The 256,988-nt window shown below is 43.1% G+C and overlaps 7 protein-coding genes and 1 pseudogene across 17 annotated transcripts; 4 read left to right on the forward strand and 4 right to left on the reverse strand.

Annotated features, from left to right (window-relative positions):
* Window positions 1–35,111: 35,111 nt before the first annotated feature.
* Window positions 35,112–145,446, forward strand: SNX27 (sorting nexin 27). Of its 6 annotated transcripts, none has more exons than XR_007516794.1 (13): window positions 35,112–35,601; window positions 61,012–61,243; window positions 106,590–106,782; window positions 108,390–108,454; window positions 110,216–110,320; window positions 113,710–113,788; window positions 115,504–115,667; window positions 121,775–121,864; window positions 131,110–131,259; window positions 131,607–131,735; window positions 132,119–132,178; window positions 135,405–140,421; window positions 142,272–145,446. XR_007516794.1 is itself a non-coding variant. In XM_049880483.1 (13 exons), the coding sequence occupies exons 2-13, from the start codon at window positions 49,670–49,672 to the stop codon at window positions 135,450–135,452; spliced, it is 1,518 nt and encodes a 505-aa protein (XP_049736440.1). In that variant the 5' UTR covers window positions 37,490–48,885; window positions 49,634–49,669; the 3' UTR covers window positions 135,453–142,192. The 6 variants fall into 6 exon arrangements, 5 of the variants coding, with proteins under 5 accessions (XP_049736438.1, XP_049736442.1, XP_049736440.1 ...); XM_049880483.1 differs by lacking the exons at window positions 35,112–35,601; window positions 142,272–145,446 and adding exons at window positions 37,490–48,885; window positions 49,634–49,872 and having other exon boundaries at window positions 135,405–142,192; XM_049880481.1 differs by lacking the exon at window positions 142,272–145,446 and having other exon boundaries at window positions 135,405–142,192.
* Window positions 145,422–161,218, reverse strand: CELF3 (CUGBP Elav-like family member 3). Of its 4 annotated transcripts, XM_049880490.1 has the most exons (14): window positions 161,194–161,218; window positions 160,316–160,421; window positions 158,971–159,053; window positions 153,085–153,133; window positions 152,518–152,646; window positions 152,300–152,379; window positions 150,729–150,872; window positions 150,415–150,556; window positions 150,023–150,172; window positions 149,535–149,600; window positions 149,074–149,226; window positions 148,663–148,806; window positions 147,838–147,975; window positions 145,422–146,182 (listed from the first exon to the last, which is right to left on the reverse strand). In XM_049880490.1, exons 4-13 carry the CDS (start codon window positions 153,131–153,133, stop codon window positions 147,848–147,850), a joined length of 1,185 nt encoding a protein of 394 aa, XP_049736447.1. In that variant the 5' UTR covers window positions 158,971–159,053; window positions 160,316–160,421; window positions 161,194–161,218; the 3' UTR covers window positions 145,422–146,182; window positions 147,838–147,847. The 4 variants fall into 4 exon arrangements, with proteins under 4 accessions (XP_049736447.1, XP_049736444.1, XP_049736443.1 ...); XM_049880487.1 differs by lacking the exon at window positions 161,194–161,218 and having other exon boundaries at window positions 152,518–152,643; window positions 160,316–161,063; XM_049880486.1 differs by lacking the exon at window positions 161,194–161,218 and having other exon boundaries at window positions 160,316–161,063.
* Window positions 161,219–166,846: 5,628 nt separating this feature from the next.
* Window positions 166,847–174,395, forward strand: RIIAD1 (regulatory subunit of type II PKA R-subunit domain containing 1). The gene is made up of 5 exons (XM_049880491.1): window positions 166,847–166,960; window positions 167,578–167,654; window positions 172,321–172,367; window positions 173,580–173,707; window positions 174,299–174,395. The coding sequence occupies exons 1-4, from the start codon at window positions 166,877–166,879 to the stop codon at window positions 173,648–173,650; spliced, it is 279 nt and encodes a 92-aa protein (XP_049736448.1). The 5' UTR covers window positions 166,847–166,876; the 3' UTR covers window positions 173,651–173,707; window positions 174,299–174,395.
* Window positions 174,396–201,723: 27,328 nt separating this feature from the next.
* MRPL9 (mitochondrial ribosomal protein L9) lies at window positions 201,724–205,921 on the reverse strand. 2 transcript variants are annotated; one of them, XM_049880492.1, is made up of 7 exons: window positions 205,732–205,920; window positions 205,386–205,542; window positions 204,598–204,722; window positions 204,378–204,428; window positions 203,267–203,368; window positions 202,677–202,760; window positions 201,738–202,547 (listed from the first exon to the last, which is right to left on the reverse strand). In XM_049880492.1, the coding sequence occupies exons 1-7, from the start codon at window positions 205,882–205,884 to the stop codon at window positions 202,413–202,415; spliced, it is 807 nt and encodes a 268-aa protein (XP_049736449.1). In that variant the 5' UTR covers window positions 205,885–205,920; the 3' UTR covers window positions 201,738–202,412. The 2 variants fall into 2 exon arrangements, with proteins under 2 accessions (XP_049736450.1, XP_049736449.1); XM_049880493.1 differs by lacking the exon at window positions 204,378–204,428 and having other exon boundaries at window positions 201,724–202,547; window positions 205,732–205,921.
* A 66-nt stretch (window positions 205,922–205,987) lies between these two features.
* Window positions 205,988–210,683, forward strand: OAZ3 (ornithine decarboxylase antizyme 3). Its single transcript, XM_049880494.1, is given in 7 exon segments — window positions 205,988–206,557; window positions 207,165–207,317; window positions 207,599–207,659; window positions 207,661–207,735; window positions 208,936–209,111; window positions 209,621–209,706; window positions 210,419–210,683. Coding segments are annotated over 7 exon segments (729 nt in total). The 5' UTR covers window positions 205,988–206,522; the 3' UTR covers window positions 210,562–210,683.
* A 4,018-nt stretch (window positions 210,684–214,701) lies between these two features.
* Window positions 214,702–239,777, reverse strand: TDRKH (tudor and KH domain containing). 2 transcript variants are annotated; one of them, XM_049880496.1, is made up of 14 exons: window positions 239,689–239,777; window positions 223,087–223,233; window positions 222,288–222,394; window positions 221,481–221,670; window positions 220,651–220,790; window positions 220,222–220,540; window positions 218,817–218,977; window positions 218,449–218,621; window positions 218,074–218,138; window positions 217,622–217,773; window positions 217,311–217,412; window positions 216,945–217,041; window positions 216,672–216,760; window positions 214,702–216,491 (listed from the first exon to the last, which is right to left on the reverse strand). In XM_049880496.1, exons 2-13 carry the CDS (start codon window positions 223,208–223,210, stop codon window positions 216,711–216,713), a joined length of 1,680 nt encoding a protein of 559 aa, XP_049736453.1. In that variant the 5' UTR covers window positions 223,211–223,233; window positions 239,689–239,777; the 3' UTR covers window positions 214,702–216,491; window positions 216,672–216,710. The 2 variants fall into 2 exon arrangements, with proteins under 2 accessions (XP_049736453.1, XP_049736452.1); XM_049880495.1 differs by having other exon boundaries at window positions 216,672–216,763.
* On the forward strand, window positions 227,957–233,844 carry LOC126071433 (potassium-transporting ATPase alpha chain 2-like; annotated as a pseudogene).
* An 11,347-nt stretch (window positions 239,778–251,124) lies between the features above and the next one.
* Window positions 251,125–254,069, reverse strand: LINGO4 (leucine rich repeat and Ig domain containing 4). Its single transcript, XM_049876004.1, has one exon. It carries the CDS (start codon window positions 253,493–253,495, stop codon window positions 251,708–251,710), a length of 1,788 nt encoding a protein of 595 aa, XP_049731961.1. The 5' UTR covers window positions 253,496–254,069; the 3' UTR covers window positions 251,125–251,707.
* Window positions 254,070–256,988: the final 2,919 nt, after the last annotated feature.

Consider the following 256,988-nt stretch of genomic DNA (forward strand, 5'->3'; position numbering starts at 1 on the left):
TTACCCCTTTAGTTGAAAGAGTACACATTTTTGTCTTATTACTTTTCTTCCTCCTCCTCCTGCTTGTCAGCTAATTCACACCCAGGCTTCAGAATACACTGGGAGTCTTCTCCCAGATCTTCTAACACCCTGTGTATTCTCTTCTTCCTCAGATAGTCTTGCTTGGCATGGATATATCTAGACTGTGCTTGTTCTCAGAATATTAACAGGGTGGAAGCAGGGTGGAGTTGACGAAGGTGCCAAGCAGGCTCACAAGTCTAGATGAAGACAAAAGTGAGTGTACTGTCATACAGGAAAGGGAGGCCTCACGGGCTTGGTGAGATGGGCAGAGATTCGGGTTGGAGATAATGATGTGGTCTAGAGACAGTCGGGAGACTAGAGCAGGGCTCTAGGAATTTCCTTGGACAAAAAGGTGTCTCTGGTGTATATTTCTCAGACTTTTGTTGTGCTCCCGCTGAAAGGAGCAGGGGCTTGCTGCAGGGAATAAGGAGGGCTTATGGGAAGAGAGGAGCCTTGGTGGCACCGTGGTTAAGTGATACGGCTGCTAACTAAAAGGTTGGCAGTTCAAATCCATCAGCTGCTCCTTGGAAACTCTATGGAGCAGTTATAGTCTGTATTCTAGGGTCGCTATGGGTCGGAATCAACTTCACAGCAACAGGTTTTTTTTTTTTTTTTTTTAATGGGAAGAGAAACAGGTCCCTGGGTGGCACAAATGGTTTGCACTCAACTACTAGCCTAAAGGTTGGTGGTTTGAACCCACCCAGTGATAACACAGAAGAAAGGCCTGGCAGTCTGCTTCCGTAAGGATCGTTGTTGTCAGGTGCCATCGAGTCAATTTTTGACTCACGGCTACCCAGTGTGACAGAATAGAACTGCCTCATAGGGTTTTCTAGGCTGTAATCTATACAGGAGTAGATTTCCAGGTCTTTTCTTCCACAGAGCCACTTGGTGGGTCTGAACTTCCAACCTTTCAGTTAGCAGCCTAGTGCTTAACTATTGCACCACCAAGGATCCTTTCTGTAAAAATTACAGCCAAGAAAACCCTATAGAGCAGTTCTACCCTGTAACACATGGGGTCACCATGAGTTGGAGTCGACAACAGTGGCTTTGGTTTTATGGAAGAAAAGGAGTCCCTGGGTGGTGCAGATGGTTAAGCACTTGGCTACTAGCCAAGAGTTTAGTGGTTCAAACCCACCCACCAGTGCCTCAGAAGAAAGGCCTGGCGATCTGCTTCTGAAAGCTCACAGCCTTGAAAATCCTATGGAGCATAGTTCTACTCTGAAACACATGGGATCCCTGTGAGTCAGAATTGGAAAAGAGGAAATGGGAAGAGAAAGTAGCTCGAGAAAAGACAGTTTATATTTTAGTAACCTTTTCAATTAGAGATGGAGAATGAGGGACAAGAGGAGAACAAGATAAGGCCCAGGGCCTGAGAAAGGGCTTTATGAGTAAGCTGCTCTTGCCTATTGCCTGTGTTTTGTCATTTTTAAGCCAACTCCTCTTTGCTGCTGTAATATTTTATGGAGGGAGGATAGAATCGGACTCCCTGGGGCCTTTGCCATGAAGGCCTGTTTCTCTGAGCTGGGTGTTCAGAGCTGCCCAGACATGCAGCCATCATCAACAGTCTCCTATAAACCTGGAACTGCAGCCCCAACGTGGGAAAAGAAGCTTGCGGTGCACTCTTTGCCTCCCAAATGACTACCTTGTCCTCCTACCTCTCAATTTGTTCCTTCCCCTAACAGAAAAAGCCTGAGAGTGACATGGTTTTCCAACCAAAAGGCCCATTGCAACTTTTTCAAAAACTAAATTTCTAAAGCCCAAAATTGATGGGCTCATTTTCATCTCTACTTAAAGTATCTGTCACTAGGAAATGTTCCAAGATACACTCTGGAAAGACACTCTGACATGACATGGGTGGTTGTTAGTTGCTGTCAAGTTGATTCCAACTCATGGCAACCCGACTTATGGTGACCGCATGTGTACAAAACCATAGAGTTTTCAAGGCTGTGACCTTTCCGAAACTGACCACCAGGACTGTCTTCCGAGGTGCCTCTGAGTGGGCTCGAACTACCAGCCTTTAAGTCAGTAATCAACTACTTAACCGTTTGCGCCCCCAATGGGTTAAAACAACCTAATTTGGCCGAAGAGAGTAATATCCTTTGGGTTTGAAAAGCAGCTTTCCTTCTTTAATCAGCTCCTCAATATGTGTTGCTGTTTTCATGGGGCCTCTGATAATCCCCTGGGCTCCCTTGTTCCTCAGAGCTTGGGCCTGAGCTTGTTCAGGCTGCCACCCAACAGCAGATGTTGGCCTAGGGCCCTTGGCCTCTTTTCCATGATTCCATTTAGGACTCTAGCTTTGCAAGGAGAAATTGTTTCCTATCTTCCTTGCCCCAGTTCTAAGCACCATGGCCTTGAAACTCAAAGTTGGAAACCTAAATATTCTTTAGCCTTTCTTTCTCCAAGGAAAATCCTTATCCAGTCCTGGGATAAAGATGTTTTGTAAAGGTGAGTAATTTCTAGCTCGGTGTGCTCTGTGGGTTGGCAGTGAGATCTACTTTGAACTGTCTGAAATGTGTCTGGCCTTTCTGTGAGAAACTCTTTTCCCCTGGAGCACTCTGGGACATGGGATTAAGGGTTGATGGTGGCAGGGTAATTAATTTCCTGACAGGGTCTTGGTCGCCAAATTTTAGACCGAAGGATCTCCGACAGCTGGAGGAAGGGAAGTCATTAGTTCTCATGACTTAACCTATCAGTTCAGTGCTGAGGACACTTCACATCACACACCCAGCCCTGGCCGGCCTTTCACTTGTAGTCCAGGCCCAAACGCCCATGCAACTGCAGCAGTGTTTTCCAAACTGCAGGTCACAACCCACTAGTGAATTATGAGGTCATTTGGGGGTTATGACTAGGATTTTTTAAAACTGTAATAGGAGTGGAAAATATCAGAGTGCTTCGTATATAGTAAGGGAAAATGGTATCTTGTGAAACTTCTCTGTTTTATATTTTTATCTGTGTGTGTGTGCATGAACTGACCTACTGTATAAAAGATACTCCTTATGTGTTGGTCATGGTCAAAAAATTTGAAGAAAACTGGTCTATAGGGCAGACCTCTGTCCTTGGATATATGTGATCCTCAAGGTCAGGAGGTCCAAAATTGACTTCTGTTGTGGATTGAATTGTGTCCCCCCAAAATGTACATCAACTTGGCTAGGCCATGATTCCCAGTGTTGTGTGGTTGTCCACCGTTTTGTCATCTGATGTGATTTTTCTATGTGTTGTAAATCCTACTTCTATGATGTTAATGAGGCAGGATTAGAGGCAGTTATGTTAATGAAGCAGGACTCAATCTACTAGACTCAATCTCTTTTGAGATATAAAACAGAGAAACCAGCAGAGAGGAGGGGGACCTCCTACCACCAAGAAAGAAGCACCAGAAGCGGCACGAGTCATTTGGACCCAGGGTTCTTGCACTGACAAACTCCTAGACCAGGGGGAGATTGATGACAAGAACCTTCCCCCAGAGCCACCAGAGAGAGAAAGACTTCCCCTGGAGCTGGTGCCCTAAATTTGGACTTCTAGCCTCCTAAGACCGTGAGAAAATAAATTTCTGTTTATTAAAGCCATCCACTTGTGGTATTTCTGTTACAGCAGCACTGGATAACTAAGACAACTTCCTTCCAAATTGTCTCCTCTTTTCAACCTCTCACGCTTTCTCTTAGTAGAATTATAACCTTTCAGGGGTCCAGGTTAGAAATTTTAAAGTCATCTTTGATTCCTCTTTCCATTCCCTCAGCCCTTATATCCAGTTTGTCAACCTGTCCTAATGTTCCCTCCTTTGAAATATCTTGCACCTCTCCGTGTCCACAGCCTTATTTTAGTTCATCTCTTTTCTTTAAGCCTGGAGTACCACAGAAGCTAATTCTTACTAATCCCCCACCTTTTGTCTCTTACCTGCCCCAAATCTGGCCTCCTCACTGCTTTCATTTGAGTCTTCCCCAAACACTATTTTCATCTTGTCAGTTGGAGCTGTTTAGCCAGGACAAAAGGAGGCTGATGGAAAAGATAATAGAAGTTTTCAAAAAGATGGAAGTCTGTTCTGGATCCACTGAAACTGGAAGAACCCTCAGATCTAATGCCCGGAAATAATCTTTAAACTTTGAACCAAAACTATCCCATGAAATGATCATTAAGCTAAAAAACTGTTTAGCTCAATTAATAAAGAATGTTTGCCTCCAGCATAGCGCCCTTATAAAGAACGTTCTGTATGAGTTCAAACTGACAGCAGTTCGTCTAAAGCTTGAATGAGAATTTTAAGGGGCACAGCACCTGAATTAATAGTGATAAAACAGTATGGGTTGAGATAGTGAGGATGATGCAATGTGGAGTAAGTCACCAATGTTATTGAACTGTTCATGTAGAAATTGTGAATGCATGTATATTTGTGTATATTGCCACCAAAAATAAAATATTTTTTAAAAAGATGAAAGTCTGACTCATAGGAGAAGGAGCAGTTTAGCTCCCTGTGGCTCCAGAGGGCAGAACTCCTGCTGGTGAGAGGAAGCTGCAGGGAGACAGCAACGAAATTAAAGAATGCATAAAAAAATGCATTGACAATGAAGACTAGAGGCAGCTGCCTTGCAGGAGTGTCTCTGTGTATACCAGCAATATCCCAATTAGAAAATAACATTCGCAATAACAAATACAAAACACCTAGGAATAACCTTTAGCTGAAATGCCAATAATCTATGTGAAGAAAATGACCAAACTTTGTTGAGAAATACGAGAAAACTTAAATGAAGAAAAAATGAAGAGACATTTGCTTGGATGGCAAAGTTAGACTCATAAAGATGTCAATTCTCCATTTATTTTGAGGCTTAGTGTAATTACAGTGAAAATCCCAATAGAGTCTTTTTAGAATTGGATATAATTATTTTAAAAATCCACCTGGAAGAATAAACAGGGGAGAATGGCAAAGAAAATTTTGTAGAAAGAACTTAATTGGGAGGAGTGTTAGTCTTGCTGGATAGTAAGACATTATATGGTTAAGCGTTCAACTGCTAGCTGGAAGGTTGGCAGTTTGAACCCACCAGAGACACCTTGGAAGACAGGCCTGGCGATCTGCTTCTGAAAGGTCACAGCCAGCCTTGAAAACCCTATGGAACAGTTCTACTCTGCACATATGGGGTCAAAATGGGTCCGACAATAACTAACGACAAACGATAACATCATACATCAATTTAACAGACCGTTGTTGGGTGCCGTTGAGTAGACTTCCATTCACAGCAACCACATGTGACAGTGGGAACTGCCGCACAGAGTTTTAAGTCTTTTTCCCATGGAGCTGCTAGATGGGCCAGAATCACCAATCTTTCGTTTAGCAGCTGAGCACTTAACTGTTGCACCACAAGGGCTCCTTTTTTAACAGACTGTTGTTGTTAGGTGCCGTCGAGTCGGTTCCGACTCATAGCGACCCTATGCACAACAGAACGAAACACTGCCCGATCCTGAGCCATCCTTACAATCGTTATGCTTGAGCTCATTGTTATAGCCACTGTGTCAATCCACCTCATTGAGGGTCTTCCTCTTTACCGCTGACCCTGTACTCTGCCAAGCATGATGTCCTTCTCCAGGGACTGATCCCTCCTGACAACACGTCCAAAGTATGTAAGACGCAGTCTCACCATCCTTGCTTCTAAGGAGTATTCTGGTTGTACTTCTTCTAAGACAGATTTGTTCATTCTTTTGGCAGTCCATGGTATATTCAATAGTCTTCGCCAACACCACAATTCAAAAGCATCAGTTCTTCTTCGATCTTCCTTATTCATTGTCCAGCTTTCACATGCATATGATGTGATTGAAAATACCATGGCTTGGGTCAGGCGCACCTTAGTCTTCAAGGTGACATTTTTGCTCTTCAACACTTTGAAGAGGTCCTTTGCTGCAGATTTACCCAATGCAATACGTCTTTTGATTGCTTGACTGCTGCTTCCATGGCTGTTGATTGTGGATCCAAGTAAAATGAAATCTTTGACAGCTTCAGTCTTTTCTCCGTTTATCATGATGTTGCTCATTGGTCCAGTTGTGAGGATTTTTGTTTTCTTTGTGTTGAGGTGCAATCCATACTGAAGGCTGTAGTTTTTGATCTTCATTAGTAAGTTCTTCAAGTCCTTTCCACTTTGAGCGAGCAAGGTTGTGTCATCTGCATAATGCAGGTTGTTAATGAGTCTTCCTCTAATCCTGATGCCCCGTTCTTCTCCTATAGTCCAGCTTCTCGTATTATTTGCTCAGCATACAGATTAAATAGGTATGGTGAAAGAATACAACCCTGATGCACACCTTTCCTGACTTTAAACCAATCAGTATCCCCTCGTTCTGTCCGAACAACTGCCCCTTGATCTATGTAAAGGTTCCTCATGAGCACAATTAAGTGTTCTGGAATTCCCATTCTTCACAATGGTACCCATAATTTGTTATGATCCACACAGTCGAATACCTTTGCGTAGTCAATAAAACACAGGTAAACATCCTTCTGGTATTCTCTGCTTTCAGCCAGGATCCATTTGACATCAGCAATGATATCCCTGGTTCCACGTCCTCTTCTGAAACTGGCCTGAATTTCTGGCAGTTCCCTGTCGATATACTGCTAGGCAGAAATATACCCGAATTCATATAAGCATTTAAAAATGATAAAAGAAGCATTGCAACTCAATAGTTCTTTCATGGGGTAAAAGCCATTTGAAGAATTCCTTAAAAATTTGAAAAAATTGAACCCTCACCTTAAACAGTCGTTAGTTGCCGTTGACCCATATATGTCAGAGTAGAGCTGCTCCATACAGTTTTCACGGCTTTGACTTTTCAGAAGCAGACTGGCAGGCCTGTCTTCCAAGGTACCTCTGGATGGGTTTGAACCACCAACCTTTCAGCTAGTAGTCAAGTGTTTAACAGTTCACATCACCCAGGGACTAACCTTTAACAGTACACCTAAATAAATCCTAGATAAATTAAGGAAATGAAATATTATAACAGCTATAGAAGAAACTACAATTGAATATCAAACCTGAGAGGACATGTGTTTAGAAGCTGGTATTAAAAGTGATGAAGGAAAATTTTTAGTTCAAAAAAAAGTAAAATTTCTGAATTAAAAAAAAAAAAACAACTAAAGACCAAAAGAATAAGGAATTATTAGTGGCAAATGTGATGAAGAGGTAGCATTGTTATTGAAAACCTCAAACGAATTGATAAGAAAATAGCAAGATCCCACTAGATCAATGGTGAGGATAAGAATGGATTGTTCGTGAAAGAGGAAATCAGCTGTTCTTTTTTCCGCACATATTTATTAAGCTCCTTCTTTGCAGGACACCATGCCAGAGACGACCACAGCAGAAAGTGAAACAAGTATGATCCAGCCCTCAGAGACCTGTGTTAAGCAGGATAATGTGGGTTGCAAGTCAGAGAAAATGTGACTTCACCACTCTGACTGGGATCACAGCAGAGGGTCCCGGACAGAGCAGGAAAAAATGTAGAACAAAAAATCAAATTCACAAAGAAGACCAGACTTACTAGTCTGACAGAGACTGGAGGAACCCCAGAGACTCTGGCCCTAAGACACCCTTCTGAACTGGAACTGAAGATATTTCCAGAGACCACCTTTCAGCCAAATGACAGACGGGCTCATAAAATAATAACAACCAAAAGGAATTTGTTCCTTAGAACAGTGAGTTACATGACATGAAAAGGACAACATTTGCCCAAAAACAGAGATAAGAAGGCAGAGAGGGGTAGAAAATCCAGATGAAACAGAGAACCCAGGGTGGAAATGAGAGTGCTGACACATTGAGGGGAATGCAGCCAATGTCATAGAACACTTTATGTACAAATGATCAAATGGGAAATGAATTTGCTCTGTAAACTTTCACCTAAAGCATGATAAAAAATTTAAAAAAAAATGCAATTTTAATTGGCTTAAGCTATAAAGGATCAGTCTTACTGGCTCAGGTAACAGAAGAGTGCAGAGGTGCTTTAGGCTCAAGTGAGCCTTCACAGAGCAGCTTGTGTCTCACCAAAGACCCCATTTCTTTCCATTCCTTCTCTCTGCACAGGAGGTTTGTTTGCAGTGCTTCTTGTAATGGTGTAAAATGGGAAACAACATGTATCCAGTAGTAGAAAAATGGGTAAGCAAATTAGGATGCAGCCGCTCTCTAGAATATTGTGCATTCGCCACAGATGGCTGTTATGAAGATGATGTCGCTTCAGGGGACAGTGCTTAGAATGTTAAGTGAAAAAAAGTAGGACACAAAATCGTACGGACACTTATTACAGCTTTGCAAAAGGAAAAACGTTTCTAAAAAGGCTCGAAATAAATACACCTAAACACTAACCATGTTAATGAGGTGGCATTTGTTTTTTTTTTTGTCGTTGTTGTTGTTACTTTTATTCTTTATTTTTCACATTTTCTAGAGTGCTCACTCCCCTCTTTCCAGCAAGGCTGTGTTCCCACTGCCTTCGGCACATGGTGGATCATTCCTGTCCATTTGCCCTGCTTTTGTTCATTTGTCCCTGATATTTCTTTCACTTGGAATGTCTTCCCCTTTTGACCTATTAATCCATTAATTATTTATTGATAATTGATACAAGGGGATTGTGCAGTTCATGGAAGGTAATGTAGATGAAAACATTTTGTAAAGGGCTTTATAAATACTAGTTATTGTTAGAAGAGGATGAGGAAGAGAAAGAACCTATTACTGGCACAATAGTGTCCACGTGCTATGGGGGGGATCAGGATGGAAAAATATACAGCAGGGCTGTAGCCCTCCAGAAGCATACAATCTTGTCACAAGGGTGGGGGGAAAAATAACAACCTGAGGAACAGGTTAATAATAATGAAATATGCAAAATGCTAATATGAGAGAAGCCAGATAGTGCTATAAAGAGGGTCCAGAGAAGGCTGGGGAGGTAGATCCAAGGAGAAAGGGTATGAAGCTTGATTTGGAAATAAATGTGGAGTGTGTGTGTGTGTGTATGTGTGTGTGTGTAGGAGAGGAAGAAAAACAAGCCTAGCTCTGGAGTCCTGCTGAAAGTGGTGGAAGGTCGAGGAAGGAAGAGACAAATAGAGTGGGTCTTGACTAGGAGAGTCTGGATTCTAATCCTTAAAGCAATGGGTCTCCATTGAAGGTATGTATGTATGTATCTATTTTTTTTTGCTAGTATGTAAGTTCCAGAGTCCCTGGGTGGTGCAAACGGTTAATGTGCTCAGCCACTAACCAAAAGATTGGCAGTTCAAGTCTACGCAGAAGCACCTCAGAAGAAAGACCTGGCAATCTACAGATAGTCTCCAACTTTCAACGGGGTTCTGTTCTGATGACTTCATCATAAGTTGGTTCTGATGTAAGTTGAATACCTCTTTTTTTTTTTTAATTTTCATAGCCTGCTATACAGCAGTGTTTTGAACAGTAAATCGTAACAATGAACATCTGCAAGTGAACATCTGAGAATAATAACATCAGCAAATTATGTGCTACAACAGTAATAAAAAAAAATATGTAGTACATATTCCTAATGATAAGAGGTACAAAAAAAAAAAAAAAAAAAACAGCAAAGTATACATTCTTTTCCAAATGCACAGGGAACATTCTCCAGAATAGACCACATCTTAGGCTACAGAGCAACGCTTAACAAAATCCAAAACATTGAGATAATATAAAACATCTTCTCTGATTGTAATGCCATAAAGTAGAAATGAATAAGAGGAAGAGCAAGGAAAAAAAAATCAAATACATGGGAACTGAATAATACCTTGCTTAAAAACCACTGGGTAATAGAAGAAATCAAAGATGGAATAAAAAAATCCTAGAATCAAATGAGAATGAAAACACATCATATCAAAACCTATGGAACACAGCTAAAGCAGTGCTCAGAGGCCAATTTATAGTAATAGGCACACACATCAAAAAAGAAGAAAGGGACAAAATTAAAACAGCCCTACAACTCAAACAAATAGAAAGACAATGGCAACAGGAGCCCACAGCCACCAGAAGAAAGGAAATAATAAAGATCAGAGCAGAAATAAATGAATAGAGAACAGAAAAACAATAGAAAGAATCAATAAAACCAAAAGTTGCTTCTTTGAAAGGATCAACAAAATTGACAAACCATTGGCCAAACTGACAGTACAAAAACAGGATAGGAAGCAAACAACCCAAATAAGAAACGAAATGAGGGACATCACAACAGACCCAAATGATATAACAAGGACCATAGCGGAGTACTATGAAAAACATACTGCAACAGATTTGAAAAACTAGAGGAAATGGGCAAATTTCTAGAAACACACTACCTGCCTAAATTAACACGAACTGAAGTAAAAAATCTGAACAGACCTGTAACAAAAGAAGAGATTGAAAAGGTAATAAAACTGCCAACAAAAAAAATTCATGACCCACATGTTCAGAGAAGAGGTTATACCAGTACTACTCAAACGATTTCAGAACATAGAAAAGGAAGGGATACTTCCAAATTCAATCTATGAGACCAGCTTAACCTTGATGCCAAAACCAGGCAAAGACACCATAAAAAAATAAAATTACATGCCAATATCTTTCCTGAATATAGATGTAAAAATTCTCAACAAAATTCTAGCCAATAGAATTAAGCACCACATAAAAAAAAAATAATACTCCCCGATCAAGTGGGAGTCATACCAGGTATGCAAGGATGGTTCAGTGTTAGAAAATAAATCTACATAATCCACCACATAAATAAAATAAAAGAAAATAATGACAGGATCATCTCAATCAGCACAGAAAAGGCATCCGATAAAGGCCAACACCCATTCCTGATAAAACCCCTCAATAAGATAGGAACAGAAAGGAAATTCCTCAATGTAATAAAAGCCACATAAACAAAACCAACACAGCCTGAAAATATTCCCCTTGAGAATGGGAACAAGACAAGGATGCCCTTTATTACCACTTTTATTTAACATTGTGCTGGAAGTCCTAGCTAGAACAATAAGGCAAGAAAAAGAAACAAAGGGCATTCAGATTGGTAAGGAAGAAGTAAAACTATCCCTATTCACAGATAGAGAACCCTAAAGACTCCACAAGAAAACCACTGGAACTAATAGAAAGAATAAGCAGAGTAGCAGGATACAAGATAAACAAAAAAAATCAGTTGGATTCCTATACATCAACAAAGAGAACTACAAAAAAGGAAATCAAGAAAACAATATCATTTATAAAAGCCCCTAAAAAAAAAAAAAAAACCTGGGAATGAATCTAACCAGGGATAAAAAGAAAACTACAAAACATTACTGCAAGAAACCGAAAGAGATCTACATAAATGGAAAAAAATACCATGCTCATATGGATAGGTAGACTCAACATTGTGAAAATGTCAATTCTACCAAAAGCAATCTACAAATACAGTGCAACCCTACTCTGAATACCAACAGCATTCTTTAATGAGATGGAAAAACTAATCATTAACTTTATTTAGGAAAGAAAGAGGCCCCAGGTAAGTAAAGCATTGTTGAAGAAAAAGAACAAAGTAGGAGGCCTTGCACTACCTGACCTTAGAACCTACTATACAGCTATAGTAGTCAAATTAGCCTGGTACTGGTACAATGACAGACACATTGACCAGTGGAACAGAATTGAGCACCCAGATGTAAATCCATCTATCTATGGCCATCTGATCTTTGACAAAAGCCCTAAGTCCACTAAACGGGGAAAAGGCAGTCTTTTTAACAAATGGTGCTGGCAAAACTGGATGTTCATCTGCAAAAAAAAAAAAAAAAAAAGAAAGAAACAGGACCCATAACTTACAGCATATAAAAAAGCTAATTGAAAATGGATCAAAGACCTAAATATAAAACCAAAAACTATAAAGATCATGAAAGAAAAAATAGGGTCAACACTAGGGACCCTAATATACAGCACAAACGGCATACAAACCATAATTAACAATACACAAACACAAGCACATAAGCTAGATAAATGGGATCTCCAAGAAGGTAAAAACACTTATACTCATCAAAAGACTTCACCGAAAGAGTGAAAAGAGACCCTACAGACTGGGAAAAAATTTTGGCTATGACATATCCGACAAAGGCCTAATCTCTACAATCTATAGGAAAATCTAACACCTCTACAATAAAAAAAGATAAATAGCCCAATCAAAAAATGGGCAAAGTATTTGAACAGACACTTCACCAAAGAAGACAGACACAAGGAAATGCTCAAGAGCAACTAGCTGTTAGAGAAATGCAAATCAAACTACAATGAGATACCATTTCACCCCAGCATCACTGGCATGAATCAAAAAAAAGAAAACCCAGAAAATAACAAATGTTGGAGAGGTTGCAGGGAGACTGGAACTCTTATGAACTGCTGGTGGAAATGCAAAATGGTAAATCATTTTGGAAAAAAATATGGCGCTTCCTTAAAAAGTTAGAAAAACCATATGATCCAGCAATCCCACTCCTAGGAGTATATCCTAAAAAAATTAGAATAGACATGTGCACACCCACGTTCATTGCAGTATTATTCACAATAGCAAAATGATGGAAACAACCTAAGAGCCCATCAACAGGTGAATGAATAAACAAACTACAGTACATACACACAATGGAATATTACACAATGATAAAGAACAATGATGAATCTGTGAAACCCCTCACAACAAGGATGAATCTGGAGGGCATTATGCTGAGTGAAATAAGTCAATCACAAAAGGACAAATACTGTATGAGACCACTATTACAGAAACATATGAAAATGTTTTCACACAGAAAGAAACAATCTTTGAAGGTTATGAGGAAGGGGCAGAATGGGGAGGGAAAAACACTAATTAGACAATAGGTAAGTGGTAATTTTAGTGAAGGGTAAGACAGTACACAATACTGGGGAAGCTGGCACAACTTGACCAAGGCAAAGTCATAGAAGCTTCAGAGACATATCCAAACTCCCTGAGGGACTGAGTTACTGGGCTGAAGGCTGGGGACCATGGTCTCGGGTGACATCTAGCTCAATCGATACAACATTGTTTATAAAGAAAGTGTTCTACGTTCCACGTTGGTGAGTAGCATCTGGAGTCTTAAAAGTCTGTGAGCAGCCATCTAAGGTCCATCTACTGGTCCCATCCTGGCTGGAGCAATGGAGAATGAAGAAGATCAAAGAAAGACACGGAAAGATTAGTCCGAAGAACTAATGGACCACCACTACCACAACCTCTGCCAGACTGAGCCCAGACCAACTAGATGGTACCCGGTTACTATCACTGACTGCTCAGGCAGGGATCACAACAGAGGGTCCCAGACAGAGTGGGAGAAAAATATAGAACAAAATTCAATTCCCCCCTCCCCCTCCCAAAAAGACTAGGCTTGCTGGTTTTACGGAGACTGCAGAAACCCCAAGTGTATGGCCCCTGGACACACTTGTAACTAAGTATTGAAGTCACTCCTGAGTTCACCCTTCAGCCAAAGATTAGATAGGTCTATAGGGCAACAGTAACACACGTGAGGGTTGTGCTTCATGGTTCAATCATGAAGATTGAACTATAGTAGACTAATGGGCACGCCAGCCCAAAAGCAAAGAGGAGAAAGCAGGAAGGGACAGGAAAACTAAACAAATGGAAATAGGGAACCCGGGTGGAGAAGGGGAGGGTGTTGATACATCTCGAGGTTGGCATTCTACGTCACAAAACAATTTGTGTATTAACTGTTTAATGAGAAACTCCGTAAACTTTCACCTAATTCACAATTAAAAAAAAAGTTTTTTACAAGAAAAAAATAAGAGACAGTTTTGAGTGCAGTTCGTCATAACTCAAATACGTGGAAGTCAGGAATTCCCTCCGCTTCCAAAAAATCAGTCATTGAAAACCCTATAGAGCACATGGGGTTGCTACCAGTGCGTATAGATTCAACAGCAACTTTTTTTTTAATGTGAGTTCCAGGAGGGCAGTGATCTTCCTTTCCCATCTTGTTCAACACTGAATTCCTAGTGCCTAGGAGAGTGTCTGACACACAATAGACAATAAATATTAGTTGAAGGGAAGTTGGAATGACTGAATCACAGGAATGGCATAATGAAATAAAAAGTCTAATCCAAAAGAGGTGTGTCATGGATTGGATTGTGTTCCCCCAAAATATGTGTTAGAATCCTGACCTTATACCTGTGGATGTGGTCCCATCTGTTGTTGTTAGGTGCCATCGAGTTGGTTCTGACTCATAGCGACCCTATGCACAACAGAGCGAAACACTGCCTGGTCCTGCACCATCCTTACAATCGTTGTTATGCTTGAGCTCATTGTTGCAGCCACTGTGTCAATCCACCTCGTTGAGGGTCTTCCTCTTTTCCACTGACCCTGTACTCTGCCAAGCATGATGTCCTTCTCCAGGGACTGATCCCTGCTGACTACATGTCCAAAGTATGTAAGACACAGTCTCATCATCCTTGCCTCTAAGGAGCATTCTGGTTGCACTTCTTCCAAGACAGATTTGTTCGTTCTTTTGGCAGTCCATGGTATATTCAATAGTCTTCGCCAACACCACAATTCAAAGGCATCAACTCTTCTTCGGTCTTCCTTATTCATTGTCCAGCTTTCACATGCATATGATGTGATTGAAAATACCATGGCTTGGGTCAGGCACACCTTAGTCTTCAGGATGACATCTTTGCTCTTCCAACACTTTGAAGTGGTCCTTTGCAGCAGATTTGCCCAATGTGATGGGTCTTTTGATTTCTTGATTGCTGCTTCCATGGCTGTTGATTGTGGATCCAAGTAAAATGAAATCCTTGACAACTTCAATCTTTTCTCCGTTTATCATGATGTTGCTCATTGGTCCAGTTGTGAGGATTTTTGTTTTCTTTATGTTGAGGTGTAATCCACACTGAAGGCTGTGGTCTTTGATCTTCATTAGTAAGTTCTTCAAGTCCTCTTCACTTTCAGCAAGCAAGGTTGTGTCATCTGCATAATGCAGGTTGTTAATGAGTCTTCCTGCAATCCTGATGCCCCGTTCTTCTTCATATAGTCCAGCTTCTCGTATTATTTGTTCAGCATACAGATTAAATAGGTATGGTGAAAGAACACAACCCTGATGCACACCTTCCCTGACTTTAAACCAATCAGTATTCCTTTGTTCTGTCCGAACAACTGCCTCTTGATCTATGTAAAGGTTCCTCACGAGCACAATTAAGTGTTCTGGAATTCCCATTCTTCACAGTGTTATCCATAGTTTGTTATGATCCACACAGTTGAATGCCTTTGCATAGTCAATAAAACACAGGTAAACATCCTTCTGGTATTCTCTGCTTTCAGCCAAGATCCATCTGACAACAGCAATGATATCCCTGGTTCCACGTCCTCTTCTGAAACCAGCCTGAATTTCTGGCAGTTCCCTGTTGATATACTGCTGCAGCCATTTTTGAATGATCTTCAGCAAAATTCTTTTTGCGTGTGATATTAATGATATTGTTCTATAATTTTCACGTTCGGTTGGATCACCTTTCTTGGGAATAGGCATAAATATGGATCTCTTCCAATCAGTTGGCCAGGAAGCTGTCTTCCATAGTTCTTGGCATAGACGAGCGAGCACCTCCAGCGCTGCATCTGTTTGTTGAAACAACTCAATTGATATTCCATCAATTCCTGGAGCCTTGTTTTTCGCCAGTTCCTTCAGAGCAGCTTGGACTTCTTCCTTCAGTACCATCAGTTCCTTATCATATGCCACGTCTTGAAATGGTTGAATATCGACTAATTCTTTTTGGTATAATGACTCTGTGTATTCCTTCCATCTTCTTTTGATGCTTCCTGCATCGTTTAATATTTTCCCCATGGAATCCTTCACTATTGCAACTCAAGGCTTGAATTTTTTCTTCAGTTCTTTCAGCTTGAGAAAAGCCAAGCGTGCTCTTCCCTTTTGGTTTTCCATCTCCAGCTCTTTGCACATGTCATGATAATACTCCAATTTGTCTTCTCGAGAGGCCCTTTGAAATCTTCTGTTCAGTTCTTCTACTTCATCATTTCTTCCTTTTGCTTTAGCTGCTCGACACTCAAGAGCAAGTTTCAGAGCAAGTCCACGAGAGCCAAAATATGACCTTGAGTACATCCCAACTGAATTTAGAGACCATCTCAAGAATAGATTTGACACATTGAACACTAGTGACCGAAGACCAGATGAGCTGTGGAATGACATCAAGGACATCATCCATGAAGAAAGCAAGAGGTCACTGAAAAGACAGGAAAGAAAGAAAAGACCAAGATGGATGTCAGAGGAGCCTCTGAAACTTGCTCTTGAGCGTTGAGCAGCTAAAGCAAAAGGAAGATGTGGTCCCATCTAGAAGTAGGGTTTTCTTTGTTATGTTAATGAGGCCATAACAGTGTAGTGTTTGTCTTAAATCTAAACAATCTTGAGATTAAAAAAAGAGGCAGATTAAGCACAGAAGCAAGCAGGGACAAATGGGGAAGATAGGTGCCAAGGAACTGAGGACCAGAAGCCAAAGAAGATGAAGGTCTTCCCCCAGAACTGACAGAGAGAAAGCCCTCCCGAGTCAGTGCCCTGAATTCAGACATCTAGCCCCCCAACTGTGAGAACATAGATTTCTGTTTGTTAAAGCCATCCGCTTGTGGTATTTCTGTTACAGCAGCACTAGATAACTGAGAGAGGTGGGTAACATAGATAGAAAAGGTAAAGGCTGGAGGCAAGGAGATGAGTTAATAGTCTGTTAGGGCACCTGCAGGCATGAAGTAATGAGGGGACTGAACTGGATAATGGCCTCTGAACTGGAAAGGAAAGGACTGGTGTGAGAGTCATTTGGAAAGAACAGATGGGCCTTGGGAACTGATCAGCTGTATGTAGAAGGAGAGAAAAGAATCAAAGATAACATTAAAGCAATCAAAGAAAGTTATTCATTCTTCAAGATTTAGCCTGAGTTCTTTGTCTGTAAAGCCTTCCCAGAATTCCCAGGCTTGTGCTATGTGTTCCCTTTCTGAACTCATTTAACATGAGTAGTCTGTGCCAGCCTGTTTCAGGATGTAAAGATGTATATTATCTTGCATTATAATCCAGGCTTTGCATGTGTTTGTTTCTCTAACAAAATTGCAAGCTTTTTAAATGTCAGAGAGATCTCTAATCTCCATAATGCTTGGCTCTTGTACTGCCACGTTTTGTTGTTGCTGTGGTGGTGGAATTGATTGCAATTCACGCCGACTCCATGTGTGTCAGATTAGAACTGTGCCCCATGGGGTTTTCAATGGCTGATTTTTCAAAAATGGATTGCTAAACTTTTCTTCTGAGACGTCTTTTGGTGGATTTGAACCCTTTCGGTTAGCACCCAAACACGTTACACTTTTGTACCATCCAGGGGACTCTATACCACCACACAGTAGATGCTTAATAAGTGCCCATTAGAAGAAGAAACCTATTTTTTCCTTTGTGCTGGGAAAGATACTTCCCTCTGTTTCTTTTTGAATTGTTTTCCTTTTCCTTCTTAGCTGGCACCAGGGAGTGAGGAAGACACAGATCCTGAGGACCAATACACTCCTGGTGAAGAGTCAAATGCCAACTGTTAGCATTGTCATCAGCGATAAGGAATCTTATTCATTCATCTATTCTTGTATTTGATTTGTCATTCAACAGTAGGAGAACAGCGTAGCGTAGCTCTTAACAAGTCAGCATGGGCTTTGGGTCTTGCTTATGATCTTAGATCTGACAGTTGGGTGGTGGCCAAGCATGAGGTGCGTTGGCCGGGGAATTGAACCCTGGTCTGCCTGTAAAGCGAAAACCATCACTGCCCCGCCCCCCACTGCTCTTTAGTATCACCCTGTCTTTCTAAATCTCAAATGGCAACTTTCCTCTCCCTTCCCTGTCTTCTGGTGAGGGTAGGGGTTTCATTTCTCACTGCTGTTTTTAACTAGGGCGTGTCCTTTGCTAAATGACCTAATATTTAATTCTCAGGCTCTTTCTCTGTTAAAAAAATAAATAAATAAAATAATAGGGTTGAACTAAGGTCGCTTTCAGCTCTAAAATTACTTAGGACTTGGCGGGAGGAGGGTGGAGGGGACTTACAGAAGACAATGCTTTCCGAGCGCATTCAAGCCAGTGATCTGAAAACACGGTTTTTTTTTTTTAACACGTGAAGGTACTACTGCACCCTCAGGTTGCAGCCACTAGAGGGCAGCAGGTCCTTGAGCACCTGGGCAGGTGGCCGGGGGAACCCTGGCAGGCAGTTTCCGCTCAGACCTTTTGTTCGGTGCCTGGGTCCCTGGAGTTTTCATTTTTTTTTTTTTAAATCCCCAGCCGAGCAGTTCTTTAGAAAAGGGCGGCCAGGTTGGGGCGAGGCGAGGGAGCAGGTTTGCAAATTAGATCTAGCACCAGGAAGATAAAAAACCAGGTCTAAAAAGAAATTGGATTCTTAGGAAAGTAAATATTTTATAAAAAATTGAATACGTATCCTTGTCCTTCCTGGTTGAAGTTGCCTACAGCACAGCTCATTCGAGGAAGAGCTCTAAGAAGCGCTTGGTAGAATTTTACAGGCTGGTGAAAATTTTGACAGGCGGAAGGATGATTTTAAAAACTCATTTATAAAGCTCGTGTGTTAGACCAGATTTTCCTAGAGAGTTTCTTGAGAAGTTTCCGTTAATTTTGCTCATGTTTAATAAGACCTTACTCAGGAAAGAATTGGTTCTGGAAGTTTCCCAGAAAGCTCAGCCCTACCATACCTCCTCCAAAAAAAAAAAAAAATTTTTTTTTCTTTTTTTTACCTTGAAGTGGACGAAATGACCAGAATTATCAAGTGTCCGATGAGTGAAGAGCACCAGCCTGGGCACCTTAGGGGGGAAAAGGAAGGAGAGGAAGCTCAGTGAGGGTAGTAAGCATGGCTGGGTGCTGGTCTGACTCATTCTACCACGGTGAGATTGGGTGACCCCTTCACCTCTGTGAGCCCCAGCTTCCCACCTCTATCAAATATCAGGCTCTCCGGAGTTCTAATTAGAAACAATCCCATTTCAAATAATCACAACTGCCCAAAAGTTCCAGAGGACTGACAGTTTCTATAAGTAAATTATGGTCTTTCAGAACACCCATGAGAAAGCCGGTAAATGAAAAAGGGAGACCAAAGGAGAATTGATGCATTAGAATTGTGGTGTTGGCAAAGATCATTGAATATACCATGCACCACCAGAAGAACAAACAAATCTCTTGGAGGCAGTATAGCCAGAATGCTTCTCAGAAGCAAGGATGGTGAGACTTTGTCTCATTTACTTCGGACATGTCATCAGGAGGGACAAATCACTGGAGAAAGACATCATGCTTGGTAAAGTAGAGGACCAGAGAAAAAGAAGACCCTCAGCAAGATGGATTGACACAGTGACTGCAACAATAGGCTCAAAGATAGCAACGATTGTGAAGATGGTGCAGGACTGGGCAATGTTTTGTTTTGTTGTATGTTGGGTCTCTGTGAGTTGGAGCTGACTCGATGGCACCTAGCAACAAGAACACCCACAGAACAAAGACTTGAGGATATAATCTTTACATAGAAAGATAACATTGTTTACTCACCAGCAAGAGAGCTAGAGCTTAGATTTGTTTCACCCCTTCTCCACCAGGGCCATGGAGGGCTGGTGGTTGAGATTAAGCTGCCCACTGCTTTGCTCACTCAGCCTCATTTCTGGACCTCTGCCACCTTGCCAGTTTTATTCCAAATGCACCATGTCCTTCCTCACCTCTCTGCTTTTTCTTCTGCCTGGAATTCTTTTCCCCACCTTATCCTGCAGACAAGCTTTTACTCATTCTTCAAAACCCAGCTCAGATGACACCTGTTCAGTGAAGTCTTCCCTGACTCCCTAGAGAATCCCCAGATGGAGTTCATCATCCCTCATCCATGCTCCCAGAGCAGCCAGTACAAAACTTATTACTCTGTGTGATAACTGTTTGTTTTCACGTCTGCCTCTCCCACCAGACTGGAGGATCTGTAAAGGACAAGGGCTGATTCTTCATCTTTTTGTCTCCAGTCCCGGCCCAGTGCCTGGCACATCATGGGCACTGAGCCCCGCCAGCTGAACTGAAGTGGGTTCTCTTTCTTGTAACCAGTGGGATGTTTTGTGAGGTGGCTGACCAGGATCCTGGAACAAAAGATAATCATTCCTGGAGGAGGCCCTGGGGCATTTGTTGTTGTTAGGTGCCGTCAAGTCAGTTCCGACTCATAGCAACCCTATGCGCAACAGAAGGAAACACTGCCGGGTCCTGTGCCATCCTTACAATCGTTGTTATGCTTGAGCTTATTGTTGCAGCCACTGTGTCAATCCACCTCGTTGAGGGTCTTCCTCTTTTCCACTGACCCTGTACTCTGCCAGGCATGGTGTCTTTCTCCAGGGACTGATCCCTCCTGACTACATGTCCAAAGTATGTAAAACGCAGTCTCGCCATCCTTGCTTCTAAGGAGCGTTCTGGTTGTACTTCTTCTAAGACAGATTTGTTTGTTCTTTTGGCAGTCTATGGTATAGTCAATATTCTTCGCTAACACCACAATTCGAAGGCATCAATTCTTCTTTGATCTTACTTACTCACTGTCCAGCTTTCACATGGCATATGATGTGATTAAAAATACCGTGGCTTGGGTCAAGCGCACCTTAGTCTTCAAAAAATGAAATGGAATGCATAAACATCGATATCCTAGGCATTAGTGAGCTCAGATGAACTGGTATTGGCCATTTTGAATCAGACAATCATATAGTTTACTATGCCAAGAATGACAGCTTGAAGAGGAATGGTGTTGCATTCATTGTCAAAAAGAACATTTTAAGATCTATCCTGAAGTCCAACGCTGTTAGGAATAGAATAATACCCATCTGCCTACAAGGAAGACCAGTTAATAGGACTATTATTCAAATTTACCCACCAGCCACTAAGTCCAAAGGTGAAGAAATTGAAGATTTTTATTGGCCTCTGCAGTCTGAAATTGATCAAACATGTGATCAGGATCCATTGATAATTACTGGTGATTGGAATGCCAAAGTTGGAAACAAAGAAGAATTGGTAGTTGGAAAATATAGCCTTGGTGATGGAAACCCTGGTGGCATAGTGGTTAAGTGCTACATGCTGCCAACCAAAAGGCTGGCAGTTCAAATCCACCAGGCACTCCTTGGAAACTCTATGGGGCAGTTCTACTCTGTTCTATAGGCTCCTGTAAGTCAGAATTGTACTCGATGGCAATGGGTTTGGTTTTGTTTCTGATAGAAACAATGCCGGAGATCGAATGATAGGATTTTGCAAGACCAACAACTTCTTCAGTGCAAATACCTTCTTTCACTAAAGTAAATGGCAACTATACACATGGACCTTGCCAGATGGAATACACAGTAATCAGATTGACTACACCTGTGGAAAAAGACGATGGAAAAGCTCAATATCATCAGTCAGAACAATGGAACAGACCATCAATTGCTCATGTGCACGTTCAAGCTGAAACTGAAGAAAATCAGAGCGAGTCCACAGGAGCCAAAATACGACCTTGAAAAGGACCTCTGGGGCACTTGTTTGGTAAAAAACAAAACAAACAAAAAACCCAAACTCATTGCCTTGAGTCCATTTCCACTCATGGTAACTTCATGTGTTTCAGAGTAGACCTGTGCTCCATAGGGTTTTCAAAGGCTGTAATCTTGTGGAAGGAGTCCCTGGGTGGTGCAAGCAGTTAAGGCGGGACTACTAGCCGAAAAAGGTTGGTGATTCAAATCCGGCCAGAGGCACCTCAGAAGACAGAACTGGCAATCCGTTTCCAAATGATCACAGCCTTGAAAACTCTACGTAGTGAGTGGACATCTAAGATACAACTATTGGTCTTTTGCTGTCTGGAGCAAAGGAGAGTGAAGAAAACCAAAGACTCAAGGAAAAAATTAGTCCACAGGATTAATGACACAAGTGAACCACAGCCTCTTCTAGCTTGAGACCAGAAGAACTAGATGGTGCCCTGCTACCACTACTGACTGTTCTGACCAGAGACACAATAGAAGGTCCTGGTTAGAATGGGAGAAAAATGTAGAACAAAACTCAAATTCATTTAAAAAAAAAAAAAGATTTATTAGACTGATAGAGATTAGAGGAACCCCCAAAACTATTACCCTTTTGACCTGGAACTGAAGCCACTCCCAGAAGTCACCTTTCAGCCAAATAATTGTTTGGCCAATAAAGTAAACAATAATACCCATGGGGAATGTGTGCCTTTAAACAACCAACTATATGAGAGCAAACTCAACATTTACACAAAAGCAAAGATGAGAAAACAAGGATTGCAACAATTGTCGCATAACAATTTGTGTATGAATTGTTGAATGGGAATCTAATGTTCCGTGTAAACTTTCATCTAACATACAATAAAATATTAAAAAAAAAAAAAAAAAACCTATGGAGCAGCTCTACTCTGCACATATGGGGTCGCCGTTGAGTCGGAACTGATTTGATGGCAACTAACAACAACAATCTTAGGGAAGTAGATGGCCAGGCCTTTCTTTCACAGTGCAGCTGGATGGGTTTAAACCTACAACCTTTTGGTTAGTAGCTAAGTGCAAACCATTCATGCCACCCCAGGACCACTTAACTGGTACCAAGAGCTAAATGTAGAGAGCTGAAGGCTAACATTCAATGTTTGAACATTGGAGGGTATGCATCATGCAAAACTTGATGGAGTCCATTTAGCTAGAATCTGTTTTAATTACAGAAGAAGATTACATGTAAGGAGAAGCTTTCTGATAATGTGATTAAGCTCTGGGACATGAATTTAAGGGGAGTGGTAGGTGCTCCATACTATGTTTATGATATTTTTCAGAAAAGATTAGAGCGAGCAGGTTTAATATGAATGGATGACCTCTGATTCTGAATTTATATAATAGAATTGGATAGACTTCTTGCTCAACTCTGGACTTTGGGCCATGGGTTGAAGCTTTGGTAGTTTCAGATGGAATGATGTGGCTTCCATGAATGAGTGTTGGGGTTGGATATAGGGCTGCCACTTCTCTGCATGACTCCCCACAGCTTTGCCTCATTTGCAAACATCTGAGGTATCCGTAAATATTAGTACATATGGGTTGTCAGTAAATAGACTTGGTGAGAGCTGCCAGCACCTGCTGGTGCTTGCTGCTTTTGCTTCTTTTTGGCTTCAGGCTTCCTCTCCGCCTCCTTGTCCCAGAAGCTCCCGGGACAGATACAGGGATAGTCAGCTATATTGAAAGAGGACTAGAAGACAAAAAAAGAAAGATGGAGGTAACCTTCTTTCCAAAGGTAAATGGATATTGTAGTTGATTTCCACTCTGTGTGGCAGGTTCACTTGGAGAGCGTTTTTGGAGGGTGGAATTTCTTGACTTGCACTTAAGTAAAAAAAAACATGATTATGCGGAAAGAAGTGATAGCTGCGGTTGGGAAATGGTCATCACCCACAAATAAAATAGTCAAAAATTTCAACATTACGGTTATTACTGAGAACCATGCATTTATATTAGACATTTTTTCAAGTTTGTCACAATTCCTTTGCTTTATATCCTAAATAGCCTTACTGTTTTTTTGTTTTGTTTTAAGTGTGCTTTGAAGGTTTACAGAGCAAATTCATTTCTCATTAAACAATACACATATTGTTTTGTGACATCGGTTGTCAATCCCGACACGTGTCAACACTCTCCCCTTCTTGTCCTTGAGTTTCCCGTTATCAGCTTTCCTGTCCCCTCCTGCCTTCTTGTCCTTGCCCCTGGGCTGGTGTGCCTATTTAGTCTCGTTTTGTTTTATAAAAACCAAACTTGTTGCTGTCAAGTTGCTTCTGACTCATAGTGATCCAACAGGACAGAGTAGAACTGCCTCATAGAGCTTCCAAGGGCACCTGGTGAGTTTGAACTGCTGACCTTTTGGTTAGCAGCTGTAGCTCTTAACCACTAGGCCACCAGGGGTTCCTTTGTTTTATGGGCCTGTCTAATCTTTGGTTGAAAGGTAAACGTCAGGAGTGACTTCAATATTGAGTTAAAAGGGTGCCCAGGGGCCACGCTCTGGTTTCTGCAGTCTCTGTCAGACGAGTAAGTCCAGTCTTTTTTTTAAATAGGCTCATCATTTTTTTTTTAATTGTCCTTTTTTATTGTGATAAAATACATATAACAAAATTTGCTAGTTTAACCATTTTAAAGTGTACCATTCAGTGGCGTTAATTACTTTCACAATGTTGTGAAATCATCACCAGTGTCTATTTCCAAAAGGTTTTCACCACCTTAAACAGTTATTGCTGCGCCCATTAAGCAACAACTCCTCAGCCCTCACCCCATCAATCCTGGGTGAACTCTAATCTGCTTTCTGCCTCTATGAATTTGCCTATTTTTTTTTTTTATTATACAATATTTGTCCTTTTGACCACGGTATTATTGAAGTAGGGATCAACATCTCTAGAAACCAAGTTGAAGAGAATGTAAGTGCATCGGATACAATTAGCTGCTTACCCAAATCCATCCTCCCCCGGCCCCCCTCCCTCCTATCCTTCTATCTTCCTTTTGGCAGAGACCCAGTATTGTTCTGGTATTTACTGGCAAGGTGTGCACTCAGGGGAAGAAACTCCCCTTAGTCCCCAAAAATAAGTCTTGATTAGTTTGAACCAATCATGGTAATTTCAGTCTCTTTGCCTCTTTGCCAATGATTGGTTTAGTGATGCACATATGATACAATTTTTGCCCAAGAGACAAGAGAGAAATCTGATATGAGGCTTCTGGGAAGGGTTTCTTTACTTTTATAAAAAGACACAAGAAACTTCCTATTTTCTGTTACTCAATGTGTTTGCCATGTGTGTTGGTGATGCTCTTTTTATTGTGCTTTAAGTGAAAGTTTACAATTCAAGTCAGTTTCTCATACAAAATCTTATACACATATTGTTATGTGAACCTAGTTGCTCTCCCTACAATATGATAGCGCACTCCTCCTCTCCACCCTTCATTTCCTGTGTCCATTCAACCAGCTCTTGTCCTCCTCTGCCTTCTCATCTCTCCTCCAGACAGGAGCTGCCCACGTAGTCTCATGTGTCTACCTGAGCTGAGAAGCTCACTCCTCACCAGTAACATTTTATGCCTTACAGTCCAGACTAAGAGCCTGAAGAGTCAGCAGCCATCTTGCCCCCATGAAAGGAGTTATCCAAATGATCCACTGAAGATGTTAGAGGGGAGAGATGAAAGGAATCTAGATCTTTTGCGATGTGAGCTGCTGAATTAACTAGTTCTGGGACTTCCTACCTCTAGTCTTGCTTGAAATTTATGAGATCATAAATTTACTTATTGTTTAAATCACTTTTGGATTTTCTGTACTTGCAGATGAAAGCATCCTAAATGACATGTTAAGTATTAAAGTTAACGAGGAACTAATGTAGATAACCCAAGTCTCACATCCTTTTCCACAGGATGACACTAATGACTCAGAAATCCCACTGGTATTTTTGTTATTAGATCTCTCAACTTATTGCATCATTTCTGAACTATTGGCTCTGGGAGGTGATTTCAAGGAAAAAGTTTTCCTGGAAAACTGAGTTTGATTTTGCAAAAAGAAAAGGCACTGGTGAAAGACACAACTAGTAGAATGACAATTTGCCTAGGGAGTTGCGATTGGAGGGATGGTGAAGAATGACATTTTGGTGTGGCCCTTTGAAACATCGAGGTCAGGCGTGGTGAAAGGAAATGGGAGAAAACAGCCAAGCAGTGTGGCTGTAAGAACCAGGGAACATTTCTCCCCAATGGAAAACTCAGCAAATCTCACAGAAGTAGTTTGTGGCAAAGTAGAAGACAAGGGCATGCAATGAAGACAGCCATTGTCATAGATTGAATTGTGTCCCTCAAAAATATGTGTCAATTTGGCTAGGCCATGATTCCCAGTATTGTCTACCATTTTGTCATCTGATGTGATTTTCCTATGTATTGTAAATCCTACCTCTATGACATTCATGAGGCAGGATTAGAGGCAGTTGTGTTAATGAGGCAGGACTCAATCTGCAAGATTAGGTTGTGTCTTAAACGAATCTCTTTTGAGATATAAAAGAGAGAAGTGAGCAGAGAGATACAGGGACCTCATATAACCAAGAAAAAAGAGCCAGGAGAATAGTGTGTCCTTTGGACTCAGGGTCCCTGTGCTGAGAAGCTCTTTGACCAGGGGAAGATTGATGACAAGGACCTTCCTTCAGAACTGACAGAGAGAGACAGCCTTCCCCTGGAGCTGGCACCCTTAATTAGTACTTCTAGCCTACTAGGATCCACACAGTTGAATGCCTTTGCACAGTCAATAAAACACAGGTAAACATCCTTCTGGTATTCTCTGCTTTCAGCCAGGATCTATCTGACACCAGCAATGATATTCCTGCGTTTTATTGACTATGCAAAGGCATTTGACTGTGTGGATCATAACAAATTATGCATAACATTGCAAAGAATGGGAATTCCAGAACACTTAATTGTGCTCATGAGGAACCTTTACATAGATCAAGAGGCAGTTGTTCAGACAGAACGAGGGGATACTGATTGGTTTAAAGTCAGGAAAGGTGTGCAGCAGGGTTGTATTCTTTCACCATACCTATTCAATCTGTATGCTGAGCAAATAATACGAGAAGCTGGACTATACGAAGAAGAATGGGGCATCAGAATTGGAGGAAGACTCATTAACAATCTGCGTTATACAGATGACACAACCTTGCTTGCTGAAAGTGAAGAGGACTTGAAGCACTTACTAATGAAGATCAAAGGCCACAGCCTTCAGTACGGATTGCACCTCAACACAAAGAAAACAAAAATCCTCACAACTGGACCAATGAGCAACATCATGATAAACGGAGAAAAGATTGAAGTTGTCAAGGATTTCATTTTACTTGGATCCACAATCAACAGCCATGGAAGCAGCAGTCAAGCAATCAAAAGACGTATTGCATTGGGTAAATCTGCAGCAAAGGACCTCTTTAAAGTGTTGAAGAGCAAAGATGTCACCCTGAAGACTAAGGTGCGCCTGACCCAAGCCATGATATTTTCAATCGCATCATATGCATGTGAAAGCTGGACAATGAATAAGGAAGATTGAAGAAGAATTGACGTTTTTGAATTGTGGCGTTGGCAAAGAATATTGAATATACCATGAACCGCCAAAAGAATGAACAAATCTGTCTTAGAAGAAGTACAACCAGAACGCTCCTTAGAAGCAAGGATGGCGAGACTGCGTTTTACATACTTTGGACATGTAGTCAGGAAGGATCAGTCCCTGGAGAAAGACATCATGCCTGGCAGAGTACAGGGTCGGTGGAAAAGAGGAAGACCCTCAACGAGGTGGATTGACACAGTGGCTGCAACAATAAGCTCCAGCATAACAACGATTGTAAGGATGGCTCAGGACCGGGCAGTGTTTTGTTCTGTTGTGCATAGGATCGCTATGAGTCAGAACTGACTCGATGGCACCTAACAACAACAACAACAACAGCCTACTAGGCTGTGAGAGAAGAAGCTTTTGTTTGTTAAAACCATCCTCTTGTGGTATTTCTGTTATGGCAGCACTAGATAACTAAGACAACCAGGTAGAGGGTTTTGAAACCTTGCAACTACAGAGTGCCGATAGAGAACTAACATAACTATAATAACACACTACCCTGATGTAAATGCCCACTTAAGTTAAATTCTGTGTGGTGCCACTCCTTACAGGCTACCAAGCAAGCTTTCTTCTTAGGCATGTGACCTGGGCATATGATCTAGGTTTGGACAATCATAGTTCTTCATTCTCAGCCAACATTCATTGGTCCAGGTGGTGGGCACAAAATTCAAGGAAGGGCCAATCAATGTTCTTCCCTGGGAAATTATCTACAGATGTTGAGAAAAATAAGGCATCTTTTGCTAATAGATAAAGAGAAGAAAAGATGAGCTAAAATGAGAAGCAGATGAAAAAGAGAGTGGTAGCCCTGTGTTCTCTGTGTCAGACCCTAAGGCTTGGGTTCCTATAGTATTTCTTTTAATTCTATGACCTATCCCAGTGTAGCAGATTATATTTTCCAAAGATGGTCACACATCTATATTCTAATTAGAGTGTAACACTCACACCCCTGCCAACAAATGGTGTCCTCTACATTTGTCCCCTTGAAACTGGGCAGACCTTTGTGACCGCCTCAACCAAAACAGTGTGTGGAAGTGATGCTATGGAACTTCCAAGGCTGTCATAGAAATTCCGTGCCCTACTGCTTTATTGTCTTGGGACCTTTGTTCTTGGAATTCAGCCATCATGCTGTGAAGAAGCTGAGTAACCACACGAAGATGCCATGTGTCAGGTCCAACTGACAGCCAGCCTCAACTGCCAGGTATGAGATGTTTCCAGATGATACCAGCCCGCAGCCATCAAATCACCCTTAGCCTTTGAGTCTTACCAACTGAGGCCCCAGGTATCATGGAGCTGAGACAAGCTATTCCCACTGTACCCTAGCTAAATTCCTGACACATGGAGGTTGTGAACGTAATAAAATGATGGTCTTATGCCACTAAGTTTTGGGGTGGTTTACTAAGGAGCTTGGTCAACTGGAATACCAGTGTTTCTTAGCTCTGTGAACCAATGAATTATATTTTTTGCTCCAGCTAGTTTAAACTGAATTTTTGTCATGGGCAACTAGAGGAATCTCGACTAATAAGCCCTCTAGTCTCTATGTGTTATCTACTCTCTGTGAATCAGTCACTCATTTTACCCAGAAAGTAGTTTTTCATGTGATCTTCATGGAGGAAGTGCAGAAAGGTAGAGAAGAGAAAAGAAGAGCAGGAATTAGGGACAGAGTTTCCTCCTCCGTTTTTGTTTTTTTCAACCCATAAATTCACAAGATAATAGCACACTTACTTAAACCATATAATGTTTCTTCTTAGGGTTGAGTTCTGGCCCCTGACTTGCTTCGTGACCTTGAACAAGTTGCTATGCCTTCCTGGGTCTGTTTCATTTTTGGGGTGGTGGTGGAGGGAGTGATTTCTTTACCAGCAAAATGAAGGAATGGGGCTAGATGTGATTTTATTAGTATACTTAAAAAGAGCTACGGGCTAAGCGAAAGCTGGACAATGAATAAGGAAGACTGAAGGAGAATTAATGCCTTTGAATTACGGTGTTGGCAAAGAATATTGAATATATCATGGACTGTGCCAGAAGAATGAACAAATCTTTCTCAGAAGAATTACAGCCAGAATGGTTCTTAGAAGCAAGGATGATGAGACTTAATCCCATGTACTTTGGACATGTTATCAGGAGGAACCAGTCCCTGGAGAAGGACATCATGCTTGGTGTCTTGGTTATCTAATGCTGCTCTAACAGAAATACCACAAGTAGATGGCTTTAACAAAGAGAAACTTACTCTTTCACAGTCTAGGAGGCTAGAAGTCCGAATTAAGGGTGCCAGCTCCAGGGTAAGGCTTTCTCTCTCTGTTGGTTCTGGGGGAAGGCCCTTGTCATCTATCTTTCCCTAGTTTCTAGGAGCATTTCAGCACAGGGGCCCCAAGTCCAAAGGATGAGCTATTCTCCTGGTTCTTTTTTCTTGGTAGTATGAGGTTCCCCCCCCCACTGTTCATTTGTCTCTTTTATATCTCAGAAGAGATTGATTTAAGACACAACCTAATTGTGTAGATTAAATCCTGCCTCATTAACATAACCAACCTCTAATCCTGCCTCATTAACATCATAGAGGTAGAATTTACAACACGTGGGAAAATCATATCAGATGACAAAATGGTGGACAATCACACAATACTGGAAATTATGGCCTAGCCAAGTTGATACACATTTTTGGGGGGGACACAATTCAATCCACAACACTTGGTAAAGTAGAGGGTCAGCAAAAAAGATGAAGACCCTCAAAGGGATGGATTGATCCAATGGTTGCAACAATGGGCTCAAACATAACAATGATTGTGAGGATGGTACAGGATCGGGCAGTACATAGGGTCACTGTGAGTTGGAACCAACTCGGCGGCACCTAACAACAAGAACAACAAATGGGCTAAGCATTGTGTTAGGTATTTCCCACCTATTACTCAGGTGCTCCCTGCCACAACCCTACGCAGCATGTGTTATTAGTCACGTTATGGTCCTTTCCTAACATTCTAGAAACACTTGTTGGGCTCCTCCTCTGTGCATCTTACTTTCACACATATGTACATGACAAGTATACGTGACCAGGTCCTTGTTTTCAGGAAGCTTATGTTCAGATTGGAAATGTGAAGCTAAGTGGATAATTAAATTATTATTGTCTAAACTGAGTGGTGCTAACCATAGGAGCTGTTGTATAACAAATTACCACAAATTTAGCAGCTGTAAACAACACGCATTTATTATATCACAGTCTTTGTTGGTCAGGAGTTTGGACACAGCTCAACTAGTTGCTCTGATCAGGGTCTCACAAGCCTACAATCAAGGTATTGGCTGGGCTATGTTCCTTTCTGGAGGCTGGGGTCCTCTTTCAAGCTCACGTAGTTGTTCCGTGGCAGAATTCAGTTCCTTGTGGGTGTAGGACTGAGGCTCCCATTTTCTTGCTGACTGTCAGCTGGGGGCCGCTCTTAGCTCTTAGAGGCCCTGCAGTTCCTGCCATGTCCTCTCCATAGGCCACTCACAACATGGCAGCATACTTCCTCATGGCCAGTAGAAGAATCTCTCACTCCAGTCTGCTAAAGAAGGAGTTTTACACAATGTAATATAATCATGGGAATGACATCTATTCATCTTTGCCATATTCTTTTGCCTAGAAGTAAGCCACAGGTTCCACCCACACTCAAAGGGAGAGGATTATACAGGGGCATGACTCATTGGGGGTGGGGGGGTGTTACCTTAAGGTGTATTTGTCATAGGACTTTAGAAAAGAGATGTCAGAGTGAACTGGAATCATCAGGGGAGGTTTCATGAAGAAGGGACTTAGACTCCTCTTGCTCATTTTTCATAGATCCCCTTCCTTTTCTGGTCTTCTAAATTGGAAAGGGGAGAATTCTGCAGGTTCTGGCCTTGGCACTTCATCATCTCACTACACTCTGTGCCTGGGGGCTCTCGTCTGTTTCCAGCGCTGAAAGCTCCCAAATCTATGCTCTGGTCCAGACTCCTTCCCCCAGTGCCAGCCTCTTGCATCTGACTAATTACCAGACAATTTCTCCTGAATCTTGTACCTGTAACCTTTTTGCCATCCTGTGGATTCTGACTCATAGTGACCCTATAGGACAGAGTAGAGCTGCCCAATAGGGTTTCCAAGGAGTGGTTGGTGGATTCGAGCTGCCAACCTTTTGGTTAGCAGCCAAGCTCTTAACCACTGTGCCACCAGGATCTCTTACAGGCCCCTCAAATCTAACATGCCCAAACTGAACTCATCTTCCCTGCAAACCTCTTCCTCTTCCTTTTTATACCTTGTTTTGGGGAATCACACCATCAACTACAGTTTTGCCCAAGTCAGGAATCTTATGCCATTCTTTCCTCCCTCGCCCCAACATCTGAGATCCAAGTGGTCACCAACCTTTCTCTCGAGTGAATCTCCTCCGTATTCGCACTACCACTGCCCTAGGTCAATCTCATCAATTCTCGCCTGAATCCCTGCAACTGTTTCTTAACTGATCTTCCCATCTCAATTCATTCTCCACACTTCCCACAGAGAAAACTTTCTGAAGCACAAATTTGACAATGCTGCTGCTCTGCTTAAAAGCATTCAGAGGTCCCAAATATTTAGGAATGCAATTCAAACTCCTGGGCATGATAGTCAATATCCATAGCCCTCCCAGATCTGACTCTTGCCCTCCTTTGCCCCTCCCCTCTGCTCCGGTCTTACTGAACTGCTGTTTGTCGTCCTTAGACTGCATCAGGTTCTTTTAGATTTCTGTGTCTGAGATTTGTTAAACTGTTCTCCTTGTCAGAAATGCCCTCAACCACTACCTTCCCTGTCTTGCTAAATCTTCTCTTCTCTGGAAACTCAGCTTAGTGGTCTCATTTCATGAGAATTTTTCCCTAACTCTTCACCCTCCAGATGGTTGAAGACCCCTCCTGTATGCACTCCTAGCAGCTCACACAGGCTCCATCATACCTCTCATTACACTGTATTGTAATCACTTTTTCTTTTGCTGTATCTTTTACTAGATTCTGAGCGTTTGAGAACAGTAATGCTGTCTTATTTTATTTTCTTATTTTGATGCTCTGATGGCCTTTTCTTTCCATCTGATCTTTTCTAAATATTTTGATTAACTTTCTGAATAGGTAATACACTCACTAAAAATTCAAGGTATAAAAAGGCATAGAGTGGAAAGTCTCCAACCCACCCCATCTGCCCCAGCTGCCCAGCCCTCCTCCAGAGGCAATCAATGTTATCAGTTTCTCGTGAATACTTCTAGAGACATAACCATATATATGGTTCCCTGTTTACTCAAACGGTATCATGTTCTACAGACCATGCTGCACCTTGTTTTCACCTAACCATATATGGTGTCCACGAGAGCATTCCATATCAGTACACGAAGAACTTCCTTATTCTTTGTTTATTCAGTTTTCCATTGTGTGGATCTATCATAGTTTAACCAATGAGCATTTCGGTTGTTTCCAGTCTTTTGTGAATACAAATAATACTGCCATGACTAACCTCATGAAAATGCCATTTCAGAAATGTGTGGGTGTAATAGTAGAATGAATCCTGGAAGTAGAAATGCTAGATCAAGGGGTGTGTGCATTTGTAATTTTGCCCATGGCATATTGCCCTCCATGAAGCTTGTAGACATCATCTTATTTACCTCTGTATCCACTAGCCACTGCTACAGAGCCTGAGACAGAAAAGGTACTCAGTACATCTTTGTGAAATAAATAAATGAAAAAAATAACTCTTTCTGTGGAGGCTCCTCTCTTTTTCCTTTCTCTGACCCCTTGCTTTAGTAGATAAATTCCTTCTCATTCAGAGCACAGTTCAAACCAAATGATTTGCATTCACCCTGAATGCTTTTATTATTTTGGAGCAAAATTCTTATTTAACTCTTATTGCTTTCCATATTTGTATAAGTAATAGGTATCCTTCTTCATTATCTTGGTTATAAAATAAGGTCACAGTTATTTTTTGTGTTCTAATTATAAATGACTCTGAGTCCTCATTCCACAATTCATGAGATATTTTAATTCTTTTACTGGATTTTTTTTCTTTCCCTTGAGCAATTCCTGGAAACACTTACATATTCACAAATTCTTTCAGGGGGTTGTTTCTTGCTTTTATCAGTCATAGAACTCTGCAAGTTAACTCTTACGGTCTTTTAACTATATGCTTCTGGTTCCATTGCTTATTAGCTGTGTGAACTCTCTATGCCTGTTTACTTATACATAAATGAGGATTAAATGAGATTATAGATATAAAATGCTTAGAATTGTGAGGATTAAATGACATTGTAGATGTAAAGTGCTTAGCATAGTGTTTGGCACATATGACTCTTGGGCGAGACAGTCATCCATGGGTCTTTTGCCCTCCTACACATCTTCCTGGGTATGACAAGAATATAAGGCTGTGTCTGCTCCTTACCAAGGTTATTTCTTAGAGTTGTGTTTACAGTGAGCAGCTTTGAAGGATGAAGTAATGTCTTCCTTTAGAATAAAGAACAGGTTTGCTTATTGCTTCCTATAAAATGGCAGATTCCCCAAACTCAGTGTTCCTCGGTTGTGACGTAAATCCATCGAGTGTGCAGCATTCATCCAATCCCTTTGTGTCACCCCACGGGGCCTGGGATGCAAGAAGAACCGACACAAACTATCTGAAGCACATGTTGCTTGCTGTGTCATAAGTAATAGTCCTTTGTCTCTCACACAGGAGTCTTGTGTCTTCTGTCAGCATCCACGAAGCAGTAACAGACTTAATTTACCAGCCTGTCAGTAGGGTAAAATCAAACATCAAACCTGAGAAATAAATGCTTAAGTAAGCTATTTCATTGTTTTTGCCCTTGTTCTTCTTACTTGCCTTAACCAAGCACGCTGCACAATGTTTATAAGTTTGTGTTTTGGTAGGTAGCCAAAAGGCATCAGTTGTTGCCTCTTGCAGAGAACTCTATTGTGCTGTTGAGGAAAACAAAATGAATTTGAAATAAACATAATTTCAAAATTATTGTTCAATTGAAATAATTATTATTAAAAAAAAAAAAAACCAAACCTGTTGCCACTGAGTCAATTCCAACTCATAGAGGCCCTACAGGACAGAGTAGAACTGTTCCATAGAGTTTCCAAGGAGCGCCTGGTGGGTTTGAACTGCCCACCTTTTGGGTCAGTGGAAAAGAGGAAGGCCCTCAACGAGATGGACTGACACAGCGGCTGCAAGGATGGGCTCAAGCATAGCAACCATCGTGAGGATGGCGCAGGACCAGACAGTGTTTCCGTCTGTGGTACAAAGGGTTGCTATGAGTCGGAACCAACTCAAAGGCACCTAAAAACCACCACCACCTTTTGGTTAGCAGCCTTAGCTCTTAACCACTACGCCAACAGGGTTTCCAATTATTACTTAGCCACTCTAATATCCAATTTTATATCACTGAGACCGTAGTTTCCTCTCTACATACACTTTTTGTGTATTTTGGGCATAGTTTTCAAGCAGTTGCAATATGTGAAAGGAAAGTTGCAATATGTGAAAGGAAAGTTGCACAAAAATAACCGGACCTTAGTTCCTGTTACTTAATAGCTGGATGACTTTGCGGACTGGAAGGTTCAGCTTCCTAGTATGTGAAATAAGGAAACTAATTCATTAGCCGGTTGTCGCACAAGGTTGTCGGGACTACCGAATAAAATAACATATGTGAGCAAGTAAACTGAACAAATGAGGCGTTATTCTAATTTCAGACTGTGTTAATTCACAAATGTCAATTTATCACAATTTTTTTAGAGGTTATGAAATGAAAGAAAAAAAAACCTTGCCCCATATCAGAAGCTGAATCGTTTCTCCACGCTGGGGGCTGAGTTAGATGTTCATCACCCAACAAGAGATGAAACTTCTAAAAAGGAACTACAACTCCTAGCAGGCTTTGCTCCCGAATTGCGTCATATAACCTCAGCTCCGGCCCGCGCCCCGCGCCCCGCCTACCCTCCTCGTCAAGAAACTACACTTCCCAGGAGGCTCCACGGTGCTTAACCGCTCGCTTTTTCCCCGCCCGCTGCCACCCGTCTACCCACGCCGGCAGCTCCGTGGCCGACTCGGGTCCGGCGGCCGGAGGAGCGGGCGCGCGCGCCGGGGGTCGCGCGGCTGCCAAGAACGGCGAGTGCGCGCAGGGAGGGAGTGGAGGCGTAGGGGGGCGGGGGTACAGCTCGCTCACGCGCAAGATGGCGGACGAGGACGGTGAAGGGATTCACCCCTCAGCCTCTCACAGGAACGGAGGCGGCGGCGGCGGTGGGGGGCCTGGTCTCCACTGCGCCGGGAACGGCGGCGGGGGAAGCGGCGGCCCGCGGGTGGTGCGCATCGTCAAGTCCGAGTCCGGCTACGGCTTCAACGTGCGGGGCCAAGTGAGCGAGGGCGGGCAACTGCGGAGCATCAACGGGGAGCTGTACGCGCCGCTGCAGCATGTGAGCGCCGTGCTGCCCGGGGGGGCGGCCGATCGGGCCGGGGTGCGCAAGGGGGACCGCATTCTGGAGGTGTGAGTATCGGGGCCGCCCGCTGCCCCACCCTGCCCCGTCCCTGCATCTTCCCTCTGCCCCTGTCACCTACAAGCCGCAACCCCCCACCCCTCAACGGGCCCTCGGGACCCCCGTCCCCCCCAGGCCTCTGCTGCTCCGCACCTCCCTGTGGATTGACCCTTCCCCCCTCCCCCGCACCTCGGGCCTCTGCGACTCTCGCCTCCCTCCCTGTAATCTCCAGTTTGTGACCCTCGCCCCCAACCCTTTGGCTTCACCTCCTTTCCTGGCCCTTTGCCTTGCTGCTCTCTGCTCCTCATTACCCCTCGCCTTCCTCATGATGAACCTTTTCTGTTCCTTACTGACAGCATCTCCTTTTCTGACCCGGCCCCCATCGTGTCGTCTCCAAGTTCTCATCTTTAGCATCATAGTTTCTTGTTTTCCACCCCTCCGGTCAGCCGCTGTGGACTGTCCCTTCTGCCCTCTAGACCAAGTAGGCAGGATCTCTCGTCTGATCCTACTTTTTCTCCGGAAACATCACCCTCCACACTGCACTCCTTTTTCTTGCCTTAGTTACCCTCTCCTTATGGTTAAGCACCCTCCATAGTTTCCCGTCCTATCTTTTCTTTCCTTGTCTCCCCTCCTGTTTGTATTCGTACTCCATGATTATACCTTCTCTTCTGACCCTTGCATGCCGGGGTTGTTTTTTTTTTTTTTTTTTGTCTTTGACACTGTAGTTCCCTTCTCAGTAGTCCTTGTATTACACCCTAGTTTTGAATCTGGTGTCTCCATCACTCATCCCTCTGAGTGAATCCTTGGTCTGGCCCCTTGTCTTCACTCCTGCACCGTCCTCGTTCTTCTTTTCAGTCAGGTTTATTATGGTAGAAGCTCTCCGTAGCTCCTACTTCTCCCAGACTCACCCGTCTTTCGAGTCCTTGACCTCTGCACTTTTTCAGGGCTTGCCATCTCCATTCTCTCTGCTACTGTGTTCTCTGTGGTCCCACACTTTATTCTATTCTTTCTCTCCTCTAGGTTGCTTTCCCTTCCTCCTCTCTTTAAGCCCCCTCTCTTGCAGCCCACCCTCTTCCCCTGCTGCAGTCCCTCTCTCTTCCTACTCCTTCATTCTTACTTCCTCACTGCATCCCTTAAAGCTTTCCTTGGATGCTGCCTCCTCTTGCAGTTTCTGTGCAGAGGCTTCCACTACCTTTGTCCAGGTGCTACATTTGTGTTTTTTGTACATTGTATTGCAATTCATATAGTGATTGCTGGTTGACTTGTAGCTGTCTGCTCTCATTGTTCCATTTTCCTCAGCAGTCTTCAATCCTGATTTCTCTCCTTACTGAACCTATATTGTATATTTTTTCACAGTTTTGCTCTTTCCCTCCATGCTTGGATTTACCTTCATGAAATCTTTCTAATTTTTCACAATTTTAATTGTAATTTCCACAACCTTCAGTCTTTCCTCCAGTAAAACAGATTTGTGCAAGGCTTGGAGAGGAGCAGTATCTTGAATGTCTGGCCTGTAAAGGAGCCCATTCCTTCTTGTTCTTCTCTTTCCCCCCTGCCCTTACCCTTGACATTCTTACTGTGTGGTATCCAAGTGTTCTATTCTTCAGCTTTTCCATCTTAGGGTAGCTCACCAAAGCAAGTGTTTGGAGATATTATTCCTGTCTTCTCTCTAAATAGATGCTTTCTTTTTCCCTTAATGTATTATTATATATTGTTTTCTAGCGTTCTCTGGCAGTATATCTCAATTTCTTGGAGGATAGTATAATAGAATGCAATAGTGATCTTTTGGTTTCTTGTGCTTGAGCACCTAATTCTTTTCTTTCTAGATGATTCAGAACCTGTGGAATTTGTAACGGATGTTTCCTTCTTATAGAAGCTCTTGGAATTGTCATTTTCCTTTCCCTTTGGAAAAGAGAGTGTGTATATATATATATACTTATATATATATATGTATATATTTCCCCTTCATTGACTCTTGGAATAGTAGTTAGACTAAATTGAAGCCAGTGTTGTTCAGTTTGTCTTTCTCTCTTCAAAACCAACTAGGTTTTAACTAGTTTGGGAAAGAAGCATGTTGCAGGGCTTGGTACTGCAGTGTGAACAAGCCCTCTGGGCTGTAAATTTTCTTGACTAGTTATATATATAAATATATGAATATAAAGGAAACCCTGGTGGTGTAGTGGTTAAGTGCTATGGCTTCTAATCAAAAAGTCCACAGTTCAAATCCACCAGGTGCTCCTTGGAAACTCTATGGGGCAGTTCTACTCTGTCTTATAGGGTCACTGTGAGTTGGAATCATCTCGACAGCGATGGAATGAGGATGATAAATATATATATATATATAAAACAATAAAAATAGTTGGTGGCTTATTGCTTTAGTTGTTTCTATAGCAGAGCCCAGGTATGAACTAGGTACTGTAAAGGGACTGCAGATGATCCCCTAGGCCAGGTAGCAGGATTTGTCAGAGGCCCAGGTTCGAGTTAGGCCCATTCCTCTCGTAAGAGAAAAGACATCCTTGGTGGTGAGTAGAGAACTTTTTTTCTTCTAGTGTGCAGGGCAAAAGAAAACTCTTTGCTTAGAGGACCTTTCTCTGTAAGGTTGTGATGATCAGTAATCCTTCTGGCATTGATTTACCAGCTTTTCCAACCGTGTATAATTTGCAAATTATTCAAAGCTTCTCTGGTACTATAGTGGAAATAAAAAAAGTAATTTTTTTTTTTATAGTGATAGTTAAAACACAGCTGAGCTAATTGGTAAATTTGCTGATGCCTCAACTATGTAGTTTCTTTTTCCTAACCTTCCTTCAGGGTTTGTATCTTTTTAAGTTTTCAAGTGAGGGGAGAAAATCAGCCAGGAAGCACTTGTCTTTTGAGGGATACTGGTGCTTGCTGCTAGTTTTGATCTTACTTCGGTTTATGCTGATTTTCCTATAGCTTCCTCTAGGCAACTCTCCTTAGAGCTTTTCTGTTTCTCACCTAAGTTTTTTAAGTTAACCTATGCTGACTTTCCTATAGCTTCCTCTAGGCAACACTTCTTAGAGCTTTTCTGTTTCTCACCTAAGTTTTTTAAGTTAACCTCTGTGGTGTCCCAGGAAAGCTTTGCATGTTGATGAAATGGCAAGTGGGGCTAGGGTTAGCTTAGGGACAGGTGGGTTATTGTGTGGATGTAGTTTGTATCAAGTCATAGGTGGATATCTGGACTTTAGTATTTAAGACTTTTCCCTGTTTTAGACTCTTCTTCCCTACACACAAAATGTTTTTTTTTCTGATGTTCATTTGTTATAATTGTTTGGACAGCTGATAGGGCTGTAAAAGAACAGAGTAACTTTGGGATTTGAGGTTTAAGGGATACTGGCTTGGACACAAGTAAAAGCATCAATTTCTTTCTTTCTTTTTTAAGTCTGTTTACCAAGGCCCTTTCCTTATTAAATCTTGGAACAGTAGTTAGACTAAATGAAGCCAGTATGGTTCAGCTTGTCTGTCCTCCCTTCAAAACTGACTGGATTTTAACTGGTTTGGGAAAGAAGCATGTTCAGCGCTTGGTACTGCAGTATGAACAAGCCCTCTGGGCTCGAGATTTACTACAGATGGAAAGTTTTCTTGATTAGTAATATTAGCCTCCACCTTGCAAATTTTTCCAGTGTAACATAGTTGAGTGTCTTCTCTTTGATGTGTCTGTATCTGGAGGCTAATTAGTGAAGTGCTTTCAACAAATAGAACCAAAATAAATAACGCCCTTGCACTAATTATATGGTATGTGAGGTAACGTTTGACTTCAGGTTAATTTTCCTAAGTTTAAAGTATTTCCAAGGACTCTTGTTTTTTTGAGAACTGCCTTTAAGTAAAAAGCCTTTAGGAGGGTTCAAATATGCAGTGGATATGTTTATGACACTGTCTGTATTGTTGAGGCCTTAGTTTTGTTGGCTAGTTTGTTTTGTTTCTTTTGTATTTGGGAAGTGTAGTCTTTAAGCAGGGACCCCTAAGGTTGACTTGCAGCATGCACGATCATGATAGAAGCATGCTACCCAGTAACCCAGTGCCATAGAGTCGATTCTGACTCATAGCGACCCAGCGTGCTAGCCAGAGTATATACTTTCCTTCTTGATAGGTACAAGGTAATATACCCATCAACTGTAAGGGTTGGGTATATTAGTAAAAAGTTAGACCATAAGGCAAGTTGACTATGTACATATATTAATTCGCCCTAGTGGCACAGTGGTTAAGAGCTTGGCTGCCAACAAAAAAGGTCAGCAGTTCAAATCCACCAGCTGCTCCTTGGAAACTCTATGGGACAGCTCTGCTCTGTCCTGTAAGGTCACTATGAGTCGAATCGACTTCATGGCAAAGGGTTATAGCAGTTTGTTTATTACGATTCAGTTAATTTTAATAACTTATTAATATCTCATGGGTTTTTTTGGGGCTTCATTTTATGTGAAAGTTTGAAAATCATTGAATGAAAAGAGGCTGGTCGCATAAGAAGATTTTTATAAGTGTGAGTCGTGTGACATTCACTGCTAAGTACCCTTCTCAACAGCTGCTTTCTCTGTTGTAACTGAATTTTACTTGGCTCAGATTTTCCAGGTAGATTTTGGTAATGGCGTTGGAAATCATGGTTATCGACCAAAAGAAATTTTTATGGCAGTTGTTCTGAAGCTTTAGTGTGTATAAGAATCACTTGGGTGTGCTTGTCAAAAGCATAGATGCTCAGGCTTAGCCCTTAGGAGTTGTTAAATAGGTCTTGTGTGGGGCCTGGAAATCTTTTACTCTCTCGCCAGGTGTGGGTAATGCAGGTGATCTTCCAGTTACATACCTGGGGAGACACTACAGGTTCTGGGCCTTGGGCTCTCAGTCTGCCTTCACGGTTACATCGAGAGTCGTGAGCTGAGACCGTACCTGCAGAGCTGAAACAGTGATTTGTTAGGCTCCTGAATTATAAGCTAAGTGGAAAACCAGTTAAGTAGATAATGTACTAACTATTGTATCTGATCATCTGTACTTTATTCATTGGATCTTACTAAGCTGTTGCCATAAAGGTAAGTGGTTAGGAGGTAGAGCAAATCAATAGCAGTAGCAATCATCATACCACTTCAGTTCGAATGTAGTTTGTTACAATTTGCACAGCGTTTTTACATTTGATTTTCACATCAACCTGGTGAGGTAGGGAGATTATAAGCTCCTGGAGGGCAGAGACTACCATTATGTGTAGAATGGTATCCTAGCCAGACCTCTGGCACGTAGAATGTACTATTCAGTAAATACTTGCTGAATGAATATATGAGGACTGTTGTCTCTGTTTTATAAGAGAAGAAACTGAGTGTTGCACTAAAAGTGGCAACCAGAATTAAACCTAGGTCTTTGGACTCGAAATCTAGTGTATTTTCTGTTTGCTGCCAGCAGTCTCTTTGTTTTCTCAACTATTCTTGACTGTGAGTAGCTACTTAAAATTCTTAAAATTCAGTCACATTCCTATAAACTTGGATAGTAATTGAACTTTGAGTCAACTATTGTGAAATGTATACATTTTAAACGGTTAAGCACTGGGTCTCTAGCAAAAAGGTTGGCAATTTGAATCCACCTAGGGGTACCTCAGAAGAAGGCCTGGAGATCTGCTTCTGAAAGATCACAGCTATTGAAAATCCTATAGAACACCATTCTACTCTAAATCTAAAACATTTAGGGTCGTGATCAGTTGGAATCAACTCAGTGGCAATGTTGTGAAACATTAAATGTCATATGTTTATCTCTCCCCCATTATTAAATTGGGTGGTCGGAGACAGGTGACCAAAGGAGGCATTCTTTGCCCTTATTGTTGCTGTCTTTTACTCTGTTGATTACCAGTGAAAACGGCATGACAATCATAAATGTAACCCCAAGACATAATTTTAGCTTTATAGATAGCCGAGGTGGCAAGAAATCAAACTAAATTTGAAAATAGCATTTACCTTCCCCTCGGAAATCACTTCCACAGCATTGGTGTGACTGGGAGATCTTTTATTAGGAGCATGAACATTTGTCTGGGTTATGTAAGTTATTGTGAAGAACTGTTCTCTTTTCAGCCACCACTGACTAGTTTGTTTTGCGTGAGAACTTGTTACCATGCTCTCAAGGATTATTTATTTATTTATTTTTAAGATAAGTTCCATTGAGAAGTCCTTTGATCTTGTAAATAAGCAAAGAGACTCAGTTGGCAAACACACACAGTTTATGATTACTGCAGAGTGCTTTGTGAATATGGCATGTGGTGAGTTCATTCATTCGACGGTGGCATTACTGACAAAGGATATTGTGGTGGTTTAGGTTAGAGCCAGTCAGGTTCATTCTGTTCTTCAACTGTCAGCTGAATAGATGGTCTCTGCTTCACTGAGGCAATCCAGTGAGAGCCTGTGTATGGGTGATGCAGTTCCAGCCCCACATTTGGAAAAAAGTACTGAGGCAGTTTTTTAATACTTAAAAAAAAAAAAAATTGCAACTCAGAGTAAAAAGAGAAATTTTATATTGCAACCTAATATATATCCAGAAATAAAAACCACACCTGAAACAAGTCTCACACAATTATATTTTCTAGTATTGTGCTGTCTGGTATTTTTCAGTCTATTCAGTATTTTGTCTTGTTTTTCAAATGCCGGTCGTTGTCCATTACGTTAACTTTATGACTCATTAGATTATGATCCAGTGTGAGGAAAAAAAATGATTTAGGGCTTCAGTTTTCCTGATGTTGGCCCACTAACATTACCTCATATTCAGTCTGGTTCCACTATTAGGAAAAAAAGTGACTTAGGGCATCAGTTTTCGTAATGTCAGCCCGCTAATACTACCTCATATTCAGTCTATTAAGCACAAACTATGGGTAAAGTACTGTTAGGCTTATGTGAGTCATAGAGTCCCTGCATCCCTGCCTTTGAGAAGCTTTCACTGCAGCGTATGTAAACAACTTACTGTGTGTAAGGCAAAATGAAATGATAGAGATAAATGAAGAGCACAGTGGGAATTTAGAGGAAAGAGTGAATATGCTTGAGAAGATTGGTGGGGAGATAGATCGTAGAAGGCTTAAACTCTGAAGTATAATTTCAGTAGGTAGAGAAGGGGGAGGGACTTTATAGGCTGAGGAAACTGACCAAGGCAAGAAGATGTGAAAAGTTCTTAGGATTGCAAGGGGTCTAAAGTGGCTCTTTGTCTGTAGGCACTTGGGTGATGGAGGCTAGTTAAAATCATATCAAAGGGCTTTGGACGCAATGTTAAGAAGTTTGGATTTTATTCCGTGAAGTCAGAATACAGCTGTATGTACGTGAATATTCAGGACTTTGTGTGAATTTAGTTTTCATTTAATTATTTACCAGAAGAGGTTGAATAACTTTTCCAAGGACAAAGTGGAAAAGCACTGTTAGGAACTAGAATGAAGAATTTCAGAGCATCTAGTCCCTTGGACTGACTTGTACTATATAAAGAAGGGCAGTAAGACCAACTAAGCTCTAACACCCAGAGCTGGGAACAGCTGGTGAGAAGCTGGTAGTCTTTAATTTGTGTATGTATTTTATTTGACAGTCCATCCCCGCTTCTCAAATATCCATTTCTGTTTCCCTCATATTTTCAGTTACTATACGTTTGTGTTTACAGTTGATGACTTTTATCCTTATGCTGCAGGCCCACTTGTGCTCTGCCCTGCGTGTGATATTTTAGCCATTCTTTGCTCCAAGCCTGTTCCTCTGATTTGAAGATGCCTTCTTTAATTTCAGTCTTTTATTGGGAGTTGAGGGGACCAAAGAAAGATGGAGCACTTAATGTGGTACTAAAATTTACACCTTCAGAATGAAAATTGATACAAAGATCCTTGAAATAAGTTTAAGAATTGATGTTTCTGGTGAGTTTTTGCTTTCTCTGAGTGATGTAATGGGTACTTCAGGATTAAATTTTGGGAATGGTATTATGTGTGTATTGTCTCGTTTATTATTTATTGCTCTCTGCCAACTAAATTAACTTTCTCATAATAAGTGAGGAAATACACCTATTTGCAACGTATTTAATTTGCTGAGGAGGGAGCTGTATTTGAGTACTCTTATGTGTACTTCCTTCCAGGAACTTCCGTTGTTATGAAAGCATCTTTTTAAAAATGATTTGTTTTTACTTAAGGTATCTGAAACTCTTCAGACTCTCACGTCAGACCTCAGAGCAAGACTAGAATGACAGGGCTATGTGTATTCTTTGGAGTTGAAACACAAGTAATTAGCCTCCATCTCCTTGGAAAAGTACAGGGCGGTCTGCAGAGAGTCAGCTGCTTGTGGACATTGTCCCAGCTGCTTTCAAGAGAGAGGCTCATTGCTCTTCAACTATGCAGTGAGATTAACCAGGAAGTTGTCTTTTTTCCTTCCAAATACTGTAGCGCTCTTATGTCTGTGTACTGATACAGTTTAAATTATATTTATTTAGCATATTTGTAAAATTGGGAGATTGATTAAATGATTATTTGAAGATCTTGAAAAGTGTGATGACCTTTGTGGAAGTTGTGGAAACTTCTTCCACTAGCTGATCAGTTTAATCGTCTATAAAGTTTTTGACCCTCTGTGTATAGTTTGTCTACCGAATGTACCATGGGGCTTACATAGTTCTTTTCATCTAATATCTTAGTCACTTTGAGTCTGGTACGGTTAAAAACTACTTTTTGGGTCTGTTTGTCGAGATTCGTAAACTGTACATGTCTTTACTTGGAAACAACAGTGGATTTTGTTCTCTACCTGGTGTTTTGAATCCAAGGAAATGTGACACTAAAGATTGCCTTGTGAGCTAGAAGCTGATGTGTTACATTACAGTTCTTTGTCCTGCCCAGTTATCCTTTCTGCTGCTGATATGTCAGAAGTCATATCAGTGAGTTGAAACAGACTACAGACCTATAAAAAATGTAGTCTGTGTTCCTCAGCTTTCAGAAGAATTGCCCAAGTTTAATTTGGACTAAAAGATGGTATTTGATTGCTAAAGGGCTATAGCCCTTTAGCAGGGTATCTCTTGTTATTCCTTTTTAAATCCTTTCATAGATGAAAACATTTGGAGGAGTAGTAGTAGTGAAGGTATTTTTCAGGAGTAGTGATAGATTGACACTATCTATTCACATTCGTGCACAATACCTTTTGGGGCTAATTGATTTAGGAAATGGGTAGTTGGGATTCAGGATGCAGTCTGTGGCCCCAGAACAAACTTAGCCCCAACATGAGAAATTGTGCTTTTAATTACATTATGCGGTGAATCAGAAATAATAGTGAAATAGAACTTTAAAAATTAAGCTTGCTTCTTTGGTAATTTACCTGACTTGCAAACTAAGGTTGTTGATAAAACAAGTGGATTCTACTCTTTAATTAACTTTCACTGTGATGAGTATACCAAATTTAAAACATTTGGGAGTTATATTTAGATTAGCTGTGTAGGCGATGATCCAAAATGTACCAGATCTCAAACTCAATTTAGAGTTGGTTTTGGGAAATGGCTTAGCAGGGCTGGTTGTGTTTACTGCTGGTGACTAATGGAGTGAAGGGTCCTCAGAAATAGTGTACACCGGAGGGAGGTGAATTAGTCAGGTTGAAGAAGCCACCATGACTAGGAGCAACTTTCTTACCTATTTCTAACATTCATTGCCCCACTGTGTGAAGAAGTAACCCATTGTCACATCCAGCCTTATATTTGATAGAACCATAGAGTTGCTATATGCTGATCAAGTCTTAAAGACAAAAGTTTTAAAGAAAATATGAAAATAAATCAGTGCTGCTTATTTTTGTAGTTTTGGTATCTGAACTTTAAGACCTCGCTGGTACTTCTCTCACATGTGAGGAAGTGCATTATATTTAACTTTTTTCATACTAAGTGTGGCGCATTTAATATGTTCTGTGCTGGATGCCCTATGACAATAGAATATTCCCAGAATTCACATGAAATAAAGGCTTGCTTTTTAAATCCCAATGTGTTTATTTCTGTTCCTTCTTTGTTTGTTTTGTTATCCTTAGAATCAAGGTTTATATTTAAAAATAAATAGGAGACAATTTAGTTCTAAAATTTTCAAAACTTTTTAACAAAAGAAAACATAACTTCGCTTTTAAATTGCTTCCATAATTGAATGGCATATTCTGTTTATGAAGCGTCATTTCTGTTACCTCCCATAATAGAAAGCAACATAGTCATGAATACTAAAGTTTTGAAAAATGGAGAACTTGCACAATATTGTTAGTATTTCCCTGCAAACAGTGGAACCAGTGTAAAGGTTAAAAATAAAGAATGAAAATGTGGAAGGGAATGAAGGGAAAGCCTTAATAATTTTAATATAGGAAGCTGTTTTAAAATTCTAAGACTGGACTTTTGTATTATACTAGGAGGAAAACTGAACAAGTTTGTCTTTATTCTTGGAGATGTGTTAAGGTTACATTGGCTTTACAGGTAATTATCAGATAACAAATGATCTTTTCTTCTGAATAGCTTGGTTATATTTTTATATTTATTTTTAGTATCCTGAAGTCTCAAGACTTACTATACTTTTTTCTGAACGACAAATGTGATTCATTTATTCAGAAGTAAATCTGCCTGGGTAGACTGTAATACTTTTATACTGATTGACTTGGAATCTGTCACTCCCTCTTCCCAAGTAATACACACCCTTGTATCTCCTTCTGGCTGGAGGTATTAAGGTTGAGAAATAGATGAGCCTTTTTTGTACTTTTCCTGACATAGGCAGCATTCTTTGTGAAAATACCCAGCCAACGGTAAAAAGTTCCATTGATGGTAGCAGCTTTTTTGACAGGTTATTTATTGTTTCTTTCCTTTTTTGGGAGGACCGCATGCCCATGGACAGACACACGTCTCAGCTTCTCAACCCTGCCAGAGCCAAACTTCATTGTTACTAATACTCCTTTTTGCCCAGCATTAAATTTATGGATGTGTAGGTGTTTATAATGATTCAATCTTGCTTTTGATACTTAAAAAGGCACCAAAGGATTTGTGAAGTAGGCCTCTCCGTAGAATACTGGGAGTCTGTATACATTGGACTATGTGTAGTCGGCATTTGTTATTTGTTTTCCCTCTCACTTACCAAGGATCAGACTCAGAATACATAGTGGAATTTTTAGTTTGTTTTAAATTTTGGCCATAGTTTGAGTTAAGACACTTTTCCTAGCTCCTAGCAAAGACTAATCTGACAGGATTATTACATTAAAAGGATGTTTCATGACAATAGTCTTCAAAACTTGAGAAGAGAAAACTGAAGTTGATTGTAATGTGGGAAGCCTGGACTTTGATGTAGTAGTTTTCTGCTCACTTTTATTTAGACACGTGTTCAGGCTAGAAAAAATGGTGACACTAAATAAATCATAACTGAGGAGAGGCAAGGTGGTTTTTTGTTCTGATTTGGTTTGCTTTTTTGATTTGTGGGCAGGGAAAGAAATAGGGATAAAGGACAACTAGTAAAATTGTCTTGTGGGTTTAACTTCCTAAGTGAAAATAAAATACCGTTTAGCTCTTTAAAGCTATAGCATTTTTCTGCTTTGAAAATTTCAGACCTTGGTTGGATTTTGATGGCAGAAAATGGAATAACTCATTCTATCCTGTTATTAACCTATTGCTCTTGAGCCAATTCTGACTCAGGTAACCCCATGTGTTATAAGAGTAGAACTGCCAACCTTGCAGTTCGCAGCCCAGTGCAGACCATCCTGGGATGGCAGAAACAGTTTGTACTTGACTGTTAACCAAAAGGTTGGTAAGTCAAACTTACTCAGCAGTGCCCTGGAAGAAAGGCCTGGCAATCTGTTTCCATAATAGAGTATATGCAAGAGAGCCCTGAGGAGCAGTTCTATTCCGTATGGAACAGCTTTAGATTTACTGAAAATTTGAGTAAACAGTACAGAGAATTCACATATTACCCCCTCCCCCCCGTTCTTCCTGTTATTAACGTCTTACAGTGGTGGTGTTAGGTGCCGACTAGTCAGTTGTGACTCATAGCAACCCCTATGTACAACAGAATGAAACACTGCCAGGGCCTGCACCATCCTCACAATCATTGCTATGCTTGAGCCCAGCATTGCAGTCACTGTGTCAGTCCATCTCATTGAGGGTCTTGTTTTTCGCTGACCCTCTGCCCAAGCATGATGTCTCTCTCCAGGGACTGGTCCCTCCTGATAACATGTCCAAAGTACAAGAGATGAGATCTCATCATCTCGGTTCTAAGGACCATCCTTACTGTACTTCTTCCAAGATAGATTTGTTCCTTCTTCTGACATTACATGGCATAGTTAGTATTCTTTGCCAGCACCGTAATTCAAAGGCACCAATTCTCCTTCAGTCTTGCTTATTCGTTGCCAGCTTTTTCATGCGTAGGAGGCTACTGAAAATACCATGGTGTGGGTCAGGCGCACCTTAGTCCTCAAAGTGGCATCTTTGCTTTTTAACGCTTTAAAGAGGTCTTTTGCAGCAGATTTGCCCAATGCAATACGTCATTTGATTTTTTGACTGCTGCTTCCATAGGCGTTGATTGTGGATCCAAGTAAAATGAAATCCTTGACAACTTCAATATTTTCTCCATTTATTATGATGTTGCTTATTGGTCCAGTTGTGAGGATTTTTTTTTTCTTTTTAATGTTGAGGTGTAAGCTATACAGAAGGCTGTAGTTTTTGATCTTCATCAGTAAGTGCTTCAAGTCCTCTTTGCTTCCTGCAAGCAAGGTTGTGTCATCTGTGTATTGTAGGTTATTAATAAGTCTTCCTCCAATCCTGATGCCCTGTTCTTCTTCGTATAGTCCAGCTTCTTGGATTATTTGTTCAGCATACAGATTGAATAAGTACGGTGAAAAGGCACAACCTTGAGGCAGCCCTTTCCTGATTTTAAACCATGCAGTATCCCTTTGTTCTGTTCAAAGACTGCCTCCTGGTCTATGTCCAGGTTCCTCATGAGCGCAGTTAAGTGTTCTGGAATTCTCATTCTTCCCAAAGTTATCCATAATTTGTTATGATCCATGTGGTCGAATGCTTTTACATAAACATGTTTCTGGTATTTTCTGCGTTCAGTCAAGATCCATCTGACATAATTAATATGGTATACTTACTAAAGTTAATGAACCAATATGGATACACTGTTACTAACTGAAGTCCATAGTTTAGTCAGATTTCCTTACTTTTTACCTAATGTCTTTTTCTACTGCAGGATTCCAGCCAGCATAGTGCATTACATTTAGTTGTCATGTCTCCTTAGGCTCCACGGCTCCACTTGACTGTGACGGTTTTTAGACTTTCCTTTATTTTGATGATCTTGGCAGTTTTTGGCGAGAACTGATCAGGTACATTATAGGATGACATCTATTTGAATTTGTTGTGTGTGCGTATTTTTTTCCCCATGATTAGACTGGGGTTGTAGGTTTTGGGGAGGGAGGTCACAGAGGTAAAGTGCCATTTTCATCATTTCATATCAAGATTTAATACTGTCAACATGATTTATGACTGTTGATGTTGACCTTGATTACCTGACTGAAGTAGTGTTGGTCATTTTCTCTACTGTAAAATTTTTCTTCCCTGACCCCTTTCTGTACTGTATTTTTTGGCTAGAAGTCACTATATGCAGCCCATACTTGAGTGGGGAGCTATGTTCCCCCTCCTTTAGGGTGGAATATCTATGTAACTTATTTGGAATTTGTCCACCCAAGAGAATTGTCTCGTCTCATTTTCTCATTTGTTCAGTCATTTGTTTTTATCAGTATAGACCTGTGGATATTTATTTTTTACTTTGAATTATAATCTAACACTTTTTTGTGCTCCAGTTGTTCCAGTTTGGGCCATTGAGAGCTCTTTCAGTTGGCCTCTGTGCTGTTTAGACATGCTCCCATCAATATGTATTTTTTCGTTTTTTGAGCACTTCCTTACTTTCTGGTGCTACAGGATGCTTCAGGCTCATCTTGTGTATTTTCTGACCTAGTACTAGAAGCAGCCATTTCTCTAAGGGCCCTGAATCCTTTTATTGGAGGGTAGTATTAGGAACCACGATCTGGGCTCTCAGTGAAGTGGCCGCTAATAGGGTGTTGTTTCTTTTAGGTTTTCTCAGCTGACAGAACAAAGAAACACTAGGTGATGCAGATGGTCTCCGCTCAAACTGTTTACCTAAAGCTTGGTGCTTTGAACCCACCCTGCAGTACTGTGGAAGATAGGCTGGGTGATTTGCTTCCATTAAGATTACAGCCAAGAAGACCCTATGGAGCAGTTCTACTCTGTAACACATGGGGTCACCAAGTTGGATTCTACTCAGTGGCAACTAACAACAACATCCTAACCCTGTATGTACACATTTATGTACATATATCTGTCTGTACTAAGTTAAACATGGGTTCTTACTGATGTCTCCAACTCTACGCCATTATCACATGTATCATTCTAGCCTCCCCTCCTTGTGATTTGTAAATTTCCACTCCAGTAGTGAGAAACTTGACTCCCCACCTGTGTCATCCATTTACTTAATTGTTCAATTCCAGTATACATGTGTAAAGCATCAGAATTGTTACTCTGTGCTTTTTGGGGGAACAACTGTATTGACAAGGGCATAGTATTTATATGCAGTTCCTTTTGCCTTTAGCTTTGCAGACTTCATTCATTTTCAAAGTTGCTTGGGTTTGCACCTTTTCCCTCAGCTGCTTTATAGGGAGGTTGTTTCATATATTTGTAATACAGTTAGATTCTCTTGTCATAATCTATTCTTTCCTGGGATACCCCCAAGTTCTTAACTAATTTTTCTTTTTAATTTGCATACACTAAGGTTCACTCTTTGTGTTATGAAGTCCTATAGGTTTTGACAAATGCATAATGTCATGTATCCATTGTTATAATATCTTACAGAATAGTTTCACTGCTCTAAAAATTCCCTTAGCTGTATCTGTTCACCCTTCCCTTCCCTTCCCCACAAACCCCTGGCAACCACTGATCTTTTTACTGTTTGTAGCTTTGCCTTTTCCAGGATGTCATGTGATTGGAATCATACAGTATGTAGCCTTTTCAAACTGACTTCTTTCACTTAGCAGTATGCATTTACAGTTCCTTCGTGTCTTTTTGTGGCTTGATTGATAGCTTATTTCTTTTATAGCTAAATAGTATTCCATTGTATATCTGATCTTTTGCTCCTCCTAGGAATGAAGATGCTTAGCAAGAGACAGTACTTCTCAGCCCTCTCACAGCTAGGTGTGGCCATCACCAGTGGAATGTAAGAGGAGAGATTTGCCAACTTCTGTATCACTTCCTTAAAAATAAACTGCTTGTCTTGGACTTTCTTTTTTCCTTCTTCCTGAGGACTAGAAAAGGGGCATGGTAGAGACTGAACTTTAACCAATGTCCTAAGCTAGGATGTGGCAGAGTCTCATGATGAAAGGTTATGGGTCTCTGAATGAACTCATGAGCAGAGCCACTCTGTCACCATCACTCAGCCAGCCAGTTTCATCAGGAGGAAATACATTTCTATTTTCTCTTAAGAAAAAAAATTAAATTCCATTGTATGAATGTACCACAGTTTATCCATTCACCTATTGAAGGACACCTTGGTTACTTCCATTTTTTGGCATTTATGAATAAAGCTGCTATAGGTACTCGTGCAGGTTTTTGTGTAAATGTAAGTTTTCAACTCAATTGAGTAAATACCTGGAAGTGCAATTGCTGGGTCTTATGGTGAGATTGTGTTCAGCTTTGTAAGAAACTGCCAAACTGTGCTCCAGAGCATCTGTACCATTTTGCATTTTCACCAGTAAGAATGAGAATTCCTGTGCTTCTCATCCTCACCAGCATTTGATGTTGTCATTTTTTTTTTGGATTTTAGCCATTCTAATAGGTCCCTGGGTGGTGCAGATGGCTAACATGCTTGGCAGCTAATCTAAAGGCTGGCACTTCAGGTCCACCCAGAGACACCTTGGAAGAAAGCCCTCGTGATCTGCTTCTGAAAAATCAGTCATTAAAAACTCTGTGGAGTACGGTTCTACTGTGGTACACATTGGGTAGCCATGAGTTGGAATTCATTCAGTGGCCAAAACCCCAAAACCAAACCCACTGCCGTTGAGTTGATTCTGACGCATAGCGACCCTGTAGGACAGAGTAGAACTGCCCCATAGAGTTTCCAAGGAGCGCCTCGTGCATTTGAACTGCCGACGTCTTGGTTAGCAGCCATAGCACTTAACCACTACACCACCAGGGTTTCCTCACTCAGTGGCAGCTGGTTTTATTTTGGCTTAATAGGTATTTCATTGTTGTTTTAATTTTCAGTTTCCTAATGATGAATGAATGTGGAAACCCTGGTGGTGTAGTGGTTAAGTGCTACGGCTGCTAACCAAGAGGCTGGCAGTTCAAATGCACCAGGTGCTCCTTGGAAACTCTATGGGGCAGTTTTACCCTGTCCTACAGGGTCGCTATGAGTCGGAATCGACTCAACGGTGATAGGTTTGGTTTTTGGTTTTGGAATGATGACTGTTACTCAGCATCTTTTCATATTCTTGTTTGCCATCTGTATATCTTCTTTGGTGAGGTGTCCAGTCAGATCTTTTGCCCATTTTTTAATTGAGTTGTTTATTTTTTTATTATTGTTGAGTTGTAAGAGTTCGTTGTGTATTTTGGATACAAATCCTTTATCAGATATGTGTTTTACAAATATTTTCTCCCAGCCTGTGGCTTGTTTTTTGATCCTCCTAACAGGGTCTTTTGAAAACTTTTTATTTCAGTAAAGTTCAACTCAGCAATTTTTTTTTTTACAGATCATGCTTTTGGTGTTGTGTCTAAAATCTCGTTGCCAAAGCCAAGGTCACTTAGTTTTCTCCTGTGTTATCTTCTAGAAGTTTTATAGTTCTGCGTTTTTGTAATCCACTCTTTAACATAACATTGTCCCAATCATATTTCTATGTTCTTCATATTTATGTATTATATATTATAATGATTACTTTATAGCTTATCAAATTATTGTGCTGTAACAGTCTTGACCAGTCATTCCCCTACTGTTTTTTTTTTTTTTTTTGAAAGAACAGAAATTTGGAAACAATGTAAATAATGATAGATATGTTTCTGCCCTTTGTTTAGGATTATTTCATTTATTCTTTTAACAAATACTTGAGAGCCTTCTATATGCCACATGTAAAAGTTTTTGCCCTCATAGAGCTCATATTCTGGTGTTCTCCTTAGGATTTGTTCTTAGTAATGCTATTATGAGTTGAAAGAATATGAACCCTTTTTGACTTCTGGGTGCAGATTACCAGTGAAATTGCTTTCTAAAAGAATTTTTCTGTTTACACAGACATCATCTCATATTCCAAGTGATATAAGTTGACATTAAAATTAGCCGAGGTAGTAATTTTACACCTTTTAAATTGTTGGCCACATTTGTGTTTATTAGAAAAGCTCAGACATTTTGGAAACCTTTGGTTACTTTACTAGTTGTACTATTCTTGTCCCACCAATAAATTAGATGTTCTAATATATAAAATCTAAAATGTGACTATTTCTGAAACAAAATTCCAAAAAGTTCTTAATATTTAGTGCTCTAGATGAGTAATTCTGTGCAAACATGTTCAAGCTTCATTGTCTTTGGCCATGTTCATTGCTTATGCATGTCTGAATCTCATATCTCAAAACGGTTTAAGGGCAAAGTGCAGCATGATTGCAAAACAATTAGTGAATAAGGATATTTTCTGACTTGATCGTTTGCCTGAGTAAGATAGCAAGGAGGCAGAGTTAGATGAAAAAGAGCCAACATAAACCAGTCAGATAGTTTAGCTGAATTAGAAAGGACAGATCTTCATATTTAAGCGATTGAGTAATTTCTTGTTTTTACAGTCCAGTTTCTCAGCCAGTTTCTATTATAACTATACTCAGCTGGCACTGGACCGGTGAACAGTCAAAAGGGAATGTCTCTTTCCTGATGTGCCAGGGGTCTGCTTTTTTCCAACTTGTGAAGTCTTCACCTAATTTCTCAGAAGATGTATTGTGGAGAAACTAGGGAGTTCATTTAAAAAGCTCTTCATAATTGAAAAGATGATAAAGCAGCTGTGTTAAATTAAAAAAAATTATCCATAGTTCCAGTCACCCCAGCTCAAGTATTTTCAGTTTTTACACATTGTGCCTTTCCTACAGACAAAAATATTTTATGTGCTTGTAGTCACAGTGAACAATGTATTTTATATTTTAAGTTCTAAAATACCAAAAACATGTTTTTTACATTGAGCATAAGAACTTTTCTGTTTCCATATGTTCTTCATAAATATTTTTTTAAGAGGTGTATTGTCCATTTGTTTGATGTATTTCATTGTGTTTGAGGGTTTCCCTAATGTGAGATGGAGCCCTGGTGGTGCAGTGGTTAAGAGCTCGGCTGCTAACCAAAAGGTCAGCAGTTTGAATCTACCAGCTGCTCCTTGGAAACCCTATGGGGCAGTTCTACTCTGTCCTTTAGGGTCGCTATGATTGGGAAATGACTCGATAGCGACGGGTGTGGTTTTTGGTTTTTTGGTTGATGTGAGATATTTGGCCGAAAATTCTTTTTCAAATCCTCTGACAGAAGAAAATGCTTTACAACCTTGAGTGCTTAAAAATCTAACATGAGGAATCTAGGCCTCCTAAAAAATAAAATCTGGATTATACTTGTAGTGCAGTATAGTGATATTAATCCAGCTTTAGGTGAATTTGACTTTTGTCTCTCATATTATGGCTTTAATAATCTTGAGAAAGATGCTGCTGCTATCTGGCTTGACCTTATAATCATCTCTCGCTGAGGTTCTTAGGTTCTTAACTACATTGTGTTTGAAATATGTGTCCTATTGTTTATAGGAGATTAAGACAAAGAGCCAGACCCATAGCAGGGGTAAAACTAGCGCTAGGCTTCATTTTCTCTTCATTACATCCATGAAATAGTATCCAAGGCTTAGTTTATTTTTCATGAAGATAGGAAGTTGAAGGAAGACGCATGCGTTTTGTCCTTTAAAAAATGTTATGCTGCAGATATGTGCAGAGATTCATCTATAGGATCTTCGTAACAACATTGTTCATAACAGCAAAAAATTCAGAGTGATCTAACAGTACAGTAGGAATTGTTTAAGTTCCATTATTAATGTTTAATTTGATGATGGACTACTATTTTACCAATTGTAAATGAAGATGTTACATAATTTAAATTTTTTTAAAATAAACTTTATTGTTTACATACAGACAAATGCACACATTTTAAGTATACAGTTTGAATTTTGACAAAAGTATACACCAACCCCAGTCAAGATGTAGAACACTTGTGTCACTTCAGAAAGCTTCCTCATGCCTCTTTGCATTCAGTACTTACTACCACCCCTCCCCCTCTAGACAGCGACTCATCTGAGAAACTAATATCATCAGTCAGAACAAGGCCAGGGTCCAACAGACCATCAGCTGCTCATATGCAAGTTCAAGTTGAAGCTGAAGAAAATGAAAACAAGTCCATGAGAGCCAAAGTATAACCTTGAGTATATACCACCTGAGTTTAGAGACCATCTCAGGAATAGATTTGATGCATTGAACACTAATGACCGAAGACCAGACGAGTTGTAGGATGACATCAAGGACATTGTACATAAAGAAAGAGGTCATTAAAAAGACAGGAAAGAAAGAAAAGACCACAATGGATGTCAGCAGAGACTCTGAAACTTGCTGTTGAAAAAGAGCAGCTAAAGGGAATGGAAGAAATGATGAAGTACAAGAGCCGAACAGAAGATTTCAAAGGGTGGCTCAAAAGATAAAACAAAGTATTATAATGAAATTTGCAAAGACCTGGAGTTAGAAAACCAAAAGGAAAGAACATGCTTGACATATCTCAACCTGGAAGAATCAAAGAAAAAATTCAAGCCTTGAGTTGCAATATTGAAGGATTCTATGGGCAAAATATTGAACGATGCAGGAAGCATCAAAAGATGGAAGAAATACACAGAGCCACTGCACCAAAAAGAATTGGTCAACATTCAGCCATTTCAGGAGGTAGCATATGATCAAGAACTGATGGTATTGAAGGAAGAAGCCCAAACTGCACTTGTTGAAAAACAAGGCTCCAGGAATTGATGGAATACCACTCGAGAGTTTCAGCGAATGAATGTAGCGATGGAAGTGCTCACTCATCTGTGCCAAGAAATTTGTAAGATAGCTACCGGGCCAACTGAATGGAAGAGATCCATATTTGTCCTCATTCCAAAGAAAGGTGATCCAACAGAATGCAGAAATTATCGAACGATATCCTTAATACCACACGCAAGTAAAATTTTGCTGAATATCATTCAAAAACGGCTGCAGCAGCACATTGACAGGGAACTGCCAGAAATTCAAGCTGGATTCAGAAGAGGACGTGAAACAAGGGATGTCATTGCTGATGTCAGATGGATCTTGGCTGAAAGCAAAGAATACCGGAAAGATGTTTACCTGTGTTTTATTGACTACACAAAGACATTCGATTGTGTGGATCATAAGAAATTATGGATAACGTCGCGAAGAATGGGAGTTCCAGAACACTTAATTGTGCTCAGGAGAAACCTGTACATAGACCAAGAGGCAGTCTTTGAACAGAACAAGGGGATACTGCATGGTGTAAAATAAGAAAAGGTGTGTAGCAGGGTTGTATCATTTCACCATACTAGTCAGTCTGTATGCGGACCAAATAATCCAAGAAGCTAGACTGTATAAAGAAGAGCGAAGCATCAGGATTGGAAGAAGATTCATTAACAACCTGCGATATGTAGATGACACAGCCTTGCTTGCAGACAGTGAAGAGGACTTGAAGTACTTACTGGTGACCATCAAAGAGTACAGCCTTCAGTATGGCAGAAACTGGACCAGTAAGCAACATCATGATAAGTGGAGAACATATTCAAGTTGTCACAGATTTCATTTTATTTGGATCCACAATCAACACTCATGGAAGCATCAGTCAAGAAATCAAACAACATATTGCGTTGGGCAAATCTGCTGCAAAAGACCGCTTTAAAGATGCCACTTTGGGGACTAAGGTGCGCCTGATGCACCTCATATGCATGTGAAAGCTGGACAATGAATAAAAAAGACTGAAGAAGAATTGATGCCTTTGAATTATGGTGTTGGGGAAGAATATTGAATATACCCCTTAATGCAATGCTAGAAGAACGAACACGTCTGTCTTGGAAGATGTACAGCCAGAATGCTCCTTCGAAGTGAGTATGGTGAGACTTTGTCTCACATACCTTGGGCATGTTATCAGGAGGGACCAGTCCCTGGAGAAGGACATCATGCTTGGTTAAGTAGAGAATCAGTGAAAGAGAGGAAGACCCTCAATGGGGTGAATTGACACACTGGCTGCAATGATTGGCTCACGCATAGCAATGATTGTGAGGATGGCTCAGGACTGGGCAGTGTTTTTGTTCTGTTGTACGTAGGGTTGCTGTGAGTCAGAACCGACTCGACGACACCTGACAAGAGCAACAACATAGTAAGCGTATGTTTAACATTATAAGAAACTGCCAGATTGTTTTCATTTTATGCTCGCATCATCAGTGTATGAGAATTCCAGTTGCGCCACATCCTTATCAACAGATGGTTTTGCCAGTCTTTTTTTATTAGCTATTCTTGTGGACATGTAGCCATTGTGTTTTAACTGATAAAATTGAAAACTATGTCTCACTGCTTGTAGTTGTAGGAGTTTATTGTCTGTTTTTTTACAGGCTGTCTCTGAGGGACTAATTACCCTTTAATTACTTTCTTGCATGTCCACAGGGAATAGAAGATAATATTCTGCTGATCATGTAGAATGGCTCCTTGCTATAGTACGTATAGTGACTGGCTTGTCATATTTCCGTCTCTACCTAGTTTTCATTATATTCGGCTCCCTTCACAAGTACCGAGAATATAGAGCTTTTTCTCCTGCTTCTGGGCATGTTTATATTAGCTTTGCAGTTTTGTCAGCAGGCTAAATTTCCTTCAATAAAAGTCTTATTTAAAGCTACTCCCATTAGCTAGCTACAGACCTCTCTCTGTGCGTCAAATGTTGGGCTGATGTAAAAATGAAAATAATTTTATTAACATTATTAAGTGTATCCATACAATGCCAAGACATAAATTGAGTATTATCTAGTTGCCTAAGGAAATGAGATTTTGGTCTTATTTTTGGAGTTTTGGAAATTTTTTTTTCTAGCCTTTTTCCCTCACCGTTTTATTATGAAAAATTTCAGACAAATGGAAAAGTTGAAAGAATTGTACAGTGAATACCTGTGTGCTCATAACTTGGATTCTACAATTGGTAGTATTGTAGAATTAATACTTTTGCTGCATTTGCTTAATCGCGTGTCTGTTGGAATTCTTCTCTTTTGATAGTGTGTTTAAGCCACTGCCTTTTGTTTGTGGAAGAGGCGTAGATGGGTAGATCCACATAGGTACTTCCATGTGGTCTAGGACTTAGGTTCTCTGCTGCAGCAGTCTGAGGAAAGTAGCAGTCTTATCATCTCCATTATCGTTGATTGAGAGCTCAGTCATTTATATTCAAAGAATTGCAACTAGCTTATGCTATAAAGACAGAAGAAAGGCGAGGGAAATTCATGGGAGAAAGGGTTTGAGTCATTTGGGAGGCCAAAGTACTACCAACCAGCTTGCCATCAAAAAACCAAACCCATTGCGGTCGAGTTGATTCCAACTCTTAGTGACCGTATAGGACAGAGTAGAACTGTCCCATAGGGTTTCCAAGGCTGTAAATCTCTCCAGAAGCAAACTGCCACATCTTTCTCCTGTGGAGCTGGTGGTGAGTTTGAACCGCTGACCTTTTTGTTTAGCTGAGCACCTTAACCATTGCACCACCAGGGCTCCATGAATGGCTATCTTTATTGAGTTACCATGTTCGAGATTGTGTGCTGAGTGTTATATCTCATTTTAGTTCTCACAACTCCATTAGCTGTGGATACTGTTAGCCCCATTTTCAGATGAGGAAATATATGCTTAGTGAGATGGTTTACCTTAGGTCTCAAATCTGTTAAATGGCACAGCTGGTATTCAAACCCAAGTCTTTCTGACTCCAAAGCCATGCTTTGAATCAGAAGTCTGTACTGCTGAAAGTTTCTTTTATTGCAGAATTCATATTTTGCATTCACTTATGGTATCAGAATTGCCCATGTTATTGGGCCACACCTAATTTGAGCCTGGTATAGTAACATTCTGTGGAAAAGAAAATATTATATAAACATTTTTATGACCATGAAGACCTCTTAATTCTTGAGCAGGGAGGACTCTTTTTGAAATCAGACAACCTGGAGTTTTTACTGACCTTGTTTTATTCCGTGAAGAATGAAGGAATTTCCATCTTTGTATTGAATTATGGCATGTATACCATAATGCACATCTCCTAAAACTAATTGTACTAACGTAAAACTCTTGTTTTAGTACAAGATTTTTATGTTTTGTTCAGTTTCTAAGGTGTTAGGTTCCCCCAATTTGTTTAAAAAAAAAAAATATTTGTGAGTAAGCTAAGTTCCTAGAAATAGACGAAATTCTCTGATGATTTCTAACTTTTGTTTCTTCAGTTTTATTTCTTCTCCCATCCCTTCTAGCATTTTAGAAATACTAATAAGGTCAAAGCATTAAAAATAATAAGGCCAAAGAATTATATGCAGTTCTTTTCCAATTCTTAACTATAGGTTTCCGTTTCTTCTTTAACGAGTATCTCTTCAAAACAGACATGTACATGTACCTCTTTATACCTTCCAATAGGAATGTCCAGGCACTGTTTTAGGCAAGTTACATATTTTATTACATTAATTTTCACAATGACTCTGTTAGGGAGTTATTATTGTCCTCATTTTACATATGAGGAAATCAAGGCTAGGAAAGGCTGAATAACTTGATCAAAACCAATTTTGCTACTAATAGGTAGAGCCAGGATTTGAATCCAGGTAGATCTGGCTCCAAAGCCCATTTTCTTTCCACTTTACCCTCTCGCTGTATGATCCAAGAGTTGACCATGATCACTAGTCTGACCTGATCCATATTTAGAAAGCCCAATTTCCATCAATGGGAGGGGCTCTTTATTTTCTTCTAAAACTGGCCTATTGTAAAATTACTGAATATTTTTGTGTATAGACTTTAGGTTGTGAAATGTCAGGAGTGCTGAATTTATTGTCTTGTTTGTTAAGCTGAAAATAAGGAAAGAGGCTAGCTGGGCGATTGCCTGCCTGTTCTGTTTATATAAATGGATGTTTCAGATACCAGACTCTGACAATTCCAGTGACTAAAAAGTTTATGGAAGGGTTGTTACTAAACTTGGCAGCATTTTCAGGAAGGAAGAACCCTAACAGTTTAGAACAGGAGTGAAAAAGAGTTTAACTCCGAAGAGTGTATAAGCTTTAAGTATCAAATTGATTAGAGGCCAGGTGTGTATTTCCTAACACTTTGGGGACAGCCACGGGAGGGAGCCCCCGGCCGGCTGCCCAGTGGCTTTTGCTGAGACAATAGGCTGGGTCAGCAATCTGGGAAGGTAGTTGGGTTTGCTGAGTGAGTTCTGTAAGACTCAGTATCTTTCTTGACAAAATTATTATTCTCCCAAACCTGTATTTTTCCTGGTTTTAGCCTTTTTATACAGTGAAACAGGAAGGAGAGTGACTATGTAGATTGATGAGCTATGTAACCAGAGACATGTATTTTCTAGTTTGAGCTAATTAGATCTTTAAGTGAGATAGCACAGACCAGAAAAAAAGTAGATAGACTCCCAAGAGAGATGAGTTGAAGTGATTGGGAGAACAAAGGAAGTTGGGTCTCTTAATGAGATTTTAGAGAGGTAATCTCCTTACCTTTTTAAAGCCAAGTGATATAGGAAACCAGCTATGTATGGAAATAAATGCCACATAACATTCAAGGCAATGAAATCTGGTGTCAAGGAAAACTGAGTTGACTGATTTGGGGATGTGAGGAGAAATTGGATATAAGTGTAAAGAAATTACCTTGAGTCATACTTTTTGAGTCTTTATTTACAAATTAGGGTATGCATCTTGTGAAAAGTTTCTTTTAACAGAATTCCCATGAGGTTTAAAAAAAGACAAGAGTACAATTCAAATGGCAGGGTTGTCAAAAGCCACTTTGATTGTATTGTATACATGCTTATCTAGAATGAGGAAAGTGGACTGTTTAGATTGAAAAGCTTTATTTCCTCCTCGGCTTCACCCTCTGTTTCCCATGTGCTTTCCTGAACTGTGTGTGGAATTCTAGTCTAGAGGAAGGGTGGGTCTTCTCACCTGTTTCCATTCTCCCCACCATAAATTCCCAGTTTTTCACATTAGGATCTGTGAAAACATAAACAACTTTTCTGGAACCAAATTAATCTTTTGATTTTATGGTTCATGTTGAGTGTCACTGGAGTGGGGGCAGGAGGGTGGAAGATACAAGGTGTTTGGACCCTTCTGGTTTATGGGATTGTCTTTTTCCCTTTTTCCCCTCAGGAACGGCGTGAATGTTGAGGGGGCGACTCACAAGCAGGTGGTGGACCTGATCCGAGCAGGCGAGAAGGAATTGATCTTGACAGTGTTATCTGTACCTCCTCATGAGGCGGATAACCTAGATCCCAGTGACGACTCGTTGGGACAATCATTTTATGATTACACAGAAAAGCAAGCAGTGCCCATATCGGTCCCCACATACAAACATGTGGAGCAGAATGGTGAGAAGTTTGTGGTGAGTGTCAGCCCAACTCAATCCTCAAACACCTAGCTTTTGTTTCCCCCCATTTTATCATTTATGAAATATGTGAGAGCCATAGAATAAAAGAGTCCAACTGAGGTCAGTTTGTTTATCAGGAAGATGGGCTCACGCATAAATAAAAGACACTAATCTTGATTTACTGTAGGGGGTGAACTATAGTAATGAAAGAGAGTCCTATTTTTGCTTAAGTGCAATTCCATTTTATTTTCAGAACAGTTTGCAGTTTGCATTCTGGTCTGTTATAAACAAGTGTGAAGAGTTTTTTGTTTGTTTATTTTTTGGTTGTTGTTGTTGCCCTGTCTCTTTGCTAATAGCAATCTCTCACTATTGCCTCTGGAGCTATAGAGTAAGATTAATTAGAGAAGATGATATCTTCCAAAACATTGGGTAATAAAGAGCTTCATCCATGTCAGAACCTACGTATGCCCTGCACTCCTCTCTACATCGGGTTCTTTTTCTCCTTGTTCAGAGATACCTGTGTGAATGATTAACTCTTGTTTTTCCTCAAGGTTCTAATTATGCTCTGAATGCAATTCACGTGAGCTGTTTTACACATTTCCAATCTGTTGATGTTGTAAATATACAAGAAAGCCCATCTTGGATTCTGGGTTGTGTGTGCCAGCCCCTTTCTTGCATGCCATTGTTTGTTCTTAAAAACCTAATTGCCACTGATAGCCCAGTCGACTTAAATTTTTTCTTGGTTGTAGTATGCTTTATTTGCTTTTGATTATTTTAGGAGTGTGATATAATGAAAAATGTCCATTATTCTTTGTAGAAAATGAGGTGGATTCTATTAGATAGTGACAGACAGTCCATCGTTTAAAGCTGACCTGCTGACTAAAGTTGCAATCTCAGAAACTGGAATTTGTCCCTTGGATAGGGATGAGCCACTAGACGTTATAATGAATCTTTTTTAGTGGGGAGATGAGAAAAGCAAGGAAGCTAGAAAAGCTGTGGAAGGATCAAATAATGTTTGACTGCATCTGTAATTGAGCTAGAAAAGATATAACATTTACGTCACTGTGGTCTCTCTATTCTGAGAACCATACATACACACAAAATTTAGAGTTTTATACTGCAGAAGTGCTATACTTGGAATCATAAGGTATATGAGAAGTTAAAATCAAGGTCAGGTCCTGAAAGTAGAGCAGATTGGATGTTGAGACCTTTGGGGAATTACCTAAGACCTTGGGAACCTCTGTAGGCTTGAGAAAAGGAATGAAACTACAAATAATCCTTTTTTGAGCATAGCTTACCTACATTAGCATTCACCTATTTTAAGTACCTAATTTTATGAATTTTGACAAAAGTATATAGTCTTATTACCATCATCATCACCACAATCAAGATATAGCACATTTCCATCAACCCGAAAAGTTTCCTGTGCCCCTTTGCAGTCAGTCCTCTTCCTCTACCACCACTGTCACTGGCAACCGCTGATCTGCTTTCTGTCATTATTATATTTTGTTTTTTTCTAGAATGTTAAATAAATGGAACCGTACAGTATGTGGTCATTTGTGTCTGGCTTCTTTCCCTTAGTCTCATCCTTTTAAGATTGATCTACCTTGTTGCACGTATCAATAGTTTGTTTCTTTTTAATTGCTGACTGGAGTTCCATTGTATACATTTGTTTGGACAGCTTGCTTATCCATTCACTTGTTGATGCACATTTGGGTTGCTTCCAGTTTTTGACTATTGTGACTGAAGTCGCTATGAAGTAACATTAATGTACAGGTCTTTATATAGCCATATGTTTTCATTTTTCTTGAGTACATACCTAGAAATAGAATTGCAGGGTCGTATGATACTTGTAAGTTTAACCTTATAAGAAATTGCCAAACTGTTTTCCAAGTGGCTGTACCATTGTTCCATTCTCATTAGCAGTGGAGAGTTCCAGTTGCTCCACAGTCTCTTCAACACTTGATTTTTTCAGTTTAATTCTAGCTCTTCTAGCGGGCGTGTAGTGTGGTATTTTGTTTTAATTTGCATTTACCTAGTGACTCATGATTATGAGCTTATTTTCGTGTGCTTAATGACCATTCATATATCGTCTTTGGTGAAGTATCTGATTAACTCTTTTGCCCATTTTAAAAATTGGGTTGTTTATCTGCTTATTATTTTATTGTAAGTGTTCTTTATATATTCTGGATATAAGTCTTTTATCAGATAGATGTTTTCCAAATATTCTCTCTCAGTCTGTGGCTTGCCTTTTCTTTCTTTTTTAATAATGCCTTTCAAAGAACAGAAGTTTTAAATTTTGATCAAGTTCAGTTTATCTGTTTTTCATTTATGGATAATACATTTTATGTTCTAAAAAATCTGCTTAACCCAAGGACACAAATTTTTTCTATGCCTTCTCGTAGAGGTTTTATAGTTTTACCTCTTTTTAAAAATATATTTATTGAACATTCAGATACCATAAAATTCACTCTTTTAAAGTGTACCATCCAGTGGTTTTAGTGTATTCACAGAGTTGTGCAGCCATCACCAAAAACAATTTTAGAACATTTTCATCATATTGGAAAGAAACTCGTACCTTTTAGTCATCACCCCCCAAACCTTCCATCCTCTCCAGCCCTACGCAATCGCTTAGCCTAGTTTCTGCCTCTGTAGATTGCATTTCTGGAGGTGTCTTATAAGTGAAATTATATGTGGTCTTTTGTAAATAGCTTTTCACTTAGCATAATGTTTTCAAGGTTCATTCCTTTTTTTGTTTTCCAATTTTTTTAAAAATTGTGCTTTAGGTGAAAGTTTACAGAGCAAATTAGATTATCATTCAAAAATTTATACGCAAATTTTTTTCACGACGTTGGTTGCAGTCCTGGCAATGTGTCAGCACTTTCCCCCTTTCTACCACAGTTTCCCCATTCCCATTCGTCCAGCTTTCCTGTCCCTGCCTGCCTCATTGTCTTTGCTTTTGGGCAGGTGTTGCCCATTTGGTCTATACAGGCATACCTTGGAAATATTGTGGGTTTGGTTCCAGACCACTGCAATAAAGCGAATATTATAATAAAGCGAGTCACACAAACTTTTTGATGTCCCAGTGCATATAAAAATTGTGTTTATACTACTGTCTATTAAGTGTGCAGTAGCATTATGTCTAAAAAAACAATGTACATACCTTAATTAAAAAATACTTTATTGCTAAAAAAATGCTAACCATCGTCTGAGCCTTCTGTGAGTTGTCATCTTTTTGTTCCTGGAGGGTCTTGGCCTTGATGTTGATGGCTGTTAACTGATCAGAGTGGTGATTGCTGAAGGTCTGGGCTGTGACAATTTCTTGAAGTAAGGCAACAATGAAATTTGCCACGTTGATTGACTCTTCCTCTCAAGAAGGATGTCTCTGTAGTACGCTATGCTGTTGGATAGCATTTTACCCACATTAGAACTTCTTTCAAAATTGGAGTCATTCCTCTCAAACCCTGCCACTGCTTTATCAGCGAAGTTTATGTAATATTTTAAATCTTTTGTTGTCATTTCAACAATGTTCACAGTGTCTTCACCAGAAGTAGATTCCATTTCAAGAAATAAGAAACAGCTCTTCATCTGTTAAAGTTTTCTCATGAGATTGCAGCAATTCAGTCACATCTTCAGACTCCACTTCTAATTGTAGTTCTTTTGCTATTTCCACCACATCTGCAGTTACTTCCTCCGCTAAAGTCTTAAACCCTTCAAGGTCATCCACAAGGGTTGGAATCAACTTCTTCCAAACTCCTGTTAATGTTAATATTTTGACCTCCTCCCATGAATCACGAATGTTTTTAACGGCATCTAGAATGGTGAATCTTTTTAAAAAGGTTTTCAGTTTTGCCCAGATCCATCAGAGGAATCATTATCTATGGCTGCAGTAACCTTACAAAATTTGTTTCTTAAAGAATAAGACTTGAGAGTCAAAATGACTCCTTGATCCATAGGCTGCAGAACGGATGTTGTGTTAGCAGGCATGAAAATGTTAATCTCCTTGCACATCTCCCTCAGAGCTCTTGGGTGACCAGGTGCCCTGGCAATGAACAGGAATATTTTGAAAGGTATCTTTTTTTTCTGAACAGTAGGTCTCAACAGTGGGCTTAAAATATTCAGTAATCCATGTTGTAAACAGATGTGCTGTCATCCAGACTTTGTTGTTCCCCTTACAGAGCACAGGCAGAGTAGATTTAGCGTAATTCTTAAGGGCTCTAGAATTTTCAGAATGGTAAATGAGCATTGGCTTCAGCTTAAAGTCACCAGGCATTAGCCCCTAACAGGAGAGTCAGCCTGTGCCTTGAAGCTACTCACTGACTTCTCCTCTCCACAAGTCTTCCATGGCATCTTCTTCCAATATAAGGCTGTTTCGTCTACACTGAAAACCTATTGTTTACTGTAGCCACCTTCATCAGTTGTGTCAGCTAGATCTTCTGGATAACTAGCCGCAGCTTCTGCATCAGCACTTGCTGCTTCACCTTGCACTTCTATGGCATGGAGACGGCGTCGTTCCTTAAACCTCATGAACCAACCTCCGCTAGCTTCAAACTTTTCTGCAGCTTCCACACCTCTCTCAGCCTTCTTAGAATTGAAGAGTTTAGGGCCTTGCTCTGGATTAGGCTTTGGCTTAAGGGACTGTAGTGCCTGGTTTGACCTATGCAGATCACTAAAACTTTCTTCATATCAGCAGTAAGGCTGTTTTGCTTTCTTATCATTGGTGTGTTCACTGGAATAGCACTTTTAATTTCCTTCAAGAGCTTTTCCTTTGCATTCACAACTTGGCTAACTGGTGCAAGAGGCCTAGCTTTCAGCCCGTCTCAGTTTTTGACATGTCTTCCTCATTACGCTTAATCATTTCTAGCTTTTGATTTAAATGAAAGACGTGATTCTGTGACTCTTCCTTTGACTTGAACACTTAGAGGTCATTGTAGGGTTATTAACCAGCCTCATTTCAATATTGTTGTGTCTCAGGGAATAGGGAGGCTGGAGGAGAGGGAAGAGGCTGGGGACGCTAGTCGGTGTAGCAGTCAGAACACGACACTTACTAAGTTCGCCATCGTATATGGGTGCGGTTTGTGGCACCCCAGAACAATTACAATAGTAACGTTAAAGATCACTGATCACAGATCACAATAACAGATAAAATAGTAATGGAAAAGTTTGTAATATTGTGAGAATTACCCAGATGTGATACAGAGACACGAAGTGAACACATGCTGTTGAAAAAATGGTGCTGATAGACTTGCTCAACACAGGGTTGCCACAAACCTTCAACTTGTAAAAAATGCAATATCTGCGAAGTGCAATAAAGCAAAGTGCGACAAAAATGAGGTGTGCCTGTACTTGATTGATCTAAGAAGCATATTCCTCATATGTGCTATTGTTTGTTTTATAGGTCTTTCTAATCTTCGGCTGAAAGGTAAACTTTGGGAGTGGCTTTAGATCTAAGTTAGAAGGGTGTCCAGGGGTTGTAGTCTTGGGGGTTCCTCTAGCCTGTCAGATCAGTAAGTCTGGTCTTTTCTGTAAATGTGAACTTTCTACATTTTTCTCCTGCTTTTCCGGGGCTCTCTGTTGTGATCCCTATCAGAGTGGTCAGTGGTTGTAGCCAGGCACCATCTAGTTCCTTCAGGCTCAGGCTGGTGGAAGCCATGGTTCCTGTGGTCCGAAAGACCTTTGGGCTTGGTCCCAAAATCCTTTGGGCTAATGTCTTTGGTTTTCTTCATTCTCCTTTGTTTCAGATGGAATGGGACCAATAGATGTGTCTTAAATGGCTACTCACAAGCTTTTAAGACTCCAGATGCTACTCACCAAAGTAGGATGTAGAACATTTTCTTTATGAGCTTTGTTATACCAACTGACCTAGATGTCCCTTGAGACCACGGTCCTCAGCCGCAGCGGCTTGGTCCCTCAAGGTGTTTGGATGTGTCTAGGAAGCTTCTGTGACTGTGCCCTGTTTGTGCCCTATTATATATATGAATATATATGTGGTACATTAAATACATATGTAAAAATATCCACAGCCTGACCTATATATGTATGTGGATATACTCCTATATGCCTTCCTTCTCCTATTTAGCATGCATATCTGCCCATGTATCTGCCTGTAAGTCTATTTTTACTGTTGTTCTAGGATTGTGTATACTATATTATTTACTGTGGTTGCCTCTTTTTTGTTTGTTTGTTTTTTCTTTTCCTTGTGTTTCTCTAAGTGTCTTCCCTCGCCTTGGTCAGGTTCTTCTGATGTCCCCTTTCTTGTGTATTGCCTTTCCCTTCACCAAAGTTAACACTTGTCTACTAACTAGTTAGTGGTTCCCCTCCCCCCATAACCATCAAAGATTGTTTCTTTCTGTGTGTAAACCTTTTCTTCAGTTTATATAATAGTGGTCTCATACTGCATTTGTGCTTTTGTGATTAACTTATTTCACTCAGCATAATACACTCCAGATTCATCCACTATATGAGATGTTTCGCGTCATCATTGTTCTTTACCGTTGCATAGTATTCCGTTGTGTGTGTGTACCGTAGTTTGTTTATCCATTCATTTGTTGATGGGCACTTAGTTCCCATCTTTTTGTTATTGTGAATAATGCTGCAGTAAATATGGGTGTGCATATGTCTATTCGTGTGACAGCTCTTTTTTCTCTAGGATATATTCCTAGGAGTGGGATTGCTGAATGTATGGTATTTCTGGCTTTTTAAGGAAGCACATATTGTTTTCCAAAGTGGTTGTACCATTTTACATTCCCACCAGCAGTATATTAAAAGTTCCAATCTCTCCACGACCTTGCCAGCATTTATTCTTTCTGAATTATACATCAGTGTCATTCTCGTAGGGGTGAGAGTATCTCATCATGGTTTTGATTTGGTTCTCTCTAATGGCTAATGATTATGAGCATCTTTTCAAGTATTTGTTGGCCACCTGAATGTCCTGTTTGGTGAAGTGCCTGTTCATATCCTTTGCCCATTTTGTGATTGGGTTGTTTGTCTTTATTTTGTTGAGTTGTTGAACTTTTCTGTATAGTTTAGAGATTAACCCTTTATCAGAGATGTCATTGCCAAATATTTTTTCCCAGTCTATATGTTCTCTCTTTACTCTCTTGGAAGTCTTTTGATGAGTATAAGTTTTAAATTTTAGAGGTCCTGTTTATCTAGTTCATCTTCTGGAGTTTATGCGTTTTTAGTTATGTTTGATACTCTATTTATACCGTAAATTAGGGCACCTACCATTGTCCCTATGTTTTCTTTCATGAACTTTATAGTTTTAGGTTTTACATTTAGGTCTTTGATCCATTTTGAGTTAGATTTTGTATATGGGCTGAGGTATGCATCCTGTTTGATTTTTCTGCAAATGGGTATCTAGTTTTGCCAACACCATTTGTTGAAGAGACTATCTCTTCCCCCATTTAATGGGCTTCAGGTGTACATAGGTGGACAGATTTCTGGGTTTTCAGTTCTGTTCCACTGGTTTATGTGTGTGTCATTGTATCAGTATTAGGCTGTTTTGACTACGGATTGGGTAGTGTGAGGCCTCCATCTTTGTTCTTCCTTTTCATTAATGTTTTTACTTATCTGGGGGCTCATTCCTTTCCATATAAAGTTCATGATTAGTGTTTTCATTTCATTGAAGAATGTTGTTTAAATTTGGATTGGCATTACATCATACTTGTTGATTGCTTTGGATAGTATTGACATTTTCACTGTGTTGAGTCTTCTTATCCATCAGCATGGTATGATTTTCAATTTATGAAGGTCGCTTGGTTTATTGGAAACCCTGGTTGCATAGTGGCTAAGTGCTACGGCTGCTAACCAAAGGGTCGGCAGTTTGAATCCACCAGGTGCTCTTTGGAAACTCTACAGGGCAGTTCTACTCTGTCCTGTAGGGTCGCTATGAGTCAGAATTGACCTGACGGCACTGGGTTTGGGTTTTTTTTTTTTTCCCTTGGTTTATTGCAGTGGTGTTTTGTTATTTTCTTTGCATAAGTCTTTAAAATTTTTTTTATTGTGCTTTAGGTGAAAGTTTACAGAGCAAATTAGTTTCTCATTATACAATTAATAGACACATTTTTTTTGTGTGACATTGGTTGCCAACCCCATGATGCGTCAACACTCTCCACTTCTTCATTCCGGGTTTCTTGTTCCCATTCATCCAGTTTTCCTGTCCTTTCCTGCCTTCTCATCTTTGATTTTGGGCTAGTGTGCCCATTAGTCTCATATATGTGATTGAACTATGAAGCATAACCCTCGCATGTGTTACTGTTGTCACTACAGACCTGTCTAATCTTTGACTAAAGAGTGAACCTCGGGAGTGACTTCAGTACTGAGTTAAAATGGTTTCTGGGGGCCATACTCTTGAGGTTTCTCCAGCTTCTGTCAGACGAACAAGTCTGGTCTTTTTTTTGTGAATTTGAATTTTGTTCAACATTTTTACCCACTCTGTCTGGGACAATCAGATATTGTGATCCCTGTCAGAGCAGTCAGTGGTAGTAGCTGGGCACCATCTAATTGCACTGGACTCAGTCTGGCAGAGGTTGTGGTAGTTGTGGTCCGTTAGTCCTTTGGACTAATCTTTCCCTTGTATCTTCAGTTTTCCTCATTTTCTTTTGCTCTAGCTGGGATGGAACCAGTAGGTGTATCTTAGATGGCCACTTGCAGGCCTTTAAGACCCCAGACACTACTCACCATAGTCGAATGTAGAACATTTTCTTTATAAACTGTATTACGCCAGTTGAGCTAGATATCCCCCAAGACCATGGTGCCCAGCTCTCAGCCCAGTAACTTGATCCCTCAGGGAGTTTGGATGTGTCTCTGAAGTTTCTGTGACTTTGCTTTGGTCAAGCTGTACTGACTTCCCCCGTATTGTGTACTGTCTTACCCTTCACCATAGTTACCACTTACCTATCCAGTTAGTATTTTTCCCTCCTCACCCCCCCGCCTTACTATCAAAGATTGCTTCTTTCTGTGTGTATACCTTTGTATAAGCTTTTATAATAGTGGTCTCATACAGTATTTGTCCTTTTGCTATTGACTTCTTTCACTCAGCATAATGCTGTCCAGATTTATCCATGTTGTGAAGTGTTTCACAGATTCATCGTTGCTTATCATTGCATAGTATTCTATTGTGTGTATATACCATAGTTTATCCATTCATCTTTTGATGGGCATTTAGGTTGTTTCCATCTTTTTGCTGTTGTGAATGATGCCCTAGTGAACATGGGTGTGCATATGTCTATTCACGTGATGACTCTTACTTCCCTAGAATATATTCCTAGGAGTAGGAACTGCTAGATCATTTGGTATTCCTCTTTCCAATTTTTTAAGGAAATGGCATATCGTTTTCCAAAATGGTTGTACCATTTTGCATTCCCACCAGCAGTGCATAAGAGTTTCAGGCTTCCCACAACCTCTCCAACATTTGTTATTTTCTGTTTTTTTGATTTGTGCCACCGATGTCCTTGTAAGGTGGTATCTCATTGTGGTTTTAATTTGCATTTCTCTAATGGATAGTGATCACGAAAATTTCCTCATGTGTCCATTAGCTGCCTGAATGTTGTTTGGCGAAGTGTCCATTGATATTCTTTGCCCATTTTTTAATTGGATTATTTGTCTTTTTTGTTGTAGAGGTGTTAGATTTTCCTACAGATTTTAGAGATTAGACCTATATCAGATATGTCATAGGCAAAAATTTTCTCCTAGTCTGTAGGCTGTCTTTTTACTCTTCTGGTGAGGTCTTTCAGTGAGCATAAATGTTTAATTTTTAGAAGATCCCAGTTATCTAGCTTATCTGGTGTTTGTATATTGTTAGTTATGGTTTATATCCTTTTTATGCTGTATATTATAAGGCCCCTAGCATTGACCCTATTTTTCTTCCATGATCGTTATAGTATTTTGTTTTATATTTAACTCCTTGATCCATTTTGAATTAGTTTTTTGTGTGATGTGAGGTATGGTTCCTGTTTCATTTTTTACAGGTGGGCATCCAGTTTTGCCATCACTATTTGTTAAAAAGACTGTCTTTTCCCCCTTTAAATGTACTTTGGTCCTTTGGCAAAGATCAGGTGGCCGTAGATAGATGGATTTACATCTGTGTTCCATTGATCAATGTGTCTGTTCTTGTACTGGTACCAGGCTGTTTTGTCTATGGTAGCTTTACAGTAGGTTCTGAAGTCAGGTAGCGTGAGGCTTCCTACTTTGTTCTTTCTCTTCAATAATGCTTTACTTATCCAGGGCGTCTTTCCTTTCAATATAATGTTAATGATTAGTTTTTCCATCTTTTTAAAGAATGCTGATGGTATTTAGATGAGGATTGCATTGTATTTGTAGATTGCTTTGGGTAGAATTGACATTTTCACAATGTTGATTCTACCCGTCCATGAGCATGGTATGTTTTTCCATTTATGTAGATCTGTTTTGGTTTCTTGCAGCAGTGTTTTGTTGTTTTCTTTGTATAAATCTTTTAAATGTCCCTAGTTAGGTTTATTCCTAAGTATTTTATCTTTTTAGGGGCTATTACTGTTTTCTTGGATTTTGCTTTTGAAGTTTTCTTTTTTAGTGTAGAGGAATCTGACTGATTTTCGTAAGTTGATCTTGTATCCTACCACTTTGCTGAATCATTCTGTTAGTTCCTGTAGCTTTCTTGTGGATTCTCTGTGTATAGGCTCATATCGCATGCATATAAGGATAGTTTTACTTCTTTACCAACTTAAAAAAAAAGAGTTGATTCCGACTTTACCAACTTAGATGCCGTTTCTTTCCTTTTTTTGACTTATTGCTCTAGCTAGGACCCACAGTGCAATAATGAGTAAGAGTGGTGATAAAGAGCGTCCTTGTCTGGGTTCTGTTCTTAGGGGAAGTACTTTAAGTCTTTCTGCTTTGGGAATAATGTTGGCTGCTGTTTAGTGTTTATGCCCTTAATGATGTTGAGGAACTTCCCTTTTATTCTTATTTTGGTGAGAGTTTTTATTAGGACTGAATGTTGGAGTTTATCAAATACCTTTTCAGCATCTTTTGAGATGATCATGTGATTCTTATCCTTTGTTTTATTTATGTGGTGGATTACCTTGATAATATTTTAATATTGTACCATCCTTGCATACCTGGTATGAATCCCACTTGGTCATGATGTATTATTTTTTTGATACACTGTTGAATTCTATAGGCTGGAATTTTGTTGAGAATTTTTTTTTTATTGCTTCAATCTCATGATAAAACTTTTTCTTATTTTTATCATTTTACATTTTTCATTATTGTATTTTAGATGACAGTTTACAGAACAAACTAGCTTCTCATTAAACAGTTAGTACACATATTGTTTTGTGATGTTAGTTACCAACCGGTCAACATGTCAGCACTCTCCCTTCTCGACTAAGTTCCCAATCACCAGCTTTCCTGTCCCCTCCTGCCTTCCATTCCCTGCCCCTTGGCTAGTGTGCCCCTTTAGTTTTGTTTTGTTTTATGGGCCTGTCTAATCTTTGGCTGAAGGGTTGACCATAGGAGTGACTTTATTACTGAGCCAAAAGGGTCTCCGGGGGCCACATGCTTGGGGTTTCTCCAGTCTCTGTCAGACCAGTAAGTCTGGTCTTTTTTTGTGAGTTAGAATTTTGTTCTACATTTTTCTCCAGCTCTCTCCAGGACCCTCTACTATGATCTGCTCAGAGCAGTCACTGGGCACCATCCAGCTGTGCTGGACTCAGTCTGGTGGAGGGTGTGATAGTTGTGGTCCACCAGTCCTTTGGACCAGTCCTTCCTCCATGTCTTTGGTTTTCTTCATTTTCCCTTGCTTCCAACGAGGTGAGACCAATGGAAGTATCTTAGATGGCCATTCACAAGCTTTTAAGACTCCAGATACTACTCACCGAGGTAGAATGTAGAACATTTTCTTTATAAGCTGTTATGCCAGCTGAGCTGGATGTTCCTCAAGACTATTGCCCCCACAACCCCCAGGCCAGCAGTTCAGTCCCGCAGGGAGTTTGGATGTATCCATGGAGCTTCTGTGACCCTGCCTTGGACCAGTTGTGCTGGCTTCCCCAGTATTGTGCAGTGTCCCACCCTTTACCAAAGTTACCACTTACCTATTGTCTAGTGTTTTTCCATCCCCACCCCCACAACCACCAAAGATTGTTTCCTTTTGTGTGTAAACCTTTTCATGAGTTTTTATAGTAGTGGTCTCATATAATATTTGTCCTTTTGTGATTGACTTATTTCACTCAGCATAATGCAGATTCATCATTGTTCTTTATTGTTGTGTAAAATTCCATTGTGTGTATGTACCGTCGTTGATCCATTCATCTGTAGATGGCACCTAGGTCATTTCCATCTTTTTGCTATTGTGAGCAATGTTGTAATGAACATGGGTGTGCATATGCCTATTCATATGATGGCTCTTACTTCTCTAGGATATATTCCTAGAAGAGGAATTGCTGGATCATATATTTCTTTTTCTAGTGTTTTAAGGACGCACCATATCATTTTCCAGAATAGTCGTACCATTTTGCATTCCCACCAGCCGTGCATAAGAGTTCCAGTCTCCCCGCAGCCTGTTATTTTCTGTTTCTTTGATTTGTGCCAGCAATGCTGGGGTAAGATGGTATCTCATTGTGGTTTTGATTTGCATTTCTCTAATGGCTAGTGATCCCGAGCATTTCCTCATGTGACTGTTAGCCATTTGAATGTCTTCTTTGGTGAAGCATCTGTTGATATCCTTTGCCCGTTTTTTAATTGGATTATTTGTCTTTTTGTTGTAGAGGTATAGGATTTTCCTGTAGATTTTAAGATTAGACCTTTGTCAAATTTGTAATAGCCAAATTTTTTTTCCCCACCTGTAGGTTCCCTTTTTACTCTTTTGGTGAGGACTTCTGATGAGAATAAGTGTTTAATTTTTAGAAGATTCCAGTTATCTAGCTTATCTTCTGGAGTTTGTGTGTTGTTAGTTATGGTTTGTCTCCTGTTAATGTCATGTATTAGGGCCTCTAGAGCTGATCATATTTTTTGTTCTATGATCTTTATAGTTTTTCGTTTTATATTTAGGTCTTTGATCCATTTTGAATTAGTTTTTGTGTACGGTGTGAGGTATGGGCCCTTTCATTTTTTTTGCAGGTGGACATCCAGTTTTGTCAGCACCATTTGTTGAAAAGACTGTTTCCCCATTTGATGGACTTTGGGCCCTTGTCGAAGATGAGGTGACCAGAGGTGGATGGGTTTACATCTGGGTTCTGGATTCTGTTCCATTGGTCAAGGTACCTGTTATTGTACCAGTACCAGGCTGTTTTGACTACCACAGCTGTGTAGTAGCTTCTGAGGTCAGGTATTGTGAGTTCTCGTACTTTATTCTACTTCTTAAATAGTGCTTTACTTATCTGGGTCCTCTTTCCTTCCCATATGAAGTTAATGATTAGTTTTTCCATCTCTTTAAAGAATGTTATTGGTATTTGGATCAGGATTGCACTGTATTTTTAAATTGCTTTGGCTGAAAGTGTCATTTTCACAACGTTGAGTCTACCTATCCGTGAACATGGTATGTTTTTCCATTTCTGTAGATCTCTTTTGGTTTCCTGCAGTAGTATTTTGTAGTTTTCTTTGCATAGGTCTTTTACATCTCTGGTTAGATTTATTCCTAAGTATTTTATTTTTTTAGGAGCTATTATAAACATTTTTTTCCTGATTTCCTTTTCATCATTCTCTTTACTAGTGTATAGGAATCTCACTGATTTTTGAGTTTTTATCTTCTGTCCTGCTACTCTGCTGAATTTTCTATTAGTTCCAGTAGTTTTCTCATGGAGTCTTTTGGGTTTTCTATGTATAGTATCATCATTTGCAAATAGGGCCTGTTTTACTTCTTCATTACCAATTTAGATGCCCCTTATTTGTTTTTCTTGCCTTATTTCTCTAGCTAGGACTTCCAGCAAATGTTGAAAAGGAGTGGTAATAATGGGCATCCTTGTCTGTTCCTGTTCTCAAGGGGAATGTTTTCAGCCTCTCTCCATTGAGAATGATGTTAGCTGTTGGTTTTGTATATGTGTCCTTTATTATGTTGAGGAATTTCTCCTCTATACCTATTTTATTGAGAGTTTTTATCAGGAAAAGATGTTGAATTTTGTTGAATGCCTTTTCTGCATCAACTGAGATGATCATGTGATTATTTTATTTATGTGATGAATCACATTGACTGATTTTCTAATGTTGAACCATCCTTGCATAGCTGGTATGAATACTACTTGGTCGTAGTTTTTTGCTACGATGCTGAATTCTATTGGGTAGAATTTTTGCACCTCTGTTCATGAGAGATATTGGTTTATAATTTTCTTTTTTTGTGGTGTGTTTGCCTGGTTTTGATACCAGTGTTATGCTGGCTTCATTGAATGAATTGGAAAGTATCCCTTCCTTTTCTATGTTCTGAAATATTTTGAGTAGTGCTGGTGTAAGCTCTTATCTGAATGCTTGGTAGAATTCTTCAATGAAGCCATCTGGGCCAGGGTATTTTTTGGTTGGGAGTTTTTTTTTTTTTTTTTAATTACCTTCTCAATCTTTTCTGTTGTTATGGGTCTGTTCAGATTTTCAACATCATTTTGTGTTACTTTGGGTAGATACTGTGTTACTAGAAATTTGTCCGTTTCCTCCAGTTTTTCAAATTCGTTGGAGTATAGTTTTTCGTAATACTCTGTTATGATCCTTTTTATTTTAGTTGGATCTATCGTAATGTCCTCCATTTCATTTCTTATTTGGGTTATTTGTGTCCTCTCTTGTTTTTCCTTTGTGAGTTTGGCCACTGGTTTGTCAATTTTGTTGATCTTTCAAAGAACCAACTTCTGCTTTTGTTGAAAATTTGTATTGTTTTTCTATTCTTTTTTTTTTTTTAATATTTATTGTGCTTTAATTGAAAGTTTACAAATCAAGTCAGTCTCTCACACGAAAACCTTTTACACACTTTGCTACATACTCCCAATTGCTCTCCCCCTAATGACACAGCCTGCTCCCTCCCTCCACTCTTCTCTTTTCGTATCCATTTCATCAGCTTCTAACCCCCTCTACCCTCTCATCTCCCCTCAAGGCAGGAGATACCAACACAGTCTCCAGTGTCCACCTGATCCAAGAAGCTCACTCCTCACCAGCATCCCTCTTCAACCCATTGTCCAGTCCAATCCATGTCTGAAGAGTTGGCTTCGGGAATGGTTCCTGTCCTGGGCCAACAGAAGGTCTGGGGGCCATGACCACTGGGGTCCTTCCAGTCTCAGTCAGACCATTAAGTCTGGTCTTTTTATGAGAATTTGGGGTCTGCATCCCACTGCTCTCCTGCTCACTCAGGGGTTCTCTGTTGTGTTCCCTGTCGGGGCAGTCATCGATTGTAGCCAGGCACCATCTAGTTCTTCTGGTCTCAGGCTGGTGTAGTCTCTGGTTTATGTGGCCCTTTTGTCTCTTGGGCTCGTAATTACCTTGTGTCCTTGGTGTTCTTCATTCTCCTTTGATCCAGGTGGGTTGAGACTCATTGATGCATCTTAGATGGCCGCTTGCTAGCGTTTAAGACCCCAGACGCCATTCTTCCAAGTGGGATGCAGAATGTTTTCTTAATAGATTTTATTATGCCAATTGACTTAGATGTCCCCTGAAACCATGGTCCCCAAACCCCTGCCCCTGCTATGCTGGCCTTTGAAGCATTCAGTTTATTCAGGAAACTTCTTTGCTTTTGGTTTACTCCGGTTATGCTGACCTCCCCTGTATTGTGTGTTGTCTTTCCCTTCACCTAAAGTAGTTCTTATCTACTATCTAATTAGTGAATACCCCCCTCACCCCCCCTTCCCCCCTTTTGTAACCACAAAAGAGTGTTTTCTTCTCAGTTTAAACTATTTCTCAAGTTCTTAAAATAGTGGTCTTATACAATATTTGTCCTTTTGCAACTAATTGCACTCAGCATAATGCCTTCCAGGTTCCTCCATGTTATGAAATGTTTCATGGATTCATCACTGTTCTTTATCAATGCGTAGTATTCCATTGTGTGAGTATACCATAATTTCTTTATCCATTCATCTGTTGATGGGCACCTTGGTTGCTTCCATCTTTTTGCTGTTGTAAACAGTGCTGTAGTAAACATGGGTGTGTACATATCTGTTTGTGTAAAGACTCTTATTTCTCTAGGACACATTCCGAGGAGTGGGATTGCTGGGTCGCATGGTAGTTCTATTTCTAGCTTTTTAAGAAAGTGCCAGATCGATTTCCAAAGTGGTTGTACCATTTTCCATTCCCACCAGCACTGTATAAGTGTTCCAATCTCTCCACAGCCTCTCCAACATTTATTATTTTGTGTTTTTTTGATTAATGCCAGCCTTGTTGGAGTGAGATGGAATCTCATTGTAGTTTTGATTTGCATTTCTTTAATGGCTAATGATCATGAGCGTTTCCTCATGTATCCGTTAGCTACCTGAATGTCTTCTTTAGTGAAGTGTCTATTCACATCTTTTGCCCATTTTTTAATAGGGTTATTTGTCTTTTTATAGTTGAGTTTCTGCAGTATCGTGTAAATTTTAGAGATCAAGCGCTGATTGGAAATGTCATAGCTAAAAACTTTTTCCCAATCTGTAGGTAATCTTTTTACTCTTTTGGTGAAGTCTTTGGATGAGCATAGGTGTTTGATTTTTAGGAGCTCCCAGTTACCTAGTTTTTCTTCTGCATTCTTAATAATGTTTTCTATACTGTTTATGCCATGTATTAGGGCTCCTAACGTTGTCCAAATATTTTTTCTTTCATGATCTTTATCGTTTTAGATTTTGTATTGAGGTCTTTGATCCATTTTGAGTTAGTTTTTGTGCATGGAGTGAGGTATGGGACTTGTTTTATTTTTTTGTAGATGGATATCCAGTTATGCCAGCACCATTTGTTAAAAAAGACTGTCTTTTCCCCCATTTAACTGTTTTGGGGCCTTTGTCAAATACCAGCTGCTCATATGTGGATGGATTTTGTCTGGATTCTCAATTCTGTTCCATTGGTCTATGTATCTGTCGTTGTACCAGTACTAGGCTGTTTCGACTATGGTGGCAGTATAATAGGTTCTAAAATCAGGTAGAGTAAGGCCTCACACTTTGTTCTTCTTTTTCAGTAATGCCTAACTTATCCAGGACCTCTTTCCCTTCCATATGAAGTTGTTGTTTGTTTCTCCATCTCCTTAAAGAACGTCATTGGGATTTGGATCGGAATTGCATTAAATCTATAGATCGCTTTTGGTAGAATAGACATTTTTATAATGTTAAGTCTTCTTATCCATGAGCAAGGTATGTTTTTCCACTTAAGTAGGTCTCTTTTGGTTTCTTGCAGAAGTGTTTTGTAGTTTTCTTTGTATAAGTCTTTTACCTCTCTGGTAAGATTTATTCCTAAGTATTTTATCTTCTTGGGGGCTACTGTAAATGGCATTGATTTGGTGATTTCCTCTTTGAGTTCTTTTTGTTGGTGTAGAGGAATCCAAGTGATTTTTGTGTGTTTATCTTGTATCCTGATACTCTGCTGAACTCTTCTATTAGTTTCAGTAGTTTTCTGGAGGATTCCTTAGTGTTTTCTGTGTCTAAGATCATGTCATCTGCAAATACAGATACTTTTACTTCTTTCTTACCAATCTGGGGAAACCCTGGTGGCGTAGTGGTTAAGTGCTATGGCTGCTAACCAAAGGGTCAGCAGTTTGAACCTGCCAGATGCTTCTTGGAAACTCTACGGGGCAGTTCTGCCCTGTCCTGTAGGGTCGTTATGAGTCGGAATCGACTCGACGGCACTGGGTTTGGTTTCCAATCTGGATGCCCTTCATTTCTTTATCTAGCCTAATTGCTCTGGGTAGGACCTCCAACGCAACGTTGAATAAGAGCAGTGATAAAGGGCATCCTTGTCTGGTTCCTGATCCCAGTGGGAATGCTTTCAGGCTCTCTCCACTTAGGGTGATGTTGGCTGTTAAAAAAAAATAAGCTTTGTATAAATGCCCTTTGTTATGTTAAGGAATTTTCCTTCTATTCCTATTTTCCTGAGAGTTTTTATCATGAATGGGTGTTGATCTTTGTCAAATGCCTTTTCTGCATCAATTGATAAAATCACGTAATTCTTCTCTTTTGTTTTATTTATGTGGTGGCTTATATTAATTGTTTTTCTAATGTTGAACCATCCCTGCATAACTGGTATGAATTCCACTTGGTCATGGTGAATTACTGTTTTTGATACGTTGTTGAATTCTGTTGGCTAGAATTTTGTTGAAGATTTTTGCATCTACGTTCATGAGGGATATAGACCTGTAATTTTCTGTTTTTGTGGTATCTTTACCTGGTTTTGGTATCAGGGATATGCTGGCTTCATAGAATGAGTTTGGTAGTATTCCATCCTTTTTTATGCTCTGAAATACCTTTAGTAGTAGTGGTGTTACCTCTTCTCCGAAAGTTTGGTAGAACTCTGCAGTGAAGCTGTCCGGACCAGGGCTTTTTTTGTTGGGAGTTTTATGATTACCTTTCCAATCTCTTCTTTTGTTATGGGTCTGTTTAGTTGTTCTACCTCTGTTTGTGTTAGTTTAGGTAGGTAGTGTGTTTCTGGGAATTCATCCATTTCTGCTAGGTTTTCAATTTTGATAAAGTACAATTTTTCATAGTAATCTGATATGATTCTTTCAATTTCAGTTGGGTCTGTTGTAATATCGTCCATCTCATTTCTTACTCGGGTTATTTGCTTCCTCTCCTGTTTTTCTTTGTCAGTTTGGCCAGTGGTGGTTTATCAGTTTTGTTGATTTTTTTCAAAAAAATCAGCTTTTTGTCTTGCTAACTCTTTCAATTGTTTTTCTGCTTTCTATTTCATTTAGTTTAGCTCTAATTTTTATTTGTTTTCTTCTGGTGCCTGTGGGTTTCTTTTGTTGCTCTCTTTCTATTTGTTGAAGTTGTAGTGATAATTCTTTGATTTGGGCCCTTCTTTTTGTATGTGTGCATTTATTGATATAAATTGGCCTCTGAGCACCGCTTTTGCTGTGCCCCAAAGGTTCTGATAGGAAGTGTTTTCATTCTCATTGGATTCTATGAATGTCTTCATTCCACCCTTAATGTCTTCTATAATCCAGTCTTTTTTTAGCAGGGTATTATTCAGTTTCCAAGTGTTTGATTTCTTTTCCCTGCTTTTCATGTTATTGATTTCCACTTTTATGGCCTTATGGTCAAAGAAGATGCTTCGTAATATTTCAGTGTTTTGGATTCTGCCAAGGCTTGCTTTATGACCTAATGTGTGGTCTATTCTAGAGAATGTCCCATGTGTACTAGAAAAGAAAGTATACTTGGCTGCTGTTGTGTGGAGTGTTCTGTATTTGTCTATGAGGTCAAGTTGGTTGATTGTGGCACTTAGATCTTCCATGTCTTTATTGAGCTTTCTGGATGTCCTGTCCTTCACCGAAAGCGGTGTATTGAAGTCTCCTACTATTACTGTGGAGCTGTCTATCTCACTTTTCAATGCTGATACTTTGTTTTATGTATCTTGCAGCCCTGTCATTGGGTGCATATTTAATATGTTTATGTCTTCTTGGTCTATTGTCCCTTTAATCATTATATAGTGTCTTTCCTTATCCTTCCTGATGGATTTATTTTTAAAGTCTATTTTGTCAGAAATGAATATTGTCACTCTTGCTCTTTTTTGATTGTTGTTTGCTTGATATATTTTTTTCCATCCTTTGAGCTTTAGTTTGTTTGTGTCTCTAAGTCTAAGGTGTGTCTCTTGTAGGCAGCATATAGACGGATCTTGTTTTTTAATCCATTCTGCCACTGTCTTTTTATTGGTGCTTTTAGTCCATTTACATTCAGCGTAATTATGGCTAGGCATGAATTTAGTGCTATCATTTTGATGTCTTTTTTTTGTGTGTTGTTGACAGTTTCTTTTTCACACTTAATTTTATGTGCTGAGTGGATTATCTTTGTATATTGTCCTTTCCTCATATTTGTTGTTGGTGATTTTGTTTCTGCTGAGTCTGTATTTTTTTCATGTATTTTATTTTGAGGAGTAGGATAGTTTGTCTCCTTTGTGGGTACCTTATTATTTACCCCTATTTTTCTAAATTTAAACCTAACTTTTATTTCTTTGTATTGCCGTATCTTCCTATCCATATGGAAGGTGTATGATTACAGTTCTTAGTCCCTCTTTATTATTCTGATGTTGTCTTCTTTGATGTAATAACATTGCTATTACCTTGTTTTGAGCTTTTTTTTTTTTTTTTTAAATAATCTTGCTTTGTTTTTTGGATTTCCCTGTCTGGGTTGACTTCTGATTGCTCTGCCCAGTGTTCTAGTCTTGGATTGATACTTTATATTATTGATTTTCTAACCAAAGAACTCCCTTTAGTATTTCTTATAGTTTTGGTTTGGTTTTTACAAATTCCCTAAACTTGTGTTTATCTGGAAATGTCTTAATTTCACCTTCATATCTAAGAGACAGTTTTGCTGGTTATATGATTCATGGCAGCCAGTTTTTTTCCTTCAGTTTTTTAAATATGTCATCCCATTGCCTTCTTGCCTGCATGGTTTCTGCCGAGTAGTCGGAGTTTATTCGTATTGGCTCTCTTTTGTAGGTGACTTTTCGTTTATCCCTCACTGCTCTTATAATTCTCTATCTTTGGTTTTGGCAAGTTTGATTATAATATGTCTTGGTGACTTTCTTTTCAGATCTATCTTATGTGGAGTTCAGTGAGCATCTTGGATAGATATCTCGTCATCTTTCACAATATCAGGGAAGTTTTCTGCCAACAAATCTTCAGCAATTCTCTCTGTATTTTCTGTTATCCCTCCCTGTTCTGGCACTCCAATCACTCGTAGGTTATTTCTCTTGATAGAGTCCCACATGATTCTTAAGGTTTCTTCATTTTTTTTAATGCTTTTATCTGATTTTTCTTCAAATGTATTAGTGCCGAGTGATTTTATCTTCAAGTTCAGAAATTCTACCTTCTACTTGCTCAATTCTGCTCCTCTGACTTTCTATTGAGTTGTCTACTACTGTAATTTTATTGTGAATTTTCCGAATTTCTGATTGGTATCTATGGATTTTTCTAGCTCATCAAACTTTTCATTATGTTCCTGAATAATCTTTCTAATTTCTTCATTTCCTTTATCTGTGTGTTCCTTGGCTTGTTCTGTGTATTGCCTCATTTCCTTCCTGATGTCTCGAAGGGTTCTGTATATTAAACTTTTGTGTTCTGGCTCTGGTAATTCCAGGAATGCACTTTCATCTAGAAGATCCCTGGATTCTTTGTTTTGAGAGCTTGTTGAGGTGATCATGATCTGTTTCTTTATGGGTCTTGATATCGACTGTTGTCTCCAAGCCATCTGTAAGTTATTGTATTACTTTATGCTTGCTTACTGTGTCGTAGCTTCTTGCTTTGTTTTGTTTTGATATACCCAAATGGGCTGCTTGAGTGAGCTAGCTTGATTATTTTTGCCTTTGGAGGTCTGATGTCCTGTCCCCAGATGGCTAGAGCTGTTATCAGGTATATCAGTCTAGAAGTCCATTCAGTTTTCTTGCATGAATTCAGCTCAGGTTTCCAGGTAGCTGATCATCAAGTGTGCGGTACAGGCTCTGTCCTACAGTTTTAGAGGGGCACGGGTGATTGCCGTATATACTGGTATCTGATTCCAGCAGGGGGTCATGCTCTGAACAAGGCAGAGGGCTGAGAACCAACCCTGGAGTATCTTTGAGGAAAGCACGTCCCTGTTCCCTAGAGCGTACAGGTGGGTGGGTTCTCTACACGGATCATGGGCACCTGGAGTTTTTGGTTGTAAGGACTAGGAGGTACCAGTTACCCTTGGACCCCTGTTGTGGGTGGCTGGGTGACCTGAGTGGAGCTACCAGTCCTTAGGTCCCTGATGTGGGTAGGTGAGGACCTTGTTTAATAGGCAAAGCAATGTCAAACATCAAACATCCACCTCTCCACCACACAGCTGAAACTGTTGAAGGCTGCCATCAAGGGCCTATTCTCCCGAAATAGGCCCATACAGGTTCATGCAGAGGGGAAGGTTGCTCAAAGTCCATGGGCCGTTTATGCCTGGACAGGAGCCGCTTCTGTCCTGAACTCCCCTGGTTAGTGGAGCTAGCAAAGTATCTTTCCCCCCAGTTGCAAATTTTTTCCTTCCCCAAGGCCAGGAGGATGGCTCTAGGTGCTTAACAGTGCCTATCTCAGGCCCAGGGAATTCAGCTGCTGAAGCCGGCTTGAGGGTGAGGGGGCACATTTAAATATACGCAAGTACTTGGCTTTTGGTGAGAGCGCCGTTCTTCACAGGTTCCAGAGGTGTGAGTAGGCTGTGTGGCTGGCTGCTTCTCCCTGAGGAAACTGCGGCCAAATGCTAGTACCAGTCCGCTGCCGCAGCTCTGAGAATGGTGCCTGAGGGCTCCACGCGATTCAGGTCCAGTAACTCCTTTCCGCTTCTAAACGGTCTTTTCCTCATCCTGCCCCTCAGTTCGTTTTCTAAGTTTGCATTTGAAGCTCAGGGCTACCAGCTTGTCACAAATACACTCGTTTCACTTGTTTTTTCGGGTCTTTTTTGTAAGGAGGGCTCGCTGGAAGCGTCTGTCTATTCTGCCATCTTGGCCCCGCCTCCCGTTTTTCTATTCTTTATTTCATTTATTTCTGCTCTGATCTTTATTATTTCCTTTGTTCTGGTGGCTCTGGGCTTCTTTTGCTGTTCTTTTCCTATTTGTTCAAGTTGTGTAACTTAATGTTTTGATTTTGTTTCTTGTTTTTTGATGTGTGCATCTTTTGCTATAAATTGATCTCTGAGGACTGCCTTTGCTGTGTCCCAAAGGTTTTGGTATCATGTGTTTTCATTCATATTTGATTCTAGGAATTGTTTGATTCTATCTTTGATTTCTTCTATTACTAGTGGTTTTTCAGCAGGGTGTTATTTCATTTCCATGTAATTGATTTTTTTCTTTGCTCTTCCTAGTGTTAATTTCTACTTTGGTGGCATTGTGGTCAGAAAAAATACTTCGTTTTATCTCAGCGTTTTGGATTTTGTTGAGGTTTGCTTTGTGGCCTAAGATGTGGTCTGTTCTAGAGAATGTCCCATGTGTGCTGGAAAAGAATGTGTACTTTGCAGCTGTTGGGTGGAATGTTCTGTATATGTCTTTGAGTTCAAGTTGGGTAATTGTGTCCTTTAGATCTTCTGTTTCTTTGTTGAGTTTCTTTCTAGATGTTCTGTCCTTTACTGAGAGTGGTGTGTTGACATCGCCTACTATTATTGTGGAACTGTCAATTTGTCTTTTCAGTGCTACTAAGAGTTTGTCTTATGTATTTTGGAGCCCTGTCATTGGGTACATAGATATTTATTGTGGTTATGTCTTTATGATGGATTGTCTTTTTAATCATTATATAGTGCCTTTCTTTGTGTTTTATGGTGGATTTTGTTTTAAAGTCTATTTTATCTAAGTATTGACACTCCTGATGTTTTTTGGAAGCTGTTTGCTCAGTATATTTTTTCCATACTTCGATTTTTTATAAATTTATGTCTTTGTTTCTAAGATGTGTCTCTTGTAGACAGTATATTGATTCTTCTTTTTTTTTTAGCCATTCTGTCACTCTCTGTATCTTTATGGGTGCATTTAGGCTGTTTATGTTCAGTGTAATTATTGATAGGTGTGCATTTATTGCTGTCATTTTGTAGCCCCTTTTTTTTTGTGGTGTTGACATTTTCTTTGTTCCCTTTCCTCTCCTGTGCTGAATTCCTTTTGTTTATAGATTTTTTTCATTTCTTTTGTTTTTTAGATTTTGTTTTTACTGAGATTTTATGTTTTTCTACTTTATTTTGATGAGTGGGTTTGTTAACTTTCTTTGTGGGTATCATGAAATTTACCCTTATCTTCCTAGGTTTGATCCAGTCTATCATTACTTGATATAACCTTGCCTTCCTCTGTATTAGAAAGTTCTGTACTTCCTCTGTTTATTCGCACTTTTATTGTTCTGGTGGTGTTGGCATTTACAGATTAACCTCTCTGGTTCCCTGTTGTAAATCCTTTGGTTTTGAATAGTCCTTGAGAGTTCATGGAAACCCTGGTGGCGTAGTGGTTAAGTGCTCAGCTGCTAGCCAAAGTGTCGGCAGTTTGGATCTGCCAGGTGCTCCTTGGAAACTCTGTGGGACAGTTCTACTCTGTCCTGTGGGGTCACAGTGAGTCGGAATCGACTTGACAGCACTGGTTTTTGGTTTTGAGAGTTCATTTCCTAGGTTGGTATCTGGCTGGGTTGATCTGTGAAACCTAGATTCAGGCTGTTGTGTGATGTTGTTTGTTCTCAAGCCAAAAGACTCCCTTTAATCATTCTTGTAAGTTTTTTTCTTACATTTTCCCTTAGTTTCTGTTTACCTGAATATGTCCTAATTTCACCATCGTATTTGAATGAAAGTTTCGCAGGATATATTATTCTTGGTTGGTAATTTTTTTTCTTTCAAGGTTTTACATATGTCTTCCCATTGCCTTCTTGCCTGCATGGTTTCAGCCGAGTAATCAGAGCTTAGTCTTCTTGTTTCCCCTCTGTATGTGACTTTTCGTTTTTCTCGAGCTGCTCTCAGGATTCTTTCATTGTCTTTGGTCTCAGCGAGTGTGATTATGATATGCCTTGGCGATTTTCTTTCGGAGTCTATCCTATATGAGATTTGTTGAGTTTCTTGGATGGTCAGCTTTTCATCTTTCATGATATTAGGGAAGTTTTCTGTCAGCAATTCTTTCAGTGATCCTCTCTGTTTTCCATTTCCCCCCCGTTGTGGAATTCTGATCGCTCAGATTTTCGCTTTTGATTGTATCCCTCATTATTCTCAGGGTTTGTGCATTTTTCTTCATTCTTTTCTCTGATTTTTCCTCGAACAAAGTGGTATCTGAGGATTTGTCTTCAATTTCACTGATTCTGTCATCCATTGTTTCAGACCTGCTCCTCAGACCTTCTGTGACATTGTCCATTTCTGAAATCTTTTGGATTTCAAATTGCTACTTTTGTCTGATTTGTAGTTGTGAACTTACTTTGAATTTTGTTTTTGTATTATTCTCCTGAATTCTTCCATTGTTTTGTCTGTCTTTTCCATGAGTTTGTCTGCTTTTTCCATGATATTATCTATTTTTTCGTCATTTTTGTCTTCTTTTTCCTTCAAGTCATAGATAGCTCTGAATATTAAAGATTTGAATTCCCTGCTGGATAGTTCCAGTGCCTTTTCTTCTGCTGAAAGGTCATCTGGTGTTTTATTTTGTATGCGTCCTGGAACTGTCCTGTGCTGTTTTTTATGTTTTGATATTGTCTGCCTGTGGGATATTCAGTAGTTATTTTCTTTGTTTATTGAGTGTAGGTAGGTTTGTTCTACCCTGCTTTTTTTTTTTTTTTAACTTGGTTATGTCTGAGCAGGTAGGCTGGGCTTTCTTTGTTGTTTGCTTGTCTCTGAGCACGATACTTCTCACTACCTTGTCGATGGGCAGCTCCAGTCGCTCAGCTATGGTGCAGCAGAGAGGGATGGGCTGGGATGGCTTGTTTATGGCACATACTGGAGCTGTCAGGGCGAGGCCAGGGATCAGTGCAGGGTAGGCTCCGGTAGACTGTGCCTGTGCTGTTTGGGGATGTAGTGTTCAGCACATGGTGAAGATAGGTGGGGGGTGGGAGGGAGGTTGTGATGTGTGAAGCTAAGTGGGCATGGGAAAGAAGAGAAGGGGAAAGATTACCAGGAGCACCCCCAGAAAAAAAAAAGTGCTGAGGGAGCCTGCCATTGGAGTGGTGCAGATCCAGGGAAGCCGTGTGACAGTGGCTTTCTAGCCAGGTGGTGAGGCATAGCCCATCAAAAAGGGACAGATACGGCACACACAGCTAGATGGGCAGGAGAAAGGAAAGGAAGGAAGGGAGAGAGAAATCAGAAACTAGATTTAAGAAAAAAGGAGAAATGCACATGTGCACGCAGCTATGTGGTTGGGAGAAAAGAATACAAGGAAAGTAGAGACAAACTGGTCGGGGAGAATGCCAGGTGGTTGGGAGGAAGGAAAGGAAGGGAGGCAGAGAGAGTCAGGAAACCGAGAAAGAAAAGAAAAAAAGTGCCCCAGGGGAGCCCACCGGAAGTGGGTCCCCAGCCACATAGTGCTGCACAACCCATCCAGAAGGAGTCGAGATGGCACACAGTGTGAGGTGTTCAGGAGAAGGGTAAGGAAGGGGGGAGGTAGAGAAAGAGAAGAAGCTAGAGAAAGAAAAGGAAAATGCCCCAAGGGAGCCCACTGGAAGCAGGTGCTCAGCTGAGTGGTGCTGTATAGGCCGTCAAGAAGGAGCAGAGATGGCACATAGCTACAGATGTTCAGGAGAAGGGTAAGGAAGGAAGGTAGAGAGAGAGACAAGAAACCAAGGAAAAAAGAAGAAAAACAAAATGCCCCAAGGGAGCCCTCTGGAAGCAAGTCCCCAGCCGAGTGGCACTGCCCAGCCCATGAGGAAGGAGCAGAGATGGCATACATCTCCAGATGTTTAGGAGAAAGGTAAGGAGAGAAGGTAGACAGAGACAATAAATCAAGAAAAAAAGAGAGAAAGAAAAAAAAAATCACCTAGGGAACCCACTGGGGAAGTGGCTCCCCAGCCATGTGGCAATGCACGGCCCATCTAGAAGTATCAGAGATGACACATGGTACCATGTGTTTAGGAGAAAAGAAGGGAAAGATGGTAGAGACAAGAACTCAAGAAAATAAAAAATTCCCAAGGGAGTCCAGTGGTTTGGCGACATGTATCAGGGAAGTAGCTCCCAAGATGTAGGCACTTGCACAGCCTGTCTAGAAGGGGCAGAGATGGCACAGAGGGCCAGGTATTAAGGAGACAGGAAAAGAAGGAAAGTAAAGACAGATGAGGAACCAAGAAATGAAGAAAAACAAAAAGGAGAAAAAATGTCCCCAGGGTTTCCACTGGCATGCTGCTGTGGACTGGGGACATGGTGTCCAAGCTGAGCAGCATAGCCTATCTAGAAGGTGCAGAGATGTCTCACAGTGCCAGGTTTTCAGGAGCCAGGAAAAGAAGGAAAGTAGAGAGAGACGAGAAATTGTGAAACGAAGAAAAAGAGAAGGAAGAAAAAAAAAAATGCCCTCAGGGATCACACCAGTATAGTGGCGTGGACTGAGGAAGCAGTTCCCCAGCCAAGCGGCACTTCACAGCCTGTCCAGAAGAAGCAGAGATGGCATATGGAGCCAGGTGTTCTAGAGAAAGGAAGGGAGAAAGGTGAGAGAGAATTCCTTCCTTCTCTATACTCTGAAATAGTTTGAGTAGTATTGGTGTGAGCTCTTCTCTGAATATTTAGTAGAATTCTCCTGTGAAACCCTCCTGGCCAGGGCTTTTTTTGTTGGTAGTTTTTTTATGACCTCTTTAATTTCTTCTTTTGTTAATGGTCTGTTCAGATTTTCTGCCTCAGGTTTTGTTAGTGTCTTAGTCATCTAGTGCTGCCATAATAGAAATATCACAAGTGGATGGCTTTAACAAGAATTTTTTTTCGTCACAGTCTAGTAGGTTACAAGTCCAAATTCAGGGCATCAGCTCCAGGGGAAGGCTTTTTCTCTCTGTCAGCTCTGGAGGAAGGTCCTTGTCCTCAATCTTCTCCTGGTCGAGGAGTTTCTCAGGCACAGGGACCCCGTGTCCAAAGGATGCCCTCTGCTCCTAATGCTGCTTTCTTGGTGATATGAGGTCCCCAACTGTCTGTTTTCTTCCCTTTCCTTTTATCTCCAGAGATAAGAGGTGGTGCAGGCCACACCCTGGGGAAACTCCCTTTACCTTGGATCAGGGAGGTGACCTGAGTAAGAGTGGTATTACAATCCCACCCTAATCCTCTCAACATAAAATTACAATAAAAAAATAGAGGACACCCACACAATACTGGGAATCATGGCCTAACCAAGTTGACACATATTTTTGGGGGGGACACAATTCAATCCATGATAGTTTGCGTGGGTAGCGTGTTTTTAGGAATTTGTCTATTTCCTCTAGGTTTTCAAATTGTTGGAGTATAATTTTTCAACTATTCTGTTACGATCCTTTTTATTTCAGTTGGTTCTGTTGTGATGTCACCCATCTCATTTCTTATTTGGGGTATTTGCATCTTTTTTTATTTCGTCCATTTGGCCATTGGTTAGTCAATTTTATTGATCCTTTCAAAGAACCAGCTTCTAGTCCTGTTTATTGTTTCAATTGCTTTTCTGTTTTATTTCTGCTGTAATCTTTATTATTTTCTTTCTTCTGGCAGTTACGGGTTTCTTTTGTTGCTCTTTTTTTTTTATTTGTTCTAGTTGTAGGGTTAAGGTATGGATTTTGGCCCTTCTTTTTTGATGTGTTGTTTTTTGCTATAAGTTGGCCACTGAGCACTGCTTTTGCTGTGCCCTGAAGCCTTTGGTATGTTCTATTTTCATTCTCATTTGATTCTACAGATTTTTTAATTTCATCTCTTATGGTTTTTAAGCATGGCATTGTTCAGTTGCTAAGTATTTGATTTTTTTCCTTGTACTTCCTGTTATTCTAATTTTATAGCATTGTGATCCGAGATGTTTTATATTATTTCTATATTTTTAAATTTATTAAGGCTTGCTTTGTGGCCTATTTTCAAGAATGATATATATGACCCAGAGAAGAATGTGTACTGTGCTGCTGTTGGGTAGAGTGCTCTGTATATGTTTATGAGGTCAAGTTGGCTGATTATGTTGAGATTTTCTGTATCTTTGTCTTCTTTCTATTCTGTCCATCGTCAGAAGTGGTATGTTAAAGTTTCCTGGTATTACTGTAGAACTGTTTCTCTTTTCATTTCATTAGGGTTTGTTTTATGTACTTTGGAGCTCTGTCATTGGATGCATAGATATTTATTATGGATATGTCGCCCTGGTAGATTGGTCCCTTAATCATTACAGAATATCCTTCCTTATCTGTTATGCTGGAGTTTGATTTAAAGTCTGTTTTATCGGAGATTAATATTGCCACTCATGCTCTTTTTTGGTTACTGTTTGCTTGATAATATTTTCCCCATCATTTGATTTTTAACCTCTTTATGTCTTTGTGTCTAAGGTTTGTCTCTTGTAGGCAGTATATTGTGGATCATGTTTTTTTTTTTTTTCAATCAGTTTTGCCACTCTCTGTCCCTTGACTGGTGCATTTAACCCATTTCCATTCAGTGTGATTATTGATAGATATGAATCTGCTGTCATTTTGTCCTGCATTTCTGTGTAGTGTTGACAGTTATATTGTTCTCCTGCATTTTCTTTGCTGAGTCCTTTTTGTTCATGGATTATCTTTTTATTTCCTTCTTTTTGTTGATTTTGCATTTATTGAGTCTTTTTGATTTTCTGCTTTTTTATATTGGTGGGTAGGTTTGTTCATTTTCTTTGTGGTTACTGTGAGGTTTATCTGTATCATCCTGTGTTTAAAATGGTCTGTTATTTTTAGATATCGCCTTGACTTCTTCTCCATGTGGAAGTTCTGTAATTATACCATTTGTTCCCCCTTTCGATTTTGAAATTGTCATTGATTTCATATAGGTATCTCTGGTTCCCTGTTTTCAGTTCTGTAGCTTTATTTTACTTTTGAGATTTCTATCGGGTTGGCGTCTTGGTGATGCTGTTGTGTGGCTTGCTCTCATGTTGTTGTCTGCTGTCATTGGTTCTCTACCTGAAGGACTCTCTTTAATATTTCTTATAAGGTTGGTCTGGTTTTTTACAAATTCCCTAAATTTCTGTTTATCTGGGAATGTCCTAAGTTTGCCATCGTATTTGAGAGACAATTTTGCAGGGTATATGATTCTTGGTTGGCAGTTCTTTTCTTTCAGGATTTTATGTATGTCATTGCATCTCCTTCTTGCCTGCATGGTCTCTGCCTAGCTTAGTCTTAATTGGAATCTTTTTGGTATCCCTTTGCAGGTAACGTTTTGTTTTTCCCAGACTGCTCTCAGAATTCTTTATCTTTGGACTTGGAAAGTTTGGTTATGGTATATCTCGGTTTCTTTCTTTTGGGATCTATCCTGTATTTGGGGTTTGTTGAGCTTCCTGGATGGAAATCTTGTCTTTCATGATACTGGGGAAGTGTTCTTCCAGCAAATATTCAGAAATTCTCTCCATGGTGTTTTTTAGTCTCCTCCTGTTCTGGGATTCCCATCATACGTCAATTATTCCTCTTTGTAGTGTCCCACATAACTCTTAGACTTTCTTCATTATTTTCATTCTTTTTTCTGACTGTTCTTCAAAAAAAGTAGTTTCAAAGGATTTGTCCTCTATTTTGCTAATTCTTCCACTGTTTCAATTCTGCTTCCTTGTCCTTCCATTCAGTTATCTATTTCTGGTATTTTATTGTTAATCTTCTGGATTTCCAGTTGCTGTTTTGGTATGATTTCTAATTGTCTATTTAATTTGTCATTTTGTTCTTATATTGTTTTCCTGAATTCTTCTAGGATTTTATCTGTGTTTTCCTTGATCTCTTTGAGGACCGCACATATAAACCTTTGTTTGTTTGTTCATCTTCATTCTTTAAAAAAATTTTTTTTTCATGGTATTTTAGATGAAGGTTTACAGCGCAAACTAGTTTCTCATTGAACGGTTAATGCCCACATTGTTTTGTGACGTTGATTGCCATCCCCATGACGTGTCACCACTCTCCCTTCTTGATCTTGGGTTTCCCATTACCAGGTAGTCTTGTTTTGTTTTATGGGCCTGTCAAATCTTTGGCTGAAGAGTATACCTCAGAAGTGACTTCATTACTGAGCTAAAAGGGTATCCAAGGGCCATACTTGCAGATTTCTACAGTCTGTCAGACTATTAAGTCTGGTCTTTTTTTTTTTTTTTTGAGTTAGAATTTTATTCTACATTTTTCTCTAGCTTGTTCTGGACCCGTTACTGTGATCCCTGTCAGCAGTTGGTGGTGGTAGCTGGGCACCATCTAGTTGTGCTGGACTCAGTCTGGTAGACACCTGAGATTTAATATGTAGATGATTCCACAAAGAAGCAAACTTCCAGAAACATAAGAATTAAACTGGGTTGGGTTGGTTTTTGGGAAATCAAGAGAAAAGGAAGATGAGAAAAAAATAACCAGTAATATTAAGTACTACAAAGAGACCAAATAAGATAAGTCTTGGCAAGTACGCATTGAATTTGGCAGATATGAATGACAGTTCAATAATATATGGTAGTGTATTTATTATAGTTATGCCTTCATGATGAATTGTCCCTTTAATCATTATATAATGCCCTTCTTTGTCTTTTATGGTGGATTTTGTTTTAAAGTATATTTTATCTGAGATTAGTATTGTTACTTCTGCTCATTTTTGGTAGCTGTTTACTTGATACATTTTTTTCCATCCTTTGATTTTTAATTAATTTACGTCTTTGTTTATATGGTGTGTTGTAGTCAGCATATTGATGGATCCTTTTTTTTAATCCATCTGTTACTCTCAGTCTCTGTGGGCGTGTTTAAGCCAGTTATATTCAGGGTGATTATTGTTAGGTGTGAGTTTACTGCTGTCATTTCGTAGTGTTTTGTGTGTGTGTGTGTGCGGAGCTGATGTTATTTTTTTCCCGTACTGAATTCTTTTTATTTGTGTACTTTTTTCTCATTTTTTAGATTTTGTGTTTACTGAGACTTTATGTTTTTTTCTTTATTTTGATGAATAGGTTTTTAAACTTTCTTTGTGGTTACCTTAAAATTTACCCCTATCTTCCTAAGTTTAAACCAGTCTTTTGTTACTTGATAACACCTTGAAATATTCTCCATTTGAAAGTTCTATACCTACACCGTTTATTCCGTTTTAATGTTCTGACATTGTTGTCATTTACAGATTGACGTCTGTGGTTCCCTACTGTAAATTTTTTAGTTTTGTTTTATCCTTGAGAGTTTGTTATCTGGATTGGTATCTGGCTGTTGCTGTCTTATGTGCTAGATTCAGGTTGTTGTCTGATGTTGTTAGTTTTCTACCTGAAGGACTACCTTTAATGATTCTTGTAAGTTTGGTTTGGTTTTTACATGTTCCCTTAATTTCTGGGAAACCCTAGTGGCATAGTGGTTAAGTATTATGGCTGTTAGCCAAAAGGTCGGCAGTTTGAATCCACCAGGTCCTCCTTGGAAACACTTTGGGGCGGTTCTATTCTGTCCTATAAGGTCACTATGAGTCAGAATCGATTGCAGTAGGCATGGGGCTTAATTTCTGTTTTTCTGGGAATGTGCTAATTTTGCCATCATATTTGAGTGAGAGTTTTGCAGGATATATTATTCTTGCTTGGCAGTTTTTTTCTTTCAAGATTTTATGTATGTCATCCCATTGCCTTCTTGCCTGAATGGTTTCTGCTGAGTAATCAGAGCTTAGTTTATTGTTTCCCCTTTTATGTGACTTTTCATTTTCCTTGGACTGCTTGCAGGATTCTTTCTTTGTCTTTGGTTTTAGTGAGTGTGATTATGATGGGTCTTGGTGTTTTTCTTTTGTAATCTATCCTATATGGGGTTTGTTGAGTTTCTTGTTCTTGGATAGTTGGCTTTTCTTCTTTCATATTAGGGAAGTTTTCTGTCAGCAATTCGTCAGTGATCCTCTCTGTGTTTCCCATTTTCTCCCCCTGTTTTGGAACTCCAGTTACTCACAGATTTTTGCCTTTGATCGTATCCCACATTATTCTCAGGGTTTCTTCATTTTTCTTCATTCTTTTCTCTGATTTTTCCTCAAAGTTTGTCTGAGGATTTGTCCTCAGTTTCACTGATTCTGTCTTCTTTTGTTTCAAATTTGCTCCTAAAACTTTCTATTGCACTGTCCGTTTCCAAAATCTTGTTTATCTTTTGGATTTCTAAGCGCCGTTTTTATATAATTTCTAGTTTATTTATTTTGACATTTTGTTCCTGTATTTGCCTGATTTCTTCCATTGTTTTCTCTGTCTTCTGCATGATTTTGTCTATTTTTTCCTTATTTTGCCTAGATTTTCCTTCATCTTTTGGGGATCACTGAATATTAGAGTTCTGAATTCCCTGTCACAAAGTTCCAGTGCCTTTTCTTCTAGTAGGAGGTCATCTGGTGTTTTATTTTGGTCACTTTCTGAAGCCATCCTCTCCTGTTTTTTAATGTTTTGACATTGTCTGTTGTCTACAGGATGTTCAGGAATTATTTTCTTCATTTATTGATGGTTTCATCCTGCTTTTTTATTTATATCTGAGTAGGCATGCTGAGTGTGTTTTGTTGCTTGCTCGCCTGTGGGAACAATAGTTCTCATCACCTTTTCTAGGTGGGCAGGGCCGATCACTCAGCTGTGGTGCAGCGGGGCAGGTCCAGCAGGGGTAGAGGGGCGGAGATGGGTAGTTTACAGTATGAACTCTGGGTGATGGGGCAGGGCTGGGGAGGAGTGCAGGGCCAGGTCCAGGGGACCATGTTGATACCACTTGGGGACATGGCAGTCTGTGCACAGTGCATACAGGCCAGAGGGAAAGGAAAGGATGTGATGTGCAGAACTAAGTGAACAGGTGAAAGAAGAGAGAAACAAAGGCAAAAAATGTAAAATAAAAAGAAAAATGAAGTAAAAAATTAAAGAAAAATGTAAATAAAATGGCAGTGCAGTTGGATTCAGCAGGTGGGGGTGGGGCAGACCTGGCGAGGCTGTGTGCTGGTTGCTCTCTAGCGAAGTGGTATGGCTCAGCTCGTCAAGAAGCAGCGTGGGTGGCGCACAGGGCTAGGTGGGCTGGATAAAGGAAAGGAAAGGGGAAAGAGAACAGCCAACAATCAAACAAATAAAATTAAATAAGTAAAAAGTATATATTAAAATAAACAAAAGAACTGGTGGTGGGGGAGGGTGGCAGCGAGCTGATGCCTCTCTTGCTGGGTGGCACAGCACAGCCCATCACGAAGGGGCGGTGGCAGCACAGGGCCTAGGTGGGAGGGAGAAGGAAAAGGGCAAAGGTAAAGAAAAATTAAAAATGTGGCACTGCGGGAGCTGGCCTGTGGGGGTGGCACAGACCCGGGGAGGCCGTGCGCCGGGGGCTCTCCAGTGTAGTGGTAGAGCACAGCACACCAAGAAGTTGGAGGTGGCACATGGAGCTGGGCTGATGGGAGAAAGAAAAGAAGGAAGGGAGAGAGAAGAAATAATAACAAATAAAAAAAAGAAGGAAACAAAACAAAAAATAAATTTAAAAAATGGCACTGAGGATGCCAGTCAGTGACAGCAGCTTAGACCCAGAGAGGCCACACACAGTGACTGTCCAACTGAGCTGTGCAGCACAGCCCCTCCAAAAGGGGCAGGGGCAATGCATAGGGCTGGGTGGCCAGGAGAGAGAGAAGGAGCAAAAAAAGAAGGAAAAGAAAAAAACAACAAAGCAAACCAAAAAATCATAGCCCATCAAGAAGGGTAGGGGGTGGGACTTGGGGCTAGCTGGGTGAGAGAGAGGAAAGGAAGGAAGAGAGAGAGAGAAGCAGAAAAATAGCCCAAAAAACAATGTCAAAAGAGAAACAAAACAAAAAATCGCAGCCTGTCCAGAAGGGGAGAGAATGGCACACGGGGCTAGCTGGGTGGGAGAAAAGGAAGGGAAAGAGAAAGAGGCAACAACAACAATAAAAAATAAAAAATATATATATCAAAAATACAAATAAACAGATGACTCTGAAAGGGCCAACTGGTGGGGATAGGGCAACCCCTACTCCATAGCTCTCCTCATTCTCCATTTTCTCTCAGTTTCTTACTCCATTTGATGCTTGATTGGGCTCTTTATGCCTTCATTTGGTACTTAGGATTCCAGGATTGACGTTTGTATCTGTTTTACTTAGTTTTTTTGGTCTTTACCGCAGAGGGACAGCATGGTGCTTCTGTCTATAGCACTATGTTGGCTCTGCCTCCCTATATAAGCCTTTTGAATTCCTTATCAGGAAATTCCATTACCATCTCTTCTTCAGGAAGATTTTCTGCTGCTTTATTTTGGTCATTTGTTTGAGCAATCTTGTTTCTTTATATGATTTGATATTATATGCTGTCTTTGAGGCATTAAAGTGTTATTATGATTTTGTTTTATCATTGTGGACAGGTCAGGTGTGCTTTGATGATCACTCATCTGACAGCACGGTGGCATTCACTTCCTGCCCCCGGTTGGACGAGGCAACCTTGGGCAGGGCAAGCCCTTGCTGCCATTCACTGTACATGTGAGACAGCTGATGGCGTACTGGGCAGGAGCTCTCTGGCATTATGGGAATGCTCACAGTTGCTGACCAGGTGGGCAGGCAACAGGCAAGGAGCAAAGCGGGCATCCAGGGGGTGCTGAGGCACTCTCTCCGTTGGGGGGAGTGGAGCAATAGGCCAGGGAAGTACACAGGCGCTCTCTGATGGGTGAGTGGCAGGGCGGGTGGCCAGGGGTTGTGCAGAAGAGGGGTGGGCAACTGGGGTCATGCAGGCTCTCTTTCTGGCGGGGGAGGTACAGGGTGGATGGCTGGCGGTCATGCAGGTGTGCTCTCTGGCAAGGAATGGGTAGGGCAGGCCCTCTCTCCTGCAGAGGAAGGGCAAGTCAGATGGCCAGGGAGCTGGGGTGGTGGTGGTGGGGCAGTTTCGTGTATTGCTCCATGCTTGCCACTTGCCGTATCAGTCGGGTACTGCTGCTGGAGAGTGGCTCTGGCTCGGTGTACACCAGAATCCCTGAAGGTCTCGTCCTCCTTCCTTTACTTTCCCTCCTTAGCTGTAGTTGGGATCCTGCTCACCTTGCATAACTCTGAATATGTAGACAGACTTTCTCTCTCTCCTGTTGGGAGTTCGTGATGTTGTCTTCTTGTGCTCCTCATCCAGGGTTGCTGCTGGCATTATCTCAAAATGGCCCAACTGTGCCAGGCTTTCTGGCAGGGCACCTCTACTCCATTTATCTCACTGTCACTGCTGTCATTCAGTTTCTTTTTCCTGTCAGTGTTTGATCTAATTCTGTATCCTTTCATTTGATGCTCAGGGTTCCAGGGTTGTTGTCTATATCTGTTTCACTTTGTTTTTCGGGTCTTTGCTGTAGAGGGACAGCATTGTGCATCTGACTTGGCCACCATCTTGAATCAAAAAGTCACTTCATTTTTTTTTATTGCTGAATAATGTTCCATTGTATGGGTATGCCACATTTTATTTATCCATTCTTCATTTGATGGACCTTTGAGTTGCTTCCACTTTTCAATTATTATGAGTAATGCTGCCATGAACATTGTGTACAGGTTTTTGTTTGGACACTTGTTTTCATTTCTCTTGGATATGTACATAGATCATATGTACATATCCTGCTGGATCACATGATAACTCTGTGTTTCACCTTCTGAGGAACTGCCAAACTGTTTTCCAGAGTGGCTACACCATAGCTTTAGCTTTTATGTTTAGGCCTGTGATCCATTTTGAGTTAATATTTGTATATAGTAGGATATAAGGGTCAAAGTTCTTCTTTTTTTAAATATGAATATCCAGTTGTTCCAGCAAAATGTATTAAAAAGAATATTCTTCCCCCATTGAATTACCTTGGCAGTATTGTTGAAACTCAATTGACCACATGTATGTGGTTCTATTTCTGGGCTCTGTTCTGTTCCATTAATTATATATGTGAAAATTCCAGCACCTATGCCATTTTGGGATTGTCTTCTGTTGAGTATCTTTTCCCTTGAGAATGGGTCATAGTCTCCTGATTTTTTTTTTTTAATTGTGCTTTAAGTGAAAGTTTATAGTGCAAGTTAGTTTCTCACTCAAAAATTTATACAAAAATTGTTTTGTGACATTGGTTGCAATCCCACAGTGTGACAGCACTCTCCCCCTTTCCACTCTGGCTTCCCTGTGTCCATTTGTCTAGTTTTCTTGTTCCTTCCTGCCTTCTTGTCTTGCTTTTGGGCAGGAGTTGCCCATTTGGGCTTGTATGTTTGAACGAACTAAGAAGCACATTCTTCACATATGTTATTGTTTGACTTATAGGCCTGTCTAATCTTTGTCTGAAAAGTGGGCTTCGGGACTGGCTTCAGTTCTGAGTTGGCAGGTGTCCAGGGACCATAGTCTTAGGGGTTCCTCCAGCCTCTGTCAGACCAATAAGTCTGGTCTTTTTTTGTGTGTGTGTGAATTTCAGTTTTGTTCTATATTTTTCTCCAGCTCTGTCCAGGATTCTCTATTGTGATCCCTGCCAGAGCAGTTGGTGGTGGTAGCTGGGCACCATCTATTCCTTCTGGGCTCAGGCTAGTGAGGCTTTGGTTCATGTGGCCCTTTAGTCATTTGGGTTAATAGTTTTCTTATGTCCTTGTTTTTCTTCATTCTCCTTTGCTCTGGATGTGATGGGACCAATAGATGTATCTTAGATGGCCGCTCACAAGCTTTTAAGACTCCAGACGCTACTCAACAAAGTAGAACGTAGAACATTTTCTTTATGAATTCTGTTATGCCACTTCACCTAGATGTCCTCTGAGACTATGGTCCCCAGCCCTTAGCCCCAGCATCTTGGTCCCTTAAGATTTTTGGATGTATCTAGGAAGCTTCTGTGGCATTGCCTTGGACACAGTGTGCTGACTTCCCCTATATTGTGTGTTGCCTTTCCCTTTGCCAGAGGTGACACTTGTCTAGTATCTAGTCAGTGATTTACTCTTCCAACCCCTCCACTCCCTTGTAAGCATCAAAGACTATCTTTTTCTGCATATAAACCTTTTCTTGAGTTTTTATAATAGTGGTTTCATACGATATTTGTCCTTTTGTGATTGACTTACTTCACTCAGCACAATGCCCTCCAAATTCATCTACGTTGTGAGGTGGTTCACGCATTCATCATTGTTCTTTATTGTTGTGTAGCATTCCATTGTATGTCTGTACCATAATTTGTTTATCCATTCATCTGTTGATGGGCACTTAGGTTGCTATTGTGAATGACATCTTTTTGCTATTGTGAATAGCACACATATATACACATGAATGTATATGTGTCTATTCATGTGATGGCTCTTATTGCTCTAGGGTGTATTCCTAGGAGAGGGGTTGGTGGATTGTATGGTATTTTTATTTCTGGCTTTTTAAGGAGGTGCCATATCATTTTCCGTAGTGGTTGTACCATTTAACATTCCCACCAGCAGTGCGTAAGAGTTACATTCTCCCCACAAACTCTCCAACATTTTTTGTTTTTGTTTTTTTTGATTAGTGCCAGTGTTGTCAGGGTGAGATAGTATCTCATTGTAGTTTTGATTTGCATTTCTGTAATGGCCTTGTGGCCCTGGTGGCATGGTGGTTAAGCGATCAGCTGCTAACCAAAAGGTCAGCAGTTTGAATCCACTGACTGCTCCGTGGAAGTCTTATGGGGCAGTTGTACTCTGTCTTATAGGGTCCCTATGAGTCAAAATCAACTTGACGGCAATGGGTTTTAATGGCCTCGAGTTGCAATATTGAAGGATTCTATGGGGAAAATATTCAATAACACAGGAAACATCAAAAGAAATGGAAGGAATACACAGAGTCACTGTACCAAAAAGAATTGGTCAGTGTTCACCCATTTCACAAGATAGCATATGATCAAGAACCGATGGTAGTGAAGGAAGAAGAAGTCCAAGCTGCACTGAACGCATTGGCGAAAAACAAGTCTCCAGGAGTTGACAGAGTACTAATTGAGATGTTTCGAAAGATGGATGCAGTACTGGAAGTGCTCATTCATCTATGCCAAGAAATCGGAAGACAGTTACCTGGCCAACAGATTGGAAGAGATCCATATTTGTGCCCATTCCAAAGAGAGGTGATTCAATAGAACGTAGAAATCATCAAACAGTGTCATTAATATCACAGACAAGTAAAATTTTGCTGAAGATCATTGAAAATTGGTTGCAGCAGTACATTGCCAGGGAACTGCCAGAAATTCAAGCTGGTTTCAAAAGAGGCCATGGAGTGAGAGATATCGTTGCTGACGTCAGACGAATTGACTGAAAGCAGAGAATACCAGAAAGATGTTTACCTGTGTTTTATTGACTATGCAAAGACATTTGGCTGTGTGGATCATAACATATTATAAACAACATTGAGAAGTATGGGACTTCCAGAAAGCTTAATCGTGCTGATGCAGAACCTGTACATAGACCAAGAGGCAGCCATTTGAACAGAACAAGGGGATGCTGTGTGGTTTAAAGTCAGGAAAGCTGTGCATTAGGGTTGTATCCTTTTACCATACTTATTCAGTCTGTTTGTTGAGCAATTAACCTGAGAAGCTGGACTATATGGAGAACACGGCATCAGGATTGGAGGAAGACTCATTAACAACCTGCGATGTGCAGATGACACAACCTTGCTTGCTGAGAGTGAAGAGGACTTGAAGCACTTACTGATGAAGATCAAAGACCACAGCCTTCAGTATGGATTGCACCTCAACATAAAGAAAACAGAAATCCTCACAACTGGACCAATAACAACATCACGATAAACAGAGAAAAGATTGAATTTGTCAAGGACTTCATTTTACTTGGATCCTCAATCAATTTTCATGGAAGCAGCGGTCAAGAAACCAAATGACACATTGTCTTGGGCAAATCTGCTGCAGAAGACCTCTTTAAAATGTTACAAAGCAAAGATGTCACTTTAAGGACTGAGGTGGGCCTGACCCAAGCCATGGTGTTTTCAGTCACCTCATATACATGCAAAAGCTTGTCAGTGAATAAGGAAGCCAGAAAAGAATTGATGCCTTTGAATTACGGTGTTAGCAAGGAATATTGAATATATCATGGACTGCCAGAAGAATGAACAAATCTGTCTTGGAAGAACTGTGGCCAGAATGTTCATTAGAAGCAAGAATGGTGAGACTGGTGAGACTTCATCTCACATACTTTGGACATGTTATCAGGAGGGACCAGTCCCTGGAGAAGGACATCATGCTTGGTAAAGTAGAGGGTCAACAAGATGAATTGGCACAATGACTGCAGCAGTGGTCTCAAGCATAACGAGGATTGTGAGGATGATGAAGGACTTGGCAGTACTGTTGTAGACTGGGTTGTTACTTGTCAGAACTGACTTGACAGTATCTAATACTAATGACTCATAATCATGAGGTTTTCTTCATGTGTCTGCTAGCCACCGGAATGTCTTCTTTGGTGAAGTATCTGTTCATATCCTTTGCCCATTTTTTAATTGGATTTTTTGTCTTTTTGGTGTTAAAGCGTTGAAGTATTTTGTAGGTTACAGAGATTAGACCCTTGTCTAGACCCTAATACGGCGCAGCCAGAATTTTTTTTCCCAGGCTATAGGTTTTTTTTTTAACTCTTTTGGCGACATTTTTTGATGAGTATAAGTGTTTAATATACAGGAGTGCCCAGATGTCAAGTTTATTTTCTGGTGTTTGTGCTTTGTTAGTTACGGTTTGTGTTGTGTTTATGCCATGTATTAGAACTCCTAGGGCTGTCCCTATTTTTTCTTCCATGATCTTAATCATTTTAGTTTTAGTCTTTGATGCATTTTGAGTTAGTTTTTGTATATGGTGGGAGGTATGGATCCTGTTTTATTTTTTTACAGATGGATATCCAGTTATGTCAGGACCATTTGTTAAAGAGACTCTCTTTTCCCCATTTAATTGACTTTGGCTTTTTATAGATGGGTGGATTTACACCTGGGTTCTCAATTTTATTCCCATTGGTCTGTGTCTCTTGTTGCCTGTCGTGGCTCTCCTGGCTCTTTATATGTCAAGTAATTTTGGATTGTATCCTCGATATTGTGAATGTTATATTGTATAGACTCTGAGTTCTATAATATTCTTCTGAGGAATGTTGATGTTTTTGTTTTACCTGGCAATTAACTGTAAGCTGTGTCACCTTCTCTGAATCATACTTGAAGTTTCAGTTTAATTCTTTCAGCCTTTGCTGTGCTACTAAGTCTATCCTGTGTGTATGTTGTTCAGGGGTCAGCTTGAGATATAAAACAAAAAACTGAACCTGTTGCATCAAGTTGATTCCTGCTCACAGCGATTAAGGTATCTTCTTCTCTGGCTTTCTCCTCTCTCGAATTTCATCACTTACTCTGGTCACAGCCATGGTTGGTTGCCCAGAGTTCTTTTCCTCATTTCTTCTTGCCAGAATGATGACAGGGTTTCTATGGGAGTTTTAGTTGTTTTAGCCATGTCACTCTGTAATGAACTGTTTTAGCTTTTGTTGGTCTGAAAAAATCTTTATTTCACGTTTATGTTTGAAAGATATTTTTATGGGGTATAGAATTCTGGATTGGTAGCTTTCTTTCTGTGCTTTAAAAATGTCATGACAGGCTTCTAGCTTGCATAGTTTTTGATGAGAGCTCTGTTCATTGTAATTTTCATTCCTCTCTCTGTAATGTCTTAACCTCTCCTGGCTACCTGTATCTAAGTGTGTATTTCTTGATATTTATACTGCTTGTGGTTCTCTGAACTTTATAGATCTGTGGTTTGATATTTTTTATTATTTTTAGAAAATTCTCAGCCAGTATGTCTTCAAATATTTCTTCTGCACTTTTTTTTCCTTCCTCTTCTCCTTTTGAAATTCCAATTACACGTATGTTAGGCTGTTTGATAATGTCCTATAGCTTTTGGATGCTCTGTTCTGTTTTTATTTTTTTTTAACTTTTTTCTCAGTATAGATAATTTCTGTTGATCTGCCTTCAACTGATTCTTTCCTCAGTTGTGTCCAGTCTACTGATGAGCCCATATGAGAATGCTTTTTATTTCTATCATTTCCATTTGATGTTTTTCTTATAGTTTTCATATCTGCTGAAATTCACACACTGACCTTTCCAGTAGGTGCTTTTTTTTTTTTTTTTTTTTTTTTTTGCGCATTAGGTGAAAGTTTACAAAGCAAATTAGATTCCCATTTGATAGTTTATATATACAGTGTTTCATGGCCTTGGTTTCATTCCCTACAAGTGTGTCAACACCCTCCCCATTTCTGCCCTGGGTTCCCTGTTGCCTTTTGTCCTGACTTTCTACCCTTCTTATCCTTGCTTTTGGGCAAATACTTCCCTTTTGATCTCATATAATTGGTTGTTCTAAGGAGCACATTCCTCTCGGGTATTATGTTTATTTTAGGGGCTTGTGTATTGTTTGTCAGGACAGTGGTCTCCAGGAATGGCTTCAGTTCCAGGTCAGGAGGATGTCTTAAAGCCATAATCTCAGGGGTCCCTTCAGTCTCTGTCAGACCAATAAGTCTGGTCTTTTTTGTGAATTTGATTTTGGTTCTACATTTTTCTCCCACTCTGTCCAGGACCTCTTGTGATCCCACTTACAGTGATCAGTAGTGCTAGCTGGGCACCATCTAGTTCTTCTGGTCTCAGGGCCATGTTGGCTGTGGTTCATGTGGTTCGTTAGTCCTTTGGATTAATTGATCCCTTGAGTCTTTGATTTTCTTCACTCTCCTTTGCTCCAGACAGGAAGAGAACAATAGTTGTATTTTAAGTGGATGGTCGCAAGCTTTTAAAACCCCAGATGCTACTTACCAAAGTAGGATGCAGAACATTGTCTTTATGAACTGTGTTTTGCCAATTGACATAGGTGCCCCCCAAGTCTGTGGTCCTTTGCCCTTGTGCCTGGGAACTTCATCCTGTTAGGTGTTTATGTCTCAGAGGTTTCCCAGACTGTGCCCCTTTTGTGCTCTGTTGTCTATATTAATATATGAGGAGCACCTACAGTCCAGTATTTCTTTAACGTATTAACTGTAATTATTTCAAAGTTCCTCTCTTACAGTTTTAACATCTGGGTCATCTCTGAGACTGCTTTAACTTTTGATAGTGAATTGTTTTTATTTCTTGCTTTTTTTGTCTTGTAATATTCGATTAAATGTTTAGCATCATGTCAAGAACAGTATAAGTCTGAGGTAGATAGTATTTGTACTTGGAAATGGGCAAGCTTCATCTTCTGTTAGGGAATTGAGTCAATCTAGTCCAGAGTTGATAAACTGGGTTTGGGTCTTGATGTGGCTATCGTTACCTTTATTGTGCAGTAAGCATCAAATTCCTCTAGCAATGGGCTGCTGTTACCTTGTGCTTAGAGTGGGGGCTGTGGTTCTAGAGGGTTTTTCTCAGTGTTCATGCCCCCGCCACCGCCCCACAGCTTTCAACTATCCCTGCATGCCTACACCACAGACAGGTTCCCTCCTCACACTCTTGCCCCTCCTCCAGTGGTAGACTGCATTTGCTTTTTACTTGGTGCTAGACTTGTGGAGGTAGATGGATTCTATGCTGTCTGATCCAACCTCAGTCTTAAGCAAAGTCTGTGTGCCTGATTCTAAGGACTGAGGCTTTCTTAGTTTTTGTAACCCTCTTCCTCATCTCAGCCAAACTCTACCTTATATCTGTGATTTGCCTTGGGAAGGAGTTTTCTGTTCCTCCCTAGCTGTAGCAACAGTAGGAACCTGGACCCAGGAAGGTTTCCTGCCTCTCGGCCAAAGCAGTAGATCTTTGTGCCCTCTAGGCGAGAGGGTTTGCTGCCCATCCCCAAACTGCTTAAGGCTTTTGCTAAGAAAAGAAGGGTTGGGGGAAGTGGGTGCAGCATTTTGTCTGTCCTCTAACAGTAGTCAGCCACCTCCTGCAAACCTGAGATTACCAAGGGAGATAATGGCTACTTTCCTGCCCTGCCACCAGTCTTTCTCATGAGCACTCTGTAGGACCATGGAAAAGACTTGGAAGTGAGTGGGAACTCTCCATGTGTCTCTGTTGGGAGCATTGTTCTTACAGATTCCTGAATTTTAAACCAAAGCAGAAGCAACCTGTGATGGCTGTTTAATGTCCTTGTCTGCTAGTTCCTTGTCTCTGTCATTACTAGGTCTCTTTCTACTGACCGATTTTTTTTCCTGGTTATGGGTCAAATTTTCATGCTTCTTCATATGTCTAGTCATTTTTGGTTGGATACTGTGCATTGTGAATTTTATGTTATTGGGTGCTGTATTTTGTTATATTCCTTTAAAGAGTGTTAAACTTTTTCTGACACGCACTTAAGTTACTTACAAATTACTTTGACCTTTTTGAAGTTTGTTTTTAAGCTGTTTTAGGGTATGTTTAGAGTAGCTTTTATTCTATAGCTAATTTAGCCCCACTCCTAAATTGTATTCCTTTTTGAGTTCCATCCTGAATGTCATGTAAATTCAGGGAGATCTCTCTATTCTGCCTAGAGGGAAGTTGAATGATTTCTGACCCTGTGTGTACTCTGGGATTTGTTCATTTTACAGCACCCCCCACCCCCACCCCATTTAGTAGTTATTTCATAGGATCTTTATTCAGCAGAAACTCAAGGGGATCCTATGGAGGTTTCTGGAGCTCTTCCTCTCTTTAGCTCCCTCCTCTTTGGTATTCTACCCTGCAAATTCTAGCTGCTTTGGCCTCCCTGAACTCCTGTCTCTGTCTCCTCATCTCAGTGAAGTTGCTGGACTCGGGGTGCCCCTGTCTGAGCTTACAGTTCAGGGTTTGCCCCCAGGCAGAAAGCCTACGTTGGAATAGGGTTCATCTTGTTTATTTCACTTTTTTCAGGGATCACGGTTCTGATCTGCCTCTTGTCCAATGCCCGTTTCTTCATGAGGATTATTAACTCCTTATTGTTTAGAGAAGTTCCTTGGAGTACATGTATTCTTCAGCTTTTTTCATTGTTGACCTTGTCTTAATGATTGAAGGGAAAAGAACAAAATTAGGGATATCTGACTTCAGAAAAGAAGTTTTTGCAAAAATGGTTTATTTGCAAAAATGCCACTATTAAAATGTTGAATTGGCAAATGTTGGGTTATATATATTTTTATAACAATTTTTAAAAAGTCACTATTTCTCAAATCAATTTTTAGACCTTTTCTTTGGAATTAACTTTAGAGCCAGTTTAGGAGCCCTGGTGGCACAGTAGCCAAGTGCTCAGCTGCTAACTGAAAGGTTGGTGGTTTGAACGCACCAGCCACTCTGCAGGAGACAGGTGTGGCAGTCTGCTTCTGTAAAGATGTACAGCCTTGGAAATCCTATGAGAACGTTCTCCTCTGACCCATAGGGTCGCTATGAGTAGGAATAGACCTGATGGCAATGGGTTTGGTTTGGGGATTTAGCGCCAGTTTGGGCCACATAGAAATACCACTCACATTGCTTTATAATCAACCCTAGTGTTTTACATCCCCCTCCAAATTTGCTTGCTTGTTTGTTTGTCTTGACCTTGAATGACTTTAACTTTCTGAAAATAAAATCCATCCTCAAAAACTGGTAATTGCCTTTGAAAATACTTAAAATAGTGTGTTGAAGTAATTTTAATAGTAAAAATAAAATCACGGCTCCAAGGAAGCAGCCCTCTTTTGTGCATATAACTTCTGGCATGTTTATTAAATATAAGTCTTATTTGCAAGTGACCTTGAACATGTTCTCTGTTAAGTACATAGCAGAATTCACCTAACCGATATCCATCTGAACCTGACCTTAGATGGTTCTGTGGTTTCATCTGTAGTAAATAGACTCTTTTTTTTTTGCTCTTCTCCTTCACCAGGTATACAATGTTTACATGGCAGGGAGGCAGCTGTGTTCTAAGCGGTACCGAGAGTTTGCCATCCTACACCAGAACCTGAAGAGAGAGTTTGCCAACTTTACATTTCCCCGACTTCCAGGGAAATGGCCATTCTCATTATCAGAACAGCAATTAGATGCCCGACGTCGTGGGTTGGAAGAATATCTAGAAAAAGGTAAGCCAGCCCATTATACTCCACCGTCTTGAGTAGACAAAGGGTCTAGGTACATAGTTTAACTCCTAAACTTCATAACTAAATTTCCTGTAACTCAATATAGTGAAAGTCAAGTTTCTGACTACAGGCGTTTAGTGATCTGAGCTTTGAAGGCCCTGGACAGAAATGTCCAGTACAGTGATTAATATTCTATGTTTTACTGGCTCACTAGACATTAACAACAACAGAAAAATGCATGATTAGTTTTCAATGCATTAAGGACCTGTATTTATAGGGTTGTATTATTTGCCAGTAAACACATACAGATATACTCACCAGTGGATTTTTATGCTGAATTTATTAGGGAACTAAGTGGACAGTATTTAAGACATTTTCTTTAAAATGACTCATGCTGCCTGGTATATACTATATAAAAACTCTTTTATTCCTCTTACAGGTCTTCTTGAATAGGTTTGCTGAGTTGTAGGTAATCTAAAGTCCCATTATCTAAGTAGGTTATAGGAAGAAGTATTGAAATGTACGTGTTATCTAGGAGCTTCCAAAGAATACATTAGGAGTTAGTGGATACCGAAGCATTTGTTTATCCTAAGATGGGAGGAAATTGACACAGATCTCCTAAATAAGATAGTTCATCTTGTAGCTCAGAGAAGAGACCTTGCCTCACTACATTATAGCTTTATAATCTGCCGGCTGCATTATGGGTTTTTCTTTAAAATACTCGTTTAATAGGATAATGGTCTTATCTGGTATTTGGTTATTCTGTGTCTTTGTGTCCTTGTATAAGAACTAGCTGATCTAGTTGTTTTTGTTTTTGTTTTTTTAACTTTGGTAGAAGCCTTATCCCTGAAGAAAAGCCATTTCCCTCATAGAAGGTAGTGAAACTTCTCATTCGTTTTTAGCTTTTTTCTAAAGTGGAATGGCCTCTAAACTCAGCCTTTGGGAAATGAGAAAAGGTACAATTTTTTAATGAAATGGAAGTAAAAATCTTCAGCGTAATTTACCATCCTCATGAGAGTGTCAGGAAATTAACTTTCTTAGATTTGGACGATTAACTACCTACCTTCCTGCTTTCCTTCCCTCCTTTTTTTTTTTTTGAGGGGGGAGTTGTATTGAAGCTGAAGTCAGTGAGGTGAGAAGATATGCTCAGTCAAATACTTAATTGCCTATTCATTTTTTCCAAAGTGGCTTTAAATGCTTATGGTTCTCTGGCTGACCTGTTTCTAGGCCAAATGAATATTTTCCTTTTGTATTTAGTTTATTCCTGATTCACCTTTCCCTTCCACTGCCTGTTTTCCCTCATGCGCTATTGTTGTAGCTTATTAATAGTTCACACAGACTGCAAAGTCAGATTTACTGAACATTTAAAACAGTTTTTTTCTGAGTAACTTCCTTTGGCTCTGTTTAATATTTTTAGCAAACTGCATCTTTGTACCTTCTATTATTCCTCTCTTCTAGACCATATTTAGATGAATGACTATCGTGTCTTAAAATTACATATGCCTTAGCATTGACTGCCACTGATGATTTGTACTTCACCATGATATGTTATTGACTTTAATGTTCTTAATTTTAGGCCTCACAACAGATTCTATCTTTGTTTTCTATAGTGTGTTCAATACGAGTCATTGGTGAGAGCGACATCATGCAGGAATTTCTATCAGAATCAGATGAGGTAGGTGAATAACCCTTACAGTGACTATTTACCTCCCAGCTCCATGTGGGGGGAAAAGAAACATACCGAGTATGGATTGAGTTTTTGCCATAAACTCTCCAAACAACTATATTTTTCTGCATCTTTTTTATATGTATCCTGCTTATCCTTCAAGACCTTATACCAAATCCATCTTCTCTTCGAAGCTGTCTCTGATGACTCAAGTCATTAATTTTTCATTTCATCAAGAATTTTTACAGTCAGTACTACTCAATTATCATCTTGTTGCTATATCATTCTCCAACAATAAGACTATTACTTTATAGTTCTAGCTTACTAGAGTGAGTTAGGAGTCTTGGGCGGCGCACATGGTTAAGCACTTGGCTACTAACTGAAAGGTTGGTGGTTTGAATCCACCCAGAGGCCCCTCAGAAGAAAGCCCTGGCAGTCTACTTCGGAAAGATCCCCAAACCAAACCCACTGCTGTTGCGTCAGTTCCAACTCATAAAGATCCTATAGGACAGAGTAGAACCGTCCCATAAGGTTTCCAAGGCTGTAAAGCTTTACGGAAACAGACTATCACATCTTTTTCCCACAGAGCGGCTGGCTGGTGGGTTCAAACTGCTGACCTTTTGGTTAGCTAAGCGCCTTAGCCACTGTACCACCAGGGCTCTTTCAGAAAGATCACAGCTATTGAAAACCTAATGGAGCACATTTGTACTCTGAGACACATGAAGTCACCATCAGTTAGAATTGACTTGATGGCAACTGGTTTTTTTGTTTGTTTTAAAGAGTGTGAGCCACCCATAGGTAAGATCTAGCTCTTGACCGTCTTTGATCCCCAGTTCCTACCACAGCTCTACTCTGTCCTACAGGGTCGCTATGAGTCGGAATCGACTCAGTGGCACTGGGTTTTTTTTTAACCACAGTGTCAAGCATGTTATATAGGTACTTAGTAAATCTTAATTGAATAGGACAATGAATAGTCAACGTTAATATACTAAATAGTGTGCTATCCACTAATTATTTTACTAGATTGTAAGTTTCTTGTAGACAAGGGCTTATAATAAAGTAATGCTTAGGATGGTTTTAAGCAATGAGTAGTACTTTTTTTCAAGTGTGAGATGAAGGTGGACTTGTTCCTAAATAGTTATTTCCTTCTAATGAGAATTACAAGGTCAAAAATCTCTTAGAAGAATGTGTTAATCATCAACAAGAAGAGAATAAGGATTTCTTTTGAGTTAAGGAGAATAAGAATTGTTTATCTTTGCTAAAAGAAAACTGGCATTAGACTAATTCAGATTCTTGAACCTCATACGTTTTTCTTTTCAAAGATACCATGATTACTTCAGGGTTCAGAAGGGAACTTAGTATACCACTCAAGCCAATCTAGTATGCCTAACCATTTAAAACCCGAGAATATTGTTGCAACTAGCATTATCAGTTATTTTCTCCTTTCATATTTAGTTTCCAGATGGGGTAAGAGAAGTAACTCAGAAATCTCATCTGTGTTTGACCTAGACTGCTTCATACAAGCTTTCTGTTTTGAAATGTGAACAGTTGAATTGAACATGTTTCTTTCCTGTTTGTTAATCTTAAAAGTTAACTTATGCTGTAGCCTAAAGTCAGCTTTATGACTTATAAATATATTGACTTTTAAGGTATCTTTTCCCCCCCTTTCATTGGAACTCACTTTATCGTATGTTTAGGTTATTGTTTAGCCAGCATGTTACAGAGAGGGTAAGTCGGTCATAAATTCTTTCTCTGTGTCTTTCCTCCCAGAACTACAATGGTGTGTCCGACGTAGAGCTGAGAGTAGCATTACCAGATGGAACAACAGTTACAGTCAGGGTTAAAAAGAACAGTACTACAGACCAAGTCTATCAGGTAAATTAAACTTGAACAAGTAGACTTGACATTGAATGATATAAAACTAAATGAGTTAATACGTGTAAAGTGATTAGAGTGTCTGGCACATTATCAGTATTACTAAATGTTAGCTGCTATTGTTGTTGTTATTATTAATGTAAAATACTTTGCCCTCCGTGAAAGAAAGGGGCGTTAAAAATGCCAGCTTATAGTGGTTGTGATTAGGAGTCCCTGAGTGGCACAAATGGTTAAGCTCTTGACTACTATCTGAAAGGCTGGCAGTTCAGATCTACCCAGAGGCACCTTGGAAGACTGGCCTGGTGGTCTGCTTCCAAAAAGTCACAGCCTTGAAAACCCATTACCCTGCAGAATGGGGTGCCATGAGCCAGAATCAACTTGATGGCAATTAACAAGAAGTAGTTGTGATTAACCACCCCCCTTTTATTGTAAAAAACAACATGCATGAAAACACAGTGGTACAGTGAACTTCCATATAGTCATCACTAATATTCAGTAATTATCAAGATTTGGCCAAATTTGCATCATCTATCCTTTGTTTTTCCTTTTTCTTTAAGTATTTTTTTTAATCCCATATTACTGGACCTCTGTATACTTCAGCACGAATCTCTAAAATATATGGACATAACCACAATGCCATTATCAAACCTAAAAAAATTAACAGTATTTCCTTGGTATTACCTAATAACTAATCCATAATCAAATTTTTCCAGTTGTCTAAAAATGATTTTCATAGTTGTTTTCTTAAAATCTGGTTGTAAACAAGGTCCTCACAGCACATTTGGTTTTTCTGTCCGCCTTAATATAGAGCAGTCCCCTACCTGTTTTTTTTTTTTTCCTCCATGCCATTGTTTTGTTGCAGAAATTGGGCCAGTGTCCCGTGGAATGCCCCACATTCTGAATTTACCTGTTTGTTTCCTTGTGGTGTCATTTAATATGCCCTTCTGTCTCCTTGTATTTGCTATAAATGGAAATTTTCTCTAGAGACTTGATTAGGTTCAGGTTCAGTTTTTTTTTTTAAACTTTGTAATTGGTGCTGTATACTTCATCTTGCTTCCCAACAGGAGGTATACAATATCAGGCTATCCTACTTTCAGTGATATTAAGATTAATCAATAGGTTTAGGGGTCATAAGCGGTGATAACCAGATCTCTCCATTGTAGAGCACCCCACTGATCTTCGAATGAGTGTATCCATTGATGACTATTGCCTTAACAATTTCATTAAGGGTTACAAAGTGGTGATTTTCTAATTCTCCTATTTCTTCCACATTTATAAGCTGGAGTTTTTCTATAAAGAACTTTTTCTTATCAACTAAGGCAACTTAATTATCCTGAAATTGTTTAGGAAAGGGAGGATAAATATTTAATTATTTTATTCCCAATTTTCAGAGCAAAGCATTGGTGCCCTGGTTGAAGTCCAGTGGGATAATTATTTTATTTATTCAGTATCATGTGGGATTTTAGATAGTGTGATTTAATCGATAGCATATATTATCTTTTTTGATGCTCACATTGTTCCATCTTTGGCCAATGGAACCTCCTTCCTGGCTGCTCCTGTATTCTTCTGATGCTACTGGTTTGTTTAAGATGGCTTGCTTGCCTTTTGATACAAGTTGTCCCAGGCTCATCTTTATATATTTCTACCATAGATCTAGAATCAGCCATTTACCCAAGTAATCCTGGGTAAAGAGATGGTATTTAAAGACTGTGATGTAGTGCTGGGTATAATCATTGCTTTTAGGCCTTTTTATTGGCCATTAACCATGATTTGATCAGTATTTTCAGGGAGACAGGTTTCTGGGTATTAATGTTTATTTTTCCTTTGTAGCAAACAAAAAATTTGTCCCCCATACATTTACCCATAGACTGTATCTCTGGCAAAGGGTTTATTCAGGAGCTGAGGTTATTTCTGCAATTATACAGTGGTGAAGCAGTTGTAAGGAAAACACTAATTTTACAGCTTGCTGATGTTGTGTTTTATTTTCTTTTGCTTTTTTCAATGTTTTTCTAGCAAGGCCTGGTGTTTTTGTATTTTCCCCCCACCCTTGTTTTTGAGACTTCTAGCTAAGAGCCATTTTCAGCTCTTGAGAACATTTCCGTTTCTATTCCAGTGCAGTACAGAGTGGTATTTTAAAACACTTACACTCCCTAGTTACTTCCTCACATCAAGGAGGAACCTAGGCCTAATCTGTGAGCAGATATGGGAAGAAGGGATATAATCATATTTGGTTTACTCAGGCACTAATTAATATTCAGTATTTTTACCTTGTTTAATTAATATCTTATTTAGATTGGGATTGAACTTGAAATTTTGGTACTCCTAGTTTGTATTTTTTGCTTTGTGTTTTGTATGTAATTTCAGTTTCCATTTTATTTGGTCACTGATTCTTTCAAGTTTGGTTTTTTTGTTTGTTTGTTTTAATATTTTATGGTGTTTTAAGTGGAAGTTTATGAAGCAAATTCGGTTTCCATTTAACAGTTTTCATACAACTTGTTCTATGACATTGGTTACATTTTTCACAATGTGTCAACATGCTCATTATTTCCATTCTTTTTGTTGTTTCCGTTGATCTACCTTCCCTGCCCCTCCTTAGCTTCTCATCTTTGTTTTAGGGTAAATGTTGACTCTTTGGTCTCATGTAATTGATTATTTAAGGGAGCACAGCATTCATGGGTGATATTGTTTATTTTATAAGCCAGTCTATTATTTCAGCTTCTTTTTGACAAATTAGAGCCTTAGTTCCTAGAGGGAAGAACTGATACTTGTTTAATAATGCCTCTGTTGTCCCAACATTTTGCTGTTTTTATGTGTATATTAATGATGGTAATTCTTAGGAAATGGAGGTACCTAATGTCCCCAGCCTGAGACATGGATCACCTGAAAAATAATTTGTGAACCATGAAAAAAATTGACAAAAATAGCTTAAGCTCAAGAACCAAAGCTGTAACCCTTGTGTGTTAACAACCAGTATTAAATGTAGGTGGACTCTGTGAGACTGGATATGTAGGCTCTTCTTACTCTGTCTTTATTGTAAGCACATTTTTGTAAGTGCTGTTAAAAGGACCCTCTTGGGATAGAATCCTGTTTTAGAGAAGAAAGCTGATATTTAAGGAGAGACCATTATCAGCTGGTATTAGAGGGGAAAACTCATACTTAGAGATGAAATATAGGTATTTTTTCCCCTTTTCTTTCACAATACACGTGCATGAGTGCATGTACACATATATGCAAAGAAGGATAGGATAGCTGTGAACCAGGAATTTAATGTTTGTGAAGCCAAAATGGCAGAGCCCCTTCTCTCCCCTCTGCATTCATACGCCTGTCTTTTCTCACGGAACTGTCTGATTTAGTTTTCCTGAAACTAATCTATCCTGTTTATACTTTAGGCTATTGCAGCAAAGGTTGGCATGGACAGTACAACGGTGAATTACTTTGCTTTATTTGAAGTGATCAATCATTCCTTTGGTAAGTGCCAGTGGCTAATATTAAATATTGTTTTGGGGTATTTTATTCTAATACTGTTGACTGATGTTTCCAGAAACTGTCAGATTGAAACTATTTGCCCAGTGAAGAGCTTGAAGGCAAGGGGAGAGCCCTCTCATCAGGATTGCCTCCAACAAGCAGACCGGGCAAATCCTGTTAAGCTCAGGTTATTAGGGTGTCTGATCACTGTTGATCTTTTTCCCTCTTTTGTAAGTTATACCCGGAGCTGAATCAGATACTTTCATGAAGTTCTTTTAAATCCAGTGTTCAAAATTCACAAATCCCAATGCAACAGCCTTAAAAAGAGGGCTTTGTCTTTTAGTCACAGTTGAGTAAAGATTTTTAAGAAAGAATAAGTAGCTTTTTGTTTCCAGGAGTTAGAAAGAGACACTTCATTAAAAGCTTATTACACTTTAGTGCACATGTTTTAAGTTTCTGTGTGAGTAGATTTCCCACTTCCTAGGAAATTTTACTGCATGGTGACAGGAAGTTTCTGTTATATTTTATTTTAGAATACCTAGGGATGATGGGCACATTGCTTGCACAAGAGGGAGGAAGTCTGTGGCTTGCTCTGCATGACACAGATTTCCTACAGTTTATGGGTCTCTTCCACAACATTTACACACACACACCGAGGCTAAGTCCAGAAATGACAGGCATAATATTGGTTGAATAGACTTCCTCATCCCAGAAAGGGGGAGAGGAGCTTGTTAGACCTGGGTCCCCTATGGTCCCAGGTCAAGGTAGAGCAACCTTGATTCCCCCTCAAGCAGTCATATTCCTCTTCTTCTTTTTCTTCCTAAGTCCCTAAAGCCTGACAAAAAAAAAAAAAACTAGTTGCTTTCTAGTCATTTCCAACTCATGCGTCTCTATGTGTGTCAGAGTAGAACTGCAGTCCATAGGGTTTTTGAGACTGTGACCTTTTGGAAGCAGATCACCAGGCTTTTCTTCTGAGGCACCTCTGGGTGGATTCAAACCACCAAACTTTCAGTTAGTAGTTGAGTGCTTAATTGTTTGCGCCACCCAGGGACTCCACGGTCTGACAGGGTTGATACAAATGATGTTATAAAGGATTACTAGGGAACCAGGAGATATTAAATCTGCCTTTTTCAGCATCGTAAAGCCAAGTAAACATCAAGAGAAGAAAACTCTATGCTTTTCTGAAGAAAGAAAGTATAGAGATTAAAAGTCGTGGCGTTTGTTTATCCTGGTTGGGCACTGTTAGGGAGAGCGGGTGGAGAATAACAAGAACCTTTCAGCTCTTTATAATAACAGCAATTCACTGAGAATTGCCACTTGAGACATTCTTATGCATCACAGCTGGGTAAGTAAGGGGGGAGGCTTTCTTTAAAGATACTCAGTAGACATCAGCTGTAACTTACCAGATAATGGGTCAGATGTTTTAACTGAATTTGGAATTGGTGCTGTCTGCAAAGTCAGCACGTTAACTGAAGGGGCTGTCATTCAGGTCAGTTTGAGGCTCATCTGGGCATAGTCATAGTTAGAAGAGGCAGATTGGGCTGGACAAAGTTATTTTTTTGCTCCCTAAGCAGAGTTCCGTGATGGATCGGAGCTGATACCCTGATCTCATTTGGTTAATAATAATCTGCCCTTCTTGCTCTGCCTTAAACAGTTTATACTAGGGAGACTCCTTATCTGGCCTTTCACTCCAGCTTTATGTTTTCTCTTCTCTTTAGTACGTAAGCTGGCACCTAATGAATTTCCTCACAAACTCTACGTCCAGAATTATACATCAGCTGTGCCAGGCACCTGCCTGACCATTCGGAAGTGGCTTTTTACAACAGAAGAAGAAATCCTCTTAAATGACAATGACCTTGCAGTTACCTACTTCTTTCATCAGGTGGGTGGATTGATCTTCCTGGGAAGTACTGATTTCTTTTTCTGTTTGCATGTAGTGGTTAATCTGCCAGTTCAGTGTGAACACTTGGGTAATAAGCCACTGTGCTCCTGGGTCTTAGTTACACTTGTAAAATGTTCTATCCCATTTCACAAAAGATAAATAAGTTTATAAAAGCAAAAATATCAACACTATTATTTTTAACAACAAAATGAGCATTATGACTTTGTACAGACATACACAGAGTTTAAAGCAACAAATAGTTCTGGAAGGTTTATAATGAAAAATAGTAGTTGCCCCACTTACCCTCATCTGCTTCCATAGGCAACCACCACTTTCACTTCTTTTACTTTGTTTTTGGTTGCTACTTGGTATTTTGGTTTGGTTAGGTATTTACCTTCATGTCTCTGTGAGAGCTTGGTGTTATATTGGTACTACTAGATTTTTCAGATTGCAGCAGTATCTCTTAATTTCCCACTGTGGCAGATGAGACTTCAGCTCTCTTTCCTCCCCCATTCTCACACATAGTCATACCTTTTTCATCTTCCCTATTCTCTTAATATAGTCAAATTATAATATTTGTTAGGTCATTATTTAATGTTTACATTATTAGACTCCATAAATAATGAAATCTATAGCAGAGCTCCCTTCATAACATTTCGTTTTCTCTGTTATCACCCTCCTTTTTCATTTGCTTGGTTTTCCATTCAGCACTAGACCCTTTACCAGCTGTCTATATCTCCTCTAAAGACAGTCAGACCCATCAGATATTCTATCAATTTCCACTTTCTGAAGAAGTCTCTCGTGGAGCATTTTGGCCTATCCCAGTCTGAACTGGTGGCGCCGTACTGGGGTGCACAGCTGTCATTCTGATACTGCCTTTTCCATCACCGTCTCCTGTCTGGAATTTCCAGCGTTAGCGTACACGTCTTCTTTTTCTTGCTTGCTTTGGTGAAACACATTCTCAGAGCTTCTTGGAAAAGGGTACATGGGAGATAGTGTTTTTAAATCTTGAATGTCTAAAGATACCTTTGTTCTGTCTTCACACTTGATAAATTTTAGGGTTGGATATACAGATCTAGGTTGAAAATTATTTTCCCTCAAAAATTTTAGGCAATTGCTGCATCATCTTTTTAGCATCCAGTGTTGCTATTAAGAAGTCCAAAGCCATTCTGATGCCAATACCTTTATATGTAACCTTTTTTCCCTTTTGGAAGCTTATAAGGTCTTTTTTGTCTCCACCAGTCTCACATTTCAAAGTGACATGCTTTGCTGAGGGTCTGTTTTCAGCTATTATGCTGGGCCCTCTGTGGAAAATTTGTGTCTTTCTGATCTGGCAAATTTTGTTGAATTACTCAACTGATAATTTCCTCTCTTTCATTTTCTGTTCTCTCCTTTTGGAACTTTTGTTATTCTGACATGAGACTTCTTGGTCTGCCACAATTTTTTTTGTCCCAATTTTCTTATTCTCACATTTAAATTTCTTTTTCTTTTTGTTCTGCTTTCTGGAAGATTTACTCAGATTTATCTTCTAGTCCTGCTGTTGAATTTTTTCTGTGTGCTCTTACGTTATTAATTTCCAGAGGTTTTCTTTTGTTCTCTGAATGTTCTTTTATTGTATAATATTCAGTTCTTGTTTTGTGGCTATAATTTTTTTTTGACTTTCTGTGGATATTAAAAATAGTAATTTAAAAAAAAATTGGTTTTCTTCTCCCTGCATATTCTACCTCTTTTCTTGTTTTTATTGTTTGCATGTTTCTTTTCTTCTCTGTTGTTCATGTTAGAGGCGTTCTACTAACACACTGATCTGCAGAAATTTAAGATTGGGAGACTACAGAGCCGATCGTAGCCCAGCATGTGATTGGACCTTATTGACTGTGTGCTTCACTGTAGAGAGACCAAACCTCCAGTCTTCTGCTGGCATTGAGGTGGCAGTCCTTTGGCTGCACAGAGTGGAGGAGAGAGCATCTGAGAAATAGACTGCTACTTAAATAGGCTTTCAATGAAGCCTCCTTATTTTAGCCACACCACCAGTGCCACCACTCATGGGTCTTTTGGTGATTTTGTGGTATAAATTAGAGCGGTCCACCACTTTCTCCATTACAAGTTTAACCAAACCCATTGCTATCTAGTTGATTCCGACTCATAGTGACCCTTTAGGACAGAGAAGAACTGCCCCATAGGGTTTCCAAGGAGCAGCTGGTGGATTTGAACTGCAAACTCTTTGGTTAATAGCCGAGCCCTTAACCACTACGCCACTAGGGCTCCACTATCAGTTTAGACATCTTTTTTTTTCCCGTTTTCTCAGTTACTACTCATCCATCTGCATTCCAGATTCCAAAATTTTATTCTAGTTGTTTCTTCCCATTCTCCCCTGCGGGTTTATTGTTTATTTCCTTAAAAAAAAAAAAAAAAAATCACTTTATGGACATTTTAGTGGGGTTTTAGGAGGAAGTAAGAGTAGATGCTTGTTTTTAACCTGCCATCCCTACCTGGAAGTCTGCTTTTATGATCTTTTCCAACAAGTGTTTACCCTTAAATCTGGCATTAGGTCTTTATATGGACGTGTAATTTTTACATAGTTATAATCCTAATGTAGATATAATTTCGGAATTTTTTTTTTCCTGTTTTTAATTACCTGTAAAATTCTTCCATATTTCATTCATGGCTGAATTAGTGTACTATATGTTGTTTAATCATTCCGTTTTATTCCAGGGTGTTTTTTGAGTGTACGATTAGAAGTGGTGCTATTGTCAACTTCTGTAACATCACTCTGTGTACGTGTTTTTCTTTTGAATGAGTTCTTGTGATTTACTAATTATGTTCTTGTTGTGTTGAACTGTTGCTGTACATTGACTCTGTCTTAAACTTTAAACCTTTGTCATTTTTACAAATATTTACTCTATTCCATTTTTTTCTCAGCGTTACTGATTTTTGTTTTCACATTTTATGTAATAGTATTTATCTATATTTTCCTTTGTAATTTCTGTTGCTTCACTTATCAGTACATATTCTCTCCTCAATAGTAAGTATGAGTGTGCTATTCTTTTGTAATTTCCAATATTTTATTTTTAATATTTAATACTTTACATGGGGTTTATTGTGGTACATGGTATGAAAGGTTGGTCTAAGTTAAATTTTCTCTGTTTTGCAATTCAGATATGGCCCAGCAGAAGGTATTAAATGATTTATTTTCCTAGTGTGCTATGCTTAACTTGTCTTTTATTAAATTTGTTTTTATATATTGCCTGTATTTTGGGTCTCTATTGACCCGTTTTTCTATTTTTGACTCAACACTCCCATTTGATTGTTGTTGCTTTATAATACATTTTAATATTTGGTAAGGCTAAAGCTGTCTTCTTTTAAAGACTTGATATTCTTGCCCATTGCGTTTTTCCAAATAATTTTTAACCTGTTTCATAATGTTTTACAAAGTGTATCCTATTACTATTTTTATTGGAATTTTGTTAAATTTGTAATTTAACTTGAGAAGAATCACTATCTTTATTAAATGTAGATTCCCTAATAGGTGCATAATGTTTCTGTTTTATTCAACTCCTCTTTTGTTTCTCCAAATAGTGTTCTGTAGTTTTATGTTTTACTTATGCCCCCCGTGAAATTAATTCCTGCTTACATGATATTTTTATTACAACTATGAATGGAATATTTTTTCCTTTGAATTGTTGGAACAGAAAAATCAGTAGCTAGGAGTCGGAGTATCTGGTTCAAGTACAACCTCTACATTAGGTAAATCCTTAGCGTAGCTTTGCTGAGATCTGTTAAAGGGGAATAATAGTACCTCACAGTTTTTGTTTGTTTGTTCGTTTGTTTTTAGTAAGTATAAAAATTTAAATGAGGCAGAGCATGTGGAATTGATTTTTGAATTATAAAACTGTAAGACAAAAGTAAAATATGTAGATATTTAGAAAAGCTATTGCTTTTGTAGCAGTATCTTATATCCAGCAGCTTTTTTGAACACAGATGATTGCCTCAAGTGATTAGACTAGAACAATTGTATGTTTTGGAAAATAATATTACATTTTTTTCCCTTATGAAGTTTTATATACTTTTTATATCATATTTTGATGATGGGAATATCTAATACTACTGTATTTCACCAATTCTAAGATGTCATTGATTGTAAGGTACAGTTATTTTATATACTGCTAAGAAAGAAAAAAAGCCTGACAGTTAAACTGATCCATTGTTGATTGTAAGATACATCCCAGTTTTAGAGATGTTAAAATGTGTAACTTAGAATTGATGAAATATTAGATAATAATGATGATAAAGAGCCTTTTTCTCTAAAAAATGAATAAATTCGTGTTTAAGTTTTGGTTAAACCTGGCAGATTGAACACATATATTTAAGTTGCTCCTTCCTGAAAGCTCACTAAAATAACAGTAATGGAATTAAAAAGGCATGTACCCACAAAGACAAAGAGAAACAGGAAAGGAGACCACAGCAGATGAGAAGTGTCAGCAATTTACAAAAAAAAAAATGAACGTTCAAGCAAATTGAGAGGGGTTTTGGTGTTTGGAACGGAGCCCTGACGGTGCATTGATTAAAGGACTTGGCTGCTAACCAAAAGGAAGCAGACTGCCACATCTTTCTCGTAAGGAACAGCTGGTGGGTTCCAACAGCCAGCCCTTAACCCCTGTGCCACCAGGGCTCCTTTTCCATAAAGATTACAGCCTTGGAAACCCTGTGGGGCAGTTCTCTAGGGCCTACTCTGTCTTATAGGGTCACTATGAGTCCGAATTGACTTGATGGCAACAGTCTTTAAAGTATTTTGACCCATACTCACAAAATGAGAGCAGAGCTCAGGTTGCCCAAGTCAGCAGTCTTCTTATAAAGGTTCCATTGCACCTCTGCCTGGTGCCTGCACAGGTTATCCAGGGTATCCTTGCAGTATCTCAGCTTGGATTCTGAATGGCCTGGACAAATGATTACATTTGCTTTGTTGTGTTTTTTTGTTTGTTTGTTTCTCTCAAAGATCCGTTTTCCCTTCTATCAGATTTTTCAAGTTTTTCTTGGGGTGGAGAGGTGTTTGAGTGAGGCTGGGAAGTGTATACATATTTCTAGACCTGATCTAGAAGTTTAGAAGGAGCATTTCATATCTAGGTACCTTCATGTCTATATCAAGGCCTGTTGGAATTTTTTTCACTCACTGTCTCAGATTTGTCACTTCCTCTCTCCCCATTGCTGTCACCCTAGTTTAAGGTCCTGTTTTGCTTCATGCTTCAGGTACCATGATATCATTGGTCTCCTTTATTTCATTCCCTCCTGAACTTAATTCATTTGGCACTCAGATTCATTTCAGACTTACTTCAGAAAAACAATTTCTTAATGCTTTTTTTTTTAGCTCACTCCTGTCTGCCTTCTTAAGTCTAAATTTCTGTGCCTGTGTTTTAGGATCCTCCATAATCTGTTGTTAACCTGCCCATCCAGCATTATGTTTTACTGTCCCCTAATGTGTACCCTTTATTCAAATTAGACATATCTGTCTCCCGAATGTATACAAGCTCAAACCCATTCCTGTTTCTTGACTTCAGCTCATAGTTTCTCCTATTTAACTTTATTTAGCCTTCAGGGTACAACCAAGGCTTCCCTGATAACTATAATTACCAATGGGCAATCGTATCCTGACTGCAGTATGTCACTTACTGTCTGCACCGCACGTTTTTGCTACTTCTTTATGTTAAAAAAAAAAATTTTTTTTTTTTTTATGTTACCTTTAATGCAGTATTGTATACTGCCTTTCATTGTTCTGCAGTTGTTTCACATGTATAAATTAGCCACAATTTAAGTCTCTTAGCACCGGAAACCATATCCCTCACACAGGGCCTAGAACTATCCTTAGCACATTCCAGACACTCCTTAAGTGCTAATTAGTCGCTATGAGTTGGAATCGACTCGATAGCACTGGGTTTGGGTTTTTTATGTTCCAGGAAATATATCCGTGTGGCAGAGCTCATTGACAATGATGGTGTTGGTTCAGACGGATAAGACTTATTCTGAAAATGAATCTGTGTCTTTTTATTTTTAGCAAGAACTCATTTGATAATTATTTCACGTTCTTTTCTTCCCTGCCTTTGTTGTGGTGACAGGCTGTCGATGATGTGAAGAAAGGTTATATCAAAGCAGAGGAAAAGTCCTACCAGTTACAGAAGCTGTATGAACAAAGGAAAATGGTCATGGTAGGTTTACAGTCCCTGTAGCCCCTTCTAGAAATGCTCCTTTAGACCTGTTGTTCCAGCCATTTTTAAATGTGTCGCAGCCTGGTCAGTGGCTTAACTAATTAAAAAAAGGGGCGGGGAGAGGGTTCAAAGTCAATTGTGTTCTTGCATTTAGCACACAGAAAGCTTAGAGTGCTGTACATAGGTATGTAACATTATTGTTGATAAGAACCAAAAGTATTCTTTTGATAAACAAAAATGTACTAAAACAAAAGATGTGCAAAACATTATAATATAGTAAAGATAAAATTTTGTGAGAACTGATATTTAGATTTTAACATAAGAAATTAGTTGTGATTTAACAACAGCAAAATAATTTGTTTTTATGGCTTTTATTTCTGCAGTTGCTTAAATATCCATGCTCAATAGTGCTTTTGATTAGAGCTGTGCTAATTGATTCTATGACTACTAGCCACATGGGAATGTTTAAATTTAAAGTAAATAAAACTTGAAATTCAGTTCCTCAGATACACTGGCTACATTTTAAGCACCGAGCAACCATATGTGGCTTAAACAAAAAAAAAAAAAACCAAACCCGTTGCCATCGAGTCGATTGGTCAGTGCAGATATAGAACATTTTCATCATTGCAGAAAGTTCTGCTGGACAGGGCTGCCTGGAGTGTTCTTTAGATGTTTTAAAATTAGTTTCCAATTTGTATCTGCCATAATAGAGGGATAGAAATTATCAGGAATAAAATTTGCAGAGAACATTTACAAAAAGTTTCACTCACAGCATTTTTAAATTTCTCTCTTGGAAAATTTACATATAGTTGGATTTTTACAATTAGAATGTTTAATGATTTCACATAAGGCATTGACAGTGATTCGGATAGGTCACTTAAATTTCTTTTGTATCTTCTGCGCAATTTTTATAAGGGAATGTTCATCCATTTAAATTAATTGAATTGGGATAAGAATGTAAACAAGTCAGCCATTGAATTTAGCCCATACTCTTATGTGTAGGTAGGAGAGTTATTTTGTAACTTATATGATGAAAAGTGATAAATCTCTTTGCTTTAGAAAATTGCCAAAGACCAAGGAGCCATCTTATCTATGTTCTTCCATCAGACTAAAATAGACAATACAAAAGTCTTTGAAATATAATTAACTGTGGGTTGAATTTTAGCTAAGGAAATTGCACTGTATAAAGACAGAAATTTGTTTTTGAAACAGGGTTTTAAAACTCCACTTCATGTGTTAAGATAATGGTATTGTCTTCTATACATTAGTGCATGATTCTGACTAACGCAACTGCATCTTTCTGGTGGAAAGGGCCAGCCAAGGGGCCATCAAGCTCTACAATAGTTGTTTGCCTTTGCCAAAGCCAGCAGTCTCCCTGTTTCTAAAAAGAGAACAAAAATCAAAGTCATTGCATAAGGGCTTCTAATATACCAGTGTGAAATACATATTGATTTTTTGCACATATTCTACTTCAAACATAGTATCTTCCGTTTATGCATTCAACAAAAAAGTACTTGTTGAATACCAAGTATATGCCAGGCACAGTGCAAGGTGCTAGAGAAATAAATGGGTTAGGGTTGTTCTGTGGCAACATATAGAAAAGCGGAATTTGATAGGCACAGTAATCTTTATGAAATTATTTTTAGGCTCAAGTTTATGTATTATTATCACCCAGTTAAGAACTAGAGTGTAACTGATAATGCTGATAACTTTTCCCATGAGTCATTGGAATTGAGTATAAAAAAATACTTTAACGTTTATGGAATTCTCTTGACTTGAAAACCTCATGTCAAGTTATGTATGTAACCAAACCATACCAAACCGGTTGCCATGGAGTCGATTCTGACTCATCGTGACCTTATAGGACAGAGTAGAACTCTCCCATAGGGTTTCCAAGAAGCAGCTGGTGGATTCAAACTGCTAACCTTTTGGTTAGCAGTCGAGCTCTTCACCACTGTGCCAGCAGGGCTCCCATACAAACAATAGATACATGTAAATTATGTTTTTCTTATGCTGGAGTGGCCTGATTTTGCTATTACTGAACTGACACATAAGGAGTTCCTATGTTAGTGTTTCTCAATGTAATTTTTAATAATTTCACACAAAGCAGTGTGTGTGAAAGTCAATGTTTCTCAAAATGTGGCTCTCAGTCCACCTACATGAAAGTCACTTGTGAAGCCTGTTTAAAATGCACTGTTTATTAAGCCAGGCTCTATGGAGGTAGGATCTAGGAATCTTTATTTTTATAAAGCACCCTGGTGATCCTGAAACTTTAGGTGCTTCAGAATTGCTACTCTAGGTAGTTGGCTTCCCAGAGTCCTCTGAAGCCCTCATTTCTGTTTTAGACCTGGTTTGACCCTTGGCAGGTTGTTTGGGAGAACAGAGTGGTCTCCAGAATGGACCTTGAGCCAGTCACCCCGAGTGTTCCGCTCTGTTAAGTACTGAACCTTTGCTTCAATAACTGTCCTATTTCAGTATTTACCTGCCTGGCTGAATACTGAGGGTTTATAAGATGCCCCATGCGATACCTTTCCTTGTCCCCAGCCTGATGGGGACTATCAGCTAAGTGGTATGTGAGTCAAGGAAGGTAATTCAGGGTACATATATTCAAAACTTAATATGAAAGGAGAATGAACAGGATAATTTCGTGTTTTAAACATATCCAGACACCTATATGAATATGTTTGAAAACAAAAATTCATTTGTCTTTTGGAAATTTTGGATTTGTGTAAAATTTTAAATCTTTCTCCTCTTTGGCTTTGTGCAAACCCAGAGGATGTAGGGGTTGCCCACTTAAAGCGAAGCAATACTGCCCAATTGGAGACTCTGAAAAAACCTTAAGTCTCCCCAGTGACTTTTACGTCTTGTCACCTCACCAAGGCCACAGGTTCCCTTGGTTTTCATTCCGGTTGTTTTTAGAACTTACATCATTAGGAAGTCCCCTGAAGGTCCTTTGCTTTCAAAGACTAACACCCTTAAATATGAAGGGATAAATCAGCCTGATTCAGAGGGAAGAGGAAGGGCGCATATGATGTGCCTAATACTGTTCTGGGCGCTTGATGTACATTCTCATTTAATCCTTGTAACAGCCATGCCAGCATTATCCCCACTTTACAGAGAAGTGAAGGCTGAGAGATCAGATTTTACCGAAGGTGGCATAGCTTGTCAGAAGTGGAACTAGAAATGCGGCTTGAACCCATTTCTGTCTGGCTCCAGTGCATATGCTTTTCTCTACATTAGGGAAGAAAGGGTGGCAACAGTCCTTTATTCCCAGACAGCATAGAGGAAGCCCCCAGGTAGAGTAACTTAGTGTCTCAAAGAGAGTTCAAGATATGTAGAGCTCCACATCTCTTCTGATCTCCTTTCCTGCTTTTGTCAGCATCGTTCTCTCCTTAAAAAAAATATATTAGGTGCTGTCGAGTCAGATCTGACTCATAGTGACCCTATGCACAACAGAATGAAACACTGCCTGGTCCTGCGCCATCCTTACAATCGTTATGCTTGAGCTCATTGTTGCAGCCACTGTGTCAACCCACCTCGTTAAGGATCTTCCTCTTTTCCGCTGACCCTATACTTTGCCAAGCATGATGTCCTTCTCCAAGGACTGATCCCTCCTGACAACATGTCCAAAGTATGTAAGATGCAGTCTCGCCATCCTTGCCTCTAAGGAGCATCCTGGCTATACTTCTTCTAAGACAGATTTGTTCATTCTTTTGGCAGTCCATGGTATATTCAGTATTCTTTGCCAACACCACAATTCAAAGGTGTCAATTCTTCTTCAGTCTTCCTCATTCATTGCCCAGCTTTCACATGCATATGATGCGATTGAAAATACCATGGCTTGGGTCGGGCGCACCTTAGTCTTCAGGGTGACATCTTTGCTCTTCAACACTTTGAAGAGGTCCTTTGCAGCAGATTTGCCCAATGCAGTGCGTCTTTTGATTTCTTGACTGCTGCTTCCATGGCTGTTGATAGTGGATCCAAGTAAAATGAAATCCTTGACAACTTCAATCTTTTCTCCGTTTATCATGATGTTGCTCATTGGTCCAGTTGTGAGGATTTTTGTTTTCTTTATGTTGAGGTGCAATCCTTACTGAAGGCTCTGGTCCTTGATCTTCATTAGTAAATGCTTCAAGTCCTTTTCACTTTCAGCCAGAAAGGTTCTTAATGAGTCTTCCTCCAATCCTGATGCCTCATTCTTCTCATATAGTCCAGCTTCTAGTATTATTTGCTCAGCATACAGATCGAATAGGTATGGTGAAAGGATACAACCCTGCCGCACACCTTTCCTGACTTTAAACCAATCGGTATCCCCTTGTTCTGTCCAAACAACTGCCTCTTGATCTATGTAAAGGTTCCTCATGAGCACAATTAGGTGTTCTGAAATTCCCGTTCTTCGCAATGTTATCCATAGTTTGTTATGATACACACAGTCGAATGCCTTTGCATAGTCAATAGAACACAGGTGAACATCCTTCTGGTATTCTCTGCTTTCAGCCAAGATCCATCTGACATCAACAATGATACCCCTGGTTCCACGTCCTCTTCTGAAACCGGCCTGAGTTTCTGGCAGTTCCCTGACAATATACTGCTGCAGCTGTTTTTGAATGATCTTCAGCAAAATTTTGCTTGCGTGTGATATTAATGATATTGTTCTATAATTTCCACATTCGGTTGGATCACCTTTCTTGGGAATAGGCATAAATATGGATCTCTTCCAGTCAGTTGGCCAGGAAGCTGTCTTCCATATTTCTTGGCATAGACGATTGAGCACCTTCAGCGCTGCATCTGTTTGTTGAAACATCTCAATTGATAATTACACCAATTCCTGGAGCCTTGTTTTTCGCCAGTTCCTTCAGAGCCGCTTGGACATCTTCCTTCAGTACCATCGGTTTCTGATCGTTTGCCACCTCTTGAAATGGTTGAATATCGACTAATTCTTTTTGGTATAATGACTCTGTGTATTCCTTCCATCTTCTTTTGATGCTTCCTGCATCGTTTAATATTTTCCCCATGGAATCCTTCACTATTGCAACTCAAGGCTTGAATTTTTTCTTCAGTTCTTTCAGCTTGAGAAACACCGAGCATGTTCTTCCCTTTTGGTTTTCCATCTCCAGCTCTTTGCACATGTCATTATAATACCTTGTCTTCTCAAGAGGCCCTTTGAAATCTTCTGTTCAGTTCTTTTACTTCATCAATTCTTCCTTTTGCTTTAGCTGCTCAATGTTCGAGAGCAAGTTTCAGAGTCTCCTCTGATACCCATCTTGGTCTTTTCTTTCTTTCCTGTCTTTTCAATGACCTCTTGCTTTCTTCATGGATGATGTCCTTGATGTCATTCCACAACTCATCCAGTCTTTGGTCACTAGCGTTCAATGCGTCAAATCTATTCTTGAGATGGTCTCTAAATTCAGGTGGAATATACTCAAGGTCATATTTTGGCTCTCGTGGACTCGCTCTGATTTTCTTCAGTTTCAGCTTGAACTTGCATATGAGCAATTGATGGTCTGTTCCACAGCCGACCCCTTGCCTAGTTCTGACTGATGATATTGAGCTTTTCCATCGTCTCTTTCCATAGATGTAGTCAGTTTTATTTCTGTGTGTTCCATCTGGTGAGGTCCATGTGTATAGTCACCATTTATGTTGGTGAAAGAAGGTATTTGCAATGAAGAAGTCTTTGGTCTTGCAAAATTCTATCATTCGATCTCCGGCATTGTTTTTATCACCAAGGCCATATTTTCTGACTGCTGGTCCTTCTTTGTTTCCAACTTTCGCATTGCAGTCGCCAGTAATTATCAGTGCATCTCGATCAATTTCAGACTGCAGCAGCTGATAAAAATCTATTTCTTCATCTTTGGCCCTAGTGGTTGGTGTGTAAATATGAATAATAGTCGTATTAACTGGTCTTCCTTGTAGGCGTATGGATATTATCCTATCACTGACAGCATTGTACTTCAGGATAGATCTTGAAACATTCTTTTTGATGATGAATGCAACACCATACCTCTTTGAGCTGTCATTCCCAGCATGGTAGAATATATGATTGCCTGATTCAAAATGGCCAATACCAGTCCATTTCAGCTCACTAATGCCTAGGATATCGATGTTTATGCGTTCCATTTCATTTTTGACGATTTCCAATTTTCCTAGATTCATACTTCATACATTCCAGGTTCCAATTATTAATGGATGTTTGCAGCTGTTTATTCTCATTTTGAGTCATGCCACATCAGCAAATGAAGGTCCTGAAAGCTTTACTCCATCCACGTCAGTAAGGTCGACTCTACTTTGAGGAGGCAGCTCTTCCCCAGTCACCTTTTGAGTGCTTTCCAACCTGGGGGGCTCATCTTGCGGCACTATATCAGATAATGGTCCGCTGCTATTCATAAGGTTTTCACTGGCTAATGCTGCTTTTCGGAAGTAGACTGCCAGGTCCTTCTTCCTAGTCTCTCTCAGTCTGAAAGCTCAGCTGAAACCTGTCCTCCCTGGGTGACCCTGCTGTTATCTGAATACAGGCAGCATGGCTTCCAGCATCACAGCAACACGCAAGCCCCCACAGTACGACAAACTGACAGACACGTGGGGGGAAGAAAAAATATATATATATGTATTACACATAAATATACACACAGTAAAACTCCCAGTTAGGAATATGGCAGAAATATTTTTCAAAACAGAAATGATACCTCCAATGTGAGCAGAACTTGTCTTGAGGCTCCAAGACACCCACTGGCATTTGCAGAGGTTGTAAGCAGCTTTGAGCAGAATTCGCTTCTTACCGAGCATGTAGGAAGTTCCTGATGAGTGTGCCAGGAGACTGACTTGGATGCATGCCAGAGGCCTGGTTGCAGGGCACTTTTCTTTCTCTTTTGGTGTTTTATTGTGGAAATTTTCAAATACATAAGGAAGTTGAAAGGATAGTACAATTAGCCCCTGTGCACCCATTACCCCATTACCCAGCTTCAGTAGCTATCAACTTTCTGCCATTCCTGTTTCATCTCTCTCTCACATATGCTCCCCGCCTCCCCTCTGCCCCCAGAGTTTTTAAAGTAATTTCCAGATACATCGTTTCACAGAGTATTATTGAGAGACAGCCAAAGTGGTTCAGCCCTCCGGCCAAAGTTTATTGATCTTTTAAAGTTCTTTTTTAAAGCTATCATTTATTAGGAGTCTTTGGGTAGTGCCAATAGTTAATGCACTTGGCTGCTAACAGAAAGGTTGGAAGTTCAAGTTCACTCAGGTGCCTTGGAAGAAAGGCCTGGTGATCTACTTCTGAAAAATCAGCCATTGAAAACCCTATAGAACACAGTTGTACTCTGACACACGTGGGGTCACCATAAGTCAGAATCAACTAGATGGCAACTGGTTATTATTTATTAAATGCCTAATATATAGTAAGTACTGTGCTAAATATTTTATATTTAATGTTTACAAATAGCCCTGTGAGGTAGGTGGTGGTGTTCCATTTTAAAGAGGAAACTAAGGTTCCTGGGATTAAGTGAATTTACTTGCATTCAAGTAACTTGCCCAAGGTTGCACAGTTAGGAATTGATGGGGCCGGGATTCAAGCCTAGGCCATTCTGGGCTCAAGCTCTTGAATCACTCTTCTGTGTACTGCTTCCTGTCCCAATCTTTGCCGCTTGTTCTAACCCCAGAAGAGTTCTCTTTTTTACTGTCCACTCCAGTCATATTTACTAAAGCATAGTGACCAGGAATTTCTTTTTGTTCATAATGCCAATAGCAGGGTTGGCAGCACCCACGTTTACCACTGATAAAGTAAGGGTGATCAAAAAGGAGGATGAGGTAGGATTGATAGGAGGGAGAAGAGGAGAAAAATGATGTGATGAAGTATATTTTGTGGCACTCGGAGCCTCTCTTCTAAATTGACCCTGTCCCTGTGTTCTTGGCTGCCCTTACAATTTTTCACCTTCAGAGTTGCTATTTTACCTAAACAGACATGCAAAGGAGGGAAGGGAGAATGTGGTGTGATTTTTTTTTTTTCCCCCTGAGCCAGTGAGTCTTCTTAGACAGCTTTTGGTGGCAGAGCAATGGTCTTAGGTGCCTTTCATTGACAGCAGAGCCATGGGTTGCCCAGTGTCCTTTTTGTGCCTGTGTCTGTTCCTCTCTTCTCTCTCAGTAAGGCAGAAGGCAACTCCCAGTGTATTCTAATCAGCCTGCCCATTTAGTTGAAATCATCTAGGGTGCTGCACCTTTGCCTTCTCTCCAGCACCCTGCACATGTCACCAGCGTGCCTACTTCTTCCTGTGTCATGTACAGCCGGGGGTGTGGAGGCCCAAGGCTCTTTGTTTGTTTCCCAGGCATTCCCTGAGAAGAAAGCAGGTCGGAGTCCATGAATCTTAATTTTTTCCTCTTATTTTCTTTTCCTATTATACTCTCTTTCCCACATTCCTTCCTTTACTCTCTCCTCTGTCAATTCAAAATAGAGTAACAGAGGTGCCAGCCTTAACTGTAGAGAAAAGACCAAGAGATTTGAGTGAGATTCAGTAGTTAAGAGACCTCTCTGCATTAGTCCTATAACATTGTGCTGTGAGAGCCGTGTATGTCCCTTTGAGTTTGGTCCAGGTGCTTGTTAAGGAGACACATACTGGGGAAGATCCCAGGGACAGTGGGGCTACTTTGAGGACTAGTTGGTGACAGTGAAAGGAGTAGTGGCCTAGGAATTAAACCTAGGTTCTAACCCTGGGTGTGCCGCTTACTATCACCTGTAACCTCAAGCAATTCTCATAGCTACTCTGAGTTTCAGTAAGATGACTAGCTTTTAAGGTCTCTTTCAGTTTTAACATTTTACAAATCTGAGATTTGGGGTAGCTTACTATGATCACTGAGATTATTGTTAACTTTTGATTGGAGAAGAGATGGGAAGAAACAACAACTCCCTTTCCTTATTTATTAGGCTGGATCAGATGGCCATCCCTTAGGTACAGTGAAAGTGGCATCGGGAGTCCTGTCTAGCCCTAGGGGTCTTGGTTACAGTGTCTCCTCTGGCTTCGTGTGTGTGTGTGTGGTGTGTGTGTGTGTATTTTTAAGGGGGTTGAAAGTGGGAAAACAGAAGTTGGAGGTGGGATAAAGGATTGTCTGTGTCCTATCCTAGCTTAGGGTTGGGCGTGAGACCAGAGGCAAGATTTCAGGTTGTTGGGTGAGAGTGTTCTCTTTTTCTTTCTCTTGCACCATCTCTTCACTGGGGTTTAGTTCTATAGTAACACTATTTCCCCTTTGTTTTTGCCTAGTACCTCAATATGCTAAGGACTTGTGAGGGCTACAATGAAATCATCTTCCCCCACTGTGCCTGTGATTCCAGGAGGAAGGGGCACGTCATCACAGCCATCAGCATCACGCACTTTAAACTGCATGCCTGCACTGAAGAAGGACAGCTGGAGGTGAGAATTCAGCATGGGGCTGGGGGCGGTGAGGAAGAGGGCCCGGAGCTCCGGGGATGCCTAGGTACACACTCACTTGCTATGTCTTAGTTCCTTCTTGAGGGGAAATGAAATGAAAACTGTGTTTTGACTGGGGTAGACAAACAGGCACTGGAACTACACTGATCCTCAACTTCCCTGGCTACTCTACTGACTTTTATTCTTGTGTCAGTCCTTTCCCTGAAATGATACAGACATCTCCATTCATTTCTCTTCTGCTGCCTGGCCCAGAACCACCTTACATAAGCTCCTCAGCACTCCCACACGCAGACTTTATAGACCTGACACCCTCGTTCTCGGTTGTTCAGAACCAGGTCATAGCATTTGAATGGGATGAGATGCAGCGATGGGATACAGATGAAGAAGGAATGGCCTTCTGTTTTGAATACGCACGAGGAGAGAAGAAGCCCCGATGGGTTAAAATCTTCACACCATACGTGAGTGGCAGATGGGGAAGCATGCTTGGGGAATGTAGGTTGGGCTTAAAGTTCTCCATGAGCCATGTATGTAAATGGAGAGAGAGATAGGGGTAGCAGTTGTCTTGAGATCTGAGCCCTTTGAATCTTAGATCCCCAGGTTCATCTTGTCTTTCCTTTAGGCCCAGCTAGTACTGGCAATTTCACATCTCCCCTTTGACTCGAAGTTACCACTAGAAGGAGCCAAAGAATAGTAGATGAGCCAGGCCTTGCGTTGCCTGTCGGGGGTTTTTCTGTAGGCTGAGTGAGCTTGGCAGATGGGCTGACTGAGGGCAGGAGTTCCTGGCCTGGCCCCATGGTGCCTGGCCTTGAGAAGTCAGTGAGGGCTGCTACTTCTTTTTCAGTTCAATTACATGCATGAATGCTTCGAGAGGGTGTTCTGCGAGCTCAAGTGGAGAAAAGAGGTAATTCTAAACAATTCTTGAATTGACTTTTTCATCTTTTTTTGTTGTTTGTTTAAAACTTACAGGCCTATGGCAAAATACCTGGGACCCTGACTTCCATTTCTGCCTGTCTAGGAATATTACTTAGGGACTGGTTACCCCATGTTACCTGGGACATTCTTCCAGAGAGGCTGGTCTCACGATGGTGACCACTATATGTCAAAGAACCCTGCTTTTTCCCTTATCTAGAGGGTGGGCATTGGCTGTAGGCTGTTCTGTCTGTCATGGCTTCACGGATCCTCCTCTACCTGTCTTTTTTTGTCAAATCACCCTCCAAAAGGGCAGCATCCTGACCCAGAAGGGCAGTTCTCCTCAGTTTTAGTTGTTCTGACTGGAGTGAGTCACAACAGAGTCTTCTAGGTTAATCAAGAATATATACGTTTTAGTATTACCAAAAATGACGAAGAGAAACCAGATAACTGGGAGCTCCTAAAAATCAAACACCTATGCTCATCTAAAGACTTCACCAAAAGAGTAAAAAGACCACCTACAGGCTGGGAAAGAATTTTCAGCTATGACATCTCCGACCAGCGTCTGATCTCTAAAATCTATATGATTCTGTTAAAACTCAACCACAAAAAGGCAAACAACCCAATCAAGAAATGGGCAAAGGATATGAACACGCACTTTACTAAAGAAGATATTCAGGCAGCTAACAGATACATGAGAAAATGCTCTCGATCATTAGCTATTAGAGAAATGCAGATTAAAACTACGATGAGATTCCATCTTACTCCAGCAAGGCTGGCATTGATCCAAAAAACACAAAATAATAAATGTTGGAGAGGCTGCAGAGAGATTGGAACTCTTATACGCTGCTGGTGGAAATGTAAATGGTACAACCACTTTGGAAATCTATCTGGCGTTTTCTTAAAAAGTTAGAAATAGAACTACCATACAACCCAGAAATCCCACTCCTCGGAATATACCCTAGAGAAGTAAGAGCCTTCACACAAACAGATATATGCACACCCATGTTTATTGCAGCTCTGTTTACAATAGCAAAAAGCTGGAAGCAACCAAGGTGTCCATCAACGGATGAATGGGTAAATAAATTGTGGTATATTCACACAATGGAATACTACGCATCAATAAGAACAGTGACAAATCTGTGAAACATTTCATAACATGGAGGAACCTGGAAGGCATTATGCTGAGCGAAATTAGTCAGAGGCAAAAGGACAAATATTGTATAAGACCACTATTATAAGATCTTGAGAAATAGTATAAACTGAGAAGAACACATACTTTTGTGGTTACGAGGGGGGGAGGGAGGGAGGGTGGGAGAGGGTTATTTACTGATTAGTTAGTAGATAAGAACTACTTTAGGTGAAGGGGAGGTCAATACCCAATACACGGAAGGTCAGCTCAAATGGACTGGACCAAAAGCAAAGAAGTTTCCGGGATAAACTGAATGCTTCAAAGGTCAGCAGAGCAAGGGCGGGGGTTTGGGGACTATGGCTTAAGGGGACTTCTAAGTCAATTGGCAAAATAATTCTGTTACGAAAACATTCTGCATCCCACTTTGAAATGTGGTGTCTGGGGTCTTAAATGCTAACAGGTGGCCATCTAAGATGCATCAATTGGTCTCAACCCACCTGAATCAAAGGAGAATGAAGAACACCAAGGTGACATGATAACTGTGAGCCCAAGAGATATAAAGGGCCACATGAACCAGAGACTTACATCATCCTGAGACCAGAAGAACTAGATGGTGCCCAGCCACAACCGATGACTGCCCTGACAGGGAGCACAACACAGAACCCCTGAGGGAGCAGATCCGTGGGATGCAGACCCCAAATTCTCATAAAAAGACCAGTCTTAATGGTCTGACTGAGACTAGAGGAATCCCGGTGGTCGTGGTCCCCAAACCTTCTGTTGGCCCAGGACAGGAACCATTCCCGAAGACAACTCATCAGACATGGAAGGGACTGGACAATGGGTTGGAGAGAGATGCTGATGAAGAGTGAGCTACTTGTATCAGGTGGACACTTGAGACTGTGTTGGCATCTCCTGTCTAGAGGGGAGATGGGAGGGTAGAGAGGGTTAGAAACTGGCAAAATTGTCACAAAAGGAGAGACTGGAAGAAGGGAGCGGGCTGACTCATTAGGGGGAGAGTAAGTGAGAGTATGGAGTAAGGTGTATATAAGCTTATATGTGTCAGACTGACTTGATTTGTAAACTTTCACTTAAAGCTCAGTAAAAATTAAAACAAACAAACAAAAAAAAGAATATATATGTTTTAGGAGGTTTTGCTACTGCTTTACTGCTGCTTGTGTGTACCAGTGCTAGAGTGGGATTTGGAAGATTTTGAATAATTAACTACTTAATTCTCAAAGAAAATGGTTCAGAGGTTCAGAAGCTAATGTCAGAACATGAGAATTTATATTCATGGTATAGTAAAATGAATAGAGAGCCATATCTAAGTTCTATCCTGGCTTTTTTTCTCTGTGCGATTTTGGGCAAATCAGCGTCCCAAATCAGATTTCAGTTTTCTCATCTGTAGAACAATATCCAAGATCCCTTACAGCTCTAAAAGGCTGTGATTCTAGATGGGAAGTTGTATCCAGGGCTTTGAACTGGTTCAGTCATGGCCAATGAAGGGAGCTCAGAACAGACCCAAATTTCTACCATATGGGTGAATTATTATTTGTCAAAATCCGGGAATGGGAGACTCAAGAGGCAAAGTGAGCACTTTCAGGAGCCTGATGAGTGAGATTGGATTATTGGCAGGTCTGTGGAAAGCGGCACACTTTCAAAGCTGTGAAGTCAGCTGCCATCTTTGAGCAGGGCACCACCATCTTTGAGTAGGGCAGCACTGGTTCCAACTCTGCTTAAAATTCAATGGGCAGGAGATTTGGTTGTTCTGCAGTGCATGTGCTGCCCTTGTTTTCTAAGAGGGAGATGAGGTTTCTAGCAGGGCTTTGACCCCTAATTTTTCCCGTTCTGGTTATCATTCCAGTTCACCCAAATTTTAAAAATTCAGATCTGTTCCGGTTTCACTTCTTCAGCCATGACTGAACCAGGAAGAACTGGTTCAAAGTCCTGGTTATATCAAGGGAAGGGGCTAATCAGATTTGATCATCCAGTGATACGTTTCTGTTTCTGTTTGTGGGACTGCCTCTAGATGGGAGGATATGTGGACACCTAAGTCTTCCCAATAACTCTTTTCTTTTTTTCCTTTCAGAACATTTTCCAGATGGCGAGGTCACAGCAGAGGGATGTGGCCACCTAGCCTTTCCTTATTATCCTTTCCCTCCTCCTCACCCTCATCCGCTTATCCCTGTTGTCTCCCATGTCAGACAGAGTAACCATTAACACAAAAGAAGAGAAAAAGGAAAAAAGTCATTATATTCAAAATCCCTAAACTAAATATTAATAGCCCCCTCTGAATTTCATGTTTCTGGAATTGAGCTGGTAGAGAACAACAGATTGGTCAGCACCAGGAGTCAACTGTGTTAAGATGGGAAAAGAAATAAGCCCAACCAACTCGCCAAAGGTATCTTTGTCCTTTCACCCAGGCCTCATACCAACAGACTCTCCTTGTACTATATTTTTAAAACTGGAACTATGAACTCCATCCATTTGCACTGTTCAGACATATATATGTATGTATGTAAAAATTATATATACACAAATTAGCTGCACGTATATACATATATATATATTTCTTTTTAAATTTCATATTGATGGCAGCACCTTTTTTAGCTTGTGTTTTTACACACCTTTCAGTAGGATTCATGACCTCGCTCTTGCTCTCTTTATTTTGAAACAAACTTTAAAAAGGAAAAAAAAAAAAAAAACAAGAAAACATCTTACAGGGAAAATACCTCTCCTCATGAAGGACTCGAAAAGTTTACAACCTGCTTGGATTTTTTTTCCCCCTTTTTTGTACTGAGTGCAGATTCTGGCTCATGGTTCCCATAGAGTCTGAGGAGCAAGGATTTTAGTTTCTTTATCTTCCAAGAGGGTGCTGAGGAGGAGAAAGAGGTGTGTTTCTAAAGGGCAGCAAGGCTACAGAGCTACAGGGAGAGTCAAAAGACTTGGTGTGGCCTCTTGATTCCAGGACAATTTTCCTGGTCCATCTCTCTCTCTCTCTAACTCATGGCTTTCTAGCCACATGCTACATCTCCTTTCTGCTTCCCTAGGACCCGATGTATGCTGTCCCTCCACTGGCCCAGAATGGAGGTGAGGGTGAGCCCAGGAGGTTGATGCCACAGGAACCTGAAACTCCTCATGGCAGTAATTTCTTATTTTCCTGCCTTTTCTGAACTAGGGATAGTACTAGGGACCAGAGTTAAAGCTGATACCTTTAGGCACAAAGGTTGGACTTACGTAGGGGAAAGGAAGGAAGCAGTGCCCTATGTACATAAGCTTTTCCCAACTCCATTCCTGACCAGTAACCACCCGTAACTATCACATTCTCTGTGACTTCCTTAAACAGCAGTAGGGAGGGACCTGACAATATCTTCAAGGCTTTGGGGGAACTTAGAATTGATCAGTGGTCTTTGCCAACCAAACCACAGCCCCACCCAAGCCAGCTGAGGACCCAGGAAGGAGCAGTAGGAATATGGCTGCTTTGGGTTTGAGCTCAACTTTCCATTGAGAGGAGACTAAAGGAAGACCTTTTTGTCCTCCCAAAGAGCTCCTCCCTGACCTTGCATACCTAAGAGCTACATCCCAGGGACATGGACCAGGGCTGCCTGGGGTAGGACTACATTCTCAGTCCCGAGGCTCTGTAGGTAGTGCATGGGGAACACTAAGTCAGGCTCAGATGCAAGTGGAACACATCTTTGAGCCTTCTTTTTGTTTTTTTCCTTTCTCTTCCTTCCAAACTAAAACCTCCATAGGGAGGCATCTTTGGCTTTGTCTAACTGGGAGGCAGCCATGGTTGGTTGTAGTCAGCTCCACCAAGCAGTGTTGGGGTGGACTGAAGTTGCCATTTTGTAACTTGTTTTTGCAGATCATTGTGAGGCCACTTTTCTCCCTCTCTCATTCTTATCCTGGTAGCCGCTTGCCCTAGGGGGAGTATGAGGTCATATAGACATCCTCCCCTCCCCTTCTCCAAACCTAGGCAGAGTCACAAAGTACAGAACACAAGAATGCTGAATGTTTAAAGTTGGAGAGAGTGATCCCTGATTTGAAGGCTTTGACACAGGATTAGCTCTTTTTTGGCCTAAACAAATTTAACACTGAGCCGGAGGACCTTAGGAAAAAAGATACGTTGATTTCTCACTCCAAGATGCTAAAGAGGCTGTGACACCGGCTTTGTTCAGACTGCAAAAACAGGAGTTCTTCCCTACTCCCTCATAGTGGAAGAGGAGTGAAGAAACCCAGGAGGCCATGTGGCAGCCCAAATGCTGGCCTCCAGATATGAAACATTGGGGATACCCTTAGGATTTGGAGGTCCCTTGGAGTGAGTAGATGCTGCTGTGTTCCTTTTCTGGCATAGCATTTGCTTGGTGCTTTGGAGATTGGGTGAGGGGCCCTGTAAGTAGTTGGCCTGTTGGTAGACTCTATTCATGAGTAGAGGATGTACCATGAACAAAGCTCCCAGCTGCAGCAAGGAGGTGGAAGGAGGGAAACCCTTCTCCCCACAGCAGGCCTCCTGTGATGGAGGCAGAGGCCACTGTGGCTCAGGAGTCCACAGGATCAAGCCCTTCTTTGCATGAAGCAGTGTTAGGTGTGACTCTCCTTTTCCCCCTTACTCTGTACATGCTTTTTCTAATCCCTTTTCTTAGATCTGGGTTCTGCCCAAGGAGGCTTCTACCCAGTCGTCCTTTGCAGTTTGTGTCTGGGAAAAGGGGAGACTCCCCTTCCTTCCCTCCCCCAGCAGAGTCAGCAGGGTCTTCCTGGCTCCCTCGTCCTCCCCTCCACACTCACTTTCTGTCCGCTGGAGCAAAAGCTCAGAGCTTTTGAGAGCAGGAGAAAAAGCAAGCTCTGAGAAACCTCCCTTGGGCCATGCTTCAGGCGCTCTGCTCTTTGTATTTTTATTCTATTCTCCATTTTTCTGCCCTCCCCTTGCTCTAGGCAAAGCTCAGCACAGGTACCCATATGCATGTGCCCAGGGCAGCTTCTAGGCCTGGACAGAGCTCTCAGGGAGGAATTAGATAAATGTTCCAACATCCCCATGCCTGGCCATCTAGTTTCATCCTTTAGTTACCCATCCCAGGCCAAGTAGCCTTGGGTTATCCCCTCCTGTGGCTCCAAACCCAGTGCTTGGAGCAGAAAAATAGTGCACTGATGGGTGGTGACACCTCCCTCTCATCTCAGAATCTGCCAGTGTATGGGCCTGGCTCCTAGGAGGCATTTTTCTTAAAGGGGACTGCATCCTAGTTGGCTTGAAGTCTCCAGACGTGGAGGGACTACCGTGCCATCCATCTCCCCGTCAGCCTGTCTGGCTGGGCTGATGCAGCAGTAAAACCATTTGTTCTGCTGGGTTCCTTCACCAGCTTCATTGTGTCGCATTAGCTTCCTTTTGGAGGGAGGGTGATGTGGTGGAATACTCAGAGAGAGCATAGTGGGGGTGAGTGTACATTAGCTCACTGTCTCCCAGTCTCGCCCCCGTCTCCGCTTCCCCTAAATCCAAGCATGACATGCCAGGCCTCATTCCTACCGGGACAGCATCAGCTCACTCCTCAGCAATAATCCAGGGTGTGTGGGAAGTTTAGGGCTCTGGGGAGGAACAGAATTGAGGGGAGTGATATGGGGCGGGGGCACTTGACCAACTACTAAACTTGGACACCAGTTTTATATCATGCCCCCCTTTTAAGCCAGTGAGCCGGGCTTCAGTTCTCCCCAGGCCATGCACACTTTTAATTTATTTGAGAGAAACTCTAATTGTATTTTCACTGCGGTATCTTGTATTTTTTATTTGTGATTTAAGAAATGTGAAGAGAAAATACACAGACACGTAATGGCTAACAGTGTTTCTTCCATTCCTTGTTCTAGAGCTAACCACTCTAAAATTGTTTGGTAATGTCACAGTGTAATTAATTGTAACATATTCTTTTAAATAAATTGATTTATTGATGAAACTGTTCTTTGGTTTCCTAGACTACAAATCCTTTGGGTTGTGTGGGAAGAAGTGAAAGGGACCTTTGAGACTTGAGTGAGAATGGTCAGTCTGAAGACGAGAGGAAACATCTCACCAATTCTGCATAGTAACTAGTGAGGCAGTCTTTTGAAGACAGGGAATGGGGTTTGATGGGACACCCCTGGTTTAGTTCTGTTCCTGATGACGCCTTTGAAAATTCCTTCTTCCTCCTCAGATCTCAGAGTCAGTGTCATGTACCCCTCCTCTCCTCTCCACCAGCCTGCACAAAATCCATGTTAGCGCTCAAAAGCCTCCTCCTCCTCAGCCCGATGCACATGGAGTCTGGCAGAGCCCTCAGGACAGAGCTTAGCAAGGCCCCTCCCCCAACGACATGCATATACTTTTTCATCTTTTAAGTAACTCAGGAAACTTCTTCTCGCTAGGATCTGAGCTGAAAGGTACATATTACCCCCAGCAAATGCCGTACTAGGTGCGGTGGGTGACCGTATTCCCTCCTCCCTGCATACTCCCTGAGAAAAAGGGTGGTCCTACTTATGCTTTGTTTTACAGTGGAGATTCCTGCCTAATTACTTACTTTTAAGAGTGTCTACTCCTCTCTGTGCATTAGTTCCTGGACTGAATCTGCTCTGAAAAATCTTGGCATTTGTGGTAGGTTGGGCATCGTTATTATATTTATAAACTTCCATTTTTTATTAGTTTTATAACCGCTGACCATGTGCTTCTGCTCCTTAATTGATGACCAGAAGAGCAGGGACAGTTTGACATTTTGTTTAGCAGTTTGGGGAGAGGTACTGCTCTGTGTCTGATTCACCCAGCCATCAGCATTGAATATTTGGAATCTAATAAATATTACTATCTTAATGGGGAAAATGTTTTTTCTTTTTCCTTTTTTTTAGCAAGGAAAGAATCCATAAAGAAGTAGAAGATGGAATTCCAGAATTAGAATTTATTGAGTACCTACTATGTACAGGCCATCGGCTTAGATACTACAACAGATACAAAGGCAAAGGAAGTGACATTCTGCGAGCTCACAGCCTCACAGAGGAAATGAGAAGTTTACAGATGACTGTGATAACACAGTGGTGGAAGGTTTAGTGCCATCAGAACCATAAAAGGAAGGAGAGGGACCTGGATGAGGGCAATTAAGGTAATCTTCGTGAAGAAACTGGTGTATGAGATGAACCTTGTAGGCTGAGCAGGATTTCAACGAGAGGGCATTCAGCAAGCATTTATTGAGCCATATCCACCCGCCATGAGCTAGACACTGTAGTTGTGGGAGTGAAAAGACAAGGAAAAAGGAAAGGATCAAACCTGTCCAGAGAAGAGCACTATTTGACTAGAGCTCAGGGTCTGTGTAGGAATAAAGTGGATGTTAAGGCTTTGGACAGCCTCGAATGCCAGAGTGAGCTGCTTTCCATAAAGAAATGAAGAGCCAGAGAAGTTTGTCTTTAATCAGCTACAGTTTTAGAAAGATTGATGTTTCAGAATCTGGACAGAGGGATCGGTTCAGAGACTATTACAGTTATTCAATAAGTGGAGGCAGTGATGTTTGAGAGGAGGGAAATAGATACGAAAAAAATGAAATCTTTTCATGATTTAGTAACAAATTGAATGTATGTAAGAGGAGTAGAAGATGACTCCCAAGGCTTGATGTCTGGGTCACTAGAAAACAGAAATATGTCAGAGTTGAAACGGGGGGGAGGGGAATGTTTTAGCTTTGTAGGTATTAAGATTTAGGCACAGATGGGAAATCCAGATAGGAATGTCTAGCAGTCATTTTCTGATTATTTATTGAGCACCTTCTAATGTTCTGGGCACTGTTGAGGGCGGTCAGGGCACAGTGGTAAACAAGATAGAATAGGTATTCAATAGCTATTAATTTGTTTTTAAAAGATAACTCTGACCTGTGGAGAACAGATTGTAGGAGGGCAGGAGGGAAGGCGTGGAGGATGCTGGTGCGGGGATGGTGACCTGGACAGTGTTGACGGCAGTGGAGATGGACAGATGGGAGCAGATCAGGGAGATATTTTAGAGAACCAGTAGGGCTTTGCAGTTAGATTGAATCTGAGACATGAGAGGCAGGGTGTAATCAAGGTTTTTGGCTTGAGTGGGTAGGTTAAAAAAAAAAAACCTGTTGCCGTCGAGTTGATTCTGACTCATGGCGACCCCAGGAGTGCAGAATAAAACTGCTTCATAGGGTTTTCAAGGCTGTGACCTTTCAGAAGATCGCCACCAAGGCCTTTCTTCCGAGGCATCTCTGAGCGGGTTCAAACTGCCAACCTTTCAGTTAGTAGTTGAGCACTTAACCATTTGCTCCACCCAGGGACCTCTAAGACTGTGTAGATAGTGGTGCTATTTACTAATGGGGAAGATTGAGGGAGGAAAGGTAATACTGAAAATGAGTGCAGGAGAAAAATTGGGTTAGAGACACGTATGTGGGAGTCATTTTCATCCAACAGGTGACAGGATGCAATACTGGAGGGAAACTCCATTTATAGGGAACAAGAGGAAACTGACTTCTCAGTGAGTTAGACCCAAAGAAGGGCCAGAGAATGAGGCTCTTATAAGAACTAGGAGCTTGGGCCAGGGCTATTCAAATTCTCAGATTTGGAGAAGAGAATGAGACTTGGCCATGAGTGGAAATTCCTTCAGTCACAAATGCAACAATCCAGGGCTGTGAAAGGCTTTGCAGTTTTAGCAGAAGAATTAAAAGATGAAGGAAACCCTGAAAGTCAGAGAGGCCGTGGCTCTCAAGCCACTGCAGGGTCTGACCTCAAAGGAAATGGAGACACCTTGCTTTTTTTTTTAATAATTTTTATTGTGCTTTAAGTGAATATTTACAAATCAAGTCTGTCACATATAAGCTTATATACACCTTACTCCATACTCCCACTTACTCTCCCCCTAATGAGTCAGCCCACTCCCTCCATCCAGTCTCTTCTTTTGTGACGATTTTGCCAGTTTCTAACCCTCTCTACCCTCCTATCTCTCCTCCAGACAGGAGATGCCAATACAGTCTCAAGTGTCCACCTGATACAAGTAGCTCACTCTTCATCAACATCTCTCTCCAACCCATTGTCCAGTCCCTTCCATGTCTGATGAGTTGTCTTCGGGAATGGTTCCTGTCCTGGGCCAACAGAAGGTTTGGGGACCATGACCACCGGGATTCCTCTAGTCTCAGTCAGACCATTAAGACTGGTCTTTTTATGAGAATTTGGGGTCTGCATCCCACGGATCTACTGCTCCCTCAGGGGTTCTGTGTTGTGCTCCCTGTCAGGGCAGTCATCGGTTGTGGCTGGGCACCATCTAGTTCTTCTGGTCTCAGGATGATGTAAGTCTCTGGTTCATGTGGCCCTTTCTGTCTCTTGGGTTGATGGGCTGATGGTTGTCGTGTGACCTTGGTGTTCTTCATTCTCCTTTGATCCAGGTGGGTTGAGACCAATTGATGCATCTTAGATGGCCGCCTGTTAGCATTTAAGACCCCAGACGCCACATTTCAAAGTGGGATGCAGAATGTTTTCGTAACAGAATTATTTTGCCAATTGACTTAGAAGTCCCCTTAAGCCATAGTCCCCAAACCCCCGCCCTTGCTCCGCTGACCTTTGAAGCACTCAGTTTATCCCGGAAACTTCTTCACCCTGCATTAATTTTGTCTGTTCCAAAGCTCTCAAAATAATGGGCAGGAGATGGGAATGCATTGAAGGGTCTTTTTTTTTTTTTTTTTCCTGCCATATTCTTATCACCTTAGTCCCTCTTACCGAGGATACTTTTTAAAATGTTTTTACAACTGGAAGGCTTCTCCAGTCTCTGCAATTAGCTTGTCAATGCCACTCTTACGCCCTAAGAAGTTATTTTCCTTCTCTTTATGCTGCCATTAACATATGATCAGTAACCTGATTATCTTAGACGAAGGAGCTGGTGCTGAATTTGATCTTGCTTGGCTTAAATTTGGGGATCCCACTGTCATTTCCTAGTTTCTTCTGTCCCATTTTATTTCTGAAGACTCTTCTGCTCAGAAGAGATGTTAGTGAGACTTCAGTAGCTAACAAAACTCCTCCTTTATACCCTGCCTACTATAGTGGAAGCTGAAACGATGCCTGAAAAGTCTATATAAGAAACAAGTTAGGAGCTTCCTTTTCTTAGGTGGCCTCCATGGTTTGACAAAGGGTCTGGAGAATCCCTGCCAAAAAGCTGTCTTGTTTCCCCCAAAACACTCCTCTGTGTTTCCTTCTTGCCCATCTTCCAACCTTACTCACCTGCTGCTTCCCTGGAAGAAATCTGGCTGCAACTTTGGGGGTGGGGTAGGGGAAGCAGCAATGACAGACGAAATGTAGCCATTAATGTTGAGTTGAGTGACTGCCCCACCAAGGGACGGTAGGAGATCTGGGAAGATGCCAGGAAGGAGGAGACTTCCCAGCCCTCCTTTCCACCACCCCCATCCCCAGGAGAGAGCCCACGGATCAGTAAATCACTCCAGGAGATAAGCTTTGATCTAAAACCCACCCTCCATCCTTCCATCCTGACCCAGAAACTTCTGAGGCCACAGTGGGGCAGTTTAGGAAAAAATTTATAGCTGTTAAACACCGACTCCTATTGTCCTCCTCACACACACAAATGCCGTTACATAATTGAAATTTCAGATGGCTGTGTATTTGGCTAAGAATCCTGACTGACGATCTGGGCCTCCTAAGTAAGGTCTCATCCCTGATCTCAACCAATCCATAGACATGCTTTTTTTTTTTCCCCCCTGAAACAATGTCCAAGGGTAAGTCTTCATAGTACTTCACATGTTGCTTTTCTTTTTTAACTGTCTTGAGTTTGGGACAGTTTAAGAGAAGGCAGAAGTATAGGGGGTGGAAGTAAGAGTTGTGGGATTTACTAGTCCTGGAGTTCTCACAGAAGCCCTGGTGGCATAGTGGTTAAATGCTATGGCTGCTAACCAAGAGGTCGGCAGTTCAAATCTACCAGGCGCTCCTTGGAAACTCTATGGGGCGGATCTACCCTGTCCTATAGGGTTGCTATGAGTCGGAATCGACTTGATGGCAGTGGGTTTGGTTTTTTGGTTTGGAGCTCACACAAAATGACTCTAGCCTGAGGTCAGTCTGCTTGATACTTCTTGGGGTCAAAGGACAGGTGGTTGAACCTATAAGAGAGCACTATGGGCTTTGGAGCGTGACAAACTGGGTTCAACTCCTGCAGCCATCTTACTAGCCTGTATGACTGCATAAGTCAGTTAACCTCCAAAGCCTCCATTTCTCTCTCTAAAATTGAACCTGCTGGTTGTTGGGAGGTTAAATGAGAAAATGCACGTCAATGGCCTAGCCCAGACTCACAGAGCAACTGCTTAATAAATGATGGTGTTACAGTTAGCTCGCAGTATCCCCTCTGGCCTAGGTGACTCATGTATATGAACAAGGGAGAAATTGAGGTACTGAAGGTGAGACTGCGAATCCTCAGCCTTCAGATGGACAGGCAGCAGAGCAGAGGGCCCTGTTGTCTTCCTTCCCTGTGCCCAGATCTGCAGGAAAAAAACCAAACCCATTGCTGTCGAGTTGATTCCAATACACAGTGACCCTATAGAACAGAGTAGAGCTGCCGCATAGGGTTTCCAAGGAGCAGCTGGTGGGTCCGAACTGCCAGCCTTTTGGTTAGCAGCCAAATGCTTAATCACTGTGCCACCAGGGCCCCCAGATCTTCAGAGCATTCCAGAATTAAGCCCCAAAGAAGCGTAGAAGAATAAAATCACAGAGTCGTGAGCGAGGCTTGAACACTCCCTGAAAGTTTTCTCTCCCAAGCCTCACTTTTCACCTCCCTCCCTTCCCCTTCCCCCCAGATGCACACACCCCCTACCCTCAACCTTCCAAGACTTGATGCTTTTAAACTTTTCTTTATTTAGACAGAAAAGACCAACTCTTTAAAAGTAAAATGCAATAAATAAATAAGTTAAGCATAGAGAACTGTCTGAAACTGACTCCCCAGCCGCCCCTTACCATCCCCACCCCCACCCCATTTTCTTTTCCCTAAAACTTCTTCCTAAAGAAAACGATCAGGTAATAAACCCCTTCAGCCCTCCCCACATCCCTCCTCCCAAATACCCAATTACCCCCCAAACCAAAGGGAGAAATCAAGAGAGAGAAAAACCCAAGGGAAACATGGTCTAAACTCCCAGAAGGAGAGATGGCAGCGTCCGGGCCGGGCCGGCTGGTAACGCACGGGTGGTAGTGGTGTTTATATGAGGGGACCAGCAGAGACTGTAAACATTTTTAGGGGTTCAGGGGGAGGTCTTTTCCTCATGAAAGGAGGCGGGTCTCTGTGGCTGATGGGCAGAGAGGCAGCCCTCAGGGCTCCCCAACACCCTCCTGAGAGGGGGCCCTCGGGGGAGGCAGTGAGTTTTAGAGCTGGGATCCCAGGATTCGGGGATGTCTACCTCTAGCTGAGGGTGGAGGAGAGTGAGAACCAGCTTCTGAGAAACCCCTAATGTGGGGAAGAGGCTGGGGCGCAGTGGGGTGAGGAGTGTGTGGGAGACCCCAGCTGCCCTCCCGTGGGCCTGCACGGTAGAGCAGACCCCCCAGTGGGGGAGGCAAGTATGTCAAAAGCTGGGCACAGAAGCCCGTCACAGGAGCCCTAGCAGAAGGCAGCTACCTCAGAGCCTTCCCGCCTGTTCCTTGCTCCCTCACAAAGGCCAAAAGGGCACCTGGGAGGAAACGGGCCCTTGGAGTCAGGGAAGCATAGCTATGGGCCTTCAGGAGAGGTGAGTGGTGGGGGTGGATGGGTGTCCTGTGACCCCAGGTCTGTGAAGCAGCTTTTTGCCCCAGAGCCCCATCAAGGCCCAGGGTAGATGTGCACAGAGGGCCGGGGCCAGTCGTGGGAAGAGGGGTGAGGTTCCCCTTGCTCTGGCATCTCCAGACCTGTGAAGGAAGGAAACATGGGTGAAGCCGTGGGGACGATGGCTGTGGTGCAGATCAGAGGGAAGAGGTAGCTAAGGGTGAGTGCTGGGGTGTGGGATGGGGCTGCCTGGGGGAGGCAGGTCATCAGAAAGGCCTCAGTCCAAACTGAGCCATCAGGCCCCCCAGCCATTAGCAAGGGCCAGGGATGAGGGGGGGTGGGGGTGAGGGGTGGGTACGGGTGGGGAGTGCAAAAGATACAGGAAACCAAAAGACATTAGGAAGGAGATATTCAAACAGCCCATGGGAAAAATAAAGACTAGAAAGTATAGAGGCAGAGGCGTAGAGGGGGAGAGAAGCAAAGAAATGAGACAACAAACAGGCAGGCATCGGTCACTGAGAGAGAGGAGAAGGGAATGCAGTGTGAGGGACAGACACCTGGAACAGGAGAAAGGGAGCTTCCTCAAAAGGAAGAACAAGGAGGCCAGGGCAGAGCCTGGGGCTGGGCTCAGGTAAGCCTTGGCACTGAGACCACCCCAGCCCCTGGGCAGAGCTCTCTTTCCTTTTTGGAAAGGAACAAAGAAGCAAGAGAATGCACAGAACACAGACCACAGTCACCAACCACTGTTGACCAAGCACATCCCGCGAGCTACCCCCGGCCCTAACCCTGGGCTGGGGGGTGCCTCCCTCCGCAGCCCCCTCCCCAAATAACAAACAATCGGCTCCAAAGACAACACACGCTCGTTCCATGCAACTTACAGGGGCCCGGAGCAGGGGTCCGGGGATGGGGGCTTCGGCCGACAATGGACACGGGCCCTGGGCTGGGGGGGCCCCCAGGGTGGGGGGAGTTAAGCAGCCAGGATTGGGGGGAAAGGGGGAAAAACAGAAAATGTGGGTATTGTTCTTCAGTTGTGTTTCTCAGGGGTTTGGTCCAAAGGAGATTAAACAATACGGAAGTAACCAAAGCTCACATCTTTGTGGCCATACGGTTGGGGTGGTGGCGGGCACTGGGGTGGAGAGTACCTGACAAGTGAAATTCACAGGCAATCTAACATTTCAACCTCCTCCACCTAAACCAAAGCTTCTCCCAAGAGGCCTGAAGACTGGCTTCCCCCCAGTCTGTTCTGTGTACTCCCTACTGTCCCATGGGCCTACTGCTAAATAAGGAAAGTCACCCAAAGTCCAGGGCAAGGGGGACCTGATGTCCCCACTTCCCAGGAGAACAGAGTCCAGGAGCCAGTGATTCTAAGGACCCTCTAGTACCTTGAACCAGCCCCCTTGATCCCCAAATCCTACTCCCCTGATTTCACTCCAACCCAAAGGAAAACCAGAAAGAGAGACACACAGACACATGGACACTGACCAGACGCACAAGACCAGATAATGGGGCAAGGGTGGCTCTGGGGAACAGACACAGATATGTATAGACTTGGCTCCCTCTGGGGCCAGAGTGTGTGTGTGTGTGTGTGTGTGTGAGAGAGAGAGAGTGTATGTGTGTGTGTGTGTGACTAACTAAAAACCAGCTAAGGGAGCTGCCCCAGACCCCTGAGTCAGGTGGGGGCCAGCACCCCTGAGGGTGGTAAGGATGGGGTGGGGACAATCCAAGTGAGGACCTTGGCTGTGGTGTGCAGGGACAAAGGGCAGTGCTAGAGAGGACACAGGGCGGGAGCAGGACCCACCTGGGGGCCCTCAGTAGGGCCGGTTGGCATCCTTAGGCCGCTTTAGCTGAACTTTGAGGCGCTTCATGCCAATCTGGAAACCATTCATGGCCTGGATGGCAGCCTGGGCACTGGCCGGATTGTCAAAACTCACAAAGCCTGAGGTGAGAGAAGCATAAGGCCTGAGGCTGGGGCCCACTTGGGGGTTCCCCAGCACCACCCCACTTCCTCTAGGTATCCCAGATCCCTGGAAAAGCTCCCTGGCACGTGGGCGTTCAGTAAGTGCTTACTGACTGACTGACTGACTGAGGGAGTCCAGTCCAGCCACTCACACAAACGAACACTTTCCTTCCAGCATGCTTTGCAGGGCAGCCCTTTTCTCAGCCTTGGACCCGCCCTTTGAAAACTTCCACTTCCGGGCTCTAGATGACTTCTGAAGCAGTGAGGACAAAAACGTTGCCTTTCTCCCCTGAAGGAGGAGCCTTTCAAAGATGTGTGGGCAACTAAGCCATACTTCTTACACCTTCCTTTTGAAAGCCACCCTCCCAGTCCCTGAGCCTGTTTCCAGACCTCATGAAGTACAAGTGTGGGAGATCCTGAAATCGACCAGTCTTTGGGGAGAAAAGACAGAGCTGTGGCTTTCTAGAGGGGGAGATGGGCTTGGGCAGAAACCGATGGGATGCGTTGAGTGTGTCAAAACGGTTCCTTCATATTCCTAGACAACCTAGATTTCAAGTACTGGGCCCATTGTGACCCTAAGTGCCTCAAATATATCAGACCTTGTCCTAAGTCAGAGTCTGGCAAAAAATGTGCCATATTTTGTCTTTTGGATCATCATATCCTTACCAAAACATTTGCTCTGATTGGTGGCGCGGTCAACGAAGACTTTGGCTGAGATGACGTGGCCAAAGGGCACAAACATCTGGAGGATCTCTGAGTCGGTGAACTCCTGGGGCAGGTGGTAGATGAAGATGTTGCAGCCATCAGGGCCTGGGCAGCAGTGGAGAGAGGTAAGAAGTCAGCGATGGGGAAACAAGCTCAAGGAGCGAGGCTCCCAGGAAAAGGAGATCCCGGAACAACTTAGCCCAACAATGGGGGCCGGGGCCCCAGCTACCTCATCCCTACTTGCTGTCATCCCCAAAGGTGTGGCAAGAGCGAGGCTTGGAGCAGGGCAGTAAGGAAACCCCTGAACCCCCAAGAAGGGCATTCCTATCCCTGGAGGGACTCAGCTGTGAGGCCACTGCCCCAGACTGGCACCTTCTCGTTGCTGCTGCTGCTGCTGCTGCTGCTGCTGCTGCTGTTGCTGCTGCTGCTGCTGCTGCTGAGGAGGCGGCGCAGGCTGCTGGGCGACCAGGGCAGGAGGCTGCGGGAACGCAGGTGCAACCAGGCTGTAGGCTGCTGGGTAGGCTGCTGGGGTGGGAGAACAGAGAGGGCTAGAGAGCCAACGGGCTTCCAAGCTTCCCCCGACCCCTGGGCCCTCCCAGCAAACCCTGGCTCCCTTCCTCTATCCCAGGCCAGTGGGGTCTACAGGGCTGAGAGGTTGACCCCTGGGTGTGCTGCCCCTAACAGTCCATCCTCACAGGTGCAGCTTGCCAGTAAGGCCTGAAGGTGGTGGTTGGCAGGGAGCCAAGAAGCCCAGCCCCAGTTTCTGGACCTCTTTTCCTCTCAACATCCTTCCTTGCCCACTCCTCCCACCGGTAGGGGGCTAGGGGCTTTACCTGTATAGTGCTGCATCCCCGCATAGGCCTGCTGTAGGGGGTCCACAGGGGCTGCGGGGCTCTGGGCTGGGGAGAGCAATATAGACAATGAGAGAGGGGCTGGCAGCCAGCCAGGAGCCCCAACAACCCCTATCCCAGGAGAGGTGGGAGGAGAGCCACACCTGGGCACAGGGTGTGACATGAGAGCGGAAATGATGCGCAGAGCAGTGGGGCAGTGGGGGGGGAGGGCAGGGACAGTGTTTGGAGAGTGAGTCCCAGCTCTACCTCTGACTGACTGTGCAACCCTGGACAAGTCACGTCACCTCTCTAAGCCTCAGTTTCCTTGACTGAAAGCAGAAAGGAGCACCCCTGCCCACAACGAGGAGGCAGGAGAAAGCACTTTATAACCCTGAAGGCCTGGAAAGGCAGAGTGTCATGGCTGCTGTCAAAGGCAGTGGGAATGGTGGCTTGGGTGGTTGCTGGGGAGGGTGGGCTGCAGAGAACCCCACCTGGGTAGGGGTGAACCCCATTGGGATACAGAGCATCAGGGGCAGGCTGCCCAGTGGGCTGGGTGGGCACCGGGCTGTAGCCGTTGACGCCCAGGGCAGCAGGGATGGCAGAGACAGGCGTGGCAGCGATGGCAGGAGGGGTGCTGGTTCCTGGGGAGGAGAAAGCGACAGAGAGAGCAGAAAGAAGCACACACATACACAGATGCAGAGAGAACGAATCAGCAAGCCTGGGGCAGAGGGGAGGAAGCAGGTCACTCTGACCCTCAAGCCCCTCTATACCCCAGGGCTTCCCTGAGCCATGCCCTGTGCCCCCTCCTCACCCTCCCCAGGCTGGACCTCCCCTGCCCTGCCCTAGTCATGCCCAGCCCAGCCCAGCCCTGCTCAGTCCTCACCTGAGGATGGGGTGATGGGGGTAGCAATGAGGCCGTTGGCATTAATGGCAGCCATGTGCTGCATCTGCACTGCAGCCATGGTGGCCATGGGGCTGAGGTAGGCACTGTGAGCCGCTACCAGGGCCGCCTGCTGCTGCATCAGCTGGGGGAGGGTGGTGGAAAGAGAGGAGGGTGGGCCCAGGCCACCTGCTCCCTGGCCTGGCTCCATCCCAACCCTGGCCCTTGGTATTAGTGGGCGGGTGGTGGGGGGGAGGACACAAGGGACCCGGAGGGGTGGAGATGGGCCAGACCCAGCACCAGGGGGCAGTGCTCACGGCCTGGGTGTAGGCGCTGTAGGCTCCGAACTGGAGGGCGATGGGGCTGAACATGCCCAGCTGGGTGGCCACCTGCTGCATTCGGCGGAGACCTCGCTCCTTCTCCGTGTCAGCAAACTTGACCACTAGGCTGGATGAGGCACCCTGGGCACAGTCCCATATGCGTGCAGGATAGAGAGACAGAGGGATAGAGTCAGGGTCTGTCCTCACCAGAGCCCTGAGACCTGGCCTCAGTGCTGCCACTCCTGGAGGGCAGCCATCATTTTGTCTATTATCAGATGGAGAGGTTTAAGCCTCTCCCTGTGTGCCAGGATGTGTAAGAGGCTAGAAGTGTTCAAGAATGTGAAGACATGTGCTTGAAAAGTGAAACCAAAAAGCCAAATCAGTTGCCTTCCAGTGAATTCTGACTCATGGCGACCCCATGTGCATCAGAGTAGGACTGTGCTCCTTCAGGTTTTCAATGGCTGTCTTTTCGGAAGTAGATCCACCAGGCCTGGGTGGACTCGAGCCTCCAAATTTTCAGTTAGCAGCCAAGTGCTTAATTGTTTGTACCACCCAGGGGCCCCTTGAAAAGTGAAAGGCCTGTGGAAATGGAAAGGACATCGCTGGAATTCTGTGAGGATTCTGAGCTGAAAGCCATCCCCATGGTGGGTCAGCAGCAGCAAATATTTAACCTCAGGCTGGTCCTGCCTGGTAGCTGCCCCACCTCCTTCACCATGACTTCCGCCCCCACACCCCAGCCCTCACTGTGTGCTCAGAGAAAGCCGCCTCAAATTCAAATACCAGCCTGAGCCAAATAAAAACCACACTGGAACATTTGTAAGGATTATCTTCCAATCTCAGAGCTAGAAGGGACCTAAGGTCATATAATGTGGGCCTCTATCTGAACTGAGAAATGCTGGTGGCTGATGGCATACTGGTTAAGAGTTCAGCTCCTAACCCAAAGGTAGGCAGTTCGAATCTACCAGGCGCTCCTTGGAAACCTTATGGGGCAGTTCTACTCTGTTCTGTAGGGTCACTATGAGTCAGAATCGACCCCATGGCAAAGGGTTTGGTTTTTGGTTTTATCTGAAGCTGAAGCCTGCCCAATGCTTGTCCAGCCCGTGCTGGAGAACCTCAAGAAGTGGGAGCTCACATCCCTAGTCCCTGGAGCCAGCTAGTTCCTTTTGAGAGCTTTGCTGTGCTGGGAACCTCCACGAGTGGGGTCAACTTGTGCCTATGCTATTGTGGAAGGTGCGTGGGTGTTCAAGGCAAATGACCTCATGCCCCAGCCAATGAGGGTGGGGGTATGGGAAGGCGGGAGAAGGGATGGGCTGAGAAGGGATGGAGGAGGCGGGAGAGGAGGGTGAGAGAATTCAGTCTGAAGATGAGGGAAAGGGGATGAAGGGCGGGAGGTGGGGAGACGTTATTTAAAATATAAGGGTGTCCCTAAGCAGTTTGATTCTTCTACCAGAAAATTCCTTTCAAAATGAATTCAGAGAGCCTACCCTGAGTGGAGTGCCCCCTTTGAGCCGGGGCCTGGTGCTGGTGGAGGCTGGGCTGGAGCTGCCTGGGTGGGGGCAGGGACTCACCGGCAGGGTCCGGCTGCTGTGGAGGGTGTTGATGGCCGCCTGGGCCTCAGCGTGGGTCTGGAACTTCACGAAGGCGCAGCCTAGCAAGGTCAGGGTGGAGGAGGAAAGGGATGAGTGCCGCCTGAGAGCCCCCGGAGTCCCCATTGCCCAGGAAGCCAGTGGGGGAGGGGCGGGAGGGCCAATGGGTCAGGTGCAGGAAGCGGTAGGGAGTGGGCTACCTTTGCTGGTGCCGTCTGGGCCCCGGAGCACAGTGCACTCATCTATGGTCCCGAAAGGCTCAAACATCTTCCGCACATCCTCATCTGTCTGCTGCTTCCCTAGCATCCCCACAAAGAGCTTCCGGTCTTCTGGGGGGTTTGGGGTACAGGAGGGGGGGGCATGTTTAGGGCCTCCTGGCTGCTTTCCCAGCCCTGTTTCTGCTTGGGATAGGCCTGAACCCAGGCCCTTCACCTTCAACTCTTCCCTGGAGTTCCAGACACTCCTCCCAGCCTGGGGACCAGTGGCTCTAGGGTGTGAAAGGGGTGATGATTGGGGTGGAGGACAGTTATGCAGAGTACCCATCCCAGCTCAGAAGGACTTGCACTCCACACTGAGTCTCAGTTTTGCCATCTCGATAATGGGCCACATCCCACCCTTTGTGGCCATGCTGACCCCTAACCCATCCTTCACTGGGAGCCCTTCAGATTGTCAGACTATCTTCCTTGAGAAAGGCTGTCCCTCTGCTACTCTTAGGCTTGAGCATGGCAGCAGGGGAGAAGGACTGAGTCCAAAGGTACAGAACCTACCTCCACGGCTCTCGCTGTCGGCTGGCTTGACCTGGATCGGCCTGTTCATCTAAAGGAGAGAAAAGAAGGCAGCTACTGGGGACTCCCCTGAATACCCCAAGAGCCCTCCCCAGCCCAGGACCTGCAGGGAGGCCCATGGGAGCAAGCCCCAGGCCCTCTATATCTCTGAGAGAAAGGAAGGAAGGGGGCCTAATCTTGTGTAGGATTAGGACCCAAAAGGATTAGAGGCAGTGGAAGGAGAGGAAGTAAGAGAGGATGCTCACAGAGCACAGCTCCAGGCTCAGGCTGGGCCCCAGATGACCTGGCCAGGGAGGGACAGGTGCTGCTCTTGTTGGGCGGACAATGGGGCTTGCCATAGGACTTGGGTCCTGAGATAGAGCCCAGCCAAGGGCTATTCAACAAGAGCTGCCTCAATTCTACAAAGCAGAAGCAAGACTGAGGGAGCCCCCACAGATGCCCCGGCTCCCTTCTGACCCCTAGAGGCATGCCTGCCTCTCTTTTTGCCCCCCACACCCCTTGACCCCAGGAGGAAGGCACTCAGGCAGCACAAAGGGAGCAGATGCCCAGTCTCCGTGGCAACGGGAGAATGCGCGCCATGGCAACCGCCCACTCAGCCTGATTTATCCGTCCCTGTCGTCCTGGCGACCGTGGTGACGTCATCACTTCTGCCTCTCCACACACCCGAAGAAGGAGGGTGGGGGGGGTGGGAACAGGGTATGCTGGGGGTGGAGGACTTGGTGGGGGCTGGAGGGTGGGGGAGGGGCCCAGAAATGCTTCCTGATTCTGGAGGGAGGCAGAGCCGTGTGTCCCTGCCCTTGCCCTCCCTCATCCAGATCAAATCCTTGGTGTCACTCTGGAGTAGAGACGGCTCTAGAGGAGACACTGTCCAGTGCTCTTTAGCAATTCTCCCCATATATGTAAGTCCCCCAGAGCTCTAACCTCTTCCCCAGCCCGCTATATCTCCCTTTGTTCAGAGAAATCCCCAAATCCACTCTCCATGTTCTCCTCTGGTGAGAGGACTTGACATCACTCCTGCAGGCTGATTTCCTTAATCAGGGTAGGAACATCTTAGGAACTAGAGAGAGAGGGGAAGGACTCAGTCTTTGGTGTCTGAAAATATTTTGCTGTTGAGAAATCTGACCCTTAGGGCCACACCTAGTCACCCCACACCTAGTCATCTGATGGTGAGGTACCCGTTGCCAAGAACCCGTTCCCATGGAGTCGATTCTGACTCATAGCGACCCTATAGGACAGAGTGGAACTGCCCCATAGAGTTTCCAAGGAGCGCCTGTGGATGCGAACTTCTGACCTTACGGTTACCACTATACCACCAGGGTTTCCTGATGGTGAGGTAGGCAGTCGTATTTCCAGTGACATAAAATGAAAAATAAAATAAACTGTTCATCTACATTCTGAGGGTAGAGCTAAAGGCACCCTCAGGAAAGGCACTGGACTGGGGAGTCGGGAGACCTGGGTTTGAGGATGGGCCCTGCCACTCACTAGCTGGGTGACCTTGGACAAGTCACTTCTCTTCTCTGGCCTCAACTTCCTCCCTTGTAAAACAAGGAGTGAATCAGAGGCTCTCTAGTCAGGTTGCCTTCCTCTCTAGCTTTCCAGCATTTGGAATCTCATGTGTCATCATCACTTAACATGAAGAAATGTCTCAGTGATGGTTGCCCCACCCCTTCCCACACTGGACCCTTCCCCACGTGTCAGGTCTTACCCTACCTCAGCTGATACTCCTTCCCTGGGACCTGCCCCTCAGATCTCTGGATCTGAGAACAGCTGGTAGGGGAGAAAGACTGTCCCCCAGGCAATCTGCCTCAGGCTTTATCTTCCACCAATCTGGGATTATCCCATCCGAGCCTAAATCCTGCACGTGTGTGTGTGTGTGTGTGTGTGTGTGTGTGTGTACTCTGCTGCAGGAAGTAAGGGGACTCCAGGACTCCTAGTGGCTCAGTGGCTAAAGCACTCAGCTGCCAACCAAAAGATCAGTGGTTCAAACCCCCTTGCCGCTATGAGGGAGAAAGATGCAGCAGTCTGCTTCTTTAAAGATTTACAGCCTTGGAAACCTTACAGGGGCAGTCTACTCTGTCCTATGAGTTGAAATTGACTCCAAGGCAAGGAGTGTGGTTTTGCGGTTCTGTGCAAGCCAAGGGGTAGGGGCGAGAATTTAAGCGGCTCTTGGTCTTTCACGCTTCCTTTTCTCCTGTGCTCTAGCCAAAGCAATCAGGAGGTTCCCTCACAGGCACTCCCGCCCGTGAGGTGGGAGCAGAACCAGAGCCTCAGGGTTAGAGGTTCTTATGCTTGGCACTAACCCTTCCTGGTAAGCACCTAGGGGTTTGCTGTTCCAGTTGGAGATGGGGAACCTGGGACCCAGAGAGACAGGACCCAGGTCCCTCCCTGCACACGCTTCCAGGCACAAAATTAACATGCCAATAAATACCCACAGTTGATATAAATTCAAACACACACACAAGTGTACAGACCCATACTGATGGCAGGTCCCCCCATGCCATTGCAGACAGCCTGGCTCAGTGCCCCCAGCGCCAGGGGCTATTAGCCAATAGGCAAGGTACGCATGGTGCTTACCTTGCTTACCAGAGCATCTGTAGTGATGAGACCCATGTGAAATTGTTCACTACAGATTAGTAAGTAAGCAAAGTAAGCCCGTGCCTACCTTGCTTACTGGGTCATCCGCCCCTGTCAGGGACTGTAAATTTGAAAAAAGGCTTTGATTCTGTAGGAAGGTGCTGTGGGGTTGCAAGAGAGAGAGACGCCAGCCATACCTAGAAGCAGAGTCTTTGATGTGGTGAACAAATGTGAAATTGTTCACTACAGATGATCTGGTCAGCAAAGTAAGCACAGAGCTTACCTTTCCTATTGGATAACCCACCCCTGCCAGTAACCCATCCCCAGCCTCCCTTTTCTTGGCCTGGCACTTCCTGTGGGAAGCACAGTCTTTATTAGCTCAGCTTGGGCACACCTGCCCCCTCCCCTGAGTCCAGCTGTGCCCTGTTTACCTGGCAACCAGGCGCCGGGTGCCTCTCTTCCCTAGCTACCACCTGCCGGGTGATAAGCCCTCCCTAGGGCCTCCCAAAGAAGAAGGGGCTATTTATACCCCAACCAAGCATCACTGAGATCCCCCATTTTTAAGGACTGCATCCTTGTCACCAACAACGAAGACCCCACTTCCAAGAAGAGCTAATCACTCCCACAAAATCTAATTCCCCTGAGGGCACAGGTCTGACACCCTGCCACTCCTGGCTCCAGACTTATGCCCAGTGTCCTGGATCACAGACACATCCTTTCCATGAGGCCAGAATCCACCCGCCCAATGGCACGCCAACAGCAAAGGCCCATATCCCCAGAGCGGAATTTTGGTCCAGGTGGAGGGGCAAGAGTGGGCCAGGCAGAGGGAGCCACTCATCACTACCACCTCCAGAAGGCCACACCCTGCTTGCAGGACGAGTCCAGAAGCCTATGGCAGAGCCACTCTTGGAACTCTTGGGGGAGAGAAAAGAAAATGGAGCTAGGCAGCCACAGGCCTAGCCCCCATTCCTTCTCTCTGCAGCCCGCAGTATCACCCTAATATGGTGGCACCTTCCAGATTCTGGGATGACAAGATGGGGAGAAAGGAGAGAGGGTTAAATGCCAATGCCCCGTTAAAAAGCAACTTGTAGTAGGAGGGCATGGAGATTAGCTAGCAGGGAGAACTTCCCAACACACACTTGTGTATGAGCTGGCGCACTGTGTACACACACACAATGACTGTCTGAGGGCAAACAATTCCGCCAGGAAGGAAGGCAGGTGGCAGGAGAAAAGACCTGGGGGATTCAAAGGGCCAGGAGGGGCTCAGTCATAGACATCTGCTCCCCTAGACTGCCCTGGGTCTGCCCCCCAAGCCCCCAGGATGGGAAGTCCCCCTCGGAGGATAGGACCCTTCATTTCCTACTGGAAGTCCTGTCAGGTCCCTGTGGACTCTGTCCCCTGGGGCAAGGGCCCAAGTGGAGAACTCAGGTCACTTGAGAGCTCTAGGCACGGCCAGACAATCATTAACCTGGGCGCTCCCACCCCCACCCTGGGTCATATTTACTCAGTAACGGGAGGCAGCGCCTCTCCTCACCCAGCACGGAGCCCTGCTTGAGCCAATTCAGGCAGCTGGAGGGGACAGGCCCAGGGGGGATGCCCCAGCTGGCACACTCTGCCCCTGGGGCTCATGCCCACCCCTGGGCCATCTCTCACACCCAAGTCTCCCTGTTTCTCTCTAGCTCCGCCCTCCCAACCTACCGTGGTTTCTTCAGGGATTCTGAGATAGGGAGACAGACAGAAAAAGAGGAAGAAACACCAATGGAGATGAAAAAGGTTGACTTGTGAGGGGCCTCCAGAGAGCAAAGAGAGAAAAAGGAAAGTGGAGACACAATGGGAAGTCATGTTCACGCCCTCATACCTGGCACGTCGGGGATGCCCACACTCGTGCCTACATGTACACACGTGCTCCTGGACCCACCCCCCCCCACCATGTCTGCTTCACACACTCACCCTGGCCCCTCACTCTGTGGGGTAGTGGATGTTCTGGGTGGTCTCCCCATGGAGTGGGATAAGTGGTGGAGGGTTCTGGCTTTGGGATTTCTTATCCTAGCAGATCTTGGAGGTTGAGGGCCACTATGGGGTTGGCTCATGGATCTATGAAGGGTTTGAAGTTGGGAGTAGTTGAAAACCCAAAACTCATTGCTGTCGAGTCAATCCAACTCATAGTGACCCTATAGGGTTTCCAAGGCTATAAATCTTTTACAGAAGCAGACTACCTACATGTTTCTCCCATGGAGTGGCTTGTGAGTTCGAACCGCAGACCTTTCAGTTAGTAGCCAAGAGCTTAACCACTGTACCACCAGGGCTCCTTGGAGGTGGCAAAGAGGTTCTAATTTTTCTTGGTCGCCCCGCCATCTCTCCCCATCTGTTTGGTCGGTTTCCATTCCAGAAAGAGATGGAGAATCAGTGTTGTCTACCTCCCTCATGGGGGACAGAGCAGAGGTTGTGACAGATGTGTCTTCAGCATCCAGACAGCACTAAGCAAATGTTTACTGAATGGGGTAGATGCGAATGAGGTCCCAGGAAGTACTTCCTGAGACTCACAGCCTGGGAGGCAAGAGAAGCAGAGATGGCAAAAGGAGACAGGGCATCCCTTCTCTCCACTCTGAGGTTCTTTATTCCTGCTCTCAGTTGCCAGCCCTGGCTTGGGACACTCTGCATGGTTGGCTGAGTGAGCCATAACCTTGAAGGAGGGAAGCATCTCCTGGGAGGCTGCCCCTGCCTCCCTGGGCACTTGGTGGGTCAGGCCTGGTCTCCACAGTGATGTCTGCCCTGCCCTTGCGTCTGCTCCGCCCTGTGGCTCTGTTCCCGTGGCTCTTCCTGGGAGACACCAGGTGAGCCTGTTTGAGGTCAAGATTCAGCACAGAGATGCCAACACAGTAGGCACCAGCTGCCTATTTTCTGGGCAGCAGGCACCCCCATCTCACAGCCGACTTCCTCTCCAGAGCCACATATGCAGGCCCTCAGTGCCTTCTGCTCACCTGACCCACGCTTGGCTCCCCAGGTCTTCTCCATGCCCCGTTCTAGGTGCTACCCCAAGGGCAGCTTGGGGAATGGGGAAGGGGCTGCAACTGATCCTTGCAAAGGTCAAGTTCACTGGCTAACAGCGGTTTTCCTTCTCTCCAGGTGAGAAAAAATGCATGCATCTACAGCAAGAAAGATGGGTGCTAGAAAGACAGAGGGACTTCCTAAGGACAGGAGATAGAAAATATGTTCGGTTTCAGGAAGTTGTGAGCCCCCTGCCACTTCTCAGGCCCTTTTCAGCCCCCTGGCCCTGCAAAGGCCAGGACTTACCCCTGGCAGAGTCTTCTGTTCGTGCAGGGCGCTCTGGGCCTTCAGGGCTGAATCGCGGGCACAGTAGGTCAGGAAGGCACATCCTGAGGTGGGGCAGGAGCAGAGAGACAGGGTGGGGGTGTGAATCGCTGGCATCTCCGCCCTAAAAGGCTCCCCCCACCCACCGCAAGGCTGAGGACTGGGAAGCTCTTCCCTTCTGGCCATCTTCTGCCTGCAGGGCTGGGGAGCTGTGGGAGAGGGGTAGGAATCCTGCCCCAGAGAGTTTCTGGGTGGATAAGCACTGGGGAAGAGACCTGGAGGCCTAGATGGTGGTGGTGGTGGAGAAGAGAGATCGCTGAAGCTGTCTGGAGATGGGGCTTTGTGTGGGAGGAGGAGAAGGGGCATGTGATTGCCAGACAAGAACAGAGTACTGTTGTTTTCTCTCTTCCTTATCTGGTCTTCTTTCCCCTTTCTCCTTTGCCTCTGCTTCCCTCCATCTTGGTCATCCTCACCCCTCTCCTCTCCCATTTTCCCTACATCCTCATCTTCCCCCAACTCCACGGGAGGCAGGTGGAAGGTGGAGAGTGGAACAGAGGAGAAGCAAAGGGGAGAGCAGTTAGCCAGAAGTGCTTTTACCTGGGCCCGGTGGAGGAAGGAAGGTAGGAAGGTAGGGTGGCCCCTCATCCCCAGGGTCTGGAGCTCTCCAGGTTCTGACCCTTGGGCTCAGGGCCTTGGTTTCAGCCCTGCTTAGCCCACCCAACTCTTGGGTAGGCCAGGGAAGCCAATCTTCTTTCGTCCCAGCTTTCTTAACTTTCTAAGTCCCCCACATTTCCCAGATCTTTACCAATCTCTGCCCTTATGCCCTTGCTACTAAGGCCCCTCTCTTTAGCCCTGAGCTGCCCTGCCCAGTTCATCTCCACTCTCTCTGGATTGAGCACCTGACCCTGTGTCCTGACCCCCATCCCAATATGGTCTGAGACTACTAAGATTTTCAATCTTGCTCAAAACATACACACACCTGCCCAGCCTCTCATCTCCCAAACCAGCTCCCTCATCCCTCCATTCTTTCCTGAGTTCATCCCATGACATAAACACCACCATCTCTGGGATCCACATCTCTGCAGCCTCTTTGGCAACTCTTCACCCCAAAGAGGCCCTCCTTAGTCCTCCATCCAGGAGCTCCCTGGTTACCACAGCTGAATGAGTTCTCTTCCAGCTCCTCCATTCACGCTCCCCAATCCCTGAACCCTTTGTCCTTCCATATCAGCCCTTTGCAGCCATTCCAGCCCTCCAGCCTAGCTTTCCCCCTCCTCCCTGCCTCCCTGGCCACCCTCTAAAGCCTCTCCAGCTTGGCCTGACCCCTCACCCTTGTGCAGCCCGGTGTACTTGTCCTTGATGACAGTCAGCTCAAAGATCCGACCAAATTGTTCGAAGATGGGCTTCAGGTCCTTTTCCTCCAGATGCCTCGGGATCTGCCCCACAAATAGCTTGATGGCATCCGGCTCCTTCATTGGGGCGGCCCAGCAGGAGGGGCCGAGGGGAGCAGGGAGAAGCCCAAAGGCCAAGGGGAGCTGCCCAGCAAGGAGGGAAGTGGTGGGGGCCAGGGGCACAGCCGGGGCTGGCTTTCCCGTTGGCCCCCAACCACACCACTAATCAGGGGGTGGCTTTCCACACAAAGGAGGCTGAGGGAATTGAGGGCCGGGGGTCAGGGTGCTAGGCAGACACTGTCATGCCACCAGGGGGCATAGCCTGAACAAATGATCTCCCTCTCAGAGATTTGGCAAATATCCCAGGATGGGGGTCAGTTGTGGCCAAGACCTGGAGGGTCAGGATGGTAGCAAGGGCTGGAGTTCACAGGGCTGGGAACTGGGGGCTGGGAAGAGAGCTGGAGGTGGGGGAGAGGGCTGGAGGAGGGCGATGGGGATGGAGGCTGAGGGGCTAGGGGCCTGATATAGTTGCCAGCAGCGTCAGTGAGGGGGGCCCACTCCTGATGTGGGGCAGGTGGGTCTCTCGTTGGCTTCCCCTGGAGGACACCTCCCCTGTGGCTGATCCTTCTGCTGGGTCCGAAGATCCCTGATGCCAGATGCTTGATCTCTGATGGCGGCAGGGCTCCAGGGGACCCTTCTGCCCTGCCGCCCCCCTTTAGGTCCTCCCCTCAGCCCCCCTCCCACCCCCACCCCAGTCCCCGGGCCTGGGCTGCTGCTGGCTGCTCCCGCCACTGGGGCTGCCTGCTTTCCCGGTCACCTGGGTCCCGGAGCTCTGCTCTCTGGCCGCGCTCTCCTCAACAAAAACCTCCCCCCTCCAGATCCCCCTCCCCACTCCCACCTCCTTTCCCCTGACATCAGTGATGTCAGTCTCAGGGGTGGAATACAAATTCTCTACCCTGGAGAGGGACGCACAATCCAGGCAAGAGCCACGCCCTCTTTCTATCTCCATCCTCCCGGAATCCCTTCCCGCCCCCAGAAGAGCAACTAGTCCTGTTGATAATAACCCTTCCCCCATCTTACTCCCCAATCAGGAGTTGGGCAAGGCACTAAGATGGAGAATTTATAGAGGAGCCCTAAGGCGGGGTCCATTGTTCCGGGGGCTGGAGCTGTCCCCGGTGCTGGAAGAGAAGACCCGGGAGAGGGGAGCAGGGGGGAGGAGGAGAGGAGAGCCCGGCATTTAGGGAGGCGAAGAGTGGGGAGCTAAGGAAAGAAACTAGGGGAGACAGAATGGACTAAGAACAGATGGGCAGGTTGAGGGGAAAAGAGGGGGTAGACGAGAGGGGAAGCAGGTCATAGAGCCTGAGGGGAAAGGGCAGAAGGGACCCAGAGCAGAAAAACGGGAAGGGGTGGGGAGGTGAGAGGAGGACGAGGTGAGTGCAGAGAGGAACTGTGTATTTTCCAGAAAAGGAATCAAAAACGAAAGCTTTCTGGCATTTACCGACTTCCCCTTCTCTCCTTCTGGGGGTTTGTGTGTAAATGTGTGGGCAGGGAGGCGGTGGAGGCGGCGGGAGTGTCTGGTTTGTAAGCTCCTTGAAGACCAGGACACCGTTTAATTCAGCATTTCATCGTTCATAGTGTCTAGCACAGTTGCTCACTCGTAGTAGGTGCTTAACAAGTATTTCTGGAATAAACAGTTCGTGCAAAGAATCTCTGACAAAAGTAGAGATTCCTGACTCCTTGGGAATAATCACAGCTGTCAAGCTCCCTTTCAGGGCAAAGGGAACCCAATTACTCTTTCTTTTGCTTCTCCCTTTGGTTGAGTTCCTTGAGTGGGGCTCTTTGAGTCAGCAAAGAGGGATGGGGGAAGTACATTTGGGGGCTACTATTCCCCTAAACAATACTTTGGATGATCATCTACTCCCTAACCTGAGGGAGCTTGACCCTCTATGCACTTGGCCCACACCTGGCCCCACCTCAATGCAGGATTATCATCAAACCTCCTCAGCAGCTGCAGTCCTAGTCTTCTATAAAGTGCTTACTGACTGGGGTTCCCTGTTAGTCCCTCTTTCACCCTAGAGTAGGGCTGACGTCTCCACTGTGGCACATCTCTAAATATGTTCCAACTGGCCATTCCTCAGCTATCACGGGAAGCAGGTTCCTCTTCTGGAAGAGAAATAATAGTATCAGCCAGCACATATATGGCACTTACAGTGTCCTAGGCATTGTTCCAAGTGCTTTATATTTACTAACTCTTTTAACCCTCACCACAACCTTATGAAAAACCAAAACACCAAGCACGCTGCTGGCTAGTCTCTCTGAACTCACAGTGACCCTATAGGACAGAGTAGAACTGCCCCATAGAGTTTCCAAAGAGCATCTTGTGGATTTCAACTGCCAACCTTTTGGTTGGCAACCGTAGCTCTTAACCGCTATGCCACCAGGGTTTCCCAACCTTATTAAGTAGGTTCAAATAAAGACTAGGAAACCAAGGCACAGAATGATTAAACAGCTTGCCTAAGGTCACGCAGCTAGTAGGAGGTTCAGCTGAGAGTCAAGCCTGGGCAATCTGGCTCCTGACTCACATGTTTAACTCCTACATCAAACAGTCCTCTTGGGGATGGGGGAAGGGGTGGTTACGCCTGGGTTTTCTTCCTCCTGTGTCTTCATTTGAGCCCTTCCTTCTATTGCTGGATTCCTTTTTGACCACTTTCCATCCTTCTTTAGCCTAGGTTTCCGTGGCCTAGAGCCACATTCTGGCAAGTGTGTATGTTTGAGTGTGTGTGTGTGTGTGTGTGTGTGTAGACATGACTACCCGTCATTGTATGGATGCCCAGGCCCTCCCAGTAAGTTCCCATAAGATAGGTGGGGACAAAAAAGAGGCAAGGATTCCGTGCTGAGTGGCTAGAAGAGGTGATGGCAGAGCCAGGGAATCAAGAGGTGCAAACACATCTGGACAGTAACTTTCCACTTACCTACCCCGCCCCCACGACTCCTTTTCTAGCCTTCTAATCTGATCTTGGTATTTATGGAGATGCTAAACAGATCGTGTCCTCTGAGGACGGAGCCTAGGAAGACCCCATGGCCCTGTTGATCTCATTACTCTGTGTCTTGTCAGCAGATCTGCCGCCCTCCTGCTCATTCAGGCTTGGGGCTAATCATATTAATTGAAATATTAAACATTCACAAAAATGAATTATAATGAACTCCCTCTCGCTCCTCTTCCCAGTCAGTAACTGGGGAGACAGCTGCAGGCAGCAAAATGCCTCCAATCCCTTGCTGAGTTAGTGGTCCCCAGGCTGAAGGTTTCAGTCTGAGAGGAGAGGCAGGGTTTAGGGAAGAGGGGGTGGGAGCTCTCATGAGACATTCCTTGCTGGGTGACAGCGGGTGATGCTCCTTCAGGCCATGGAGGATGGGAGCCCTGTGAGATAAAGATGGAAAAACAACCTTATGACTCAGAGGCTCATACTGGGGATTTCTCTCCAAGAGAAAAGGGAGCTTCTAAGTCCTGGTTCTTCAATATACTTCTCTGCCCATTACCTCTAAGCTTACCCTCATTCTTATTCCTCTGCACCCAAAGCTAAGCAGCCTGACATAAAAGAATATTGACTTTATAAAAGGACAGCTCTGCTCCTGGAAATGAGAAATGTTGAATAGCTGGTATATTTTCCAGAAAAAGCAAAACGTGGTGGTGTTGTGAGTGGGCAGAGTGAATAGTCATCAAATGCTTACTAGCCTCACTAATTGAATTCAGAGTGGAGACATCTGCCACAGAATCTCTAAGAGTATACAAAGAATTGATAACCTCCCTGGCCAACAAAATATGCGATAGTGAACACTAAGATTTAGTTAAGAAAATAAAAGTAGACTCTCTTACTCATATGCAGAGGTATTCGGACCACGGGATGGTGATCAGTCAAGCTAGGCTTGTTTGATTCTCGAAGCACAAGAAGAAAATAGTAGAATGAATGAGGAAGTAGTAGGGAATGGAGAGAGTAATATATGAATATGCACATATGTGTGTATGTGGGAAACCCTGGTGGTGTACTGATTAAGAGCTATAGCTGCTAATCAAAAGGTCGGCAGTTCGAATCCACCAGGAGCTCCTTGGAAACCCTATGGGGCAGTTCCACTCTGTCCTTTAGGGTCCCTATAAGTTGGAATTGACTCGACAGCAACGGGTTTGGTTGTACGGGTGTGTATGCATGTGTGTAGGTTTGCTAATCCAGACCAGGGTTGTCTAATAGAAATATCATGCCAGCCACATATATAATTTTTAAAAATTCTAGTCACCACATTAAAAAAGTAAAAAGACACAAGTGAAATTCATGTTAATAATATATTTTATTTAACTTGATATATCCAGAATCTATTAACCTATAATATTAACATATAAACATTATTAATGAGATATTCTACATTATTTTTTTCATACTAAGTCTTCAAAATCTGCTGTGTATTTTACACTTACAGCTTATCTCAGTTCCGATTGAACACATTGCAAGTGTTTGACAGCCACAGGCAGCTTGTGGCAACCATACTGGACAGTGGAGCTCTAAGAGGCTCTACCACTAGCTTCTCTGGGGGTAGGGGTGGGAAGACACTGGTCTTGTCCAGCAGGAACTATCACCTCTGGCTGGCCTCTGCTCCTGCCTGAAAACAACCACTTCTGTCAGATGGCATCTTATCTCCCTCTCACTCTGATAACCCTCACTCCTAAAAAACAGACAAACAAAATGATTAACAACCTGGACAGGGCTCCTGCAAAGGGGCTTGTATCCTACTACCTAATTTACTTGTGCTTTTCCCTGGCTTGGCAACTGCCAACATTTTCTTTTTTCCAGTCTTTGCTGGGAAAGATAGCGGCAGAGCACTTAAAGACCCCTCCAAGGCCATGGCCTACTGCTGAGCTTGTTTCTTGTGCTCTTTCCTTGCTCCTTGGGGCAGGTGTTCATAAATCTGAAAATCAAGCCTTTTCCTCTTGGATTCTCTCCTCCCTCCTCCTGGAAGGCCTCTGCTGGGCCCATCCCTTTGGGTGTAGAAGCTCAGCCTGTGTGTATTGACAGACAAGCTCCTGTCTTCTTCAGGCAGCTATTTTCAGCTCTCTGGCTTTATGTTTCACTTTCCCTTCTTAATTAGATACCAGAGGAACAAATCCTGAGGACCAACTCCCTTCCTCCTTCCCTACTCACTCAGGAGTGGGAGAAATAATTTAGAATTTATGAGATGTCCAGGGTGAAGAGAAAATAAATCTACATGGGAAAGTCTGACCCAAAGGGGAATCTTCTGGCAGAATGTCCACCAGGTCTGTCTTAGTCATCTAGTGCTGCCATAACAGATACCACAAGTGGACGGCTTTAACAAAGAGAAATTTATTCACTCACAGTCTAGTAGGTTACAAGTCCAAATTCAGGGCATCGGCTCCAGGGGAAGGCTTTCTCTCTCTCTCAGCTCTGGATGAAAGTCCTTATCCTCAATCCTCCCCTGGTAGAGGAGCTTCTCAGGGGCAGGGACTCCTGGGTCCAAAGGACACGCTCTGCTCCTGGTGCTGCTTTCTTGGTGGTATGAGGTCCCCAACTCTCTGCTTGCTTCCCTTTCCCTTTATCTCTTGAGAGAAAAAAGGTGGTGCAGGCCACACCCCAGGGAATCTCCCTTTACACTGAATCAGGGAGGAGACCTGAGTAAGGGTGGTGTTACAATCCCACCCTAATCCTTTTAACCACAGGCAGAGATTGTGATCCACAACACATAGGAAAATCACAAAATGGAGGACAACCACACATGGCCTAATCAAGTTGACGCACATTTTTGGTGGACACAATGCAATGCATTACAGGTCCTTTGCAGCATCTTCGGTCTGAGAATGCCCCTTTCTTTGCAGAACTCAGTTCACTACAGCCCACGGGAAGCTTTCCTGTTGTTTAAGAATCTAAGACTTCAGTGTCAAAAGTCTACAGGGCAGATGGTGTTTGGCTTCTGTGCTGGTGGGAAGGGAAGAACGCTGGATTCTCGTTCCCCAGATCAGACTTCCTCCAGCTTCCACCCAAATGGGAGAGTCAGGAACCAGATTCTGGGGACCTTGCTCTCGGAACCTCTTTTCCAGCTTTGCTCTAGGGCTAGGAAAAAAACTATTTGAGGTTGGTGGGGTCAAGAAGACGGGCTCATTCCATATACAGTCAGTCTAGCCTGATGGAAAAATTTGTAAGTTCGTGTGTCCCACATTCAAACGAAGGTAAAATGAAATACCGCGCTGGTCTGCCCACAACTTGGAGCCTAAGAACAAGAGATTTCTTCTCTACGGACTTCAGTGTCTTCTGGACCAAGAGAGGAATGGCCTCCGGGTCTCTCAAGAAACCCTTCGAGATTGTACAAGAACTAAGGACCCTCCCCCCACGTCTCCGGCTCGAATCTGCCCCCACTTTGCTCCCCCTTCGCGGGCGGGGCGGGGCCGGGGGCGGGACCTCCCCGGCCGCGCGGCTCGTCGCCTTGACGACAGAGACAAGATGGAGTCGCCGCGGCACGGGTTGCTGGGCCCCGACCCCGGGGTGCTCAGCCCCGAGCAAGTGGAGAAACTGCGCGACTTCAAGGTGGGTGCGGTTTCCTCTCCCCTCAAAGTGCAGCTCTCCCAGGACGGGACCCTCATAACTGGGAGGAGGGCCGCCAAGAGAAGGGAGCAGGTAAAGGGGCGGCAGGAGTCGCGAAGACCTCCGGCGGGCCCCTGGCCTTCTGGGGTCCTGCACAGAGCCCGACCAAAAACCAAAGCAAACCCATTGCAGTCGAGTCGATTCCGACTCATAGCGACCGTATAGGGCAGAGTAGAACTGCCCCCGCGGAGTTTCCAAGGAGCGCCTGGTGGATTTGAACTGCCGACCTTTTGGTTAGCAGCCGTAGCACTTAACCACTACGCCACCAGGGTTTCCAGCAGAGCCCGACAGGCACCTGAAAAGGAAGAAAGAACTAAAGCAGAGACCCGCCAAAGAAATGGGCCGAACTTCCCGACGGTCGCGATCCGACTGTTAACGCCCCTAGCCTGAACAGAAAAAAAAAAAAAAGAGCAGCATTAAATGGGCGGCTTAAAATTTCAAGCGTCCTGGGAAAAGACCTGAGTTAAATGCGATGTTGTTTCCCCCAGCCCTTCACATCTCTAGGGCTCGAACCCTGAATCTGTCCCTAATGGAGAGTGGCCCTTTGCTCTTGCCCCCAGATTCAGACTCGGATTGCTAACGAAAAATACCTAAGGAACCACAAAGAGGTGGAGCTGCTCATAAGTGGTTTCTTCAGGTAGGTGGTTTTCCAGGCTGGCCTTGGGCAACTCGTGGAACTTTTACCAAATCTCGTTGGGGTTAGGTGAGTGACCCTTGCTTTCTTTAAATAAGCACTTCCTTTAAGGTATGAAAGTTAGAAAACACCCTAAGATTTTTTTTTTTCCCTCCACTCTGGGATTTGTGGCACCCAGGGTTTTCTTTGGTTATCTCTAGAGCTTTCCTTCAGTTATCTCTAAATTCTCAAAAATATTAATATTCATTCACTTTAACTTTCAGGATAAATGTATACCTTTTGACTCTTGTAAGAAGAAATTTGGCATCAAGAAACCCAAGAGGCAGCCATTGGGTGTAGAACACTATTCTCAACTAGAGCTTAACAAAATCACTAAAAAACCAAAAACCCAGTGCCCTCGACAAGATCACTAGCAGAGGTTTAAAAGAAAATTCAGATGTCTGGTCCTTCCCTTCCTGAGAATCCTTGTTGGAGTAAGACTCCAGGGTTGGAAGCCACCCCCCCAGTAAGTCTTGGGGGAAAGAATTCCATTTTCCACCATGTCTTGAGTGTGTTCTTTCCTTCCCCCATACTGCCTTCCACCCTGGCATTTGCTTGAATGGGAAAATCTCCTGTTGGACTGAAGGGCAAAGACCTGAAGAGGGTGGGGGAGAGTCATGGCGCAGCAATGGATGAGAACAGTAGCGCTATCTCAAATATGGTTTGAGACTTAAATAATAATGGTTTCCGTTTCCAGGTATCGTATGGGTCCCCTCCATTAGCAGTTATCACACCATATTACAATCACACTGTCAGTCTTCCATTTCTCCTAGCAGACCAAAGGCTCCAAGCTAGTGGGGTTATGCTTGTGTCCCTGGTACCCACCCCGTATGTGGCATCTTGGTACACTTTTGCTTATCCTCCCAGCAGCTCTACAAAAGCTAGCTTATTATCATTTCCACTTTGCAGATGAGAAAAGTGAAGCTCAGAGAGGTGAAATAACTTCTCCAAGTTGCTGAACCATGATTCTAACCTCTGGGTTTTCCAGTGCATTGTACGGTAGGCACACGGTCCACAGACCAGGGAGCTGGGGAGCACAGAAGTGGGTCTCCTTTGTCTTCTCAAAAGTAGACCTGGAAAGGGCTGTCTTTTTTGCTCTTTCACACCTTTGCTTTTCCTGGCTCTCACTGTTCTTCCTGTTTCTCTGAGTGGCAGCAGATTCTCAGAGGGCAGATACGGGAAGGAGAGAGGGAAAACTGAAAGCTATGCAGTTACTCTTGGAAGGTTGGTTGTTTGGGGCAAAGGTTAAGGCAGTTAAGGGATCCTGTGTCACTAGGAGGCTTGGGGATCAAGCCATCACTTTTTGTACCTTTTGTTCTAAATGAAAATAAAGGATTACCCTGTGCCTCTGCTGGATGACACCTTACAGTCCAAGTTCAGAGTGACTCCTGCAGAGATATTGGGGAGAGAAGTTAAAAAAGCCTGAATTAAATCAGCGTCTGCATTGTTGACACACAAAAGGATTAGCACACTTGGGTGCAGTGAAGGAAGAGGGCGTTGTTTTAGTCACATGTCAGGGATGGCCCTGCGTCTTGTTTGTCCAGGAACAAACAGTTTCCAGGAGGAGGCTGGCTGTCTGGGCCTAACTGCCAGCCTGTGGCCAGCCTCTCCTTCCTTCCTTATCATCCCCCTCAACCAAGCCTTTCCTTTTGCTGCCCCGGAGCGACCCTACATGAAATCAATCCTCTTCACCCCTTTTAGGCCTTTCTCCTCCTGGGGTGGGGGTGATGGAGGAGGAAGTGTTTGAAGTTTGAAGGTTTGTTTTCATTTGTTGTGTGTGCGTGCGTGCGTGTGTTAACTGTTATTGCCTCTGGGCGGTATCAGGATGAATCAGAATCTGCCACTCATCTGTACTGTCTGCTTCCGCTGGTCCTTCCTAGGAGACAAGAGGATGGGAGAAGAGGGGGCACAATCCTGGGCAGCACATCTGACCTTGCCTGTTCTGCAGGTCTCTGCTCTAGGCTCACCCCAAACCATGGGAGCTCTGCCCCATCCCCTGCTGTCATTGAGGAGAGACCGCCTCACTTGGGTTTTTTAGACCCTACTGATTTAGGGCCATTCAGCCACAGCTCTCCAGTCTATAATCACATATACAGTGCACAGAACTCTGAATACCTGGAAGTTTGGACTTGAAAAATTGAAAGTATAGGGATCAAACTTCTGTTAGCATCCAGAAACCTCAGGTTTTAGGTTGGGGTTATGATAGCAAGTATGAACTTGTAGAAAGACTTCATCAGATGTTTTTGTAAATACCTAGGCAGACGAATCTTCCCAAAATACAGCGCTGATCATAACCGATCATATCATTTCTCAGCTGGAAAAATCTTCAGTAGCTTCACATTGCTTTAAAAAAAAAAAAATTCTATTGAAATATAACCTATGTACAGAAAAGTGGCATATCAAAAGTGTAAAGCTGGATGAATTTTCATAGAAAACACACGTGGTACCAGCATCCAGATTAAGAAATAGAACACTACCAGTACCTTGGACCCCTCATGGAGCCCTGGTAGCCCAGGGGTTAAGAGCTCGACTGCTAACCAAAAGGTCGGCAGTTTGAATTCACCAGTCACTCTTTGGAATCCTATGGGGCAGTTCTACTGTCTCCTATAGGGTCACTATGAGTCAGAATTGACTAGATGGCAGTGGGTTTTTTTTTCCAGACCCCTCCTGGCAGCTTCTAGTCACTCCTTCCCCCAACAATGGTAACCAGTATCTGAACTTCTAATCACAGATTCATTTTGCCTTTTTGTACTTGATATACAAGGAATCCTACAATATGTACTCTTTTGTGTTTGGCTTTTGCTGAACAGTATCTTGTAGGTCCTTCATTTTCATTACTGTAGAGTATTTCATTGTGTGACTGTGTTGTTGTTAGGTGCTCTTGAGTCGACTCTGACTCATAGAGACCCCATGTGACAGAGTAGAACTGCCCCGTAGGGTTTTCTATGCTGTCATCTTTACAGGAGCGGTTCTCCAGATCTTTCTCCCGAGGACAGGCTAGCTGGATTTGAACTGCCAGCCTTTCAGTTAGCAGCCGAGTGCCGAACTGTTGTACCACCAGGGCACCTTTATATGCTGCCCTTTATCCATTCCCATTGTCTTTTGAATTGAGTATAAATGTCTCTCCCTGGCATTCAGAGCCCCCCATAATAGAGCCTCCTTCAGTTCTCACTGCCCCATGCTCCAGCCAGACTGAACTTCTCTGTTCATCCCACAGGCCTCGTGGAGCCCAGGGCAGGCACTTCCTTGAGTGCTGTTCATTCCACAGGCCTCCTGATGAGTGCTCTTCCGACCCTGGGGATACAGAGGACCATACTACCCGGCTCCTCCCCTTGAGGAATTCAGTCTGTAGCGCCAGGACTGTTCCAATTCTGTTTCTGAGCCTCTGCTCTTGCCGTTCCCCTGTGTCTGGTGTGCTCTCGTCCTTCAACCCTCATCCTCCCTTTTGAAGTTCATGCGTGTCTCAAGGGGCCTCTCAAATGTCAGCTGCTCTGAAGATTTTTGGGGTCCTGCTCTCAGTAACCGCTCTCTCAATCTCCTGGAGTACTATTTAATACCTCTCTTTTGGCACTTATTACTTGGCCTTTCAAACATTTGGAAACTTACCTGTTCCCTTTTACTTAACTGTAAATTCCTTGAGGGCGGTGCTGTATTTTCTTTTCTTTTTCCCCATCAATCCCACCCAGTGCAGTGACTTACACATAGTTTATGATCCACAGTTATCACACTGAATTGGGGGAGAAGGGGAACAACATTCTCGAAGCTTGGGCAGGAGCAGCTTCCTGGGTGGGGCAGCGGGACAGCCCTCTAGTCTGGGGATGGGATGGAAAGTGGGCAGGGCAGACCGATGGCCACGGAAAATATTGTAGAGAGCACTGCCCTTGAAGTCGCAAGGCCCAGGTGCTCTCTCTCTATTTACTAGCTCTGTGAACTTGGGCCAATGATTAACCTTTTGGAGGTTTGGTTTCTTCATGTGTAAAATGGGGGCATAGTATTGGTGTTTCACAGGGTTGTTGTAAAGTGAAACAATATTTGTGAACATACTTTATGAAGCATGGAACTCTATTTGATATAAGACATTTTCAACTCCCCACTGGCACTCGGGGTTCAGGTATTATCACAGCCACTGTCTGCTATACCAGAGGGTCCACAACCATGACCAACCGTCTTTTCAGCTTTGTGTATCATTTATTGTATTTCCCCCCCTGGGAATTCCTGGCGAAACTTACTCAAAGACTGTGGGATCGCATGTATGCCCTACCATGTGTGAGCCCCCTGAGGACCAGGCAACATTCATCCTTGCCTTCCTCCCCCGGTTTGATATTTGGTGGTCTGAAAATGTTTGTTGAATGAACAACAAACCCCACCTGGCTGCAGCCCTTCTGTTTTGTGAGGTGTTCAGTACTTAGATTTATTTTCACGTAGGATGTGTGACTCCATGCCTCAGATCCTGAGCTGATGGAAAATCATGAATGAAAGGTTCTTTGTCAGGAGTCCATTTGCTTGTTGACTCCCAAGATGGGTGGGTTCCAGATTAATCCCCTCCACGAAAGCAGGAGACCCTGCAGCAGTAGCATAGCTGGCCTTAAACCTTGCCTTACCTCCTACCCTTATCCTTAATGTTTTCCAGAGAAATGTTTTTGAAAAGACCTGACAACATCCAAGAATTTGCTGCAGGTAAGTAAGGCAGCGTCAGTTTGGGACATCTGGGGAAACCAGCGGAAAAAGTATTATTGTGGATTTAGACTGGGATAAGCCTCCCTGCAGAGCCTGAGGTGCTTCATCCACTGTCCCCCCACCCCGTCCAGGGAACTTTGTTCAGAAGGCTCTTCCCTTTACTGTCATTTCCTCAAAATGAGGACAGATAAGAAATGAGGCAGAACTTCCTAATGGTGAGGATCATTAAGAATTTTAAGAGTCCCAAAGGAACATTCTGGCAGCTCTTTTCCTGGGAACCTTAAAGCAGAGTTTTCAATCTGGGCTGCACATTAGAATCACCTGGGGGGCTTTAAAAAAAAACTGATGCCCAGGCCCCACCCCTAGAGGTTTTGTTATTTAATGAGTCTGGGGTGGGACCCAGCAGCAGCCATAGTTTTAAAGGCTCCCCAGGAGATTCTAATGGGTTTAGCTGCCCCAGATGGCTTAAGGTCAGTGGGATTTAGAGGGAAGGGGCCAGGTTGAATATTTCTTGGGTCCTCTTAGCCCTGGGAGTTGGTTGTGTCTTGAAACCGTTTCTGACTGGACCTGAGTACACCTTTGCTGCCACAGCAGATGCTGCCTCTGATTCACGTTATGCTGGGTGTATAAACACCTCCTGCCGTCATCCTGCGTGTGAGAGCCTGCCTCTCCTCTGAGAGGATATTCTCGGAGAAGGGGTAATATCCCAGAGACAGGAGCTGATGAGCAGAGTTGAGACAAGAATAATACTTGGCATTTTGAGGGGAAGGTCAGCAGTTGGAATCCACCAGGCACTCCTTGGAAACCCTATGGGGCAGTTCTACTCTGTCCTGTAGGGTCACTATGAGTTGGAATCGACTCGATGGCAACCGGGTTTGGTTTATTTGTTTGTTTTGAGATAGGCCAGGAGCAGAAAACCCAGAGAATCCCTTAGCCTTTTGATGCTCCGTGTGCACAGACGCACTGCCAGCGCAGAGGACAGAGTTGTCCCGTGTGAGCCCTTGCTGGGAACACTTGAGCTGGCAGGCTCAGAGCGGCTCGGGCAGGGACAGCAGTCACAGGGATTTGCTGTGACTTTATGTTGTAAAGCAGGGCCAGCAGTGACAGGCCTGCTAGGACCAAGCCATCCAAACTTTTAGCAGAGTAAGCATCTCCCTCCCAGGCTTTTTCCCTCGGGTTTAGATGATTTCTTCGTTTTGATTCTTATCCCAGACTATTTCACGGATCCGAGACTTCCCAACAAGATTCGCATGCAGCTAATTAAGGAAAAGAAAGCGACTTAATGAGCAAAATCATGATGCTCAGTTGTTGGGAGAGGGCAGCAGGAATCGAACCTCGAGGTAGGTGGTGACCTCCCTTAGAGACGGGGCATTTTTATTCCCTTGAAAATAAGCCCTGGCTTCTTGGTCCCAGGTGTGGAGGAAACCAAACAGAGAAGCTAGAGAGAAATTCAAAGCAGGTGTTTAATTTTTTCGACACTATTTTTGGGAGAAATGGGGACTGTGAAGGGTGGCCAAGGTTTGTCTGGCATGTCAGTAGCAGGAAGGGACATCTATTTTAACCCAGTGAAATGGATTAGGAGCAGGGCAAGGGGCCTGTTCAGGGATAGAGAACCACCAGGAGATGGCTAGCTCCTGCTGTCAGAATGCCTCTGCAGGTGGCCTTTTCCTCAGGTCCTGTGGTGGGAGGGGGGAGGGCTTTCCCATTGCTTCTGGAAGAGGTGGGAGCGGTATCCCCCTTATGCTTGCATCTGCATCTTGGGCTGGTCAGTTTCCTGCTCCCCTTGCCTTTAAACCAGGCTATGCTATCACACATTTTTCAGGCAGGAGGATTCTGAAATGACTTTGAAAGCTGGGATTTTTTTTTTCCTTTCAGTGTGAGGTGGGAAAAAGCCACACTCCTAATTTAGCAGAACCATTTCTGTTTTGCAGGGTCATCTGGAAGCAAGAGAGCCTTGTTGCCATCAGTGTGGGTATCCAAGCTGCCTTGGGCTCTGTCTGCTGTCACAAAGATACTTGTTAAAAACAATCCATCTTATTCTGTCCGCTTTGTTTCACTCAGAAGGAGGAAGATGGCCTTTGACTAACTGTGGGGCAGCAGTGCCAGCCCAGGGGCCTATCAGCTAGGTCAGTGGGCGTGTACACTTCAATACCGTGTACTGCCTGCCCCTGCAGCCCACTCATTCTGACAGCCAAGACGGGCTGGCCTGCTGGGAGGACACACAGAACAGGGATGGGGACCCCTGCACAACCATGGCTGGGTGCAGTGGTACAGGGACAAGCAGAGCCCACACTGTAGCAGTGGCAGCTTTAGTTCCTCCTTATCTTATCTCCTGGGTTACAATGTGGAGGGTGATGATTAACTTTTATTTCCATAGAAGCAATAGTAGGAGGAATTGGGCTGGAAGGACGCAAGAGAGAATGAGATTAGACATAGAAAATTCATCCAGGGTCATGAATATTGTGAAATCAGAGCCTGCCAGGTGACTCAGGGAGATTGTAGACTTTATTCTTGAGGGTTTTTAGGAACAAGCTGTCCATCTGTTCAATTTTTAGCTAAGAGGTAGGGAAATGGGTCAGCTGGCCTTATGAAGTCCTTTTCCAGCCTAGGAGTCTTGGAAGCCTTACGTGTTTACGTGCTACTTTCTGGGCTCCACAGCCCACTGGCTCCACTGTATAAAGGACCTCTCACCTTTGTGCCACTGGTCAACATCCCCATGGCAACAGAAGCACTGACCAAAGCAGGGGTTGTATTTGTTTCCCTGTCTCTGCCTGCCTTGCCCCCAGCTGCCTTCACCTGCAGTGGTAGAAAGGGCAGCAAAACAGAGTGCTTAGAACATTAAAACGATGCCAAATAAGCTGCAGAACAGGGGCCTGAGGAGTTACTCTAAGTGCTTTCAGAATCGCACTCAGCAGCGCTGGCACTGACAATGAGGTAGCCCTGTTTAGAAAATCCAAATGAAGCCTTCAGCCAAAAAAACACGTGTCTCCACGGGCCTCTGCTGTGAGGTGTTATATTAGGCACTCTTAGGGAAACTTTCCTGGGAGAAGAAACCTGCAACACTGTGGGGAAGAGCAAAGTGATTTTCAAGATGCTTGAGTTTTTTTTTTTTTGAGAGCATGATTTAATACTGCAGGAGTACAGCTGCTCATTCTTAAGGGGTGTCGGGTACAAATGAGAGCTGAAAATACATTCAAAGCCTCGCTTTCCTGAGTAATGAGTGGATTTAGCACATAGCCCTAGAGCATATGTGTTGTGTGAGACACTGCGCTAGGTCCTAGGGAATACATGAGACAGCCCCTGCCACCCAGTTGTTCATGGTCTGAGGAGGTGGGCTTCTTTTCTCCCATATCCGCATCGTTCTGCTGTCCTGGGCCTTAGCGTGCAGTATTTTCAGTGTCTATATATCTGAATAGCCCACTTATTAGACTGAAAGCTCCATAAGGGAAGGGACCAAATCCAGAAAGCTAATGCATTCACTTTTGAACCCCCAGCTCCTAGCAAGTGTCTACACACAGCAGGTGCCCAGTAAGCATTTGTGGAGAAAATGAGTGAGTGCATAATGGAATGACCAATCACATTATAATACATTAATTGCTATAAAAAAAAAATTGCTATAGTGGCAATTATAGACCCATGATAGAAGCATGTACATAATACAGAGGGAGGCAGAAGAAAGAGCACCAAGTCTACCTGGGGGAGGGAGTTGGGCATGTGATGGATGAAAAAGGGTTTGCCAGGCAGACATAGGGAGGAAGTGGGGAGAGGCGCAGGGTCATCAGGGTAACTCTGGGGCTTCTATTCTGCTGAGAAATGATGGGCGCAGACCCTGTTTGTCACCAGCCCATCCTCATGCCCTCTTTCTTCCTTGCTAGCAGAACCCCAGTTCTGTTCTGGGCAGCAGTGGGCTCAGCCCCACGTAGTGGATCATGGTTGATCTGAGCCAACCATAACAATCACATTCCCTGATTTCCCAGCCCTCCTTGCAGCTAGGAGCAACCATGTGAAAGTGTGCTGGGGGTTTCTAGGAAAGCTTTTGCTTTCTTAAAAAAGGGGGGGCGCTAGGGTGAACAGATCAGCGGTGTAGCCCCCCCTTCTTCCTTGTTTGAACCTGAATATGACAGCTATAGCTGAGCAGCCATCTTGAGACCACAAAGTGAGAGGGTGAAAGCCAACCTGCTGAAGTGGCAGAGTGGAAAGATCAGAAGACATTGGGGCCCTGATGGTGCCTTTGAGCCCCTGAACAGCTGGGTAATCACCTACCTTCAGGCTTGTTGATAGGTGAGAAAAAGAAATCTCTAATTTGTTTTGAAATCAGACCAGAGTTTGAATCCTGATCCACCACTTCCTGGGTGGGCAAGTCACTTATCTTCCTCAAGCATTAGGTTCCTCATCTATGAAAGGAGACTTGTAGTAACCACCTCACGGTGGTTTGGAGTAGAGATAAAGAATGGACAGTGCTGGCACGTGGGGGTGTTCAGTAAGGGGTGTGGGTTATGGGAGGCGTGCCAGGCAATGGGACAAGATGCGAAGGTAGGGGCCCATGGTAAAGGGCGCTGTGAACTAGGCAGAGGAGATAAAAATCTAAATTTTTATCAGGTGGGCAGTGGAGAGCTAGTGAAGAATTTTAAGATAAGAGGAGTTCATGAAGTGATTTGCATTTAGAAAGTGTGATAGTGTGGAAGAAAATTAGAGGAAGCTAAGACTAGAAATGGAAAGACCTACGGAGACAATTGCAATCATCCAAGCCACCACTGTGTCTCACCTACACCACTAGTCACTTCACAACCAGTCTGTCTGCTGGCTCTCTTGCCTACTATGTCAGTCGAGAATGTGTTTAGCTGCAAGTAACAGAAAACCTAATTTGCAGTGGCTTAAAGAAAAACCCACTGCTGTTGAGTCAGTTCCAACTCAATGACAATATAGGACAGAGTAGAGCTGCCTCATAGGGTTTCCAAGGCTCTTAAATCTTGACCGAAGCGTACTGCCACATCTTTCTCTCATGGAGTGGCTGGTGGATTCAAACTGCCAAGCTTTTAACCAAAAGCAGCCGGATGCTTTAATCACTGCGCCCCCAGGGCTCCTTGCTTAAACAAATAGGAAGCTATTTTTCTTACCTAAAAAGAAGTCTAGCAGGCGGCAAGATTCAAAGGTGTAACGATGTCAAGTACCCGGACTAGGCTCCTATTTTTTCACTCTGCCAGCCTTAGCCTGTCACCTCATGATTGCAAGGGGGCTCCTGCTCTCAGGCGCCATTTCTGCATTCCAGCAGGGAGAAGGGGAGAGAGCCACACCAGCTGAGTCTGTCCCTTTTATAAGGAGAGAAAAGCTTTCCTGGAAGTCTATCCTATGGGAGTCTCACAGGCCGAGATAGGCTCACGTGGGCCACTCAAAGCTCAACAGAGACTGAGAAAGGGAATAGTGAATTCTTCCAGCTTGTAGAGCGAGAGGTAGCAAGAGAAAAGGGGCTTGGGAATAGCTGTTGGGCCACCCCAAAACAGTGACTATCCTACCTGCACTCCCTGCTTCATTCTCCACATAACGGCTCAGATGATCTTTTATAAGAAACCTAAATCCGATTATGTCATTCCCCTGCTAAAGTCCTTCCGTGGTCTCCCATGCACTCAAAAGAAAATCTAGATGGCCTTTCAAGGGCTACAAATCTTTACAAGATCCCCTCCACCTCTCAGACTTTATCCCATTACTACTCTTTCACCTCCCACCTTACTGCTCTAGCCACTCATCTTTTCTCCTCCCCAAGCATGCCAACGTAGTTCCCACTTCAAGGCCTTTGAACCTCCCTGGGCTTCTCTTCCCCAGATCTTCACATGGCTAGTGGTCCAAGTTGGGATGCTTTCTGCTGAAAGGAAGAGAAATCCTATTACGAGCAGCTTAAACAAATAGGGCTTGCTTGTCTTTTATAAGTGGCGCAGTGGTTAAAGCACTAGGCTGCTAGCTGGAAGGTCAGCAGTTGGAGCCCACCAGCCATTCTGCAGGGGGAGAGATGTGGCAGTCTGCTTCCATAAAGATTACAGCCTTGGAAACTCTATGGTGCAGTTCTGCTCTGTCCTATAGGGTAACTATGTGTCAGAATTGACTCCAAGGGCAGTGAGTTTAGGTTTGGTCTCTCACACAGCAAGTCTGGAGGTGGCAGCTGCCGGCGTTGGTTCAGGGACTGCATCTCTGCAGTTTGCTCTCGTTCCCTCATGGTCAAACGTGGGCAGGGAGGGACTGTGCCAGTGATTCTTTTCCTTCTCAGGAAGGCAAACATTCCCCCAAAACATCCCCTCCACCCCTGCTGACTTTCACTAACACCCATTGGCCAGAATTATGTAAATAGCCACCTGTTTAAGGGAGGCTGAGAAATGGAGTATTTAGCCAGACAACAGTGCCCAAGATAGCTTCTTGTCACATTCTCAGAGTCTTTTCCTAGTGGTCCGATTGAGGTAACCTCCCCCAGCCATTTTTTTAACATTTAATTTTTTTCCCCTTAGCCATTCTCCATCACATCACCCTCACTGCACCTATCATTCTCTGATATTATCTTGCTTATTTTCTCATTATTTTCTGTCACCTCCAAGAATTTGAGCTCCAATGAGAGCAGGATTTGCCAGGTCACTCCATGGCTAGCACCTAGAACAATGCCTGGCACATAATAGCTACTCAATAAACACTTGTTGAATGGCCGAATGGGTGGATGCATGGGTGGGCAGCAGGATAAGGGCTTGACCTGTGCAGTGGCATAGAGAACAGGTGGAACTGACAGACTTGCTGATTGGAATGGGCTGTAGTTATAAGAGAGGGTGTAGGTTCTAGAATGACTTCCAGGGTTCTGGCATGGACAAGTAGGGGGATGATGGAACCATTCACTAAGAGAATACAGAGGGGGTGTAGATAGTGGCAGGGGAAACAGGGAGATGATTTTAGATCCAAGAGTATCTATTGAATTTGCAGTTGAGTCAGGGACAATGTTAATGTGAGTGGCTTCAGTGGGGTGGGGTCGTGGAAGTGAGGCTGCAGTGGGTTTAGTAGCAACTTCGAGATGAGGATGTGGAAGTGGATCTACACAGCCCGTGGAGACTACTTTCTAGGAGCTTGGCTGTGAAAGGAAGATGGGAGGAACAGCAGTGGTTAGAAGGAGAAGCAGGGTCAAGGGCAGGCTTTTGTAATGGGAGATGCTTCAGCATTCAATGACCTGATATTTTCCATCTCTTATGATCTATTTTACTTTTAGGCTTAAAAAGTTAGGAGCTTCTGGGAATTGCTGCTCGGATTGGATCGACATCAAGAGAATAAAGACGTGAGCTTATGGGTGGGCTGCAGGCAGGCCTAGCGTTGCCACGGAGTGACCTGAAGCAGGCTCTGAGGTGTTAGGTTTCCTGTCCTCAAAATTGGAGCAGCTGTTCCATAGGCTTGCAGTGAGGATCGCCTTCACTCTTGCTGTTCCCTCTTGGCCATGTTCACGGGGTGGGAAGGAAGGGCAGTCTAGAAAGCTGGGCACTCTCAGTCTAAACTGGACTGGCCTCTACTGCCCTCTCCTGGGCATGGCCGGGAACTCAGCACACCACTTGGAAAATGCCTGTTTGAGGCCTGAGTAGCCACCACTCTTCTGTCAGTTTGTTGAACTGTGGTGGCTTGCAAGTTGCTGTGATGCTGGAAGCTATGCTACCAGTATTTCACATACCAGCAGGGAACCTATGGTGGACAGGATTCAGCAGAGCTTCCAGACTAAGACAGACTAGGAAAAAGGACCTGGTGATCTACTTCTGAAAAAATTGGCCATTGGAAACCTTATGAATAGCAGCAGAACATTGTCTGATATAGTGCCAGAAGATGAGCCCCGCAGGTTGGAAGTCACTCAAAATATAACTGGGAAGAGCTGCCTCCTCAAAGTAGAGTCCACCTTAATGATGTGGGTGGAGTAAAGCTTTCAGGACCTTAATTTGCTGATGTGGCACGATGTAAAATGAGAAGAAAGAGCTAGAAACATCCATTAATATCCGGAACATGGAATGTACAAAGTATGGATCTATGAAAATTACAAAAAAAAACTATGAAAATTAGAAGTTGTCAAAAATTAAATGGAGGGGAGGCGGGGCCAAGATGGCTGACTAGGTAGACGCTACCTCGGATCCCTCTTGCAACAAAGACTCGGAAAAACAAGTGAATCGATCACATACATAACAATCTACGAACCCTGAACAACAAACACAGATTTAAAGAGTTGACCTGAATGACAGAGATGGAGAACGAACAAATACGGGGAAGCAGCGACTGTTTTCGGAGCCTGGAGCCAATGTCCCAGTCAGGTAACCTTGGTGCCGGGCTTAGGACTGGGCCCAGGAGAGCTGAACACAAAATCTTGTGACAGCGAATAAAGGGGCGCAGCCTTACCCCCCTGAACTGACCCCGGGAGGGGGCCCAGCCGGTCTGCGCGGGCGGCCTGGCGACGCGGCTGGTGGGAGAAGTCCCCGGGAGGCAGTGACTGGTTTTGGAGCCGGGAATGCAGCGTCCCAGCCGGGGAACCTTGGCGCCGGGCTTTGGACTGGGCGCAGGGGAGCTGAACACGGCATCTACTCACGGCACAAACATGGGGCGCAGCCCTACTCCCCTAAACTAACCCCGGGAGGGGGCCCAGCCGGTCCGTGGAGGTGGCCCAGCGACACGGCTGGCGGGACAAGAAGTCCCCGGGAGGCAGTGACTGGTTTTGGAGCCAGGAGTGCAGCGTCCCAGCAGGGGAACCTTGATGCTGGGCTTTGGACTGGCAGCGGAGGATCTGACCGTGGCTTTAGCGGGCCAGACCCTCGGGGGCAATCTCCACACAGCCAGCACACATAGGCGACAGATAAAATAGTCATCCCAAGCAAGATAAGCAACTTTGGCTATGTTCTGGGGTGCTACTCTCCTGTTTTTCTGAATCCCCCCCCCCCTTCCCAGGCGGCTTCATTAACATTGGAATTTCCTGAGCCAGAGGGAGAACGGCTCCGGCTCCGTGGCGGCTTTGCTTTTCCCTTTTTTTTGGTCTTTTCCTAACCCATTCTTCCTGCCTGAGAGAAGCAACCACAAAAAACCCAGAGACCAAAAATCCTTCCCTAATTGGACTAAAAACACAGAACCAGCTCCAGCCAAGCATACATGATCCAAATCTCGGGCTTTCATCCTTACAGGGAACAAGGTGGCAGTTATAATCCAAAGGCAGTTCTGACAGGGATCTGACTGCATTTTTTTTTAGCGGATTTACTGGAAAAACAAGTTTCCCAGGTCTGATATCTCTGCTTATTCAACAGAGTCCTAACTGACCCACAACAGGGAACTGAGGGCTGAAGCTCCCCCCAGACCACCTAGCCTCTTGCCTTAGGGGTCTAAGGAGGGTGACACCTACCAATCAGTAGAGGTACTTACATTGGAGGCCTAAGGTACAGCTGCAGTGCCCTCCCACCAAGGTGCTATAGGAATAGAGACACACCTACCTCACTGACACTTGGGGGAAGCCTGTCAGCATCCTGCCCACCCTGGAGTGTGAACCCCAGCTGCTAATAGAATCTGGTGCACACAACTATCACCACTACTTCTCGAGGTGGATAGGTGTTAGAGTGCAGCACACACTTCATGACCCAAAATCAGATTCTACTCAAGAATAGTGAATAGACTCAGGCGTATATATCTGGCAACAGCCCAAACCAGCTGGTAATAGGTCATAAGTAAGTCAAGGGCTACAACAATCAAGACAGCACAATCTAGTAGCCCATCCACGTATATTGAAAGAAAACAAAACAAAAGAAGACTCAGTGAGCAATTATAGAATAAACCACTACTATATCTTTTTTTTTTTTTGGCTCAGAGACAGCAGTCGATATCAAACCACATAAAGAAGCAGACCATGACTGCTTCTACAACCCCCCAAACAAAAGAATCAAAATCTTTCCCAAATGAAGATACAATCCTGGAATTATCAGATACAGAATATAAAAAACTAATTTACAGAATGCTTCAAGACATCAGGGATGACCTCAGAAATGAAATAAGGCAAACCGCAGAAAAAGCCAAGGAACACACTGATAAAACAGTTGAAGAACTCAAAACGATTATTCAAGAACATAGTGGAAAAATTAATAAGTTGCAAGAATCCATAGAGAGACAGCATGCAGAAATCCAAAAGATTAACAATAAAATTACAGAATTAGACAACGCAATAGGAAGTCAGAGGAGCAGACTTGAGCAATTTGAATGCAGAGTGGGAAATCTGGAGGACCAGGGAATTAACACCAACATAGCTGAAAAAAAATCAGATAAAAGAATTAAAAAAAAATGAAGAAACCCTAAGAATCATGTGGGACTCTATCAAGAAGGATAACTTGCATGTGATTGGAGTCCCAGAACAGGGAGGGAGGACAGAAAACACAGAGAAAATATTTGAAGATCTGCTGACAGAAAACTTCCCTGACATCATGAAAGATGAAAGGATATCTATCCAAGATGCTCATCGAACCCCATTTAAGATTGATCCAAAAAGAAAAACACCAAGACATATTATCATCAAACTTGCCAAAACCAAAGATAAAGAGAAAATTTTAAAAGCAGCCAGGGAGAAAAGAAAGGTCTCCTTCAAGGGAGAATCAATAGGAATAAGTTTAGACTACTCAGCAGAAACCATGCAGGCGAGAAGGCAATGGGATGATATATACAGAGCGCTGAAGGAGAAAAACTGCCAGCCAAGGAGCATATATCCAGCAAAACTCTCTGAAATATGAAGATGAAATTAAGATATTTACAGATAAACACAAGCTTAAAGAATTTGCAAAAACCAAACCAAAGCTATAAGAAATACTAAAGGAAATTGTTTGGGTCAGAAAACCAATAACATCAGATACCAGCACAACACAAGGTCACAAAACAGAACATCCTGATATCAACTCAAATAGGGAAATCACAAAAACAATTTAAGATTAATTAAAAAAAAAAGCTCATAACAGGGAATCATTGAAGTCAATATGTAAAAGATCACAATAATCAAAAAGAGGGACTAAATACAGGTGGCATAGAACTGCCATATGGAGAGTGATACAAGGCGATATAGGACAATACAAGTTAGGTTTTTACTTAGAAAAATAGGGGTAAATATTAAGGTAACCACAAAGAGGTATAACAACTCCATAACTCAAAACAAAAGCCAAGAAAAACGTAACGACTCAACAAACATAAAGTCAAATACTATGAAAATGAGGATCTCACAATTTACAAAGAAAAACATCCCAGCACAAAAAAGTAAGTGGAAAAATGAAATTGTCAACAACACACACAGAAAGGCAGCAAAATGACAACACTAAACACTTATTTATCTACAATTACACTGAATGTAAATGGACTAAATGCACCAATAAAGAGACAGAGAGTCTCGGACTGGATAAAGAAACACGATCCGTCTATATGCTGCCTACAAGAGACACACCTTAGACTTAGAGACACAAACAAAAACTCAAAGGATGGAAAAAAATATATCAAGCAAACAATAAACAAAAAAGAAGAGGAGTAGCAATATTAATTTCTGACAAAATAGACTTTAAACTTAAATCCACCACAAAGGATAAAGAAGGACACTACATAATGATAAAAGGGACAATTGATCAGGAAGATATAACCATATTAAATATTTATGCACCCAATGACAGGGCTGCAAGATACATAAATCAAATTTTAACAGAACTGAAAAGTGAGATAGACACCTCCACAATTATAGTAGGAGACTTCAACACACCACTTTCGGAGAAGGACAGGACATCCAGTAAGAAGCTCAATAGAGAAATGGAAGACCTAATTACAACAATCAACCAACTTGACCTCATTGACTTATACAGAACTCTCCACCCAACTGCTGCAAAATATACTTTTTTTTCTAGCGCACATGGAACATTCTCTAGAATAGACCACATATTAGGTCATAAAACAAACCTTTGCAGAATCCAAAGCATCGAAATATTACAAAGCATCTTCTCAGACCACAAGGCAATAAAACTAGAAATTAATAACAGAAAAACTAGGGAAAAGAAATCAAATACTTGGCAACTGAACAATACCCTCCTGAGAAAAGACTGGGTTATAGAAGACATCAAGGAGGGAATAAGGAAATTCATAGAATGCAACGAGAATGAAAATACTTCCTATCAAAACCTCTGGGACACAGCAAAAGCAGTGCTCAGAGGCCAATTTATATCGATAAATGCACACATACAAAAAGAAGAAAGAGCCAAAATCAGAGAACTGTCCCTACAACTTGAACAAATAGAAAGTGAGCAACAAAAGAATCCATCAGGCACCAGAAGAAAACAAATAATAAAAATTAGAGCTGAACTAAATGAATTAGAGAACAGAAAAACAATTGAAAGAATTAACAAAGCCAAAAGCTGGTTCTCTGAAAAAATTAACAAAATTGATAAACCATTGGCTAGACTGACTAAAGAAATACAGGAAAGGAAACAAATAACCCCAATAAGAAACGAGAAGGGCCACATCACAACAGACCCAACTGAAATTAAAAGAATCATATCAGATTATTACGAAAAATTGTACTCTAACAAATTTACAAACCTAGAAGAAATGGATGAATTCTTGGAAAAACACTACCTACCTAAACTAACACATTCAGAAGTAGAACAACTAAATAGACCCATAACAAAAAAAGAGATTGAAACGGTAATCAAAAAACTCCCAACAAAAAAAAAGCCCTGGCCCGGATGGCTTCACTGCAGAGTTCTACCAAACTTTCAGAGAAGAGTTAACACCACTACTACTAAAGGTATTTCAAAGCACAGAAAATGACAGAATACTACCCAACTCATTCTATGAAGCCACCATCTCCCTGATACCAAAGCCAGGTAAAGACATCACAAAAAAAGAAAATTACAGACCTATATCCCTCATGAACATAGATGCAAAAATCCTCAACAAAATTCTAGCCAACAGAATTCAACAACATATCAAAAAAATAATTCACCACGACGAAGAGGGATTTATACCAGGTATGCAAGGCTGGTTTAATATTAGAAAAACCATTAATGTAATCCACCATATTAATAAAACAAAAGACAAAAACCACATGATCTTATGAATTGATGCAGAAAAGGCATTTGACAAAGTCCAACACCCATTTATGATAAAAACTCTCAGGAAAATAGGAATTGAAGGAAAATTCCTCAACATAATAAAGGGCATCTATGCAAAGCCAACAGCCAACATTACTCTAAATGGAGAGGACCTGAAAGCATTTCCCTTGAGAACGGGAACCAGACAAGGACGCCCTTTATCACCGCTCTTATTCAACATTGTGCTAGAAGTCCTAGCCAGAGCAATTAGGCTAGACAAAGAAATAAAGGGCATCCGGATTGGCAAGGAGGAAGTAAAATTATCTGTATTTGCAGATGACATGATCTTATACACAGAAAACCCTAAGGAATCCTCCAGAAAACTACTGAAACTAATAGAAGAGTTTGGCAGAGTCTCAGGTTATAAGATAAACATACAAAAATCACCTGGATTCCTCTACATCAACAAAAAGAACATCGAAGAGGAAGTCACCAAATCAATACCATTCACACTAGCCCCCAAGAAGATAAAATACTTAGGAATAAATCTTACCAAGGATGTAAAAGACCTATACAAAGAAAACTACAAAGCTCTACTACAAGAAGTTAAAAAGGACATACTTAAGTGGAAAAACATACCCTGCTCATGGATAGGAAGACTTAACATAGTAAAAATGTCTATTCTACCAAAAGCCATCTATACATACAATGCACTTCCGATCCAAATTCCAATGTCATTTTTTAATGTGATAGAGAAACAAATCACCAACTTCATATGGAAGGGAAAGAAGCCTCAGATAAGTAAAGCATTACTGAAAAAGAAGAAGAAAGTGGGAGACCTCACTTTACCTGATTTCAGAACCTATTACACAGCCACAGTAGTCAAAACAGCCTGGTACTGGTACAACAACAGACGCATAGACCAGTGGAACAGAATTGAGAACCCAGATATAAATCCATCCACATATGAGCAGCTGATATTTGACAAAGGCCCAGTGTCAGTTAATTGGGGAAAAGATAGTCTTTTTAACAAATGGTGCTGGCATAACTGGATATCCATTTGCAAAAAAATGAAACAGGACCCATACCTCACACCGTGCACAAAAACTAACTCCAAGTGGATCAAAGACCTAAACATAAAGAGTAAAACGATAAAGATCATGGAAGAAAAAATAGGGACAACCCTAGGAGCCCTAATACAAGGCATAAACAGAATACAAAACATTACCAAAAATGATGAAGAGAAACCAGGTAACTGGGAGCTCCTAAAAATCAAACACCTATGCTCATCTAAAGACTTCACCAAAAGAGTAAAAAGACCACCTACAGACTGGGAAAGAATTTTCAGCTACGACATCTCCGACCAGCGCCTGATCTCTAAAATCTATATGATTCTGTTAAAACTCAACCACAAAAAGACAAACAACCCAGTCAATAAGTGGGCAAAGGATATGAACACACACTTCACTAAAGAAGATATTCAGGCAGCTAACAGATACATGAGAAAATGCTCTCGATCATTAGCCATTAGAGAAATGCAAATTAAAGCCACGATGAGATTCCATCTCACTCCAACAAGGCTGGCATTAATCCAAAAAACACAAAATAATAAATGTTGGAGAGGCTGCAGAGAGATTGGAACTCTTATACACTGCTGGTGGAAATGTAAAATGGTACAACCACTTTGGAAATCTATCTGGCGTTATCTTAAACAGTTAGAAATAGAACTACCATAAAAAATACAACCCAGAAATCCCACTCCTCGGAATATACCCTAGAGAAATAAGAGCCTTCACACAAACAGATATATGCACACCCGTGTTTATTGCAGCACTGTTTACAAAGCAAAAAGCTGGAAGCAACCAAGGTGTCCATCAACGGGTGAATGGGTAAATAAATTGTGGTATATTCACACAATGGAATACTACGCATCGATAAAGAACAGTGACGAATCTGTGAAACATTTCATAACATGGAGGAACCTGGAAGGCATTATGCTGAGCGAAATTAGTCAGAGGCAAAAGGACAAATATTGTATAAGACCACTATTATAAGATCTTGAGAAATAGTATAAACTGAGAAGAACACATGCTTTTGTGGTTACGAGGAGGGGAGGGAGGGAGGGTGGGAGAGGGTTTTTTACTGATTAGTTAGTAGATAAGAGCTACTTTAGGTGAAGGGAAGGACAATACTCAATACACAGAAGGTCAGCTCAAATGGACTGGACCAAAAGCAAAGAAGTTTCCGGGATAAACTGAATGCTTCAAAGGTCAGCGGAGCAAGGGCAGGGGTTTGGGGACTATGGCTTAAGGGGACTTCTAAGTCAATTGGCAAAATAATACTATTATGAAAACATTCTGCATCCCACTTTGAAATGTGGCGTCTGGGGTCTTAAATGCTAACAAGCGGCCATCTAAGATGCATCAGTTGGTCTCACCTACCTGGATCAAAGGAGAATGAAGAGCACCAAGGTCACACGACAACTATGAGCCCAAGAGACAGAAAGGGCCACATGAACTAGAGACTTACATCATCCTGAGACCAGAAGAACTAGATGGTGTCTGGCCACAACTGATGACTGCCCTGACAGGGAGCACAACAGAGAACCCCTGAGGGAGCAGGAGATCAGTGGGATGCAGATCCCAAATTCTCATAAAAAGACCAGACTTAATGGTCTGACTGAGACTAGAGGAATCCCGGTGGTCATGGTCCCCAAACCTTCTGTTGGCCCAGGACAGGAACCATTCCCGAAGACAACTCAGCAGACATGGAAGGGACTGGACAATGGGTTGGAGAGAGATGTTGATGAAGAATGAGCTACTTGTATTAGGTGGACACTTGAGACTGTGTTGGCATCTCCTGTCTGGAGGGGAGATGGGAGGGTAGAGAGGGTTAGAAACTGGCAAAAGTGTTACGAAAGGAGAGACTGGAAGGGCTGACTCATTAGGGGGAGAGTAAGTGGGAGTATGAAGTAAGGTGTATATAAGCTTATACGTGACAGACTGACTTGATTTGTAAACGTTCACTTAAAGCTCAATAAAAATTATTTTAAAAAAAAATTAAATGGAACACTTGAAGATAGTTATCCTAGGCATTAGTGAGCTGAAATGGACTGATGTTGGCCATTTTGAATCAGACAATCATATGGTCTACTCTGTCGGGAATACCAACTGAAGAGGAATGGCACTGCATTCACTACAAGAAAGAACATTTCCAGATCTATCCTGAAGTACAGTGCTGTCCGTGACAGGATAATATCCACATGCCTACAAGGAACGCCAGTTAATAAACTATTAGTCAAATTTATGCACCAACCAATAATGCCAAAGAAGAGGAAACTGAAGTTTTTACCAACTTCTGAAGTCTGAAATTGATCGAATATGCAATCAGCATGCACTGATAATTTCTGGTGACTGGAATTCAACAGCTGGAAACAAAGAGGAAGGATCAATAGTTGGAAAATATGGCCTTGGTGATACAAATGATGCCAGAGATGGCGTGACAGAATTTTGCAATACCAGTGATTTATTCATTGTAAATACCTTTTTGCAACAACATAAACAGCAACTATACTCATGGACCTCGCCAGATGGAATACACAGGAATCAGATTGGAATCTGTGGAAAGAGACCACGGAGACGCTCAGTATCATCAGTCAGAACAAGGCCAGGGGCCGAATGCAGAACAGACCATCAATTGCTCATATGCAAGTTCAGGTTGAAGCTGAAAAAAATTAAAACAAGTCTAAGAGAGCCACGGTATGACCTTGAGTATATCCCACCTGAATTTAGAGACCATCTTAAGAATAGATTTGACACATTGAACACTAATGATCAAAGACCAGATGAGTTGTGGGGAGATATCAAGGACATCATACGTGAAGAAAGCAAAAGGTCATTAAAAAGACAAGAAAGAAAGAAAAGACCAAAATGAATGTCAGAAGAGACTCTGAAACTTGCTGTTGAATGTCAAGTAGCTAAAACAAAAGGAAGAAATGGTAAAGTAAAAGAGTTGGACAGAAGATTTCAAAGGGAAGCTTGAGATGACAAAGTATAATGAAATGTGCAAAGACCTGGGTTAGAAAACCAAAAGTGAAGAACACGCTCAGCATTTCTCAAGCTGAAAGTACTGAAGAAAAATTTCAAGCCTCAAGTTACAATACTGACGGATTCTATGGGCAAGATATTGAATGATGCAAGCATCAAAAGATGATGGAAAAAAATACAGAGTCACTGTACCAAAAAGAATTGGTCAACATTAAACCATTTCAGAAGGTAGCATATGATGGAGAACCGATGGTATTGAAGGAAGAAGCTCAAGCTGCACTGAAGGCATTCGTGAAAAACAAGGATCCAGGAGTTGACAGAATACCAACTGAGATGTTTCCACAAACAGATGCAGCTCTGGACGTGCTCACTTGTCTATGACAAGAGATTTGGAAGACAGCTACATGGCCAACTGACTGGAAGAGATCCATATTTATGCCTGTTTCAAAGAAAGGCGATCCAACAGAATGTGGAAACTATCAAACAACATCATTAATATCACATGCAAGTGAAATTTTGCTGAAGATAATTCAAAAACAGTCACAGCAGTACATCGACAGGGAACTGCCAAAAATTCAAGCCAGATTCAGAAGAGGATGTGGAGCAAGAGATATCATTGCTGATATCAGGTGCATCTTGATGTGCTCATGATGATAAATTTGGGGAATAAGACATACTCTTTTCTCAGGGAGCTCATAGTCTAGTGAGTAAAGACAGTTACATAGGTAGATATGATACAAATTGAAAAGTGAAGTGACAAACACAGAAGCCATTATGGACACCCAGAGGAGGGAAACCTAACTAGCACTGTGATAGTAGGTTAAGGGGCATGACCAGGAGGTGGTCAGAAAATGTTTTCCAAGGTAGATGATGTGGGAGCTGACTGGTAACAGATGAATAGGAATTACATTTAATACTATAGCTGTTGTTCGGTGCCATCGAGTCGGCACACAATCAATGCTTGATCCTGTTGTTGCAGTCACTGTGTCAATTCATCTCATTGAGGGTCTTCCTCTTTTTCTCTGACCCTCTATTAAGCATGATGTCCTTCTCCAAGGACTGGTCCCGCCTGATAACATGTCCAAAGTATGTGAGGCAAAGTCTCGTCATCCTTGCTTCTCAGGAGCATTCTAGCTGTACTTTTTCCAAGACAGATTTGTCCGTTCTCCTGGCAGTTTGCAGTATATTCAATATTCTTTGCCAATACATAATTCAAAGGCATCAATTCTTCTTCAGTCTTCCTTATTCATTGTCCAACTTTTGCATGCATATGAAGTGATTGAAAATACCATGGCTTGGGCCAGGCACACCTTAGTCCTCAAAGTGACATCTTTGCTTCTGAGCACTTTAAATAGGTCTTTTGCAGCAGATTTTCCCAATGCAATACATCATTTGATTTCTCGGCTGCTGCTTCCACGGGCATTGATTGTGGATCCAAGTAAAATGAAATACTCTATTTCCCAATTATTAAATCTGAAGGGTAATTCTTGTTTCTTCCAAGGAAAGTTCTTACTGAAGTCTTCTCTGACTTTAGCACAGTCTCTTAGGGCCTTCGTTTTTATATCTAGAAAAAGAGAGACTGGGTTCCAGATGTTACCTCTGATCATAGTTGACATGACTGAACTTGATTAATGCTAGCATACTATTTGTAAAAACATCTCACTGGAGCAGGCTGGCATGTGTATATGGACGTGCATACTTGGGAATTTTTCAGCATTTGTAGAAAAATTCTGAAAAGAACCGAATGTATTTTGTATACAGCTGTTGTTAGGTGCCATGGTTCAGCACCTTTTACTCCCATGGAGCCACTGGGTATGTTTGAACCTCCAACCTTTCAGTTAGCCGCTGAGGGCTTAACCATGGTGCCACTAGGGCTCCTTCTGTACACAATGAAACCTGTTGCCATCCAGTCAATTCTGACTCATAGCAACCTTATAGGACAGAGTAAAACTGCCCCATAAAGTTCCCAAAGAGCAGGTGGTGGGTTCAAACTGCCAACTTTTGGTTAGCAGCCGAGCTCTTAACCACTGCACCACAGGGCTCCTATAGCCCCTCACTAAAAGCTGATTGAATGAGATTAGACTAACCACTCGAACCATTCCAGTTTCCTTGGGTTGTTGAGTTTCTTTACCCACAAAGAGGGATAACATGTAATTTGTGGATTTGTGGTGAGGATTATCATTACACACCCAGGCACCTTACCCAGTGTCTGGCCTATAGTAGGCCTTCAGTAGATGGCAGCCATTGTTCCAATGAAGTAGCAGAACTCAGTGACTCATTTCCTTAGGGTCAATTTAACCTGGGGCAGAGATGGTCACTGAGGAGAGAGTCACAAGTGTGGGTACCCCGGTAAGAAAGGGGAGTAGGGACCAAATTGAAAAGCAAGTTGACATGTTGGAGTTTAAAACTGTTTAGTTTGAGGCTGAAGACCTGGAACTTTCTTGAGAAAGCTGCTTCAAGGCCCAACACGACATTCAGTAGCCACACTTCTGACTCCATCTCACAGGCCCCAGGTGGCCTGGAATTTGAGGCAGTTCCTTCAAGAGCAGGACTTTGCAATGTACTCTATTACTTTGGTCATCCAGCTGGGGGAGTTACAGAGCATATCTTCCCCCAAAGAATTACAGTGAGGAATGAATCTCTGGGGACCGGAGAATAAAGACTCAGTGGTCATCTGACAGCTGTAGGGTAGGACTGATATTGTTCAATGAAAATGTACCTGAAAACTAAATGAGGTGGAAAGAGACTAAATAGGTTAACTGTGTTTAATTTCCATACTTCACCCGACTCTAGAGAAATGAAAATCAGGTACCAAATGGGAGGACTGAATCATAGAATTTCTTAAAGTAGGAAAGGCCTTAAGAGATCAGCAAGTCCAGTCTTATTTACAGATGAAGAAACTTGCCCAGTGATTACTGACTGACAGAGGGCTGGCTCTCTCCTGATTTCCAATCTAATTGTTTCCTTTTTAACTATCAATGATCAATGTTAGCATTTAACTGGGGAATAATCAACTAAGGGAGAAAAAAAAGGAACTAGAATTATTTAGCTTGAAGAAAAAGAAGTAGCTGGCTGACAGTTCAGCAACAAAGAATTAAGTTTCATACCTCTGGGTGGTTAACCTGTCATTCTAACTGTAGGTAAAGACAAAAATGCATTAATTTATTCAATAAACATTTGACCACTAACTACATTTTACACAGGTCATATCTAACCCTGTTCTTCACATGGTCTTGAACTAAATGTTATGGGAACATCTATTGAGTGTAAAGAAAGGTAATCCATCCCTTAAAGAGGAAGGGAAGACACACAGTATATTATTCTTAAGCACATGTATTCAATAAGGTTATAACAAATATGGAGCCCTGGTGACGAAGTGATTAAGTGTCCAGCTGCTTACCAAAAAGGTCTGCAGTTTGAATCCATCAGCTGCTCTTTGGAAACCCAATGAGGCAGTTCTACTCTGTTCTATAGGGTTGCTATGAGTTGGAATTGACTCAACAGCAACAGGTTTGATTTGGTTTAGGATGAATATACAATGAAATCTAAACGCGATGCCTGGTTTTGGAATATGCCACAATATGATTTTTTCCTCAGCTGATAACCCTCCCAACAGTAAAATAACAGATTGTGAGTTACCACATACCAAAACAACTAGGAGGGGAGAGAAGTCATCTAGAGCTGTCCTAGATGAGGTTAAAAAAAAAAACAAAAAACAAAACTCTTATTTCTCTTATTTAAAGGTACATAACTATGTGCCATCCAGATATTCCCCTTCAGGATTGAAACACTCATTCCACCCTTCCCCTCTCCAACACACACACCACTGGGAATTTTGGTGGCCGACAGTTCTCAGCTTAGTTTCCCTCTAGGAACTACCCTTAACTAAAAAGTATTCCAAGGTTATGCCCCCATCCTAGGGACAGCCAACAACCAATGACTGGTAAATGTGAAAATATTAAGAGCTGGTCCCCTTGCCTCAATGGGGGACAACTTCAGAGAAACCACAGCTCTAGAGCAAACCACAGCCCTAGAACATATTCTGCCCAGTCCTGTACCCTTCACTTTTTCACAGCTGTTAATCCCAAGAGCACATCCTAATAAACTTCTTGTACTCAAATCTCTATCTCAGAGTATGTTTTCTAGGGAAACTGGACAGTTTGTCATAGTTAAGGTTGCGTGTCAACTTGGCTGGGCCATGATTCTCGGTGGTTTGGCAGGTATGTAATTATATAGTCATCCTCCAAGATGTGATCTGATGTGATCAGCCAATCAGTTGTAAGGGAAGTTTCCTCAGGGGTGTGGCCTGCATCCAATATATATTTATGGACAGTCTGGCAAAGCTCACTAGCTTGCTCTGGATCCTACATCTGGCTTATCATTATCTGACCTCCAGTTCTTGGGACTTGAGCCAGCTGCCTGCTGTCTTACCTGCTGATCTTGGATTCATCAGCCCCTGCAGCTACTTGAGTCAGGAGAAGCCTCTAGCCTGACACCTGACCCATGGACTTGGGACTTGCCAGCCTCTACAACTATGTGAGTCATTTCTTTGAGATAAATAAACAAACATACACACACGCTTCACTGGTTTTGCTTCTCTAGAGAACCCAGCCTAAGACACAGTTGGCACCAATAGTGCTGAGGAAGCAGATTCTAAAATGAGATTTTAAAGCTGAATCACCTGCTGGCCAGCTAGCAATGAGGATTTCATCACTGATGGTAGGTACAGCATGTATAGCCACTTGCATGGTATCAGTGCAATTGTTAAAACTTTTACTAGTGGTGAACTGGGATGAGATCCTGGTGGAAGAAAATGCAATACAATGACACCTGTGTGAGCCGGAACTTGATGGGACTGCCTTGTTTTCGTGGGTCTCGCAAGTTTCTGCCTTTGACAACGTGCAGTCTTTCCCCTTTCCTATTGCTCATCTTAGTGGAAAATATTTGAGTTTTCCTTCTCTGTTAGGTTTCAGCCTTATACAGGTTTCGGCTTTCAAAGGTTTTACTGTATATATCAGGTCAAGAAGTTATAAAGACAATGGAATTGGATGGCTGTCTGGGGGCAATCATTGCATTGGAGAAACACAGGAAAGGCTGAGGGTGATTAATCACCAATTAAAGGCTTAATGTGAAAGCCTGAGGCCCTCCTTGGTACTTATAAAGAGACTTATCTCCTGCATCTTATTCAGTTGACAATTCAGACTCATAGTGACCCTATAGGAAAGAGTAGAACTGCAAGGCTGTAATCTTTTATTTTTTTTAAAAAAACTTTATTGTGCTTTAGGTGAAAATTTGCAGCTCGTTAACTTCTTATTCAAAAATTTATTGGTTGCAATTCACACAATGTGACAGTACACTCCCCGTTTCCAGTCCGGGCTCCCTGTGTCCATTTGTCTAGTTCCTGACCCTTCCTGTCTTCTCGTCTTGCTTTTGCACAGGAGTTTCTCGTTTGGTCTTGTATATTTGAAGCACATTCCTCACATGTGTTATTTTTTATTTTATAGGCCTGTCTGATCTTTGTCTGAAAAGGGGGCTTCGGGAGTTGTTTCAGTTCTGAGTTAGCAAAGTCTCAGGGGTTCCTCCAGTCTCTGTCAGACCTGGTAAGTCTGGTCTTTTTTCACGAATTTGAATTCTGTTCTAGATTTTTCTCTCGTTCTGTCTCAGACTCTCTATTGTGATCCCTGTCAGAACGGTCAGTGGTGGTAGTCAGGTACCACCTAGTTCTGGGCTCAGACTGGTGGAGGTTGTGGTTCTGCAGTCCATTAGTCCCTTGGGCTAATATTTTCCTTGTGTCTTTGGTTTTCTTCATTCTCCTTTGCTCCAGACAGGATGGGACCTATAGATGTATCTTAGATGGCCACTCACAAGCTTTTAAGACCCTAGACGCTACTTACCAAGGCTGTAATCTTTACAGGAGTAGACTACCACATCTTTCTCCCGCAGAGTAGCTGGTGGGTTTGAACCACTGACGACCTTCGGCTAGCAGCTGGGTGCTTAACCACTGCAACACCAGGACTCCTTTCTCCTGCATCTCGAGATCAGAAAAACTGAAAATAAGGCCCAGGATTTAACTGTAACGGTAGCACTGTTCCAGAAAAGCTTGAACTTAACCATAGCTGGTCTACTGGGAAGGATAGGATCCTTGAATCCTCAAATTCTTCTGGTTCTTTGGGCCTGCAGAAGTGGCCACTTCTTCCTGTTAAAGGCTATCACTCCTCCCTTGCTTAAAGATGATTCAAGGGCCTCTGCTGTGCAAGACAACACATGCTCCCCTCGAGATCCACTCCCACCTCTTCTCCCGGCCTCTGGTCTAATAACTAGGATTAAGTCACACTAGGACCCAGCTAGGCTCTCTGAGCCTGCTGAGAGAAGTTTTTGGAGAAACTATAGGTCCTAGATAACATGTACTGGCTGGAGATAAGTGAGGACATATGGGACTGGATTCTGAAGGTGTTAGATCAAGGAGAGTGGGACATAAAGTTCTATAAGGGAGTGTATGAACATGTGAGCATTCGCTCATGATACAGGATGTAATACTCTCACAAGGACTCCAAGAGAGATTGCTAACCTCCTGATAGGATGGCTCCTGGAAGCTTGGAGAAAGGTATGGCCCACATAAAGTGATTTAGAAATACCAGCACTAGCTACAATGTGACGGCAGAAGGTATCAAAAGGCTCAGCAAAGTGGGCATGCTGGAGTATATATACTACGTAATGCCAGAAAAGCTCACCAAATGATTATGTTCAATCAGAAGGCTCAAAGGATACTCCATTTATCAAAGTGATGAAGAACGTGCTGCTAAGAAGGGCACCAGTTTCATTGAGAAGCTCAGGGATGACCGTACTAGTAAGGCCAGGGCTGATGTGGGATATGCTTGGTTGTTTATCTTCATGTACTTTATTATAAGTGCTACCTGTGCATTCAGCATGTAAGTCCTGTATTAGAGATATATTTTGCAAATATTTCCTCTAAGTCTGTGGCTTGCCTTTTCATTTTTTAAAAAGTTTCTTTTGAAAAGAAAACTTTTTAAATTTCATTTATTTTGTTGTTCTTGAGAATATACACAGCAAAACATACACCAATTCAACAGTTTCTACAATTCAGTGGCGTTCATTACATTCAAGTTGTGCAACCATTCTCACCCTCCTTTTGAGTTGTTCTTCCTCCATTAACATAAACTCACTGCCCCCTAAATCGCCTCTCTAATCTTTGGGGTTGCTGTTTTCTATTTGATCCCATATGCATAGGTACTGAAAGAGCACAATGCTCAAGGCAGACATTCTTTACTAGTTAAGCTGAACTACTGTTTGATTTTAAGAAGACTTCAGGGATATCTTTGATTTAAAGTTTAAAGATTATCTCGGGGCAATAGTTTCAGAGTTCATTTAGCCTCTGTGGCTCCAGAAAGCCTGGAGTACATGAGAATTCGAACATTTTTTATTTTGATCAAGTCCAGTTTATCATTTTTTTCATTCACAGTCTATGCTTTTTGGTGTCTTAAGAAATCTTTGTCTTCCTCTAGGTCACAAATTTTTTCTCCTAGAAATTTTATAGTTTTAACTCTTACATTTAGGTCCATGATCTGTTTTGAATTAGCTTTGTATGTGGGCTGAGGTGAGGGTCAAGTTTCATTTTTTTCCATATTCAATGGTTCCAGCAATATTTATTGAAAAGACTACCTTCCAAACCATTGACACCTTTGTCGGAAATCAATTGACCAGGAATTGTTAAATGGGAACCTAATTTTCTGTGTGAACTTTCACCTAAAACAATATTTTTAAAAATCAATTGAATATATGTCTGGACCCTTTATTTTTATCTATTTATAAGTCTATTCTTACATCAGTTCCACCCTGTTTTTATTATTGTAGCTTTATAATAAATCTTGAAATCAGGTACTGTAATTTTCCCACTTTATTCTCCAAAATTGTTTTGGCTACTCTAAGTTCTCTACATTTCCATGTGAATTTTAGAATCAGTCTGTCAATTTCTACACAAAAGCCTGCTGGAATTTATGTATCAATTTGGGGAGAAGTGACATCTTAACATCTTAGGGATCTTCTGATCCATGGGGTATGTGTGTGTGTATCCATTTCTTTAGGTCTTATTTAATTTCTATCAATGATGTTTTATAGTTTTCAGTAAAAAGTTCTTGTACCTATTATGCTAAATTTATTCTTAAGTATTCAATATTTGTGATGCTTTTATAAAAGATAATATTAAATTTTAATTGTCAAGTGTTTGTTGGTGGTATGGAGAAATGTAATTGATTTTTGTATATAGTATCCTTGTATCCTGAGCTATTGCTAAACTCCTCTATTAGTTCTATACTTTTTTCTCTTGTACATCCCTTAGTATTTTCATGTACATGATTATATTTATCTCTGAATCAAGTCAATTTTACTTCTCTGTTTACATTTTATTTTCTTGCCTTATTGCGCTAAGATTTCCAGTAAAATACTGAATAATTTAGTGAGAGCAGTCATCCTTGTTTTATTCTTAACTTTAAAGGGATAATATTTACTCTTTCATCATTAAACAGAATATTAGCTGTAGGTTTTTCATTGATGGCTCTTGTTAGATTTAGGAAGTTCTATTCCTAGTTTACTGAGAATTTTTAATGAATGGGGCCTTGAATTTTGTCAAAAGCTTTTTCTTCATCTATTGATATGGTCATATTTTTCCTTTTTAGTGTTTAGTATGTTGACTTACATTGATTTTTTTCATTAACACCATTATTGAAATATAATTCACATACCACATAATCATCCATTCTTAGTGTACAATTCCATTTCTAGTATATTCTCAGATATGTGCAACCACCAAGACAATTGTAGGATATTTTCATCCCCTCACAAAGAAACCCTGTACCCTTTCGCTATCACTCCCCCCGTCCCTGCACCCTTCCATCCCCCTTCCCTAAGCAACCACTAATCTACTTTCTATTTCTATAGATTTGTCTATTCTGTACATTTTTTTATAAATGGAATCACATAATGTGCGTTCTTTTCTTGGCTTCTTTCACTTAGCATAATGTTTTCAAGGTTCATCCATGTTGTAGTATGTATCAGCACTCCATTCCTTTTATGACTGAATAATATTCCATTATATGGACATACCACATTTTAAAATCCATTTATCAGTTGATGGACATTTGGGTTCTTTCTACCTTTCAGCTATTATGAATAATGCTGCTGTAGACATTCATGTACAAGTTTTTGTGTGGACACGTCGTCATTTCTCTTACGTAATATATCTAGGAGTGGAATTGCTGGGTCATATGACAACATCATGATAAATGGAGAAGTTGAAGTTCTCAATGATTTTGTTCTACTTGGATCAATAATTAATGTCCATGGAAGCAGCAGTCAAGAAATTAAATGACATACTGCATTGGGCAAATCTACTGCAGAGACTTCTTTAAAGTTGTAAAAGGCAAAGATGTCACTTTGATGACTAAAGTGTGTCTGACCCAAGCCATGGCATGGTCTTTTCAACCACCTCATATGGATGCAAAAGTGGATAGTAAAAAAAAAAAAAAACAGACTAAAGAACATGTACGTTCAAGCTATGGTGCTGGCAAATAATTCTGAATATATTGTGAATTGCCAAAGGAATGAACAGATCAGTCTTAGAAAAAATACAACCAAGAATGTTCTTTAGAAGCGAGGATGGCGAGACTTTGACTCGCTTACTTTGGACACATCATCAGGAAAGACCAACTGCCAGAAAAGGACATCATGCTTGGTAGAGGGCCAGTGAAAATGAGGGAAACCCTCAATGAGATGGATTGACACAACGGCTGCAACAATGAACGCAAACCACCACCACCATGAAAATGGTCCAGTACTGGGCATCAGGAATGGAGGTGATGCGTGGGCCCGATATCATGGGCTCACCAAGGGTGATCTAGCTTCTGCTGTGAATGTCCCAATTTGCCAGCAACAAACGCTAAGCCCCTGATGTCACCATCTCCCAAGGAACCATCCAGCCACTTGGTGTTAATTACATTGGATCCTGCTTCCCTGGGAGGTGCATTGTTTCATATTTTCTGGAATTGACATATATTATGGTTATGGGTTTTCCTTTCCTGTCTGCAGGACCTCAGTAAGTACCATTATTCCAGGACTTAGACTTTTGATCACTGAGAGGGAATCTTTTATAATATTGCATTGGACCAAGAGACCAACTTTACAGCAAAGGAGGTACAGCAATGGGTAGGTGACCATTGGATCCACTGGTCTGATCATATACCATACTATGCAGAAGCTGCCCACTCGGTAGAGCAATGGAATAGCCTATTGAAGGTACAGCTGAGGCATGAGATGAGGCACTATCCTCCAGTATGCAGTCTGAACCTGTTGCCATCATGTTGATTCTGACGTATGGTGACCCCTATATTAATGGCCATCATATAGTGCTGTGTCCCTAAGTAAAACACATGGGTCTGGGAAACAAGGCGTGGGAGTAGGAATGGTGCCCCTGCATTATCAATATACCCAGGGACCCAATTGGGGGAAACTGTGCCTCTGGGATCCGAGGGTTTAGAAATCCTAGTTCCCCGAAGGGAAATGTCTGCCAATGGAAAAAGAGTCTCATTAAACTTTAAACTCTGGCTGCCACCAGGTCACTTCAGGTTTCTCATACCAAGAGACTAACCAAGAAACTAGGAGGCATCTAAGAATCACCATCCTGGCAGGAATAATTTACCCTAATCATCAGGGGGGCAGGCTGCTGTTACAAAATGGGAGCAGGGAAGAATATGTTTGGTACCCAGCTCATCCACTTGTATATCTCTTTGCCCAGTTTTGACAGTAAATGGACAAGTACAGCAGTCATGGCCTGAGAAGGGCACGATGCCCAGGGGGCTCAGACCTTTCAGGGATGAGGATCTGAGTCATTTCACCAGGTAGGCCACCTGTTCTAGCAGAAGTGCAAGGTCAGGGATGGAGCAATCTAAAATGGGAAGTGAAGGAGGGAGACAAGTACCAGTTTCAGTCTTGACGAGTCTTGACAGGGACTATGGTCTGTTACGGAACCTTCCTCCTATGTCTTCCCAGGAAGAGGCCCATCAGAATCCTGGAGAAACCATCCCAGAACTTATGAAGCAAATGGATCTCAGCAATGCAAGGGGTGGACTGTAGTGGATGCTGAAGCACCCATTCCCCAAGTTACTAATGCTGGCGGCGGACAGTTCTCATCTGCTCTGGGAACTGCCTTTGGCTAAAGACAGCCATGTCATCCAAGGTCATACTCTTCTCTGGTCAATGTGAGTGTATACAGATCTGGCCCACTTGCCTCAATAGGGAACATTTCTGTACAGCCATCCCAGCTTAAGCTCCATGGGATCTGCAGAGGCCTTGTTAAAACCATCAGTTCAACTTCTCCCTCTACCCGTCCTGCTCCCTTCATTCTCCCACAGGTGTTGATCCTGAGGATTCCCCCCAGTTAACTTCTTGGACACAAATCTTCCATCTCAGATTCTGTTTCACCAGGAACTCAACTTGTAACAAGTACTTAACATACTTTCTGAGATTAACTGTGTGGGATGTTGTGCTTGTTGATGAAACAATCTCAGAAAGCTTCATGACAGTCATGGTGGCAATGGTAGTAGTGGGCTGGGGAGATACTGTGTTAAATGAGCTTTCTATTTCAGTGACAGTAGAGATAGGGATCATTGCAATGGAAAATTTCATATAGCCAGACTTGAGTTACAGAGTTCCGGCAAGTGTGAAGCTGGCTAGTTATAGTGACCAGTACAACTACTGATAATGACAGTAATCATTTGTTGGGATGCCCCACTTGGATGAAAGTGCTTAAATGGCTCCACGTGGCAGATGAGCTCACATAGGATAACAGAAACCAATCTCTCTGAACTTTTGGTAAGGACAGGAAAGCAGTAAATAAACCTACTTTTAGCCTCCCTAAATTGCATGATCTTGCATTGAGTGACCTTGGCACAATCTGTCTGTCAATGGACGGTCTTTTCTTCACTAATGGACCCTGAATTTATGCGGAATTATCTACTTTCTTCATCTCCCATCAAGACACCTAGTCCAGAATTACCTAATGACTAGGCCTACATCTTAAACTTGGTCTGGGGACCGCTAAAGTATCTTCCTTTTCAGAAATTTCGGGAGCTAGGTAAAGAAACAGAAAAGTTCCCTTTTTAGGCTTCTTTCACTCCCAGCTTCATTCAGATCTCCTTAGAGAAACAGTCCCTTGGGTTTATTTATATTAATAATTTTATCAATATACTTAGCAAGAATAAAGTCTAAGACCACAGACATATCAGCTTGTTAAGAGTAATCTGTCCATAACAAATGTGGGGTGTAGCCTGCTAATGTATACTCTTCCTCCTTCCTTTTTGGCAGCAAAGCTCAGTGGCTCAAGAGTCTACTACCTGCCCACTTGGATGTCCTGTCCTCAGTCTACTCTCATACTCAAGTCCAGTAACCAACACCTACAAAGAACAAACATAACCTCTTTATTTCTGTTTGAAAACCAAATGTTTGGTTTGGGTGATGAGAACAAGCCAAGTACTAGAGAAGATGGCCAGCTCTTTCTGTTTGTTCCAGTGTGCTCCGATGGAGGAAGAGGCTAGATGGGATCGATGTGGACCACTTTGGTCCATTAACGTGTAGCTTATCAAACTTACGGCTTGGTACTTCTTGAGCAGACTTGTCCCAGTAAAGAAGACTGTGAAGACAGTTGAAGACGGTGATAGCACATATGGAGAATTCAACACTTATGTGCACTTCAGTCCTATGTCCCCATATACACTCTAAAATTCGGTATGTGGTCAGAGGTGTGAGTGAGATCAGGGTGCTGGCCTGTCTTTGTTCTACGGCTCCTCTGATTCTACTATGCAGAACATCGGGGTCTTGAAGACATCTGGCTGCCTTGGAAGGAGGGTAGGTCAGAGCATCTGGGCACTTTTGGAGGCCATTTCCTTGGCAGCCTGCTGGGCTAACCAGTACTTGTATCTCTTGGTCTTGGGCCTCTCAAAGCGCACCACAGACATAGGCACCCTCACAGTGTCAAGCCCATTTACCTGCAGACAAAACAACAAGAATCCTCAAAGCCCAACTGGGCAGATGAGAGGTAACACCATCCAATCCCAGCATCCCATCCTGGTTTTTCACCCAGTCAAAAAAAGGAGGCAGAATGTGAAAACACTCACCGTCACCTCACACCAATATTCACCCCACCGTGTGATTGGCTCTTCTGGTAATTTTATTGCATGGGGGGCTACCACAACACCAAGCTGCAAAAGATCATAGCAAACATTAACCCTGTTTTCACAGCTGCCACTCTAAGCAGCTTCATAAAGCTGGGTCTAGAATTTCCTATACAGGATAAATTAAATTGGGGAGTTCACTCTAGTTGACCCCATGGGGGTGACAGAGACCTCTAAAGACAATAGCAGAGAAACTCAATCTTTATTTCTCAGAAAAGGAGAGGCAGATTCTCAGAGAAACAGGATTTGAGACCAAAGTAACTTCGTACATTAAAGTAAAAATTCTTCAATGAGTCACATTTCCCCAGTTTTTCTCTAGCTAAAGAAGAAATGAATGACACCACCAACCTCTCCTGACAGTCTTCAAACTCCCTGTGACCAGCCTTAATCCCTAGCCACTACCCTCTAGCATTCCTACGAGCCAACCGAGATCACTCTCTCAGACTCCAGGTGGATGGACATGCCCTTTCCCAACAACGTAAATGATTCTGAGACAGCCTCCCAGGGTCTGGTGGCGTTTGGGGAACACTCACGTTCTTGAAGAAGTGGCGGGCAACTATTTCAGGGTTTAGCTCCCATTTGACATTGTTCTTCATTCCCACTTCCAGGTGACAGCTTCTCAGAAATTTCACTGTCTGAGAGAAGTTACAAACGGGGGCTGGGTTAGAGTTGGAATCAAAGGAGAGGAAACATGTTAGCGAGAAGCGTAAGGACTGAGAGTTCAGGAAACGGGCATTAATTTCTGCCTCCCAGCCAAAATAAGTGAGATGACTGAGAAAGCTAGAACAATCTCACTGTCTCAAGACTGATATTCTGGGAAGGTGTTTTAGCAAAACTTTTTTGGGAGATGCCACCTTAACCTGGCTGCTCTTAACCAAAGAGAAACAGGCCACGTCAAAATGAGGTTCATCAATGGGGGCCACTGATTTATCTCAGGATGGAACGACTTTTATAGATTGTTTTAACCAATACTTCTAGCCCTGCAACCCCAGCCCAACCCTATTAGAGGCTCTTCCCTGCTGACAGAATGTATAAGTACATTAGCTAAGCATTCGGGATGTTTTGTAATTCTGACTCCAACCCCCTATCATGTTTCCAAATATGACACCATATAAATCCTCTGCGCTAGATATTCTGGTCTACTTTCTATGCTAAAACATGTCTTAAACTTCTACTTACACTTTTTCTGTTTTAAGAATATCTTCCCCATCCTCCTTGCCTATTCAAAGTCTACTGATCCAAGACCTTCTGCTCCACAAAGCCCTCCCCAACCACCCCAGCCCATTATGGTCCACACCACTTTTATAACTTACAGCCTGGAGTTTACCAATCACCTTCTTATGTGTCTGTTATCGCCAACTTGTATGTAAATATCTCTGACGGCAAAGCTCTCATCCCATTTTTTCATGGGTTCCCCAGTGCTCAGGACGGAGCCTTTCTCAGTACGCTAGGGCAAGTCACCTGGCAGGTCAGCATCTGCTAGGAAGTCTCCATGCCAGTTACAGTAGCCACAACACTTCCTCTTTCCCAGACTCTTATATCTATAACCAGGAGACTTCAGGGAAATCATGAAGACTCTCTGGAGGAGGCGTGGTGACTACTGTAGGTGATCAGTAAATGAAGACTTTCTATGTTTCTACTCACCGCTTCACCTGCCTTGGTCTGAATCTTCTCTAATTTTCCTTGTTGTCTCAGCTAGAAAGGAAAGCTAAAGATGAAAAAAAGTAAAAGAAAACAAGCCCATAGCTTCTAGAATTCTGATCTTCCAGTCCCTACTTCATTCCCAAATTAAATATAAAATCTGAACTAAACAATCAATCTTTTCTTATTTTTCCAAGTTCCTCTGCCCTTTCTTTGAGCGCACCAATTTCTCCTCTTCAAACAGCTTCTTGTTTTCCGGGGATGCATACACTGCTAGTCCTTGAGAAAGGAGTCGATTACGGCCCACAGATTTCTTTACTGAGACCAGGTCACCCCGGATTCCAAGTTCTGCCAATGAAAACCAGAGAGACACTAGATAAGGAGAACTACCTAGGAGCCTCTAAAGAAAAGAAAATGATCAAAGACAGTATTTTCTACAGTGCTTAATTCTCCTGGGGAAAAAAAAAATTAATTCATATTCAGTAGGAACATTTAAGAAAACTCCAATTAGTTTATTTAAGAGCCGATTTAGAAATTTAACATTCCCTGTACATAGTAGAAACCCTGATGGCATAATGGTTAAGTACTACAGCTGCTAACCAAAAGGTCGGCAGTTCGAATCCACCAGGCGCTCCTTGGAAACTGTATGGGGCGGTTCTACTCTGTCCTATAGGGTTGCTATGAATGGGAATCGACTCGACAGCACTGGGTTTGGTTTGGTTTTGTACAGAGTGAGGCACTGTCCCATCTGAAGATTTCAATACCTGTGGCACATACCGCAAGGCCTCTCTCCCCACGTACTGTTAACGCTGTTTGGGCACTCGTGTTCTAATTTTCATGCAAAAGGCCAATATCACAATCACCGTACTCTTTATGGTTTCTATTCGTCAAAAATAGAGCAGATTATTCCCGCAAAGTGAAGACAAGGCAAACAGATGAGGAAAAGGTCAGGGAAAAATTGACGCCAAACAGGAACAGCCTGAGATAGGAAGTACCTGGCCTGGGCCTTACCCTCCACAGACTGCGTGAGGATGAGCTCCAAGTTTTCTTTGGGGCTGTGTTTCGTGTCCTCCACTAGCTTGTAGACACGGTGTCGCCGGTGCAAGCGCGGCTTCCTGCCCTCTCCGGCCAGCGGCACCTTCCACCAGCGCTCCACGATGACTGTGCCCTGGCGACCGGGTAGGCGAGGGTGAGCGAGTCTCCACTGGAACGTCCCCCTCCTCAGGCCGCCGGCACCTCAAGGAGAGCCGGTCACTCCCGGAGCCCCACCAGGCCTCAACCCGCCCCCAGAAATAACACTCAGACGTAAATAGCTACACCAGGGTCGGGGCTCCTACAACCCCGACCGGGTCCTCACCCGACTGTGAGAGAGGCTTAAGTCGCGCTCCAGGCCAGGGGTGCCTGCTCCAAGTCGCGGCCGGAAAAGCCCCAGGGCTCCTCCTCGCAGCAGCTGCTCAGCGCCCGCCCGCAGCAGGGCTCTGGCCGGGGCCCCAATCGCGGCCGCTGCCATGTTCCCGGGCGCGGAGGGAGAGTTGAGGAAGGACCCCGGCGCCAGGCGGCAGAAAAGGCCCCACCGGGGCTGCCCGCGGAGCGCCTGAGGCGGCGGGCTTTCCTCTGGGCCGCGCTGAGGGAAAGCCTGGGCGCGGGCAGGACTGCGGTTACACCGCCTGGACGGCGCCGTGAGAGCTGACGGAACTGCTCCGTGATGTTCCATGGACTGACACGTGGAAAGACACCATTTTCGTCTTGCCTTCGCTTTAAAATGGGGGCCTCGGCTTAGCTCTAGTTGTCTAAAACCCAAAAACCAAACCCGTTCCCGCCTGGTCAGTTCTGACTCATACCGACCCTATAGGACATAGTAGAACTGCCCCATAGGGTTTCCAAGGAGCAGCTGGTGGATTAGAATTGCCGACCTTTTGGTCAGCAGCCGAGCTCTTAACTACTGTGCCACTAAGGGCTCATATAAATAGTTGTTGAATGGATCGATGAATGAATAGAGGTCTCAAACCAGTGGGTCCTAGAACCAAATATTTCTTACAGTGATTTTTTTATCAACAATTTTTACTTTTTGAATTAGTAGCATATATATATTTTAATGAAAAAACTTACTATAAAAACCTGTCTTCCCAGTTTCTGTTGAAAAATCGTATGGTCTGGTACCACGAAGTCTGCAGTTCTCCATGGTAAGAAGTGGATGTCTGCTTTTCGACAGGGTATGGGCTTTCCATTTTGTTACAGCCCTACCTTGCAGCTCCGTTAATTTTCATGAGCTGCCCAGACCCCTGGAGGCATTTCCTTTGCGATGCCTACCCTACACAGCAACTGAGAAAGTTCAGCCACCTATAGCACCCCTGGGTCGTTAAGGGTATGGATGATGATACAAATATTTTAACAACTGTAGGACCTGGGAACCCCAGTCAGGTTCTTTGAAGCCTCCTGCGGCATCAGATGGCAACCCTTGAGTTGACAGATTGTGGGGAAGTGGGACTGGAGGGGGGGCTTGCCAGAGCCAGGGTGAGGTGGACACAAGTTCTCGGGCAGGGCTGTTTGCCAGCAGATACTTTAACCGTTGGTACTGGTATAAAGTGCATGTATAGTTGCACATGGGCTGCGGTTAAGGGGGTAGGGTGGGGAAGGGCAGTGGCAAAGTGAAGTAAGGGCTGACCCCTTGCCCATGTCATAGTGCCCACCGGGTCACAATGACACCAGGTTGCCTGAACCTCTGCCACTCATCTCTGAACCTCACTTTGCCGCAGGGAGGCACTGAACTGAGAAACTGCCTTGTAACAGGTCACGCCCCCCTGTTTATTCCCTTTCTTATATCAAGAAGGGAAAAACACGGAACTACCTCTACCCAATCTGGTCCCCATACGCCTATTACCTGTACTGCTACAAATACCGGGTCACCCTCCGGGAGAAGATGCTGCCGTGTTGTTGTAAAAGGTACTTGTTTTCATCTCTACTTGTGGTTGTTTGTTTAAATTGTAAGGAAAAAAAAAAAAGATCAAATAACTTCTCAGGTGCAAGAGATGATAAGCAAAATAGGGTGGAAGACTGGCATGGAACTTTAGAATTTTCTATCTGTCTGGCCTGAGAAAACAGACACAGGCTGGTCTACCCAAGATACTAAAGATGCAGTGTCAGAGTTTGGTTTGTGAAAGTATGAACCTTCCCCCCTCCCAGATCCTGAAATAAACTAACTTGGGCCTCTTTTTTCTGATCAGCATCACTTATAGGGAACGGGAGGATCTGACACTCCGTCCCCGTTCCTGCCTTCAGTGCTCCTGAGTCCCTAGTAGGTCTCCAGGTGGGCAGAAGCACTGATCAGGGTGACCAAAACCAGCTTAAAGAATTGTATTCGGTAAGTGGACTGTGGGTTGGTGCTGGGAAAAGGGAGCTCCTTGCTTGTACAGTGAAACCTGTGAGAGCTGGAACTCCATGGGACTGCCTTTGTTTTTCCCAGTCTCACAAGTTTTACGCCTCTGACGGGGGGCGGTCTTACCATTTTTCCATTGTCTCTATTAGTGAAAAATATTTGAGTTGTCCTTTTCTGACAGGTTTCTGCCTTACACAGGTTCCAGCTTTGGCAGGTTTTACTGTAAGATGATACCTTGTGGAGGGGGAGATATTAGCTAGTTGGAAAATGAACCACAGAAAGTTAAGAGCTAGATGGGATCTTGGCGTTCATGTGTAAAAGCTACTTGTTATATAGACAAGAATTCTGGTCCAGAAATCTTAAGTCAAGGCCATACCAAACTAAATGCCAAGCCCATTGCCTTCGAGTGGATTCCGACTCATACATAGCAAGTCTATAGGACAGAGGAGAACTTCCCCATAGGGTTTCCAAGACTGTAATCTTTATGGAAGCAGACTGCCACATCTTTCTCCCATGGAGCAGCTGGTGGGTTTGAACTGCTAACTTTTTGGTTAGCAGCCGAGTGCTCAACCACTGCACCACCAGGGCTCCCAAGGCCATACAGCTGGTGGTAAAAGCAGGACAGGAAGAGGGGAATTGGGAGCAAAGTAGAGCAGTTCAGTAAGACTTTTGGGACACAAAGTTATTTAGATGCTAAGCTGGGACTAGAACCCAGAACTCCTGTGCTTGTCCTTGTATTTTGTTACAATAATATGCCTGGTCATGACGCCGACATTTTAAATGAGAAAAAGGGAGAACTTAGAGAAAACCCACATGATGAAAAAAAGTGGACAAGTGTTATCAGTGAGAATAGATGGTGCACATTTGTTTGATGAGTAAGAGGAAACACGGCTGATTTAAATGCTTGTAAGCTTCTGAGACGTTAGTGTACCCCTGGGGCTAGGTTAGCAGGCTGTAATACTGAGTCTACTCAATTCCAGATTGAGTTGGATATCAAGAACTCTGTAATAGGGAAGTCTGTTAGGTCCCAGAACTAAGGGATATTACTGAGTCTCCCCCAGGCTCCCCATCAGCCCCTTCCTCACCTCCACAGGCACACACAAATCTGCCCGAGACCAGATTCAGAGGACTAGATGAGCACAGACGGAGATCATTCCTCTCATGTTTACTCCTGACCTCCTCCAGGCTGGGAACCTGACAGTGCTAGCTACTGACCCCCTGCTCCACCAGGACCCGGTGCAGTTAGACTTCCACTTCCGCCTGACCCCCCAGACCTCTGCCCATTGGCACGGCCTCCTCTGTGACCATCGGCTCTTCCTGGATATCCCTTATCGGGCCTTGGATCAAGGCAACCGGGAAAGGTGACTGAGCCTGGATGGGAGAGTGGGAGAGAAGGGGAGGGATTTCACCCTTCTATCATATCACAATCAGGTAGTGGGTATACTGAACACTGGGGGTGATTCAGAAGCTGGACACATGCAAACCAACTGACATGCATACAAGCCTGTGAACTGAGCTGGGGCCTGGGGTTCAAGGGATATAGTCTATGGGAGGTTGCTGGACTCAAATTCACAAACACAGAAGTGGGAATCCACATATCGTTGAGAACAGAGTGTCTTCCAGCTGTTTGCCTTTATAGAGCAGTACCCCCACCCCAAATCTCTCATGGCTTGGCTGTTAGTCCAGTAGTGTACAATCCCTTGGCTTCAGAGAAAAATCTACCAAAACCAGTTTGGCAACTTCCATTTCCTTCCTTGGGTAGAAAGTAAAAATTGGCCAAAAAGATTTCTTCTGCTCCAAGTAAGTGTTTTTCTGGATTCTGCGTTGGCCAAACATTTCATTAACTGTTATTTTTCTTTCTGGCCCCCAGTTTGACCGCAACACTGGAGTACGTGGAGGAGAAGACCAATGTGGACTCTGTGTTTGTGAACTTCCAAAACAATCGGAATGATAGAGGTGGGGATCTACTGTCCTTCTTTGCCCACAGTGCTGAGGCAGCTGGTGGTTCCTTGTCATTTGTGGGAGACCCTCTTCTCCGCATTCTTTAAACATATTGGGTGTTTGAGGGATGAAGGCACCTAGCATTCTGTTCATTCAAGTTACAACCAGACTATCAGGAGGCCCGTATAGGTAGTTTGAGACCAGACTGAAGGCGTGCCGGTGAAGTGACAGAATCCATTCAAGGGGTGTGGTTAGAAGGGTAGATAGGATCTCAAATGTATCAAGCATAAAGCCAAGAACTTAGAAATATATTCAACTAGATGCTTGAAGCATATATTATAGAGACCACAACCTCCTCCCTTAAGTTTATATTTTTGGATATAAAACAAAGGATGGTCAACAACCATTCATAAGTAATAGTGTTTAAGAGCTGACTATGTCATCGTGTGAAGCATTTCATAAACCTCTCATTTAATCTTCAATTGTGAGGGTCTATGATCCCTGTTTTTCAAACGGGAACACTGAAGTTCCGAAGGGTTAACTTGTAGAACGTTACAAAGCCAGCCTGAGTCTAGGTCTTTTTGACTCAAGAGCATGTGATCGAAATCCCTGTACTAAACAGCTTCTCCTACAGCTGTTCCCTAGTGGAAGAGACCAATCTCTAGGGGAACAGATGTACTGAGCGCCAAAGAGTGTTCCAGTAATTTGTTCTCTCCTTCTTTTACAGGTGCCCTGCTGCGGGCCTTCAGCTACATGGGCTTTGAGGTGGTCAGACCAGATCACCCTGCCCTCCCTCCCTGGGACAATGTCATCTTTATGGTGTACCCCCTTGAAAGGGACCTCGGCCACCCACCCAGTGAGCCTCCCTGAACATGCGTATTCCTACTGTGTGAGGGGCTGAGAGCCTTGACATGGGAACCAGGAGCCCAGGATGTGATTTAGGACACCTTCCTCCATCCTAGGAATAAAGGGTAGTGCAGTCCTCCAGTGTTCACTGTTTCTTGGGGGGCAGTGGCATTGGCTGTAATGGAACATAAGCCTTACAGAGCTGAATTGTAGGATAAGCACTAACTAATTACCTGAACCAGAGAGGGAAGGGATCCAAGGGTTTTGGGTTCCCTTTGCCTTCACCTCTGCCCCAAAGCCATTTCCCTATTTTATTCAATAATCATTTACTGAGCACCTCCCAAGGGCAAGGACCAAGTGTTAAAGGATTCAAAAAGGCTACAGTCTCGTTGGGATGTTTAGGTCCATACAGTAAGAGTTCAAATTGGAAACAAGTGTGAATTCCTTCTCTCTGGATGGAAAGGAAACCAGGGAGGGTTTCATGGACCCCTCAGCTTTTTGGCTCAACGAAGGATTTCAACAGACAAAACAAGAATGAAGTAGTATAGAAGAGGATACTGCAGTGCAGGAAGAGGACAGGGTTGTACTGGAAGAATGACAAGCAGTTCATCAGTACTGGATGTAAACTGACCAGACTGAAGGGCCATATTGAATAGATTTTTACACACAGCAGGGTAACAAGCTGCAGCTAGGAATGAGACACTATTCATTTTCCAAAGCAGAAGTCCTAGGATTTATATCCGAGGGATCTCTGCGAGTAAAGGCTTCCCAAGGAACTGAAGAGGCTGGGGACTAAGTGGCCTCACAACACTATTGTAGAGCAGCTCCAATCCCAGGGCAGAGCATGCTTCAGTAAGTTCAGATCACGGCAGCCAAGGCCCAAAATGTCAAGTCAATGGAAGCTACCTGTTGATTTCTACAAAACTACATGAGCTACTCAACAGAGCTGCTCCTGCACTACAGACTTTCTGTTACTAGGTACTGAGGTTTTTCTGAGAAAATAAAACCCACTGTGACTATGAGAAAATATAGTTGCTATGTAGTACAAAGGTGGTAGTTGTTGTTAGGTGCCATCCAGTCGGTTCCAACTCATAGCGACCCTATGTATAACAGAACGAAACACTGCCTAGTCCTGCATCATTTTCACAATTGTTGCTATGTTTGAGGCTATTCTTGCAGCCACTGTGTCAGTCTACCTCATTGAGGGTCTTCCTCTCTTTCACTGACCGTCTACCAAGCATGGTGTCCTCCTCCAGGGACTGGTCCCTCCTGATAACATGTAAAAGTACATGAGATGAGGCCTCACTACCCTCATTTCTAAGGAGCATTCTGGCTGTACTTCTTCCAAGACAAATTTATTCATTCTTCTGGCAGTCCATGGTATATATTCAATATTCTTTGCAAACACCATAATTCACAGGCATCATTTCTTCTGTCTTCTCTATTCATTGTCCAGCTTTTACATGTATATGAGGCAACTGAAAATACCATGGCTTGGGTCAGGCCCGCCTTAGTCCTCAAAGAGACATCTTTGCTTTTTAACACTTTAAAGAGGTCCTTTGCAGGAGATTTGCCTAATGAAATGCATCATTTCATTTCATGACTGCTGCTTCCATGGGTGTTGATTATGGATCCGCGTAAAATGAATCCTTGACAACCTCAATTTTTCCTCCATTTATCATGATGTTGCTTATTGGTCCAGTTGTGACAATTTTTCTTTATGTTGAGGTGTAACCCATACTGAAGGCTGTAGTCTTTGATCTTCATCAGTAAGTGCTTAAACTGCTCTTCACTTAGAGTAAGCAAGGTTGTGTCATCTGTGTATCACACATTGTTAATGAGTTTTCCTCCAATCCTGATGCCCCATTCTTCTTCATATACTCCAGCTTATCAGATTATTTGCTCAGCATACAGACTGAATAAGTATGGTGAAAGGATACAATCCCTGATGCACGCCTTTCTTGATTTTAAACCATGCAGATCCCCTTGTTCTAGTCAAATGACTGCCTCTTGGTTTATGTACAGGTTTTGCATGAACACAATTACTATCCCCAGATTTAAAAAAAAAGATCCTGCATAAGGCATTCTTATATGCTAACTTTAAATGTTTTCCAGTTTATGGAAGTCCTAGACAGCAATAAGACAAGATAGAGAAATAAAAGGTATCCATATCAGAAAGGAAGAAATAAAACTATTTGCAGATGACATGAGCCTATGCATAGAAGACCCTAAAGATTCCACAAGAAAACTAATAGAATAATTTAGCAATGTTGCAGGGTATAAGACCAACACACAAAAATCAGCTGGGTTCCTTTACAGTAACCAAGACTACTCCAAAAAAGAAATCAAGAAAACAATACCATTTACAATAGCCCCCAAATTAATAAAATACCTAGAAATTACCTAACCAGGTACATAGAAGACTTACACAATGAAAATTATAAAACACTACTATAAGAGACTAAAAAATGTAAAGACATCTGTGCTCAAGGATTAGAAGACAATATAGTGAAAATGTCAATTCCACCTAAAGCAATCTATAGATACAATGCAATCCTGATACAAACCCCAAAAACATTCTTTACTGAAATGGAAAAACTAATGATCAACTTCATATGGAAAGGAAAGAAACCTGGAATAGCCAAAGCAATGCTGAAGAAAAAGAACAAAGCAGGAGGCCTCACACTCCCTGATACCAAAACATACCATACAGCCACTGAAATCAAAACAGCCTGGTATTGGTTCAATGATAGTCACGTAGACAAGTGGAACAGAATTGAGAACTCAGAACTAAATCCAAACACCTATGGACAACTGATTTTTGACAAGGGTTAAAGTTCACTCAGTGGGGCAGAAACAGTCTAATAAATGGTGCTCACAAAACTGGATATTCACCTACAGAAAATGAAACAGGACCCTTGCCTCACACCATACACAAAAACTAACTCAAAGTGGATCAAAGACCTGAATGTTAAACCTAATACCATAAAATTCTTAGAAGACAACATAGGGAGAAAACTATGGAATCTAATCTTTTGTAAAAATAGGATAACAAACATTACAACAAATGCATGAATAGGCGATAACAAAAACATAAATGGGACCTCTTAAAGATTAAAAACCTATGCTTATCAAAAGACTATCAAAAGAGTAAATAGACAACCCACGGACTGGGAAAAAATCTTCTGGAAATGACTTATCTGATAAAGATCTAATCTCTAAAATCTATAGAAAACTGCAACAACTCAACTACAAAAAGACAAACAACCCAATCACAAAATGGGCAAAGGACATGAACAGACCGTCACCAATGAGGACATCCAAGGAGCCAACAAACATATAAAAAAAAATGTTCACGATCAACAGCCATTACCCCATTGCCATTGAGTCAATTCTGGCTCACAATGACCCTATAGAACAGAGCAGAACTGCCTTATAAGGTTTCTAAGGAGTGGCTGGTGGATTCAAACTGCCCACCTTTTGGTTAGCAGCTGAGCTCTTAACCACTGCACCACCAGGGCTCCATCCATTAGCCATTAGAGAGATGCAAATCAAGACTACAATGAGATTGCATCTTATCCTTGCTTAAAAATGGCACTGATAAACAGGTAACCAATGTTGAGGATGTGGGGAGATTGGAACCCTTATCCACTGCTGGTGGGACTGTACAATGGTACAACCACTTTGGAAAACGGTATGGTGCTTCCTTTAAAAACTAGAAACAGAACTACCCTATGACTCAGCAATCCCACTCCAAGGTATATACCCTAAACCGAACAAAACCAAACCCACTGTTGAGTCGATTCTGACTCATAGTGACCCTATGGAACAAAACAGAATTGCCCCATAGGGTTTCCAAGGAATGGCTGGTGGATTTCAACTGCCGACCTTTTGGTTAGCAGCCATAGTAGCTCGCCGTAGCTCTTAACCACTGCACCACCAGGGCTCCCATGGTATATACCCTAAAAAAAAAAATACCCTAGAGATCTAAAAATAATGATGGGAACAGACATGCACACCTATGTTCATTGCTGCTTTATTCACAATAGCAAATAAATGGAAATAACCTAAGTGCTCATAAACAGATGAGTGAATAAGCAAATTGTGGTACATACATACAATGGAACACTATGCAAAGATAAAGAACAATGATGAGCACAAGAAACATTCTATAACATGGATGGACCTGGAGAGCATAATACTAAGCACATAAGGACAAGTATTATATGATCTTTCGCTTATAAGAAGACAAAAACATTATATAGAGAGACCAATGTTCACTGGTGGTTTCCAGAGAGAGGAAGGGGAGGGGAAAGTATGCTTTAGGCTGTAGAGATTTGTCATTTCTGGTGACGGGAAAAGTGGCAGCAAATGTAGTTGCAGTGGGCATGGCACAATCAAAGGAAAAATGAGCGAGCACAATGGATGGGTACAGACACGAAGAGAATGTTAACAAATTATGATAAATGTAACTAATGTCAATGAACAATCTGTGTGGAAACTGCCAAAAGGGAATCTAACCTGCTGTGTAAACTTTCTTTAAAAGCTCAATTAAAAAGAAAGTTTTCCGGTTTATCTTGCTTGGTTCTTTAAAAAAAAAAAAAAAGGCCATTGCCATTTTCAACTACCCACACAAGTACACACTTAAAATATTTAAAGTACCTTCAACATTCCCATTGGATTCTCACAATAGTGTCAGAAATGGAAAGATGCTGTAGGGAAAAGGGCCATGTAGAGAAAAGTCTCACAGTTTATCGTAGAGTGGGGATCCATGCCTAGACCCAAATTTCTGGAATTCTAACTCAGGCCTTTTCCTCCAAATAGTTTACGTGGGGTCTTATTTACACAGCCTAAACTGAAAAGTAGGTTTAATGCTGGTGGTGCAGTGGTTAAGCATTTGGCTGCTAACCAAAAGGTTAGCAGTTCGAATCCACCAGCCACTCCTTGGAAACCTTATAGCGCAGTCGTTCTGTGGGATACTGTGTCCTGTGGGGTCACTATGAGATGCAATCACCTTGACGACAATGGGTTTTTTTAAAACCTAAACTGGTTCTGATTCTTAGTGAATGGTTCATTTTGAAGGAACTGTGGGGAAAGAACATGAATGTATACGTGAGACACTTGTTTTATAGATGAGCCCCTTTCTGAGGTGTTGACAATTTTCACCAGATTCTAGTTCTCAGGAGAGACTACTTGGAAGGCCTGCTTCCAGTTTTTGATCCAATCAGCATTTGGTTTTAGATCATTTTCTTGAGAACTTTATTCAGCAGAGAATCCCCCAAATGATTTAAACAGAGCCATATATGTTCTTTCTTTCTCTGTGGGGGTGTGTGTGTATGTATAGATACTATACTACAGATACTATACTAGCAAGTTAGAATATTTCCTCAGCGTCCTCTCTTCCTTTGTACTTGTATTTTAACCAAAGTCTACAGGGAAATAACAGAAGCATTAAAAAAAGTCACCTCTAGCAACATGTCAGCTAGCAGTTGAGGCTGGGAGGCACTTCTCCCTTCCTAGCTCCCTCAGCTTTTGCATACAATTATGCTGATGTCCGCCTTTGCCTCCCAACACACTGCAGTCATGAGGTCCCCAAACTTCCCTTAACCAGCATCACCTGATGAGGTGAGTCAGACATCTGCACAGTCATCACTTCCAATGACCAAAACTCTGGCTGTTTCCCAGCCTCAAAAAGGACACAGCCTAGCAGGAATGTGTGTTATGACTGGCAGAAGGGGTGTGCCCGCGGGGGAGCAGCCTGGAAGTAATGCAGCAGTATTCAAAGACTGGGAGGGGACCCACGGGGTTGGGGGTGGAGGAGGGGGATGTGGTTGCCTCCCCCTACCCCACACTTTCTGGTAGTACAGTGGACTGTGCATGCCAGACTGTGCATGTAACAGAGGAGGGACTGCATGGACCTCTTTATCACAGACGTCTTTCTTCACGGCCAAATCCTGCCAAAGACAAAAAGACACAAAAAGTTTGAAAGGGCTCAATCTGAGAGCAAGTTCAGCTGCAGGAGAGCAGCTGTGAAGCAGAAGGGTTAAGATGGGGCAGGGGGAAGGGGGCCCTGCTGCCACCCCTCATTACTTTCCAACTGCTATAGTTTATAGACAGGTGAGAGCTCCACTCACACAGCAAAGCGGGAGGCCAAGCCAGCTGAAGAGCAGACTTCAGAGTAAGTCGTCATCTTCAAGGTTATCATCACCAGACACAGAGGCAGCTTCTAGTGAACAGAAGAGGTGAGGGAGACATGGTCCTGCTCTCGCAGGCACAGCCAGTGAGACCCCGGGGAAAATGGGCCTCCTGGTACTCAATGACCCAGTGAAGAACCAAGCCGTGACCTCTTTAGTTTGGAGAGATGGTAACCTCCAAAGATGGTCGAGGGGAGGGAATGCGGCTTGTACCTGATAAACTGAGACAGGACAAGGTCTGTCCCATCTCTCCAGGGCTCTTCTTGGTCTCAGTGAGCATGCTGCCTAGAGAGACATCTGCTTCTGTGGCCTGAGGGAATGGAAACACAAGGGAAGAATGTTCCTGCCTTGTGGGAAAGGAGAGGCCACCCTGTCGCTTTGGCACAGGAACTGACTGGTCAAGGCAGTTGATTATGGCTGCTGAGAGGGACATACACCTCCTCTGATCAATTCGTGGAGCAATTCTGAGAGCCCTCAGGAAAGCTCTCTATAAAATGTCATGACTGGAAGCCCTCATGCCTCTCAGTGTACCAGGTTTTCCCTGAAGAAGCACCCGAAATGACTAAATGGCTCACTCACCATTTCCTGCAATGTGCTGGGGACAGCTCCATTTTCATCTATGTCTTCAGGAAGCTCAACTGCATATCCTTTGCAAACTAATTCTAACCCAATATCAAGTTTCTGACGAAAAAAAGAAAATGATGTTCTTTCGGCAAGGAAGAACAAATCTAAGGAAACTGGGCAGATTGAAACTTTAAGGACATTTCACGGGTGGGACAGTGAGCAAAGTAGTTGTGGTATGAGAGTTTCTGGGAAAGAAAAAGTAAACGTGGCTATAAGTATACAGTACTGAAGAGATAAAGAGTGAGTGAGGTGAACTCCAGTCTTACCTTTCCATCACTAGTATCATATAAGTAGATCTCTGGCCAAGTTGAGATCCCTGTGTGGACATAGCTAGAGATCTTGGCCACCAGGGGTTTCCAGTCAGCACAGTGAGTGAGTCTGTCGAACTCATCCAAAGCCTCCTCTTCCCATTGCTCGCCTAGCAAGAAGATTGTAGGGGAGGGCCCAAGGAAGCGTCAGTGCTCAGAGGGCTGGGAGTTATACCCTGGAGGGAAATTGGAACTACTCCTTTCTACTCTAGAAGACATCGGCTCTTCTCTGGTTGGGGTGGGTCTGACTTCCAGGCAAGTTTCTAGCTGCTGCTTCCTAGTGCTGATAAAGAAAAGGCGCCTGCATACCCAGAACTCCAAACTCCAGAGAATGTGAGAACTCCTTGCATGTGCTGCAGGAAAGCTGCTCTATCCAGAGGCAATGTCACTAGGCTGTGTGACCAATTTACCTGAGGGGGCGATCCGTGCCAGACTACACTCAATTGCTTGAAATGGAAGGCTTAGGAAGTCACTCCTAAAGCAAAAGAAGAATTTTTGTATGAGAGACTGACTTGACTTGTAAATTTTCACTTAAAGCACAATAAAAAAAAACAAAAAAGTTGAATTGTCAAAAAAATGAAAGAAGAAACTGAAATTAGAAATCTAGAACCTGAACAGCCTTCTTATATTCCTTGCTTTTAAAAAGAACTAACCAACCCAGCATGAGAAGATAACCACATAGGCTCTCTCTGAGTGGGTTCTCTTCCGAATCCCCCTGGTGATGTCCTCACATGCCTATGGCCAATGGGCTTCCAGGCCAACTCTCACCCTGGCTCCACACTGACCTGAGAGTTCTGAGGTCCTGTGGTACGCAATCTCCATTATCTCCAAAGTCAACAAAGTAGAGGTCCAGGTTCCCATTCTCCAAGGTGCCAAGGACTCGGGCTCGATACCAGGAGCCATTTGTAGGTAGAGGTGCTGCTACAATGTCTCCTACCTGCACTGTCAAGTCTTCAGGCTACATACCGGGATGAGGAGCCAGGGAGGGGGAGAGTTAGGAGTGGGCAGGTTAATACATTTGTTGTTAAAACAAATGCCAGAAGGAAGGAAGGATGAGTAGGTATCCCACAGAAGAGGAAGAGACTATGTCACACAATGAAAAAACTGTTCCCCCTTTTCATCCAACCCGAGCCCTGTCCTTACGGTAGCTCACCGGACTGTTCTCATAGTGCTGGGTCATCTCACTGACAAGCTTATCCAGTTGTAGGCTGCGGGAGCCAATGATCTGGATCCAGAAGTGGTTAGGGTGCTCAGAGGCTGAGACGTAGACTTCTAGGTACTCATCAGCATGGAAGCTGAAGTCAGGGCTGGGGACTGAACACAGGGAAAGGATGATGGCCACAAGAGAACCATCTCTTGTTGAAATGAGGAGGCTGGATTGGGAGGGGGAGAGGTACAAATACCATGTGGCTATTACCATTTAAAAATAGCTAGAGCGACTGGATGAATCATACAAGAACACCACTCTAAAGAAAGGTACTAAGTTATCTCCTGTACCTGCCTACGCAACTGAGTAAGGCAGTTTACATTCTTGGTGGTGTGCCATGTATTCAAGTCAGTCACCATTTATGACGACGGTAAATCCTCTAGGGGCCAGCTGCAACATGGATCAGTGGAAAGATAACTTATGTGGGCAGCACGGGACATGGGCCTATTCCAGGTCCCATCCTACCACTGACTCCTAATTGACTCTGGACAAGTCTGTGAGCCTCCTGGGGCCCTTCTCTTTCCTGTCTTAACCTACAACAGAAGAGAAAGCTCGCAGCCGTTTCATTCTCCTTGAATAGTGAAGATTTTTAAAAACAGAAGGTGAAAAATCAGGCTGAGTATTTTAGCTTATTTAATAAATGCTTGGAGAAAGAATACCATTAAATTAAATTATCTGACGTATTACAGACGTGGCATAGTGGTTAAGTGCCATGGCTGCTAACCAAGAGGTCGGCAGTTCAAATCCACCAGACGCTCCTTGGAAACTCTATGGGGCAGTTCTACTCTGTCCTATAGGGTCGCTCTGAGTTGGAATCGACTCAACGGCAGTGGGTTTTTTTTTGTTTGTTTGTTTTGGTTTATCACAGAATAGTTTCCTTGTGTCCGCATTATTTCTATCTCATTCTCCTTTTCAGTAGGTTGTTTATATGCAGAAAAATATTATGTTTACAAGTACTAAGTAAAATACTATCAGAAAAGCAGATGACAGACTAGTCAAGAAAGTAGAAATTTTACATTTTTTTTAAAAAAGAAAGAAAATAGAAACTATTTTTTATTATTTCCTGTGTAGGGTCATAAGGAGCCCTGGTGGCACAGTGGTTAAGTGCTCGGCGGCTAACTGAAAGGCTGGCAGTTCAAACCCACCAGCTGCTCCACAGGAGAACAATGTGGCAGGCTGCTCCCGTAAAGATCACAGCCTTGGAAACCCTAGGGGGCAGTTCTACTCTGTCTTATATGGTCACTGTGAGTCAGAATCGACTTGAGGGCAATGGGTTTGGTTTTTGTTTGTTTGTTTGAAGCCAGCATTTCCATCTTTCAAATGGCTAATGAGTTCCCTCTTTGTTACATACTTTCAAACATGGACATCTCTGGACTGGCATGGGTTCCAGGCTCCTCCTCAAAGCTGTCACCATTAGCTTTCTCCCAGGAACCTTCTTCCTGCTGGGGCCCTACAACAGCCATGTCACCACCTCCTTTGTGGGGAGGAAGAGCCAGCTCTGTGCTAGAGCTGGTGTTTTCCCATAAAGCTGGCTCTCCGGCTCCACCTGGCTCTGTCACCTCCTCTCTTCTTATGCTGATTGGCTGCTTGCGTGGGACCCGGGTTTCCACAGAATGAGCAATTCTCTTTCGAAGCTCTTCATCTTCTGACACTTTTTCCAGGATCAAATGCTGTGGAAAATAAAAGGGATGATATCTACATGGTCAGATATTCCGGCCCCCGGGGCAGTGTAAAGGGTGTTCTCATTCTTAGGTACAATTCTATTCTATCAGCTACTTGCCTTGGCTGCTGTCACTTCCTTCTGTGTTCCTGAGATTTTTATAAGTCTTGATAGTAGTAATGTCCCCTCTGATTCTTTGTCACAGGTAATTTTGGCTCCAGAGGCCTTACAGATAGAACGAATCGTTTCGCCTCCTCGCCCTGCATCAAACAATACATAGAAACCTTTCCTTTTCTCCCCACCAACCTAGAAATCACCATTTCGTATATACTGGGAGAAGGGAGTCAGTTCTCACAACCAAACTGAACAGAACGTAAGATGCTGAATGGGAACCAGGAGCTACTGAAATTCTTACTGTAGGAAGGAGAATCCTAAATTATTTGCTTTTTCCTTCTTATTTAAATTCTACCCTTTGGCTAGTTAACTTCTTTATGTCATTTCCATTTTTTTGAATACCGCAAGGCCAACCTTCACATTCTCAACTCATAACATATGCTACATGGAGGGTCAGAACACTGGGCCAGGGACAGGATGTTTCTCTGCCTCTAACAGCAGCGTTAAGGAATGCTCTGGGGGAAGCGTAATGGGCGCTCTCTATAGACTGGGATGCTAAAACATGAGCATCCTTAGCTTCCCTTTAAAAATCTCCTACGAGGTAAATACATTTATCCAAACCCTTCTGAAACCTACTTTTACGTTTCTGATCTTCTCGAGGAAATGGGTTTTATTTTACAAGTGGTTCTGTAAAAAAAATAAAGGTCTGGTCTCAATATCCCTGTCTTCTTCTCTCAGCAAGGTGAAGGGAAAGTAGGTGAGGAAAAGCTCTGGAGAAGGTGTGAAAGGACAGGTGAGGAATAGAGGAAACAGGAGAGGAAGCCATCCAGTGGTACCTATGATTCTGCCCACAGATCTCTGGGGGACTGAGAGCTGCTCAGACACTGGGGTATTCTCTGTCAGCATCTGATGGATCGCGGCTTTGGCCTTGCACACCTGAACAGGAAAACCACTGATGAGCAGCACCCGCTCATCACCTACATCCTCCGTGTCCACATCAATCCGAGCGCCTGTCTGCTTCCGCAGCTGCAGAGAAAAGGATACATGGCAGCGTGTTCTGGAAGACTTCCCATCTGGGCCCAGCTAAAGACACTCTCAACCAATCCCTGGAGGTAGACAGAGTTGGCCATAGGTACCAGCTAAATCAGGATACTGGAATCATTCCTCGTTTTCTAGTACTTATGGAAGGAGCTTAGTGACAAATGTAACCCCAAACGGCACTTAATTCAAAATGGTTTATTTTATGTTTAGAACCCCTTTTCTCCTAATTTTATTTGCGTTAGAGAACCAGATATTTTGTTTTCTTGACATTTCAACTGAATGATGGAAGATGGTAAGAACCATGCAGAAAACTTTTCAATATTTACTGTCAATTAATGAGAGGTCATGAATTCCACAGTAGAAAAGAATGGCTCAGGGTATATCAAGCTGAGAATTGCCCAATCAGAAGCCCTATTTCAACCTAAGTCATTCATACCCTAGGAAGAGGTAACATGATTTGCTAAAATGTTCCTATGCCTTTTCTTTTTAAAATATACATGCTGTGGATGTATTTTGTAGGGGTAGGGGCAGAGGAGGGAAGATGAGAAATCAATAAATAAAATCAACCCCTGGGAAAGCCAACTTCGTCTTCATACACCTACCTGTTTAATATTGGCTCCTTGCCGGCCAATGATCAACTTCACAGACTCCTGAGGAATCCGCATCTCTACCTCGATGTCATCCTCCCCAACAAATGTCAGCCGCTCTTCTGCACAGATCATGGCGCATCAGAGCAGACTTAGATAACATCCAAAGCTACTACCGGCCCTCCCCCGGATCTGGCTGTCAAAGAGACCCTGAACCAAGAGATAAATGGAGGATCTCAACCATAATGACAAGAAGTAGCATCTCAGTGGGAATTAGAAGACCCTCAAAGTCCAGAAGATGGGCATTCCCTCTAGGATACTGTCTAGGATGGTACAATGGATAAAAGCATTCTGGCTCTGCAAGAAAGGGGTGCTGGGCTTTGGGCAAACTACTTCTCTCAAGATACAGTGCCTGGAGAAGAATGAAGGTCAAAAGCTGCCTGAGGAGTCCAGAAGGCTCAGAGCTTCTCCTGACTGACTGATTTGTACATAAATCATTTAACCCTCCAGGTCCAATCTATGGGGACACTGTCTACCCCTAACAACTGAATAGTCAGAAGGGGCATACTGAAAAGAAGAGTACATATATATGTAAAAAGAAGCCATTGCCATGCTGATATTGCTAAAGGGAACAAAAACAATGGAACTATGAGTTCCTCATAAGAATATAAAGAGAAACAAAATTGTTTCAGTCAAAGGCTCCTCACAAAAAGTCAATGACATCCCAACAAAGTCAAGTCGGGCAAGGGAAAAGTTTTCATTTCAGTTCAACAAGCCTAAACATCGCCGCATGCACAGCCACGAGTTCACATACCTCTGCTTTCCCTGTATCTGCGGTACAGGATATAAACAACTGTTGCACTGGCTGGGATCCCAAGGCCCAGTGCGATTTTCTGAAGAGTGGACAGGTTTGTCCAGGAAGTCCGTTCAGTGGACATTTTCTGCTGTATTGACTTACATCCTAAAACAAGCAAATGAGAAAAAAATCTTTCATCAGACACTTGTATGATTGGCAGAGAGGCGTGGGAATACATAATATTGAAAAGCTTACTATTGCCTACTTTCCCATTTCAAGAGCTTCAGCAATCTCAAAACCTATTTCATTTTTTTAAAAATTAATTTTTTTATTGTGCTTTAGGTGAAAGTTTACAGAGCAAATTAGTTTCTCTTTGAACAATTAATATACATATTGTTTTGCGACATTGGTTGCCAACCCCATGACATGTCAACCCTCTCCCCTTCTCGACTTTGGGTTCCCCATTTCTGTTCATCCAGCTTTTTCTGTCCCTTCCTGACTTCTTTGCTTTTGGGCTGGTGTGCCCATTTAGTCTTATACACATGGTTGAACTATGTATGTTATTGTTTTATAGGCCCGTCTGCTCTTTGGCTGAAGGGTGAACTTCAGGAGTGACTTCAGTACTGAGTTAAAATGGTGTCTGGAGGCCATATACTTCAGGTTTCTCCAGTCTCTGTCAGATCAGTAAGTTTGGTCTTTGTGAATTAAAATTTTGCTGTTTTTCTCCCACTCTGTCCAGGACCCTCTATTGTGTTCCCTGTCAGAGCAGTTGGTGGTGGTAGCCGGGCATCATCTACTTGTGATGAACTCAGTCTGGTGGAGGCTGTGGTACTTGTGGTCCATTAGTGCTTTGGACTTATCTTTCCCCTGTGTCTTTGATTTTCTCCATTCTCCCTTGCTCTAAATGGGACGGGACCAGCAGGTGTATCTTAAATGGCCACTCATAAGCTTTTAAGACCCTAGACGCTACTCACCACAGTCGGATGTAGAACCTTTTCTTTATAAACTATGTTATCCCAACTGAGCTAGATGTTCCTCAAGGCCCTGGCCCCCAGCCCAGTAACTCAGTCCCTCAGGGAGTTTGGATGTGTCTATGAAGCTTTTATGACTTTGCCTTGGTCAAGATGTGCTGACTTCCCCAGTATCATGTACTGTCTTACCCCTCACAAAGTTACCACTTATCTATTGTCTAGTTAGTGTTTTTCCATCCCCACCCCTCCCCTCTCTCATAACCATCAAAGATTGTTTCTGTGTGTAAACCTTTCCATGAGTTTTTACAACAGTGGTCTCAGAGTATTTTTTTTTTTTGGCAGGGGGAAGAACCAATCTCATCATTAACCTACAAGCAGAGTATGCAGACAGGATCTCCATATAATTAACAATCAGGATATATTTCTATGGTTTTTTTTTTTTTTTTTGAGGTTACATTTTTTTTAAATTGTGATTTAGGTAGAAGTTTACAGAGCAAATTAGTTTCAGATTAAACAGCTGATACACAAATTGTTCTGTGCCATTGGTTGCCAACCCCACAATATGTCAATATTCTCCCCTTCTCCACCCCAGGTTCTCTGTTTCCATTCGTCCAGTTTTCCTGCCCCTTCCTGCCATCTCATCTTTGTTTTTGGGCTGGTGTGCCCATTAGTGTTGTATACATGATTGAACTACTAAGCACATCCCTCAAATGTGTTATTGTTGGCCCAGTAGACCTGCTTAATCTTTGGCTGAAGGGTGAACCTCAGGAGTGACTTGATACTGAGTTAAAAGGGTGTACTGGGGCTATACTCTGGGGGTTTCTCTAGTCTCTCTGGGACCAGCAAGACTGGTCTTTTTGTGAATTTGAATTTTGTTCTACATTTTTCTCCTGCTCTGAGACCCTCTTTGGTCTCATACAGTATTTGTTCTTTTGTGATGATTTCACTCAGTGTAATGGCACCGAGATTCATCCATGTTGTGAGTTTTTTCACAGATTCATCAGTTTTATCATTGCGTAGTATTCCATTGTGTGTATGTGCCATAGTTTATCCATTGATTTGTTGATGGGCACTTAGGTTATTTCCATCTTTTTGCTATTGTGAATAATACTGCAATGAACATGGGTGTACATACATCCATTTGTGTGATGGCTCTCATTTCTCTGGGATATATTTCTAAGAGTGGGATTGCGGGACCATGTGGTATTCCTATTTCTAGCTTTTTAAGAAAGTGCCATATCATTTTCCAAATTGGTTGTACCATTTTGCGTTCTCACCAGCAGCGTATAAGAGTTCCAATCTCCCCAAAGCCTCTCTATCATTCATTTTCTGGGCTTTTTTTTGTGTGTGTGTGTGCCAGTAATGTCAGGGTGAGATGGTATCTCGTTGTAGTTTTGATTTGCATTTCTCTGTGATTGTGAGCATTTCCTCATGTATCTGTTAGCTGCCTGTCTGTCTTCTTTGGTGAAGTGTCTGTTCATAGCCTTTGCCCATTTTTTGGACTGGATTGTCTTTTTGTTGTAGAGGTGTTGGATTTTCCTATAGACTTTAGAGTTTAGACCTTTGTCGAATATGTCATAGCCAAATTTTTTTTTCTAGTCTGTAGGTTCACTTTTAACACTTTTGATGAAGTCTGCTGATCAGCGTTAAGTGTTTAATTTTTAGAAGATCCCAGTTATCTCGTTAATCTTCTGGTTTTTACGCATTGTTAGTTATGATTTGTATCCTATTTATATTAGGACCCGTAGCATTGACCCTATTTTTTTTCCCAAGATCTTTACAGTTTTTTATATTTAGGTCTCCGATCAATTTTGAATTACTTTTTGTATATATTTTTTCTATATGGGTGCTGTTTTCTTTTCTTTTCTTTTTTTTTACAGATGGACATCCAGTTTTGCCAGCACCATTGGTTTAAAAAAACTCTCTTCCCCATTTAACGGACTTTGGGCCTTTATCAAAGATCAGGTGCCCGTAGGTGGATGGATTTACATCTGGGTTCTCAACTACAAAACTTATCTCATTTAAAAACCCTTAGGGTATTAAAAAAAAAAATTAGCTGAGGGACACACACATATACAATGACATAGAAGCACACTTCATTTTTTTTTCCCCTAAGGAGAACTATACATTGATCAAAGTTTTAAAACACAAAGGAAAAAAAAGATTAATTGAATCAAATATTAAAAATATATATATATATATATATTTAGACTTCACATCAAACTATTTAAAATTCCTTGTCTATGCCCCTCTGTGCCTCCAGGCCTTTATAAAGATTGTCATCTCACATGGAATGCCATTCTGGGCTAGTAAAGGCCTTGCTACTTATCATTCTTGGAAGCACAGTCTTCAGTTACTATTTCTACTTCTGATGTCTAGTTACTCCTCAACTAACAGTGAAAGGGGGTTCTGTCCTGCCCCTTCTCCAAAACTACAACTTCCCAGATAATCAGCTCAGAGGGCAAGTATGAAATCTCTTTGCAGTGGCAGAAAGACAGCCACTGCCTCCACAAAAAAAAACCTCTCCTGGGTTTCTGTGCCCTCTTTCTCTTAGTTTCCCGTTTCCTTGGAAGGTCCTTTTGAGTTCTGGGTGTGCCCTCTAAAAAAAAAAAAACTAGCCACTGCTATTTTGTCACTCTGCTGTCTTTGGGCAATTTCATCCACATCTACAGCTCCAATTATTATGTACGTGATAGTGCCTCCAACAACACTGCAACTGGCCTGATTCAGATGCTCATTACATCTCATTTAGGCCACCATAACGGCCTTCTTACTAGCCATCTTGCAAGGAGTCTCCCTCTGAAACCATTATCTTCACTTTGCTATCAGGCAAATGTTAACATGTCCCTCACTATTATTTCCTTAGTCCATGTACTTTCTCACCCTCCCAGACAATTATTTTATACCTTCACTTCTCTTCTCAAACCTCTAGTGCCTCCTTCCTCATCCTCACTTCATCTGCTGTCCTTGCTTCCTATTTCACTGAGAAAGTAAGGCAGAGAGACTATCCACAAGCTCCCACGTTTACCCGCCAACCCCCATCTATGCCTAATACTCTATCTTCTCTTTGTGGCCAGGGATGAACTGCTGTGCCCCTCGCACTGAAGTCTCTCACAAAAGTGTTGGTCCACCAGCTCTTCTTTCTTCTCCTACAGTGTTTTCCTCTTTACTGTGTCTTTCCACCAGCATAACACATGCTATTATTTCTCCCTTCTTAAAATCCTTTTTCAACCCTACTTACTCTTTGAACTACTTTCCATTTCTTTCCTTCCCTTTACAGGAAAACTCAAGGCAGTGTCCATACTTCCATATTCATTGTTCTTCTTGAATCCACTCTAACTGCCATTATTGTGAAGGTCACAAATGACCTAGCGTTGGTCAGCTCTCAGTCATCTTACTGCACCTTACCACAGCATCTAGCCCAGCTGGTGACTCCCTCTTCTGTGAAACACTTTCTTCACTTGGCTCCATGACAGAACACTCTCTTGGTTTTCCTCCTCTCTTTTGGCTATCAGTCTAGTAGGAATCTCAAACTTAACAGGTATAACACTGAGCTCCTGATCTTACCCATCTCCCTATAGTCTTGCTATCTAGTAAATAGCAATTCTATTCCTTTAGTTGCTCAGACTAAAAATCTTAGAGCTACCCTCTCTCAAACTACACATCCAGCCTGTCAGGAAATCCTTTTAGCTCTACCTTCAAATTATCCAGAATTCAACCACATTTTAGCTCTGCTGCAATGACCCTGCTCTACACCACCATTCTCTCTTGCCTAGATTATTGCAATTGCTTCCTCATTATCTCTCTGCATTTGCCATTGTTCCTTCAGTTTACTCTCAAAACAGTTGGGGTAAATCAAATAACATTACTCATCTGCTCAAAACCTTCCATCTCATGATTAAAAGGCAGTCATTAGAATGGTCTGCAAAGTCTTCATCTTGATTATCTCCCCATTAGAATGGAAACTCCAAAAGGGTAGGGATTTTTCTGTTTAGTTCCCAGTTACATCCCCAGTGTTTAGCATACAGTAGCCACTTGGTAAATGTTTGGTCCATAATCATTTGTTAAATGAATGAATTTCCTCTTACTTTTTCAGTATCTGTTTCCTAAATGTAAACTCCTTAATCGCATGAAAGTTTCTTTATAATCCAATCTCTACCTATTATCTTCACAGCCTCATTTTCTAATCCCGCCTCTCCGGGGAGAAAGGATGTGCTTTCTTATGTATCTTTGCTATGACACATGTCACTTTGTCTTCCTAGTCTTACTCCTTATCCCATATGTATCCCTAGTAAAATTATCTTTCTTTACATCTCAGCTCTACCTGTACCTCCTTTTCTCAGGTCTCCAGGATTTCCTGTAGTTGACTTAGGGTGTTCCTTCTCCTTAGCTCACATTGCTTTGAGTATGATATCCCCATTACAGCATTTCTTCACACCACGATGGAATTATCTGTTATGTCTGCTGTGCCCTAGACTACTGGCTTCACCAGTGCAGCTCAACCAACATTTGTTGAGCACTTCCATGTGCTAGATGCTACTGTGGCACTAAAGATACAAAGACGAAAAGATAAACGTATCGAGTAGCTTCTACACCAGGACCTTTACCTATATTATTTCATTCAATCTTCATACAAGCTAGGAAATATTAATCCCATTTCTACAGAGAAGTACACATGCTCAAGGAAGTTACCTATGAGGGCTTTCCCTGTCAAGGGCCAGAGGCGCCGTGGTCTTGTGTCCTGTGGGCAACTGGGGCACATGTCAAGGTGATGGCTGGGCCCCACCCCTCTCCCACTACCAGAAATTTACTCTGTGGAGTTCAGTGTAACTGAGGACATTGAGACAACAGACAAGGATGACCACAAACTCAGCAGTGAGGACTTGGAAAAGAAACACGGAACAAACATACGGGTCTCCCCGGTGCAAGGGCTGCAGAGTTCCTGGTTCGGGAGGGGCCCAATGCCATCAGCCCTCCCAAGGAGATCCTGGAGACCGTCAAGTTCCTCAAACAGATGGTGGGGGGCTTCTCCATCCTCCAGTGGATTGGAGTCATCCTGAGCTGGATCACACATGGGGCTGAGTACAGGCATAGCTTGTTTTATTGTGTTTGCAGATATTGTGTTTCTTACAAATTGAAGGTTTGTGGGAACCCCCCACTGAGCAAGTCTGTCGGCACCATTTTTCCAATAGCACGTGCTCACTTTGTGTATCACATTTTGGTGATTCTTGCAATATTTCAAACTTTTATCATTTTATGTTATGGTGATCTGTGATCAGTGATCTTTGATGCTGTGACTACAACTGTTTTGGGGAGCCATGAACTGCGCCCATATAAGATGGCAAACTTAATTGACAAATGTTGTGTGTTGTGACTGCTCCACTGATTGCCGTTCCCTGTCTCTCCTCCTCTCCTCAGGCCTCCCTATTCCCTGAGACACAATACTGAAATTAGGCCAACTAATAACCCTACAATGGCTTCTAAGTGTTCAAGTGAAAGAAGAGTCACATGTCCCTCACTTTAAATCAAAAGCTAGAAATGATTAAGCTTAATGAGGAAGGCAGGTCGAAAGCTGAGACAGGCTGGAAGTTAGGCCTCTCGCGCCAAACAACCAAGTTGTGAACGCAAAGTAAAAGATCTTGAAGGAAATTAAAAATGCTACTCCAGTGAACACATGAGTGATAAGAAAGCAAAGCAGCCTCACTGCTGATATGGAGGAAGTTTTAGTGGTCTGGATAGAAGATCAAATCGGCCGCAACATTCCCCTAAACCAAGGCCCAATCCAGAGCAAGGCTCTAACTCTCTTCAATTCTATGAAGGCTGAGAGAGGTGAGGAAACTGCAGAAGAAAGGTCTGAAGCTAGCAGAGGTTGGTTCATGAGGTTTAAGAAGCCGTCTCCATACCATAAAAGTGCAAGGCGAGGCGGCCAGTGGTGATGTAGAAGCTGCAGCAAGTTATCCAGAAGATCTAGCTAATTGACGAAGGTGGCTATACTGAACGACAGATTTTCAATGTATCGAAACAGCCTTATATTGAAAGAAGATGCCATCCAAGACTTTTCATAGCTAGAGAGAAGTCAATGCCTGCCTTCAAAGCACAGGCTGACTCTCATTAGGGGCTAATGCAGCTGATGACTTTAAGTTGAAGCAATTCTGAAAATCCTTGGGCCCTTAAGAATTATGTTAAATCTACTGTGCCTGTGCTCTGTAAGCAGAACAGTAAAGCCGGGATGACAGCACATCTGCTTACAACGCAGTTTGCTGAATATTTTAAGCCTACTACTGAGACCTACTCCTCAGAATGATTGCTTTCAAAATATTACTGCTCACTGACAACGCACTTGGTCACCCAAGAACTCTGAGGGAGATGTACAAGATTAATGTTGTTTTCATGCTTGCTAACACAACATCCATTCTGCAGCCCACGGGATCAAGCAGTAATTTAGACTTTCAGGTCTTATTAAGAGATACATTTTGTAAGGCTATAGCTGCCATAGATTGTGATTCCTCTGATGGATCTGGGCAAAGTAAATTGAAGAACTTCTGGAAAGAACTCTTTATTCTAGACACCATTAAGGACATTTGTGATTCATGGGAGGAAGTCAAAATATCAACATTAACAGGAGTTTGGAGGAAGCTGATTCTAACCCTCATGGATGACTTTGAGGGGTTCAAGACTTCAGTGGAGGAAGTTAACTACAGGTGTGGTGGAAATAGCACATCTAGTAATGGGGCCTGAATAAGTGACTGAATTGCTGCAATCTCGTGAAACTTTAAATGGATGAGGAGTTGCTTCTCATGGCTGATAAAGTGATTTCTGGAGATGGTGTCTTAGTCATCTAGTGCTGCTATAACAGAAATACCACAAGTGGATGGCTTTAACAAACAAATTTATTTTTTCACAGTAAAATAGGTTAAAAGTTCAAATTCAGGGTGTCAGCTCCAGGGAAAGGCTTTCTCTCTTTGTTGGCTCTGGAGGAAGGTCTTTCTTGTCAATCTTCCCCTGGACTAGGAGCTTCTCCGAGCAGGAACCCCAGGTTTAAAGGACGTGCTCTGCTCTCGGTGTTTCTTTCTTGGTGGTATGAGGTCCCCCTGTCTCTCTGCTGGCTTCTCTCTTTTGTATCTCAAGAGATTGCCTCAAGACACAATCCAATTTTGTAGACTGAGTCCTGCCTCATCATCACCCCCAGTATCTCCAAGGTATGCCCATACTACAGCAATCCACCCACATCCCTAGACGGGTGCCATGCTTGCCCCGGTTATTTTAACAGGCATGTTTGCTTATTACCAAGAGGCAAAAAGCACGAACATCAGAGCCAGCTTCACTAAAATGATTCCTCAGCAAGCTCTTGTCTTCTGAGATGCAGAGAAGGTGACAACCCCTTCAGAGAGGCTGGTGGTGGGGGACACAACAGAGACAAAAAGAAGAGACCAGATTCCTGCAGACATCAGATTGCTGTCTTCTCAGGGTGCAAGGTGGGTAATTCATCTCTCACTGGGGAATCTGAGCCCCAGTCCTGGTCCTGTGACTTCACTCATGACAATCTCTTGGAAACAAGGAACACTGCCTGCTATCCTACAACCTATCTGGAAGGCACAGCAACTGGCACAGTCATCAACACAAGTGACCACACTATCACTGGACAAAGTGCCTCACTGGCTTTAGGAGTTGGAAATGAAAAGACACCCACTGCCATTGAGATGGAGCATTTTGTTTCTATTGTGGTAGGTGTGGCTGTCTTATCAGCATTTTCTTCATTGCCGTGTCCATGAAGATCTTGTCCTGGACTCCTTCAACTTCCTTGTTGACATTACTAAAGCCAAGTGCGTGAGGGTTTCCTGGCCACTGTCACTGTGATACTGACAGCTAAATGGATGGCCAAGAACTGCCTAGTGAAGAAGCTGGAGGTGGTGAGACCTTTGGCTCCACTTCTAATCATCTGCTCTGACAAGACCGGGACTTCGACTCAAAACAGCATGACTCTGGCCCATCTGTGGTTTGACAGTCAAAGCGTCATGGCCAACACAAGTCAAGACCATTCAAACCAAACCTATGACCAAAGCTCTGGAACCTGGGCCTCCTTATCCAATATAACACTGTGTAACCAAGCCAGGACTGAGTTCAAGCCATGACAGGAAACTGTTCCCATCATGAAGAAAAGGGTGGCTGGAGAAGCCTCAGAAACTGCTCTCTTGAAATTCTCAGAGATCATTTTGGGTGATGTGATGGAAATCAGAAAAATAAACCACAAAGCAGCTAAAATCCCCTTTAACTCTATCAACAAATTTCAGCTTTCCATCCATGAGATGGATGACCCCAATGACAAACACTTCCTCACGGTGATGAAAGGGGCTCGAGAGGATCTTAGAGAAGTGCAGCACCGTCATCTTCAATGGCCAAGAGCGGCAGCTGGAGGAGCTCGGAGGCCAAGGCAAGTGCATACTGGGTTTCTGTCATCTGTACCTGCCAGCAGACAAGTTTCCAGAAACCTATTCATTTGATATAGACACCATAAACTTCCCTATCTCAAATCTGTTTGTGGGGCCCTTGATTGATCCCTCCTCAGTTCACTGTGCCAGATGCAGTTACCAAATGCTGGAGTGCTGGGATCAAGGTTATTATGGTGACAGGTGATCATCCCATCACAGCAAAAGCTATTGCCAGGGGTGGAGGTATCATTTTGGCAAACGGTGAAATAGTGGATGACACTGCAAAACGTCTCAATGTTGCTATGGAGCAAGCAAATGGGGTGCTAAAGCCACCGTGGTAACTAGTACGGAGTTGGAGGACATGAGCCCAGAATAGCTAGATGAGCTCCTAGCCAACCACTCAGAAATCGTCTTTGCCTCGATGTGTCCCCCTGCAGAAGCTGATTATTGTGGAGGGCTGTCAGAGACTGGGTACAGTGGTTGCTGTGACAGGGTATGGAGTTATTGACTCTCCAGCTCTAAAGGCGGTAGATGCTGGAACTGCCATGGTCATTGCAGGTTCTGATGCAGCCAAAAACTCAGTCAACGTGGTTTTACTAGATAACATTGCATCCAGAGTCACACGGGTGGGAGAAGGTTGCCTGATCTTTGACAACCTAAGGAAGGGTACTGCTTACACTTTGAGCAAGAACATGGGTCTGCTTTGCTTCTATCTGATCTACATTATTGTTGAGCTCCCCCTTCCCACTGGTGCCACTGCCACCTGTTTCACTGACTTGGGCACAGACATTATTCCTTCCGTTGCCTTGGCTTATGAGAAAGCTGAAAGTGACATATGAACAGGAATCCTTTCCATAAGAAGGACAGACTGGTGAACGTGCCACTTGTCCACTATTCGCAAACCCTGAGAGCTTTTGTTTATTATCTCACTGTTTACGCACAGGCAGGGTTTAGACCCAGAATTCTCATTGACCTCCAGGTAGATTGGGAATGACTTGGAAGACAGCTGTGGACGAGAATGGATGAGTCACCAGAGGCAGTATGTAAAATGGACAGGCTACAAAGCCTTCTTCATTGCCACTATGGTGCAGCAAATAGCAGGTACGAGCATCAGGAAAACCTGGAGAAACTCCATTTTCCAGCAGGGTATCTTCAAAAATAGTCATCTGGGTAGGGACTGCCTCACAGATCATTAGAATGTTAATCCTCTCCTATGGCCTTGGGAGTGTCACAGCCCAGAATTCACTATGCTGTGGGCTCAATACTAATTTGTGGCTGTGCCACATGTTATTCTGATTTGGGAATGCAATGAGGTACAAAAACTTTTCATGAGGCTTTACCCTGCAGGTTGGTGGGATAAAAACATATATTATTAAGACCATCTTATTTCCCAAGTCTTCCAACTGCACACTGATGACGTTCTTCATCTTTTGGCCACTAGCTGGAAGGTCTCTTGGGCAACTGCGGACACCATTAAAACTCATACAAGAGAAGGAAGAAAACTACTTGGTTTTCTGTACTGTAGCGGAATCCAGAAGCACTACTCAGCCTGTATCGACCCCACGTCCAAGGACTTGGAAATCCCAGGTGCCAGCCAGGGTCTTTTGTGCCCCCTCCACCTCCTCGGTTCCTAGAGGTTGACAGGGAATAAAAACTTAAATACTCCTATCACAATTAAAGAAGTCCGCGGCCCACAAGTGGACTGGGCAACCCACCGAGGAATTCAAAGTAAAATTTTTAAAAAGCACCAGGATGAGAAGCAGCTGATGGCTGAGGTGACAGCTTCTGTTCAAGATACTGGGACCAAGCATGCCTACCAGAGTGTCTCCCTCTAACGCATGGTGAAGCTAGGGAAAACTTTGCAGAAGACAAGTTACTCTATCATGGGCAACATGAGACCAGCTCGCCCTAAAGAGGAGAACTCCACTATGTCAAGCTATACCCTCTGAACTAATAAGATACCCTCCTCCCCACCCTAGAAGATCCCGCCTCCCACTTCCCTAATCTGAGATGCATCAGTCAAGAACAACCTGGATGATTATCCCTGATCCAGACCACCTCTTTGGACACCACTGCCTCACCTTAATGAGCTGGGCTGTTCCCAGTTCCAACTGTAATCTTTGCTTGGAATAAACCTCTGTGATTTTATCTTTAAAAAAATGAGGTTACCTAACCTCTTATCCAGAGTCAGAGCTATTACTTATTAAAAACTGCTTAATGTGACTATAGAAGTTCCCCCTGCTCCTTCCTTTAACCTAAACTCTCACAGAACAGACTTGGTGTCTTTATTCTTTATTTTAATCAACACATTCAATCCAAAATTAATAACTAAATACTAGAAGAAAACATTGTAGGTGGTAAAAACACTAAAGATAGTTTCTATTTCCAGATATTAGTCTAGTAGGGAAAAGAAACAAACAAACATGACGTAGCTTTTAACTAGATTTGCTTGGTAATGAGTGAAGAAAAATTTAATTTATGCTATAACTTGTGTCCAGATACAAAAATTGAAGGCAAATGATTATGATACAAAAAAAAAAGTCTTTCATCTTATAAAAACTAGTTGTACCCTAGTAAGGCTCAAAACAAAACAAACACCTCATTAATACGGGACCTACTCAGGAATAAAACTTTGGTTCTAGATGGGCTTTCCCTGAAAGCTGACCAGAAAGAGTGATGAGGAAGAAGAGTGATGAGGGAGAGAAGACCTGGCCTGGACTCTCCCCTCAAAGGAGCAAATGAAACTGGAGGTGGATTTCTTACTCTGCTCATACCAAACCAAAACCAAATGCATTGCTGTAAAGTCGATTCCATCTCATAGTGACCCTTGAGTACAGGGCAGAACTGCTCCATAGGGTTTCCAAGGCCTTAATGTTTACTGAAGCAGACTGCTACATCCTTCTCCTATGGAGCAGCTAGTGGGTTCAAACTGCAGACCTTTCTGTTAGTAGCCAAGTGCTTACCCACTGCACCACCAGGGCTCCTTCTCTGGTCATACAGAGGACCAAAATTTGTATCTGGTCTCACAGAGTTTTACTGATCTGCACAACCAAATAAAGTCCTTCAGGGAACTGCCAGAAGGTTGACAAATCTGCTTTTAGCCTATAGCGTTAAATACATTTACCCTCTTGTCTAGACTCAGGAGCCCTGGTGGGGCGGTGGTTAAGTGTATAGTTGCTAACCAAAAAGGCCGTCAGTTTGAATCCACCAGCTGCTCCTTAGAAACCCTGTGATGCAGCTCTACCGTGTCCTATAGGGTCACTATGAGTCAGAATCGACTGGTGATAGGGTTTGGTCTAGACTTGAGGCCTAAAGAAAAAAACAAAATTTCCTTTTATTACCTTCATAGAGTACTCTTTTTAAGCATCTTGCCTATTTCAGGTAATCGTTACTCAGTAGATCCAGTCTATCACTTTTAGAGGTTGAGTCTCAACTTGAGAAAGTGCTGTTTATTTTTTTCCCTCTTTAGGGGGCAGGAGGAAAAGGGTTGAGTTTAATGTGTTTTTGTTTTCAAATCTAAGGTTCCTTCCCCAACTTGCTGGATAAAAATCAGTTTTTAAACCAGACTGTAAATAAAATCTTTTACCTGGGAAAAATTAGGGTGGCATTATATAAGCCCTTTTGTATATGCCAAATGAAATGAAACAAGCTCTATTTCATAAAGAATATTTTCATTAAATAATCCTCAAATACATAAACCTTAAACTGCAACTTTCCTACATTAAGAGATGGTTTATTCTGTGTGTCTAGAAAAGATAGGACTTCTCTTATCTCCTGGCTACTTCACATATTTTTTAATACGGTCTCTAAAGCACAAAGCTTGTCTTCACTATTAATGTGCCTCATTTCATAATGTTAGCCCTTCGTTAGCATGCTGGGGAATATAAGGAGGAAAAAGAATTCCTGCCCTGAGACACTCACCGTCCCATTCTTGTTAGCTGCTGTTGAGTCACTTTTGACTCATAGTGACACTACAGGGCAGAGTAGAACTGCCCCATAGGGTTTCCAAGGAGCGCCTGGTAGATTTGAACTGTTGATCTTTTGGTTAGCAGCTGAGCAATTAAACCACTGTGTCAGCAGGGCTCCCAGTCCAGTAGGTAAGATAAACACCACAGCAACTAATTACATGGCAATACAAAGACATAAACACTTGGTCAACACAACAGGTGGGCGAAGCTAGAACTTTAAAAGTTTATTTCTTAGATGGCAGAGAGTTGAAAGTCACCTCATTAAAACAGTTTATATTCTGCCTTCAAACCAGTAAATATTGAGTATCCACTGTGTGCTTGGCCCTGGGGATACAACCGTCAAGACAAACCTAGTAGCTGTTCTCATGCAGCTTCTCGTGTGGCAAGGAAGGTCTTATCTTGACAGACAGGAGTCTTTATTTGCTCTTCTCTGGCAGCCTTTCCACTGTTTAAGAAGTCTGCAGGCATTAAAGGTTTTGGGAAACTGAAATAAATCTAGACCTGTGAACAAGAGCAGTAATTTGATCTGCACTCCAATGTGGTCTGCCTTTAATACCACCTTTTCTGGCCATAATTCAAGCTTTAGGGACACAGAAATCACATAATTTTAGAACTGAAGGGGACCAGAGAAATGATGTAATTTCATTAATGTTACAGCTGGGGAAACTGAGGCCTCGGGAGATAAAGGATTTCCCTAAAGTCACAGCTAATTAGCTATTTCTACACAATGGGGCATGCAAAGGAAATAAGTCTGTTTTGAAGGCCAGTCATGACTGCACCTCTTTAAGAGGGCCAAAGGGACTAATAGCGATTTTCAGTTCAGAAACTACAGGATCAAGATAAAAGGACAGGTGACATGCTGCCACTCTGTAGTCAAGCCTCCCTCAATCCTGGCTTTCTGCACTAGGTTGGGTTCCATTGTTATGGAACACATGCCATGCTTGTTATTCTTGATTAAGGGATGCTGTGACTGCCTCAGAATTGAGGGCATAGCAATGGTTAAAAACAGCTAAACTGCTAACAGAGTGAGGGAAGGGGGACACTTGCTTCAGGGCTCCAAGTGCCGAGGGGGCACCAGATGAGGCCCTACAAACCAGAAAGGTGCCTGACTGAGGAAGCAGGACAAGGGGGGAGGTGGCATTTCTGCTGATGCAACACTGCTATGAATGTCTATTCATGTTGAAACTGGGGGGCCCCAAGGCCCCCCAACGTAAGAGATTGCCCCTTGGTGCTTAAATTGGGGCCATGGCACAATTTAGAGATTGCCCCTGGGCGCTCCTTACCCTCACTAGGCCACTGCCTGCTAACTGAAAGGTTGGCAGTTTGAAACCAGCTAGGAGAAAAGACCTGGAGATCTGCTCCTGTAAAGGTTACAGCCAGGGCTTCCAACCAGCTGTTGGAACCCCTGCTAGGAATTTGCATTTCTAACAAGTTCCCAGGTAACGCTAATGCTGCTGGTGAGGGACCAATTCTGAGAACCACTCGTGGAGCAGTGGTTCTCAAAATTTACTATATGTTAAGAATCACCTGGGGATCTTGTTAAAATATAGATTCTGATTCAGGATATTTGGAGTGGAAATGGAACTTCTCAGCAGGGGTTCAAACTGGAAAGGGTTCAAAACTCTACTCGCAACCCTGGGGAAGGGGGTCAAAAGAGGCAAGCAGTGACTAGAACAGTGTGGTGTGGTGGAATCATCTAGGGATCTTGTTAAACTGTAGATTCTGATTCAGTATATCTGGTGTGGAAATTTACAGCCTAGGAAATCCTATAGGGACAGTTATACTCTATCATATAGGGTGGGTATGAGTAGGAATCAACTCCAGGGTACACAAGAAGAGTGGGTGGAGGGAAACCAGTTTGGAGTTTAGCCCAGGTGACAGAAAGGTGGACGGATTTTAGATTTTTAATAGGTAGAATCCACACAATTTAGCAGTTGACTTACGCAAAGGTAGAGGGTAAAGTCAAGCAGCTGGCTATCAGGAATCTAGTCTGAACACCTGGTAGATGGTGTCTGAGACAGAATGTTAACAATACGGAGGTGGTAGCGGTGGTGACGCAGCAAGAAGATGAACGTTCACGACAAGATCAATCTGGTGGGGCATTTCTATTTGAACCAAAAGCTGAATTTCACTAACTCCTCTTCAGATATTACAAATCAAGTTTATGCTAAGAATTATCAGCTGATATCTCAGAGACTGAGTATCCACTTGATTAAGGATGGTTTTATTTTTAACTTACATATCTTTTCACATTGTTATAAGCTCCTCTTAAAAAAAAAGTGTGAAATAATTTGATGGTAATGGAGACCACTGTGTAGTCCTGAATGCTAGCTTGTGTTTGAGCTTATTAAAATTGAATGGGAAGGACAGACTAGAACTTAAGACCTTTTTTTTTTTTTAAAGGAGAAGACAACACATATGTGGAGCATCTGAGTGAGAAATGCAAAACCTAAATGGTTTTCAGTAAAAAGTTACTTTGAGATTTCCTGACATGTGTATTAAACAGTTGCTAGAAAAAAAAATTTTTTTTAACAACCATCTGCTAAGGCTTATTTTTATATTACTTCATAAACATATTTAGGAGTCAAATCACATTGTGAGCTCCATGCAGGCAAGGCTATCTCAGTCCAGTAGCAACAAAGTACCTAAAACTTGGCCACGTGCTTGCTGAACTGAAGTAGCTCGTTCAATCTTCTCACCCTTGCTACATTTACTTTCAAACCATTGCTGTCTGTCTTTCACACCACCTTTTCTGGCCACAACTCGGGCTTAAGGGACACAGAAACCAAACCCCATGATGATATATGTATTAAGGAGCGAAACTGGAAAAACAAGCAAAAACCCAATATATTATTCTGACGACGGTAAACAGCATAACTAAAGAAAAAACTGGGGAAAATAAAAGGCAAACTGATAACCTGATGGTGGTTCTCAGTCTGAAAAAGGATCAAAGAGCCCAAACTGACTTGGGGCCAACCCTCTGCAAGGGGCCCGCTGCGGCTTAACCCTGGCACCAGAGTATTCCCTCTGGATTACTGTTACTAGCTCCTGCGGGAAAAGCTGACCCCAAAAGAGTGCCTCACCCCCTGGGCTCTGACCCCGGCGCCTCGGCCACACGCCCTCAACTCGCCCGGGGGCTCCTCTGCCACCTTCCTCCCCCTAGAGCCTGCGTTTTGGCCTCCACGTTGCCAGGTCGCCCCAGACCCAGCCTATCCCACTCCCCAAACCTCTGCTCTTGGGCCCCGCTTTTACCGGCCCTCCAGTCTGCAGTCGCGCGCTCCGCCTCGCACCTCGTCCAGCTACAGTCACCTCCTCCCACTGGCACTGCAACTCCGTGGACCCGCGGGCCTCGCTCCAGCCGCCCCTTGCCCGCCCCCGCAACCCGCCCGCACGAATCAACGCCCTGTTCACCGTCCAACCAATCGCCTTGCCCGCCATAACCAATCCATCCCCGGCTGCCCTGAGCGACGCAGAGGCTGTGTACTGATACCCAATTACCGGACGGAGCTCAAAGCCGGCCCACCAAGGCAGCCAGTAAGATTCAGGGAGAGCGGACGTTGTTAATTGGAATTGCACCTGCTGAGAATTAAACAGCCAATTGGAGGCTGCACCTGGTCTTCGATGCGCATCTCTAGGCCAATGACCGAGGAGGTTTCCACCTCCTAAACCCTGGAATCAGCGCTTCCCAGTCTGGGAACTAGATGCGAGGGTGTTTAATCACTCATTCGTGTCACTCTTCGCAGAAAATCAATGCCTTTCTCCCAAACTAGTGCCACTCCACAACCCCATGACCACTGCTATAGCAGCCTCCTGTGGGACGATGCTCTGCCACTTATTTCCTCTTGCGATCTTTTGCCTCGATTGGTCCCCCATATTGTGACAGGGACGCAGGATAAGGGAAACATTTTCTTTTTTTGGAAATCAAAATACGCTTTGTAGATGGAGAGAAGGCCAGAGGGAAGGGCCTGCGCCGTAGGGAGCTAGCATCCACTCTCTTCCTCTGCCAAGGAATAAGCAGGGGGTATCGACCTTTTTTTTTTTAATGGACCTTAACAGCATGGGAGATGGAGATGAGACCCGGTTCCCACGGCCCTGTGGTAAGGGAGTCTCGGGTCGTGCGGGCGCTAGGGCCCACCCTGCCCTGGGGAGAAAGGGAATCCGGTCCCTGCGGCAGGCGCCAAGGCACGAGCCAGGGGGCCGTTTCTGTGGGGGCGAGGAAGGGGGTGGGTTTTTGCAGGCGGCGGTTTGCTGTCAGAGATTGAATTCCAGCCGCTGTCTGATCCCAGGACGGTTAAGAACGGTTGGGCCCTGCTACTTGCCGCCTCTGCGCCGCGGGGAGCCTCGCGAGCCGGCCCTGCGCCCGCCCCCAACTGCGCCCCCACCCAAGCCCCGCGCTGCCAGCCGGGGCCTGGCCCGGAGCGAGGGGGTGGGCGCTCCTTGCAATTTGGAAATCTTTCTGGGCTAGCTTCTGTCCCAATGCCCAAACCAAAAACCAAACCCAGTGCCGTCGAGCCGATTCCAACTCATAGCGACCCTATAGGTCAGAGTAGAACTGCCCCATAGAGTTTCCAAGAAGCGCCTAGCAGATGAAGGAACGCCTAGCGGATTCGAACTGCTGACCCTTTGGTTAGCAGCTGTAGTACTTAACCACTACGCCACCAGGGTTTCCGTCACAATGCCCAGCACATAATAAATGCATTTAATGTTGATTGAATGAAAACAAGATTGCATGTTGGGTCAGTTAGGGAGATGTCTTGGGGCCTCAGATTTTCGTTTTCTATTGATTTAAAAAACAGGCGTGTATTCGAATAGGTAATACGTGCGCATTGTACAAGCTTCAAAAAGAAAAAAGGTGAGTCTCTTTTCCTGTTCCTCCAGCCACTGGTTCACCTCCACAGAGGCAACCAGTTTACCAGTTTCTTGTGAATTTCTCGCGAGATAGTCTATAGTTAACAAGAATGTGCGTATGTGTGCGCGCACATATATATTTAATTGAAAACAAATTGTACATAATGTTTTGCAGCTCCCTTCTGGGTTTTTTTTTATATACTCTAGAAATCTTCCCACAGCAGCACATCTGTATCTGCCTAATAGTGATAGTTTCATAGTATGCCTGAGGGATATTTTAAGATATATTTCACCAGTCCTCTAGCATTATATCGATATGCAAGCATACTTAATTTTGCTCCATTATGAGTACATCTGGAAACCCTGGTGGCATAGTGGTTAAGTGCTGTGGCTACTAACCAAAAGGTCGGCAGTTCAAATTCACCAGGCGCTCCTTGGGAACTCTATGGGACAGTTCTATTCTGTCCTATAGGGTCGTTCTGAGCTGGGATCCACTTGACGGCAACTGGTATGAGTTTATCTGTGTGATAAACACTTCCCACCCACAAACACTTAGGATTGTAAATACTAGGTCAAAGAAGTTGTATGGATTTTTTTTTTTAATTGGAATAGATACAATTTTGCAAATTACCTTCCTTCCACAGAGATTTTTCTAATTTTCCCACCAGTGGTGTTTGAAAAGGATTTTGGTAACCATGGTGTTACCAACCTGCCTTTCACGGAGGTTTTATCCATCTTCTCTCCAATTAGCAATGTATGAAAACGACCTGTTTGATAACACATTATGTTATCAATCTCTTTGATTTTTGACAATTTGGTAGTATAAATAGTATCTCTTTGTAATTTTAATTTTTCATTTCTTCTATTTTAATTAAAGTTGAGCATCTTTCAATATGTTTAAGTGGCAGTTGTATTTTATTTTCCTGTAAATTGTTCCTATCCTTTGTTCGTATTTTTATTGGATATTGAGTCTTATATATTTTTTGTTCATATATAAGTTAAAAATATTTTCCCAGTTTGTCACATGTCTTTTTACAGATTTGTAGAATTTTTATGTAGTTGAATTTATTAACATTTTCTTTGATAAATTCTAGGTTTCATATCATATTTAGAAAGATTGTTTCTAAGCTTATTAAAAAATTCCCCTATGTTTCTTTAAATACTTTTATAGTGTCTTTCTATAAATTTTTTTTCTATATACATAAATATTTGAGTCCTCTGGAATTTATTTTGGTATAAGACGTGAGATAGAGATCCAACTTTGTGTTTGTTTTGTTTTACTCAACCCTACACATGGAAAAAACCATTATCTCCCCCTTTGTTTTTGAATGCTATGTTTATAATACCCAAATTTCCATGAGTATTTAGGTCCGTTTCTGGATTTTTCATTTTGTTCCAAAGATTTGTCTGTTCTTGTTTTGGTGCCATACTGTTTTTTTTTTTTTTTTAATTGATGTATAATGTATGTGCAAGAAAAGGCGGCCTGGTGGCTCAGTGGTTAGGAGCTCAGCTGCTAACCAAAAGGTCAGCAGTTTAAATCCACCAGCGCTTCTTGGAAGCTCTATGAGGCAGATCTACAATAGGGTCACTATGAGTTGGAATCGACTCAATGGCAAAGGGTTTGGTTTATAATATATCCACAAATAAGTGTACATATTGATGAATTTTCAAAAACTGAGCACATCTGTGTAGCCAGCACCCAAGTCAAGACACAGAACATCACCAGTGCCCAGAAGCCACCCTTGAGTCCCCTCCCAGTCACTGCTCCTCAGGGGTAAGCACTCTTCTGATTCCTAATAGCATAAATTAATTTTTCCTATTTTTGTATGTATATGGAGAATTCACACTGTATGTACTCTTTTGTGTCTGGCTTCTTTTGCTCAACATTATTTTTGCAAGATTCAGCCATATTGTGTGTAGCTGGTAGTCCATTCATTCTCATTACTGTGTAGTATTCTATTTTGGGACTATACCACAACTTACTTTTCAGTTCTACGGTAGGTTATTTTGATTGTAATGACATATTTTTAGATTACTGAAGGGACAATTGTATTTATGCTGTTGAATCTTCCAATATGTTTGTTCGTCATTGATGTCCCATCAGTAGCATTTAAAAATTTTTGTAATATAGAATTTACGTGTCTCTTGTTAAGATTGTAGGTATTTGGAGTCTTGATTGCTAGAGCTATTTTTATTTCCAAAAGAGTAGTCCAGACCCAAAGAAGAATGTCTATTGTTGGTATAAAAATCCCAGGCCCACTTTATGGGCCTATATTTTCCAGCTGCAGTTAGGGATGAGGGTTGGGCAAAAAAGAGGGAGTGAAGTGGAAGTCCAAAACGAGGAATTAACAATTAAACCACTGGAGAAATTTCTTAATCATCAGAGCAGCGAGAACCCAGGTGGAGTTACTTTGTCTGGAAATTTTTTAAAAAGAGGGTTGACTGGATGGGGAGGCTGGAAGTTGAAGAGAGAACTTTAGATGAAATGATTTCAGACTTATTCTTAAGCCACTGTGCATTTGGGACTTGTCATCTCATTCCCCCTCTAAAACCCCAAATCAGGATTGAAAGATTGGGTTGTGAGAGGCTGGGGTTGGGTGAATTGTAATTTTCCCCCTAAGAGTCTATTCTCTTTCCTTGAAGACTCTTCTGAACAGGGTGCAGGAGGCAGGAGGTGAAACTAGTTAACATAAGGTCTGGGTTGCCCAGAGTGTTAAGGGGGCAGGTGTTTCCACTCAATAAGTCAAAATAGGGAAGTAGACTTAGCTAGAGGGCTGGGCAGCAAGGGGTACTTAAACACAGGTTGCCTGGCTCCAGGGCCTTTGCTGCGTCACGTAGATCCCTTGCTGGACCACATACAAACAGTCCGTTCAAACGATATTCAGGTGTCTAACTAAGAGTCACCGCTTTCTTCCGCATTTACTAAAGGCTGTTTACCAGAAACCAGCAACTGGGAACAATGGCCTTAGTATCAAAATTTTGCTGGTGCTATTTATTATTCAGTCTTTAGATCAGCTTGATGAAGTTGTAGCAGGTGTCCTAGGAGATTCTGCTTCTCCTCCTCTTCCCCCACCACCCAGCTCTAAGTCTTCCTATTTAGTCCCCCTTGCAAAGCATTTTGGAGGAAGAGGACTCAGGAGTTCCTGATCTTAGATGCTCTCCAGTCTCCATCGCCACCACACTCACTTCTTGAAGCAACAGTCTCACTCAAAGTCTCCTCCCTTCCCTAAGAGACAGGTGCTGGTGGGAAGAGGTACAGGGGAGAGAACCTGGAGGCAAATAGTATGTTTCCTTACAGGGTCCACCCTACCAATCACTCTTATCTGTCTAATGTCTACTCCATGCTGTAGCCCTTCCTGGGTTTTGCTTCTTGCTGCTAATAGACTCTGGGGAGCAAAGGCAATCTAAGTTCTCAGCCTTTTTTCTCTTTTTTTTATCGTGCTTTAGATGAAGGTTTACAGAACAAATTAGTCTCTCATTAAACAATACACATATTGTTTTGTGAAATTGGTTGCCAACCCCACGAGGTGCCAACATTCTCCCCTTCTTGACCTTGAGTTCCCCAAGTCCTCAGCTTTTTCCCTGCCACCTGAGGCTTCTCACAGTGGAGGTTCTTAACTCACATTCTATGGAGGCTGTAACGGCTTCAGAATGACTATGGACAATGTATAAACATTTTTGTTCATAGCTTATACTAGATTCACAAGGAGAGCTCCAGGTATTCTCGGAGGCGTCTATGACTCAAAATAAGCAGGACTTCGAGACGGTTCATTCTGATTCAGACCCCTGATGAGATTTTGCATTTCCACCCATATATACTGAATCAGAATCTACATTTTAATAAGATCCCCAAGTGATTCTCAAGTATAATAAATTTTGAGAACCACTGTTCTCTAATTGGTCCCTAACCAGCAGCCTAAGCATTACCTTTGGACCTCGTTAGAAATGCAAATTTTCAGCAGGGGCTTGAACCAGAATGAACTGGTATGAATCTCTGCAAAAAAGTTGAGAATGGTTGCCCTGCAGCAGGCACTCTCATTCCTTGAATCAGGGCTCCAGGGCAGCAAAGGAAAAGAAATAGAAGTCAGAAATTAGAGAAGGGATATGTCAGGGACCCAAATGGAGAGTGGTACAGCAGTGCCAGAGCATCTCTGGATCCAAAGTTCTCTCAGCTTAGGCGAGCCCATGTCTGAAGTGAAAGAGGAGAGCGGTGGAGGGAGGGATGGGGTGACCTCAGGAAGGCTGTGTCAAGCAGGGGTAGGGCAGAACGTGGGCAGAGTCAAATTCCCCTCAAATCTGTTACAGCTCACAGATTGTCACTCCGTACTGGAAACCCCTGAGCAGCCTCTCTAGCCTGAGGTTGTGGAGGTTAGAACCCAGGAGAGGAACTAGGAAATCTGGAGCCTCCATTTTTAATCATGAAAGGAGGCTTGCTGGGAGCCAGGCATTTCAGTTCAGTCCGTCTGGAGGTATGATAATGGTCCCTGGAATTTCTCCTCCTTTCTACCGGTCCCTGAGTCAGGGGCAGTAAGGACACTGGAAGAGGGGAAGAGACTGAAAGGAAGGAGGAAAATCACACGAATAGATGAACTTCCCTCAACTTCTGAATCGAGTGCATTAGTGCCACCGAAGAGGAGAATCAGCAGGTGATCCCAGGTCCCACTAAAGAATTGCTCAGAAGGGTGGGGTGGGAGATGACCCCTGGCTTTTCACCTTTCTCACAGGTCGGCTCTTGCAACCAGGGCTTCCAATCGATTCATTCTGGTTGGAACCCCTGCTGATAATTTGCATTTCTAACAAGTTTCCAGGCGTTGCTAATGCTGCTGGTTAGGAACCTATTCTGAGAACCACTGGTAGAGCAGTGGTTCTCAATTTACTATACGTAAGAATCACCTGGGGATCTTGTTAAACTCTAGATTCTGATTCAGTATATCTGGGGTGGAAATGCAAATTCTCAGCAGGGGTTCAAACTGGAACAAAGTGGTTCAAAGTTCTGCTTGCAACCCTGGGGAAGGGGGTTATAAAAGGCAGGCAGTGACTAGAGCAGTGTGGTGTGGTGGAAAGCATGTGTCAGTTCTGAGTTCAAATGCAGCTCCCTCACTATCTCTGTGCACTCAAGGAACTTAATTAACCTATCTGACCTTCAGTTCCATCAGCAAAATGCCTACCTACCTTATAGGGTTGATGTGAGGATTACATAAGGAAGCATATATAAGGTGCCGACATAGAATAGATACTCAGTTGGTGTTACTTGTCTTCTCTCACTCCTGTAGGTAGTCCCTGGATTACGAACGAGATCTGTCCCTGAGTCCACCTTTAAGCTGAATTTGTAGGTAAGTGGGAACAAGTGCATACGGTTCTTATTTAGCCTAATTTTAGTGCAAGAAAGGAGCCCAAGTGGCGCGGTGGTTAAGAGCTACAGCTGTTAACCAAAAGGTAGGCAGTTTGAATCCACCAGCCACCCCTTGGAAACCCTATAGGGCAGTTTTACTCTGTCCAATAGGGTCACTATGAGTCGGAATCAACTCGACAGCAACGGGTTTGGTTTTTTGGTTTGGCTAGTACAAGAAAGGAGCCCTGATGGTGCAGTGGTTAAGCACTTGGCTGCTAACCAAAAGGTCGGGGGTTCAAGCCCACCAGCCATTCTGTGGGAGAAGGATGTGGAGGCCTGCTTCCATAAAGATTACAGTCTTGGAAACCCTGTGGGGCAGTTCTACCCTGTCCTATAGGATTGCTGAGTCGGAATTGACTTGACAGCTATGGGTTTGGTTTTGGCTTTTAGTGCAAGAACAGGCTCGAAGCCTTTTCAGTGATGTAAAAGCTGTACGTGCGGCAAGCGAAGGTGATTGTGATGACGAATTTGTTGTGAGTAGGGGCTGGTCCAGCCATTTCAAAATGAGGGCAAATTGACATAACATTAAAGAGTAAGGTGAAGTTGCTGAAAGTCCCACATTTGTAACCTGGGGACTTCCTGTCCTGTCCCCTGGGCAAAGTCTTCATTGGATTGCCCCATCCGTCATGTGGTTGTATACATCCCTGCACATGCACACAGCTCACAAAACCTGCACACATACCACACGCACACCTGTGCCTGGTTGCATGCACACACTCATCAGCACACACACCACAGCCCGAACAGTCACAACTGAGCTAACGGCAGCCTTCCCAGACAGGTGGGAGAAGGGACTGGCTTGCTGATGATTGGATAAGCTGTGGAAGTGCTCACCACAGTAAACTCATTACATTAACCTGCTTCGCCCCTCAGAGGTATTCTCGAAAGGCTGTGAAAAGAGAATAGGGGGTGGCAAAAAGCAAAAACAAAAATCAGCCAAAAAAACCAAACCTGTTGCCATTGAGTTGATTCTGACTCATGGCGACCCATAGGTTACAGAGTAGAACTGCTCTCTAGGATTTTATTGCCTATAAAAATGGTTTGCAGGCAACTATTAACCAAAGCTTGGCAGTTCAAATACACCCAGAAGCACTGTGGAAGAAAGGCTTGGCAATCTGTTCCTGTAAAGATTCCAGCCAAGAAAACCCTATGGAGCAGTGCTACTTTGTAACACATGGCGTCACCATGAGTCAGCATCAACTCCATGGCAATGAGTTTTTTAATCTTTACAGAAGCAGATCACGAGGCCTTTCTTCTGCGATGCCGTTGGGTGGGTTTGAACTGCAACCTTTAGGTTAGTTGTTGTTGGGTGCCATCGAGTCAGTTCCAACTCACAGTGACCCTATGTACAACAGCAAAACACTGCCTGGTCCCCACACCATCCTTACAATCGTTGCTGTTTGAGCCCATTGTTGCAGCCACTGTGTCAACCCATCTCACTGAGGGTCTTCCTTTTTTTCCGCTGGCCCTCTACTTTACCAAGCATGATGTCTTTTCCAGGGACTGGTCCCTGCTGATAACATGTCCAAAGTATGTGAGACATAGTCTCACCATCCTTGCTTCCAAGGAGCATTCTGGCTGTACTTCTTTCAAGATAGGTTTGTTCGTTCTTCTGGCAGTCCATGGCATAGTCTATATTCATTGCCAACACCATAATTCAAAGGCATCAATTCTTTGGTCTTCGTTGTTCATTGTCCAGCCTTTGCATGCATGTGAGGCAATTGAAAAGCCCATGACTTTCATACATTCCACGTTCCAATTATTAATGAATGTTTCACCTGTTTCTTCTCATTTTGAGTCATGCCACATCAGCAAATGAAGGTCCCAAAAACTTTACTTCATTCATATCCTTAATGTGGACTCCACTTTGAGGAGGCAGCTCTTCCCTGGTGGGATTTTGAGGTACCTCCCTGGGTGGGTCTGACCTAAGGGGCTTATCTTCCGGCACTAAATCAGTCACCGTTCCGCTGCCATTCATAAAGTTTTCACTGGTCAATTGTTTTAGGAGTAGGTCTCTAGGTCCGTCTTCCTAGTCTGTCTTAGTCTGAAAGCTCTGCTGAAACTTGTCTACTATGGATGGCCCTGCTGGTATTTGAAATACCAATGGCATAGCTTCCAGCGGCACGGCAACATGCAGGCCACCACAGTGTGACAGACTGACAGAAGAGTGGTGGTAGATGAAGCACAAACCGTTGCTGGAATGGTGAGGAGGGTAACTCTACAGGTTCTTCCTGAGGTTGGATGTACTTCGTAGGAGATGCTTTGCCCGCCTCTGCCGGGGAAACTGAGCCTGTGCCCAGGGTTGCAGTGTCTGGAGCTACACTGTCCTATATAGCAGTCACTGGCTACATGTGACTACTGAGCAACTGGAAGGTGGCTAATGAGACTGAGGGATGGAAATTGTAATTTACTTCATTTTAATTAATTTACAATTTAAAACTGATATTTGATTCAGTTATTAGGAAACTTTTAAGTATGTTTGGAACAACTTGGGTGTGTGAATCTACATTTAACGACTGTAAATTTTATGAAATTTAAATACAGATCAGGTCTTTCTGGTGGAAATCTAGTGACTGAATCAAGCTGTGCTGTGTCAAGTATATACTGGGTTTCAAAGACTTCGTATGAAAAAAATAATGTAAAATAGTTCATTAATAATCTTACCAGATGGGTGACATGTTGAAATGATAGTGGTTTGGATACACTGAATTAAATAAAAGATGTTGTTAAAATTAATTGTACCTGTTTCTTTTTCACTTTTTTTAATGTGGCTATACTAGAAAATTGGAAATTATGTATGTGACTTCCGTTATATTTCAACTGGACAGCACTGCTCTGGAGACTCTGGGGGACGGGCAGCAGTATCTGCCGGCTGGAGACATGTCATCTGCTCCCCGCTGCCTCAGAGGCCTTCCTGGAGAAGACTTCTCAAACAGCAGCGCTACTCCCGCCTTGTCTGCATTGCAGAGGGGGCAACTGGAGGGAGACTCGCTAGCACCCGACCTTATCGGCTGCTGGTGGAAGATTTTGGAGAGAAGATGGAGGGCTGTGGCCCTGAGAAACCTTCCCGGCACCTTCTAAACAGGAGAAGGGAAAGTTGCTGGGATGCCGGTTGAACTATATGTGCATGTTTGTGAGGTGAGGGGGTTGGAGTCTCGGAGATACCCATTTCTCGGGGGTGCTATTGTCTCCAGCCTCTCTCTCCAAACTGTTGGGTTCTCACATTAGCCTCCAGCCCAGCCCATCTTCCCATCGCTGCCCCCCTAACGAGACTGCCTGCCTGTGAAGTCCAGCCTCCCCTCCTCCGTGATGCCAGCTCCTCTCACCTGTCAGGACAGTTTGAACTGGGAATCCTCTAATCAGTGGAGTCTCCTCAGAGCAAGGACAATAGCAGCAGGAATCTGCTAGGAAGCTCTTGATGCTTGTGTATTGTTTGGTGTAGGGTGGGTGGGAGCTCTCGAGGGTGGAGGGGAACTAAGGATGTGGGGCAGATGGTGCTGCAGAGACAGAAAGGCTCCCCAGGGCCATGATTCTCCAACTTCTCAGTCCCTCCTCCCTGCTCCTTTCCTGGTCCTTTTACTCCTCCCCCTCTGACGATGCTGAGGCCTCCCGTTCCTGAGCACTCAGCGGCTCTACTTTTTTGGACTCTGCTTTGTCCTCTATTTGAAGCACACTCAATGGCAGTCAGCAGCTCCACTTCTCTTCCCACCTGCCACCTGGGGGCTCCTAAGACAGTGACCTCTCTCTAGAGACAGCTTCCTACTGGAGCTGCGCTAAACACAGAACAAGGGGAAACTGCAGAAGGCTAGTGGAAATTAACGAGGCAGGCAGTCCCTGCTGCTCGCTCTTCCCTAGACTTTTCACTGCAGCTTGCCGGGCCCCTCCCTTCTTCCTCCAAGCCTAGTCGCTGCTGGGTTCTCCGTCTCTCTCCTTTGACAACAGCAGATTCTTGCTTTGGTTGGTCATTTTCTAAGTGGTCCCTTCTTGCTTTCCCCCAGGGGCACTAGGAGCTGTGGCAGGGGAATGATAAGGAGCTCCCACCAAAAAATGTCAGTGAAGGGGGAGGAGCTGGGGGGGGCCCTAGGCTAAATTTCTGCCTGGGGATCCCCTGCAAGGTGGAGATCTGCCCTTCTCCAGCATCAGAGATTGGGGTGGTGGGGTGGTGGTGAGGGAGAGGGTTAAGACTGAAGCTGGGGTTGGGATGCTGATGTCTCCAGGCATGGCAGACCTCCTTCTTGTTCATAAACCAGTGTTTATCAGGCAAGAAGTCCATTGGGATCCATGGTCAGTGGGCAGACAAAAAGGGTAGGAAGGGGAAGATTTGACAGAACCAAGGGTGGAAGCAGACTGAAGTAAAGAAAGCTCCAAAGATCACGTTTAGTTTTGGCTGCTACTGCCATGGCCTTCTGGCAGCAGGTTTAATGATCTGAAAGACAGAAGCAGGTGGCAGAGGCTCATGCAGACAGTGTCGGTGTTGAGGCCATCCTCCCCCACCCCATGCTCGCATCCTCGTCTTATTCTTGGGGATTTGGGCTCTAGTTCATAGCACAGAAAAGACAGGGAGTCAGTCTGGTTGAGGAAACAGGAGAGACTCAAAGAAGTAAGTACATAGCACTCCTCTGAAATAATCTTGTAACTGTGGTTGGCGACTGTTAGTAGTTGTTAAAGGATATAAGTGTGTGAAGAAAGCCTAGTGGTTAGACTAGCGGACTAGAGCCTGGGTGCCTTGGTTATGTTTCCTGCTGTGTGTGTGTGTGTGTGTATGTGTGTGGTAGGGGTGGGAAATGGATGGGGAGGGCTGGGCCGGTGACAGGGTCTATAATAGCTTCAGCAACCTGGTGCCCTCAGGGGAGAGATGACAGTGCTGTCCCAATACTCTACCAGGAGTCATCGTCACTTGCTGGCACAATGTAGGCAGGAGGTGGAGATCTGTGCTGCTTGGAACCAGGCTGTAGTCCAGGTAACCTTGGTTCTATCTTCCCCTTTGATCTCTGAAGCTGGCTTGACAGACCCCCAGTACGGAAGGAAGGGTCAGAAAAGCTTGGCAGTGACCCGGTTACCTCCAGAGTTCTTATCCCCTGAGGGCCGGGGTGCCACAAAGTCAAAGGTCATGTGGTGTTTGACCTGGCCCTTGCCCTTGCTCCAGAGGGCAATGAGGCCAAAACAGAGGGTCACTGAAGTGAGGAAGGGGAGGAAGCCGACTGCCAGCACCATAGCCACACCTCTGCTATCCAGAAAGAAAGGCCCTGGGATCCCCGGCATGGTGATGTTGGGGTCAGAGAGACTGCCATTTGGTGGTTGAAGCTGAATTACCTCCAGCCAGGTCCTCAGGGAGTCATTCCCAGCTACATTGCTGACCACACACACATAGGTCCCTCTGTCCCGCAGCTGCACTGAGCGGATCTCCAGGGTCCCATCCTCTAGGACCCTTACCCTCCCGGCTCTCCCCAGCCAAGCCCCCTGAGGCCTCATCCAGGAGACAGTGGGGACGGGGTCTCCCTCTCCGGAGCAGGAGAAAACGGCATACCCCCCCTCCTCTGCAATGACCCACCGTGGCCCAGACTTCCGGATCAAGGCTGGTTTGCAAGTGAAGTGTCCTGGAGGTAGGATGTCTGAAAACTCCCGCAGGCTCTTCCCCTGGACATGCTGAGGACCAGCACAGGCAGGGGGGGACGTGCCAAAGTCCAAGTGGCGCCGGAGTCGCAGCAGCCAGAGGAGGCGGCAATCACAGGTTAGGGGGTTGCCAGACAGCCTCAGGGTGACCAGTTTGTCCGGAGAAGGGAAGGCTGTTTCCTCTAGTGTCCGAAGGGCATTATCTTCCACGTCCAGGAGGTGGAAGGCAGTCAAGCCATGGAAGGCATGGGCAGCGATGGAGGTGAGGCACGCCCCTGAGAGTCGGAGCTCCTGGAGCCGCACCAGGGGACTGAGCTTCCGGGCCGGGATGACCGAGATGGGGTTCTGAGACAGATCCAGGACCCTGAGGAAGCTCAGGTGGTGCAGTGCTTGGAAGGGCACTGAGCTCAGATTGCAGCGGGTGATGGCCAGGCTGCTGAGGTTGAGCCCCACCAGACTTCCAGGCTCCAGAGCCTCCAGAGATGGCCAGTGGTGGATCTCCAGCTCCTTTAACTGTCCCAGCCCCCGAAGCGCCCCAGCAGGCAGCCTCCCAATATCCAGTTCTCGAAGCCTCAGGGCGATGAGCCCCGGGAGACGGGCAAGGGCGAGGCCAGGCACTGTACTGAGGTTGCAGCGCTCCAGGGTCAGGGTGCCTAGCTTGGCCAGCCCTGCAAAAGCCCCTGGGGCCACAAACACCAGGTGGTTGTCCCCAACCTCCAACTGCTGGAGGCTGCCTAGCTCCCCAAAAGCTCCATCTAGGAAGAGGACAATCTGGTTGAAGCGGAGGTCCAGCAGTGTGAGGGCAAACAGGCCTGAGAAGACCCCCGGCCCCATGATTCGGAGCCGATTGCCCTGCAGCCTCAAGGTGAGTAGGCTTTGTAGGCCATGGAAGGCCCCGGGCTCAAGGGTGGAGAGCTGGTTGTAGCTGAGGTCCAGTTCCCGCAGCAGGCCCAGGCGGGACAGCATCCCCTGCTGAAGCCCCCACAGGCGGTTCCCACTCAGGTCCAGGAGCTCTGTGTCCAGCGGGAGTCCCCCAGGTACAGCCTCCAGTCGCCTGTGGGCACAGAGCACGGCACGGGGCTGGGAGGCGCAGTCGCACACAGTGGGGCAGCCGCCACTGCTCCCTCCAGGCAGGAGGAGCAAGAGCAGAAGCAGGAGGAGCCGCCACAGGGCCCAGACTTGCTTTGGAGCTGTGGCCGCATCCATCCCCTCTTCAGTCCTGGAATAGATGATGACATGGGCCTGTTTGGAAAGTGACTTCAGGTGATGGTAACCCTGGGCTCAGAGGAGGGTGAGATTGGCCTATCCATCTCAGTGTTGCTAGCAAGTGGGCACAGGACCAGACAGAATTCTGGTATACCACCTCTGTGGGGCCTCCTGGGGCTCCTCTTTGGGGAACCTCAGCCTCCCCCGCTTCCAGCCCTAGATAGCATCCCAAGTGCTTACTAGCTCACAGAACCCTAGTCAAGCCTACTTACTGTGGGGAAAGTTTTATGGGAATGGGGCAGGAAGTGGCAGGGAAGTGAGTATGAGTCTCCCTGTAATGGATTTTCCTCTCTGTCTGTGGGATCCAGAAATACCTCAGGTTCTTTCTCCCTGACATCTGCTGTCCTCAAGTCTGCTCTGTCTCTCTCTGCCCATCCTTGTTCCCCACATCGCTCAGTATGAAGTGTGAATATTGCATTGCTGCATTTACCCACAGCAATGCTTAAGGCTTAGGGGGTTCGTGGCCTTGGCCCTGAGCTCCCTGTCCTGATCGCAGAGAGGCTCTCAGCTTCACTAAGTCATCCAAGGCTGGGAAACATGCATGCCTGAGCTCAGTCCGCTTCATTCCCCCCGGTCCCCACTCATTGCCTCTCTGCCCTCCCCCAACTTGGCCCAGGGCCTGAGGCCCTGGACTAGCAAGATCCAATCTCCCCAGAATGCCTGTATCGATGGTGGCCAAGCTGCACATTAGCCACGGCAGAGGATGCAGGGGGGCTTGACTGGGAAGCTGGGAATTCCCCACTATAGTCCTGAAGCCTCGACCCCAAGGGCAACCCCTTCTCCCCTATAGATAAAGGATAGGGTATGTGAGGGATCCAAGAGATGTCCAAGTTTTGAGTTTTGTTACTTGGCTCTCAGGCTTCTCTTAGATCCCTCACTAACTGGAGTTTTGATTCAAGTCCAGTGTTTCAGTACAAGGGAGATCTCTTGTCTCCTTTGGTCTCAGCTACCCAAGCAATACACAAGGGACACATTGTGAACCAGAGAGGCACAGATAAGTGAGGAAAGGCAGTATCTGGCCAGATGCTGGGGAGCGGGATGTGGGGCGGGAGGAATGGGGAGGAAGCGAGCCCTTGGCTGGCATAGTAGATATCTGGCCATAGGCAGTCTGCACAGCCTGTTGACTTAAAGCTAGTTTCTGGGTACCAGGAGCCAGGGCAATATCAGGAAGACGGTGACGTTGATGACCACTGGAGACTAAGGTGATGGAGGAGAAGGAGTCCTATATGTAGCGAGAGTCCCTGTTTACTGCCAAAGGGGCCTTAATGGAGGGGAAGGATTGTAACTGGCAAGGAATGGCTAGAGAAACAGGCACACAGGCCAACTGATGAACCTGGGGAGGGTTTCTAACTGTAGATCCTGACCACCTTTGGGCAGAGCCCATCATTGTCAAGCTGTCTGGGCCCTACAGGCTCAGCTGTCTACAACCTGCCCTGTTTCCCTTCCGCCCTCCCCACACTGTACTTGGGAGGGGCAGTTTAAAAGACAGTGTGATTTCTTCCCCTTTCCTTCCCAGTCCACACCCTCCTCTACAAGGATTGCTCTGGCTGTTATCCTGTAACCACTTCAGAGGACTCTCAAAAAAAAAAAAAACAAAAAACCCAAAACCCCAAACCGGTTGCCGCTGAGTCGATTCCAACTCGTAGTGACCCTATAGGACAGAGTAGAACTGCCCCATAGAGTTTCCAAGGAGCACCTGGTTAATTCGAACCACCAACCTTTTAGTTAGCAGCCGAAGCACTTACCCAGTACGCCAGCAAGGTTTCCCAGAGGACTCTAGTAGTTGGGAAATTGAAGAAAGAGGCCAAAAGAGCAGTAAGAGGGATGCAGGATAGAGCCCATGGAAATGTTCTCAGGATTGGGGATGGGAAACAATGGCAAGTGACAGAGGCTGCTGGGCAGACTCCTCTCACCCCTCTCCCGCGCAGCCTAACAGGTGTCCTGAGCATGGAGCATGGAGCATGCAGAGAGTTCTTGGGGTGAGAATGCCCCAGCCTCCCTCGGTCTCCCTGTGCCTGCTCTGGGAAGTGCATCTGACAGCTAGCTCTTCATCACCAGCGCTGCAGTTCCTGCTCCTCCTTCTAGCTCCGCATCCCGCAGAAGTGTAGTGAAGCATGTAACTGGCTTCCTTCCTTCCCACTCCTGTGAGTTTTCTTGCAGTCTGAAAAGCCTGCTGGGCCAGGGGCTGAGGGTCTGGGGCCAACCCCGTTTCTTTATTTATAAGGTGGCTAATTTAATCACGAACTTTTCTTGCCGATCTCCATGGCTACAGGACTGGCTTCTGGCCACTTTGTAGGAACAGATGGGTGTCAGGACCCCTTCTTTCTTTCCTTAGATGGGGAGGGGTCTGGAGCATCACCCCCTCAAGCAATGGGGCGCTTTCCTCCTCTTGTTCCTAAGTAGCAGCCCAGAAACACAGTTGAACTTGGATATACTCTTTAAAAGAAGATCTGATTGAGACCTGGGGTCCTGTGTGGGGAGGGGGGTCCTGGGAAAAAGACTTCTGGAATATCCCAAATATTATCTGCTGGTTGGTTTTTGGGTTGCGGATAACTGCTCCCAGAGGTAGGGTGAGCTGAAGAGATGGAGGCAGAAGTAAGGGAGGGGAGATCTCCTTGGAGCCTTCCTGGGACATTTTAGTTTCCCAGTCAAAGTCCTATGGGAAAGTGATTTATGATCGGCTTGCGGAGGCAGTGGCAGCAGGCACCCGGGCCTGGCCTTGCCTCTGAGAATGTTATGGAAGAGAGCAGCTGCAGCTTTGGGACAGGGGTAAGGGGCACTTACCGGAAAAGCGGGAGGGTGGCATCAAGTTGGACACTGCATCTGTTGGCGCTTGGGGCCCCTGTCCTGTCTGAGCTGCACCCGACCCCCTCACCACCCCTGTGCCTCACTCCCCGCTGCCTGCTGCTGCCGTTGTCGCTACTGCAGCCACTGCTGCCAAGATTGAGGTAGAGAAAAGAGCCAGAAAGCATTTCTTTTTTTTTTTTTTTCCTCTCTCTCTCTTTTTAAACCAGGCGAGAATGAGTCTGCAGCAACCTTGTTGGTGCAAAATAAATAAATAAAGCAATGAGGGAGGGCTGCAGCAAGCGCCACTACGGGGTAGCAAGAGGTGGGGGCAGTGCGGAGGGAACCACTGGTGCTAGAAGAGGGGTCGGCAGTAGAGGCCTCTGGGAAGCCCCGAAGGGTCTCTTCTGGCATCCGGATCCCCTCCGGGGTCTCTCGGCCAAGTGCCTTCCAGAGCCATGTGCTCAGTCGGTTGGTCTCCAAGTTGCGGGGAGGTCCTGTGCAACCTCTCAATCTAATGTTCCCTGTGGGGTATCTTTTGTAGGGAGAGTCCCCAGTCCAGAACATTGCTGTGGAGCTTAGTCTGAGGATCCTTCAGTAGGGGTTCCTGAGGCTTTCTCTCAGCTCACCAGCCTCAGTGGGGGACTGC

The sequence above is a fragment of the Elephas maximus genome, chromosome 3 (genome assembly GCF_024166365.1).
Source record: "Elephas maximus indicus isolate mEleMax1 chromosome 3, mEleMax1 primary haplotype, whole genome shotgun sequence".
Classification (NCBI taxonomy): domain Eukaryota; kingdom Metazoa; phylum Chordata; class Mammalia; order Proboscidea; family Elephantidae; genus Elephas; species Elephas maximus.

What these genes read in the sequence shown, in the direction of transcription:
- SNX27 (XM_049880481.1), top strand. Translation starts at nt 35,291, where the DNA reads ATGGCGGACGAGGACGGTGAAGGGATTCACCCCTCAGCCTCTCACAGG. An exon ending in TTCTATCAGAATCAGATGAG is followed by an intron (nt 108,455 to 110,215) that starts GTAGGTGAATAA and finishes CTTTCCTCCCAG; the next exon opens with AACTACAATGGTGTGTCCGA. An exon ending in TTACCTACTTCTTTCATCAG is followed by an intron (nt 115,668 to 121,774) that starts GTGGGTGGATTG and finishes TTGTGGTGACAG; the next exon opens with GCTGTCGATGATGTGAAGAA.
- CELF3 (XM_049880486.1), bottom strand. Translation starts at nt 160,460, where the DNA reads ATGAAGGAGCCGGATGCCATCAAGCTATTTGTGGGGCAGATCCCGAGG. An exon ending in CCCAGACGGCACCAGCAAAG is followed by an intron (nt 152,380 to 152,517) that starts GTAGCCCACTCC and finishes TGACCTTGCTAG; the next exon opens with GCTGCGCCTTCGTGAAGTTC. An exon ending in GGGGATGCAGCACTATACAG is followed by an intron (nt 149,227 to 149,534) that starts GTAAAGCCCCTA and finishes CTCCCACCCCAG; the next exon opens with CAGCCTACCCAGCAGCCTAC.
- RIIAD1 (XM_049880491.1), top strand. Translation starts at nt 166,877, where the DNA reads ATGGAGTCGCCGCGGCACGGGTTGCTGGGCCCCGACCCCGGGGTGCTC. An exon ending in AGAAACTGCGCGACTTCAAG is followed by an intron (nt 166,961 to 167,577) that starts GTGGGTGCGGTT and finishes TCTTGCCCCCAG; the next exon opens with ATTCAGACTCGGATTGCTAA. An exon ending in CATCCAAGAATTTGCTGCAG is followed by an intron (nt 172,368 to 173,579) that starts GTAAGTAAGGCA and finishes TTCTTATCCCAG; the next exon opens with ACTATTTCACGGATCCGAGA.
- MRPL9 (XM_049880492.1), bottom strand. Translation starts at nt 205,884, where the DNA reads ATGGCAGCGGCCGCGATTGGGGCCCCGGCCAGAGCCCTGCTGCGGGCG. An exon ending in TAAGCCTCTCTCACAGTCGG is followed by an intron (nt 205,543 to 205,731) that starts GTGAGGACCCGG and finishes CCCGGTCGCCAG; the next exon opens with GGCACAGTCATCGTGGAGCG. An exon ending in CCTCACGCAGTCTGTGGAGG is followed by an intron (nt 204,723 to 205,385) that starts GTAAGGCCCAGG and finishes TTTCATTGGCAG; the next exon opens with AACTTGGAATCCGGGGTGAC.
- TDRKH (XM_049880495.1), bottom strand. Translation starts at nt 223,210, where the DNA reads ATGTCCACTGAACGGACTTCCTGGACAAACCTGTCCACTCTTCAGAAA. An exon ending in AGGAAGTGACAGCAGCCAAG is followed by an intron (nt 220,541 to 220,650) that starts GCAAGTAGCTGA and finishes TATTTTCCACAG; the next exon opens with CATTTGATCCTGGAAAAAGT. An exon ending in GGCACGGATCGCCCCCTCAG is followed by an intron (nt 217,774 to 218,073) that starts GTAAATTGGTCA and finishes TCTTCTTGCTAG; the next exon opens with GCGAGCAATGGGAAGAGGAG.
- LINGO4 (XM_049876004.1), bottom strand. Translation starts at nt 253,495, where the DNA reads ATGGATGCGGCCACAGCTCCAAAGCAAGTCTGGGCCCTGTGGCGGCTC.